Source organism: Mytilus trossulus, chromosome 7, assembly GCF_036588685.1.
Source record: "Mytilus trossulus isolate FHL-02 chromosome 7, PNRI_Mtr1.1.1.hap1, whole genome shotgun sequence".
NCBI classification, from domain to species: domain Eukaryota; kingdom Metazoa; phylum Mollusca; class Bivalvia; order Mytilida; family Mytilidae; genus Mytilus; species Mytilus trossulus.
Window position 1 is genome coordinate 44,416,962 of NC_086379.1, and position 222,375 is coordinate 44,639,336.

General features: G+C 31.6%; 9 protein-coding genes across 17 annotated transcripts; 6 read left to right on the forward strand and 3 right to left on the reverse strand.

Annotated features, from left to right (window-relative positions):
• The first annotated feature begins 8,908 nt into the window (after positions 1-8,908).
• On the forward strand, positions 8,909-28,772 carry LOC134725138 (ragulator complex protein LAMTOR3-like). The gene is made up of 6 exons (XM_063588699.1): positions 8,909-8,964; positions 18,419-18,453; positions 21,819-21,877; positions 25,392-25,525; positions 26,825-26,888; positions 27,890-28,772. Exons 1-6 carry the CDS (start codon positions 8,956-8,958, stop codon positions 27,961-27,963), a joined length of 375 nt encoding a protein of 124 aa, XP_063444769.1. The 5' UTR covers positions 8,909-8,955; the 3' UTR covers positions 27,964-28,772.
• Positions 28,773-35,166: 6,394 nt separating this feature from the next.
• Positions 35,167-61,053, forward strand: LOC134725139 (ATPase family AAA domain-containing protein 5-like). 4 transcript variants are annotated; one of them, XM_063588701.1, is made up of 18 exons: positions 35,167-35,287; positions 43,977-44,043; positions 44,358-44,546; positions 46,834-48,398; positions 48,901-48,955; positions 49,646-49,856; positions 50,476-50,682; positions 51,174-51,553; positions 52,034-52,181; positions 52,598-52,789; positions 53,236-53,418; positions 54,305-54,465; positions 54,895-55,027; positions 55,830-56,146; positions 56,566-56,724; positions 57,651-58,786; positions 59,857-60,015; positions 60,331-61,053. In XM_063588701.1, exons 2-18 carry the CDS (start codon positions 43,993-43,995, stop codon positions 60,407-60,409), a joined length of 5,325 nt encoding a protein of 1,774 aa, XP_063444771.1. In that variant the 5' UTR covers positions 35,167-35,287; positions 43,977-43,992; the 3' UTR covers positions 60,410-61,053. The 4 variants fall into 4 exon arrangements, with proteins under 4 accessions (XP_063444771.1, XP_063444770.1, XP_063444773.1 ...); XM_063588700.1 differs by having other exon boundaries at positions 35,187-35,363; XM_063588703.1 differs by having other exon boundaries at positions 35,187-35,363; positions 44,358-44,543.
• A 4,603-nt stretch (positions 61,054-65,656) lies between these two features.
• On the reverse strand, positions 65,657-92,280 carry LOC134725140 (protein transport protein Sec24C-like). 2 transcript variants are annotated; one of them, XM_063588705.1, is made up of 25 exons: positions 92,119-92,280; positions 89,309-89,488; positions 88,732-88,849; positions 88,202-88,460; positions 87,472-87,528; positions 86,721-86,818; positions 86,171-86,684; positions 85,433-85,541; positions 84,678-84,805; positions 84,163-84,301; positions 83,592-83,707; positions 82,760-82,887; positions 81,512-81,590; positions 80,869-80,981; positions 80,087-80,297; positions 79,514-79,684; positions 78,514-78,610; positions 78,092-78,237; positions 77,619-77,757; positions 77,169-77,363; positions 76,481-76,584; positions 73,571-73,658; positions 71,041-71,144; positions 70,030-70,119; positions 65,657-69,445 (listed from the first exon to the last, which is right to left on the reverse strand). In XM_063588705.1, the coding sequence occupies exons 2-25, from the start codon at positions 89,472-89,474 to the stop codon at positions 69,305-69,307; spliced, it is 3,510 nt and encodes a 1,169-aa protein (XP_063444775.1). In that variant the 5' UTR covers positions 89,475-89,488; positions 92,119-92,280; the 3' UTR covers positions 65,657-69,304. The 2 variants fall into 2 exon arrangements, with proteins under 2 accessions (XP_063444775.1, XP_063444774.1); XM_063588704.1 differs by having other exon boundaries at positions 86,171-86,818.
• A 15-nt stretch (positions 92,281-92,295) lies between these two features.
• On the forward strand, positions 92,296-97,069 carry LOC134725141 (alpha-(1,3)-fucosyltransferase 11-like). Its single transcript, XM_063588706.1, has 2 exons — positions 92,296-93,654; positions 95,084-97,069. Exons 1-2 carry the CDS (start codon positions 92,405-92,407, stop codon positions 95,253-95,255), a joined length of 1,422 nt encoding a protein of 473 aa, XP_063444776.1. The 5' UTR covers positions 92,296-92,404; the 3' UTR covers positions 95,256-97,069.
• Positions 97,070-103,272: 6,203 nt separating this feature from the next.
• On the forward strand, positions 103,273-124,739 carry LOC134725142 (E3 ubiquitin-protein ligase MARCHF8-like). Of its 4 annotated transcripts, none has more exons than XM_063588709.1 (5): positions 103,273-103,527; positions 105,021-105,079; positions 109,424-109,598; positions 115,811-116,092; positions 122,463-124,739. In XM_063588709.1, the coding sequence occupies exons 2-5, from the start codon at positions 105,072-105,074 to the stop codon at positions 122,856-122,858; spliced, it is 861 nt and encodes a 286-aa protein (XP_063444779.1). In that variant the 5' UTR covers positions 103,273-103,527; positions 105,021-105,071; the 3' UTR covers positions 122,859-124,739. The 4 variants fall into 4 exon arrangements, with proteins under 4 accessions (XP_063444779.1, XP_063444778.1, XP_063444780.1 ...); XM_063588708.1 differs by having other exon boundaries at positions 103,275-103,527; positions 105,004-105,079; XM_063588710.1 differs by lacking the exon at positions 105,021-105,079 and having other exon boundaries at positions 103,284-103,527.
• An 11,705-nt stretch (positions 124,740-136,444) lies between these two features.
• On the reverse strand, positions 136,445-162,260 carry LOC134725143 (VPS35 endosomal protein-sorting factor-like). Its single transcript, XM_063588712.1, has 26 exons — positions 162,201-162,260; positions 160,053-160,143; positions 159,394-159,597; positions 158,678-158,816; positions 158,337-158,416; positions 157,095-157,223; positions 155,660-155,744; positions 154,694-154,771; positions 153,937-154,081; positions 153,475-153,568; positions 152,934-153,011; positions 152,215-152,384; positions 148,069-148,180; positions 146,515-146,631; positions 145,993-146,046; positions 145,662-145,805; positions 145,159-145,244; positions 144,281-144,361; positions 143,534-143,696; positions 142,641-142,718; positions 141,944-142,058; positions 141,237-141,376; positions 140,408-140,567; positions 139,464-139,582; positions 137,454-137,600; positions 136,445-136,828 (listed from the first exon to the last, which is right to left on the reverse strand). The coding sequence occupies exons 1-26, from the start codon at positions 162,215-162,217 to the stop codon at positions 136,730-136,732; spliced, it is 2,925 nt and encodes a 974-aa protein (XP_063444782.1). The 5' UTR covers positions 162,218-162,260; the 3' UTR covers positions 136,445-136,729.
• Positions 162,261-162,376: 116 nt separating this feature from the next.
• On the forward strand, positions 162,377-172,203 carry LOC134725145 (mediator of RNA polymerase II transcription subunit 9-like). The gene is made up of 2 exons (XM_063588714.1): positions 162,377-162,490; positions 171,930-172,203. Exons 1-2 carry the CDS (start codon positions 162,429-162,431, stop codon positions 172,141-172,143), a joined length of 276 nt encoding a protein of 91 aa, XP_063444784.1. The 5' UTR covers positions 162,377-162,428; the 3' UTR covers positions 172,144-172,203.
• A 133-nt stretch (positions 172,204-172,336) lies between these two features.
• LOC134725144 (gem-associated protein 6-like) lies at positions 172,337-172,961 on the forward strand. Its single transcript, XM_063588713.1, has one exon. The coding sequence runs from the start codon at positions 172,338-172,340 to the stop codon at positions 172,869-172,871; it is 534 nt and encodes a 177-aa protein (XP_063444783.1). The 5' UTR covers position 172,337; the 3' UTR covers positions 172,872-172,961.
• Positions 172,962-182,812: 9,851 nt separating this feature from the next.
• Positions 182,813-218,527, reverse strand: LOC134725146 (DNA repair and recombination protein RAD54B-like). Of its 2 annotated transcripts, none has more exons than XM_063588717.1 (25): positions 218,327-218,527; positions 217,897-217,937; positions 217,157-217,416; positions 214,874-214,935; positions 213,896-213,917; positions 213,190-213,244; positions 206,158-206,245; positions 205,493-205,580; positions 203,740-203,822; positions 203,262-203,345; positions 202,757-202,911; positions 200,026-200,073; positions 199,143-199,224; positions 198,264-198,344; positions 196,635-196,784; positions 195,117-195,228; positions 194,379-194,558; positions 193,136-193,350; positions 190,960-191,124; positions 190,347-190,473; positions 187,608-187,780; positions 186,842-186,955; positions 185,776-185,916; positions 184,563-184,637; positions 182,813-182,994 (listed from the first exon to the last, which is right to left on the reverse strand). In XM_063588717.1, the coding sequence occupies exons 1-25, from the start codon at positions 218,438-218,440 to the stop codon at positions 182,929-182,931; spliced, it is 2,781 nt and encodes a 926-aa protein (XP_063444787.1). In that variant the 5' UTR covers positions 218,441-218,527; the 3' UTR covers positions 182,813-182,928. The 2 variants fall into 2 exon arrangements, with proteins under 2 accessions (XP_063444787.1, XP_063444785.1); XM_063588715.1 differs by having other exon boundaries at positions 217,888-217,937.
• Positions 218,528-222,375: the final 3,848 nt, after the last annotated feature.

Sequence of the window (222,375 nt, forward strand, 5' to 3'; positions counted from 1 at the left end):
ATTTATCCCCGGATTTAGTCAAAGTTTGGAGATTTTTTTGGAGAAATTCGACCACACAGTGTAACATGAAAGCAAAGGGTTTGTTTTCGCTATTTAAAATGTTTTATTGAAATTAAGGAATTTAAAATATTTCTAACAGGGTATAGGTATATATGGTAACCTACAGGTAGTCAAATATAAGACTTTGTTTTAATCTAGACACAGAGAAAAAATATTATTCATTTCGGTCCTGTACTTATTCCTACGTCAAACTGCTATGATAATTGAAAGAAATATCACTGGTCATCGTGGTACGATCTCAAACAATAAATAAAACTCATACTGCAGAGCAAACTATGGAATAGAAGTCATCGAAAGTAAAATGTACATCTTTTAAACTATTTATTTCGTCCAGCGCTTATTCCTACGTCAAACTGCTATGATAATTGAAAGAAATATCAGAGTTTATATCATAGATCACTTAGTGTAGACGTTAATTGGAAGATGTAGTATTAAAGAAGATGTGGTTTACAGGTCAATGAAATCCTTGAAGAAGTAACCCTCCCTATGTCGGTTCAAACCGCAGATACTTCAACCTTTCGCTAATTAGTGAGTAAATAAATCATCAAAATTGTTAAATGAAAAGAAGTTGAAGAGCCCACCTACACAACATACACCTTTTACTAATAGAGATAATTGTTTGGTCAATTATAGGTAACAAAACATTCATTATTTGAGAATAATTGTACTTTTCAACAATTTATTTAGAAGTTTTGTGGTGCTTATTAAAATGTTTTCTTGTCAAGTTTAAATGTCTGTTAACCTCAAGTATACTACAGATTATGTTAAGATATTTGTTTTTCCGTTCATTAACTGACACGTTCTTTCAAGAAAAAAAGGAAAAACAAAATATAAGAATAGAAAACACACAAAATTATGACCCAAGCACCACATTAAAACAATGGCGAAATCTATAAATACCGAGCCACATCAAAAGTATAACAAAAAACGACTGATAAACAGTTTAAGGTTTAAAATACACAAAGACAAATAAAAACACTATAACACGTAATTGAGATCATAAACATCGTTAATACCTAGTACCTTTAAGACCATCATGTATTATTTGTGAAGTTGATATGTAATATTTATCAACAAGGTTTTGTTTTCGTACTTTTTTGACCTTTTTTTTTTTTTTTTTTTTTTTTTTTAACTTTTTTGGATTCGAGCGTCACTGATGAGTCTTTTGTAGACGAATTTTAGTACTGGTATCTATGATGAGTTTATTTGGTATTTTTCGACAAACTTTTTTAGAAAAAGGACGAGTTCTTTGAAACAACCCTTATTCATTAACTTCCTGCATAGACACTGGTGACGTTTTATAAATATAAGTATATGTAGCAATAGCAAGAAAAAATTAATTGAGTACAAAAAAAGTATATCACATATGCAGGTTAAGTTGGTATATTGTTTGTAAGGTGGGGGCATCTATAATTTCAAAATTAAAATCGCCTCATTTGTCATAGGTTCTGGTACTAAGATGACCAATGACCGCTTATGTCAAACTCGAGGTAGAAAGTCTAAAAATGAGGCGGAGGAAGCCGTGAGCTGCTGTTTCGGTGTGGGTTTTTTTTGTGTGTTTTTTGTTCATAGTTCTGATGGATATATCAATGGAACACAATCAGAAAAGTTTTAATTGTTCATGAAAAGAATATGATCAATATATCTGAATGTGAAATTAAATGATCGGGCTTCTTTGATCTTCTTAATTTTTACAAGTGTCCCAATGAACTCTTACTCATATGAAAATAGGAAGAGGTCGACAAGGAGATGTGCACAATTGGTTCCAATAGGAATGTCGACAATTTGTTACAAATGTTACAAACATGTTTTCATTAAGAAATTTCAGCATACTGATCACTCGTTCCTCTATGTAGCATTTTTTACCTGTTTGTTCATTATTAACAAAATGTGCCGTATAGTTTCCCAAAGCAATAAATGTATCATGTGTATAGCGTATGCTACCATTTTTCATATTAAAAAGTGTTGTTAATCATTTCACATAGGGAAAGGTGGTATACATGGTTGAAAAATCTAAAGTTTTGATAGAAGAAATTTCACAGAAAGATCGAGATTTAAAATTATCAAGAAGTGCCTTAATGTTTGTTTTTAGAATCCACATGTGTCGTTAATACCTAGCACCTTTAAGACCATCATGTATTATTTGTGAAGTTGATATGTTGGTATATTGTTTCTAAGGTGGGGGCAACTATAATTTCAAAATTGAAATCGCCTCATTTGTCATAGGTTCTGGTACTTAGATGACCAATGACCGCTTATGTCAAACTCGAGGTAGAAGTCTAAAAATGAGGCGGAGGAAGCCGTCAGCTGCTGTTTCGGTAGGGGTTTTTTTGCGGGTTTTTTTGTGTTTTTTTTTAATATATATATAGTTCTGGTTCTGATGGCTATATCAATGGAACACAATAAGAAAAGTATTAATTGTTAATGAAAAGAACATGATCAATATATCTGAATGTGAAGTTAAATGATGTCTTCTTTGATCTTATTATTTTTTACAAGTGTCCCAATGAACTCTTACTCATATGAAAATAGGTAGAGGTCGACAAGGAGATGTGCATAATTGGTTCCAATAGGAATGTCGACAATTTGTTACAAATGTTACAAACATGTTTTCATTAAGAAATTTCAGCATACTGATCACTCGTTCCTCTATGTAGCATTTTTTACCTGTTTGTTCATTATTAACAAAATGTGCCGTATAGTTTCCCAAAGCAATAAATGTATCATGTGTATAGCGTATGCTACCATTTTTCATATTAAAAAGTGTTGTTAATCATTTCACATAGGGAAAGGTGGTATACATGGTTGAAAAATCTAAAGTTTTGATAGAAGAAATTTCACAGAAAGATCGAGATTTAAAATTATCAAGAAGTGCCTTAATGTTTGTTTTTAGAATCCACATGTGTCGTTAATACCTAGCACCTTTAAGACCATCATGTATTATTTGTGAAGTTGATATGTTGGTATATTGTTTCTAAGGTGGGGGCAACTATAATTTCAAAATTGAAATCGCCTCATTTGTCATAGGTTCTGGTACTTAGATGACCAATGACCGCTTATGTCAAACTCGAGGTAGAAGTCTAAAAATGAGGCGGAGGAAGCCGTCAGCTGCTGTTTCGGTAGGGGTTTTTTTGCGGTTTTTTTGTGTTTTTTTTTAATATATATATAGTTCTGGTTCTGATGGCTATATCAATGGAACACAATAAGAAAAGTATTAATTGTTAATGAAAAGAACATGATCAATATATCTGAATGTGAAGTTAAATGATGTCTTCTTTGATCTTATTATTTTTTACAAGTGTCCCAATGAACTCTTACTCATATGAAAATAGGTAGAGGTCGACAAGGAGATGTGCATAATTGGTTCCAATAGGAATGTCGACAATTTGTTACAAATGTTACAAACATGTTTTCATTAAGAAATTTCAGCATACTGATCACTCGTTCCTCTATGTAGCATTTTTTACCTATTTGTTCATTATTAACAAAATGTGCCGTAGTTTCCCGAAGCAATAAATGTATAGCGTATGGTACCATTTTTCATATTGAAAAGTGTTGTTGATCATTTCACATGGGGAAAGGTGATATACATGGTTGAAAAATCAAAAGTTTTGAAAGAATAAATTTCACAGAAAGATCGAGATTTAAAATTATCCAGAAGTGCCTTAATGTTTGTTTTTAGAATCCACATATGGTGAATACGACACGTGAGTAATCAGTTTGATAAGGGACTTTATGTTATCGGAATTTCCCATACACGGAGTTCAATATTTTTGTGATTTCATATTTTAACAGTATTTCTGAAGTCCCTCTTTCAATGCAAACACATTTTTATGTCAATCCAATTGATAATTCCTTTGTAGATTACGGATAAGTAAAGGCAACAGAAGTATGACATAAATCGTTTGAAAGAAAACAAATCTTAAAACCGAGATAAACACGTCAACTAGTATACGAGGAAAACAAAGGAACACTGTGGTACAATAAAAACAAACGTCAACATACATATAATTAAAATATTTTATAACAACTGATATATTCATGTATTGGTACAGAATATAATGTCTAGTCAAACCTCCCTCTAAATATAGAACATGCAAATGAGGCGACACAGTACTTTTGTGTGTACACAATTTTTTTTTAAGCTTAGGTATCCAATACAAACAAGATATAAGTCTCTGAATCGCTGCTCAATGTAATATACAAAAGAAGATGTGGTATGATTGCCAATGAGACAACTATCCACAAAAGACCAAAATGCTCAGACATTAACAACTATAGGTAACCGTACGGCCTTCAATAATGAGCAAACCTCATACCGCATAGTCAGCTATAAAAGGCCCCGATAGGACAATGTAAAACAATTCAAACGAGAAAACTAACGGCCTTATTTATGTAAAAAAAAATAGAAACGAAAAACAAATATGTTACACATGAACAAACGACAACCACTGAATTACAGGCTCCTGACTTGGGACAGGCACATACATAAATAATGTGGCGGGGTTAAACATGTTAGCGGGATCCCAATCCCCCCTAACCTGGGACAGTGGTAAAACAGTACAACATAAGAACGAACTATAAAAATCAGTTGAAAAGGGCTTAACTCATAATGTTCATTGTGGCAATGCAAGACTTACGATTCGCCAAATTCTCATCCTTGTCAAATAATATGTGTTTGTATGTGGGATTACCTGAATGCTTTTTGATTCCTAATCCTTTTACAAGATTATTATTTGATACAGAAAACACACAGAGAACAATAACCAAAAGTATCGAATTCGAGTAACCAAAAATGCATGAGACCAATTTTGACTCAGAGGCATTTAAAATGAAAATCACACCTAACATACCTAAAATATAGGCAATAACTGTTTAGTGTCTTTAAATATCAGCTGTATTTGTACGATGCTAGGAAACAAGGTGTACATAAACTCATCATAGATACCAGAACTAAGTTTTGTACATACGCCAGACGCGCGTTTCGTCTACAAAAGACTCATCAGTGACGCTCGAATCCAAAAAAAATAAGAAAGGCCAAATAAAGTACGAAGTTGAAGAGCATTGAGGACCAAAATTCCTAAAAGTTTTGCCAAATCCAGCTAAGGTAATCTATTCCTGAGGTAGAAAAGCCTTAGTATTTCAAAAATTTAAAATTCTGTAAACAGTATTTATAAATATAGCCATATCAAGTATCAATGATAATTCATGTCAGCACAAAAGTGCGAGCTTTTAGCCAGCTACTACACCTGTTTCGAGCCGAGTACAAATACAGCTGATATTTAAAGACACTAAACAGTTATTGTCTTTATCCTGCAGTTGATTCTGTATATTGTTTGTGTTTTGAAAAACACAAAAACTAACATATTTAGCATTTATATTCGATTTGTAATCCCTTGAGGCCCGCGTAGTAATATCACAAAAGAATTTCGAATGGTCAACAATAATACATCCCTCAAGGTGAATAATTATCTTTTTTTTAACATAACAACTAATTTCAACAGTAAAAACAAGTAACAAAAACATTGTCAAATTTGAAACAGAAGTGAACGAGTTGTCCTACGCTTCAAACTTGACATTCACTAAACATGCATGCTGAAATTGACATGGTTGATTTTGTAACACAATCATACACGTTCAAGTTTTGAAATCGACAATTGTAATCGTCATTGGAATGCAACTGGAATACACATTCTGAGGTCACACAGGTTCAAACAATACTCAGTCCGGCAGTGGACGGAGCTTGAAAGCGATATCTGTATAGTATACCACAGCGATATATGAAGGGCTGTATCTGTATAGGTCTGTATAGTATGCCACCCAATTGCAGGATAATTATAGATTATCGGTGATCATCTCAACGAGATTGATTTTCTCGCTTGAGCCGGGACGGCAAAAGCGAGAAAGGCAATCAAGTTGAGATGAACAATGATAATCTTTTTATCGCTATTTTACCTATGACGACGTTGTCAATTTCAGGTCAATTCATGTCAATTTCGTTAGCAACGCCACGTGCATGCTTAGTTTCTATCGATAATTTTCCATCTCAAGCGAGTAGCATGATATGAAAATTATCACAAAAAAAATCCAAGGAAAAATGCACAAAATAGCGATAAACTGAATAATATGCTTCTAAGTCGCTTTATTTGTGTTACATTTATCAATAACGCTCAAGCCCCAAAAAATGAAATTAACGGATGAATAAGTACACGAACACGTCGAAAATGAATCGGACTTTATGCATGATAATATCTTAAAGAACATTTATATAATTCTATTATTCAAACAAAAACATATCATTTGAAAAATACCTGTACCGAAGTCGTGGAGACTGAAAAAGCAGTCTCGGAACTGGTGTGAATCAGACATGTAATAAGGTAGTTTTTGTTCGTTTTTGGAATATATATCCAGTTATAGTTTCTTTTAATGAAAAGCTTAGAGTTAGAAGACGCTTACGTTACATTTTGCATTTCAAATACATATGCAGTTTTCAACTTGTCAGATGATATCATTCATTATCTATCACGTCATTGAATTTATACTTGAATTTAGAAGTATCTTTGTAAGAATAAGTGATTCATTTCCCCCATTTTATAGCAATCATATAGAAACGTATTTACCATTAATATGATTTTACAGTGTGGGCCAATATCACCCAGTTTCATTTCGATAAAAAAAAAACATGTACAAGAAATTTTAATGCATACATACATTTGCATGTTGATGGTTCAAAAGAGTTACATAATGTTTCTATATATATAGTTTTCGTTCAGTTTAATGCAGCACTGGCTGGTACTACACTAGAAAAGAGCTGTCAATTTCAAGGTTGTTACCTGACTACATATTTGCAAAAGAAAGTGACAACTACCAAATATGGCTACAACAGACTAAAAAAGTTGTAGTACGTTTATATACTGAACGGTAAAAGAAACGTCGCAGTAATTCAAGGCAAACATAATGGAAGAATAAGTGCTATTTTTTTTTATTGAAAAGGTGTATAAATACCCTTGTTGTTTAACAAATTCGCATCATTTCAGTACATTTATTGTTCATTGATAAACTTTTTCGCTACCATATCACAGATTTATTTAATTCAGGTCCGCATTAGAGTTCAGTACGTGGACGGTCATTTGTACTGTTTGTTGCATTGTGGTGTTCACGTAGACATTGGGTGGTGCGTACATTGCAGTTATATGCATTTGAAACTATTTGAAGTCGTTATTCAACATTCAAACGTCCTATTGCTTGTTCTCTTTGTCACGGGTTAAGTCGTGGCATGAGTACTGCACCAAACAGATTAAGATGAAACAAAAACTCCATAACGGAGATTTAAACATAATCAGCTTCATTTGAAGGTTACTGGTAATTTAACTAAACCAAAAGAAAATAGATATTTTTGTCAATGCATTTGAAAATTTAGGCTTTCGAAATACAACGTTTCTTTTGCGGTTCAGTATATTTGTTTTCTTCAAAATCATTTTTAGAGAGAGGCAACCGTTTAATATTTGAGACAATAAAATATGTATTTCAGTTGTAAAGTGGCTGCCGCAAATCTTTGAAGATCATAAGACGCAAATATCGATATATGGTGTTAATGGACCAAGGCAACCTAATCAAAAAATATTCTTTTTGCCATATTCATATAATTAGTTTGTGACAAAAAATCAAGAACTAAAAGCAAATATATACTATTGCTAAGAAATGACAATTCTATAAGAAAACATGGAAAAATTATAAGATTTCTGCCCTCAGTTCTAACAAGGACTTTCTGTACCAACTAGGATAGAAAGTCCCTGGTTCTAACGACTGCTTTACATATGGGAGCTTATATTTTAACATGTCCCCGGCCTGATAGAGGGATCCGAAAATGCATTTTTTTGTGTTGTTAGCGATCATAGTATATAAAATTTCAATGACCGTAATTCAATTTATTTTACCTAGAAAATTATTAAGATATAAAAATCAGCGAGTTTCTTTGATTATTAGCAACCTATTTTGCCGACAACGGACTTTTGGGCTTTTCAATATATTTCAATTCAAAATTTTATTTACGTCTTACCTTATGTATAAAATTACACAATACATTTATACTGAAAGATACACTTTGTATACATAAGCCAATCTGAACAGATTTATGAGAGACAATAATCAACTAAAACAATATGTATATGTACATAATAAATATTAAATCATTATCTGAATGGTAAAATTATACAACAAAAGTATTTAATTATTATTTACAATATAAAACTTCTCGGCGTCTTTTAGAATAAAATTACAGGTTTTGGCACATAGTCTTATGATATCTTGATTCTAAAATAAAAATACAATTTTCTGACAATCTATAAAACTATTAAAATTTACATCAATTTTAAGAGACTCTATAAAAAGAACTTGTCTAAGATCATTTTAAACAGGACAACCCGATGACTTCAGGGCCAGAGTGAACACCAGCTCCTGGACCCAACCACATCTTAAAATGAAATTAGACAGGTGAAGAACTAGTATATATAGTTGTAATTCAGCATAATACCATCCAGATTTTTCTGGACTTTTACTTTTGGTCAGAGAGAAGAGGCCTCCTGTCTGTTTGACATCCGCCCGAGTCAATTACACTTTTATAGAGTTCTTCTTCTTTAGGTTTTCAGTAGTCCTTCAATGATCTGAAGATTATTTACTGTTTGCACGCAGCGCGCCGTGGCCTATATATATATTTACAAAAACAAAAACAAAAATATTTAGTTCGACATATAACCGGGAAGAAGAAGAAGATGATGACAACATTTGGGGGAAATATATTTGTCCGTTGCTGTGTATCTTTTTTTTAAATCAATTTGGGGTTTTAGGTTTAACCATTAAAAGCTCTTCACTTTGAAAACAAAAACAGTGTTCATCATGACAGACGTAAGATTTTCTTTTCTTTTTTAGTTGATTTCTCTACTATCAGACACCATGTCTATTAAATATTTAAAGGAATTAAGATCGTGACTGAGTTAAACTTTGATTAAAAGATTTCATATCTTAATAGCCTAACTCAGTAACTGTCGTTTTGCCGCATAGCGAAAACTTTTAACTAGAAAATGGGAGGGTCTCTTCAAAATTTATTATGCAGTTCCTTTTTGTTCCAAATTATATAGGACAGTTCTTTAATTAGATAGGTACTACATGATCAGCCCGCAAAGTTAAATATTGTATGTTTTTCTTACATTTATCATCTTTAAGTGGTAATCAGTTTCATGTAAACAATTTTTCATCCATCATTTTTCATATTCACAACATTTTAGGATTTTTCAAGGTGCGGATACATTCTATATCATGGGTGACTTTCTGTCTGGATATGCCATATTAGAAACTAGTGCTTCCATATGAAGTTTATTTTGTGAAAGTACTGTAGCCAAGTCCTATTATCGTCCATACACCTTATCGCTATTCATCCTCCCCTACTGGATTTCTCAAAGGTTACTGTAATGCAGCAGTCCCACTAGGCCACGATCCCAATTTATATTTTGACGATCGTCCAGATCACAGTAAGATTGTAGTCTGGTAGTACTGTCATGGTGAGGTCTAAGAGATCAGGTCCTAGTTAGAAGAGAAGTGAGAATGCAGTATGGTCGTGGTAAGATCTCAAAGGTCACTGTATCATTAAAGTGACATTGTAGTGACATCGTAGCGACAGCATGATTCTAGTCAAAGAAACTGTGCTACAATTTCACAGCGACTTTGATACAATCTCACTATGACCATCAAGTTCTCAACCCAACCATGCTTCCACTACGACTAGTATACCACATTTATTCCAATCTGTTCAAGACCATACATGTTGTTGAAGGCCTTACTTTAACCTATAATGGTTTACTTTTTGAATTGTTATTTGGATGGAGAGTTGTCTCATTGGCACTCACACCACATATTCCTATATCTATGTACATGTATTATGATTTTAGCATGCCCATGCCATCCTCATCACACTGTTCTTAAAACCTGACTATGTTCATACTATGATTATCATACTCATTATCATATAAAATATATGTAAAAGCTCTTTAACTTTGACCTTTTGTCCATTATCTCCAATGGCTCAACCATGCTTGACACATCTGTGTCATCCCTACTATTGTTTTTTTAGCATTGTTATTTGATCTTGATGGACCAGCAATAGTTTGTGATTTAGGTTGGATTAGTTGGTCCCACATATATCATGATTCGTTACTATCCCTCTGTCATGTTGTCTGTCTCTATCTCTACCCCTACCACCATGCCCATAAATTTTGGTAGATTTTGGTTGCATGACTGTGTTGTTTCAAAGAAACTCTACATATCAATGAGAAATAGATGGAATGATACAGTATTTATATGAAACACGATGTTGATATTATTGCTGTGAGGGTAGTATTGTAAGATTATGGTATGAACGTGGTATGATCATAGTATGGTCGTGATAAGAGGGTGCTGTAATGGCAGTAGAAGCGTGGTAAGATTGTGTTGCAATTGAATAAATTGTGATATGGTCGTAGTGAGAACTGATGAGCGTACAAGGATCGTGATAATTGTATTGAGGTCGCAGAATAAGCATGGTCAGAACATGGAATAATCATAGCAGAATTGTTGTAGAAGCATAATGAGGACGTAGTAGCAACGTGGAGGAAACAAAAATTTATATTTTCATGCCTCTCTTACTGCGAGCTCACCACATTCTGAATTTATTTTAGATTGTGGTGAGCGTAGTGCTATCCTGGTTAAGTGTGACTGGGGCTTTAAATTCTGAAGCCACAAACAAAAGGTGATTGTTGTTTGATGTCACTAGTTCAATGTTTTAGCTAACTGGGGCCCAAAGGACCCCATGTGAGCTTATGCCATCACTTGGTGTCCGTCATCATCCATCATCTTTCATCATTGTCGTTTGTTGTTGTAAACTATTCCAAACGTCTTCTCCTCTGAAATTACTGGGCCAAATAAATGTACCTTCAAACTTTAACCATGTTAACTAAATGTTCCTTATGGTATCTACAAGTAGCTTATAAATTGTATCTGAAGTTTTGATCCATTGACAAACATGGCCATGGCCGCCTAGGCTAAAAATAGAACATAGGGGTCAAATGCAGTTTGTGGCTTCTATCTCAAAAACTAAAGCTTTAAACATGATAAAAGCAAATCTGATATGGGGTAAAATTGTTCAAGATCTATCAGCCCTGATAACAATGGATAATCAACATCAATAATGTTCAGCAAATTAAAATGTAAAGTTTTGAGGACCAAAATTATCAATTGACCTTTAAAGGAGTTATTTACACAATTTGTTCATCAAGCATGTCAAATTTTCTAACATTTAAATTTCTTCTCCTCTGAAACTTCTGGGCCAAATACCTTCAAACTTTATCTAAATGTTCCTTAGGGTATTAAGATTATAAAATTGTATCCGAAGTTTTATTCCATTGACAAACATGGCTGCCATGGCTAAAATTAGAACATATTGGTCAAATGCAGTTTTTGGCTTATATGATCATGATCTCAAAACTATTTAAAGCTTTAAGAGCCAATCTGACATTGGATTTTAATTGTTCAATAGGCATGATAGGTGAAAATCTTTCAGCACTGAAATTTTCAGACGAATCTAACAACCTGTTGTTAGGTTGCTGCCACTGAAAAATGAATTGGTAGTTTTAACGAAATTTTGCAGTTTATATGCCCCACCTACGACTGTAGAGGAGCATTATGTTTTCTGGTCTGTGTGTCTGTTCCTCCGTTCGTCTATCTGTCCCGCTTCAGGTTAAAGTTTTTGGTCAAGGTATTTTTTATGAAGTTGAAGTCCAATCAACTTGAAACTTAGTATACATGTTCCCTTTGATAAGATGATTCTAATTTTAATACCAAATTAGAGAATTTATTCCAATTTCACGGTCCACTAAACATAGAAATTGATAGTGCAAGTGGGGCATCTGTGTACTGTGGACACATTCTTGTTTGCTATCATTTTAAATATCGTTATAGATAGATATAAATTGTAAACAGCAATATTGTTCAGCAAAGTAAGATCTACAAAAAGACAATATGACCAAAATTGTCAATTGACCCTTATGGAGTTATTGCCCTTGAAATACAATTTTACACAATTTGTTCATCTAGTTTGCTAACATTTAAAAATCCTTTCCTCTGAAATACAGGATATCGATTCAGGCTCTTCAAATGAGAGCCTCTTTTTTTCTGTCCTTATCATGTTTTATAAAGTTGTTGAAAAGAATCAGAAAATGTGCTTCTTCACAATGATTTTACATATATTGAATTCTGTTTGCATGCATTGCCAGGGTTTCAAATTAGCAGTGGTTGTCTGCAACCTACTGTTGCAATCAGACTTTCTTTTTGGTTAATAGCTAAGCCTGACAGACCTCAGGTTTTAAAGAAAATGACAATTTACTTTGCCGTCCTTTTTAACCATCAGTATACATTGTCATTTCAAAAACATATTGTTATTGAAATTGAGATAATAAAATGATTCATCCCTAACCTTAGGGACTTGATATAAGTTATTTTTAACCTTGAAAACACAAGGTTTTAAATAGTTGTGATAAGTGAGTAATAAGTCATGTGACAAAATATTTAGACACTTGTCAACAAAGTGAGTCTGTTTCCAAGAGAAAAATGAAGATTGTAAAAGAATTATGTTGCAAATCATAAATATATCTGATTTTGGTTATGCTGAATTTTTATGTCCCATTTATGGACAATATGTTTTCTGGTCTATGCGTCCTTTATTCAATCCTCCCTTCGTCCGTCCGTCTGTCCCGCTTTAGGTAAAAGTTTTTGGTCAAGGTTGTTTTTGAGGAAGTTGAAGTCCAATCAACTTGAAACTTAGTATACATGTTCCCTATGATATGATCTTTCTAATTTTAATGCCAAATTAGAGTTTTATAATCCTGTTACCTTTGATAACTATTTACCGCAATTTTATGGTAAACTAAACATAGAAATTGATAGTGCGAGTGGGGCATCTGTGTACTATGGACACATTCTTGTTTTGGTTTGTGTGTCCATTCGTTCATCCTTTTGTCTATCCATTCATCTGTCTTGTTCAGGTTAAATTTTTTGGTCAAGGTAGTGTTTGATGAAGTTGAAGTTCAATCAACTTGAAACTTAGTACTCATGTTCCCTATGATAAGATCTTTCTTATGTTAATGCCAAATTAGAGTTTGACCCCAATTTCATGGTCGACTGAATATAGAAACTGTTAGTGCGAGTGGGGCATCCTTGTACTATGGACACATTCTTGTCTTGTTCTATTTTTTCAATATTTTTTTCCTGCAAAATGTAAAGTGGGCAAAAACAAAATTTTACCTTATTTGCCCTCACCTCCTACGCCAGAGTAGAACATGAATAAAAGGTACTTAGTAAACTTCCAATTCATATGTACAAATTAATCAGCATTAGTTAGCAGTTAGTTCTGTGTTCTGACAGATGTTGATGTACGATCTATACATGTACAAGATGATTCTTTTTAAAATCACTCTTGATGCTAAGTGCTGATTGATTAGCTGCATGCAAAGGAGAGAATGTTGTCGAGTGAGTTTTGATGTTAACTCTTTTGATTTAGGGCCTTGGTCTGCATATTTCTATTTCATATTCGAAGAAAATTTTAAATTAATAATAAAGTTCATTAGCATGAGTAATTTGCTTAAACTGAATCAACTCACATGCACTTTAAAACAAGTTGACTTGAATACTTTTATATTAACAACTTTCTAATTGCTGTAAAAGACCAATACCTACATGTATACATATATGCAGTAGCAGATCCAGAATTTTGAAAAGGGGCACGACAAGGCAACATTAGGAATAGGACTTGTAAAAAGTCTATGCATTAACCATATTACTCCACCAAGAAGACTATCCCTTCTTAAATCTGAAATGCTCAAACATGTATATTTTTCAAAATACTGTGGAACATTACTTTTTATAATGTTTTCTATGAAGTATCTGCTAGATTCAATTTACCGTAGTAGACAAATTTTTATTCTTACATACTGTAGAAACATTAATTGTCCTGGGGTTCAAATTTCATGGTTTTGTGTATCAATTCGTCTCTATACATGTATAAGATTTCATCATGTTCATGGGGATTTAAATTTGTGTTTTCCACTCATTGGAAGTGATATTATATCAAACTTAAAAAAATTTGTGGGGTTTCAATTTTGTGGATATAGTCTCTATATGAAATAAACAAAATTAAATCCTCCATGAAAATTTCTGCTTTTAATGTATCTGCAACGGTCAATTTACTCCAGAAGACCATGCAATACCTATGATTTATAATTATCAGATTTCAAAATATTCTAGAAGGATAATTAATGCCTTAGGTTAAGTATCTATTTTCTGGAGAAGATGTATCCTTACTGATATCAAGTATCTGCAACTATAAAAAAAAACACTGAACAACCGATACTTAATATCTATACCTAAGATTTGCATCTATCAAATACTCTAGACCCCAAAACATAAGAACCTGCAACTTTCCAATTACTCTACAAGACCAATGCTTATATGTAATACCTGCAACCTTCCAATTACTCTACAAGACCAATGCTTATATGTAATACCTGCAACCTTCCAATTACTCTACAAGACCAATGCTTATATGTAATACCTGCAACCTTCCAATTACTCTACAAGACCAATGCTTTTATGTAATACCTGCAACTTTCCAATTACTCTACAAGACCAATGCTTATATGTAATACCTGCAACTTTCCAATTACTCTACAAGACCAATGCTTTTATGTAATACCTGCAACTTTCCAATTACTCTACAAGACCAATACTTTTATGTAATACCTGCAACTTTCCAATTACTCTACAAGACCAATGCTTTTATGTAATACCTGCAACTTTCCAATTACTCTACAAGACCAATACTTTTATGTAATACCTGCAACTTTCCAATTACTCTACAAGACCAATGCTTTTATGTAATACCTGCAACTTTCCAATTACTCTACAAGACCAATGCTTTTATGTAATACCTGCAACTTTCCAATTACTCTACAAGACCAATGCTTTTATGTAATACCTGCAACTTTCCAATTACTCTACAAGACCAATGCTTTTATGTAATACCTGCAACTTTCCAATTACTCTACAAGACCAATGCTTTTATGTAATACCTGCAACTTTCCAATTACTCTACAAGACCAATGCTTTTATGTAATACCTGCAACTTTCCAATTACTCTACAAGACCAATGCTTTTATGTAATACCTGCAACTTTCCAATTACTCTACAAGACCAATGCTTTTATGTAATACCTGCAACTTTCCAATTACTCTAGAAGACCAATACCTTTTATACCTTATCAGTATCTGTAATTTTATAATTTCTCTGGAAGACTTATACCTGTGTATGTATCTGCAACTTTCAAAATTAGCACACCAATTTATCTTTACCTAATAAGTATCTATAACTTTAGAAGATCAATATCTACAATTAAGTATCTGCAGCTTTCCAATTACTCTAAAAGAATTAACCTACACTTTAGGTATCTGGAGACTGGAACTTACAAGGTGCACCAGGAGACTTCTACCTATGCTCAAGTATCTGTGACTTTCAAATTGCTCTAGTTAAAGGATATTGACATTTAACCTAGTCTAGATTGGTGTACAAAATGTACTTTCATTCGTGAACTCCAGATATTTATATTTCATTTATTGTAATACAGTGTACTTGTCTGTCTAGTTTTCTACTTCATCCAAATGTCATAATTATTATTTTTTCTTAAAATTCTTACATTCTTGATGCATTCCATGCTAAATTTTAAAGAATTGCTCAAAAATGTTTTTTTCCCTAATTTTATTAATCACCAAACTGTCATTTTCCTTCAACAACTCTGATATTTTATGCATAGTCTTATCATAACCTTCTTGTGTAGGATGTATTATCAATTTTCAAACTGTATCTTCAACGGGATGATTTGGCGTCTTAAGTGCATTAAGTTACTGTAGCATAGACATTGGTGTTTCAGTGAAATTTACATCACTTTGAAACTATTTATCTTTATATGCAATTAGGTTTTATCATTATTTACTTGTGCATCTTAGCAAAGTAATGCAATTTGTATCAATTAATCTGTAAAAAGTACATTGATAGTCTTCCAATTTATTGGAAGAATCGTAAACTTATCTAAATTGTAATTCTGCATTTGATATATTGTTTAAATGATAAAATAGTGGTTGTTGTCATGGCATATCCAAACTGACTAATCTGATGTTGTTTCATTGCACCTATGGTGCAAGTCAGTGGGCGTTTTTTAATTTGTTTGTTTACTTCAAACATTTATTTCTTCTTATGTCTAGTTAATGAATTGCACAGTATGATACTTATATAAGTGTGTAGCTTAAAATATAAGACTTTTCTCTTCCAACATTAAATACATTTTTTAGAGAAAAAAAGATAATAATATTTAGTGCGCAAAGACCAGTCTGCCTTCCTGTCAAAAATATTAATACAGTTCTTATTGTACACTAAAAAATATACATGAATATTTTCTATAACCTTTGGAAATTTTCAATAAAATTGGCTAAAAAATCAAATGTATGAGAGAAAATTGAGACTGAGTATAGTGATAAAATTGCACAAATCTGAACAGTTTGAAGATTTATACAGAGAATATATATGTTACAGGCGCTATCATCAAGTATTAAATTACAGCAGAAAGAGTATTTTGAGATTATTTCTTCACTTGCTAATAAATATTTTGGTGAAAGCTTTAATTTCTCTATGTGGATTAGGAATTTTCTCATTGCTGAAGGCCATACGGTACTCAATAGTTGTTAATTTCTCTGTCATTTGGACTCTGTGAAGAATTGTCTCATTGGCAATCATACTGCATCTTCTTTTTATATTAGAAATTAAATTAAGTTTCCAAACAATTGTTAATTGTAAAAATCTCCTTATTATATCACTTTTAGAATGTAACAGTCACATAATGCCGAAAACTCTAAGCTAATAATTACATCTTTATAAATTCTTTTATGTTTTATCTATCTGATGAGTTGAGCCTTTTTCAACTGATTTTTATAGTTCGTTCTTATGTTGTAGTACTGTTATACCACTGTCCCAGGTTAGGGGGAGGGTTGGGATCCCGCTAACATGTTTAACCCCGCCACATTACTTTTAGTTATGTATGTGCCTGTCCCAAGTCAGGAGCCTGCAATTCAGTGGTTGTCGTTTGTTCATGTGTTACATATTTGTTTTTCCTTCATTTTTTTACATAAATAAGGCCGTTAGTTTTCTCGTTTGAATTGTTTACATTGTCTTATCAGGGCCTTTTATAGCTCACTATATGGGGTATGGGCTTTGCTCATTGTTGAAGGCGGTACGGTGACCTATAATTGTTAATGTTTGTGTCATTTTGGTCTTTTGTGGATAGTTTTCTCATTGGCAATCATACCAAATCTTCTTTTTTATATTTGTCCTAAAGCTTCTCTAGTAAATCTCTGCTTTTAGAAAGAGTAAGTTTAAATGTTTAGTATGATTTTAGAACACTTTAACATGTTCAAGAGTTAAATAACAAACATAAAACCATGATAAAATTAATATTCATGAAATTAAGTCCTTTTTGTAAAAAGTAATTGAAAGTGAATTTCTTTGTTATCATTTTAATTGCTTTGTAATATTTTTGTTAAGAACAAGAAAAAAAAATGTGTTTTAACTGTCATGTGGTGAAATCAAGAGCAATACAAGTTCTGATCACTGTATTTAAACCCTATTAGTGCAGATGCACTGACTGGACTTCAATCTTAATTGACTAGGATTGTCAGTTATTCTACTTAAGGTCAGTGATTTTCTCAGGTGTTCTGGCCTACTCTGCCAAAAAAAATGGCCGCCACGAAATATCCCAAAAGTGGTGCTAAAAATTGGAATTAAAACACAGAAAATCAAATCAAATTACTGTATTTGATAGAATGGGGGAACATGTATAATAATACTGCCACAAACCAAATTATTTCCTTCCACTTTGTAAAATTTCAAACTATTGGAAAACAGGAATTATAGTTTATACACCACTCTTGCAGCAATATTGCCTTTTTGTGCTGAGCCCACATTAAGCAAACATCTATCAATCAATGACATTGTATAATATCCATAAAACATTACATATGTTTTTGTTTTTTAACACACTGCATGAATTCAATACTTATTACCTAAAAAAAGGTTTGCATATTCTAGATAAAAATCTTTTATTAAATCTTGCATTGCCTAACTGATTTTAAGATGGTTCTTTTTATCTATATACATAATTCATTGTCAGATATTGAGTGTTGAAAGTTTGTTTATTCAACTTTTTATCAAAGAGATATATGTTTAATTTCAGGAAGTGAAGAATTATTTGATGAAACTGATCAATTCGTAAGTTACATTTTCTTATCGCTTACTTTCACTTTGTGATGTGAGATATTATGCCTAGTTTTTCTTCAAAGGTTATATAAGTTTCTCTAGTTTTTGCCAAATAATTCATACCAGTTTACTACTTGCGAAATAAAAACTTTTATTTTTTTTGGCCTCGTTAAGGATGATATGATCTTTAATTGTAATTTCTTATCTAACAAGTTGTTAGTCCAAGGTAGCTGTTTATTGACGTTTACATTTCATGTCTCTGATTGCATCTAAGTAAATGCATTATTCATTCAACAAACAAACTCTATGCCATTTTCTGCTTCATGATATTTAGGAATAAGTATAAATGGATTTTCAAGGCTGTATGATCATGATGGTTAATTTGCTAAAGCTATACTTTAACAAAAAAAATGACACTGAAATACTTGGTTCAGTTGATTATGATTCTTGTCTTAATTTATAAATAAGAAAAATAAACTTCCGAAAATTGTTGATTTCTTTCTGGCTTCATAGATTTTATTTGACAATGTAAATCAAATGCTGACTTTATATGGCTTCATAGATTGGTTTGGCATGCTGCGATGGCGATCAAATGCTGCATGGCATCTTTCTGGCTTCATAGCTTGGTTTGGCATGCCCCAATGGCCATCAAATGCTGCATATCTCTGGTTGTAAAGATGGGTATGGCATGCCGCAATGGCAATCAAATGCTGATATCTTTCTAGCTTCATAGATTGGTTTGGTATTGGCAATCAAATTCTGTTGGTCTGGTAAAGGCAATAAAATGATTTTGGTCTGGTAAAGGCAATAAAATGATTTTGGTGGGGATGTTATTAAAGACAATCAAATGTTTTCAATGTTTTAAATAGAAATAAGATGTGGTATGAGTGCCACAATGTGCAAGAATTAAGCATAATAGGTCAGCCTTCAACTTGGATACTTCGGCTTCAAACAGGAATGCCAACGTTCTAATCTATGTATAAATGAGATACAAACCACATCAATAAACTAAAAACAATGGAATAACAGGTTTCTCACTTAAGGCTGGTGCAAACAATTGCATTGGGTTTAAATGTTTTAACAAAAAATATGACTATCAAATATATTTGGTGTGGTAAAGGCAATCAAATGCTGTATGTTGGTTCAGAAATAGTAATCTAAATTTCTGTTGTTTTGGCAATCGTAAGCAAAATTGCTGTTGTTTTGGCAATGGTAAGCCAGTGTTGTTGTTTTAACAATTGTAAGTAAGTGCAGTTGTTTTGGCAATGGTAAGCAAGTGCTGTTGTTTTGGCAATGGTAAGCAAGTGTTGTTGTTTCTGGCTATGGTAAGCAATTGTTGCTGTTTTGGCAATGGTAGGCAAATGTTTTTGTTTTGGCAATGGTAATCAAGTATTGTTATTTGGCAATGGTAAGAAAGTGCCAATGTTTGAAAATGGTAAGCAAGTGTTGTTGTTTTGGCAATGGTAAGCAAATATTGTTGTTTTGGCAATGGTAAGCAAGTTTTATTGTTTTTGGCAATGGTAATTAAGTATTGTTGTTTTGGCAATGATAAGCAAGTGTTGTTGTTTTGGCAATGGTAAGCAAGTGCCAATGTTTGACAATGGTAAGCAAGTGTTGTTGTTTTGGCAATGGTGAGCAAGTGCTGTTGTTTGACAATGGTAAGCAAGTGTTGTTGTTTTTGCAATGGTAAGCAAGTAGTGTTGTTTTGTCAATTGTGAGCAGGTGCTGTTGTTTGACAATGGTAAGCAAGTGTTGTTGTTTTTGCAATGGTAAGCAAGTAGTGTTGGTTTGGCAATGGTAAGCAAGTGCTGTCGATCTGGCAATGGTAAGCAAATGCTTTAAGTTTGGTAATGACAATTCAATGTTCTTTGTTGAGCAAAGACATTTAATTGCTTTTGGTTTGGTTAAGACACTCAAACCCTTTTGGTTAGGCAATAGCTGAGGGCAATAGCCATCAAATCCTTCTCAGTATGATATGGTTCTTGGAATAGTATTGATGACAATTTTTACATCTAGATGACTATGACTGTATTATATTTCATAATTATTTTTTTGGATGCTGGAACTCAAAGGCAGATTAAGTGGGGGCAGGGGGCACAGTCCACCCCCCTTTTTGTGGGAAATTTGGTTGATTATCTATAGAGTCACTGAAGCATGATTGGAGCAGGCCTCCTCTTTGGCAGTCAGTGGGCCTCCCTTATAAAAAAATTTGGATTTGCCAATAGTTGTCAATGTAGAGAGACCATATATAGATTTGCTTTACCTACTTTTTACTTGCTTACTTAGTTTTGCTATAGTATAAAGAAATCTTAGTTTCTTTTATTTGTGATCCTATTTGGATTTATCATCTCTTGTTTGGATTTTATTTTGGATTTTCAAACATGAGTTTGAGCATCACTGGCAGACATGAATTGTTGGAATGTACAACTAGTGTCTGCAGCAGTAAATTGTTACTGATAATATTAATTATTGACACATTCTTGAAACATCAAATCATAGTTATGATAAAATACTTGAATGTCATTCTTGTTTCCTTTATTGATTATATAATTTTCTTTGAGGTAAGGACAGAAGAATACAAATTTATTTATTACAGCAATCTTTAAACAATTGTACTATTTTTGTGTTTGACCTTGGTTCTTTTTATTACCATTGACAGAATTATCTGGTAATATGTTATTTTGATCTTGATGTTTCTACTTATTGATGGCAAATTATCTGAAAATACATTGACTGCATTCCAGATTAAGACAATGTTATGATATCCTTTGATTTTTTGAAAGCACCCTTTAGTTTAAGTGTCACCTAACTCTCTTTTGTCTAGCATACCTTTATCACACTTTTGTGTACTCGATCAGACAAAAAAAATTAATCTTCAGTGCCAGTCTGCACCGTTAGCAACTCGTCTAATTCACCAGACTAGTGAAATATTTCAAAGTTTTATACAGTTACATGTATATAGGAACTAGCTTTGATATTTAGTTTTCAGACTAGTGTATGAAAAAGTTTTGGGTACAGACTGCAGTTCACAAGTGTAGTGTTGCACCATTTGCTTTATTTCTTGGATTCATTACAATTCGTGTGACACCATATTTCCTTTTTTTCATTGACACAGGTGAACCATAAATTAAATGTTCAATGAATCACAAATTTGCCATTTTGTTGTATACAGACTTTTTCAAAACCATGATATCAAATATACACAAAAATAGAGATTTCTTCAATTCACCAAAAATAATTAATTATTAATACCCACCAAAAAAAATGAATACACAGTATTTGACTGTGAGGGCATTCCTGATAAAGGTAAATCCAGAAAAGAGCTTCAGACTCATTATTTTTTTTTCCCCGATTTTAGTGTGATTTTGTCTTTTTAGAGTTGATGGTTTACTGGCGATAGCAGTTACAGACAGAGATGGAGTACCCCTCTTGAAAGGTAAAGTATGAGATTAATTGAAAGAAAAGCAAAAAAAAAAGTCTAAAATGCCAAAAAATTCCTGAAATTGTAAGGATCAATTTAACTTTTTTTATTTCTAATTTTGCATTTGTTGTAGAATTTGTTTTTGAAACTTGCTACAAACCAGAACAAAGAGATATCAGATTTTAATCTGTTTAAAATAGACATTTTTTTGAAAAGTTATAGTACATTATATGAATGGAAAATACAGACAAGATATTTCTACCTACACCAGAGATAAATTTTCATATTTATCAATATTTATCAGATATATATCAATGTAAGATTTTCCACAGATATATCTATAGAAATAATAAATGTTAAGTGTTGAAGTTTTGATATATGTCTTGAATGCATGAAAAAGACAAAAACAATCATGGATTATTTTCTTATCTCACGAATTTCATTCAATCTTGCATAATATTTCATTCAGATAACTATATCAGGACCTTGTGAAAGAAACTATTTTTCCTCCCCCACAGGCACCTGTTTGGTTCACACTATATTAAATGACACTCGACAACATATAGTTATTTTAGTCCAAACTACATGATGAAGTTCAGTTAATAGATATCATTATTGAAGTTTGATTAATGATTTACAGCTATTAATATGACAATCGGTTGTAATTTACAGTTTTTTTGACAATGTTCAGTTTTCATAAATAGTTTGATAAAAGAAGTTAAAAGTGTAAATTACCACTTGAAATTGGTAAAGTATTGCCTTTATTAATAAACGTGGGTGGGCTTTATTTTACTTCAGGTAGGAAAAATTGACATTGACAATAGAAGATAGATAACTCTGAATGGCTTACTAAATTTGATGAAACGTGCCTCTGGTAAAAACAGAAATTTTTAATCCTGATATCTATGATGAGTTTATTTAAGTACAATAATATCTTAAATTCTTAAAACAGGGTATATGCCAGGGGAAAAAAGGTTGAGCTTACGAAAGAAAAAAAAAACCAAGACATCATTCAGTTTCTATTTTGCATTGTTTCAGTTAAAATTAAAATAACAGCAGTGAAAAGATTAGTGTTTTTTTTTGGTTTGTAGAATTTAATAAATTTGAGGTATCTCCCCTTTGTAATTTGCAATAGGTTTTTTTGTTTAGTATTTTAATGTAGTCACAAAATAATTTATTGAATAATCAAGTATTAAATCATCAGTTACTCACGGTTAGTAAGCTAAACAATGAAAAAGGACTGAAGAAAAGGTGACCACTCCACCTTTGCAGTTTACCTGTGTATACTGTCAAAGTTCCTTGCCGAGGATGCTGTTGTCTTTTTATACGACTGCAAATTTTGAAAAAAATTTCGTCGTATATTGCTATCACGTTGGCGTCGTCGTCGGCGTCCGAATACTTTTTGTTTTCGCACTCTAACTTTAGTAAAAGTGAATAGAAATCTTTGAAATTTTAACACAAGGTATATGACCATAAAAGGAAGGTTGGTATTGATTTTGGGAGTTTTGGTCCCAACATTTTAGGAATTAGGGGCCAAAAAGGGCCCATATAAGCATTTTCTTGGTTTTCGCACTATAACTTTAGTTTAAGTGAATAGAAATCTATGAAATTTTTACACAAGGTTTATGACCACAAAAGAAAGGTTGGGATTGATTTTGGGAGTTTTGGTTTCAACAGTTTAGGAATAAGGGGCCAAAAAGGGACCCAAATAAGCATTTTTCTTGGTTTTCGCACCATAACGTTAGAATAAGTAAATAGAAATCTATGAAATTTAAACACAAGGTTTATGACCATAAAAGGAAGGTTGGTATTGATTTTGGGAGTTTTGGTCCCAACAGTTTAGGAAAAAGGGGCCCAAAGGGTCCAAAATTAAACTTTGTTTGATTTCATCAAAATTGAATAATTGGGGTTCTTTGATATGCCGAATCTAACTGTGTATGTAGATTCTTAACTTTTAGTCATGTTTTCAAATTGGTCTACATTAAGGTCCAAAGGGTCCAAAATTAAACTTAGTTTGATTTTGACAAAAAATGAATCGGTTGGGTTCTTTGATATGTTGAATCTAAAAATGTACTTAGATTCTTGATTATTGGCCCAGTTTTCAAGTTGGTCCAAATCTGGGTCCAAAATTAAACTTTATTTGATTTCATCAAAAATTGAATAAATGGGGTTCGTTGATATGCCAAATCTAACTGTGTATGTAGATTCTTCATTTTTGGTCCCGTTTTCAAATTGGCCTACATTAAGGTCCAAAGGGTCCATAATTAAACTAAGTTTGATTTTAACAAAAATTAAATTCTTGGGCCTCTTTGATATGCTGAATCAAAACATGTACTTAGATTTTTGATTATGGGCCTAGTTTTCAAGTTGGTCCAAATCAGGATCTAAAATTATTATATTAAGTATTGTGCAATAGCAAGTCTTTAAAATTGCACAGTATTGTGCAATGGCAAGAAATATCTAATTTCCCAATATTGTGAAATAGCAATTTTTTTTTTTAATTAGAGTTATCTTTCTTTGTCTAGAATAGTAAGCAAGAAATATCTTATTGCAAGAATTTTTTTTAATTGGAGTTATCTCTCTTTATCCAGAATCAACTTAAATCTTTGTTATATATAATATACAATGTATATTCACTTTTTACTACCAACTGATAAATTTAAATGATCTTTACCATTCAGTGATAACAAGCAGTATATTACATCTTAATATTTTATGATGTATTTAAATGAGTAGTTATTGTTGCAAACTCCATTAGAATATTTTAATTGAGATTAGTTTTGGAATAAGGGAAAGGGGGATGTGATTAAAAAATTGGGTTCAATCTTTCTCATTTGAAATTTCATAAATAAAAAGAAAATTTCTTCAAACATTTTTTTGAGAGGATTAATATTCAACAGCATAGTGAATTGCTCTAAGAGAAAACAAAAATTTTAAGTTCATTAGAACACATTCATTCTGTGTCAGAAACCTATGCTGTGTCAACTATTTAATTACAATCCAAATTTAGAGCTGATTCCAGCTTGAATGTTGTGTCCATACTTGCCCCAACCGTTCAGGGTTCAACTTCTGCGGTCGTTTAAAGCTACGCCCTGCGGAGCATCTGGTTATAGTTCGTTGTATGTATACTGTAGCAAAAATCTACTGGGATTGTGTTCTTTACACAGACTAGATATCAAGCTAATGTGATGCTATATTGGTTGAATGCAATTCAATCTGCAATGATTTTCTTGAGGGATTTTGAAATGGATGTGATGCTATAAATTCTTTGAGAAGAAGAAAAAAAGGTTTACCAGAATGTTCCTTGAATTTTTCAGAGGGACACTGATATAAGAAATATATAATAGATGTCAAATTTAATCAATTTACGCAGTGTGGTTGATGATTATTCAATATTCAAGTGTGTAGTCAGGGGCAAATTCCCAAACCAAGGTCAAGAAAATTGTTTCTCATTGATAAACGTACCAAAAAAGGACATGGCTAATGTTATTTAAATATTCAAGTTTAACAGAAAAGTTGATTGTTTCAGGTTCAACTGAGCAGGTACCAGAACTAGCCTTGCGTCCAAATTTTCTATCCACGTTTGGTACAGCCATAGAACAAGCCAACAAAATAGGGTTTCAGCAGAGTAAAAGTTTTATATGTTTATATCAAAACTATCAGGTAATCAACAGCAGCAAAATAATACAAAAAATAAACTGATATCATATGATGAAATGATAAAAAAAATGTTTGTTATGTTTTAATTTCATTCTATAAATCGATATTAGGTCAGTCATGGAAAATGAAAATGAGCCATTGGCAAGATTATAGTTGAGTTGTTATATGTATGTCTCAATAAAGTTTAATTGTAGAGTTTAAGTTAAGGACTCTTTTTTTAGCTCTTTGGTTTTGAGCTTTTCTCATGACTTGTCGTCCTTCCTCGCCGTCTGTCGACTGTCGTTAACTTTTACAGAAATCTTCTCTGAAACTACTGGGCCAAATTTAACCAAACTTGGCCAAGATCATCATTGGGGTACCTAGTTTAAAAATGTGTCTGGTGACTGGGCCAACCAACCGAGATGGCCGCCATGCTAAAAATAGAGCATAGGGGTAAAATGTAGATTTTGGCTAATAACTCTGAAAACGAAAACATTTAGAGCAAATGTTAAATTGTTTATCAAGTCAAGATCTATCTGCCCTGAAATTTTCAGACGATTCGTACAACTGTTTGTTGGGTTGCTGCCCCAGAATTGGCAATTTCAAGGAAATTTATACTTTTTTGGTAATATCTTGAATATTATTATAGATAGAGTCAAAGAGATGAATTGTAAACAGCAATAATGTTCAGCAAAGTAAGATCTACAAATAATTCAACATGAACATAATGGTCAATTGACCCCTTATGGAGTTATTGCCCTTTATAGTAATTTTTTACCATTTTTTTACCAATTTTTGTAATCTTTTACAAAATTCTTCTCCTGTAAAACTATTGGGCCAAATTTAACTATACTTTGCCACAATCATCATTGAGGTATCTAGTTAAAAAAATGAGACCAACCAACCAAGATGGCCACCATGGCTAAAAAAGAGCATGGGGTAAAATGTAGATTTTGGCTTACAACTCTAAAACCAAAGCATTTAGAGCAAATGGTTAATATGCACATAGACCAAGGTGAGCGACACAGGCTCTTTAGAGCCTCTAGTTTAAAGAGAGGGAAATAAGACAAAATTATAAAATAAATATGATCTATGTAGAGTTTGTTATAATTTGTTATATAGTTTAAATGTTATTTTTCAATAGTTTTCTAGTGATACATATTTCCTTCCATTTGATAACAAGTCAAACTTTCTATCTAGTTACACCACTACATGTATAAAGATATAGTAAAATAATTTTTGCTTAAATGAAACAAGTTTTGGTGACCTCATATCTGTTTCTGGCCCTGTATATTTTTATCATTTAATTCTGTTTCATTTTAGGTTGTTCAGATAAACAAAAGTCCAGTGGTGCTAACATTTATTGCAGATAGTAATACAAATACGGGTAATTATTTATTTTTGATGGTTTTCTGGAATATGTTTTTTTATCAGAATTTCTATCATTGATAATTGTTGTGCCCATTATTTTTTCTGGTCTGTGAGTCAATTCCTATGTCTGTTTGTCTGTCTTTCCAGCTTAAGGTTAAAGTTATTGGTCAATGAAGTTTTTGATGAAGTCCAATCTACTTCAAACTTAGTACACATGTTCCCTATGATATGATCTCTTTAATTTTAATACCAAGTTAGTTTTTACCACAATTTCACAGTCTATTGAACAATAAAAAATGATAGTGTGAGTGGGGCATCCATGTACTATGGACACATTCTTGTTAAGCCTACAATAGAATGTACATAATCTATAAATAGTTAACAGGAATATTGTTAAAAAAGGCTGAAATAAGAATAGACATTGTGTCCTTTCATAGAGTTCAGTCAATTCTGATGAACCATAAGTTTTCATTGTTGTAAATCTTAAGTTGTTCATCCAATATTTATTTTTTTACCTTAACTTTTTGAGTTCACTTTAAGATAGTCTGAGGTTTAAGTTTTTGAGAGATAAATAGCTAAGCCTCCATTGAATGTTTTTAAACTTGGAAGTAAGCTACTTCAAGATCAAGAAAATGATGTTGGTATTTTCTGGGTTTTTTTTCACAATCAAGATTATACTATGAAACTGACACAAGCAAACACAGGAAGAGATGAGTAAAGAACCATTCTGATATCATGTTTATATGAAAGTTCAGAACTTAAAAGTGACCTGAAACAAATGAATCTCCAGATATTTCTTGTCAAAGACTTTATTTCACAATAAATAGACAACAACCGCATACAAAAGGGGGAAAAAAATGAATCACTTTTGCAATTGACAATAATTTTGGTTTGCTTCAGATATTTGTGACCAAGACAACAGTTCACATACAAATAAACAAAAGCAAAAACATAGAGAATGGTGCAAACAATGGTTTTACCAGTATATTTATTGAAATTATTCTATATTTTTTTCAGGCTTATTGTTAAATTTGGAAGCAGACATGAATGACATTATAAATGAAGTTTCAAAAGTGGTGTCAACATCATAGCAGGGATGCCATACTGCAAAATACTGTCTATATCTTTATATATAAATTGTATGTGCAATAAAATAATCAATTGATACAATATACCCTGTTGTGAGAGACCACTCTTTCTGTCTAACACTAAAAAATGGTCTTTTTGAGGTGATTTACCTATCAAAAAATAAGTGATGAGTTGTAATGCTCACAAGGTCTACCAAAAGAAGATTGGTCTCTTACTCTTAACACAGGTCTACTGTACTAACAAAATATAAATGGAATTCTATCAGGAATGAGCATGTAAAATGCATAACAACTTAGATATAATAAAAGTCTTGAAATAATGTTGAGACATTTCCAAAGAATTGATTGGTATGGTGTTGATTTTCTTAAATTTAGTTAATATTGATTTTTTGATATTTTATTTATGAAATAGACTTAGTTTTATTGCAATTTTCATTATTATTAAATTTTAAACATTTTTCTACACTTTTTGATCTGTAAATACTTACTTTTTCATGAATTTTAAAATTTTAATAGATATGCGTTGTTGAAATATACATCTGGTGCAGTAAAAGTAGTACTGTTGTTCAACATTTTTGTAATTGATTTCAGTTTTGATTTAATTATTATACTATATGACAATTTTTGGAAATGTTAAAAAAACATTTCAGGTTTTTCCTTTCAGTAGCTATTCCCCAATAGATCACTAGTTGAAATATATTTCATAGTGTGTTCTGTAATATTTCATTTGAATAAAGTTTTTCTTTGGATTTGTAAAGGGCAAGTTTAAGTTTGTAATTATTTGTAATAAAAATAAAAATGTTTTCATCAAACAGTTTAGTTGTAATTTTTTTCAATTTGAAATAAAATTGAGAATGGAAATGGGGAATGTGTCAAAGAGACAACAACCTGACCATAGAAAAAACAACAGCGTAGGTCAACAACAGGTCTTCAATGTATCGAGAATTCAGCTGGCCCCTAAACAAATATATACTAGTTCAGTGATAAAGAACGCCATACTAATTTTCAAATTGTACACAAGAAACTAAAATTAAAATAAAGTCTGATTTTATATTAACACATAACAGAGTAACACTATTGAACTAGTACTACAATATTAAATACTTAGAACTAAAGATTTCACAAGTTCAAAGCGCTATTGTGAATGCTCCTTTATCAAGAATGCTCATTCCAATATTTGAAAGCCAGTTAAAGTGCTATCTGACCAAAAAAGAAAATATGTAAAAACTATAATTTTACAAGTATCTCTATTCATTGACCCAGCTTCAACAATTGATTGTTATGATTGTTTAGGTGATTGTATTATGTTATGGTCCTATGGCTATTATTGTTCTATATTTTCTTACTTTCTTTGTGGCAATTTTGTATCTTCTTGATCTTAACAACAACAACAAAAAAACAAGACTGGCACTACAAAACGGATATTCTAGCAGTAACTGTTTTGTACACATAATAGAATTTTGAGGAAAACAAACAGCAGACCCAAGAATGCAATAATATTTAAATGAGGATGAAGCCATTAAGATTATAAACAAATGAGATGAGCAACTTAAAAAATGTAAGAGTCAAAATACATGGCACAAAACTATACATTGAGCAGGAACAACTTGGATGTGCAGATGCAGATTATCAGTGCTGTCTTCACTAGTGGCACATGTGTTGTACTGTTGCCAAGTAACATCAGTGATTAGTCAGATCTGTTGGTGTTACTTAGTATTATTTTACTATTTATTTACATATGTTTCTTTCCTGAATGTTTTTGCATTTATGTGTACTGTATTCCTGTCAAGTAATGTCTTTTAGAAAAAAAAATGTTATATTGCCATATAAGCAGGAGGTTTTGCTAGCCATAAAATCAGGTTCAACACACCATTATTCCTCAAAATGTCCTGTACCAATTCAAGAATATGGCAGTTGTTATCATATAGTCCGTTTGCTTTTGTAGCAGTGCAATGTTTTCGTTGTTCCGTTTTGTTTCCTTTTATAGTTGATGTGTTTCCTTAGTTTTGGTTTGTGACTCGGATGTGTCTTTTAAATCAATTTATAAGTATTGAACAACGGTGTACTACTATTGCCTTTATTGACAACAGAAGAATAGAGGACAGATATGTTTACATTTCTGTGATCATCTGTGATATTCCAAAACGGTCATTAGGACGAAATTTCTCTTTTAGGTTGGGATATAACAAATTTATACTGAATTTTACGTATCATGATTAACAGGTGTCATTAGTTGAGCAGAATATGTAACTCTTTCCTGAGCTTCTGAATTATATGCCACTTAATCTTAATCATTAGTTTTGTGTGAAGTGTTTAGGGCCATTTCGTTGTTTTCTGCTTTGTGGAAAAGGGTTTTGCTTGTTTTACTCGACTTTTTATTTGTTTTTCTTTGTTGGCATATTTGTATGTTTTTATAGTGATAAAGATTATAACACAATTTTGGCTGCTGTACCCCTACTTTTGACATTTTTACTTACTAGTATTATGTCTGTCTGTTTTTTTCACACATCGTTGTCAATATAATGGAATTTTATGTAACTGTCATACAAATGAGAGGTTTAGCTAGCTATAAATCCATATTTCATCCACAATTTTGTACATAAGAAATGTCTGTAACAAGTCATGAATATGGCATTTGTTAGCAATTCGTTTGATGAGTTTGAGCTTTTGATTTTGCCATTTGCTTAGACATTTTCCGTTTAGAATATTCCTCGGAGTTCGTTATTTTTGTCAGTTTATTTTTTAGAGTGCCATGAGAAGCTTTGATATAGAAGATAATTTTGATGTTGAGTGTATCTCACAAACATGTCAAAGAAAAATAAAAGGCATAAAGATAAAGCACATTAGCAAAAATGAAAGACAAGAATACACAAATTTTCCACAGCACTATATTAAAAACAATGACGGGATATACAATTACCAAAAAAGTAAAATGTCGGTCTTGGACAGTCATACTGAAGTGTAAACAACCACTGATGAGTTCCTGACTGAAGACATTTATTGTAAAATTATGCGAATATAGAAATGGTCCATGGGTTTCACTAATGGATTGCACTATCAAATCTCTCGACATCCATGAGTTGATTATAGAGAAATTAACGAAAAGGAGAAGAAGAACGTGTATCTGATTCCAGAAAAAGGAAAATGATATGGGTGTGTATTTTTCATCTTTTTAATGTAATAATTGAGACTACTATAATACATGTGGCTCAGGTTATAACGAATTTTTAACGAACTCCAATGTAAATTCAAAAAGGGGGCGTCCATAAAAACAAGACCTGTATTTGTCGGAGAGTCTATCGGAACTTTTGACACAGCTCTGCTAATTTGAACAAAGGGCATACAAGTCATACCTGACTTAAAACATTGAACTTGTAGAAAAATAATGCTGCCTATGACCTCTATTGCATATTGTGTCTATTTTTCAATGTTTTCATCTCAGTTAACTACTTCATTAAAAACATTTTACTCTGGACCTTAATGCGACTACTCTAGTAGTCTTCAATCTAATTATCAACCATTCCTGTTAAAGCTTTTTATACGACCGCAAAATTTGAAAAAAATTTCGTCGTATATTGATATCACGTTGGGGTCGTCGTCTGCGTCGTCGTCGTCGTGGTCGTCGTCCGAATACTTTTAGTTTTCGCACTCTAACTTTAGTAAAAGTGAATAGAAATCTTTGAAATTTTAACACAATGTTTATGACCACAAAATGAAGGTTGGTATTGATTTTGGGAGTTTTGGTCCCAACAGTTTAGGAATTAGGGGCCAAAAATGGCCCAAATAAGCATTTTCTTGGTTTTCGCACTATAACTTTAGTTTATGTTAATAGAAATCTATGAAATTTTGACACAAGGTTTATGACCACAAAAGAAAGGTTGGGATTGATTTTGGAAGTTTTGGTTTCATCAGTTTAGGAATTAGGGGCCAAAAAAGGGCCCAAATAAGCATTATTCTTGGTTTTTGCACAATAACTTTAGTTTAAGTAAATAGAAATCAATGAGATTTAAACACAATGTTTATGACCACAAAAGAAAGGTTGGTATTGATTTTGGGAGTTTAGGTCCCAACAGTTTAGGAATTAGGGGCCAAAAAGGGACCCAAATAAGCATTTTTCTTGGTTTTCGCACCTTAACGTTAGTATAAGTAAATAGAAATCTATGAAATTTAAACACAAGGTTTATGACCATAAAAGGAAGGTTGGTATTGATTTTGGGAGTTTTGGTCCCAACAGAATAAGGGGCCCAAAGGGTCCAAAATTTAACTTTGTTTGATTTCATCAAAATTGAATAATTGGGGTTCTTTGATATGCCGAATCCAACTGTGTATGTAGATTCTTAACTTTTGGTCCCGTTTTCAAATTGGTTTAAATTAAGGTCCAAAGGGTCCAAAATTAAACTTAGTTTGATTTTGACAAAAAATGAATCGGTTGGGTTCTTTGATATGCTGAATTTAAAAATGTACTTAGATTCTTGATTATTGGCCCAGTTTTCAAGTTGGTCCAAATCGGGGTCCAAAATTAAATTTTGTTTGATTTCATCAAAAATTGAATAAATGGGGTTCTTTGATATGCCAAATCTAACTGTGTATGTAGATTCTTCATTTTTGGTCTTGTTTTCAAATTGGTCTACATTAAAGTCCAAAGTGTCCAAAATTAAACTTAGTTTGATTTTAACAAAAATTGAAATCTTGGGGTTCTTTGATATGCTGAATCCAAACATGTACTTAGATTTTTTATTATGGGCCCAGTTTTCAAGTTGGTCCAAATCAGGATCTAAAATTATTATATTAAGAATTGTGCAATAGCAAGTCTTTTCAATTGCACAGTATTGCGCAATGGCAAGAAATATCTAATTACTCAATATTGTGAAATAGCATTTTTTTTAAATTAGAGTTATCTTTCTTTGTCCAGAATAGTAAGCAAGAAATATCTAATTGCACAATATTGTGCAATTGCAAAGATTTTTTTTTAATTGGAGTTATCTTTCTTTGTCCAGAATCAACTTAAATCTTTGTTATATACAATATACAATGTATATTCACTTTTTACTACCAACTGATAAATTAAAATAATCTTTACCATTCAGTGATAACAAGCAGTTTTTTTTACATCTTAATATTTTATGATGTATTTAAATGAGTAGTTATTGTTGCAAACTCTATTAGAAATTTTAATTGAGATTAGTTTTGGAATAAGGGAAAGGGGGATGTGATTAAAAAAATTGGGTTCATTTTTTCTCATTTGAAATTTCATAAATAAAAAGAAAATTTCTTCAAACATTTTTTTGAGAGGATTAATATTCAACAGCATAGTGAATTGCTCTAAGAGAAAATAAAAATGTTAAGTTCATTAGAACACATTCATTCTGTGTCAGAAACCTATGCTGTGTCAACTATTTAATCACAATCCAAATTTAGAGCTGAATCCAGCTTGAATGTTTTGTCCATACTTGCCCCAACCGTTCCGGGTCCAACCTCTGCGGTCGTATAAAGCTACGCCCTGTGGAGCATCTGGTTTTAAATGTCAAAGGTTGTTTTGTCTATACTCAACGTCTTTTGAAAACTAACCATTCTGACATTTTAATGATTAAATAGAATAAGAGTTTGACATGTATTTATAGAAGAGATATGGTGTGGGTTTTTTTTTTGTGGTGGTGGTGGTGTGTGTGTGTGGGGGGGGGGGGGGGGGTCTCACCGCTGATACAAAATGTATCGATCTTAGAATTATACAAAAAATGTATTAATTTGCATAAATCTCAATTTAGTTTTCCATTCGGAGTATATCAAAATTTCCCCCTCAGTGTTATAATGAACAATGCTCTTCACGGTTAGTTAGGCCATATTGGATAGGGGGCAGATTTTTTAGAAAGAGGTGGAAAAAGTATGAAAGTATGGGAAATCCTTTGTGTGTTTCAAAGCAACTGCTCTGTTTTAATGATGTTTTCCCGTATTTTTCACACCATTTTTATCTCCATTATATAAATCTGACAAAAGACCGTCTTAAATAAACCCATTTTATAAAATGCCTGATGGGGATTTAGATTGAAAGAAATTATGAAATTTTAAGAACTATCAAGATTATTCAACCAAATTTGGTATTATCGAATGTCTATCAGCAAAAAGAGGTGACGAAGTTGCCTATAAACTTCTCACAATTTAATGCATTTCTCAAAAGTGGATTGATATCATTGTCTTGCATGCTGAAAATGATTTTTATGGAGTTTCAAAACTGTTATAACAACCATTTTCCAGTTTCAGTTCACAAACACTAAATAGTATACACTTTTCAGTGGCGGATCCAGGATTTTTCATAAGTGGGGGCCCACTGACTGACCTAAGAGGGGGCCCGCTTCAGTCACGCTTCAGTGATTCCCTAAATAAGCAGCCAATTTTTTTCCCAAAAAGGGGGGGGGGGGCTTGCCTTATATTCTTGAATCCTTAATTAAGTAAGCCCTAAAATACCTACCCTTTTACTTTCTAATTTGGTATCCTGAATTATATCTTTTAAAAAAAAAATATCAAGTTAGTAAATAGCTGTAAAAATGACAAAAAAAATCAGTGAATACCAATAATCACTGAAACGACTAGTAAATACGGCGAAAATACATGTAATTACGAAATTGGCTAGTAATTACAGGTATATACTGACATGTTAAGTAATTACGTGTAATTTCTTATTTCACCTATTTACTCTGAGACTACTATAACACATACAGTTATAGTAGTCTCAGATTTACTGTAACATATATATAGTGACACAATTTCACTATAAAGTATTATATTTACTAGTTTTTAGTGGCGGATCCAGAACTGTTTATAAGGACCCCACTAACTTCAACTTCAATAAGACTGAGTGGGCCCGCCCCCTCTCACAATAATTAATTAAACCTCCACTCCCCCCATTTTCCCACCGTATTTAAATACACATAGATCATCTATTTGATCTTTTTATTCTGATTCAAAACGGTGCGAATTAGTCTCTTTGGAGACTATCATATGTCTCTGTCTCTGTCATGTTGTGATCTGTTGTGTTTTCTAATTTAAATGATTTAAATTTCCCGCTCAAATTACTTGAATGCACATGGGTATTTTTATTTTCGCATCTTTGAAACAAATTTATAAGTTTATCGCCGACAAATAAAGTATATAATATATAAATGAATAAATTGCCACAATATGAATTATATCAGTCATTTCGAAAAGAAAAGTGCGAAATTGTGTTATTAAATAAACTTCTGCGATAAAATTTCAACTTCCCGCCATCCCGCCAGAAAATAAACAACAAAAACCAAACATTTGGAAGAAAAAGAAGGGTTACACAACACATGTAAATTGTAGATAATCCAAAATTTACACCATACTAATACAATATTATTCAACACTAACGATATTACTATCCAATGGTAATTATTCATTTTGAACCACTATATTGACCTGTCGAGTAACATTGATTTCGCAAGAAATTATGAATAACATGTAGGATAACACAAGTAAACACTTATATGTCTAACTATGGGGTGGCAGGGGACTGGCCACCTAATATAGATCTTCAAATATATAGTTAATTCGTAGACTTGTGGCATATTTTGCTCCAAACAGTTTTTCTTTGTCCCCTCCCCCTATTTTCAAATCCTTGATGCTAGATCCACACCTGACAATAAACAAGGAAGTTTGATGTAATTATTCATTGATCAGACACAGGTATGTCACAGAGCTCGCGAAAATGGTTGGTCATATTGGTCAAAATGAGGCTCTGACATTGTGAAAGCTAGTGCTGGTCCAGATGACCGATGTAAAAACGACCGTTGTAGTGCCTTTTTTATCGGTCTTCAGATGTACCTGCTGCTAATTTCCGGGACTAGTTTCCTTTTATAAGCAAACTGAAACCTATGGAAACCAAAGTGCAGATCTACACGTGGCCTGCTAAATTTGTTCTTGGCAACCAATCGATGATTGAAATCTTAGATGGAGATAACAAATACTGGGCATTGATTCAGTTGATGAAATATCTAAGCTTACAAATATCAGAAGACCTTAAATGGACCACGCACATCTCAAATGTTGCCAAGAAAGCCAATTCGACATTCTAAGAAGAAATCTACGCTTCTGCCCAAAAGATTGCAAAAAGACCGCATATATATCATTAGTACGATCAACTATGGAATATGGTAGTGTTGGATAATCGGTTGAAATTACCAACCGATTATATATTACAATCGGTTGACAGCAACCAACCGACTATCGGTTATAATCGGATCATAACACCTTGCCCTCTTTTTTTTAAAGGAAATCATGCATTTAGTCTCATTGTACTTGTCTAATGTGTATATCCATATCATTGCAGAGTTTATATATTCATATTTGATCTTTTGTTTCCATTTCATATTCTGGCGTACTTATTACTAAATTATAATTCTGGTACCTTTGATAATTATCTACTTAGCAGTTAAAACAATGAATTAATAAGAATCAAGATTCATATTGAACATGTTTTATCTCATAATTACAACATTAATTACCAACAGTGACACTAACATTTCTAAATTTCAATGGTGAAACTCACAAAAAATTTTCAATAACATAGCTGTATGAACATTTGAATGCTTCAAATTATGAAAAGATATATAAAGTTTTTTTAATTTGCATTTTACAGTAAACATGGGTATTAAGCCAATGTCTGTTAATTTGTGTAGAACGCTTTTATTACTTTTTTAATTATTATTTTCTTTCAATAGACCACTTTCGAGTTCATCCGTCACTGGCAAAAACTCGTCAATTATGCACGCCTTTATGACGTCATTTACCAGATAGAGGGGCTCGCCTGTATCCCTGCACTATTTACGTTCATCAAGCGTCTTAGTGATCGTTTTTGTGCAGGATAAACTAGAAATAATGGTTGCTCTGTAGGTACTTACTGACAATTCCCTAATGACAGCAGTGTTGATTGTCTATTTTTAGAATTCAATTTGCCGAATAATTCGTACAATATAGAATTATAATTTTCCAACCACTCGCTCAACCTTGTAAGGAAGTGACGACGCCCCTAAACGCACAGATGACTGCGATAAAGGCGCGTATAATTGACGAGTTTTTTCCGGTGACGGATGAACTCGAAAGTTGTCTATTGTGTCATTCGTGCGTCTGAACTTAAAATTGCAAGAATGCGGAATTTTTACATAGTTGAACCGTATCCGATTCGTGATTCTTATATTTATATAAATGGCGGACAAATTTCGGAAAATTTACAAAAGTAAACGATGTTTGGCAAGCAATCTGGAAAGGAATATGACGTTTTTTTATGCTACAAATGGATAACACATTAATAAAAGGCAACTTGCAACACGTTTTAATGAAGCAACGGAATTATTTTGTCTAAAATCAGAATTATTTGTACGCTCTCAAGTAACAAGTACCGGAATTGAAAGACAGTATTTCATACAAAGTTATTAATCTTAAATACCATTCCATCAATCTGCAAATGCTTTTTGTCACGTTTATAAAGAAGGAAATTAGTTATTTCTTTAATTATAGGATATTTGACATTGTTACTGTCATCAACTGATATTTTTTGTTAATATTGTTTGACTGCGCATATGAAATGCAAACAGTAAACGGACCGGAAGTTGACAAGCTCAAAGTCCGGAAACTTTAACGACAATCGATTGAACAAAATCCCAATCGATTATCGACATCGCCAGTCCCAACCAACTGATTTCCGACTTATTCCGATCATCGGAACAACACTAGAATATGGTGCCATAATATGGGACCCATATACACAACATGATATAAATCAATTGGAAAGAATACAACGCAGAGCAGCTAGATTCATTACAGGCGACTATAGGTCTAGAGAAGAGGGGTCGGTCACCAAAATGCTAGCCGAGTTAGAACTAGACAACCTACAAACAAGAAGAACAAGTCAACGGCTGCTACTTCTGTACAAAGTGGTTGAGGGGTTGGTCACAGCTATTAATCCCGACGATTTTCTTGTTTAAAGTAAACCTAAGAGGAAAATCAAACCCAAAAATTTGACAATTTTGTAAGTGTCAATATAGTGACAAATTCAGTGAAGAACAGTTCTAAGGCACTAGATACTATTCCTAGCAACACCGATCCATATAAGAACTCTTTCTTTGTCAAGAGTGTACTAAATTGGAACCAACTGGAAGATCGTATTGTATGCGTAGATACAGTTGAGAGCTTCAAGGCTGCTCTCCAACACTGCCAATAGTGTCTCTCTCTACTGTTGAGTAAAAGCCAGAATTGGTATCTTCAACGTATACATACAGATACAGATGGATAGAAAAAATAACTTTAATTAAGAACAATAAAAAGATCAGAACTGGTCCATCTAGTGGGAAAGCCAGTGACATTGAAGAGCTACTTCCGGTAGTCCCGCGGGAAAGGGGACATAATCTAAAATTTTTGAGGTGGCGCTGTAACCAGCGTGTTAACAAAAACATAGCCTGTGCTTCAGACAATAAATCTATTAAAACAACTTATCATCCATTAGTATTTGAGTTAAATTTTTCACTAGAATAGATTTTGTCACACGACTGCCAAATTCGGTATTCAGATAAGTGCTCCGTTACTGAAATATGATAAACCAAAAGACTACCTCCGTTGATTTCCAAAAAAACGCGGGTAATCCCCACGACTACAAACAACTGACACAAATGCATCCTAAAGCTTTTCATTGGTCGAGATATAAATAAATGTGACCTAGAAACATATGGGCACATGACTATGTACAGGATTCCCCATCACTCTGAGTCTTGTTTACATAATAAATACTTCAACCGGAGGTCAAAATTCAATATGTTTCAGACGTATTGGGAGTTATTTCGGTGCAAAATCAAGCAAATTATGTCATATTTTACCGATTTTAAGCACAAAATTGATTGACACAACGAAGGGTGATGATGTTTTCAGGATTTTAAATATATTTTACTTAAAATGTTGAGTGGTTGAAGGCTTTACAACGTCATTTGTTGATGTTTACAAGTTGCTCAAACTCCTCGTACCACATTTTCTGTAGTTATTTAATTATGCTGCTGATGTATAACAGATTTATGGGCGAGATTTATGTAGTACATTGAAACTGGTTTAATGTATGAACGAATTTGTCCATATAAATAACTTCCATTGTCTGGACCTATCCCCCTTTTTTCAACAACAAAAAATCAGTTAGTCAAAAGTTGTTGTCTGAATAAGCATGCAAAAGTGCAAAGTGTAAGCACTCATCTAGTCTTTGTTTTAAGCCAATTTTTAGGGTAATGGTTACAGTCATTCTTTGATTCTGTAAATAATTTAGATACAAGTTACAGTGTCCGATTGTGTCATGCATGATCTCCAATAAAACTTCTATTTTGAAACCAAATGCCGTTATTTAATGACATTTCATCAATCAAAAAAGTGACATTATATGTGTTTCCTTTAAAATTTGATTTATAAATTTTTGATTTTTCAATAATTTTTTTTGCTTGCCGAACCGTTGTGCACGCAGGTGCGTGTTGGCGTATAGGGAGCTACGCACCTGAAATTTATTATAAATCTGAAATGTTTCAACTTGTCAATTTTAAAAAGTACATGTACCAATCAACAAATATTGCCTCCTAAACACACACACTTGTTTATAAATGTCTGTCCTTATCATGCTTATCAAGCAATCTGATGTACACTGTGACTAACTATTCATGTTTGAGTGTTTCTGGGCCCTGGGGCATATTTAACTCTTGAGAACTTGAGATTAAAATTCAATAGGAATGCCCAATGCCTAGTACATCAAATTCTTAATACATGTTAGAGCTATATGACCATTTAAAGCATTAATAAAATGCTATATCACTTCCAAGGTCTACTTTAAAAATGGTATATGAATGTCTCACTCTGATTTTGGTGATCCTGTTTTGTTGCATTGATATAACTGCTTGACCCACATTTTTATTTTACACCAGTTTACAAGAAAACAAATCTTGGACACAGGATCTATAGTTTATTAAGAATCATACTATTCCTACATCTGTGTGTTGATTTTTCTGCAATAGAATACCTTTTCACACATTTTACTCCATTCTTAAAGCACACAATTGCAATAATTTGAAAAAGCATGTGTTTACATATCTAGGAAAAGGGTACATAGACATATCATTCATAATACTACACAAGGAGCAGGATCTGCTTACTCTTCCAGAGCACCTGAGCTCAATTATTTGTTGTTGGTTCAAGTTGATCAGTTTTCTTTTTTCTAATTTGTATATGAGTTTAAACTTTTCATCAAAAAGTCTGAAAAAAGAGATATGTATCTACTCAAAATGATTTAATTAGGTGCAGGGGTTACCACACTTTGAAATCTACATGCCATTGGAAGCAAACCAGTGAAAAGTCATGTCATGATAGGCTACTTGAGACCTCACTATGTCTAGGAGAAGTGAACAATTCTAGAAACTTTCCATTTAAGTCATTCAAACCTTGTAAAGAATAAAAGACCATCATTTTGACTTTTATATCTTTTATTTTTCTTATGTCTCAAATACTACAGTACATACATGTATATGTCTGATACCAGTGACCGATCCAGAACTTTTCTATTTTTTTGGGGGGGGTTGCTGCTGCTGACTAACTTAGGAGGGGCCCGCTCCAGTGATTCCCTATTTAATCAACCATATTTTTTTCCTATGAAAGGGGGCCCTATGAATATGCTAGCTTTGCATCAATGAATCTCAGGTTTTTCAATGACATTAAGTAATATTGTATTGCAACAGTATAGTGTCTCATGTACATTTACCCCACATTGTCAATATAAAATGGTGGAGTGTTTCATATTGTATGTATATTTAAAAATATAAAAATGTTTAGAAATAAAAGTTTATTAAGTGATGAATAAATACAAAGTCATAAAAATAATGTTAAAATGAAAAATATGTAAAAAGTATTTTAAACAATTAAGGAGAACTAATGTTAAAATTAAAAAGTTTTTTAAAGTAAAATCAAGTCAAATAGTCCTCTAGATCTGTCCCATACATGTAAATCCTCAATATAGAAATCCTGCTCTTCTTATTCCTATTGTTATCTGAAAATATATAATTTATGCAGACGATATTATCAAATGAATATAATTTCAAACTTCTCTAGAGTTGCTATATGATCGGTAAATTAAAATATATTTTAATTGTCTACTGACAAAAACATGATCTTCTGATGACCCAATTTAAAAAAAAAATGTTGAAAGGAAATACTGGAATCCGAAGGATCAATCCCGAAATCCTGAGCTAAATATACCCAATCCAGACGTCCCGAAAAAGGTCCTCTAGAAAAGGTAATACTTATACACACCAACAGATGTTTGGAAAAATTTTCTACTTATAAATTCATTTACTTAGTATTTAAAATTCATCACCATAATAACATACATGTATCAACCTTTTTAATAGATATAAATAATGTTTAAATAAAGTATAACGTAATATGCAACATTAAATTATCTTACAGGTATCTGTTATTTAAAAGATAACTTTTCATTCAATCATTCATATCTTTAATTCTTTATACCAGTAATTGATAATAAATGTATCCAACGCCAATAAAACCTGGCCACAACACCTAGCCAATACTGAAGGTGGCAATAAAATTCAACAATAAATCACATAAGTTTTTTTTTAGCATGGAAGGAGGGACAGAATTTATACTTTCCTACTGGGGAATATTTCATATACCTGAAATCTTTAAAACATATTTCACATGCCCATATGCACTATTCAGCAAAAATAAAGTACTGTTGTTCACATAGACAAGGGTCTGGATGGGGTGTTCTGCATTTCTTTATCATTTAATCTTTTAGTTCATTGGTCTCTATTTTTTTTTATACTTTTTGTCCATAATTTCTCTTTCCTCAATATATAAATTAGCACATCAATAGTTCAAAATGATTATGACCAGACCTCTGGCTTGCTGCTAGGAATATTTTGATTTTTTTCTGGGATGCATAGGAAGTCGTCCCAGAAAAAAAAGTAGTCTTGTCAGACTTCATAATTATTTGGAATAGCATGTCATTTTCTCTATTTTTTACTTATTTTATGGTAAATTTTCTCTTTTCTTGTTCCTTTAGTAATAATTCTCTAATTCTTTATACGTTTTAATAGTCATAGTTCCCAGTGGCAGATCCAGGGATAGAGTTCCAGGGATTGAAATCTCCCTTTTTGGGGGACGATCAATGCGTTTGAATGGGGACATATAGTTGGAACCCCCCTTTATCCTGGGGATAGTTATTTTTTTCCTATATTTTTATTTTGTTTGTTTTTTGTGTTTTTTGTCACACTTTTTGGGTTCAAAAATAAAAATATTAACCTTTTTACTATTCGAGACAACCAAACAAATCTATATGCATTACACAACTATAAAACTTTAATTAAAATTTTAATGCTAACACTGACCTGCCAAAATTGAAGTTTGTCTCACGCTGGAAAAGGGGCGTTTATTTACATGTGGTCTACGGCAATTTACTGGATTTAAGAATCGAAAAGAGGCAAAACATGTAGCCATAACCCGATCAGATCAATAAATCATGTTATGGATAGTATTAATATCTTTCTACTAACCATTAAAAGTAATAATACTAGGATTTCGTGAGCTCAGAAACCTTAATCTGTTGAAAAATGGCGTCGATTTGTGTGCTTCCTTTTCGCAGCCTCAGTTACAATATGACACGGAGTGATGGGTATATATGCAAATATTTAGGGACTCCTATCATCATAGATACTATTTTTGGTCATTTTATATTTAAATAGCCAATAGGATGCAAATGTGTCAGTTATTTTCAGAAGGGGAAAACACCCGCCATATTTTTATCTCCCAAATAACAACGTCACTTGCCATTTTCAGATGTTCGTTTCTTGTAAAATAAAATCTTCTAAGAAGAATAAATAGCATGGTCACCTGTAAAACTTACCTATATAACTAATTGATGATGAAATGACACAAGTTTAATTGTCTTTAATGATAAATTTCTCGAAAAATCACACGTACACGATGTAAACAACTTGCCGCGATGGCGCGATAGTGTCGCACTCTATGAAAAATCACGATTGTCGCCCTTGATTTTCCGGCCGTTACGTCATATGGAAGGAGGCGCAGAATCGATCCAAGGCTTTCCCACTGATCATTATATTATTGTCCGTGGCTGTGAAAAATAAAACTAATAAATAATAAAGTTATTTTTGGATAAAATATGTTATTTATTTTTATTTTAGGATCAAATTGACAAATTTTTTAGGACTGCCTAAAATTTTGTAGGACTGACAAATAATCTTGCTTTGTCAGTCCCATGACCGACAGGTCAAACAAAGTTTTTGCAAACTCTGATGTCATGTAAAAGGACTCAAAATATTGTCTCCTTGAGATTTGTATGAGTAGTTTTGATGCTTCATCCTTGTATCATGGGTTTTTGTGCTACAATGTATTTATAAAAACTACAATCTTCTACACAGAGCCTTGGCTTACGCTGAACAACAGCTGTAAAGGGCCCTAAAATTACTAGTGTAAAACCATTCAAACGTGAAAACCGACGGTCTGATATTTTGATATAAAAAGAGAAACAAGTAACACTTATGAACCACATCAACTACTGACAGGTTTCTGACTTAGGACTGGTGCATACAAATGCAGTGTGTTCAAATATTTTAATAGTTACCAACATTCACCCTTACCTTAAACAATAAAATATCAATGGGTAATGTCAGTCAAGAATATATTGTCAAAGGAACCTGAAAGTATCATCCCCATAATCTGTTAATGTAAGACTTCAAGAACTATTTAAGGAAATCAGTTAATTTTACACACACACAAATGGAGTTATATGTTGACACAAAAGAGTGATTTACAAAAAATGATTCAGTGACTTTAAAATGAATAGAATAACATGTGGACATATATATCAGTGAGACTGCAACCTAGTAATGATGACAAATCAAGGAATTTCTTGCCAAATTTCAATTTAAGTTCTCTTGTTTTTGTAGATGAATAGATGAAAACATGCCAGGTATTGTTATGGAAATGGAACAAGAAAAAGAATCAGAGGAAGATGTAAGATATATGAGAAATAAAACTTAGGATAAGTAACTATAATTAAGTGTGGTTAACATACAATGTACCATTTATATTGAGAAAAACTTCCATTGCATGGATACAAGATTTTTTTGTGGTATTTCCAGATTTTGCATACAAGCTTATTCAAAATTTGCTTTTTTATAAAACTTTTAAATGAACACTGACATTGTAGATTCATGGAACTTTTATCCATAATTTCCATAATTTGATGAAAATAAGTATCTCACAAAAAATAATGAATTCACAGAATAAGTTACTTTCTCTGATTGTGATAAATGCTCTAATTGCAGAAGGAATCCAAGTTAGAAGAAATTGCATCACCACAAAGATCCATTCTAGAATTCTTCAAATCACCTACCAAACCAGTGGATAAGCCTAAAAATTTATTGAGTTATTTTGGCAAGCCAGCTCCCAAACAGAAAGATAGTACCGAAACATTGTCAAGTAAAACCAAAACAGAAAAAGCAAATGGAAAAGTGGTATTACAATTAATTATTGACTTTCTTAGTAAATTATTTGGTATACACAGAAATCATTTATTTATATAAAAATGATTTATGTATATGTCGTGTACAAGTTGCGATTTTGTACAGGTTATAACATGTACAAAAATATTGTACATGTTATAACTTGTATGATGCAAAAATACAAGTTATAACATGTACAAAAGTACCCCATACATGTTATAACCTGTACAAAATATTGCTTAAAAATGGTTTTAACTTGTACAAAGTTTAAAATAAATCGTAAAGAAGTAAAATATACATTTAAACTCACCAATGCATAAAGAACAACAATAAATAGTCTAATATATCTTTATATCTATATCTTTGGATCTATTCTTCAACATTGTTGGCCTTCAGCATGACTTATGTAAATCTATAACTCACTTTTTGTTTTTAAACTATAATATAATTGCATGAGGCGAATGTCATTTTGATGTTTTAAATATATATCATTTACTTTGAAAGCATTTATTTGTAGTCTTTGGATGTTGTCTGCTCCATTTGCGGGTTGTTGTCGTTTGACACATACCCAATTTCAATTTTCAATTTAATTTGTAGACACATCTATCCTGGATATCCTCTTATGTCTTTTAGTGTCAACTAGAATGAAAGTATTTTACTATTGCCTTCAAAGTGGACACTCACAATTATAATTCATCAAATAAAGATAAGTCCATAGATAGGCATAAGAGGATCATAAGACATGTCCTAAGATATATGGGTCGTTTTCAAAAAATGTAGAATTTTCAGTACACCCATGCTAACTTTTTTTTTATTTCTAATGGAAATTTCAGTTGTAATGGTTTAAATGAAAGCTTGTCGATTTGTGATTCAGAACATTTATAATAAACACACCTTACATCTATTTTGATAAGATTAAACTGCATTTAAGACCCATTTTGGGGGTATTTGTCTGCATACAGTGTCAGAAAATCACAATTCAAATGATTTTTTTGCGATTTTCTGATCGGCTTGATATCTGCAAAAGGTACTTTTTAAGAACCTTAAATATTACTTTAACGAAAAATCGTAGCTTCTATATCATTGTATGTAACATATTATCTACAAACTAAATCAAATCTGCGTACAGGAGGTTCATGTCTTTCCTGTTATCGCTACTTAAATCAGCCGTTAAATTATTCTCCCTATGAATATTGAATCTCAGTGTTGATCTCAAAAGTACAAAGTAATCTTTAAGAATGATATAGAATTACTGTCTGGTGATGAGGTAAATATGCGGTTTTATTGACTTTTAAAGTGACTACAAATAAATGCTTTCAAAGTAAATGATATATATTTAAAACATCAAAATGATATTCATTCGCCTCATGCAATGATATTATAGTTTATAAACAAAAAGTGAGTTATAAATTTACATAAGTCATGCTGAAGGCCAACAATGTTGAAGAATAGATCCAAAGATATTGATAATGAAGCCATGTCCAATGAAAACTATTTCAGCTCTCTCTTGCTTTTACAGAGTAAGCATATACGACATTGGTTTAGTCTTTGCGTGTTATAAACACGAGAGGGGGGAGTATTTCCCAAAATTATAAAGAATCGTTCTGAAATTTGTTGGAAGGATTTAGAAACTAGTATCTAATGTAATTGTCATTGAGGAATGCAAGCTTTTAATAAATAGTTTCACACTTATTTCAACCATGATAGACTGCATAAAACATACAATTACATGAAAACACATTTTGCCAACATTATTCATGAAACATATATTTCTGAAACTTTGTGATCATTGTCCTTAACAGAAAAAGACACGTTCTGGCCTATTTATTGTTGTTCTTTATGCATTGGTGAGTTTAAATGTATATTTTACTTCTTTAAGATTTATTTTAAATTTTGTACAAGTTAAAACCATTTTTAAGCAATATTTTGTACAGGTTATAACATGTATGGGGTACTTTTGTACATGTTATAACTTGTATTTTTGCATCATACAAGTTATAACATGTACAATATTTTTGTACATGTTATAACCTGTACAAAATCGCAACTTGTACACGACATATACATATATTAATTATACTTAGCTACCCTAACAAATTAATTCATTATGTAAAAAAACAAAACAACAGAAAAATCAATCTTCTAATGTGATCATAGGAGCATAACACTTTGTCACATTTGTTGGTTTCTATCTTGCCTCAGCAATGTTGTAAAAGCTTGACTTCTTTTGTCCATGCTGTTATTTTTTAATTTGTTGATATACAATTTCTTTTCAGTGTATTATATATTTTTTTTATAGAATGGTCTTCAGAATGGCATTAATGGTAAAGAGCAAAAGCAGAAAGTGGAAAAGAATTCATCCTCGCTCAATTCATCAATTTCTGAGTTTGAAGAACAGGATTCTCTCACTAAAATTAAAAAAACTGAGAAAAAGAAGGGAACAAAAAAGTCTATAAAAGCAAATAATGAGGCTTCCAAAGAAAATACTGAAAGTAAAACAAAAGACATTTCAAAATCAAAGAAAAATAATGTAGAGAAAGATATTATTGAAAAAATACAGAAAAAAGAAGTACAAAAAGAAACCCAAAAGAAGAAAAAGCCAAAAGACAAGCAAGTTAAATCAGTACAAGATAAACGGGCAGGAAATACAGATGCGGAAATAAAGACAAATGAAATTAATGTTAGGAAGCCTGAACAAAAGGAAGAGGAAAATTCAGGAATAAGTTACCTAGACTTCTTAAAGTCTCTAGAAAATAAATCTGAAGAAAAGGGAGATGAAATAATAACAGACAAAACAGAATCAGAAACATTAGTTGGAAAAGATTGCAAAGAATCAGTGACTGGAAATGGCGATGGAGAATCGTTGACAATAACTGAAAATGGTGATGGAGAATCAGAAGTGGCAACTGATTCAGACAATAAAAATCCAGAGATTGTAGTTACTGCGGATGATAGCAAACATGATTCCTCAGCTGATGAAAACTATCCCAGCATAACATCTTTTTTTACCAAACTGTCAGGACCAGTTCCCAAACAATCTAACAGTAAACCAAACAGTCCTAAAATTCTTACTACTAAAGCTGACATACATTCAGAACCTACACCACCTAAAATTTCCAAAGAAAATAAATCTGAAAAGACAAAAGTATGTACTTCTGTAGAAAGTGACTCAAAACTGAATGAAATTGAAATTATTAGTTCTGAAGTTGTCAAAGTTGACAGTCCATCAAAGAAAAGGGGTACAAAGCTAAAAGACAAACCTGTCAAATCTGCCAGAAAGTCTTTGAATCAGAAATTAACAGAAACAGTTGAAATCTCAGATGATAGCATGACTGTAGATGCTACTGAAACAAAAGAGGCATTGGATAGGAAAAAAGCATTTCTTCAAAGTGATAATACTCCTTCAGGATCTCAGAAAACTTCTCAAGCAACACTTAGTTTTTCTAAAGGTGGGTTTCAAGTGTCAAGCAAACCTTCACATAAAACGAGAATTCGTAAATCAGAACCTGAAGAGATGACATGTGAATCACCCTTGTCAAAAAGTACACCTGTGAAGAGAGGTCGAGGGAGGCCACCAGCCACTACAACAGGTAAAGATAAAACCCTGGTCAGTACCAAAGTTAGAGGAAGGCCACCAGGCAGTACAAACAAAATTAAGAAAAACACTTCAGAGGGGCAAAAACCTGAATTAAATAATGTGTCTGTTTTGGAGGACAGTGTGATAAAAAGTGAAGATACAATGGAAGTTTATGATGATAAAGCTATACAGAAGAGAAGATCCTCACGGAAGAAGAAGCAATACAAAGTTGATATGATTAGTATTGATACTAAAAATAGAACACCAATCAGGATGAGGCTTACACGGTAATGTTTCTCTTGACATATACATTGACAAATCAATTCAAGGCATTGAAAATTGTTGTAAAACACACACTGAAATATGAAATAACTGATTCATACTTAGAACAGCAAATCCTCTTTAAACTAAATACTTTCATTTCATAACGAGGAAGTTATCTTCATTTTTTCAGACAGGTTTCACATATTTTAATTCAGATTAAAATCTGAAATGTAGCCATTTGAGTCTTTATTGAATACATTTTTTTTTTATGAAAGGCTATTCTTTTTAAAGAGAATATATTTGATAGGTGCAGAGTGATAAAGATCTAGTGAATATCATTTTTACTTACAAGAAAATGTGTCAAATATGCATTCCACACATTTTAAAATGTAGGTAAAAGTTTTATTTTGATATAATAAGAATTTATATTAAGATGATTGCAATATTTTTATTTTGCTTATTGTATGCAAATAATTTTTTCATCAATGCTGTCTTTGAATGTTGTCTGTCCTTAAAAATTTTCAGGTGCAACAAAAGTGGTAGCAGTACAGATGAATCTTCTTTCACATTAAAACCAAAGGTAAGGGTCAAATGTCATTTACATTAAAACCAAAGGTCAGGGTCAAATGTCATATCTACAAAACATGTGTAAGAAAATGACGTTATTTATACAAGAAGGGTGAAAGATACCAGAGGGGCATTTAAATTCATATAAAAATTACAACTCCATGGTAAAAAAAGAAAAAGACAAACAGGCCAACAAAAGTACACAAAACACAACATAGAAAAATAAAGACCAATCAAAACCAACCCCACCAAAAAACTCTTTGATGATCTCAGGTGCTCCAGATGTGAAAGCAGATTCTTCACCACATGTGGCACCCATTGTGTTGCTGGTGTTATTACAAACCCAACAAAAAGTCTAATTGGCAGGTATGAAAAGTTGACAATTATGTCAAAGAAAGCCTTCAGCACAAAGCCTTGGCTCACACCATACAGCAAGGGGCCCCAAAAATGACTAGTGCTAATCAATTTAAACAGAAAAGCCTACAGTCTAATCTATATATAAAAAAAGACTTATGAACCACACCAACAAATGACGACCACTGAACAACAGGCTCCTGTTATGAATGACTGCAATGATAAAAGGGTTATTTTAAGAATAAAGTTAACTTTCAAATCAACAGTTTCTTGAAGGTTCTGACAAAGATCTTATCATAAGTTATTGCATTTCATTGTATTGACTATTATTTGAATGTGATAATTTCAGTCAAATATCAAACAAACCAGAGCACAAAAACTATTGGAGAAAGCTAAGAAATCAAAATCTGGAAAGTCTCCAGAGCTTAAGCTACAGATGAAAAAGGCTATCGAAAAGAACAAGAAGAAGGGATCCAAGTTAAAAGGAAGTACCACAGAAAAAAAGCCAGTTGAGACAAAAAATGAAAGTTCTAGCAGAAGGAGAAGTTCCAGACTATCAGGTAAAGTACAATCCCTGTCTGATATATTGGTAACCGTTCACCATATAGTGGTTATAGATATTATACTGGTTGAAACATGCTCAACACATGTTTCGTGAATAACTGTTAATAAATAAATCAGACATTAAACCAAAAGTTATGAAAGGCAAAAACATAAAATTATTAAAACCATGATACAACCATCCAAAATTGCCTGATGGAGTTGCAATCTTAGTTATCGTATAAAAAATATCTTGAATTTTACACAAAAGATGTTTTGTTTAAATTGTGCCAATATTAAAGCACTGTTGCTGGAAAGATGGTTATCTTGAGGACTTACTAAAGACACATTTAGAATCAACCAAGTACCACTGTGCCAACATGTTTAAGTCTGGAAACTTCATTCCCTGTTGTAGTACTGGTTTCATGTTACAAATCACAGAAGTGCCTCAAAGTTTTACAATTAATTATGCACTCCATTCATTGTATTTTACAGACTGGAAAAAAGGACAGCATTTTTTTCCCCAGCTTTACATGTAATTGTTTTTTCATCAATATGCAAGTTCTATTTTCTGTTGTTGTTGGTCTTTTTTTTATGTTACAGCAACATACAATCAATATTTTGATTTTTTGTTTGTAGATAAATTTAGTGTGTCTATGGAAGAATCACAAGATGGCAATGATGATGATGATGAAATCATGATTATAGATGATGATGAAGATAACAAGGGAAAGAAGAAGAAACAGAAAGACCTTTGTACTCCTAGGAAAGGCAGGAAACCATCAACACCTAAAACTCCACTGCAGAACAAAACTACAAGTAAAGGAACACCTAAGAAGCCTTCAGGTATTTTAATTATTAAACGTCCAAAGAATCACTGGTCCATAATAAAAAAGCTATGTTATTTTTCCCCTACTATGCCCACAAACACTTTGATTAATTGGATAGCAGAAGAGAAAGGAAAAGTAGGAAGGGGCTGTTGTCTGCGCCGAGCAAGGTGGAAAAATAATCAGATCTGGATTATTATTCTGTGGGGAAATGCCTTTACTATTTTAATTTTGTACTATTGCAAGCTATAGTGAAAATATCTAATTTTTTCAGAAATTTGTTACATTTTTTAATGTCATATTTTTATCTGGGCGTCAGTTTCAAATGGAATTGCCATTAAATTGATAGATAGAATAAATTAAGGCCACAGTTCATATTGAAATGCCAAAACTAGAACCCTTTCTATGATCAGTAGCAATGTAACCATGAAAATAATAGAAAAATAAACCTCAATTGAACCACTGTTGATGTAAACCAGTTTGAGAAATATTTGATGTTCTGTTTTACAGGAAAACTTGCTCCAATATTTATGAAGAAGAATGCTGGTGAGAAAGTTGAGGAACCAAAGAAACCAGTTCTGGATCCAGAGCAAGAAAGACAGAGACGAGAATTTCTGATGAGTGGTGTACCTGAGGCTTTAAAGAAACAAACAATAGCTGCAAGTGCAGCTGTCATTCTCTCTGATTTACCTCCCTTTCCTGCCATTAAGCATGTGCAACAGATGGAAGGCACTATGGGAAAATGTGGAATTGATATATGGAATTTATCAAGTGTTCAGTTGAAGATTAAGAACTGTGAAGAAACTGATAATACTGGAGTTATACAAACTTATTGGAATCATGGCTTACTAGAAAAAGACAAGATTATGTGTGATTTATCTAAAATAAAGGTATTGCAACTTTGTCATTAACAATTAAAATATTGTTAACCAAAAACTGAGTAAAAAACGTGAAAAATACAAATTAAGTTCTTTAAACCATTAGCACATTATAGAAATTACAGAAGACCTTATAGATAAATATAATAATTTATTGAGCCAAGGTAAAAACTTAATGCAGTTTGTAAATAAAACTAATATGATTTCAATGGTTGGCGTAAAAAAAAATCTTGTTTGAGAAATACTTTTTTTTTTAAATATTAAAGGTGTGTTATAGCATACCAGTCATTGAGATACTCTGACATACTTGATTTAAATGATGGAAATGGGAGGAATTTGTATTTAGCCGCTAAGTTATAAAGTGTTCACCATGATTCAGTTACATATATAAAATACAGTAGCACTTTAGTAATCAAATGATATTGAAAATTCTTATAGATAGTTAAATAATTTAATCACATTATTGAGAAATAAAATTATATATTTTTCCAGCTTTTTAAACAACATTCAAAAATGGAAGACAGTCTTGAAGAGCCATTATTAAAAGAAATTCAAAGAGTCAGTCCTAGTTATAATGTTGATAAAATGTATAAATTACTGAAGGAAAAAAAAGAAGATCAAGATGCTGAGATGACCTATGGTAAGTGCGATCAGAATTGTTGGTTAACTCACCTGGCCTAGAAACCAGGAATATTAGTATGCATTTGTGTATTAAACACACCCTTTTAATTCCACTCAAAATTGTGAAGAAACAACTGAGCATTTAGGGAGTATAAAAGTACATTTCATTCAATAGCACTGTTCTAGAAATTTTTAATGAAGTTACTATGAAATATCAATGGTGATTGAAAGCATACTTTTCTGGAACTTCATATTGAATAGAGAAAAAACAAATAAAACTTTATGCTTTGGAGAATAGAAAGAAGATCACAATCTGATTTCCTTGTACATTAAATCCTAACTTACACCTTTGCTAAATTGTATGGGAAATCAAAATAAATGACCGGAAATAGCAAAATTTTGTGTCTGGTCAATAAGTAATATTTTATTTTGTAGATTTTGAGGAGCAAAAAGATAGCAAATCAAAGAAAGGTGAATCAACTGATACAGGGAAGGAAGGAAAAAAGAAAACTAAGAGGAGGAGTCTCCGTCTCAAAAAGAAAGATGAAGTCATGGAAGTAATAGATTTAGGAAGTCCAGAACCAGTTGTAGAGGAAACCAGTTCCGGAGACAATAAACAGGAAACAGGTATTAATTTATTTTCTTGTTATTGTCAATGCTTTAGTGTAGTTTCTTTCAAAATTTCTAGATTAAAACATTGATTCCATATTAAGTATTTTAGGTCCCTTAAAATGTAGTGATCATAATGTAAAGTGCATGTAAAAAAAAAATTAAGATCAGAAAAGAGATTAAAAAAGAAAATTTCTGTGAATCTTGTTTACATATTAAAAATCTTCCATGCTTTGACTTAAATTTCCTTAAAGATTCTCATGGGGTTTGTGTTGCTCAGTCTTAAGTTTTTTTATGTTGTGTTTTGTCGACAGGACTGTAGTTTTTCTTGATCATTTTTAGTTTTTTGGCCATCGAATTGTCAGTTTGTTTTCATCTTATCAGTTTAAACATCTCTTTTATATCTTGCAATTCTCTTTTAAACTCTCTTGTTTAAACCTAACATTTTTGCATTAACATTTCAGCAATAGTAGTCCCATGGACAGATAAGTATCAGCCAACACATTCATCTGAAGTAGTGGGGAATTCTAATAATGTGAAGAAACTGAAAACTTGGCTGATAGAATGGAAACATAAAGTAGACAAAGAAGCCAAGAAGATGAAAAAATTAGCAATGAAAGAATCTAAAAATAAAACTAAAGAGAAAGGTATATAGGATTGAAGAAATTTATACTTACCAATTGTTATTTATCCAGAACAAAAATGTACTTTCATGCCAGGATGATTGATTTGGTTTGGAAGTTGCACAGCTTTTTTTTTTTTTAAATCAGGATTGCTTTGCATCATAAAAACTTTTGATTCTTTATGGAAAAAATTGATCTTGTGTGCCAAAAAATAATTAAAAGATCTTTAAAAAAAATCAAGTGATGTACACTTATTTAACTACTGTGGATTCATTTATTTTTGTGGGTACCAATTTTATTTGGATTAAAGAAAACTTACAAGTTTGTGGATATTTAATTTCGTGGTTTTGCAGAAATCTGCATACAAGCCTTTAGAAAGTTTTGTTTTCGTTGAACATTCAATTTCGTTGTTAACCAGTTCCCACGAAATCCAAGAAATTTGGTATTCAACGAAAAATAATGAATCCACAGTATAACTTTATATCAGAAAGTTTGAAATTATTTTCCATGGGGAGTTTCCAAAATAGATTGTTTTTTTGCAATACATAACCATGGATATTTTCAAAAGTTTTGTTTAGAACATCTGAAATTAGTTGAAAAGTGCACTGTTGTGACTTAAAAACCCCAACATTCAATACCAACAATGAGAGTTAAAATAACAAGCAAATATAATGTTGATATTAGGGAAAACAAGAAACTGAGGTTACTATATTGACAAAAGTAGGTGACCCCCATTTTTTTCATCATTTTTTCCCCACTAAAATCATGAAATACCTTCACACAAAATATTAAGGAAAAAAACACTGGTAGAACTGAATAAGCTGTTTGGTCTTTAAAAAAACATTCAATAACAAAATCGGCTACTTTTGCTTCTGAATTTTATGATAATTTTGACTATTTTGATTGACAGAAGATGATTGGTGGGCAGATGACGACAGTGACTTTAATGTTGATAGTGAGGGCACTGAAGATGAAGAAGATAAGCTGTGTAATACTGTCATGTTAATGGGTCCTACAGGTGTGGGAAAATCTACCACAGTGTATGCTCTGGCACAGGAGATTGGGTTTAAGGTAAGTAATACTGTCATGTTAATGGGTCCTACAGATGTGGGAAAATCTACCACAGTGTATACCCTGGCACAGGAGATTGGGTTTAAGGTGAGTAACTAAACGGTCAGAATCAATTCAAATCAGTTAAATTTTATTAGATCAAATTGCTTTCATATAAAGGTTTGCAATAAATTAATAGTTACTTCAACTTGTCAGAGTAACAATTTCATCTGGTAGCAATCCTCACTGGCAAACGTTGATTGGTTGAAAATAAATGGATTGGGGAACTATCAGTGTAAAAATTCTTAAAACTTTAAAATTGTGTTTATAGGGTGAATAATGTTACTGTTTAGAAATATCTTGAACTGTGTGTGACTTATGTTGTGAAAGAACCTAAGTCAGTAAACATATTTGTATAAGATGGAAAATATAAAAGTATTTACTTTGCAGGTTTTTGAAGTGAACGCATCTTCAATAAGGAATGGAAAAAGAATATTAACACAGTTACAGGAAGCAACACAATCACATAGGGTGTCTCATAAAAGTTGTGGGGATGCAGGTCCAGCTTCCATATTCACACAAGGTAAATAAGTATAGGTTATCGGGTTTTCTACACATTGATATCGTAAAATATTAGCCGCGAGCCACAATGTGAACCTTTTTGGCAAGTGAGCATGGCGAATGAGCTAAAAAGTTTCACATTGTGTCGAGTGGCTGATATTTTAGAATATCTATACTTAGAATACCTGATTATCTGTTTATCATTCTATTAATGGTCTTTTTTCCTCTCCCTAAGACAGTTTTACGCTTGAAGAAAGCAAGCTTGATAACGTCTCCTCTCGCATTGTGATGTCGCTGATAACTTCTCCTCTCACATTGTGACGTTGCTGATTATGCCTGGTCTCGTTTTGAAGTCTTGATACGAGAATTACTGAGCAACAGAGCAGGGTGATATAGGCGTAGGGAAGGACGATAAGTCATTGTATATATACAGTTTAACAGCTTTCTAAAATAATAAGGGCAGTCCTCTTTTGCCTTGTCCTTAATTTCCCTCACGGCTCTATCCATCCTGCCACAAAGCCGTGAAAGGTAAAAAAAAAAAGAAGTTATATGCTGGAAGGAATGATGTTACACCCAGTTGCAATTGGATATAAGATACTATTTATGTGTAATGTCACTTTGGCTCTGAACAATCCAACAAGGTTTGAAAAATTCAAGATTACATCTTTTTCTCTGAAAAGATAAAAAAAAAAATCAAAATTACAATTGATTCACTTGGTGCACATGCCACTTTTAAGACATTTAAAGTTAACAAATTCAGAAAATGGAGGAATTTTCTCAAAATATAATTTTAATTAACCGGTATTGATATGATTTAATTACAGGCAATAAACCTTCTCCTAGAAAGAAACCAGAAAAAGAGAAAAATGTGCCAACTTCCTTCGCTAATTTCTTCAACAAAACAAACAATTCTAAACCAGTAGAAACTGAAAAGTCCAAAAAGTCAAATGATAGTAAGAATGCAAGAAAAAGAAAAAGAGACTTGGAAGAAAGTGATGCAGAGAAAACTCCTAAAAAGAAGAAAGGAAAAGATGAGAAAGGAGTGAAGTTTGATGGCTTAATACCTACTACTTCAAATCAGACTGCTGCAACTAACCAGGGACTGAATTTATCTAGCACATCTCTCATACTGTTTGAAGATGTTAGTAAATATTTTACTAGAGATCATGATGAGATGATGACTAATATATGACGTCTAAAACATGTTACAAAATTTGTCATCTCGGAGCTTAATTATTTCTTCATTGGCAAATGTCTGAATAACATGATAATATTTTTTAAGTTATTCAGTTTAGTAATCTAGACTTAAAATCAACATCATTATTTAGTAAATTGTGAAAATATTAGTTGATGGCCAAGATCTTATTTTAATTGTAAAAATCAACAGTATTTTCTAAAAATTTAGAAATTCTCTTATCGTTTTACCGCATTAAATGGGATTTTTAAGATTTTTTTTTGTTTGAATTTCATTGATTTGTGTTCAATGAACTTTTCTTTTTAAAGTACAAAATTTTGGAAACCTTGGTGAAACTTTATCTAACCATGAATCCTATTTTTCAGGTTGACATTGTGTTTGAAGAAGACAAAGGATTTTGGTCAGCTATACAGACATTTATGAATTCAACAAAGATTCCTATCGTTCTCACTACAAACGATGTTACATTGTCTTCTAAGTTTGAGGGAAAATATGAACAGTTTTTATTCAAAACACCATCCATGGTAAATATATCTCTTCAGTATTTGAATTGAAATATTATGTTCACTTTGCAAAAGAAAAGTATTTCTTATTTTCGCATAAATATGAAAATAAGGAGATTTGGTATAATTTTCCATGAGACTACTAGTCACCAAAGTTCAACAATGAGAGGTGCCTCGGTTGCCAAGTGGTCTAAGTAGTTCTACTACTGTAAATACTATCCAGTCAACACTGAGGTTGTTAGTTGGAACTGCGACCAGTTGCACTCACCTCAAATCTTAATTGACTAGTATTATCTGTTTTCCACTCGAAGGTCAGTGGTTTTCAAAGGCACTCTGGCTTCTTCCACCAATTTAAAACTGACTGCAACGAAATAACCCAAAAGTGGCATTAAAACACCAACAATTTACAGTGAGGAAAACCAATTCTGTATTGTTGCCTATAACAGGCCCTGCCATAAAAAATATGAAACAATTCAATTTATGAAAAAACAAATATGAGACAGAGACATAATGTGGCAGGGTTAGATATGTTTTTGAGTGCTCCCCTATCCATGGTTAGTGGCGTTACAAGACAATCTTAGAAGAAACTATAAAAATCAGTTGAAAAGGGGATAACTCATCAGATTGGTACAAAGGAGAAAAACATCTAACAAAATCACAAACCAGAAGTGGCAGGGTATTTATACATCAATAACAACAAAAAAGACACATTATAACAGACCTGAGAGTAATCAAATTTACTTATAGTGGTTCTGAATTTATTCCTACAGATATTTGAAACAAAAATCTTATGTAGGAATTATCTCAACATTTTATGAATTAATGAAATAATTATGTAGTAATTGTCTTAAAAAGTTACCTTATATGTCTCCAATATTTCAAGAAAACCATTTTATGATGAGTTGAAATGGATAGTTTATTGTTTGATTTTGTGATTCTTTTTTCAGAAACAAACAACAGTGTATCTACAGTTGATATGCTTGGCTGAGAGTATAAGGACAAACTCTGAAGAAATCATGACTCTTGTAAAAGTTTTATCTGGAGATATCCGTCGATGCTTGCTGGCATTACAGTACTGGATTGAATCAGGAGGTGGCACATTACAGGAATTCCAGAAAATTACCTCCCCTGTTAAATTGAAGCCACTTCCTGTGATCGAGGACACTTGCTCACAAAATGCTATAAAAACTTCAAGCATATCTGGGGATTCGAAATCCAGATTTGACGATGATGATGACTTCGTTGTCATTAAACCTGTCGTGAACAAAAGGAAAAGACCTCTGATTAGTGATGATGAATCGTCAAATAGTGCCCAACCATTTCCTTTGGCAATGGAATCCACAGCGAAACAGGAAGTAGTATTACAGTCCTCTGTTCATTTGTCATGCTTGAATAGTTCTTTGGGGCTGAGCTTAGGGGGATCAGAGGGAATTATGAACTTATTAAAGCAGCTTGTGAAAGGTCAAAGAGATGACCTTGTTACTGTGGTAACAGAAGCATGTGATCAATACAGGAAGTTGATGTATAATATAGTCTACAACACATACATTGATCTGTTACCCATGCCTAAGAGTCGGCAGACGACACCTCCATCTATAAAAACAAAAGTCAAGGAAAAGAAAACTCAATTGAAAAGAATAAAAACATTTGATTTGTATGACAGTGAGGCTTCTAATGATGGGATTTTAGATGAACCAAAAGAAGAGGCTCAGGAAGAAACAAAAACAGAGGAAAGCAAAGAAGAAAAAGTAGCAGTTATTAAATCTCTAGATCAATTAACAGAATTTTATGACAACATGTCTTTCATTGATTCAATAACAATAGATTCAGAAGTGCCTGAATCGTCAAATAGTTTTATATTGCACAGCAAACGGTACCTTCATGACACTGATAAAACAAGTTCATTAGAGTATATTGACAAAGATAATTTGTGTTCAGAGATAGAAGTAAGAGCACTTTACAAATTGTGTACAAATCAGGGACAAATACAAGACTCTTTAAAAGGCCAGCACATTGAATCACTTAGTATACCTTCTGCAGGGAGTCTGTCACAAGGAGTTCTAGTCAACAGGGCCAGTAATAGGTTAGTTTATATATTTATTTACTGTTGTTTCTTTACTGCAATTATTCCAATTGGATTCGTCCAGTCATTTTATGGATAGGGATGAATATGTGTTGGCTATTTATTAGTTTAAGTTTTCATTTCATTCACTTGACAGCTAAATATTTTGTTATTGTTTTACCTTTTTAGCTCACCTGACCTGAAAGGGGGAGGGGTGAATTGTATATCAAGTCAAGATCTACCTGCCCTGAAAGTTTCAGACAAAACAGACAACACATTGATGGGTTGCTGCCCCAGAATTAGTAATTTTAAAGAAATTTTGCAGTTTTTGGTTATTATCTTGAATATTATAATAGATAGAGATAAACTGTAAACAACAATAATGTTCAGCAAAGTAAGATCTACTGATAAGTCAACATGACCAAAATGGTCAGTCGACCCCTTAAGGAGTTATTGCCCTTTATAGTAATTGTTTATAAATTTTTGTAAATTTTTAGAAAATATTTTCTACTGTAATTACTGGGCCAAGTTTATTATAGATGGAGATGATTGTAGCAACAAGAATGTTCAGTAAAGTAAGATCTACAAACACATCAGGATCACCAAAACACAATTTTGTCGTGAATTTATCTGTGTCCATTGTTTAATATGCACCAAGTTAAGTGACACAGGCTCTTAAGAGCCTCTAGTTTATAAACCTAATAATTTGACTTTATGTGTCTCTGTTTCTAAATTTTTGAAAGTTAACATATTATTATTATGGTTTGGACTTCTGAACTCCAGTTACCTTACCTTACCTCTGTATCTTTACCCCCTTCAAAGAAAAAGCACACAGTTTCTGTGTGTTGAACAGGTGCTTTGGGTGGCGGTGCTCATTATTTACAATTGTGCTGTGTCTGTGAGTCCAATCACCACAATTTATCCATGAATTTTACCATTATGTACATTATTTACATATATGAAAATTGCTAAAAATAATATTTGCAATCCACGACACAATTTAAAAAAAAATAATTATAGTTTATAAATTACAAAGAATAGTTCAGATCATTATATGCTAGTTTTTTATATAATATTACTTTACTTTTCAGTAAAAATCTAGTCCTTAAGAAAGCCAGTAATAATGTTATGAGTAACCTCCCCCTGAATGTTAGATGTCATCAGAGATCTGTTGTTATGGACTACATGCCTACTCTCAGAGAAATCAGTAAATCAGAAAAAATCAGGGAAATGGCAAAAATAAAGAGAAGGTTAGTTATTTGTATTGATTGATTTTCTATAAGTACCATACTTCCATTATTTTTAAAGGTGGAAACATCTAGAGATTTGAATTGAATCATCAAAAAGGGAAAAAAAAAAAACAAACAAAGCATTTACTGTATAAAACCGAAAGTTAGATACCACCTCAACTTGTTTTATATTACGCTGTATGAAAAATTGAAATTCGAATTTTTGTTGCCAACTGATTTAATTATTACCTTAACATGTTTTCCTGGAGATGCCTGTAATATTTGCCACTGGATGTTTCACACCAGTTCACAATTATCATCTTTTTTTATTTGCAGGTTTCATCATTATTTTGACAACATTGGATTGAATTTTAAAGACACCACTCTGGATATCATGTATACAAGTTTTCAATGAACACTTCTGAACTATTGACAGATTTGTAATAATTTTCCTGTTTTGATTTCTTTCAATTTATAACAATACAATTTGTATGAAGAAATTTATGAATGTGACACTTTAAAACTTTTCTAGACAGTAATATATAGTGAGTCTCAGGGGCTGATCCAGCTATTTTGAAAAGGGGGGTTTCAACTATATGCTCCAATTCAAATGCATTGATCTTCCAAAAAAGGGGTGTTCCAACCACTGAAACCCTGCTGGATCCGCCATTGATGCTTTTCTTTCTGTGCATTAGTCTTGAAAACTATCTCTTTCTAAATTATAGCAGTGATTTTTGTTGAACTGTTGAATACTTTGAAATTTGTTTATTTCATGAAAAAATGAGGAAATGTTGGTATGATTATTATTTTGTTCCCATCATTCAATGCAATATGGAAGGCATATTGACATTGCATTTCATTCGTAGGTTCAGATTGTGATTTGTTCATCCATCTGGCTAAATTTGCAATAATGTCTATTTAAAATTCTGACAGCAAAATGTAATAAAAAATGAACATGAGTTATCATTGAATGTTTCTCAGCTTACATGTTTCCTGACCTTGACTTTATTTCATTCTTGAATGAATGTACAAATAATCAACCCCTAATATTATCAATTTTTTTTAAAATTACCTAATTAATGTCTCAAATTTTTTTCTTGTCCCTCTAACGTTAAATTTAAATTAAATTAAAACTTAAATTGCAATTCCTATATCCTATTTATTATGGTTATTAATTTGAAAGAAGTCTTTGCTAGTGACAAGACCATTAATCTCATATATATTGACCTAACACCATTAAGCATTGCATTTAAAACCAAAACTTATGCTGTTTAGCTTGTACCTACTAGAAAGGTTCAAAATTAAGTTTTTGAATTTTCCAAGCTACAAAAATATCACTATATGACATCTAAATCCTTCAAAAAATTATAAAAGAAATGTTTTATGCTTAGATACAAAAATATGTGATTTTGAAATTTTTATAATATTATGATAGAAATTGATGTAAAATATATATAGTGATTTTTAAATCTGATTTTATGCTAATTTTTATGTTGCCTTCTTAAAATAGAATTCATATTCTTAATGCATGAATTTGTATAATAATATTTTCTTGAGTATTTATTTATTGTAATATCATCTGTGACAAATAAATATGTAAACTATACTAATGAAATCTTGTATGTTTTTGAATTTTCACCATTGAAAAACTGAAATTGAAGTTTTATATACCACAAAAAAAAATTTGCGTCGTGTAATACTATCATGTTGTAGTCGTCGTCAGAAGACACATTTTGTTTCCAGACAATAACTTAAGTCTTAGTGAATGGATCTCTTTACCAGAAGATTCAATACCACATTTTTGGGGTTATGGTCCCAATAGTTAAGTTATTAGGGGCCAAAAAAGGGGCCCTAAATTAGCATTTTTGCAGTTTTCAAACAATAACTTGTGTATGAATCTCTCTGAAATTTTGACAAGTTTCCATACCATGAAGGGATAGTAAGTATTGACTTTGGGGGGTTATGGCTAAAAATAAATTGGGAGTTAGGGGCAAAACTAGACAATTATTAGACAATTTAAAAGCAGTGTAAGGGAGGTAACTCAAAAACATTTAACATACAATGTTGGGTATGTTCAAATATACCTCCCTTACACTTCTAGTAAATTGTGTATAAAGGAATGTCAAGATTAGGACTAATTGCAAAAACAGGGGGGGGGTGGTACAATGTAGTAGTTTTTAATTTTTTTCCCAAATTTCTCAAATTCCAAATTTTTTAAAAGTTTAAAAGAGAAATCTTTAATTGCACAATATTGCGCAAAAGATTTGTAAAATATTGACATTTGTTTTTGTCAGAAACTTATGTCAAAATTTTTATCACAGTCCAAATTCAGAGCTGTATCAAGCTTGAATGGTGTGTCAATACTTGCCCCAATTGTTCAGGGTTCGACATTTGCGGTTGTATAAAGCTGCACCCTGCGGAGCACCTGGTTATACTATCTAATTACAATACAGATTTTGTGTCCAAGCTTTGCTTACAAGAGTTGAAAATGTTTCTTCCTACTCTCTGTTTTAAAGATCTAACAGGATCCTCTTGTTTTGTTGTAATGATGATACCCACCTTCAAAAATATTGAAGGCTGAGATTTCCTTGGCTGATGAAAAAATTAGCTGAACAGTAATAGAATTGAGAGTTGTCAGATCCATGTATGTTAAGGTCAAGTTACAGTAAATGGGCTATGTCATAGATTTCAGTAAAATTTGGCATACAGCTCTGGCTCGATGAACTTCAACTGAAAATCGAAATAATAATGCATTTATCTCAATTATCATTTGAAATATTACTGATTGAATTCTTACAAAATGGGTGAACATTTGTATAGAAAGCACATAAAATCGGCGAAAACTCTTCTAAAATTTGTCTTAAAATCGCCAAATCTCTAATTCTACTCCATAGATTTTTCTTAAAAAACTATATGTTGTTGATACATAAATTTCCGTTATAATGATGCAAAATAAAGATAGGGTCACCGACTTCGTTTTTACGGTATACATCATTCAAAGATGCGTTCTTTGTGAAAAAATCCATCAAAACGTCGAAATAATCGTAACGTTATCGCGTTGCAGGCCGTAAAACGTTGATTTTTGACGTTTTTCACTACCAATAAGGTATCAAAATGATTATTAGACAAAAAACGAAGTCGGTGACCCTATGATTATTTTATATCATTAAAACAGAAATTTATGTGTCAACAATATATAGTTTTTTAAGAAAAATCTATGGAGTAGACTTATAGATTTGGCGATTTAAAGACAAATTTTAGAAGGTTTTTCGTCGATTTTATGTGCTTCCCATACAAATGTTCACCCATATTAAGAGAAATCAATCTGCAATTTTTCAGAAAATAAAAGAGATAAATGTATAATTTTTTCGATTTTCAGTTGTAGTTCAACGAGCCAAGGTTGTATGCAATTTTTTAGCAAAATCTGCGACATAGCCCATTTACTGTTCCTTGACCTTAAGCTAGACATATGATCTGGATTTAAATCAGATTGAGGAGTTTTTATATGGCAGTGTTATTGAATCTCCTTAACAACTGCTTCCATCTCTTAGCTTCAATATGTCACTCTGATTGACTAAACTTCAAAACATCTTTCCTGGAAAAACTCCATGACCAATTGATAGCAGAGAAATCAATTTCACCTTAGTGGCTTTTCATATGCATATGTGTAGAAAATCTAGTTGAAAACTGTTAATAAAATAAAATTGAGAATGGAAATGGGGAATATATCAAAGAGATAACAACCGAACCAAAGAGCTGACACCAGGAGACGACCTCTAATAGGTCTTCAACACAGCAAGAAAATTCCACACCCGTAATTTGGCTTCAGTTGGCCCCTGAATAAAAATATACCAAACGAAACATTCAATGGAAGATAATTTTAAAATTCTTCATCATCGAGCTTATGACTGCCAGGTAATCACAAGCTAAAACAAGTTTCTAGGTAGTACATGTATCATTGAATTAAAATACAATGTGGTTTAAAGCGTAGATGAAATTACTGAAGACTGGTCAAATTATGGGAATGACAAGAAAATATTGGTCTTCACAAAGTATAACTTCTGGATATAATAGATCAAAAGGGATTTTTTGTCTGACCTGTGACAAAAATCATGGTTTGCTTCAAGAGGGTTGCAATGTGGTGGTGATGGCGTAATTTATTTGTATATAGTTTTATTTTTAACGTAGAAGATCTAGACCTAGATGCTTAAGACCTTGTTTACAGATTTCATATACCTTATGTTACTAAGTTTCTGCCTGTCATGTCTATTGTCCTTGACCTCAATTTTATAATTCAGTGACTGCTTGAAAAAAATCCAGCTTTTTTGTCCTGTGAAATACTACTTATTATGGGTATGGTTTCCTTGCAAATCTGTCGGGTAGAATTCATCTGATATCAACCTCATTTTAATGGATCATTGATCAAGGTTAAACTTACATGGTTAATTCTGGATTCTCAGATACTATAAGCATTAGTTCAACTATATTTATTGTATGAAATGATTGTAGGGTGTACATGTTGGATTTGCAGGTTTAACCAGACATAGATCCAGTCATGGTATATGGGACAATGTTAAGTTTTTGTGGTTAGGGCTATTTCTCAAATTATGTGAACAAAAAGTCCATTACATTTGATGTTTGTTAGGTGTACATGTCTATCTGTCCATGACCTTCATAGTTCATTGGACACTAATTCGTATTTGTTGTGTGGTCTATTTCTAATATACTATTAGCATTACATCAATTATATTTGGTGTACTGTACAATTATAAGGTGTACATGTCTGACTGTCAAGGTGTTCATATGACCATGACCTTATTTTCATGGTTGTTTTTATAATAGTTATCAGATACTAAAAGTATTTAATAAGTCAACTATAATTGGTAAATGGCATGATTGTATGATGTACATGTCTATCTTGCAGGGTTCATATGGCATTGACCTCTTTTTCATGGTCAATTAGTACATTCCTTTTACAGAGTTTCAATATGAATTCAATGACAAGTGAAACAGGTAAGACATTGCGGCATGTGTACGCTTATTTTGATCAGCATCTATTCAACTTCCAATGAGAGTAGACTCAATAACACTTGTTTTATATACAACTACATTTCCCATATTCTGCATTGTAGTGTTACAATCCTAATTAATTGATTGATTCATTTGCGTTTTAACACCACTTTCAATACGATTCAATCCTTATTAAAATATCTACATTAAAAAAGCTATTGAACATAAGAATGTCTTGAAAGAAGAGTTATTTCAATATCAGATTAATGTATGTGATTTGAAAGAGTTATTTTTAAGCTTCAGAATTGCCAACTATCAAATCTAAAAGCTTTCAACATGCAAAAAGGTGGTTGTGTGTTTGACTCAAGTGTGGGAGGTCTTGTGTTTGTTGAAGAGTCCAAGCAAGTGCAAAGACTGGTAGGCTCAGAGTTTGAAAATGAGTCCATGCAGGTTGAAAATTTTTCTTCCTAAAAATTATGTAAATTGCAATCTAAAATGTTAAAATATGACTGAGGGTGTCAGTCTAGTAGTTCAAAGCAGGGTTAATATCAATATCATATTGACATGTTGTCATCCTGAACATGCATTAAATTTTCAGCTGGATGGGTAACAGTCATCCTTAACTATATATGTATATACAACAAAGCATCTATATGTTATTTATAATTTATTGCCATTTATACATCATTTACAGGTCAGCATTCACACTATCACTCCTGAACCACAAATATAACAAGATACAGCAACAAAAAAAATATACTTCAGTCAAATAAATTATTGGCAAACAAAATCTTGTTGAAATATACACAGAAGACAGGTTTTTGTTTTAAGAATCTTGAATTTATTCTGATTTATAAATTTATCATTACTGCAAACAAAGGAATTTGAAAAATTTGGATTTTAAGATTTTAAAGCCAAAACGTGTAAAATTGAGAATGGATATAGGGAATATGTCAGAGACAACAACCCAACAAAAGAGATGAATTCAACTTACACAATCATACCATTCTTTCTTTTTTGACAATTGATTTTAAAATCCATTGCATATGTAACTGTACAGCTTTCTAAGGGTATATATACATGGTTTGCTAAGGTAAGCATTAATTATGGTGAGCTGAAATAACACTTACATGCATATATTACAGTTTATAAAAATCTACTCTATGAATATCATTCTTCTAGTAGATGTCACAAGTCAATCTTATTTCAGACCATAATACATCTTTATTTCTCTTAGTTCAATTTTCTAAAATAATTTTTGTTTTCTGCGAGTGGAATATTATTATGTCTTAAATGTTTGATGGACAAGCCAGATTGGTCTTTTAACGAATTATAATTTTTGTGCTGATAATGATAAGGATTAGCCACATCTATTTACTGACATTGTTTTCCCTTACGGGATGACACAAGCAAACCATGTTCTCAAAAATGCAATAATTTATTGATTGACAATGAAATTATATTTTGGATGTACACAATAAACTATTTTTTTTGTACATATAAGTGAATTTTCCAAAATGTGAGCTCTTTAGCCCATTATAAGAAACTTCAAATGGTGACTCACTGCGGATTAGTAATACATGTCTTTTTTTCTTCGAAATTCAAGTGCTGCTGTTTGAGAAAACATAAGTGTAGAATAATCGATGATTACAAAAAATTTACTGTTTACAAGGTTATAGTTTTGAAAGAATAAAGATGTGTTATGATCTGAAAATATCACAGAATCTATTTGTATAAATACCTTTTAAAATAGATAAACATTAGATAGAGCTCAGAGACAGAAACAGACATTTTGTACATGAACACAGTACATCTCAATTACTGTAAATTCAGAAATTATTGCGATGTTTTTATTAATGCAAAAAATGCGATGTGGTTATAATCTCAATGATTTGAACTCGCATTTATTCATTTTTTAAGTGAATAAAACAGGATTTTTAACAATATTGCAAAAATTAAAATCGCATTTCAGTTGAAAATTACATAATCGCAATAATAAATGCACGCAATAATTCTGAATTTACAGTACTAGGTAATTCTAATGGCATCATAACATAAGAGAAACAATAACCTCACAGTAATGGTTCAATTACACGATTTGGGTTTATTTTACATTAATGAACTCATTTTCTGGGAAACTTACTTTCAATGCCAAACAGAATATATAACAGCCAATCACAAACATACATGTACAATTTACAGAAATTATCTATTGTAAAATTCTATAATAATTAGTAATCTCTGTTAAAGCAAGGGTGATAACTCTCAATATCTTAAAACCTTGTACTAAATTTTAAATCCATATTGGAATTTAGTATAGATTAATTTCTCTGCTTTGATAAAAGACTGGTTACTGCAGGGAGCCTATTTTCTGTCCCCTACAGCTAGTTTTAATATTTTTTTAACTCGGAAAAAATACCTACATTAGGCAATATAATATTACAGTTATGGCTTCATTAACTATACGTTTATAGGATATTGCACATAAAATATGATTAAATCATTAAATTGTTTATATTAATTATACAAGTGTGCAAACAGACACTTTGTTTGTTTACATGGCAAAATAAATTTCTTGGATATCTTTAGATGGCAAACAGAAGTTGTTTGAAAACCAACTGCCATGCTTGCTTTCATGTTTTCAAAGAGACACAGTTCCATAATTCATAAAATGAATTTAATATCAGAGAAAACTACACACGTTTATTTTGATTTGAAACAGTTGACAGTAGTTTTTAGAGTTACGGGTAACTTACGTTCAATATAGCAATTTAATTGGTTTTACCTGAAGTATATTAAAATATTTATACAGTACATTGTTTATTATATACAGAAATAAATAATTCCAAAAATAAATCCGAGATTTGTTAAGCTGTTGATATTTATTTTTTCACCTTAGATTGTATTACAACACTTCAAAATTCAAACTTTATCTTTTAATCATTCAGCAGCTATGTATATGTACTATTTGAAAAACATTTTTCTTGTTTGTATATTTTATAAATTCACTGGTTAAACAGCCATCCATCCATCGTTTATTAACACAGACAAAATTTTGGAAATATTTATTACTACAAAATAAATACTGACATCACAGTACAACCAATTACCATTAAGCACTACTGATTCCAATACAACAACTAAATTAGATTTTTAAACAAAAAAGTAAAATCTAATAGCACTATGGTGCCAGAAAATTAAAAAAAAATATGATTATATTGATTTAAATTATCTATAGAAAAGTTTGGAGATTTGGTTTGATAGCTAATACGGCAACTATCCACCAGATTGAAGGAAAAGCATTTAACAAAATATAATATGATTTTATTTGAGAGTATATATACCAAATTGACTGTTGCTTTAGACTGCATATAAATGAGTCTATGTTTGTAAATTGCTTTCACCAATCATAAGGACAAAATAAAAATCTTAAATAGAGCTACTGAAAGTATAAACTATTGAATATTTCTATTTCATAGTTGTAATTTGATTAAAAAGTTGTAATTTCTGAAATCTGTATCAAGAAAAGACATTCAACTATTTTTAAAAAGCTGACTGATCATAATTTTTACAAATTTATATACTTGCATTTGACTAGGTTATCACAGGAAGACATAAATACATAAGAAATACATGCTTCATCACAACATTCAATAAAATATCTCCATTTGTAATGTTTTATTTGTTTTCCCCATGTTGATTTTGTACCCCTATGAGAACCCTAACTCTTTAATATAGATGGACTGGTTATCTTAAAAATGACATAAATTTAATTACAACAAAACAAAATAATAGTTAACCAATTTATTTCACTCATTTCATACTTTATAAAGGAGGTTCACATGAAATTGCTTTTAATTTTTGATACAGTAAATTTTTGTACAACTGCAAATATTTTATGCAATAATTTCCTACACTCATGTTGCAAAAATATTTTAAAACTGTTCTTTTGATGAATTCTCATACTTCTCAACTATTACTAGGTATATGAGTCTCTCTACAATGAACCTCCTTACTTTTTCACATGTATATTGTAAAAAAAAAACCAGTTTCTTAATAGTGTAAAATAAATTGGTTAAAAGCAAAAGCTTAAGAGATTTTCTCTTCCTTTGGTTTGAAACAATCGAAGCTTCTAATTCTTTTCGAAATCAATGCTCCGATAATCCATTCTTATCTTGGCCAGGATTTCGTCATTCTAATGCAAATAATCTTTAGTCTATTATGATGTTGACATATTCTGAGATATGCATGAATGGTAGATTTAATTATGAATAAAAGAGTCCTTGCACCATAATAACAATCAGTTCATTAAGTTCCTAATCTCTTTATGTATGTGGCATAGAAAGTCTACATAAGAACTGCTGCCGTTGGTTCCTTTGTCTTCTGCCATGAAATGGTTAAACCAGGGTTCTAACTTGTCTCTTTGTCTTATTATTGTCAACTGTAAAGAAAAAAACAACAATCTTTATGGACTTAGTTAAAACTGAAATCATCTAACCAAGTAAAGAAACTCCAAGTGAGAATTTCTTGTAACAATTGAAATAAGAAAGAAGATGTGGCATGAGTGCCAATAAGACAACTCTCCATATAAGTCACTATGCGTAAAAACTTAACAATAATAGATTAAAGTATGGCCTTCAACACGGAGCCTTTGCTCACACCAAATGGCAGGCTATAAAGAGCCCTAAAATGACTAGTGTTAAACAATTCAAACATGGAAAACTAAAGTTATTTGTTTTCATAGACACAACCAAAATATTTAGGCATGCAGTAGTTTGATACTTTGTCTTTACAGTAATCACCTTATCAAAACCCTTTGTTTGTGATTGTAAAGCAACATAAAGATATTTTTATATCCAATTTAAAGAAACGATTGATAATTTGTTTAAAAAAGTGTTGATGGAAAACAAATTAATTCTTATTATCCATGACTTGGCATTGATGAAAAGACAGAAGTAAACCCTTAGGAGCTGAATGAAAGGAACAGCACATATTCTTCTACAATAATACTGTACTAATACTGACCTTCATACATCTTGATCTTTGTGACCTGACTTTAGCTATCACTTCACGGAGTCGAATTGATACTGGATTGTCAAGGTCCAGGATTTTACTCTGAAACAGAAATCAAAAGTTAAACTGGATGTGTCAAAGCGACACGAATGGCCCTGTCTGGAAAAGTTGAAAAATCTGCAATTTCAATATAAACACATGTGGACACAAACATGATAATAGTCTCACATATAAAAAATCCATATTACTGTGATTTTCAATACTTTATCAAAGTCCAAAGCCCATTATTCAAGCAAAAAAGCAGAGTGGAACGAAACTCAAGCTAGACCTATAACTCATCATGGTTAACTCACATACCAAAAATCAGCCCAATATCTGAAGACGTTGAGATAAATAGTCTGGATAACTGTGATTTTCAACAATTTCTAAAAGTCCAAAGCCCGTAATGTCAGCAAAATTTAGTGGAGCAGAACAAAACTTAAACTTGGTCTGTACTCTGTAACTCATAATAGTTAACTCACATACCAAAAATCAGCCCAATATTTGCAAGCTTTTAGAAAAAAAGTCTGTATAACTGTGATTTTTAACAATTTCTCAAAGACAAAAGCCCGTAATTTCGGCAAATTAGTGGAGTGGAATGTAACTTTAACTTGATCTGTAACTCATCATGGTTAACTCACATACAAAAAAACAGCCCAATATCTGAAGGCGTTTAGAAAAAAACTCTGTATTATGGGCCATAAAAAGACAAATAAACAAAGTCTTGCTCACACAACACAACATGCACTACAGACAAAATAATTGTTCTTGGTGGATAAAATTATATTTGCCATATTCATGGAGTAAAAAGTAACAAATTTATTTGCATATTTTTTGAAGCACATAAATTACAATTTTTTTCACTTTCAATGTTTCAATATAAAATTTTAACTATCTTTAATGGATAAATTTTGTAGTAAACATGATAGTGTGGTAGAATCGATAAGTTACAGATCTAAATGTATGTACAGATGAAATGCTAACCTTATCTATATCTATCTGTGCCACACCTTGAACACTAAATACTTCTTGTATCCAGTGTGGGTCAACATTATGTCCTATCCACAAGAACATAGATATACCATTTTCTGCAAAGAAAATATTCAAATTCACAATCTACATTCCAAGGAGAAAATTCATTTATTACTGTAACCAAATATTTGAATGTATGCCTAACAACAAATTAATGAAAAGCATTACAAATGCAACACAAAAATTCAAATTTGTAGTGCACATGACAACCAGATGCTCCGCAGGGCGTAGCTTTATACGACCGCTGAGGTTGAACCCTGAACGGTTGGGGCAAGTATGGACACAACATTCAAGCTGGATTCTGCTCTAAATTTGGATTGTGATTAAATAGTTGACACAGCATAGGTTTCTGACACAGAATGAATGTATTCAAATGAACTTAAAATTTTTGTTTTCTCTTAGAGCAATTCACTATGCTGTTGAATATTAATCCTCTCAAAAAAATGTTTGAAGAAATTTTCTTTTTATTTATGAAATTTCAAATGAGAAAAATTGAACCCAATTTTTTAATCACATCCCCCTTTCCCTTATTCCAAAACTGATTTCAATTAAAATATTCTAATGGAGTTTGCAACAATTACTACTCATTTAAAAACATCATAAAATATTAAGATGTAAAAAAAACTGCTTGTTATCACTGAATGGTAAAGATTATTTAAATTTATCAGTTGGTAGTAAAAAGTGAATATACATTGTATATTGTATATAACAAAGATTTAAGTTGATTCTGGACAAAGAAAGATAACTCCAATTAAAAAAAATTCTTGCAGATATTTCTTGCTTACTATACTGGACAAAGAAAGATAACTCTTAATTAAAAAAAAATTTGCTATTTCACAATATTGTGAAATTAGATATTTCTTGCCATTGCACAATACTGTGCAATTGAAAAGACTTGCTATTGCACAAAACTTAATATAATAATTTTAGATCCTGATTTGGACCAACTTGAAAACTGGGCCCATAATCAAAAATCTAAGTACATGTTTAGATTCAGCATATCAAAGAGGCCCAAGAATTTAATTTTTGTTAAAATCAAACTTAGTTTAATTTTGGACCCTTTGCACTTTAATTTAGACCAATTTTAAAACTGGACCAAAAATTAAGAATCTACATACACAGTTAGATTTGGCATATCAAAGAACCCCAATTATTCAATTTTTGATGAAATCAAACAATGTTTAATTTTGGACCTCGATTTGGGCCAACTTGAAAACTGGGCCAATAATCAAAAATCTAAGTACATTTTTAGATTCAGCATATCAAAAAACCCCAAGGTTTCAATTTTTGTTAAAATCAAACTAAGTTTAATTTTGGACCCTTTGGACCTTAATGTAGACCAATTTGAAAACGGGACCAAAAATTAAGAATCTACATTCACAGTTAGATTCGGCATATTAAAGAACCCCAATTATTCAATTTTGATGAAATCAAACAAAGTTTAATTTTGGACCCTTTGGGCCCCTTTTTCCTTAACTGTTGGGACCAAAACTCCAAAAATCAATACCAACCTTCCTTTTATAGTCATATACCTTGTGTTTAAATTTCATAGATTTCTATTTACTTATACTAACGCTATGGTGCGAAAACCAAGAAAAATGCTTATTTGGGTCCCTTTTTGGCCCCTAATTCCTAAACTGTTGGGACCGAAACTCCCAAAATCAATACCAACCTTCCTTTTGTGGTCATAAACATTGTGTTTAAATTTCATTGATTTCTATTTACTTTAACTAAAGTTATTGTGCGAAAACCAAGAATAATGCTTATTTGGGCCCTTTTTTGGCCCCTAATTCCTAAACTGTTGAAATCAAAACTCCCAAAATCAATCCCAACCTTTCTTTTGTGGTCATAAACCTTGTGTCAAAATTTCATAGATTTCTATTAACTTAAACTAAAGTTATAGTGCGAAAACCAAGAAAATGCTTATTTGGGCCCTTTTTGGCCCCTAATTCCTAAAATGTTGGGACCAAAACTCCCAAAATCAATACCAGCCTTCCTTTTATGGTCATTAACCTTGTGTTGAAATTTCAAATATTTCTATTCCCTTTTACTAAAGTTAGAGTGCGAAAACTAAAAGTATTCGGACGACGCCGACGACGCCGACGACGCCAACGTGATAGCAATATACGACGAAAATTTTTTCAAAATTTGCGGTCGTATAAAAATTGAATGTTCATAAGGTAACAATTAAGGTAGATAGGAGTTAAATTACAATCTACAATTTAAAAAATTTGTCAAAATGTAGTTCATATGATTTTTTTTCAAAAATATTGTAAAAAGTATGTTATCAGCTAATTCAAAATCCAAGATGAAGGAAGACACCTTAGCTAACTTAAATGATTCAAGATATAAAACCACTATTCCCTCACAGCTTCCTGTGTACAGAATAAAGTTTATATTTTAGTGGATACTTTTAAAATGTCTTTCAATATCAAATGGCTTAGAGCGATTTATTAAAGTTTGTCATTTTAATTAAATTTACCTAATAAATAAACACCATCTTCACTCAATCTTTCTGCTGAACAACGTATACTCATGGGTATATCTGTAGCTTCATCGTCTAAATCATGCTGAAAATACAAATACATTTTTAAAATAACCTGACAATTAATATCTATTATGTTTTTCTAAATGTTAGAGCTAGTTTCCTAATTCATGTAGAATAAGATAAAGACTTGCTGGCTTTGTTTTTATATTGTGCAATTGTATTTGAAAATAAAAATACATCAATACAATAGATCTATTATGTTTGCTAAAATTTTAGAGCTTATTTCCTAATGCATGTAGATTAGGGTTTGGTTAGCTTGCCTGCTTTGTTTGTATAATTTACAATTGTATTTGGAATCATGTCCAATCAAATTTAAATATATTATATACAGGTATAACTATGATAAAATATTCTATAAAAGTTATTATTGACAAAACTGTATTCTGCTGAAATTAAGAATGAAATACTTGATATCTAAATGTTTTTTGTTTGATTAATGTTCTTATAGCTGTGTATGAGATATCATTCAGTGTGTTAATGTTTTAGGAAATACCATTTTTGAAGACAAAAAAAATTAGCAAATGACATTGGATCCATCAGACCTGGTATTGTTTTGTGTGTTTAATCTATTGTCTTTTATCTTTCTCTAAGCTATTTATACTTGCAAACTAGAGGCTCTAAAGAGCCTGTGTCGCTCACCTTGGTCTATGTGAATATTAAACAAAGGAAGCAGATTGAAAATTGACTACAAAGGTCAATAACTCCTACAGGGGTCAATTGACCATTTCATTCATGTTGACTTATTTGTAGATCTTACTTTGCTGAACATTATTGCTGTTTACAGTTTACCTATATATCTATAATAATATTCAATATAATATTCAATATAATAACCAAAAACAGCAAAATTTCCTTAAAATTACCAATTCAGGGGCCGCAACCCAAAAAACAGGTTGTCCAATTCATCTGAAAATTTCAGGGCAGATAGATCTTGACCTGATTAACAATTTTACTTCATGTCAGATTTTCTCTAAATTATTTGGTTTTTGAGTTATAAGCCAAAAACTGCATTTTACCCCTATGTTCTATTTTTAGCCGTGGCGGCCATCTTGGTTTGATGGCCAGGTTACGCCACACATTTTTTAAACAAGAAACCCCAAAGATGATTGTGGCCAAGTTTGGATCAATTTGGCACAGCAGTTTCAGAGAAGAAGATTTTAATAAAAAAAATATATAAAATTTACGAAAAAATGGTTAAAAATTGACTTTAAAGGGCAATAACTCCTAAAGAGGTCAACTGACCATTTTGGTCATGTTGACTTATTTGTAAATCTGACCTTGCTGAACATTATTGCTGTTTACAGTTTACCTATATCTATAATAATATTCAATATAATAACCAAAAACAGCAAAATTTCCTTCAAATTACCAATTCAGGGGCCGCAACCCCAAAACAGGTTGTCCAATTCATCTGAAAATTTCAGGGCAGATAGATCTTCACCTGATTAACAATTTTACCCAATGTCAGATTTGCTCTAAATGCTTTAGTTTTTGAGTTATAAGCCAAAAACTGCATTTTACCCCTATGTTCTATTTATAGCCATGGCGGTCATCTTGGTTAGTTGGCGGGGTCACCGGACACAATTTTTAAACTAGATACCCCAATGATGATTGTGGCCAAGTTTCAAATAATTTGGCCCAGCAGTTTCAGAGGAGAAGATTTTTCTAAAAGATTACTAAGATTTACGAAAAATGGTTAAAAATTGATTATAAAGGGCAATAACTCCTAAAGTGGTCAACTGATCATTTTGGTCATGTTGACTTATTTGTAGATCTTACTTTGCTGAACATTATTGCCTTTTACAGTTTATCTCTATCTGAAATAATATTCAAGATAATAACCAAAAACAACAAAATTTCCTTAAAATTACCAATTCAGGGGCAGCAACCTAACAACAGAATGTCAGATTCATCTGAAAATTTCGGGGCAGATAGATCTTCACCTGATTAACAATATTACCCCATGTCAGATTTGCCCTAAATGCTTTGGTTTTTGAGTTATAAGCCAAAAACTGCATTTTACCCCTATGTTCTATTTATAGCCATGGCGGCCATCTTGGTTAGTTGGCGGGGTCACCGGACACAATTTTTAAACTAGATACCCCAATGATGATTGTGGCCAAGTTTGGTTAAATTTGGCCCAGTAGTTTCAGAGGAGAAGATTTTTGTAAAAGTTAACGCCGGACGACGACGACGGACGACGACGGACGACGACGGACGCCGGACGCAAAGTGATGAGAAAAGCTCACTTGGCCCTTCGGGCCAGGTGAGCTAAAAAGCCAAATCTTTGAAGACCAAATAAGAAGCCTTATTTACATTTCACATAAATAAAATTGAGAATGGAATGTGTCAAAGTGACAACAACCTGACAATAGAGCAGACAACAGAAAATATACATATATATATATATATAACTCGTCTAAACATCAACCCAACAATGTTAGATCTGAATATTTGCTTTCGCAAATTTTTGGTTCTTCCCTCGCCGGGATTCGAACCCATGCTACTGAGATATCGTGACACCAAATCGCCTGCACTGCAGCCGTCCCGCTAGACCACACGACCACCTGGGCTCTCTAAAAAAAGAGCTTTCGGTGGCCATATGTTACCTTTCCACGTCAGTTTTAATCTAGCGGCGTACTACAGTACATGATATATAAGGCATGAAGATGTTATTGTTACAGATCAGCTAAATTATCTATAGTAAAGGATCCTACAAATTAATGTAAGATACAGTCACAGAAAATAATTATATTCATAAGTACGTCTGAGTCAGTGACAAACCTACAACAGATGTATCCATCGGATCGCCATCAATGATGGTATATATATATATATACTTACAACTGGGAAAATCCTTGGATAAAAGAACACATTGGAAAATGTCACATTCATAGAATTCATTATAAACATTAAATAACTTCTGTCATCAGTTGATATCTCTTGACCTGAAATAGTAAAAGAAAAAGTGCAAACTTTTCCTGTCCTATTATAGAAAGAAATCAAATTTTGTAAAGGAAAGAATATCATTTAAAATAAGGAGAGTTATTGTTTCCAGTTTGAAAAAAAAATATAATCATATAACTAAATATTGAAAGCTAATTAAGTATAGAATTCAATGTTTTTTATGCAGAATTTATTATGGTCTCTCTCTAGCATAGCGTCATTGTTATATACTTTACACTGAACTAGTACACAATTTTATTTAGGGGCCAGCTGAGGACCACCTCTGGGTGCAGTGTTTTCTCACTGTGTTGAAGACCCATTCACCAGTTCCTTTTTCAATTTTATTAAAGTAATTCAACTTTTTTTATTTTCTATTTTCAAGAATTAGCGCAATGCTGTTTACTTAACGAATCGGGTAATGGATTGTGTCTTATGTTACTGATAAAGGATCTTGATAATTTTACTCATAAATACTAAATTCATTATTACCTTTAAAGGCTGAACATATTTTATAGCATATTTATGGTTTCCTAATAATTTAAAATTTTGACAAAATTATCTGACTATATATCACATAATGCCTTACCTCCCCTTAATCCATCACTCTTTAATACACAGTTTCCATATACTGGTAATAATTTCATACACTCTGGTAATATGAGTTGTCCAGCAGATGAGGGACTGGCACAATTTTTTCTATAACAGGCCAATATATGGGCAACATCATTAGTTATACTCTCCCGTACTTGACATGGATTATTATTCAGTAACGATTTAATAGCTGAAAAAAAAAGGAGATTTAAATATTATAATTTGGGTTTTTGATGACAGTTTTAAAGTATTATACAAAAATGGCAATTTGTCTATCTTTGTCAAAAAAAAACCTTCCCAAATAGAACTACCATTAAATTTGTGTTTTCAATATTCTATTTCCTGAAACATTTTTGTCAAATTTCATGAAGCTTAAGAACTTGATATAAACATTAGGTACCATTTTTAACAAAACTATTGACTTAAAAACATAAGAGATACATACCTTGTTTACCAAGAAAGTTAATAAGAGCATCAAGTTCACAGCTACGGAACAAATCTGACATTTGCAAACAACAATTGAAAGATAGATTATGAATACGTAATCGTCTCTGACCACCCACAGAAGTATACAGCACAGCAACCTGAAATTATAAAATTGACCAAATTATTCCTTTATTTCAGTGAACAGACATGTAAATCAATTTTTTCATTAAAAAATCTTAAATATAAGATGTATGGGAAACTTGAAATTTATCATGATCTTTTAATGAGAATCTACGGAAATATTCTTTCATGATCTTTCTACAAGATATGAATTTTTTATATGTAGAATTCTACAACATCACTGATTTACATATACTTAGTTTTACTCTAATAATTTGGTAAAAAGTTCTTCGTATCTTTCATGATTTTAATACTGCTACAATTGTTTTATCATAAATGAATCTTCATAGTAAAATACATGTTGACATTTACCTGGACATAAGCACCATCCCCTTCTGATAGCTTGTCATCATGTTTAATTTCTACATTTAAAGCATCATCACTATTTACTCCAGCCATTTCAACATCTGTTGTGTTAGACATGTAAAAGTTTCCATAGAAATCTACAGGTCGTATACCTGAAACAACAAAAATTGAAATTATTTTCCAGGATTTGTTACAAACAATATATTTCATGTGTGATCTAATTCAGGCAATTAAATTTTCAGGGATGAAAAAGCCAAAATAAAGCTTTCACAAATAGTTCTTGTTACTTCACATAATGATGTCAGTTTTATTTATTTTTAAGACAATAATGTTTACTGTTTCTAAGTTAAAAGTAGAAATGACAAACTTAGTTTTATCTTTCTCTGAATACTCTAGTTGATATGATAAACTTAGAAATATGAAAATACCTGTGCTTGTTCTGACTCTGAGTATGGCATCAAATCCTGACTGGTTCTGTACATTTCTTCTTAAATCTTCTAAAAATCTATCACCATCTAAATCAGCCTACAACACAAATAAACCAAATTGTTTGATTAACTTTATAAGTTAACAGAACATTTTTGTTTAAATAAAGATAAGGGAAATAACATAAATTTACTAAATTAATAACTGAAAATTCTAAATGTACTTTTTTCTTGATATCAAATGTTATCTTTGCTATTATTTGTTCTACAATTTATACTGCATGATCTTCATTTATAGCTGAATATCGACATTAAATAAAACTTTAAATTAAATTGAATTGAATGCTTCTATAATCTCTTGACAAGTTGGATAATGGACGAAACTCAAGCATGATTCTTGTAGAATAAGTGAAAAACTTCCGTTTTAAGTATCTGTTTTGGTATGGACAACATGGAAAAATCACTTGGATATAAAATAAATATTAAATGTGCAAATGTTCAGTAGAATTATAAGTGTTACTTCTGTACTGGAGAAATATATAAGTGCAAAAATTTGGATGAATTTGATCCACAATATAAGATAAAGTTGTCATTCTTTATACTAAATTTTTTTGTTGAAAATCAACTGCTGCTTTAAAACAGTGGTTTCCAACTTCGAGCTATTCCATTAAAATGTTTGTGGCAGGGTTAGAATGGAAGATTAATTATTGAATGTGTATCTTATGTCTTTTTTCAGTATGTGGCTATTATCATTATGCAAAATTATCTTTAAAAAGGGTTCTTGGTTATAGAGATTTTGGAAGACCCTTTCTACCCTGCCACATACATTTTAATGGAATAGCCCTAATCAGAACTATCACTTACATGGAAGTAAAGACCCTGTCTACCCTACCACATACATTTTAATGGAATAGCCCTTATCAGAACTATCACTTACCTGGCAGTAAAGACCCTGTCTACCCTACCACATAATGGAATAGCCCTTATCAGACTTATCACTTACCTGGAAGTAACTGTATTTATACACACTGCCTCCAGTTAGGCGACTGACTTCACTTATTGTTGCCACATCAATATACGAGTTAGGGAACAGGAATAAGTCAACACTACAACCCTCCCCAACACATTCCTGGCCCAATTTAGTGTAGAAATTGTTCTGCGGTGTCAATATAGTCTGAAATATAAAAGAATTGTATTTTTTTACTTTCTTTGAAATAAACAAATAATTGTTTACAATTATAAACAGAATCAAATTTATCCAGTCAGATTAACAGATGACCTACAATCCTTGGAGATGACATTACTAAGTTGTAAAACTTGTGTCTTGTTTTTTTGTTTAGTTTTTAACAATTAAAGATGTTTAAACTGTTCAAAAAGTGTTTTTTTTTTAATAGTAAAGTTCTACTACGGATAGCCAACTAGATAACAACATGCCTATAGGTAATAACATAACATCATATTCAATAGGCTCAGTTATATGATTTACAACTTTGTCAGGACAAACATTACAAAATTCTATGAATTTAGGATAACCTAGAGGTCAAATATCAAAATCAGAATTATCTCCATAATTTACCTTTTCTTTATCTGTGCCTAATAATTTTCTGTCGTCTCTGTTTTTCAATTTGCCAGGAGCTTCAGCTATGGGTAAAGATGTGTGGAATATATATAGTTTTCCTGTTCTATCTGAAGATTTTAATGCATCAAGACCAGCCTGAATAACAGGTCCTAAGACTGTTTCTGTTTCCCTAGACTCAGCAAACATCTGAGGGATTTGTGATAAAAGACTGAAAGGATAAAAATACAGATTACTTCAATGCAATAACTAGGCATGTCTTCATATATAACAGTATGATAAAGATTTCAAAATTACATAAAAATAATGCTTAAACAATGATACTGAAATGTTAATCTAAAATCATGATGGAATATAAAATAAAGAAGATGTGATATGATTGCTAATGGACAACTCTCCACCTTTTCAGTTGCCTACCTAAGACAAAATGCCAAGATCAACCACGAATTAATTTGATTTAACATTTCAAATTAAAATGGAATGAACTTCTTAAGTGAGTGAATAATTAGTGTGAAGTTTTCTTCTGTCCTTGTATTATTCTCTACAAATCTCTTTTCTTCTTTCTATCCTATCCTTTATTGCACTCTTCCTTGCATATAGAGAGCAAGGTCATGGATTTGATACACAACAAAAATAAAAATTTTTATTTGCAGCTATTTCACTAAGCATGCAACATTTAGGAGCAAGTTTCTTTTCAGTTCCAACTTATATCTTATCTAACCAAAAATGCAGAATATACTGTGCATAAATATACCATACAGAGAAGACAAGTATCAACTAACCTGTCTATAACAGCTTCGGATTCAGATACTTTAACCAAGAAACCATCAAGTAAAGGTACAAATACATCTTCTAAATCAGATACCACTAACATTTGTGGCTGAGCTAAATTACTCTACAAAAAAAATAATTAAATTAAATAACAAGCCAACGTGCAAGCTTACCAGAGGTAAAGGCTTTTGATCCTTGTGAAATGTCTCAATGTGCATTTAAGTAAAGAACATTGATAAAGTGTTTTTCTGCTCATCTCTCGTTTTGTGTGTTGGGATTTTAATTCATTAATATCATTTATATATACCTAAGATCATTTCCGAATCTAAGTTCAAAACCGACTTGATTTTTTTTATAAAAGGCATTAAGATTTTCATTTTGTTAATTCTTTTTCAATGAATTTGAGTCATTTATGTATTCATTATTAACTTGACAAATATGCTTTTCTTTTTATTAGATGGAATTACAATGCTTTCAATACCACACAAAATGGTGTTTCTTTAAGAACCCATTTGATGGTGATATTAAGGAGTGCAGGTGGTCTACTATAAACTTTGTACATGAAAATCATTAAAATTTTAAAGAATTATAAATCCTTGGTAACCTTTTAACATTATCATGTAGTGTGTACTGTAAAACATACAACACACTTACCTTTACATTATAAAAGTGTATTTCTTTTGCATAAGTTACAAAACCAACTCTAATTTCAGATTCTTCTGCACCCATATCCCTGAAATTACAAAAACCCATATATTAAAATGTATACAAGAAGTGATTTATGATAAAAATATCTGTAGAGTGGGGTCCTCATTTTCGCCATATCTTTCCATGTTTTCTTCAGTTTATGTTCAGGTCTTGATGTTTTTGAAGTATACTGATATTTCTATATGAAGATAACTTCAAATGCAAAATATTCTTAGCTTGAAAACGTGTTTGTTTTGAGTAAAATCATCTGAAAAGTTGGATTAAAGGGTGTTTGAAATTTCCTAATTTTTTGTCAACGGGGGACACATATTCGCCGTTTTTACATATCTATTTAAAACCAAATAACTGCAGCTTTAAACAATATTTATCAAATAAATTTCATTATAGACGAATAGCAGACATTTGAAAGGTGTAAAAAAACTAAAATTTAGGGCAATCAGTCAAAGAATTACTATAAGAAATGTTTCTTTGAAATCGTTTTTGTCATTCATGAAATTGGCTGAAAATCGTTGTCCATTTTTCGGTCCTTTGCCGTAAGTGCCGAAATTTAGTCTCATTTTCAAAAATAATCATATTTGTTATAAAAATATAATTTAACGGCATATTTCTTCCATTTCAACCATCCTTTGAAGTTTTTACACCTCAAAATCATAAAACGGCGAAATTGTGTCCACGGCGAATATGAGCCCCCCACTCTAGCACAAATCTTAGATATAAATTCTGTGCATACAGTAATGCTGATCTTGCTGGATATAAAAATAAACAAAGTTTTCATTGTCACAACAATTATACTGTGAAAATCATCATATTTATATATTATTTTTGAACCTATCTGTACTTGACTATAAAATATGTACATAACATTCTGTTATCTTTCTCATAATTTTCAAGAATTTTCAAAAGCTATTTTTATACTAATTCTTAATTTAATAGTCAGTTTACAACTGTTCAAAACAGATGTTATAACTTGTGAAAACAGTGAAATGTGGATGCATTTATTTTCGTGGATTTCTTTAAACTTGCATATTCATGGATATTTGATTGCGTGGTTTTGCTTATCCTTGTATTCAAAGCCTATTGAAAATATATTTTCGTTGAACATTGAATTCATGGTTTACCTGTACCCACAAAACCCACCAAAATTGGTATCTAACAAATAATAATGAATTCACAATATAACATACATTTACTTACTTTGGCAAATATGACAATATATCTGATTTTAATCTTTCACAGATGAGATGGACTAGACCACTTTTTACACTATTATATGACACGTCAATCATAAATATAAAGGCAGGTTCCTTTGGCAATAAACTGTTCTACAAAAAGAAAAATATTCTTATAAAAATATTGTTATTAATAATAACTAGTATATATTTGTTTAGGGGCCAGCTGAAGGACGCCTCCGGGTGCGGGAATTTCTTGCTACATTGAAGACCTGTTGGTGACCTTGTGCTGTTGTTTTTTTCTATGGTCGGGTTGTTGTCTCTTTGACACATTCCCCATTTCCATTCTAAATTTTATTACTTAATATATTTGTTTATAAATACTGCAACATTTGCATTTATGATACATTATAAATTGCAAATGTTTAACCTTAAATGACAAAACCTTCAGTCAGTAATGGACCACCACTGTGGATCCAAATCAAATGATCTCAATGGAAATGAAAAGCACAAATACAGATACAACTCATACCTGACTATAGCACACCAAAGTTTTGCTTCCAGCTGAAGGCGAGACAAAAACAACTTTTACCCATAGATTCATCTTAAACCTTTTTTTATAAATAATTTAACAGTTTAACAGTCTTTTCAATCTATTTTTTTTTTACAAAAATACACAACATACATATTTATCACTCTATTCAAATATATTTGATTTTAATTTTTTTGAGACAAAAATATTAGAACAAAAATGTATTCAAAATACAGGAGAAAAATTTCCTACTTGCTATGAAACAAAAAGGGAATGTTCCTGGGGGTTTACCAATAAATAACTATTTTTACCAAAAAGAACTTACTTTACAATAATCTTTTGTAGCTACATATTCATATGATCCTAAACACAATTCTGGTCTGTCATATGCATCCACTCTTTTTCCTGTGTGATCTAGGTGATTAAAATATTCTTGTGGAACTGCAATAAAAACATAATTTTTAAATTTTCGCATAGAAAATCGAACGCTTTAAACAAGTAGGTTAACTAATGAATAACCCTGCATAGCAATTTTTGCATAAATATATAGTGTTTGTGTGATCTACCATGAAGAACACATGTTAATACTGATATTGCTTTCATTGGAAACTTACAAATACACAAACAAATGTTATTGCACTTTGTAATACACAGAAATTATTAAACAGTTAACAGTTTCATTGATTTCTAACAGCTGTTGAAGGACTCCTTAGTTCTTTAATATATCACAAATTACAAGCAGTGAAGTCCTCCCAAAATTTAATGAGGCATTAAAACTCTTATCCAAATGAGGAATAGAGTAAAGTAAAAAACCCTTAAACTTCATTTTTTTTGTATTCATAACAAGCAGTATATAATTCATATTATCTGGAATAACAATTTTGATCGATAATTACCATCAGTAGATGCTCCACAGAAGACACACTGGAACCGCCGTCCTCCATCAACAAATGTCATGAATGGACCCATGTAAGCTTTACATCTCTTACATCTGACTGGACCTACTTCTCCCATGTTTACAATTGGGGGAGGTTGCTGCAATAGAAAAAATACTTTAAACATTGGATACTAATATTTTACAAGTAGTTTACCCTTAAATGATTAGTTGTAGATTGAAGCTGACAGATTCAATTTAATAATAAAATAAAATTGCAAGTGGTCCTCGTGTTTCTAAAACTTCACCTAAAACGATAAAATTACACTTTTAGTTGTAAGGAATGTGTATAACTTAATTTTGTATTTGTATTTGATATTCATTTATCAAACTCTTCTTCACAAAGTGTGAAGTATCTAAATACCAAATTCAGCAAGTATGATCATAAATCTCCCCGCTCACATTTTTAAAAATACAATTACTGCAGTTAACAAACAATTTTATTCTTTTTCCACAACATGATAAAAATAATCCCACCTCCTCATCTCTAAGTTTGGCAAAAGGACATATAGACAATGCAAATGGTATATGACTACTTTTCATCATGTCTGATGTGCATGGTACATTATACATAGTTGAACGCATGAATGCTGGATTGCAATTTCCTGAAAAAGACAAGAAAATAATAATGAAATACTTCTTAATACTATCTAGTTTGCTGATGTATTTCATATTATAAACAAGATGGTCATTGTAAATGCAGTGTTAATTTTGTCACTTGGATTGAGTGCATTTGATATTACCAGTATTGTAAAAAAAATGAAAAATACATGCAAGTATGTAACTTCAAAGTTCTTTGTTTACACAAGCTACTCCTTGTTTCTGCAACCTATAGTCATGATTCAATTGCGTTTGTTAAAATGCTCCAAAATCAAAATATTGTGCTTTCTGCTACTTGATGATTTATTATTCAAAGCAAGTGTTCACTTGATAAGAGTGTGGTTTCAAAACATAAACAAGCAATTCAATTACCAAATTTTATATTGAACTATTATACATAATATTCATATACATTTTATTCATCCAATATAATTGATGTCTTCAAACTTCCTTATTATTATTCATGAAACTATGGACCATTCCATTAAATTTATTCTCATATTTTTTTTTTTTAATTAGATGTGGGTCATTCACATTTGTATAAAAGCAACTTTACTTAAAGCTTTGGTTATTGGTCTATCCTCCCACACCATTTTAAAGAACCAGTCCATAGTTATAAACATTGTACTGACCCTGATCCTGAGTTGTAAAGTCTGTTGTGACAAGAGGAGGTACACTTCCTCTTGATGTAGTCTGAAATTGTCCACTACGATTTAATTTGTCATCTTCTATAACTTGTACCTGTTAAAAGAAAAGAACATGATTGTTGAATATAATATACACCCGTATCTACATCATATCTTATTACCATGAACAATAGATATAGGAAGATGTGGTATGAGTGCTCTCCATTCAAATAACAATTTATAAACATGATAAAAGTAAACAATTATAGATCAAAGTACGGCCTTCAACAAGGAGCCTTGGCTCATGTCAACTTAATATGATTCCCTACACTTTTCATTATAGTGACACTCAAAAATAAAAAATAAATTAAATGTGTAAAAGTCACATAAAACCAAGAACTAATATTAAGGAAGTCTTCATTCTCCAGTTTGAAAGACCCCTTTTAAACTTAACTAATAAATATACACTGTATGAGCAAACCACTTAATATAGTATTTTTCAAAAAATCAATAACCTAAAACTTAATCAACTTGTGGTAAGAGGTCTGAAACTTAATAATTTTGCAAGTTATTTTCTTAGCATTTGAATGCACCTCCAAATTAAATAACTATATATATAGGTTCTCTTGCTCTCTACTATCATTGACTATGGAGGTCACAGATATGACTATAATGTAAATATAAAAATATATAGTACAATAGAAAATTTCTTGCTTCGTTTATTTATTACATTACAAAACTTACTGGACTAGGCATAGAATCTGGATCTAACTTTTTAGCTTGAGGCTGTTGCATTGCATTAGGCCCTGGCATTCTTTGTTGACCTGGTCCAGGGAACTGCTGAGGAGGGAATCCACCCTGCCCTGGCATTGATCCACCCATGTATGCACCTGGTTGATTCATCTGTGGTCCTTGACCCATTGGTGGTGTAGGTGGCATTCCATATCCACTTGATGGTGGTCCACCCATATTACTGGTTGGTGGCATTCCAAAGTTACCTCCTGGTTGCCCACCAAAATTACTATTTGGTGGCATCCCTATACCACTAGAAGGTCCACTCAAATTACTATTTGGTGGCATTCCAATACCACTAGAAGGTCCACTCAAATTACTTGTAGGGGGCATTCCAAAATTACTTGTAGGTGGCATTCCATAATTACTTGTTGGTGGTCCATTTAATGTACTTGTAGGTGGAGCACCAAAGTTTGGTGGCTGACCCTGATTAGGCTGTTGATATGGTTGCTGTCCCATCTGATTAGGTTGTCCCATCTGATTTGGTTGTCCTATCTGATTTGGTTGTCCCATCTGATTTGGTTGTCCCATCATTGGTGGTGCTTTTGAAGATGGTGGACCACCAAACTGACCTGGTGGGCCATGTCCACTTCCAGGTTGCTAAAAAAAGATATTTCCAACATTCAACTCTGAGAAATATGGTATCCTTGACCAATAAACCTACAGTCAGACATATAAAGCAGTTCTTTGTCAAGACCCCAAATTTCCTTCACATAGATATTTCAGATGTTTTTAAATACACTTTACATAATTTATTTATCATTAAGATGATGAATGTTCTTTTCTATATTAAATCATTTTTTAAATACATTTTTCTTAATTTATTATCATTAATATGATTAATCATTTTTTTTAATGCGAAATCACTTACATTAAACAGTCTGCATACATATTTATTTTAAAGGTTGTTGATAGCATTTATATATCTTTTGAACCTATATAATAAGGAGTAGTGCATGATAAAAATGCAATTCAAAGGAAGGCAGCCTGACGGATTGAAAAATTACTTACACAACGAAACATTATATTTAAAGATCCAGACAAAATATTAGATAATGACATACTATAGAGGCTAAATGCAATGTTCAGTAGGTATAGTCAAATATAAAAATATATTGTTAAAGTAAGTTCTTTTACATTAACCTAACTAAATTTGAATTTGTCTATATTCAGCTCATCTCAATATTTATATTCAATGTCTTTTTTTCTGTATGAAATATGTTCTCTCTTCCATGTCTAACAAGTTTACTTACAGGTGGCATAGGTCCACTAGGTCCTCCTAAATTCATACCACCCATCTGACTTGGCAACTGTAATATATAAATTATAAATTAAATTTCAAACTGTAAAATACAAATTATAAATTTAATTTCAATTAAAATTCTTTCAATGTTTGCTGAAGATTGGTACACTAATTACAAGTGAAAGAATCCTTGCAAAAATTCTTTTGAGTGTCAAGTAGAAGGCCTGTTGCATGTCAAATTTTTGGCCCCTATTCAACATATCCTAATTATTTAGTGGCATTCAAAATCATGAGCACTCTCTCCATACTCATGGACATACCTTTTTGTATAAATTGTTAATTTGTTCTCTTATATACTAACTATACAGATTGTATTTACACTGAATGTAATTAAAATTTATCAGCCAACTCTGTTGTTACATTACATACAAATTACTGTTAAATAAAAACAAGAATGTTTCCTCAGTACACGAATGCCCCACTTTCATTTTCTATGTTCAGTGGACCGTGACATTGGGATAAAAACTCTAATTTGGCATTAAAATTAGAAAGATCATATCATAAAGAACATGTGTGCTAAGTTTGAAGTCGATTGGACTTCAACTTCATCAAAAACTACCATGACCAAAAACTTTAACCTGAAGCGGGACAGACGGACGAACGCACAGCCCAGAAAACATAATGCCCCTCTACTATCGTAGGTGGGGCATAAAAATTGCATTGTAATCTTATTAACAAACCTGGCTAGCAGAAGTAGGTGGATGTCCAGGTCCTGATTGAGGAGGGAAGCCTGGTCTATGTTGTTGTCCACCGGGGCCACCCATGTTTGGTTGTGATGATGGTGGACCTGGTCTTTGCATTGGCATGCCGCCTGGTCCTGTAGATGGAGGAAAACCTGGCTGGCCCGCTGGACCTCCAGGTGGTCCAGGTCTAGGACCACCTTGACCTGGAAAATTCTGCATACTAACTGGTGGTCTTGCACCCATTTGAGGTGGGCCTCTGAAATATCAATGCAAATATGTAAATTATAGATAACAAATATTAGTATACATATTGGTCATGCTATTATATTCCAATTACAGTTGATTCATTATAATATTTGTGTTAACCAAGTTACATGGATTTTGATGGAACAGGTGAGGTGAACCATGAATTAAAATGTTCAAGGAGTTACAAATTTTCTTCTATGCAAAATCAGCTTTCACAGAAGAAATAAGAGCTTTCTCTTATTCCCCTATATTCATCCTATATATCTTCATAAGATTCCTACCTATTCATTCCAAACTGATTGTCTCCCTGGGGACCAGCTGGTCCATGCCCTGGTTGAGGTCCATTTTGAGTTGGAGGTTGTCCACCATATGGCTTTGGAGGTCCTGTTCCAAATTGACCTGAAAAAAGTCCTTTTATATACATTTGTGAACAATGAACGGTCTATAGTTGTTAATTTCTGTGTCATTTTTGGTCTCTTGTGGAGAGTGGTCCCATTGACAATCATACCACATCTTCTATTTTTATTGTTAATTAAATTAAATATAAAATCAACTGTATATACTGTAAATATATTTTCGCACAATATATTTTTTTGGTGTATTCCTTTCTAGCTGATGTCACAAAGATTGGTTTTTTGTTTGAATGTCTTTTAACCCCTCTTTTATAAAAGAAGATGAAAGTTTGATATATTCAGTATTTATAGTTAAGGATCAAAATAAGCTAAAAATATTGATAGGAATAAACATGACTTTGGAACACTGGGTTATAATTCGCTAGCATTTGGAATTGTATAATGTATATAAACACTGTCATGAGATAAACAAGACTTTTTTTCAGTATTTGAATGTTAGTTTTACCTGGCCCAGGCCCTGGCGGACATTGTTGAAATTGTGGTTGATTCATACTTTGACCATTGTACATGTTCTGTGTTGGACCAGGTGGTCTTTGACCTGGTCCCATTGGTTGCTGTCCATAACCTGTAGGAGGCATTTGGCCTTGGTTTCCTTGGTACTGTGGATTCATTGTTTCATTTTATCCTAAAAATATCAAATGACTGTACATAATAATAATAAGTGAAAAATTTAAATTACAATATAAAATTTATGCTTATTATAACCTCTACAGAATCACCTACTACATGTACTACTGACCTATCTGTATAATATACTTATTTTAGAAAATCTCTGAATTTTGATGGTCATTTTTCCACTTTGCAACAAAAGGTGTAAAACTACACTACAAATGAATATTTAAATTTAACAGGGCTGTTTATTCTTTACTAAATATAAATGTAACTATTAAATTTTTCAGAAACACCTTCATTGAATGTCCTGATGAAATATTTTTTATTAGCCTTGGTAGTTTAGTCTGAGGGTGAGCCAGCTGGGGTGAGCAAGAAGACTACTTTAAGAAATTGTTAAAGTTTATGAAAACAAATTAAACTTTTTGTACAGTGAAGTGGTTACTAGCAAACACAAATGAATTTGTATGAAGGATTACAGAAGGAAGGATGTAAAATTAGAACTAGGTTTTAATCATTTATTTTAAACAAACAATTGCTTCCTTACAAAATGATAATTTTCATGTACTGGAATCTAAAATATTACCCCACTACTGTTAACTTATTGTGTTTGCATGATACACATTGTAATCTTTCATGTTATCCAAATGTTTTTTCCATTCTAAATCAACCATCTTCAATTATCATGATTATTAAAGTTCCTTTATTTATAAAACAAACTTTACTCCCTGGTTATAGTCATGTCATTAATGTGATAGTTTCCCATGCCTTCATGTTGTATAAGAATATTTCTTTTGACTAACTCTGTAATTTAGAGAAAGTTCTGAGTTGTCAGAAAAAAATATATACCTGCACTTTTCTAGTTCTTTAAACCCTCTTCAAGATCTCGGTAAGCAAGATAATCTAGAAAAATGGTTGTCTATCCTTACTTAATCCCAATTCCCTAATGACAGAAATGCTGATAATCAATTTAAATAAAAATTTACTTTGCAAAATTATTTGTGCAACATCATGAAAGAGGGGGGATAGGACCTTTATCGGACTCGGGAATCAGGTGTTTCAGGATTGACCCTTTCTGGATCCGTGAATTCCTTATTTGGAATTTCAGGACCTCTGGATTTCGTGTTTTTAAGCCCGAAATTTTGGGATCAGGATCCCTTCTACCCTCCCTCATGAATATACTACAGTATCATATTTTGTCAACCTTTTGTTCTGCATCTGGAATAAAGGGCTGCGCTTTAGCGCATGATACGCCCGTTGCTCTTTTAACTTGTCTTTTAATGAATTCATATGATTAACTAGAAATAGTGTGAGCCCTGTCAAATACCCCCCCCCCCCAAATAATAAATAAAAATGCACAAATGGCACTATTAAGGCTACCTCAAATTTAACTAAGTTTGTTGTCTACAAGAAATTTAATGTTTAAAATTGAACTAAAGATTTTACAAATTTTATCTTTTCATCAGATTTTATTTAGTATTATTTGTTATATCAATAGATATAAACAATTCACCAAAGTTTCATGGACATTGGTGAAAGCCTTTTTGAGTAATTGTCCGAAGTGTTAAAAATCCCCCTTTTTTTATGAATGAAGCCCCATAAATCCAAAACTTAAAATCTGAAATTTATAAAAATTGAAAGGGAGCTTACATCAATAGTTATAAACAATTCACCAAAGTTTCATGGACATTGGTGAAAGCCTTTTTGAGTTATTGTCCGAAGTGTTAAAAATCCCCCTTTTTTTATGAATAAAGCCCCATAATTCCAAAACTTAAAATCTGAAATTAAAAAAAAAACGAAAGGGAGCTTACGTCAATAGATATAAACAATTTACCAAAGTTTCATGGACATTGGTGAAAGCCTTTTTGAGTTATTGTCCGAAGTGTTGAAAATCCCCCCTTTTTTAATGAATAAAGCTCCATAAATCTAAAACTTAAAATCTGAAATTAAAAAAAAATGAAAGGGAGCTTACGTCAATAGATATAAACAATTCACTTAAGTTTCATGGAAATTGTTGAAAGCGTTTTTGAGTTATTGTCCGAAGTGTGGACGACAAACGAACGGACAGACAACGGTATACCATAATACGTCCCTTCCCGGGCATATAAAAATTAATGATGCCCCCAAATACCATGAACGACGTTCACTAAAACCAAGGTTTTTGACAGAAATGTTAACATAGCTACAACACACCTTATCGCTATTTGTCCACCATCAGTGGATATCATACAGGTTCCCGTAAAATTTTGACGTCATTAAACAAAATATCTAACTACAATGGAAAATTGAATGTTGTACAACGTCAAAAGTAAAAGAGGACTGGTCAACTGGGAATAGTGATAAGGTGTACTCTTATATAGTGTTCCTATATTACTGTCATTACTAATTTTTGACAGAAAGCCACGGTTTGAGATTGAGGGCCTAAAAAATCTATTCTTTAGTGATCAACATCTCAAATTTGTTCTCGATATGATATATTATTTGCTATACTCTGCAAAATATGTATATGTTATAGTGAACTACATTGAAAAGGATAAATTATTTGAATGAGAAAAAATACTGCATATTGCAAAATCAGGACTGTCACTGTCAAAGCCGGTTGACGTGACTTTAAATACGCCATATAAACAGAGTGCTTGAACTTACCTCGAATGGGTATTTATCTTATTTGTGAGGTTCTCTTAGCTTTTGCTAATTATATATGATGAATGACTTAGAGTTTAACACTATATGCGTAAACACGTATCAAAATACACAAATTCTCTGCCACGTACAGAAGGAGAACTTCCGGAATTCGGCACCTGCGCACTTCTGCCACGTAACGAAATCAACTGCATTATGGGATTGTAAACATTGGAAAGCGGATGTAGCACGTTGTCACTGATGATGCTGCTTTATATCCCTATTTATCAAGCATAAACCCACAACAACAATGAAAAGAGTTGTGTCACGCTTAATTTTTGAAATATTCTTCTATGTCAAAATGAGATCTTTAATTTTCTTCTTCATTTCAGTTTTTACTATTCTTAGTTTTGTTGCAGTTGAACATTTTGCAAAGGGGGACCTGCCAATTTTGTTATGGTGGACCCAACAAATATATCCACATCCAAGTGACAACATAACGCTAATAAGATGTGGAAACGTCAAATGTTATTCTACAAAGTCAAGAGGATATCTGGACAATAAAAACACAAAAGGGATCATGTTCTATGGTACAGGAATAGATCCTTTAGATTTACCTCTCCCAAGAACTCAAGACCATGAATGGTGCTTGTTTCATGAAGAATCACCATTAAACAACTATCTCCTGTCTCATGAACATTTCATTCAACTTTTCAATCATACTGCTACATTCAAGCGGGAATCAGATTACCCAATTACTACTCAAGACATTTTTGCATTAGAGTATCTCACAGAGCGTCAAGCAATTGACATCAAGGTTAAAAATGAAAAACGTAAATCAGAAGGATTTGCTTCTTTAATGTACACTCAATCTCATGATGATGTACCATCATTCCGTGATTCTTATGTGAAAGAGCTAATGAAATATATAGATGTAGATTCATATGGGACATGCTTGCACAATAAAGATCTGCCGGAAAATTTAACAAATCCTGAGGAATCATTCCAAAAAGATCAGTTCCTGGATTTTATAGCTGAATATAAATTTCATTTATCATTTGAAAATGCTGTATGTGATGATTATATGACTGAAAAATTAATGAGACCTCTACATTTAGGCTCAGTTCCTATTTATTATGGCTCATCTAAGGCAAAAGATTGGATGCCAAATAATCATTCTATTATAATGGTTAATGACTTCAACAGTCCCAAGGAGCTTGCAGAATTTATTAAATATTTAGATGAAAACGATGAAGAGTATTTAAAATATTTAGATTTTAAGAACCCAAATGGCATAACAAACACATTATTAAAGGAAACACTCCAAAACCGTGACTGGGGATCACATGATCATAAATATTATTTTTACAACATTGAAGATAAAGTTGACTATTATCAAGGATTTGAATGTCATGTTTGTCGTGAAATTCATAAACGAACAAATGCTTTAAAGGAACATGAAAAAGATCCATCTAGGTTTCCAAAGCCTCCACCTAAAATGGCTGACAATTCTCATCTTGGATGTCCAAAGCCATTTTCACCATTGTCAGGTCATGAAATGTAAGTGACTTAGTCAGTGTCTTTTTAACATTTTTCATTTACCATCCTGGTAAACAGGAACACTTGAAATACATGTACAACCAGTTACATGTACCTTGTTTATAAAAGTTATAGCATCACATCTACATACATGTATGACATGATCTATAAGAAAAACAATTCAGGTAGCATCACATTCATTATACCTGCAACTTTTTAAGAAGATACTCAATTAAGGTTCGTGGTAGCACAAAACAAAGACTTTTTTACTTCCAATCTCCAACCTTTAAAATGCTGTTACTTTCTTAAGACTGCATATACATTAATGAAAGAGGCACTACAGAAAGAGGTATATATAGAAAGATAAAAGATGAATCTTTTAAACAAATGAAACATTTTTGTTATGTAATCATTAATGATTATTTAATCAATTATTATGCAACTAATGGCAAATTCTTGATCAGTTCACTTGAGTGAATTTAGCTCTATCATCTCTATAGCTATACTGGAAATTTTAACGAAATCTTTATCAACACAACAGGAGCTACAAAAGAGTGTCTCAGATTATTGCTATCATATTCCATTCTCTCATAAATCTTTAATTAGTGTAAACATCCTTACCACATAAAAGTAGATATATATATATCAGTTTATATATAATGTTTGATTATTGTAAAATTTTACCTATACATTCAATCCAAAATCTGAGACACCCTTTTGTTGATAATAGCTCTAGAAACAACATATAATAAAATCAACCCTCTCAGGGTATCCATGAAGAAGCTTATTTCAATGGAAAGTGGAAATTTCTTGTAAAATTTGTAGACACAGTTAACATTATAATTGATTACATTTATAATTGTTGTATAATACTATAAACATTGCATTAATTTGAAAGAGTAACCTGTTAGCTATCTATGAATTTACCACTTTTATAAATTTTCAAGCATTATAAAGAAAGTTACAGCATTTAAAAACTGGGGAAATAGAGGTATACAATCTTTGTGTTGTGCTACATGTATCTTAACTATAATATGTATACACTGATAGCAAAGGACGACACATTGTCACATCCTCATTTACAACACTGATCATGAACTGGCTAGGTTAATTCTACCTGATTTCTGGGTTTTTATCACCAACAGTTCCAGACTACATGTATTATTTTTTTAAACTGTACATCTCTTTATAAAGTTTGAAAAAGGGAACTTTTAAAGGTTAAACCAAACGCATATACATTGTGCTGTAGTTTGAAAGAAAGAAAAAACAGACACCAGGACAAAAAGAAGAAAAAAACCCAGAGAAATAACTTACACCAGAGGTTAGGATTTAATAATTTGTCAGGCATTGACTGGCCTAACTGTCTTAAAATGTTTATAACTTTGCATGTTTTTTTTTCCTGATGGAAGCACAGTATGTGTATTTCATATTTACAAATTTATATTTTCAGACCTTCTTCACACTGGTCATTTACATATGAAGATACAAAGACAGTAGCTGATGCAGTTGTAGAAATGTTGCGTAGAGGAGAGGAAGACCCATCTCTAACATACATGTACTATACTCAACTAAAGAAGAAACAGAAACAGAAACAGAACTCTCAAAACACTGGAGAATTGTGATTTTACATTCTGACAAAGTCACTGGAATATTTTGTTCATTGGATTTATAACTCTGTAACCGAAATACTTTTCCTTGATCGTTTTGTATAAATGAAAGAGATTGGTGTGAAATGGCAACCCAATAACAATCAATGATAATCAAAAGACTTCAAGAGGGCAACAATAAACAATTGTTTTTACATTATGCCAATCTTTGAATTGTCCTTGATCTAAAAAAAGTTGTGAATCTCAAAATTTAACAAATGTTTAACTTATAAATTTATGGGCTGACAATTTTTTTCAATGATTTGTGGATAAAAAAAATATATCAATTTTCTGTATTTACCATAATCCTTATAATTACATAGTAGTATGGATACTCTTTTTGTAGCAAAGTATACATTTATTTTAAAGAAAAGGTTGGTAACTTTTTGATGAGCTCAGATTCACATATACAAAGTTTCATTACTGCTGGGATGAGAAAAGAGATTCAATTTATTATATCCTAATATGATATGCTCCGAAAAAACAGTTTTCAAATTTAAACTGACCACATTCTCAGTTGATAAAAAAATGTAATGAGTAAATCTATTGAGTTATCTCCCATATTACAGGAACAAATGTAATGAGTTATCTCCCATATTACAGTAACTTGTTTGTTCTTATAAAAGCAATTATGATTATGAATTGTACATTAGTTTCAATAGAATTACTATAATTCGTAAGTTAAATGAACCTGTGTATTACAAAATTTTCAAAGTGCAATAATATAAAATCAGCAAAAATGCTGAATAAAAAAATGTGCCATTTTGTACATGCCAATAATTTTTGTTGTTTCATTGGAATTTCATAAAATCCTTTGAAACATAGATTACCCACTTATTTGTCTATGTTGTTCTAGTGTTGATTGTTTACAAAAATTCCTTTACATCCTTTTCAATCAAAAACAGCCTGTATATATTTATTAAAGTCAAGCACACCTTGGAAGAGGTACATTTGTACTAGAAAAGACCCATATTTGTATTTATTTGTGTCTTTATTTAAAGACTTGTTTTAGGGAAATCAGTGGCTATATCACATTCAGTTATCCCTAAACTTTTGTCAGGTACAGAACTAGCAGATACAAAAGTATAAGGTGAAAGGCTGTGGATTTTCTGTCAAACTTCCATGTTTAACATTAATGCAAAAAGGTACATAATCCTTAAAGAATTGATTGAAGTTTGTTTGTTTTTATTTTGCAATTTTAGGGACAAAACAACTATTTATCCTTCAGTAAACTTCCTTACTTCTTTGTTTTAAGCAACTGATTACACAGTATACCTAAAATATCAAACGATTGTAATTATCTACCTTCAAAATTTTTGTACAATTGTACAATGTGTCAGCAAATTATTTATAACAAATATTTATGCACCTTCACCTAAAGTACTTTAGTTTTTGATATAGCTTCATAGCATAATCTGTTACTTATATTTTTTATAATGGATTTTTATATTTCTAAATATTTTGTATTGGGGCCAGCTGAAGCATGCCTGTGTATGTGTGACTTTCTCACTGTGTTGAGAACCCATTGGTGGCTTTCTTCTGTTTTTTGTTGTCTCTTTTTAACATTCCAACTTCCAATTCTCAATTTTATTGATGCACATTTATCTAAAGTCCTTTACTTTTTGATATACATGTAGCTTCATTTTCATATCTGCAACTCTGTATATTTATTTACTGATATGATAACTGTCAATATTTTTTGGAAGAGATGGTTGATACCAGTCCAAGTACCACAGTTCTCATGGCAACATGCTTTATTTTGTTGCAAATTATCTCCCTTTATGATCTTTTATCATATACTTAGCATTAATATGATAGCTTTTGCATATGTGTAACGAACGGAAGTACACAAGCCATAATTTCCCACCCAGGCTGATAACCCATATCAGCCCGGTCTGATAACCCATATCAGGGGCGTCTCGTGCAAAAACCCATAACAGTGCTTCTCGTGCAAATTACTTCCGGTTTTTCCGGTACCGGTTGTTTACTTTGCCATTGTGACGTCAGATAATTTTTATGACGACGTCAAAATTAACGTGAACTTTTGTGGGGATAGTTACTGGTTTAAAAGTACTTGTTAACAAATGCCATTGGCAATTATGAATCATTTTATAGTACATGTAGTACAACAAACCTGGAGTAATAATGACCATAAAACTCTTTTCTAAATTTTCAATGTTTCAAAATGTTACCATACATATATATGGAGGTAGAGATGCTTTTGTTGGACAATTGTAATATATATTTGATTCATAACTTAACTTCTTCATAAAGTTTTTGACTGTTTTAGTTGTTGCATTTGTTAACAGTTTATTTGCCTTACATAAAACTATTGTCGGAAGTATATGATAAAGCGATTAATACATGGCCTTTTCCATATCAGCCTGGGTATCGTCCCTCGACCCATATCAGCGCCTCGACTCCGTCTCGGGCTGATATGGGGGTCTCGGGATGATACCCAGGCTGATATGGAAAAGGCCATGTATTAATCTCTATATATCATTATTATGTCATCAAAATGCTTTTATACCAGTATTGTAAAATTAGTTATATTATATTATAACTACATGTACTATTATAGAAGGTAAATTATTTACATTTGTAAACTTTCTAAAAGTTTTATACTTAATAGATCTTTTTATTTTTACTTTTATATTTTATCTTTATTGTCTCAAAATTGTGTCTCTTAGACATTTATATGGACATTACAATTTTATGCATAATCAAATTATGATCAGTTTCAACAAAATATAATTATTTAATAAATATGTTTGAGCAAAATCAAAAAATGATAATTTCTATTAAAATATTTTTTTTGATAAATATGTTTTGCATAAACAAATCATGATCAATGTATCAAAATATCAATATTTGTTAAACAATTTTATCATAATCAAATTATGATAATTATTATCCAAATATAAGTATGATTTATAATGAGTGTACTTTAAAGGTTTTGCATAATCAAATTATGAAATTATAATGTGTCAGTTGTATTGAAATATTTTTATAATGGTTAGATAAATTTACTTCAAAACTTTTGCATAATCAGAGAACATGTACAATCAGTTGTGGAAATTGTACTAAGTAAATTGTACTTAAAAACTTGGATAATCAGATTATGATCAGTTGTATCAAATATTATTATGGGTGAAATATTTTGTACTTCAAAGGTATTTACATCATCAAATTATGGATCCAGCCATATAAAAAAGGGGGAGTCTAACAGTATGTACCTATTCAAAAGCCTTAAACCCATCCCTTTGGATCTACAACTGAATTGTCAGTTTGAGAATGATTGTAGGTGAGGGGTATTCCAACCGGGATAAAAAGGTTTTTTTTCAATTATATGTTCCTATTCAAATGCTTTGTTACCCCCACCCTCTTTGGCAACTGAATTGTCTGTTGTATCAAAACATACAATGTAATGCGTTGAGCAGATGTTCTTATAGGTTTTTGGCATAATCAATTTATAATCAGTTGCATCAAAATATTATTAATTATTGGTTTATAAATAGATTGTGCTTTAAAAGATTTGCATAGTAAATCTGTGATTAGTTTATCAAAATATTTATTCTGGTTTAATAGATTGTACTTAAAAAATCTAATTATGATAATGACTATATCAAATATTATTGAGGGTTGAATACTGGTAGATTGTATTTTAATTGTTTTTGCATAATAAAATTATGATCTGTTGTATGGAAGTTATAATATGGGTTAAATTATTAGAATTGATTTTTTGATTTTTATATATTTTGTACAAAGTAAATTGGATTATTGACTATTTAACATATATATACATGTACTTCATTATCATTTATTTTTGTATCAAACTTGTTATTTTGCTATCTGTGTTCAAACATTTCAGACAAAGTTATCCTGTTGTTAGAACTGAAGATATTCACCTTTTGAGCTCACCTATCCAAATGGACATAGTCAGTCATTGCCGTCACCTGTGCCATCATTTGTTGTTGTCATAAAACAATTTGTAACAAAAATGTTTGGCTTAATGGTCACAAGGGATGAAGGGAATCACTCATGAAGTTCTGAGTTTTTTTATTTGCTAATCAACAACATGATCACATGGCTAAACAAAAAGAAAATAAAGATCATATTTTGAAAGTATGTATCATGTTAAGTAACCAGCAATCAATGGATCATATATTGAAATGACTAAAATGTTAAGAAATATCAATATCTACCTACTTTCCTTTTTCCCAAAAATTATCAGCCGACTTTAGATGTTAAGCCATTCCCCCAATCATTAATATTTTGTTTTTTAACCTTTTTTCTTAGACCACAATTACAGAGATACTGTAAGAGTTAGAATTATCATCAATTTAAAGATCTCAAAAGAAGTCAACCATCCTGAAAAAAATCAATCAACTCAATTAAGGAGTTCTAAGACCTTGAGTTAAAATCTTGCCAATATTTTGCATTTTGTTGCCATTTTCATGAAAACAGTTTTACAATAAAATAAAAACTGAAAACAGCAGAAATTTTATATTTGGTTTCACAAAATAAAGAAGATTTGGTATAATTGCAAATGAGACAACTCTTCACAAGACACCAAATGACAAAGAAATTAACAACTATAGGTTACCGTACGGCCTGCAACAATGAGGAAAGCCCATACTGCATAGTTAGCTTTAAGAGGCCTAGAAATGACGAATGATTATTTTCATAAACTCTAATACAATATACAAAGAAACAGCTCAATGTAAAGATATCTAATCCTCAAAATAGAAAAATGTTTATTATTACCAAATGATCAGTCATAGGACAAAATAATCATTTTAACCATTGTTTGGTTATTATTTCCAAATTATCATAGATTGAGAGAAATGTAAACAGCAATTTGATGAGCAAGATGAATCTACAACAAATAATGTAATGCAAATTGTCAATCACCAATTTGATGATTTGTTTTCTACAATTTTCTTTAAGGTGGTACCTAACACTACAGGGAGATAACTGTAAAGTCAGCTTAACGTTTTACTTATGTTGTGTTGTAAAGGGAATATTAAGCTTCTCAATGATCAAAATTGGTGTTTATCAAACTGCTGTATTACCAGTGTAATTTTTCTGATATTAAAAATGGTTGGTTCAAAATTTTTGAAATTTTTATATTTTTGTCAAAGTGTCAAAGTAAGTAGTTTGTCAAAAGTTTATGAAAATTAAAAGAGCCAAATTTATAATAGTGAAAGTGTTTGGTACCACCTTAATTGGGTATTATCTCGAAAATATAAAATATATCGAGAAATACTAAAAGACACAAACAAATTATTAGCAGATCTACAAATAAATCAGTATAACCAAGACTGTCAATCAACTCTGTGTAATAGTTATTTCTTTCAAATTACAATTTTAACCTGTTTTCACATATTAGATATTTTCCATGAAATTGTAAAAGATACTGTACAGAGGAAACAGAAAAACTGATCAGGTAGCTCATTTATCAAAACCACAGAAAGATATCAAGGTAAGGTTACTTGCCAGACAGATATGGACTTCTTCCAATGATGCTGTTGACAATAAATTGTTGACTTGTTACTTGGGCTTAGAAAGTGACTATAAGCATGTTTCTCAACCATAGGCACTTGTCTTAGAAAAAATTTCCTGTATACTTTAATATAACACTGTTATATTAAGGTATATAGGTAACAAAATGAGACGAGTGCCTGTAATTCTAAAGGATATTAGCCAACTGTGCAAGGGCTGTATAGCCAGTCAAGGTTGTTAAAAGCTTCCATTTGTTGTACAACTGCCATTCTTTTCATCATTAGATTAAATCTAGGTTAATAAATCTTGTTTAAACACTTGTGCATATATTTTTTAAATATTGTTCAAATATAATGATCCAGACTTTGAGAGTTACTCACATTTACATAGAAATTGAAAGTTAGTTCATATATTAAATGAATACACCATATAGTAGTCAGAATTTTAGAGATAGACAATAAAGAAATGTGGTATGATTTTAAATGAGAAACTACCAAAACACAGTTGAAATGAAAGGAGATTAAGCAACTCAAAACCATCTTTATTTTATAGCTCTTCTGCCTTCTGATATTTAAGGCTCAAATGCCATTTTCACTGCTAATACATTAGAATCCTTATGTATCATATTTTGTGAGTGATTTTTATTTCAGACAAGACAAAAAGTTAAAATTTGAATCCATCTTTTAATTCTCACAATTGCAAATTATATATTTTAGTGATTATTGTGGGAATATCACTCAAATGAACTTCAAATTTAGATTTTTTTCAGTACTTCAATTGATGATGAATGCTTGCATCACATAGTTTGAAACAGCTTTTCTATACAGAACCTTTCATAGTTGTGTACATTATTTTAAAGTTGTACTAATCAATGACAGAGGACTGCCATTTGAGGTCAATATCTCTTCCTATACCTTTGATCTACTGTGCTAAAATACTCTTTTTGCGTGATATACCCACAAATATCAACAAAATATACACTGAAACTGCAATTTGCTTAATATTTTTAAAGAAACATAAATGATCAAAAGAACCACTTTCTTACCAATAATCTTTCATATAAATGGCAAGCATTTCCTTTGAGAGGGTAGTTAGAAGCCCTGTTTAAATTGGTAATATTATAGATGGTTGGCTAGCAATTTAGAAACGATGTTGTAGAGAGAGTTGTACAAATATGCAAGTTGTTTACAGGCACACTTAACTATTATAGGGGTAATTCGTTTAATAGGATGAAATCAGAGCCCTTTCTTCATCTTATTACATTTATATGGTTTTTGACTATAATTTTTAAGAAATATAAAATATAGCAATTATTGTTAAGTCCCTGTTTTATTACTTTACTTTAATGAATTGTCTACTAATTATTTCTGCCATCTTAATTCAATTTTGAAATATTTGATGCTAGCTGGTAAGATCTTAGAAAAAAGTTAACAAGCTAACCTCTTATTATAAGTAAAAGGAAAACTATATTTGGTATGTTTGTACCTTTCAAGGTCCTCATACCCATCAGACAGTTTTCACTTGACCTCAACCTCATTTCATGGATCAGTGAACAAGGTTAAAGTCCATATCTCAGATACTATGAGCAATAGGTCTAGTATATTTGGTGTATTGAAGGACTGTAAAGCGTACATGTCCAAATGGGAGTTGTCATATGACCTTCACCTCATTTCCATGGTGCAGTGGCTATAGTTAAGTTTTAGTTTTGGTCTGTTTTTCTTATTACTATATGCAATAGGTCTACTTTATCTGGTGTATAGAAAGATTGTAAGGTGTATATGTCTAGCTGGCAGGTGTCATCTGACCTTGACTTAATTTTCATGGTTCAGTGGTCACAGTAAAGTTTTTGAGTTTTGGTCTTTATTCTTATACTACATGTATACAAGGACTTGTATAGATGTATATGCAATTCGTTTATAAACTATGTTTGGTGCAATATCATATTTTATGATCCATATGGCTGTTGCACAGGTATAATTTGACCTTGACCTCATTTTTACGGTGCATTGCTCCTGAAGTGTAAAGTTTTTGTGTTTGGTCTGTTTTTCTTAAACTATATGCTTTTGGTCAACTTTATTTGTTGTATGGAAGAATTGGTAGCTGTACATAAATAAAAATGAAACAGGAACAAATGGGAAGCCCTGATTTAAACCATGCATCTACATCAATCAATCGAAAATTAATTATTCAGTCAGTTAAGAATTTGGGGTTAAGAACTGAGTGCTCGTTATAGTTGAAAGCCCAATTTTGGAGTGGTAAAATTTTGGATTGGTATTTAAAGTTGGTCCGAGTTGGCTTTCAAAGTGGTCCGAATAGTCTTTAAATGGGTCCGAATCTTCTTTGTCCGAGTTGTTCTGATAAAAGTGATATCCACTGTTGTACATCGGTGCTCCATTGAAAGGAAATTGGTCGATATACTGGCAGATGGCGCTACAGACTGTCACGACCTTCACCTTTTGACAAACCACTTACCTGATTTCCAAAACAGACAGGTGCGAATTCAAGAATACAACACTACTTGGACTACAAAGGAACTTATAATTCATGAAAGTTTTCATATTATTATTCAATATATTTATAATTGCTGACATATCGACTTTGACCAATTCGCTCGCTAAGTACGATGCATTGCTGTAAATTTCTAGATGAAATAAAATTGTACTGCTATAAATCTATGAATGTGATGTTTTACTGCCCAAACTGACCACAACACTAACACAGTGGATATTGAAACTCAAAACAGGTAATAAACTATCATATGGTGGGGGGGGGATAAATGTATCACTATTTGTATTCGCTGTCTTCACATTAGACTACATCAGTACATGATCAAAGACAATTTTCAATACAGACAATGGGACAATGGCAATGCATATCTAATATATAATCTGATAAGAATCATGGTAATCATAATCTTTACAAAGAAGACCCTATATGCTACTTACAAGATTCCAATATGTTATATTGAGTTCCAATGAAAACAGGGAAATTTACTGAAATTTTATTGCAGGCTAAGAATATTAATGCCCTTGAAAAGAAAATAGGGATAAAAAAAACAACAGGAGACTATATCATTTTCAAGTGGATATTTTAATTCCACCTACCTCCATCCTTGACAGTCTTTTTAACTTGATGATGATGACCTACCTATTTAATTTATTGTTAACTTTTTTATTGTCCTGAACATACATGCCATACAATGACATGAACTATTTGCCACTGGATTTTAAGTAACCAACGATCAATTTCTCAATCCAAACTTAATGTTCCCCTATCAAATATATTAGTAAACAAGTTCAAAAGGTGGAATATGAACTCCAGGTCAATTTCTTAGGGTGCAGCAAAGGTAGGTTCAATGAACCTGTCTATACATGTACCATGTATAAATTATCATATGTACACTTGTTTCCATCTTAAGCCTAAAATATTGTTTGTTTCCCCAATACCGACCGATCCTGCAAAAACGACCCGACCCACAAAACTTTATTGTCAAAACTAAGTCAAATATTATTTTATTCATTTCCAATTTGCAGGCTTGCTGGATCGACCTATATTGTTCCAGCTTTTTGGAGGAAAAAAAATTATTTCCCTCGATCCCTACCTACATGTAGCTTGGCAAGGTCAGAATCAGGGAAACAAACAATATATTAATTTAGGCCTTGTCTTAGACATACAAAATGTATACATGTACACAATTGAGGCTGAAAAGCAATGTCATATTTTATACCATCAAACTTTGTCATATAGCATGTACAATTTATTGACTCAAATTCAAGTACAGTCTGAGTAAGAATAAGACTGCAACTATTGATTTGGATATTACTAAAGTGTCATTTAATTTGACAGCTTTGAAAATGGGTGTCAAAACAGCATCACATCTTTATAAAAACATAATTATCTTCTATATCTTTGTACCAAGATACAATATTTTAATTAAGCAGCCAGAACCAATTCTTGTAGAGTTTCTATCCTTATTTTTATATATTTACAAAATTCTAATGCAGAAAACTATTTTTGAAAATATTCTTCACAATTTTTTTTTAATTATAATATTTATGATAATGCTTGCATGAGATTTGTTGAAAATTGAATAATTTTATATTTACCAGTTAAAATAAAAATGACAGTACGTACCAAATGTATACTTTCAAACAGAAAATGAAAAAGTTTATCAATTAAGTCAATGCAAACTGACAACTCTTGCATGTTTTCATAACAGTGATGCTATATTGTCAGTTAATATGATGGATCAAAAGGAAACAAAGTATAATCATAAGAGACTTTAAAATGGAGGGGTGAGAACATTTTTATATCCTAATTATCACTTTTTCACATGATGCACCACTTTCCAAAGTACTAACATTCCTTTTTGTTGAGTCTTCAACTTTAGATAAAAAAGTGAGACATAGTGATCCTACATTTCGTCAGCGTCTGTTTTGTCAGCGGCGTCCACAAATATTCACTCTGTGGTTAATTTTTTTGAAATTTTAATAACTTTCTTGAAATATGCTGGATGTCTACCAAACTTGGACAGAAGCTTGTTTATGTTCATAAGATAGTATCCAAGAGTAAATTTTGTAAAAATAAAATTCTTTTTTTTTCGTATTTTACTTATAAATTGACTTAGTTTTTCTGCCAGGAACCATTACATTCACTCTGACTGTGGTTAAAGTTTTTAAAATTTTAATAACTTTCTTAAACTATCCTGGATTGTACGAAACTTGGCCAGACGCTTGTTTATGTTCATCTTTTCTTTTCTTTACATTGTATTTTCATCTGTATAGAAACATTCTGTGATTATGCTAAAGATTATCTATTGGTGTGGTACCCATTGTTGACATTGAAGTGAATGAACACTAATTCTTTAGATTAATAACTGTTAGAAAAACCTTAATAATTCCCAAACCTGGTGAATTGGTCCACTGTTACGTATTCACTTATATCAGATGCTAATGTCAAATGATTAACACATAACATATGGTCATTATATATCATTTCTCAATGTATCTCAATAGTAAGTAGTTGATAATTGTATCAATAATTTAAATATTGTTATGAAATCTTAGGCCAAACAAAAAATATGAGTTGTCAGACTTTTCTCTTTGAAGAGTTTTATATATGGTCTTAAGATAATTTTGTTCATTTGTTTGCCTTACATATGTGTATCATATAATATACATGTTCTTACTAAATTTGTCTTTGAAAAAATCTTTTTTCCACAGAAAACGTCAATTTTTAAGAAAATTCTCAAATTGAGAGACTGCTTTCGAAATGCTCAGTCAATGCACGTCCTGCCAAATTTAAAAACTCTTTGTTTCACCACTTGCCCAATTATACCCTTCCATGATTTTGCAGGCATCTTCTAGTATAATATATATTTATATAGAAACCTTCTGAGATTTTGTTACTCTTCAGTTTTGAAATTGCTGTACGAAACTTTAGGTTAGCCATTTAGAGACATGAAAATAGGAGAGCAAGTTAAGGAAAATCTAGCACCCTAGTATATTTTATAACATATGGCTCCAGCAAGTTAGACAGAACTGCTTCAACTACAGGGTCTAAGGTCTTGCCAACATACATGTAGATATCTATATCTGCTCCCTCATTTTTGTTTGAAACCAATTTTACTTTCTTACATTCAAGAAAAAGACAAATTATATATGAAGGGCCTGATGGGGGGACTCACCATGATTCACAGCCAAAATGCGCCAAAACAAAGAACGAAAATAACCCATCAGGCCCCTCATGTATGATTGTTTGGTTTATAACCGATGACATCACAAACCAATAAAGTCTGAAATTTATTATGTAAAAGAACTTCCCAAGGTTTAAGATAGGTAAATAGTGGATTTAACCTCTTCCAAATATATAATGTCTAACAAAAATTGCAGTTCAACCAAGTCATCTTGAAAGCTAGGGGAATACTGCTGAATTAACAGTTGAAAAAATAATTATACAATCATTCTTTGTAAATAATTATAAAATTTTACCAAGTACATGTATTCTGATATATGTATATCTATTATTGTCCAATCTTATGCAATAATAATCGTATAATGGTCCTCCGGCTAAACTTTAATAGTGAACTAGCCATAATTGCTTTTTCGAAGTAAATAATATTGTCTTTTACACTTTAAAGTGACATCCGATTAACTTGTACACGATTGAAAACAATAATAAAATTTGGCTTATAAGATATATAGAAACATTTGAATTCAATAAATATGCATTTTGAAAAATAGTAATGGTTATATCTAAGTTCTAACTTTATTCATGTAATGATGTTGATTTGAATTGTGACAAAAAAAAAATCACTTTTTTCCCCTCTTATATTCTACACTGCTCCCATGAAGTGCCTGTCCTGAGCACAACACACTACATTTCATGTTTTTGTTAAACATTGTTAATATTATTCTCCCCCCCCCCCCCCCCCCCCCCCACGAAAATCAAATGGTTGCTGCCTTAACATCACTGAACTACCAATAACCCCATGGTTTATTTTTCCTTAATGATACTGTATTTTCCTGTTTCTCAGAAAACTAAATAAAAAATTGTATGTTTTCTTCAAAGATCATAGCAATTTAATCAGTACCATTGTTTATCTCTAAAAACAGATTCCTAAAATAATTGGATTCATGCATGATGATAAAATATCGTGACTGAAAAACTTAACAACAATTCCCAGATTCTTTTAACAGTTGAATGGGCTAAGCTACATGTAGCTAAATGTTGATACATCGATAGCAATTGCCAAATAATATTGATAACATTAACTAATGAGTTAAATAAAAATATTGGTACAATTTTGTACATTGTGATTGTTATGCAAAATTTGTAATTTAAGTATTTACATATAAAAAAGATGTGGTATGATTGCAACTGAGACAACTCTCTCCACAAGAGACCAAGTGACATAGAAATTAACAACTATAGGTCACTGTACAGCCTTTAATTATGAACAAAGCCCATACATGTATACATTTAATACTTTACAATGAATCTGACTTTGATTTTTTTATATTTATTTCCTTATACAAATGGACATGTAGACAAATTCACAACACCATTTATTTGAGATCTCTTATGAGAAGTGTTGTTAAATCGTACACTATTGAATCGGATTATTGTTCGACCGATTAACCGGTTAACCGGTGGTTTAAGTTGGTGTTTCAAAGCCTTATATCTTTAGTACTCTACACATAGCTCAAAGATGTTGTGTGAGTGTCAATGTGACAACCTTTCATCCAAGTCATAAATTTAGGTTTTTTGAATTGAAGATGTCCTTAAGCATTATAAGGCTTGGCTGTGAGGATTCCCTGCGAAGTTTGACTTATAATATTCAGATACACCGTATCAACTTTGGCGTTTTTATAAACTTCAGATTGAAAAATTAAGAAAAAAAACTTCTTTATCTCGTAGAAACGAATATGTCTGAATCAGATTTTTTTATCTTTTCTCTTGTCTCAGAAATTAATGGGGAGTGTTTCAATTTGAAATGATTTTAAAGCATGTTACTCATGCTATCACGTATACATTTAGTACGTTCACATTGGTTTGCATTTCACAATATTTCAGTTAACTTTTTGTTTAAAGTATATTAAAGCCTTACACTACGGAGGTTGGAAGTAGGTCTACACACTATTAGATCAAAAATAAAATAATGAAGTAAATCGTAAAATTTCATCCTATTACTGATTTAAAGTTATTGTTAAAATAACTTGTATTCTTATAATGTTTCATTAAGATCTTGCCCCAAGCTGAGGAACAAGTTCTAATTAATTTTCTGTTTTTCAGATTAACAATATCAATCAATAGACTAGACAATTGATCTGTCAAATTAATTACTGCGACGACAATTTCTAGATAAAACATAACTACCGGTATCTGATGATTTCGATACAAATTTATATCAAATGTATTAAAATTGAAAAAATGCCCAGTTAACCGGTTTGCATTTTTGGTATTTGTTCGTTCGACCGGTTTACCTGTTAACCATTGACAACGCTACTTATGAGAGATTTTGGCCTGATTGCGTATCTAAACAGTAATGTAAAGAAGATAAACTGACATTTTTAGTACTCATGCAAGGCAGTGAGGTATGGGTTTTACTCATTATTGAAGGCTGAATGGTGTCAGATCATTGTTTATTTCTGTGTCAATTGGTCTCTTGTGGAGAGATGTCTTATTGACAATCATAACACATCTTTTTTTATATGGTATATTTAAAGATTGAAAACACTTGTGACTTGTTATTTAAAGAGATGCATATAGGTGCGTAAAATACTTCATGGAGATATGTGAAATTATGGAGTTGCATATATGTAATAACATTTAAAGAACACTGTGAGGTACCTTACTGAATGAAATTTTGTGTAAACAAGTCCACCAAAGTGTTAATTACCTCAGCATTCTTGAAAAAGTGTTAAACAATAACAACAACCCTCTAAGGAAAACATTTTATAACAAGAGTGTGACATCACTTAGAAGTAAAATAGTGTTATTGTGAAAGAGGTGTGAATTTATAATAAGAACTGGGAAAAACTGGTAGTCTCATATAATAGCAAATTGTCTGGAACCATGCCTCATTCTTTTATATGTGTCTGATAGAATATGCGGTCATTTTCTACTTTTATTAACAGGTGTGGTGATGTAGTGATTGCAGTTTCGGATAATGTAACTGCTGAATCTAAAACAGCCATGCCGTTCCAACAAATAGCCGTTCATCCCATTGGGGATGATGCTTCATGTACGGAAGATTCTAAAAAGAAAGAAAAGTCACAGACATCTCCTGTCAAGAAAAAGGAATCTACAAAGGTAATTAAACATGAAATCTGCTTATAAGAAAGTGAACAGGACATCCATTTCCTTCCCATTTAGACAGTTTTAGTGAAGTCATGAATATTTGAGTATTACTTCTCCATAGAATTTGTTTGAAAATACAGACATATAGATTTTCATTGTGAATTTTGTTGTAATAATAAGTATTGATCATTTCATGTTATGAAAATTAGCAATACTTTTACCATGGCTTCTTTTATTTTCGTGGGTACCAATTTTGGTGGATTGAGGAAAAATGGCCTTTCATTGATTTTTGATTGGTTGATTTTACCAAATCTGCATTTAAGCCTATAGAAAATTTGTTCTTAGTTGAACATTTAAGTTCACGATTTACCGTTAACACAGAAATCCACAAAAAATGATATCTCGTGTCTGAATATATATACAAATCCACAGTAAGAAAGTTATGAATATTCTAGTATAACTTCTGATTACCATAATTCTTTTTCAAGTTTTTGTAGTTTGTAGATTTTGTCTAGTATTTTTTTAGCCCTTTCTTCTGCACTTTTTGCAAATTATTCTCTCTCTTGGTGAAACCTTTTAATAAGACCCTCCTAGATAGTCTGAGGACTTGTTGTCTTTTGTAAATACGAAAACTTTGTTTTATTATACAGTAATGGATATAAGATATGCATGCTCAGTTTAATTATTTTAAGAATAAACAATGATTTTAACAAAAACAATAAAACTGACAGTCTTCCATTTCCATTGATAGCTATATCAAATGTTCAAGTGCATTTATAATTACTTGCCTCCTGTAGGCATATTTTGATAATAAAATAAAGATAAACAAATATTGTATTGATTCAATATGACTGAACTAAGATATCCATCATTCTCAATTTTGAGAGATAAATGGACAATATGATGAATTCCTGTGAAAATATCATATATCACTTTGGAAAAATTAATGGTCACAGTATAAGTCCTAAGCTTCATATCTGTGAAGGATAGAATATACTGAAAAACACCTGCCTTTCGAAACTAACTGGAGGTGTTTTGATTTAATTTAAGGTTAAAATTAAGGATCAACAGATAAATCTTGAAATGCACAAAACAAAAATGTAATTATGAATTTAAGACCTTTGAAATATTTTTCATGAAAAATAGCACTAACAGATTCCATGATTTTTGTCGAGCCTAGACTTTTGTCGAAAAAGCTAGACATAGCGATCCTACATTCAGTCGTCTGCAGTTAAAGTTTTTAAAACATTTTTTTGATTCATAAACTATCCTGGATTTTTAAGAAACTTTGATAGAAGCTACTTACAATCAAAATATAGTATCTAGAGGAACATTTTATTAAATTTTTTCCTCATTTTTGTTGAACCTGTGACTAAAATCAAAAGTAGGCGTGACACTGGGTTTCTGGGAACCCTTACAAATTTTTGCCTTATGATATATCACAGATTTTCTATAATCTTTGTGTTATTATATTCATGTATCAGAGATTAAGCCAGACTTTATGATTCAATGTCATTGGCTACATGTTCAAAATAATGATTTTTACTAAATTTCATAATGTGTAAATGGATTTTTGTCACTCCTAAAAGCATTTTAAATGGACCTTCACATTTTTACAACTTCAGTCTTCACTAGACTTGAACAATTACAAACGTTGTATTTAAGATATCGCCTCAACAAATGCACTGAAACAAACATGTACTTCAGAGTGCTGTTTCCCTGACAGCAGGATCAATAATTGCGAAAGTTTGTGATGAGTTTTGTTTTGGGAAACCACTGATGACACATGTAAGTCAATGATATTATATGGTAGGTACTTGCTTTAGCATTGGAAAATGAAACTTGCTTAAATGAGGGATGAAATTAATTCAAAGTTCACCAAATTCTTGTGAATGTTTGACCTGTGGTCTGAATAAGCTTCAACTATATAAAAATAAGAAGATGTGGTATAATTGCCAATAAGAAAACAAGCCATCTAAGTTCAAATAAAGTGCATGTATGCAAATATGTTCACTTTCTTTGTTTTTCGTGAGTTATAGCATTTTGAATTGAATAAAACTAGATTAATTGATTGGACCATTTGGTTGTCGGTTGCTAAATGTCAAGATGTAAAAAAAAAAGACAATATTTGATATAAGCTAAATATGTCAGAAAATAACCAAAGTATGTTATAGGGTCTATTACTTCAGAGTCGTCAGGTTGGTGACCGTGTGGGTCAGTCTTACTATCAAAATTTTATGGTTATCCTATCATCCTTTTTAAGTATCTTCTTTTCCTCTCATAGCTATCAAACTCTTTGATTGAAATTTTGTATTTGTATGAGATTACTGCTATTAACAATGTATTGATAGAGAAATAAGGAAAGAACAAAGACTGTGGGTAGATCAATCACTATTAATATTGTTTTTGTGATCAATATATGTAACAAACCAATCATTACAGGAATTATTGTAGATGTCTGTGTAATTCTAAATATGCACCATCAGTGACAACTATATATGTCAAAGTTTTAAAATAGGGGATTAGTATCAAATGCAAAATATTTAAACAAGAGATTTTAAAAATTATTTTTTTCAATATCTGAATTGATCTTAGGAATATATAAAAAGTTTCCCCCTTGTCAATTTCATTTTTGGTGCAGAATTATAAAAAAAAATTCTCAAACTTTAATTCTTTTTGAAAAATATTAAAATCCTGAATAAAATGATAAATACCAGTAAAATGTAAGAAGAATAGTATGAGTAGATAATACAGAAGAATTAAAAGACAGAATAAGAATAGTAGAGGATATTTTTACCTGCAGACTTTTACATTTTAGTATTTTATCCCCTTTCCCTTTAATTCGGAATATATCATGTTCTTATACCAAGCCATCTTCGCTAGCCAAGGGTTACGAGCCAATCCTTTGGCTAGCAAATATGATACCAAGTCTTTGGTAAATATCAACACTTAAAATAAAGTTCATAGATGCTATGAAAACAAAATAAGAAAAGTTATCCAATCCATTATTAAGTACCTGCAGCAGATCTTATTTTTGCTCAGTTGATTTTTTATTTAACCCTTTCAAGGCGAACAATTAATTATATTAATCCCTTTCCACTTTTCGGGTGCGAGTGCTGCCTTGTAGCGGCATTTGCCTGCTCTTTTCACTGCTTGGTATCACGTTGGCGTTGTCCTCTTCTGTGTTGTCCGAATACTTTTAGTTTTCGCACTCTAACTCTGCTTTGGTCCCAACATTTTAGGAATAAGGGGCCAAAAAGGGCCCAAATAAGCATTTTCTTGGTTTTTGCACCATAATTTTAGTTGAAGTATATAGAAATCTATGAAATTTTTACATAAGGTTTATGACCACATAAGGAAGGTTTGGATTGATTTTGGGAGTTTTGGTTTCAACTGTTTTGGAATTAGGGGATAAAAAAGGGCCCAAATAAGCATTATTCTTGGTTTTCGCACAATAACTTTAGTGTATGTAAATAGAAATCAATGAAATTTAAACACAAGGTTTATGACCACAAAAGGATGGTTGGGATTGAATTTGGGAGTTGAGGTTTGAACAGTTTAGGAATTAGGGGCCAAAAAGGGGCCCAAATAAGCATATATGATATGGCTTTTTCAATGTCACACACCCACCACAAGAGCTCTGCTAAAGGGATTATATAGGTTGAGGGCTGATATTGTGACACCATATCAGCCCTCAGCCTATATAATCCCTCGAGCAGAGTTCTTGGGATTATATTGGTGTCTCAGGTTTGATATGGATGTGATATTGAAAAAGACATATGATATTCTCTTAAACATGCTAGTACATATTTCATGTATTTGTTCACCAGCATGATAAAGACTAGATTTTATAGACATATAGAATGATCACTTTCTCCTCATTTAACACCCTGTTATGATCCCTTTATGGTTATTTTTGCTGATTTGTGAGTGTGGGTTACTATCTCATACAAATTTCCTCTTTTTTTCTTTAGGATTATCAAAATGATTACCAGTGAATGCTTTCCAAAAACTCTTTTGCAAAAGACATTTTTATAAAAAAAAACATTTTTGCAATAGACATTTTATAACAAAAACATTTTTAAAAGTCAATGTTTTGCATCATCTATTCCAAGGACGTATATATGTTAGTTTTTACATCCTTGTGAAGTTGTTTATTCCTAATGTGAAAGGTTTATACAATTGTACCATGGTATTGAAAGTGGTGTTTACTGGTTTAAAACACAAATCCATGCTAGCATTTAATGAAGTGCAAATTTTCTTAAAAAATCTTTGAATAAATAAATGCATAAATTTATCTATTTTGTAACATTTGAAAAAACAGCACTATATAAAAACAGGCTTATCATTTCAAAAGAAAAAAAAAACAAGGACATTTTGTATGAAAGTAATAGTTCTGATAAAATGTACAATAAAAATTTATTGGTTGTAGACTTTTATAAGTGAAAATGTTATCATGAATGATCAATTTTAAGTTTTTTTCTTTCAAAAATGATATGAAACAGATCTATTGTCATGTTAACAAATTGCATTGATTTATTATAATGAAATTCAAGTTTATTTTGCCTGGGATGTATATTTTCCCCTAATGCAAATGTAAACATTTTAAATATGCATGCTAGTTAAATTGTGCATTAAATTTATTTTCAGTGAAATTGAAGTTTTATTTGTAAGGTTTATAGTTTTGAAATGTCAAAAGCCTGTTGTATTATAAGTGCTTTTATTAAAAAAAGATCAATAGATACATTTGATGGTTTATTTTTAAATGATACAAAATAAATATATTTTTACATTTGCATTTTTTTGTAAACTTCTTTAACAAAGAGTACTTTCATTAGCTTGAAGTGTTTGAGCTTTTGATTTTGCCGTTTGATTAGGAAATCTATTTTGAATTTTTGTAAAAGAGCAGACTGATTGAATTATATTTTATAGTGGGTTTTTTTTCTGGTAACGAACTATGTTTTATGTGTACTGTTATTAAAGTAGACAAAGATGCAATTTGTCCAAATTCTAATGTATTTTAAATTATAGATTGAAATAAACAAACAAGATGTGTTAATTGTATTGGTCATTTGCTCTATTGTGTTTTTTTAATATAAGTAGGTGTGAAACTGTGAGCATGTTTTGGCATGCAACTGAGATTTGTATTGAAATACAATATCAGAAATTATTTTTCATGATAATCGTCATTCTTTTTTTTTTGCTTTAAAAAGGAATTCCAAACATTAATCAATTTAGTCTGAGTCATTAATATAAAGAAATATTTTTGTATGTTGATCTTTTTTTGGAATGATATAATTTTGGATTTATGCATTATAAATATCTTATGGATTCTTCAGAAACTATTCTTGAAACAAAGGTAAGGCATTGTAAACAGGGGTAAATGTTTATTTGAGATACATTTCAAATAATAAGGGTCTAGAAGGGGGATCCTTCATTTCTGTATTTTGAATTATTTTATATAAATAAATGAAGATGTGATAACGCACAATTGAGACCAAATTACACAAAAATTCTGTCTATTTTTTCTATTATTTTTTTGGACGTCATAATTTTCTTTTTTCTCATGTTTACCTTTATTCTGTACATTAATTGTCAAGAGTTAAAAATAAAATGCCTCTGCTATACAAAAAGAAGATATAGTATGTTCTAGTAGCCAATTAGACATATCTCCACCAGAGACCAAGTGAAATGGAAGTCAGCAACTATAGGTCACCATACAGCCTTCAATGATGAACAAAACCCATACCACTAAATTAACAAGCCTTAAACGGCCACAGAATGACAAATGTAAAACAATTCTTGGAAACAAGAAAACTAATGACCTACTACTGGTATTTTGATTGACGTTATCCCATGTAAAACCTAATTACTGTGGATTCATTTATTTTCGTGGGTACCAATTTTCGTGGATTAAAGAAAACTTACATGTTCGTGGATATTTGATTTCATGGTTTTGCCGTAGTCTCCATACAAGCTTATAGAAAATTTGTCATTCGTTGAACATTTAATTTCGTGGTTTACCTGGACCCACAAAATCCACGAAAATTGGTATCCAACGAATATTAATGAATCCACAGTATTCCAATTTTGTTTATAAACCAATTTTCATGACTTTTAATGGTAAGAAATTTAAGTTTGAGTTTGAAGAAATTTGGTTTGTCAATCTCTAATCAAGGATGAAACTGATATGATTTTTTAAATGTCTTCTCTTTCTCTTTCAGGAAACGCATCATGCAAATTCACCTACACCGAAAGCTACAGAACGATGTGAAACTAGACTATCGATGACATCCTCGACTGGAGATACATGTAGAATATGTCATTGTGATGTGTCTGAATATGATACAACCTCACCAATGATATCACCGTGCCTTTGTGCTGGGAGCATGAAATTTGTTCACCAAGCATGTCTTCAGAAATGGTTGAAAAATTCGGACAAGAGATCGTGTGAACTGTGTCACTTTCACTATAAAATGACAACAAAGCTAAAACCTTTTCCTAAAGTAAGTTTATGTAAACTCATCATAGATACCAGGATTGAAATTATGTATGCCACACACATTTTCTCTCAGTCTGCAAAAGACTCGTCAGTGACGCACTAAGAAAAAAAGTTTGAATTTGAAGAGCATTGAGAACCCAAAATTACATGTTTAATTAGAACAATATCCATACTATTTTCTTTTGTATTCTTTATGATCCACCCGTCTAGGACAGTTCATTCTTATGACGTACATTGTATATCAATATAGTTAAATAAGGAAAACTATATATAAAACCAATTGGGTTATTTTTATGTGGAATAAATTTTTTAAATGGCATTAATTGATTTAGCATTGTCCCTTTGTGAAACAACTGTAGACACAAATGCACACATTATAATATTAACTTTTTTCTCTCGATTTGATGCAAAATGAATGGCTTTCAATAGTTGCAGGCATTCTGTGATATTTATTATATAATATTGTTTTATATAGTGGGTTTTTGTCTGCTGGAATTCCAAAATAACTGATTTAATTGCTTTTCAATATTCCAGGTTTGAATTAATTGTACATTTTGATTTGATATTTTGTTTATCCAATGATTTTGATGATGTGAAACTTGAGCATTGAATAATTCAATAGTTTTAATTACGTTAAACTTTATTGTGTCTTTCATAACTCACAGTTCTCACCATTGATCGACGCTGTGTCTCATAAGGGAGTTCTAAAAAAGAGAACATTTCAATGTGAAGGTTAAAAAAAGGTTGTATTACATGACAACTTCTCTTCATCTCCCTGACCTTTCTTGAGGGGGTGCAGGACCTTTTTAGGGGACATCAGGATCAGGTGTTTTTGAGCTCAAGATATCCGGGTACGGGAATTCTTTCTTCGAATTTTGGGATGTTAGGATTTGAATTTCTTTAAATTGGGGACTTTGGGATTTCACGTTTTTAAGCCCTTGATTTCGGACCTCGGACCACCCCTCTTTCTTATAGTTGAATTAAGGATATTGAATAATTTAACACTTTTCTATTCAACCTCCTCTGCCTGTTAACCTATGCTTATATAGAGGACATTAGCTGATATTTCATGCAGTGTTGTTCCCAGTACAATTAGTTGATATTTCATGCAGTTGATGAATTAATTAACCCTTTCCTCCATTGTAATTTTTGTTTTGCATACTTGATTCGCATAGGATTTTTCAATAAAATGCTGAAAATATGCTTTTAAGTATTAATGCATTGCAAAAAACAAATATTTCATCAAATAAATTTAAGTTGGATATTCCTATGATATTTCTTTTCATATTGGATACAAATTTTATTAAGTCTACTGCAGACACTTTGTAGTCAAAGCCTTTCAACTAAGGTACTACACAGGGGTCATTATGGAGTAAAGGGGGTGGCGTCAAAAAGCGTCATTATGGAGGAAAGGGTTAAAGTGTTGATTCTATTTGCTGATCCAAAAATGGCTTACTTTTATATGATATAACATGACTGAAGTCTATATCGAGATCTGAGACAAAAAAAAACAGTCTAACCTTGAAACTTGTGTTTTGTTTTTGTCTTTTGAGAATTTGCTGATGTCATATTTATTTGAATGTCACTGTTAGAGTCTTTCACACCTTTTTATGGAGTCTTCTAGACATACACATTCATCACCTTGTGTTTATTGGCTTATTTGGATTTTAGTTTTTTAGTGGTCTATGTTTAATTTTGATTGTTATTTCTACAAATTACATTCCCATTTTTGTTGAGTCTGCAACTTTTGTTGCAGACAGCTAATGTATAAGGATAGTGATCTTACGGCGGTAGCAGTGTAAGCTAACTTCTTAAAAACTTTATATTTTAGAAGCTAGAAACCTACCTGGATTCTTCATACTTTGTATATAGATGCCTTATGTTACAAAGTTTCCATCTGGCATAAATCCTTGACCTCATTTTCATTGTTCAATGACTACTTGAAAAAAAAGTTCAAATTTTTTGTTATGTTAATTAAAGGATTACTATATTTAGTATGTGCATACTTTGCAAGTCCTGATGTCTGTCAGACAGTTCTCATTTGACCATGACCTCATTTCATTGATCAATGAACAAGGTTAAGTTCTTTTGGTGAAGTCCGTATTGATTGTAAGGTGTACATGTCTGTCTGGCATGGTTCATCTGACTTTAACCTCATTTTCAAGGTTCATTGGTCAATGTTAAGTTTCTCTATTAAGACTGTGATTAATAGTTAAAACATGTCGAATTTAGTTTAGAATTAGAACTTTCTATTTTAGAGAGTCTATAAACTTAGCATTAACTTTTAGATTTCATTTCATTTTGCATGTGAAATTGTATGAAAATTAAGTTAACTGATTGATCTATTTGGAACTGTACTGTTTTTGGACAGATATACTCTTTTTAGGTCTTGTGGTAGTAATTGAAGCTAGTATGAAAATTCTGCTGATAATGGAGATTTAAAAACAGAACAGTTATCTCATAATCATATCACATTTCCTTAATTTTATATTAATTCAGAAACTAAAATTCTCAGAAAGAGAGGTCATTTTAAGATAAACAATTTTATCTGAATTTTATTTCAAAGAGAATAAATTCACAAATTGTCAAATGATAGTCATTTTAAAAAAACCATATACAAATGTACCAGTAACTACACACTATTGCCTACAATCTACATTTGAACTTGTTTGTTGAAAATAAAATGTAATCCTGTACATTTTTGGAAAATGACTATCAAAGCCTCAATTTTTCTATATCATTGACCATAGTCTAGGATTTAAGCTTAATGTCTAATTTCACTTAATGCCAATAACATATACATGCGTCAAATTAAAAAAAAATGTGTTATCATGTTCTAACGACAGAGGTAGACACAACGAAAAGTTGAACAGTCTGACCTAGTTAATAGATACTTAAACTTTTTGTTATTTTATGATTTTTTTTGTGGTCTTCCTGTCACTTCCAAGCTGACTTTCCAATATTTTAAGGATGACTTCAGTATAGCTCTTGTGTCAATTGGGGTAAGGATTAAGGGATATTAGGGTAGCAAGATAATTCCATTCCTTTACAAAGTAAGGTAGATCTGTGAAATAAATTTTCTTTAAAATTTCTTTTTTGAATGCCATTCCTTTTTGAGAATTTTATTTTCAGATATGAAGAAAACAAGATCATTACCAATGAGACAATCCAATTGTTTTTACTTGAGAATATCCATTAGAAACCTAATTTATTGATTTATATATATTTTTTTTTAAATATTTCATTGAACTCTTATTTCACAATTTTACCAGACAAAACGTTATATACCTGTAGCTACAATTACTTAAAAAGATCTAAATATGGCATTATTGTCTTAATGGCAGACTCAGTACATATGGAAAATCACGAGTATACCCACACAGTCATATTTACAGTATAAACGTGAATGGGTTTTAATGGGTATGATCTTGCTGTGAATATCCTTTAACTTGTTTTCCTTTCATTAATAACTATATTTTTTTCCCCTGAACACAAACTATTTTCATCAAATTATAAGTATTGCTTTTACAGAAGATGGTGAGGAGTGTAGTAAATGCATTAAGACAGAAATAGTTCAAAAATTAGAACATAGAAATATAAGTAATAAATTGGATGTAACCCTATCAAATAATGAATATAATTATTTCTTGGAAAGTATCATGAATTTCTTCAAATGACATTTAAAGAATTTTATTTCAATCTCACGTTTTAAGTATCTGAGGTTATATAAATTTTTCATGGCCAGACTATTGATTTTTGATTCAAAGGTTATATATTATATATTCTATCTGATTTGTTTACAGGTAGTTTCTTCTATTCGAGGTATTGATTTCGGTTTTTATCATTAACACGTATTGCAATATATCATGTATAATATGGATATTCACAGAAGTTTCATACAAAACAATTATAGCTTCTGCAAAGGAGGGATATTCTCAAAACTAAATTTGCCAGCCTTCTTCACAGAAGGGATAAGTTCAAAACATTGTTAGCCTACTGCACAGGAGGGATATCCTCAAAACATTCTTTTCAGCAAAAGCAAACGTTAGCCTAGGCTTTGTTAGAATAAGTTCTCAAATTTTTAGATGACACATTTATACAATAATCAAATTATACAAAATGCTCTCTTTTTCGTTGGAATTGTTCACACCAATTTTATATATCTTGCAACTGGGCACTTTAGTGGCCATGAAAAATTCAATATAGCTATTTTAGCATGTAAAATAGAAATTACCTCTTGCTAGTCCTTGCTATTTCTTTTGTATTTTATCAATATTCCTTGAAAACTGGCTTAATCTTGACCACATCAAATCTGGTATTATATTGGTGCTTGTGCTGATGTCCAGCTAACCATTTGTGGTGGTTTTATTCTTAAAGGCTGACTGGTATTAAGTAAAGTTCCTGATAGTAAGGGCCCTCGGTGGGCAAGTGATCTAAGTAGTCAAATTACTATATCACTAGCCAGCCGTGCAACACTGAAGTTATGAATTAAAATCTTGCTTGAAGCAGGTGCACTGAGCTTCAATCTAAATTGACTAAGATGATTAGTTTATCAACCTTCAAATAGTTGATAGCAATGATCTTCTGCAAGATTTGTAGACTGATGGTCCTAACTGACCACATGGTTTAAAAAAAAGATTTGGAAAACTCAGTTTACTTATTAAAAGGGGGAGGGGTTAACATTTAGCCAAAAAACTAACCACATTTCTTTTTAACCCTTTCCTCCTTAATGACACCTTTTGACACCACCCCCTTACTCTATAATGACGCCTGTGTAGTACCTCAGTTGAAACACTTTGACTGCAAAGTGTCTGCAGTAGACTTATTAAAATTTGTATCCAATATGGAAAGGAATATCATAGGAATATCAGACTTAAATTTATTTGATGAAATAGTTGTTTTTAGCAATGCCTTAATACTTTAAAGCATATGTTCAGCATTGTGTTAAAAAAATCCTATGCGAATCAAGTATGCAAAAAAAATTTCAATGGAGGAAAGGGTTAAAATGCACTTATAATATAATATTGATTAGTAAATTGCAATTATAAGAACATTTAGTATATATTTGATTGATATTGAAGACCTACATTTATAAAAAGTTTGTACAAATGTCAATCTGTGATATATTTCTGAATATTGTTGTCTTGGTTTAAAATCAGACTACTTAAACCCTTTTTTGACCTTTTATGGATTTTTTTGGTGATAATATATATGTACATATTTACAGGCACTTTAAAATAAAATCTATATAGAAGATAAAAGGTAAACAATTAAAGAGTCAATATAATCCCTTTAATCTTTTCAGAAATAAAATATTGAACTTTTTACAGTTTGTAATCTTAATCAATATTGTTTACTTCTATTTTTCACAACTTTTAAGTCATGTACAGTCTAGTTATTTTGACCTTATCTCCTATTGATTTTGTTATCTTATAATATTTTTTTAAAAGGTTGGATGACAGTTTTATAATATATGAAAAACAAAGACTTTTCCTTTAATTTCATCTTGTTAATGATATTTTTTTGCAAATTGTAAAAAAAATTCATCGTATGTGTGCATGGCTAACCCTATTTAGGTGGGTTATTTTTCATCATACATTTGTTGAATACAAAACTATTGGAGAATCAATTAATTCCTTGTTTAAAGGCTTTTGTACTAATCCTAATGTATGCTGCGATAATAAGAACGTTTACAGACGGCAGCCTGACCTTGAGACTTGGTTTTATTAAGAAATACTATGAATTCATTAAAAGTTTTTATGAGTACCAATTTTCCGTTTTTAAAATTAGGAAAACTTACATTGTCATAATTCTGGCATACAACTGTTCAAAAATTTAGTAATTCATTGAACATTTAATTTGATGATTCTACTATTCCCATGAAATCCATGAAAATAAATTGATATGGCTCAAATAATAATTTATCCACAAATATAATATAGATATAAGAAAAAGAGGTATGAGCGCCAATGAGACAACTCTCCATTCAAGTCACAATTTGTTTAAGTAAACCATTATAGGTCAAAGAATTGCCTTCAACATAGAAACTTGGCTCATACACTGAAGAGCAAGCTATAAAGGGCCCAAAAAGGAAAACCAATGGTTTAATCTATATGAAAAAGGAGAACCAGGTATGAACCACATCAACAAATATCAAACACTGTGCCTGAAGTTCCTGACTTATAACAGGTGCAAACAAATGCAGATGGTTTCAACATTTTAATAGGTACCAACCTTCACCCTTACCTGAAACAATAGTGTAACATCACAACATAGAAAGACACCCTATAAAATATCAATTGAAATGCCTTTTGTTCATATTGAATTGATTACTCTTCATGTTTACTAATTTGTGTTCTTTTTGTCTTTTTCAGTGGGAGAGATTACAGATGTCCCGTGTGGAGAAAAGGAAGATTACATGTTCGGTAACATTCCATGTAATAGCTATTACCTGTGTTATTTGGTCTCTTTATGTATTAATAGACAGAACAACAGAAGAAGTAGAAATGGGTGCATTAAACTGGCCGTTCTGGACCAAGTTAATTGTTGTTGCAATTGGATTTTTTGGCGGCCTTGTGTTTATGTACGTTCAGTGTAAAATGTATTTACGATACTGTCAAAAGTGGCGATCGTATAATAGAATTATTCATATTGAAAATTTGACAGATGAGGAAAGGATCAAATTCATCGAATTAGCTGTGATCAAGAAGAAAATCCCAGATGAAGATCATGGGGTCAGCAATTTGGGATTTGAAATAGATTCTCTGTGATAAATTTATAAAAAAAAATCCATGTATAATTTATATTATGTTGCATATAGTTGTTCAGGTATGAACCAAAAATGCCTTGAAAATTTGTTAATGCAATGCATCTAGTGTGACAGAATTATCTGTTAGAAACAATTTAAACTTGATTATGATGTTAAAATATGTTGTATTACTGTAAAACATTACTATGCCACACTAATGTATTATACCTTTGAGAAATTGCATTGACTAGGTGATATAATTTTGTTCAAGTATCCAGAAATATTTTTCACACAACTTTTGTCTTTTTTAGATGACTTGATACGTGGGGTCCTTTTTTCAAACTATTTTTTTTGTATAAATATCAAAGTAGAGACTATTTATTCTTTATAAGCTCCGAATAATTACACATACATATAGTGCTATTTGTACATGTTGTACTTGTTATCACAAGTATCATTGACAAACTTATTCACTTGATATAAATATACATTTACAGCTACTCGGCCTGAAGGTCTTTATGATAACTTCATCAATGTAGGCTTAATATTTAATTACAGCTATTTAAGAACCATTTGATCAAATTAAGCTGATTTTCATACAAACCAAAATTCAAGATGGTCATAGATTGTTTCTGAATGGCTGAAACTGAGAAATGATATTGTCTGGAATCACTAACTTCAAGCTAATTGAACAATTGAAATATCAATATGGACCTAACAATGTAAATTTGGTGACGAAATGAAATCCACTTTAGATTTTGTCTACAGTGGAAATTAAAATGATGTTCATGTAAACAACTTAATCTTGGTAACTGTTTTACATAATGAAGTAACATGCATTGGTAACAGTTTTTTGAGGGGCCTGTGGGGGGGGTCTCATCACAATTCACGAGTAGATTTTTTGGTCAATCACGATTCACAGAAAATAAATTTCCATGATCATGGATCATGAAAATATGAAAAAAAAATTGTAGAAAAACCAATCACGATAGCGAAAATATGCTAATCCATCAGGCCCCTCTTTTTTTTGGCCAGTCTAACAAAATTTTAATTATACATATTTGTATTTTGATGTCATTCTGAAATCAAACATGGCCCCCATAACTTATAACCTAACCATATTTAAAATACATAAATGTAAATAGCTTGGATATGTTGTACTGCAAATCATATTTATAATATGTGATATTCTTTCTTTATACTTGTGAATAATATTTACAAAATAACATAATCATCATGTGCTATCATGAACGAAAAATTTACAAATTGCATTTTGCAAAACACGTTATTCTAGTCTTAAAATGCCTGTGATAAAATTTTTAGCTGTAATTAATAAATTTGATCACAGAACCTCTTGCAGATCTCTTTCATTTTTAGTACAATATGTAGTACATTCTATAGAATTGAATTGTATCAAAACTTGATTTAAACAGTTGTGAAATGACTTGGTTTTATGAGTCAGATAGTGAAATTTGCCACTTTTTTATTGGTGGGCACTTTGATCTCTGTAACCAATAAATGATGCCGTCATATTTCAAGATTGTTGAATTCCATATGATTTTTATTTTTCAACATCCTGCCAAGATTATAATGCACACATTTGTGAAATGTAATAAGAATTGTTATGATAAATAAATGGGTTTCAGTGTTTGGAAAAGATCTATTTTTGAAATGTGTATTATTCTGTTGTTGAACAAAAATGTGAGTTTTAAACAATGTAATCATGAATTTTTGTCATAGATGAAATAATTGCATTAATTTTTGAATATATGTAAACTATATTGTTAACCTTATATGGCATTACAAAATAAACACACTATCAGTCTGTATGGTGTCTTAGAAATAGAATGTTATTCTAATTACTGATATCCATATACTGTATATAAAATATTTAAAAACATAAGAGTTTTATAATTCTACAAACCCAGTCTTGAAACATTTTGAAATGGTCCCCATAACTTTAAGTTTTATAGATTGATTGGTGTTTAATTCCCCTTGCAACACTTGTGTTATTTTGTGGTGGACAGTATTTATTGGGGGAACAAGCTGATGTTCCCAGAGGGAACCACCTTCCTTTGGTCGGAAAGCAAACAATCCTAGTCAATTAAGATTGGAGTTAAGTGCACAGTCAGCGTCTTGCTCTGTATGGGATTTGAACTCATAACCTCAATGTTGACTTGCTGCTTGGTGTTTTAGTAGTTTGACTACTTAGACCACTGTGCCACCAAGGCCCCTTCACAATTTAAAAAGATGAATAAAAAGATTATATATAGTATTCTGTAAATGTTCTATTAAACATTGAATAAAATGGCTTGTCAATACTTACAATATAGTGTACTATTTTTTGTGGAATGGCAAATAAGCAGTAAATCAGCTTTCTGTGATAAACTGTACATTAAACTCAATGATGGCACTTTTGAAATCTTACTTACAAATGGATCTCATTTATTATTCATATCAGATAAATATAACGTCATTGGACATTGTCATGCTAAAATTTTATTTAAAGGTGCTCTAAATATGTGTATTTAGTTTCAGATCAAATTTAATTTCTCTTACATTAAAAGTTGTTGATAAATGATTCTTGCACATACCCGTAGCTAGGGGGTTCAGATGACCCCCCCCCCCCCTCTTGAAAACAAATAAGCACTGTTAAAGTCAATGTTCTGTTCGAATTGTGACTGTTAAATTCAAGTTGTTGAGTCCAACCAACCCACCCTTGTAAATTCCTGGCTACGGGTCTGTTGCATTTGATTCAATTCAAATGTATTTACTTTATTTATAATGCCTTTTGGGATTGGGATTTAGTCGATTACGGGAGAAAAATGTCAAACAAAAATACCATACTATTAAAGGTAAAAAAAAGGGGGAGTCCAGTAATTCTGTGAAAATTAAACGTTATGAACCAACAGAATAAGTGAATGTTGTGGTTTTTTTCTAAAAGAGTGACATAAAAAGTAAATTGGTTATAAATAATGGTTGCAATTGATAATTTCATGTACTAAGTGAGCCATTTTGGTTCCCTTGAACAGGTTGCAATATTGATATAAGTTCATTTGGTCCATACTTCTTTGTAAAGCATGCTTACGTTTTTTCCCGTACCAATCTTTAACGGTTTCATTTATGAATCTCATTCCTGTAATTTTGATTTGAAAACATTCCATTAATTTTTTAAACATATCAGTTATTTTTATTTATGCTTATAGTTGAATTAAGATGGTATATGAATTATTAGAGAATTTTTTTTAAATTTTATTTATGTTGACCAAAAATATAAATATAATGTATACTTTTAATTTATTTATTGTTATAACCGTATATCTAGGTTGAGAAACAAAAGCCAGTTGTGAATTTATCAGTCCCATCCATGTATAGATATAACTTATTTTGTACTGTAAATTCAGAAATTATTGTGATGTTTTTATTATTTCAAAAATGCAACAGGGTTTTAATCTCAATAATTTGAACTCTCATTTTGAAACTTTTATATGAATTAAACAGGATTTTTCTCATTATTGCAAAAATTAAAATTGCATTTTAATCTAAAACGACAAAATTCCAAAAATAAATGCACCCAATAATTTCTGAATTTACAGTACTAGTTAAATTTGCTTCTCTGTTAGGTGAACTATGACACATTTGTGGCCTGTTGATATTTTCTGCTCTCTCATTGGGTTGTCTTTTTGCCACATTCCCTGTTTCCATTCACTATTCTAAGACTTTTGTAAATAAAGTAACTTACTTGATTTAATGTAGATCTGTCGCTGTTATTTTTTTATGCCTGGTAATGGTAGTAGAGGATGTTATGGTGTCCTGCTGTTCATTTCTGTTAGTTATCTGTATCAGGCGAATCTGATAAAATTGAGAATGGAAATTGTGAATGTGTCAAAGAGACAACGACCCGACCAAAGAGCAGAAAACAGCCAAAGGTCACCAATGGATCTTCAAAACAGGGAGAGAATCCTGCTCATGGAGGCATGTTTCATTTGGCCCCTAAACATGTTCATTGTGAGCAGAAGTTATCAAATCTTTTGTCAGAGGCAAATCCCTCATTAAAGTACAAAAAACCTACAGGTTTGAATGCAAAATATGCTTAAAAAACACCAAATGAAGATATAAGTCAAATTTTTTCTATTTCCATAATGAAGTCACAAATCACCTAACAGTTATACAAATTTCTCTTTAATTTAGTACAATTACTGAATTATTTTCTATAAATTATCTTGTGTATATAATTGTTTAAATACTACTTGGTGCAAACAATAGTATTTATTCAGATAGTATATATAGCATACATAATGCCTCCACTTTGTGGGAGAATATTTATTTTGGGAAATAATAGGAGAAATAATTAATTTATTATTTTTTTCCTTTTATTTAATTGTTTTGTTCAAATAAAATTCTATATGCATACTACATGTGCTTTATATATTTTATTTAAATTCAATGAATTGATTAGATTCTCCAAGTTGTTTAACTAAAAATCCATTTTTATTTTTAGAACAAATGTTATGCCTTTCTTATTTGTATTTGTACTTGTTCATGGTACTTTAAAAAGATTGTCTACCATTTTTAAAGTGTCATGATATCTGTTATAATACCCTATTAAGTCACTTCATCCTCATTATATAAAAATAGGACTTATCCAGGAATCTTGACATGTTTGATACGACGACTTACTTTTTATACAACTGCAAACAAATTTTGGGGATTGTATAATGCTATCATGTCGTCATCATCTGAAGACATTTGGTTTCCAGACAATAACTTAAGTTTAAGTGTATGGATATCTTTGAAATTTAAGCAAAAGGTTCAATACCACTAAAGAAGGGTTTGGATTGTTTTGGGGAGTGGTGGTCACAACAGTTAGGGGCCAAAAAAGGGGCCCAAAACAAGCATTTTGCAAGTTTGGGTATTGTCAAATTTTTGAAAAAAATAACAGTTTGGGTTAATGATCTTTATCCGCTGTCAGTCATGGAAGAAGAAAAAAAGGGAAACTTGAACCATAAACATTGTGTGTAAAAATGTAGTCCTGCAGCTCCTGCTGTAATATCAAGCTTCTGTATTTCTGCATTAATAAGTTTTTTTTAGTTATCGGGATCTATCAGAGTGTGAGTTCGTATTTTTGCCATACTCGCATACAAGTCGCATTATTCACAATAAATTCCAAATTTTCAATTACCCTGGTACTGTAAATTCAGAAATTGCTGTGATGTTTTAATTATTGCGAAAAATGCGACAGAATTATAATTGCAATAATTTAAACTTGCATTTTTAACTTTTTTTATATGAATCAGACAGGATTTTTCCCACTATGGTAAAAATGAAAATCGCATTTCAGTCCTTAATGAGAAAATTGCAATAATATATGCACCCAATAATTTCTGAATTAACAGTATACTGATTTATCAAAACTGACACAAATGTTTATTCTTCAATGGTATTGATATATCATTAATACATGATAATATTGTTTATTATAATTATATTATTATTACATTTTGGTTTTATTTTGTTCTTATGCATTAATCTTTTACCGTTCGGGAATTAAAAAGTTAAGAATTGGCCTTATTTTTTTGGACCAAATGTTGGATTACTATATTGTAATTTGTTTGTAAAAATAAAATAATTGATCATACATTTATATTTTTTTATGCCCAACCTTATAAGGGGCCATATGTTTTTCAGTCTGTGTGTCTGTCCTACTTCAGGTTGATGTTTTTGTCAAGGTAGTATTTGATTAAGTCCAATCAACATGATATTTCAAATTCAAACCAAAATTCAAAATTCAAATCTTCAGCATACCAGTTGGTTTTACTGTTGGATAGGAGTTGTTTAAATTCATATAAAAAAAAAGATGTGGTATGATTGCCAGTGTAAATTCATATAAAAAAAGAAGATGTGGTATGATTGCCAATGAGACAATTCTCCACAAGAGACCAAAATGACACAGAAATTAACAATTAAAGGCACCATATGGCCTTCATAGCCTATTCTCAAAGCATGTATGGTTAGAGCTTGCAACATCAGTGTTGACATGCTAATGATACTGTAAATGAACTACTTAAACCATTAGGTCACTGAGGACCTTTGAGAAAGTTTGAAACTGAAATCATATTTTTAGGACTAGGATCTATATACAAGAATGTTTCTGCTAGATAGAAAGCTAAACATTGAAAAATTAAAAAAACTAATATCCCTGAAATCTAAAAAAAAACCAAAAAAACATGAAGCCCTTTTAATCGAAACAAAGGGCAAACACATACATGTTCCTTTACATTAGTGCTACTTTTATACTCTAGTGGATATTGTAATTTCCTGGTTTTGTCAAAGTCTGCCTACAAGCCTATATAGAATATATTATTAGTTGAACACAAAATTTCGTGGTTTACTTGTACCCAGGAAATCCATGAAAATTGGCATCCAACGAATTATAATGAAACTACATTATATCTTATAAACAATAACAAATTTAATATGTTCCACCTGTATAATACAGCAGAAAAAGGTACCGATCTAAAACAATTTAATTAATTAGTGAGAGTAAAACAAAATCAATAAATAACATAAACTGGTTTTCACAGAGATATGTCTCGCTTTTTTGTAATTTTGATTATGCAATTGTTGACATTAGAATCGCAATACTTTACATGTTATTACATAAGTTAGGCAAATAATCAAAGTCATTGAACCATGACTGATGTACATGGCTAAACAATCTCCATTAAAATGAGATGTGCCAATGCAAATACAACTGCATAGGTAGCAACTATTGACTTCTTATAAGTCTTCCCTTTGAACAAACCTAAACACAATCATTAACTTGTTAACTAGGTAAAAGTTTCAAAGTCAATGGACCATGAAGAGAGGGAGGAGCTATAATCTCCATGGAAACAATACTTAAAAGTGGCAATGCATACCAAATACCATTGACCTAACATTAGCAGTTTATCTTAAACTGATCTAATTTCAAACCAAATAATACATGTAAACTAAGCAAAAAATTTAAAGTTGATAGACCATGACTGAGGGGACGTGGCCAAATATCCCCATGGAAATGAGATGTGCTAATGCTTATACTACTGAATACCAAGTAACATTATCCTGCCACTAATGGTTCCTCTTGAACTTACCTAATCACAAACTTATACATGTTAACTCAGTAAAATTTTCAAAGTCAATAGACCATGACTTAGAGGATGGAGCCTATTAATCTCCATGGAGTGAGATATGCCAATGCTTATACAACTGCATACTAAATATTATTGACCTACCACTAGTGTTTCTCAATAAACTTACCTAATCACAAACTTATACATGTAAAATAAGGAAAAGTTTCAAAGTCAATAGACAATGACTGAGGGAGAATGGTCAAATAATCTCCATGGACATGAGATGTGTCAATGCTGATACAACTGCATACCAAATATGATTGACCTACAACTTCTGGTTCACCACAAACTAGACCTAAACACAAACTAATATGTTGAAGCCAACACCATTTACGCCAACACTTTTTTGACTATCAAGCAAGACACTATAAATCATGTGTCATCGTGTTGTATAATTGGCAAAAAAATCATATATTTGTTTTGTTTTAAACTACATTTTGTTATTAAACTTCGTTCCACAGTCCCTAATGAATGACCTTTTAAATGAATGGTGCTCATTTGCTCTCCCAGTTTGTTCCTTTTTAGTTTGCACTTTGTGTCATATTACTAATAATAACTGAAACCCCAAAAAAGTATCAGAAAATGAATAAATAAAAAAACTTAATAATATTCATGTAACAGGAAAGACCAAAAAAAAAATTCTTCTGATTTTTCAGATTAAAATAAAATGAAATAAAAAACAATTGGTCATTAATTGCTTAAAATCACACATATTTTGTTTGGATTCTGCACTCTATACCTTTTTAGAACTAATAAAATTCTGTTAGTTGATCATTTATTTTAGAATGAACTGGATTACATCCATAAAGACCAAGCAAATTTGATCCAATTATCACATTAAATTGTCATAATTGGTATTGACGTCTTATTAAAGGTACCACACCTAATTGTTAACCTGTTGCCTAAGTATTATCAGCTCAGTTTAGTCAGTACAACAAGTTTCAAACCTATCAATCAATGTTATCCCATATTTTTTTATTCCTGAGACACAAGACGTAAGCATGGAAGTTATATCACATATTTTGTATTGTATAAACACCACACACTGGTAAACACTTATCTGATAAAAGAGAAAAAAAAGTATTAAATGTCGATATAAAAGTACATTTTAATGTCATAACACAAAGCTATATTTTTTAGATTTTTGATGTATTGTAACTTGATGTATTGTAAAATGCTTGTAACTCCCTCATACTGCTAGAGATAGAAGAAGGGCATGTTCTTATTAATAATGAAAGGTAAAAAAATGAAACTTATGTCACAATTTAACTGAAATTTAATTTTTGGTAAAAGTCAGGAGTAACTGCACAAGAGTAGTCAGTGACGTCAGATGCTAAATAAATTACATCTAATTGCCATGTGTCAGACCTTTACAAGTTGTGAATAGGTTAAAACCAGTGATCTAGTCAAAATCAATATATTTAATATTCATTAAAAATATTGACCATATTGCAATTTGTTTTATCACCTTGAATTGGATGACTTGACTGGTTATCTAGCAGTTGGTTAAAATTTCTGACCAGTTGAACAGTTCGTTTGATTGCAATTGCAATTGCAATTGAGAAAGAATTTGAATGAATCATTATAGGTGGTGAGCAACACTTAGTCAAGTAAAATAAAGTAAGAATGGAAATTATTTATCTTAATTTTAATACAAATGAGACTTTACAGACTAAACAACTTGTAAGAGTAACCATTTAAATTCAAATAAGTTACCGGTATTAAGGGGGTTCACTTTTTAGCTTCCCTGGCCAAGTGAGCTTTTCTCATCAATTGGTGTCTGTCCTCCATTGTTGTTAACTTTTACAAAAATCGTCTACTCTGAGACTACTGGGCCAAATTTAACCAAACTTGGCCACAATCATCACTAGCGTATCTAGTTTAAACATGTGTCTGATGATCCAACCCACTAACCAAGATGACCGACATGGCTTAAATTAGACCACAGAGGTAAATGCAGTTTTTGGCATAGGTATATCTTTAAAACCAAAGCATTTAGAGCAAATCTGAAATCAGGTAAAATTGTTTCTGAGGTTAAGATCTATCTGACAAATCGGAAAACCCGTTATTGGGTCGCTGCCCCTGAATTAGTAATTTTAAGGAAATTTTGCAGTTTTAGGTTATCATCTTGAATAGTATTATAGATAGAGATAAACTGTAAACAACAATAATATTCAGCTAAGTAAGATCTACATATAAGTCATCATGACTAAAATGGTCAATTGACCCCATAAGGAGTTGTTGCCCTTTAAAGTCAATTTTTTTAAACAAATTTGGTAAATTTTTGTAATCTTTTACATAAGTCTTACCCTCTGAAACAACTGACACAAATTTAACCAAACTTGGCCACAATCATCATGAGGTTATCTGGTTAAAATAATGTGTCTAATGACCATGCCTTCCAACCAACATGGCAGACATAGCATAAAATAGAATATAGGGGTAAAATGTAGTTTTTGGCTTGTATTTATGAAACTAAAGCAAACGGATAGCTGTTGCATTAATTTATGCATAAATTGTAAATAAAAATATCAGGTGAGCAACACTGGCTCCTTGGAGCCTTTAGTTTTCTTTTCATTTACAATAATAAAATGATTAAAGTATAACACATTTGAGGTCTCAAAAAGAGATGTGGGAAATGTTTATATGAAACAGCAAGTCATAATAATAGAACAAAAACCAATAGGCTATAATACACATTAGTTTATTTTGACAACTGTTCATGTGCCTGTCCCAATCTTGGAACCAATATAAGTGTGCCTGTTCCAAAATAAGAGCCTTTAGTTCAGGGTTATTACTTGTTCATGTCTCATATTTGTTTTGTTATAAATTAGGCCATTAGTTTTCTTAATTCAATTGTTTCACATTTTTAGCTCATCTGGCCCGAAGGGCCAAGTGAGCTTTTCCCATCACTTGGCGTCCGACGTCCGGCGTCGTCGTCCGGCGTCGTCATCCGTCGTCGTTAGCTTTTAGAAAAATCTTCTCCTCTGAAACTACTGGGCCAAATTAAACCAAACTTGGCCACAATCATAATTGGAGTATCTAGTTTAAAAAATGTGTGGCGTGACCCGGTCAACAAACCAAGATGGCCGCCATGGCTAAAAATAGAACATAGGGGTAAAATGCAGTTTTTGGCTAATAACTCAAAAACCAAAGCATTTAGAGCAAATCTGACAAGGGTTTAATTGTTTATCAGGTCAAGATCTATCTGCCCTGAAATTTTCAGACGAATCAGACAACCCTTTGTTGGGTTGCTGCCCCTGAATTGGTAATTTTAAGGAAATTTTGCTGTTTTTTGTTATTATCTTGAATATTATTATAGATAGAGATAAACTGTAAACAGCAATAATGTTCATCAAAGTAAGATTAACAAATAAGTCAACATGACCAAAATGGTCAATTGACCCCCTAAGGAGTAATTGTCCTTTATAGTCAATTTTTTACCATTTTTCGTAAATCTAAGTTATCTTTTACAAAAATCTTCTCCTCTGAAACTTTTGGGCCAAATTAATCCAAACTTGGCCACAATCATTATTGGGGTATCTAGTTTTAAAAATGTGTGGCGTGAATCGGTCAACCAACCAAGATGGCCGCCATGGCTAAAAATAGAACATAGGGGTAAAATGCAGTTTTTGGCTTATAACTCAAAAACCAAAACATTTAGAGCAAATCTGACAGGGGTTTAATTGTTTATCAGGTCAAGATCTATCTGCCCTGATATTTTCAGACGAATGGGACAACCCTTTGTTGGGTTGCTGCCCCTGAATTGGTAATTTTAAGGAAATTTTGCTGTTTTTTGTTATTATCTTGAATATTATTATAGATAGAGATAAACTGTAAACATCAATAATGTTCAGCAAAGTAGGATTGACAAATAAGTCAACATAACCAAAATGGTCAATTGACCCCCTAAGGAGTAATTGTCCTTTATAGTCAATTTTTAACACTTTTCATAAAATTGGTAAATTTTTATTAACATTTTCCACTGAAACTACTGGGCCAAGTTCATTATAGATAGAGATAATTGTAAGCAGCAAGACAGTTTATTACAGTAAGATTTACAAACACATCACCATCACCAAAACACAATTTTGTCATGAATCCATCTGCTTCCTTTGTTTAATATTCACATAAACCAAGGTGAGCGACACAGGCTCTTAAGAGCCTCTAGTTCATGTTGGGCTTTTTATAGCAGACTATTAAACATATGGTTTTTTTCATGCTTTATGGTACGGGTGTTTCTCATTGTTGAAGCCAAATACTTATTCTGAATATAAGGAGATTTGAGGTATATGTAAATGAAACAGCTGGTCATAAACACGAAAAGCAACCAAATATAAATTACAAGGTTGAATATTGCCATGTGTACATGTGCCTGTCCCATGCAAGGAACTGTATTACTTGCTGTCTTTTCATGATATCTTAGTTTTTTTTTATGTCATTTGGGGAAATTTTGCTTTTTTATTGACTTATAATTAATAGTACTTTAAAGCCTCTTTATAAACAAACGTCAGTGACAATTTTATAAATTGTAAATGTTGAAGTTAAGTCAAGAAAAACATGTTGTGCAGGTGTTACATGGTATATCATAGGTTTTTGTATTGTATAAACACCACATGCTGGAATGATTTGTTAAAAAAACAAATCATATTTTGCCTTCTTTTAAGATTCATTGTAAAAAATGAAACAAATGTCATGGCAATATTTATTATATAGTGTAAAAGACCATTTTTTGTTTCTCTCTTAAATCAGATTTGAATCAAATACTTTCTTTTTTGGGAAAATTAATCTTTTTTTTTTGTGTGTGCAAAAGTTACACATTAAATGACCGGCTTTCTTCTTCAACTTTGGCAATTGGAACATCGTAATTTACATAAGGTTCCTAAGTCATGGTTATGACAGCTGTTGTCAATTTGTTTGATGTGTTTGAACTTTTGATTTTGCCATTTGATTAGTGACTTTCCGTTTTTAATTTTCCTCAATGTTTAGTATTTTTTGTAATTTTTACTTTTTAAATGTTCCATCATGATCTTTCAAAACTTACTTATCACTTTATTTTGTATCATCTAGCATGTCTAGTGTGTTTCAAGTAATTTGTTGCGCTTTATATTATATATTATATATATTATATAGAATTTACCAATGAATTTTTGTATCATAAACTGACCTTAAAATGTAAACTATATGAAATAATCAAAGTCAATAGACCATGATTGAAGGGGGCGGGACCAACTATCTCCATGGAATTGAGATGTGCCAATATTTATTAAATTGCATACCAAATATCATTAATATATCACTAGTGGTTCCCAATAAACTGACCTAACCACTAACTGATAAATGAAATCTAAGCTTCAAAGTCAATAGACCACGACTGAGGGGGCAGGGCAAAGTAATCTCTAATGTTTATACAATTGCATACCAAATATCATTGACCTACAATTGTTGTTTCCCATAAACCAACCAAATAAAAAAATACATAGTTGATGCCACCGTTGACAGGGATGGAAAAAGCACACCCAAGTCTTGCTTGTCCAACTTTGAGTAGGCTAAACAAAAAGCATATGAAAAATATCAGGCTTGGTCCACAATATCCTATGATCCTAAACAATTGGTATCAAATCAACAAACAGTCCATCATTTCTGGAATCAGTTTTCTTCACAGGAAAGGATCATCAATTTCGCACCCCTTTATGACGTCATTCACCAGATATTTAATGTTTCCAGCACTTTCATAATCATCATTCTGTAGGGTAGTATATAAATATTTTATGTTCCATAAGTATGTTATTTTCATTCCAGTACAATTGAGGGAGGGTGACTAGCTCATTAGATTGAAATTTCCCAAATATTTTGTGCAGTTATAAATAAAACTTTTTTATCTGTTTGCTGAACATGTGTCGGAAGTGACAATGCCTAGATTTTGGTCATGTGGTGATGGAAGTCACATGACAAATTCAACTAGAAGAAGTTTCCAAGAACTGCTGTATTGGTATCAAATCAACGGCTTAAACCTTATTTTTTGTTTGAAACAAACAATGTAATTATCTACTAACCTTTATATTCTGTACTCAACAGGCTATTATTTGAACTTGGAATTATTTTTAATTATGGAATTTGCATAATTTTCTTGTGTTTAAATTTTTTAATAAATTCCATGTATATTTGTTTTGAGTGGTAAATAACACTTTCCATACAATGTATTTTGGTTAGATAGTGTTGTGTGCTGCACATTACATTCTATTGAAAATATACTATTTTCTTTGAAATAGAAAGTGTTGTGCGCAGCACAGAACATTTCAGTACAGAATAAACATGGAATTTATCAAAAATTTCAATAACAAGAAATCAAGCAAATTCCATAATTAAAAATAATTCCAAGTTCAAATAATAGCCTGTTACTCGCAAATTTAAAACTATAGATACTACTAGTAAGTAACATTATTGCACATCATTTATTAGTTTCATAAAAATTCTATAAACAATTTTTACACTTTTCAGTTTTCTATCAATAATGTTTAGCACTTCATTAAATGAATGTCTAATATACCTGTCTGAATAACAAACAATTTGAGTAAGGTATAGATATAACATGTTTTAAAATAAAAATTTTTAGCACTTCATTAAATCAATATCTGTATGAATAGTAATAAACAATTTGAGTCAGATATAAATATCACATGTTTTAAAATGAAATTTGCACTGTTGACAGTTTTCCAATTTACGTCCTTGACTCTAAAGCCATTTTATTAACTAAGTCTGTATATTCTTTGATATTCAAAACAGCTGCTTTTTTCTTGACTGCATCTAATGATCGTACCTACAAAGAAAGATATTAGTAAGATATTAGGGACGACATCAAAAGATCAATGTAAGATAAAAAAAAACTTGATTCAAATAGTTTGGGGGTTTGGGGTTGAACTGCTCCAAATTTGGTTATCCGACATTGATTTTTTACATATATCCATATGGGTCAATCAATTTTTCCCAAATTAAGTTAAGAGGGGAGGGTAGGGGGGGGTCAGTGAAAAAACTATGTGAATTAACTTTTATCCTTCATTGAACTTTTGATGTTGTCCCTTAGTTAAAGCAATATTTACAGTACATTTATTGATAAAGAGAACAGTAACAATTTCAGTCACCACCTTACACGATATAAAGGTTATATAGACATTTCCAGTTAAAATCTAGGAGTTCAGCCCAAATTTTGTAGACTGAACAACTGGCCCTCTGTTAAAACTTTTTTCCTTAGTTCACTGGAAGAAAAGAAATATAAAATTCTTTCACTTTAAGTTTAACAGACAGATACATTATAAAAGAAGTGCATGTACATATGCAATATTTTCAAATGACTTTTGAAAAGATTCTGTGTTTATTTAATACTAATGGGAATGTTTAACAACCTTGACCTCCCTCAAGGGTCTTGGCAGGCCAGTAAAACTTACTGTTTGTTTAGTATCACACTCCCCATGCTTCTGAGCTAAATTCCATAAGTTGAGAGCCAATGCAAACATAGATGGCTTAGTCACATCACCATGATGCACAATTGTATTAAACAGTTCTAAAGCAAGTTGACTTTGTCTTCTCAATGTCTGAAAAAAAAATGTGTTTATAATAAAAAAATATTTACCCAGGTCACTGATTATTGCCCACAATTTAAATTCCAAAAAAGTTTAAATAATAAAAACTAAATGGGGAAGGTATGCATACAACACAAAATGATTCCCTCGATTGTAAATCATATAAAGTTATAAAGGTACATAACTGAAGAACCAAATAGGTGAGTCTACTCAATTTGTTTTTGTTCCGAGTTTTGTGGTAATAAGTATTGTAAGTATAAGTTTTATAACATTTGGTTATGGCAAACTTATGTTAGAGAACAGAAACAAAAAAATACAGCAATTTTTCCATTTATAAAGGGGCATTATTATAGAACAGTTAAAAGTGATGCTACCAAACTTCAAAATTGATCTGTGTTTTGTGGTAAAAAGTATTGTGTATTAGTTTCATAACATTTGGTTGAGTCAAATTAAAGTGAGAGAACAGAAATCAACTTTGAGACGTCGAACATATATATGTACAGACATACAAGGGTAAAACTTAATGGCCCTTCTCTACGGCAGGGGCATCGGATGTTTAGAAGTGTTTTCCTTGTCTTCTCTTGAATAGCAATGTTCTCTCTTTTTCCGTGCACTTGAGGTTTAGCAACCAACAATCAATTAATCTATCCATATTTTTTCATGAACTGAGTTTTGTCCTTATTGGTTTCAACAATTTACGAGCAAACAGTTTCCCATATTTCAAAAAATATACAATAGAAACTGTTCTTATTTCTTAATTTTGAAACTGTTTTTATCAGCAAGACACAACAAAATTTCAATAGTCTTTTTGCCAATTACTGATTTGATTCTGTTATAGCATTATTTTGATGTGACACTTGTCATTCGGGCCTTTTATAGAGGACTATGGGGTATGGGCTTTGATCATCGTTGAATACCATACAGTGACCTATAGTTGTTAATTTCTGTGTCATCTGTTCTTTTGTTAAGCGTTGTCTCAAAAGGCCCAAAAATCTGATCCATGAAAACAAGTTAATCCTCTGTCTCCACCCCCCTAAAAAAAAGGATAAATTCACCCAACAATTTTATAAATTGCTAATACATTTTTTTGTAGATTCTTTACCTTTGCTGTGTGTAATGACTTCAGATGATTGAATCATAATTAACTAATTGATTCTTTACCTCTGATGTGTGAAATGATTTCAGATGATTGAATTATAAATAACTAAGAGATTAATTACCTCTGATGAGTGTAATGATTTCAGATGATAGAATAAAAAAAAACTAAGAGATTATTTACCTCTACAGTGTGTAATGGATTTAGTTGATTGAATCATAAATAACTAAGAGATTATTTACCTCTGCAGTGTGTAATGATTTCAGATGGTAGAATCATAAATAACTAAGAGATTATTTACCTCTGATGTGTGTACTAGTAATGATTTCAGATGATAGAATCATAAATAACTAAGGAATTATTTACCTCTGCAGTGTGTAATGATTTCAGATGATTGAATCATAATTAACTAATTGATTCTTTACCTCTGCTGTGTGTAATGACTTCAGATGATTGGATCATAAATAACTAAGAGTTTATTTACCTCTGGTGTGTGTAATGATTTCAGATGATTGAATCATTAATAACGAAGAGATTATTTACCTCTACAGTGTGTAATGATTTCAGATGATTGAATCATAATTAACTGATTGATTCTTTACCTCTGCTGTGTGTAATGATTTCAGATGATTGAATCATAATTAACTAAGAGATTATTTACCTCTGCTGTGTGTAATGATTTCAGATGATAGAATCATTAATAACTAAGAGATTATTTACCTCTACAGTGTGTAATGATTTCAGATGATAGAATCATAAATAACTAAAAGATTATTTACCTCTGCAGTGTGTAATGATTTCAGATGATTGAGTACTTCCTCTAGCAGTGTACTACAGATTCCACGAACATCAGCGGTAAACTTAGGATCTGATCCATACATTGAGTCATTAGAATCAACTAAAAAATTAAATCACATGCATTACAAATGGATCCAAAACATTGTTAAATTTTGATAAATTCCCTAAGAGTAATTGACAAAGCTTCACCTCATAATGACAGACTAAATGTATGGCCCTGTTTTTGAAAATAATTTGAGCATTCAGCTTATAGGTCTTCATTGAAAGTGAAAGGCTAAACTAATCTTCATATAGTTATTTAAATATTTAGGCCAAAAAGTTCATGCTATGAGGAAATCTTAACTATTTTTGCAACTACTGAATAGTCATACCTAAACTAAAATTATTTTTTTAAGGTTTATGTTCTCTAGGCTTTATATCTTTACAAATATATGTAACAAGGTGTAGTTTACTTTATACTCAACTGCAAACTCCAAAACTTTTTCCAAAAGACCATTAATAAAACTTTAGTTAAAACAAAATATTCTTTGACTTGATATATTCCTGCATCACTTTTTATTCATACTCATTCATCATTATATTCATTAGACAAAAAAATATTATTTACATTAATTTCTTTAATCTTTTTTTAACTACTGTGAATTCATTAATATTCGTTGGAAACCAATTTTCATGGATTTCGTGGGTATAGATTAACCACAAAATTAAATGTTCAACGAATCACAAATTTCCTCTAGGCTTGTTTGCAGACTTCAGAAAAACAATGAAATTAAATATCTACGAACATGATATTAATTTCTGTGTCAATTTGGTCTCTTGTGGACGGTTGTCTCATTGGCAATCATACCACATCTTGTTTTTTATATGTTTTCCTTAAACCACGGAAATTTGTACCCATGAAAATAAATGAATCCATAGTACTTACCCTTATCTATATGGTAAGGATAACTTTCCTGACAAACTGCTGACAACACCGCCAAGACACGGATATAAATATTGGATTTAAAATCACTGTCACTGGTGTAGTTCTGTAGAATGTTTAATAGACCTCTCAATAAATAGAGTACACCAGAATCTGGGTTATCCTGTAATGAAATGAAAAATGACATTCATGACAAAAATTTCTGATGCATCCCTACCCCAGGTTATAGGATTTTAAATCAATAAGTAACTGAGGACAAAAGTAGGATTGAAAACTTAAACAAATTCACTGAAATGTGAAATATAGTGACCTAATTCTGATTGAAAGCAGTGATTGATCCAGTGCATTATTTTTCTACAATCTCACAAATAGCAACAACCTTTTGAATATCTACAACATCATGGATAGATATAATAAATTGCTTCCTTTAGTGCAGCTGGATACAATCTGCAGATGCCCAACCCTGAAAAGTTGGGTCCAAAATGGAATTTGGATTGTAACTAAATTTTTGACACATAATGGGTTTCTGACATAGAATAACTGTAGTCAAAAGAATTTCAAATTGGTTACTATGCTGATCCCAACTATCCATTTGTAGTATGAAAACTTGTGCTATAATTTCAGAGAGATTCATACACGTTAACACAAGTTATTGTCTGGAAACTACAAAAATGCTTATTTGGGCCCCTTTTTTGCCCCTTATTCCTAAACAGTTGGGACCATAACCCCCAAAATTAATCCCAAACTTCCTTTAGTGGTTAAATCTTGTGTTGAAATTTTATTGATTTTCATTTCTTTATTACACATGTATATGTACAAACTGATTACTTACAGGAACAGTAAGTAAAGTGGACAGGAAATTACAGATATACTCCTGCAAAACTGGCTCTGATTGTCTCTTCTTTCCATCTTGACTTAAATCTTTAGGTACATCGGGGATTAATGATATGGCTGCTTTAAAGAAAGAATCAGCTACAAAACAAAGAAAAACAAATTTATAACAAACATTGAGGGGGGAAAAGACCTTTATCGGGACTCCAGGATCGGTGTTTTTAAGCTCAGGATTTCGGGATTGACCCTTTCGGAACTTTTGCACTTTTGCACTTTTGTTTATGTAAATTGCCACAATTTAACAGAAATGTGAAATTGATCAATCTTAATCAGACACATTCTTACTGTAGTATTTATTATCAGAATAAAAATTTATGTTTATGATAAAGTGATCTAAACTAGTCAAATTTTTTGCATTATTAAACACGTTGTAAATTTACAGTACCATTTTTGACATTGAGTTGAACACTAAAATATTACACTATTGAAAAATTTGGAAATAGTTGTGATTTTGTCATTTAATACTAAAATTCTCAATTTTATTTTTGTGATATAGAGAAAAACGCTGTTTAATTCAAACCACAAATTTTAAAATGAAAATCTTATTTATTGCAAAATACAACACTATTTTCCCAATGATAAAAACATTGCAATAATATCTAAATTTACAGTATGTCCATCATACACATTACTATAGCACTAAATTACCTTGACTAAAACACTGATTAAGCAGTGCCACCTGTCCTGACAGGAGATATAACTGTAGCTGTGATGTCTGTGACTGTAAGGATGGAACTGTTATAAAGCAATATGCTGCACATGCCTGCAAAAAGACCAATCAGAGACTAAGATAGTTTTCAAATGCATGGCAGAAAACTGATAAAAGACATAGTAAGGTTTACTTAAAATAAACCAGATTTTCTAAAAGAGATTTTTTTTCTTCATTAAAACAACTGTTTCAATTTTACATCTGAAAACATACAGAAATCAGTCTAATGGGTAAACAAATTTAATTATATTGCATCTTCTGGAAATGAAAATTCAGAATGATGATTTCTGAAAAAAAGAAAATATTGTTCTGCAAGTAAAAATTCAGAATACATTGTAATAGTTTCTAAATGTTATATTTCAGATTGATAGTTTCCAGGGGGTATAAAACATCAGAATTAAATAACACATATACCAAACAATACACCTTATCACTATTTGTCTGCCATTACTAGCTATCACACAATTTCCCATAAAATTCTGACGTCATAATAGAAAATATCTGATGATGCCACAATGTAAAAGTGATTGTTGTATGACGTCAAAAGTAGAAGCAGAACAGATTCTAGAGACAATAGGGAAAAGCGAAAAGGTGTGTTGTATGGTTGTGTTTAGCAAAATGTTTCATTATACCTACCCTAACAAAATTGCCTGTTTTTCTGGAATGATTTCCTTTTACAACTTTTCTTGTATCTATTGACAAATTATTTACATTCTGAAAATAAAACCATTAAATGTTAGAGTACTAAAGTTAACTTTTAATAATCTTGCTAGCAAGAAATAATACTGTTTATACTCAACATTTTTAAAACCAAAAAAATCCGTAATCATATAACATATACAAAATATGAAACTTAAGCACATAAATTGTGCCATTTCTAATAAAAACTATCATCTTCTGACAAAATTTTGTAAAAAAAATGCTTTTGATTTTCAAAAATACTGTTCTTTCAATGTTTTCTATCTGCTTTTTAGAAATAATTAAACAAAATAATTATTAAGTTTCCTTCTGTTATCTAAACCTGTCATCCTTTTCTAAGAGCAATATCTCATGAATTCTATGTGATTGCAAACCTACCAAAAATATCACCAGTGCAAAAGCAATATTTTCATGAATTCTATGTGATTGCAAACTTAGTGTAACATCACCTGTGTAAAAGCAATGTTTCAAGAATATATGCAATTGCAAATTATGGCCAAAATAACACCAGCACAAAGTCATATTTCCATAAATTGTATGAGATTGCAAACTTAGCAAAAATAACAACTGTACATTTTAAGCAATATTTTCATGAATTCTATGTGATTGCAAACTTAGCAAAAATAACACCTGCGCAAAAGCAATATTTTCGTGAATTCTATGTGATTGCAAACTTAGCAAAAATAACACCTGTGCAAAAGCAATATTTTCATGAATTCTATGTGATTGCAAACTTAGCAAAAATAACACCTGTGCAAAAGCAATATTTTCATGAATTCTATGTGTCAGATTGCAAACTTAAAGAAAAATGACCCTCTTTCTACACATACCTGCACCAGCTCAATCAGGACCATATCTAGATTAGTAAAATTAGATCTAGCTTCTACATAGAAACTCAATTGTTGTTCAAAGTCACGACCAAATGATATTTTCCTAACGAAGCCAGAAATTAAGTTACTGATCATTTTCCTTTCATCGTCTAGAGTTAAAGCACTGAAATATATAAAAAGATAAGCACATGTTCAGTGTAAAATTAAAAATATCGTCTAGAGTTTATGCATGGAAACATTTGACCTATAGAAATCTGTTATTTTTTTTAGGTTAGAGACAAAATGGGCATAAGTGAATATATTTTTTTATGTAAAATGATTAGAAAATGTGTTGATGACAAAATATAATGTAATTCTTCTTTTGATTGGCTATTCAATAGTAATTTTTGTATATAAATTTTCTATCTGCATTGGTTTATTCCTATTAAAGTAAGTCAAAGCTGACTAATTTACTATAATTCAAAATTGCAATCATGAAAGTTGCATAGATAAATCTTTAATGGAAATTTTTTTGATTATAACAACTTTAAAACTTTAAAACAAAAGGTATGATGGTCCATAGGGGCAAATCCAGCCGTTTTTAAAAGGGGTTCCCAACCCAGGATAAAGGGGAACTGGGGTTCCAAGTTCCAACTATATGTCCCCATTCAAATGCATCGATCATTAAAAAAAAAGAGGGTTTAAACCCCTGTAACCCTCCACCTGGATCAACTGCAATATAATAATACTTAGTGCAATAAAACTTACTTAACAGAATCATGCATAGTTTTACATATAAACATCAGGGCATTAACTATCACAGGATCATTGGTGGGTTCTAATTGTGTTCTGAAATTAAAGAAAATACAAATATATTTGTCAGTCTAATACACAGCAAACTGATATATTCACAAATAAGTATAATTTGTGCTAAAAAGTTTTGTTTGTATTGTTTTTTCATGTTTCATTAATTTAGCAGACTTTTGAATTTGTTTTTTGCTTATTGTTTTGTACATAAATCATTCTGTTAATGTTTGGTTTGAATTTAAAAGCTTACTGAAGGGTAAGGGTTTATCTCATTGTTGAAGGATTTACAGTATCCTATGGTTGTTAACTTCTACATCATTTGGTCAATGCTGGAGGGGTGTCTTCATTTGGTGGAGAGGGGGTTAGGGTTTATCTCATTGTTGAAGGATTTGTTAACTTCTACATCATTTGGTCAATGCTGGAGAGGTGTCTTCATTGGCAGTCAAATCACATCTTCTTATTTTTATTTTGGATGTAGCTTGGACTCATAATGTACTTGAGTTTGAACCCCGCTTGGTTGGGTGCACTCGACACCAATCTTAATTGACTAGGATTGTCAGTTTTCTTATTGAAGGTCAGTGGTTTTCTCCGTGCACTCTGGCTTCCTTCACCAATAAAAACAGCCGCCATGAAATATCCTAAATGAGGTGCTTAAAAATGGTGCTTAAACACCAAAATCAAAAATCAAATCTAATTACAAATATTAGGCCACTTATTTTCTAATTCCTTTAAACTGATATGTTTGCAATATAATCTTGTATTAAGCACTCAATAGCTTGCGTTTATAAAATTATTAAACAATATTGTTAGATATTAGCTGTTCCAAAAACAATACCTACTTATTAAAAGATTCCATAATAGTTTTACAAACATCCACTCGGACAGACTCCTTCTGGAACATATCTATGAATGGTAAAAATTTGTCCTGCAATAAAATGAAAATATAATGTAATTTCTATTAAACATTTTGTAAACTTACATTTCATTAATTTTTACTTTTTGAGAATAAATCTATTAAAATATTGATTTTTTACAATTTTGAAATTGGTTGTGTGAATGCCTTATATAAAAACAACTTAAAATTAAGTTACTTTCATTCAACCTATAAATGTAGAACAAGTAAGTTAAAAGATGAATGTGTCAGATAACATGAATACCTACCCAAACTTGCTTATAATACGAAAATACTTTTAGGACACACAGATGGATGGATGGAAAGACAAAAAGATGGTTGGACCGTCAACACTTAATGCTTCAACTGCCTAGCAGCAGGGCAATAAAAATATATTTGAGTATGCCCGATATAAAAAATATTACATCTATATCAAGTATATGTATTTACCAAAGAGAATAACATAGAAAAGTTTGTGATATGACACATTATTTTGGTAACTACAGACTGTAACTGTGGATAAAAGTCTTCAAATACTCTGTCTGGTGTCATATGCTTTATAATGTCTGCTAAAATTGTGTTTATCTCCCTTTTCTGAAATAAAGAAAAAGGTTTATACAACATGTAAAACTGATATTGCAATGCACAAATTTTAAATGGAGCAAGTCACTAATGGTGTTGTAGTTAATTTTGGTTTGATCAGACATTTGAAGTTAGTAAAATAATTTTCAAGGAATGTTTGAAGAAGAATAACAACTTACAGCGTTTATTAAATACTTACACCAAAATGTTTGACAACATATTCAGTCCACACCTCTGCACAGTCAATGTAATCCTAAAATATAAAAAAATATCACTATACTTTATAGGCACTACACTCTTTCTGAATCTCAATAATTGATCATTCATGTACAAAGTTTCATCAAAGGTCTTTGTAGTATCTTTTTAACAGATTGGATGTTTAAAAATAATTTGTGGTTTATAGTCTTATTTCATGAGCTTTGATCATTTACCCTTCTGAAGCAGCTGTGACCCCCTATCCCCAACCCTATTGTTATTTTATTTTACTTGTATTCTTTCGGTTTGCTTAACAGTGTATCGCTTGACTTGTGAGAATTGAATGTTCCCTTGGTATCTTCCGCCTATTTCTTAACAGTGTATGACTTGACTTGTGAGAATTGAATGTTCCCTTGGTATCTTACGCCTATTTCTTATTCCATTGATATAAATGATAATAAATCTTTATATGTTAATAAACAGGAAAATATGGTAAAATACTAATGACAATACATTTTGTACTTACACTTGGATTTTTCAGTTTCATTATACTTTTCCAGACTTCTTTCAATACAGGTAATCTTTGTTCTTCTGGTGGTGATGCCATCACTAAACATAGACCCAGGGTTCTATCTAGTAAATGCTACAACATTGAAAACATTTTTTTTTATCCTCTTATATGAATCTCTTTTAATATTTTTTTATACTTGTGGCATGCTGGCAGTTTTATTTTGTGCTGTATAAATGAAGGATAGTTTACAATTAAAAATCTTTTATTAAAAAAACTAGTATTAAAATGAATGCCTTTATTAAAGGGTAGATGTACTTGTATGGTGTGTAGAGAGAGTATTTTAAAACATTCTGTTAACCCTTACCATGCGGAATTGTTTTGAGAAAATGTCTAATTTTCATTTATTTGCAAAAATATGCAAATTATATGCAAAGGAGCTTAGCCCTGTTGCTGTAGCATATTGATTTCTTTAAATGTAATATATGTGATCACGGGGTGGGGTGATCGGGGTGAGGAGGCGGAATTTTTTTTGCGGGAATTTGCCTCAAAGTGGGTCATCAGGTGCAAAAAGCGTCAATTTTGCCGATTTTTCACCCCTTCTCTTGACCCAGAAGACCCAGGGATGCTGGTTAAGGTATCCAGCTGTAGCCTGCATGTAGAGTGGACCCTTGTGAACAAATTGACCCCAACAGTTGTTAGGTCGGAGTGAATCTGATCTTGATTCATCAGTCTACAGAAGGTCATTTGGACCCAAAATACCAAATTTCACGATTTTTGCCGATTTTTTACTTGGAATGGACTCAAAACCGGAAGTAGTTGTTTCCTATGCGTATTTCAATAATAATAATGATCAGTAGTTATATGGCCGTGGGTTTGCACTATCTTTGCCAGTTTTATGCCTCTGAACTTCTTGTGTAAGATACAGATGTGAAGCCTACCCCTCCAGAAAAACGAGTTTTAGCCAATTTCAATTTTCCAAGTCCGTATTTGTGCTCAAAATGCTACTTATACATGAGAAACGTGAATATGGATAGCCTCAGGTTGACGGAACATGCATAACTTTTAAAATAAGTATCATAAAGTGGACTTCTAAAAGTATGGAACGCCATTGGAGCCAAATAACAGTTATTAGGGTCCGCCTGTCAAAAGACACTCACCGCATGGTAAGGGTTAATACATTGAAATAAAGAACAGGTAAACAAACAGGGTTGTCAGATAAAAAAATATAATAATGCTAATTTGACAACAACAGTTAAGTAGTTTGCAACTTTTATTGGTTGACATGTTTCACTGATTAGATCAGCGCCTTCAGATTGCAATTTACTGAAAAGTTGTTGTCAATTTAGCAGTATTTAACTTTAGTATGCTGTAAATTCAGAAATTATTAGGATGTTTATATTTATGTGAAAAATATGAGACTTGCTATAATATAAACTTGTAATCTTCATTTCAGTATTATTTTTTTCTGCACAAAATGTTGGTAATTGCATTAATTTATAATTTACTAGTCTAATTCACTGATTTGAAATAATAAATGCACATATTAATATTGTAATTTACAGTCTATACCTTAGGGAATCCTGCTTCCTCTGATTCTCTGATTAATTCTATAAATTGTGTAGATCTGGAAGCTATGTACTCAGGTTTAAATGCTGATATGATGGAATTTAGTAATAAGGCACTGAAAATAACATTCAAAGACAATAAGGCACTGAAAATAACATTCAAGACAATAAGGCACCGCAAAGTGGAAAGGGATTAATATAAGTTGCGAAACTTGTTTCCCAATCCACTCTAAATAAATATGTTTAAACTAAGGCACTGAAAATAACATTCAAGACAATAAGGCACTGAAAATAACATTCAAGACAATAAGGCACTGAAAATAACATTCAAGACAATAAGGCACTGAACATAACATTCAAGACAATAAGGCACTGAACATAACATTCAAGACAATAAGGCACTGAACATAACATTCAAGACAATAAGGCACTGAAAATAACATTCAAGACAATAAGGCACTGAAAATAACATTCAAGACAATAAGGCCCTGAAAATAACATTCAAGACAATAAGGCACTGAAAATAACATTCAAGACAATAAGGCACTGAAAATAACATTCAAGACAATAAGGCACTGAAAATAACATTCAAGACAATAAGGCACTGAAAATAACATTCAAGACAATAAGGCACTGAAAATAACATTCAAGACAATAAGGCCCTGAAAATAACATTCAAGACAATAAGGCACTGAAAATAACATTCAAGACAATAAGGCACTGAAAATAACATTCAAGACAATAAGGCACTGAACACTGAAAATAACATTCAAGACAATAAGGCACTGAACATAACATTCAAGACAATAAGGCACTGAAAATAACATTCAAGACAATGTTCACATCTAATAAATTGCATTCACATAACAGAGCATAATAGAAATTGATTCCATTTTTATATTGAACAAAAAGAATTTTAAGACTTCAACAAGAATATCTAGAAAATATGAAAGGATAGGTTGGAAGACATAACACAGAAAAACACACATCTCTGTTTGTGTAACAGATTTTCTTCAATGCAGTAGGCTAAACACTTAAGTATAAACAGTCAGGGGCATTACTTAAACAAGTATTTTTTTTAGTTACTTATAAATGTATAAGTAATTTTTGTTTTAAAAAATTATAAAATAACTCAATAGAGTTATTTTAAATTTCAATAGAAGCATGGACTAAATGTAGTTTTCATGAGTTTTTACGGCATTTTATATCATAAAATGAAGAATTTATTAGATTTAAGAGGAGTATAGAAACTAAGGGTTACTTTAAAAAATAATGACAAAAATATTACTTGAATAAGTTATATTATACATCTTTAAAATAATTAGTAATAACACTTATTTAAGAAACATATGTAATTGTTTTGGTTTTACAAATTACAAATTACTTCAAGTCTTAATTAATTCACAGGTTTCTATCTATTTATATCTGTCTACCTTCAAGATTTTTGAGGAAAATGATATCTATACTATTAAACGAGAAGACCTTATTTTGGGTGTCGCTTCTCTTCTTTCCACAATAAATTAATCAACACGGTTCTGTGTCCTATAGGTACAGTGCATATTGCCATTTGTCATCCATTCATATGATTATTCAGAATGAGTTATTTTTGGAGAAAAACAAGAAAAAAGGCATCCGGATATTGTCCCGTCATTGGACGAAATTTTAAGTTAGATTAGACTTCCGGTTTACGTTTTTTCTGTATACTTTGAACATACGTATACAAAGAATAAAGTGTATTTTCAGAATTATATCTGCTATCATTTTCAAGTTTACTATCCACGGCAGTCACAGAGTTTATTAAATAGAGAGGGTCTGTATACTATATCAATGACCACTATGGATCGATTAGTAAACTAAGAATCGAAAGTAAATACACTATATTTATATAGTAATGAATGTTCATAGTATATATACAGATAAGCGCTAAAAATATTCATGTGAACTTTTGATACCTTTTCTGAAATTCTCCAGTCATTAAATCTTTCACAAAATTCATTGATTACAAAAAAAAAGAAGATGTGGTATGATTGCCATTTTGAGACAACTCTCCACAAGAAACCAGATATTAACAACTATAGGTTACCGTACAACCTTCAACAACGAGCAAAGCCCATACCGCATACTCAGCTTTAAAAGGTCCCGAACTGACAATGTAAAACAATTCACACCAGAAAACTAGAGGCCTTATTTATGTACAAAAAAATGAACGAAAAACAAATATGTAACACATTTAAACAAACAACAACCACTGAATTACAGGCTCCTTACTTGAATGTTCATAACATGCTAAATGTATGTTCATATCGAAATTGATAGAAAACCCAAAAATGGGAATATTGGAAATAAAGGAAGAGGGATAAAAAAAAAGAATTTTCCTGTCCCCCGGCAATAAGAGGAGGGATATGACCTTTATCTGGACTCCGGGATCGGGTGTTTTTAAACTCGGGATTTCGGGATTGACCCTTTCGGGATCCTATACTATATCAATGACCACTATGGATCGATTAGTAAACTAAGAATCGAAAGTAAATACACTATATTTATATAGTAATGAATGTTCATAGTATATATACAGATAAGCGCTAAAAATATTCATGTGAACTTTTGATACCTTTTCTGAAATTCTCCAGTCATTAAATCTTTCACAAAATTCATTGATTACAAAAAAAAAGAAGATGTGGTATGATTGCCATTTTGAGACAACTCTCCACAAGAAACCATATATTAACAACTATAGGTTACCGTACGACCTTCAACAACGAGCAAAGCCCATACCGCATACTCAGCTTTAAAAGGTCCCGAACTGACAATGTAAAACAATTCACACCAGAAAACTAGAGGCCTTATTTATGTACAAAAAAATGAACGAAAAACAAATATGTAACACATAAACAAACAACAACCACTGAATTACAGGCTCCTTACTTGAATGTTCATAACATGCTAAATGTATGTTCATATCGAAATTGATAGAAAACCCAAAAATGGGAATATTGGAAATAAAGGAAGAGGGATAAAAAAAAAGAATTTTCCTGTCCCCCGGCAATAAGAGGAGGGATATGACCTTTATCTGGACTCCGGGATCGGGTGTTTTTAAACTCGGGATTTCGGGATTGACCCTTTCGGGATCCGGGAATTCCTTTTATTGAATTTCGGGACCTCGGGAATTCGTTTTTTAAGCCCGGGATTTCGGGATTTCATGTTTTTAAGCCCGGGAAGGCGGGATTTCGGGACCCCTCCTATCCCCCTCCAATAACCTATGACTTATGATATTTTTGCTGAAATTTTCCAGTCCTTTAATATTTTACAAAATTCTTCCAACAACACTTTACATACTTTAAACTACCCTCTGAATGCCCGCGATTTCGCGGGTGTGTTCTAGTTTTAATAGTCCAAAGAGACCAATCTTTGACCCAAAAGCGTTGATATGAAAGATAAGTGCGTCAAAAAGGCAATTTGTGTTTCAGAAAGATTAGATTTCATATTTCATGGGAAAAATAACCAGATGACTGCGAAAATTTGTAAAAGCTAGTAAAATCTGTATAGTTGGACACTATAAAAATAATATTTAGAAAAGTTACTTATATAAGTTATATTTAAAATAGCCTTGTTTTCAACATAACTTTATAGGTTATTTTAAATGTTACTTGTTTAAGTAATTCCCCTGACTGATAAAGAGAGTTAGTGCGAAAACAATGCAAAATATTTACTGAATCAGTGCAAAAATATTTACTGAATCAATAGGAAAATATCTACTGAATCAGTGCAAAAATATTTACTGAATTAGTGCAAAAATATTTACTGTATCAGTGCAAAAATATTTACTGAATTAGTGCAAAAATATTTACTGACCCTTACAACTAATTTAAATCTAAATCATGATGTTGATATTGCATGTCCATATTATTTATTGTAAAAAATTATCCTGAACATGTTCTCTCGACAGGCCTGAAGCCAAGATGGGGGAGGAGGGGTTATTTGGACTCACAAACTTGACTTTAACAGTCACAATTCAAACAGAACGTTGACTTTAACAGTCACAATTCAAACAGAACGTTGACTTTAACAGTGCTTATTTGTTTTCAAGGGGGTGGGGGGTTCGAACCCCCCAAACCCCACGTCCCCCTGGCTACAGGTATGCTTGACTTACTTGTTACATTGTTTCCTTGATTTCTCTAGGATATCCATAAGTGTTTTTTCTGTAGATTTATTGGCTATACATTGTAACAGCCAGTCCAAAGCAGGAGAAAACAATGTAAGATATCTAGGCATCTCTATTTTCTGCATGGCTAAGGTATTTTGAACAGCATCCTTTTGTACCTACAAGTGTTACAATATTTGCAAATACAATGTACCTATGTATAATTCCAGTCATTTTATCAAGGCGGCAGGCGCGGATCCAGAGGGGGGGTTCCAGGGGTTGAAACCCCACTTTTTTTTGGATGATCAATGTCTTTGAATGGGGACATGTAATTGGAACCCCCTCTTTGTCCTGGGTTAGGAACCCCCCTTTTTAAATGGCTGGATCCGCCCCTGGGCGGTATGATATTAAGAAGATTTTGAGTCATGAAAAATTATGTAAAAAATTGTTTTTGAAACCTATTGCATTCTAACAATGATTTTGATTCATTTCTATTTTTACAAGTTGTCATGGATGTTTGTTGATTATAACCTGGATTTGTGAATTCCTTTTTGTGTATTCATCTCTTTTTTTATAAAGCTGTACTCATCTTTCAATTATATCCACTATTTTTTCAAAATTAAACACCATCTTTATATAAAATCTATCTCTTTCTAAATAATGCAATTCATATTTGCTTTTGATAATTTATGACCAATATTTGTTTGGTAAAAAAGCCTGCTTAATACCTGTGAGTATGTGGCCAGGAAATCTTCATAGCATGGTAGTATATGGTCTCTTGTTTTAGGTGCTATCAAAATGCCAACCTGTAAAAACATATAATAAATTGTGTGAGCATTTCAAATATTCTTTTATTTATTCCATAATCCAATAAAACTTTTCATGTTGAAAAAACATAAAATGCCTCAAAATATAACATTTACTGAAACAGGTAGAAACAAATGCAGGGAAGAATAAATAAAAACTTTATTTATTTCTTTATTTATACAATCCAAATCAGTCAAAGAAAATACTGAAATGTAAGATGACCTGTTAAACTTCTCATGTTCAAGTTTCTTTGTAGTGCCTATATCTAGATCCACAATTTGATATCTGTTAACATGACTTAATGTTGACAGAAACTATGGATACCAATTTTCCTGCATTTTTGTGCATATTTGATATCATTGTGTGTCCATAGTCTGCATATTTGTATTTATATCTTATTTCAGGATTTCCCTGGACCTACCTAATCCTTGAAAATTGATATATAACAATGAATCCACTTACCCTACATAGATAACACTTGGCATAAATAGCCACTAGTGGGTCACCTATACCTCTGGTCATAACACATAATCTGTCTATGGCATCTGTATATTCCCTAACAAAAAACAGGTTTTTCTTTGAAATATTTATTTTAAACGTACATACATTGCAGACATTCAATTGAAATATAGCTGTACATAAAACACAAAATTATAAATTAAACATTCATAAAACTTGAAAATTATAAAGAAATATTAAGGATTTTCCATCCCCTCAGAAAAGATTACCTTAGCTTTATTTTGCAAAACCTTTAAGAAAATTTTCATCAATGCTCTTCAACTGTGCACCTTATTTGACATTCCATTTTTTTTCTTCAAGTGTCACCAATGAGTCTTTTGCACATTAAACATTTGTCTGCTGTACAAAATTTTAACATAATGTATTGAGTTTTGGCATAAATATTTTAAATCTTCTCCGACTTACTGGTTATTTAGGTAACTGTAACATTTCAATATGGCTGTTTCCACATAAAACCTGGGAATTAATTCTCTGATGGAAGCTATCTTAAAGAACCAGTTTCTACAGGTCTCCTTGGCAGACTCTGGTACTTGGTCAGGAGTAAAATTATCTGGAATGTTAATGTATAAATATGTTACTATCATGATTGTGTATTTCTCATGATAAAAAATGATTTTCCTAAGACTATTGCTTATAAATTTTGCAATATAAGGTTATTTTCCAATTTATTTAAGAGATGTGTGTGTGTGTGCCTTGTATGTTTTACAATAGAATTATTTAAGACAGAAGATTTCAAGAGGCAAAACTGTAAATTCAGAAATTTATTTATCATTGTGAATCAGTGATTTCAGGTAAAAATGCAAAATCTCATTAATGCAATCGCAATAATTTTATGAAAGGAAATCACTACTGAAATTTGGAATTAGACTTTTCAGAATCTAAAGGACTATGGTTAATCTCATTGTTCATCAACAAAAACGAAAATAATCGTTGGCTGAATTTCAATTGTTTAGAACGTTTTTAACCAATCATTTGGTGTTAGCTTTAGAAAATATTACCCAGAATGCATTAGATACAGAAATGGCAAATGTAGTGTTAATTATAGTTAACCTTATAATTTTGCATTTATAAAAACATCCTAATAATTTCTGAATTTATAGTATTCTCTTCTTTATTTAAATTAAATATGCATCTTAAGTGCTCCCAGTAGGAGATGTATTACCAGGAAGTTTAAGAGGAACTCCACTGCCAGCAGGTATATAGACTGCTTTCTCTTTTAATCTATCATATACAAGTCTTCCTGAAACACAAAAATTTCAACTACATTCAAATTGTATCTGCATAGTTAACATCTCATTCAAAAGAAAGCTACTAATTTTGTAACTTATTTCTTTTTATGAAGGTTAATACCAGTAGATTTAACTCCAAGTGCGGTAAACTGTACAAAGACTCATTAAAGATATCAGGCTTTTTTAAAAAAAATTTGTTCACAAGATGTATATTTTGTCTACTAAAGTCTCACCAGTGACGGTTTACAACTTTTATCATGTTTGTATGAATTTCTTTTTGTTTTTGAAGCTTTAACAACATTTCTGTCATTTAATAGCAATCAAAATACACAATGAAAGTATAAACAGTCAAATGTTAATGTAATTGTGCAAAGCCAATGTAGTTAATTCAGTTCTAGACTCATGATAATATAGAACTTGAAATATTGTATGATCACTTGTTTGTTATTGAAGACAGTCTTTCACAGTTTTGTTTTTAAGGGTACACCAGGGTACACACATAATTCCATTTTGTTCATATCCAGATTTCATTTTGTAATTATCAGGAAACAGGAAAAAATTGTAATAATTCACAAGATTGATTAGGTATTTGTGCTTAACTCTACTTTTACCAAAGTTTGCTTTATCATTGTGGCAATATTTTTCTAATTAGTGGAAGTAGTCAGAGTACATGCACAGAAACCATTTCCCTTTGGTAGAAAAACTGTCTATACTAGACCATTAAGATCAGAATCAAAAGCACCTACCACAAGTGGGGTTCAAACTCACAATTAGTTGTTGACTGGCTTTCTTTCACTGTAGACTAACTCAGACACAGAAACAAAGCATTCTTTTCAACTTGATTTAATGATAACACGAAATTACAAGAGCCTCCATTTTCATTGAATTACTGTTCTTACCAAATGTATCAAGTATGTCTGTAATCAGGACAAACTTGCTGGGATAAAATGGTAAAACTGATGTATCTGCTAACAATTTAGAGCACTGAAAAGGAAGAGAACAATTTACTCTGACCATGAATTTTGATCTACCTGTACCTTTTAATACAAATTACTTTGGTGTTTAATTCAAAAGTGCTTAAATAAAACAGCAAGAAGGTATGTAACTTATTACTTCACATCATGGTACAGAGCTATTAGTTTCAGTCGACATACACACCATCTTGAAATAATTACTGATCACAAAAAGATTCTGATTGGTTGCTTTATGATGCAGCTGAGATACACAAACAGATTTTGGCTTAAATGAGAGAAAGAATGACAGACTTTTCTCGTCTCAGGATAAGACATCAAATGGTGAAAAAATAACTATGTGTACTGTATTACAGTTTCATTCAACTGTCATTAATTCATATTCTTTTTTATACTATGCATATATTGCACACTGAAATTCAAAATTGAAATATCAATTATTAATACAAGTTTATTTGATTTGTTAATCTGCAATATTTTATAACTTCTGCCAAACTAAGCACACCTCAATAGAAGCACACCACCAGAGTCATGTCTATTTGTAAGTGTTTTACTTTTCAACAAGTAAAGAGCACATTTTTTTTAAAGGCATGGGCGTATATTATAACATAGACTCTTAAAGTATTCCAATTAATATCAATATCTAAAAATGCCACATTTCGGATACTAAATCAACAACCACATGCACACATATAACCTTAAATTAGGATAAAGAGAAGCAGTCCTCAGCTCAAACTTGTCATAATTATTTCTGTTAGTGGTATAATTTTTTTGTTTTGTACCAGCCAGTTTTCAAGTTTTTGATCGATTGTTCTACAATTAAACTAATAAGTGATTTCCTGATTGATAGTTTTTTTGTTTTTGTAAGAGTACAAATGTACATGTAGGAAATTATCTGAATTCAAAGCTTCTTCATACACTTTGTATTATTTTTTTAGCTGTGTTAAAATGCCTATTTTATAATGGCCATCATTTATCTTGTATTATTTTAATTTTAGTTTCTTGTATACAATTTGGAAACTAGTATGGCGTTCATTATCACTGCACTAGTATATATTTGTTTAGGGGCCAGCTGAAGGAAGCCTCCGGGTACGGGAATTTCTCGTTACATTGAAGACCTGTTGGTGACCTTCTGCTGTTGTTTTTCTATGGTCGGGTTGTAGTCTCTTTGATACATTCCCCATTTCCATTCTCAGTTTTATACAAACAATTGTGGGTCTTTTCACAAAAAATCTTTATCGTAACTTTTACTAAAATGTTAACAACTTTATTTTATCTTTTTTTTTTTCTTTTCTTGTGAAATCGGTTGCTGAGTATATGGAAGATTGTATGAAATTTTATTTTATAAAACATCAATAAATACCTGTATAGCAATTTTGAGAGCTTTAACTCTTTGGTCATGTTGCCAAGCATCAACCAATGCTTGATTTAGTTCATCTATTCTGTTGACATAATCCTGCTGACTTAAATTTAACATTTCTTGAACTGAACCCTGTAAAAAAATATTTCTAAATTTCAAATTTATAATAAATCATTCTAAAACTTTTAAAATAAATATTTAGGACCGGTTATCTTTACAAATTTATGGTCAATCAAAAAGCGTTAACTTAACTGTGTTATACAGCAAAGTGAAGTTGTTTTCTGTGTTTACTTGTTTAACATTAAAAGTAAAAAAAAAACTCAAAAAATTAACAGCATACTTTAATTTTACAATCCAGAAAAAAAATCTAATTTCACTTCAAGTGAGCAACTAAGAATTCAGTGCCTCAGTACCTTAACATCACGTGGCTCGTGGGTACAAAAATTTGCAGCAAAAAATTAAACCTTTATTTTCTCATTACAAATTTTATTTATTACACTATTAGTTATTACTTTATGATATGGTACAAAAAAAACAGATGACTTTTAAAATGTTTATATTATTGAAAAAGATCCAAATTATCTCCCTTTGATGAAAAAATGCAATTTTTTGGCATTAAATTTGAAATATCTTTTTTAACTCATCGATGACCTATATTTTTATTATTGTTTTCAATAAGCTGTAAATAAACTAAATAATTGTAAAATTTAAGCGATTTCTGTAATTAGAGAGGGACGAAAGATACCAAAGGGACAGTCAAACTCGTAAATCTAAAACAGACTGACAACACCATGGCTAAAAATGAAAAAGACAAACAGAAAAACAATAGTACACATGACACAATTAGGTTATTTTTTTATCTTGATATTACCTCTATTTCTCCTATTAGCTCAACAGAAAAAAAGGACATTAACAAAAAAGTATGCTTCTTCCGGAGGTAGATTGTGAGTTAAATGAAAGATGACTCCATTTTTTTATTTCATTTTTCTTTTAAGTATATGATAAGGTTCATTTATAAAAAAATATAGCAAAATCCTATATTAGAAAAAAAAATTGATTTATACCCAGGAGCGGCCTTAATAGGCAACTCAATTTATTTTCATTGTGTTACATTTCCTATATCTCAATGCTTATGTCACTGTAAGAACTGATTGTTGAACTAGGCCCTTTACCCCAGTCAAAGAGTGAAATATATTCATGAAAAATGATTGGCATATATATATAAATTGAACCTAAACAACAAACCTCTTCAAAATCATCTAGCTGCTCCAGTCTGTTTCTAACCTTATCTGTAACGGTGGTCGTAGTTGAGGGTCTCATTGCAACTGTAAATAAAAATAAAGAAAATAGAGCAGTTGGAACAAAGCTAATTCCCTCACTCTTTTTCTTCCATCAATGTATGAATCTTAATTATTATATTAGTATGGTTGCACTGTGAACAAAGAATTATCAACTTATAAAAATCCTCTCCTTAATGATTTGTTTTGATGTATTTAATTTGGTTGGCAATTTTATATGGTATATCACGAATAGTTCATACTTCATGTATATATATACATAACTCAATTATTTTATTAGCTTGTTACCTTTTTCTTTATCTGAGGATGACAGGAAGCTTGTGGTTATTGATAGCTTTTCAGATGTAGAATATTTTGTTAGGATTGATGACTTTTTGACACTCCATGGTTCAAATGTTTCATCTAAACCATCTGTTTCTGCTGATTCCTGAAATAAATAATATAAGTATTAGCAATAAATAAGCATAGAGTAATAGATCAATAGTATACATGTATAGAGAAAAAAGTATAGGTCCACCAAGTGTAAACATATCAAAATGCAAAACAGTACAAAACGATGAAGGACTATTCCATACAAAATTAAATAGATTATTTTTAATTGACTTGAAAGTTCCATGAAGTTATTGTAAAGAAAACAAGTTGCAAAATAGTCTTTGAACTTTAAACTATAATGCACACCAAAGATATGCCAAGTCAATAGCATAAAAAATAAATTCAGAAATCAATTCATTATATACATTGTGAAGCCATAGGTCAAGCACTACAGTTCTAACAAAAATATTATTTATTCAACAGAGCATGTTTGATTTCAAAATACTGTTGATAACAAAATCAAATACTTGTTGATGAAATTCTATAATTTATCTCCCTTTCATACAATTTTCATATGAAACAAATAACTATAGAATTTATTTTTTTTAAATTCATGGTGGTTTTAAGATTGACACACTTACAAATAAAACATCTTACTATAGCTATGACATAGTGTTTCTAACTGCATTTACCTTGAAACTAGATTTTCTTCCTGTAGTAGGTAACGAGGATGATGATATTGACATCTGTGATAAGGGATCTGATCCTTCTAATGAGGCACTAAGAGGGTCTAACATAGAACTCAGGGGATCCTTCATAACTGAACTGGAAACTGGTTTCTTTTCAATTTTTGATGGTGTTGTGCCTTTCTTGTCCGTCTTCTTGACATCTACAACCTTTCATATAGAGAAATCAAAATGAAAAAAAAATTAAAACAGCTTTTCTCTGCACTTTTTTCTAAAACAAATTGCATGTGCTATTATAATTTGTGAGTTACATGTATCATTAAAGCAAAATAGTCAATGTGTATGTGCCTGTCCTGATTCAGGAGCCTGTAATTCTGTAGTGGTCGATCGTTGCTTGTGTACATGATTGTTCTTTGTTCTTTTTTTGTACATAAGTTAGGCTGTTAGTTTTCTATTTTGAATTACTTTACATTTGTTATTACAGAGCCTTTTATTATAGCTGAGTATGTGGTATGGGCTTTTCTCATTGTTGAAAGCCAAAGGGTGACCTATAGTTGTTAAATTCTGTTATTTTGTCTTTTGAGAAGAGTTGTCACATTGGCAATCATACCACATCTTCTCTTTTTATATTTACTACACATGTGACTTAAATATACATTTCTTACTGTAATTGATTTCAATGGATGAGAAGAAGGTTCTTCACCAACAAGTCTTTCTCTATTTCTTTCAATATCATAGTTTCTTGGCCTTGGGAACCTTAATAAAAAATAAATGTACATCCATGTATTAGGCCACACCAATTTAATTTCTTGTTCTACGGATTTTTGGACTTCAAAAATTGGGGCGAGCGAGCGAACTGAAAATTTTAATAAAAAAATATTTAATTTGCAAATTTTTGAGGCGAAGCTTAAAAAGTAAAGGCGAGCGATTATAATTTTTTTTTTGTAAACATAAAATAGTAGGTTTTGACGATATTAAAACTTGATTTATCACTTGTACCTTGACATTTCTTTAAATTATGAAATATTTTTTCCCTGTTCAACAAGAAATAATTGAATAATTAAATCTGGTCTATGTATGTGTGACTGACAATGAGACAATTTTCAATCCAAGTCATAATCAGGTTCAGAACACCCCCTTAATGTTATGAATATCCCTTTTATGAGGGGTCATTATATAAGTTATAATATATTTTTTTTGTAAAAACACTAAGTACAAAAGGTCTAATATTTTCCAAAAGAACTATAATATCTGGTATTCAATGGTCAAAACATGTCCAAGAATTTTGTAATATTCCTGGACTTCAACCATGTTAACACATTTACTTAACCAGTTTAATATTATTCAAAATAAGTGGACCCATCCCTCTTTTAGAAAAGTTGTTTAAAATACACATGTATTATGTATTTCTCCTCTTTTTGAATAAAACATTCTAAGTTGTCAAAGGTTTTGTATAGTAGCACTATACTAATCCTTAGTATTTGTTTTTCTTTTCTACATCAGTAAACATGGTAAAATGACCCCTTCAAGGCCCTTGTTGTTCCCAACCTGATAATTATAAACAAACATAGGTCAAAGTACGGCCTTTTACACAGAGCTTTGATCCAGACCAACCAGCAACCTGTAAGGGACCACAACTTAGTATTGTACACAATTCGAACAGGAAAACCAACGATCTAATTTATATTTCCAAACGGGAAAATACCAATGAACCACATCAACAAACGATAACGGCTGAACGACAGGTCCCTGAATAAACCTGGACAGGTGCACAAACCTGCAGCGGGTATGTCCGTCACCATACATTATAATTGCAGTTGAAGGCAAATCCTTCAGAAGTTCTTAGTACTTTATTTGAACAACGAACATTTTTCTTATAAGGAATATAAGTTAGGGGGATAGAAACCAACGTTTTGTTCTGTACTGGTATTTCCGGTTATATATTCATATCGGAGCACTCCCAGGTGAAATAAATTGGTTTCATGCTGAAACAAATATTCTCGCAGATATTTACAGTGTTGTGAGGGAACTGATAGGTTTAAAATCGTTATATAAAGGCTAGACTGTGATATTATAAACAAATGTTGAGATCTTTTTAAAATATTTACAAAAAAACGGTGCGGTTAATGGACATGATTTCATTTCTGGATGCGGGAAGCGGGAATATAATAAAAATAAAAAAAAATCTGTTTTGAAAAAAATAGGTGCGGGCGGGTCCGTCGAACAAGGAATCAAATTGGTGTGGCCTTATATATCTAACTTAATCTAAGCAGAACACATTTCACTGTACACATGTATATTGTATATAAACTTCATATATAAAGTACAATGTCTGGCTCATTAAACATGTTAAAGTATTATATAATGAAATTTAGCTCAAATGTTGACTTTAAGCGCTAATTAACAGATTAATGTTTGTAAAATGTCCAGTGACAAATGTTTTTCATGATAATTTTAATTTTGGGCCGAAAACAAATTGACAGCAAAACGATACAATCATGACAATGTGTATGTTCTGCAATAGAATCTTCCAGTATGATGGAAAAATTTGGACTAACCCTGGAAGATAAGGGAATAGGGTAGAGGAAGAAATTCTTTATTAAACCCATCATGATACACAGGGACAAAAAAAATGCCTCCAGTATTAACAGTAACATAAAAACTGAAGAAGTGGAATATTCTGAATGTTCATTGATTCCTAAAGTTTTGGGAAGGTAATGTTTGAAGTGCATAATTTTAATTATGCCTGAATCCCCGCAAAACGATAGTATTTATGTTTTTAACCGGTTTGGAAATTGTGGGAGGAAACAAACCATTCATAGGTCGCCATTTTGTCTATTTTGATAAGTCACATGACAACGTTTTAGTTTTAAAGTGATTAAAAAGTAGTTGTTAGTGTTAATAAAAAGAGGTGCTTAAGATAATTATGTTATACGTGATTAAACTAATTTAAGATAGATTTTTATTAGCATATTAAAATTTAGACCACATCTTATATGTACGAAACCACGGCTAAAATGTAACTTCTTCTATCCCAGGAAATGGGGGATACCGGCGAACAAGAACTAAACTTTTTACCATTAATTTCTGACTTGTTAAAGAGGTAACATACTATTTAAAAAATACCACAATATGAGGATGAACTATTTGAAGCAACATGTCTACGCTATATTATTAAAAGACGACGGTAACAACGCAATTCGAAAGCGCACATTCTACGTTTGGTTTGGTAGATCTAAATACCACACAGTGGCGGATCCAGCCATTTTAAACAGGGGGCTCCCTACACAGAGTAAAAGGGGGTGGTTCCAACTATACGCTCCATTCAAATGCATTGATCGTCCAAGAAAAGGGGGTTCTAACCCCCCCCCCCCCCACCCTTTTTCACTGGATCCGCCACTGCCTCAAATTTTCACAAAATTCTGAATTTGTCCAAATCATTTAAAGCCTAAAGCGTCTTAATTGATATTCATCGAAAGAAACAAAAAATATGGGCAGTGTAAACAAGCCAAAATCTGCTATGGTAAGGAAATCCAAACACATTTTAAAAACAATGTTGTGTATGTTTGGATTACCTCCCTTACACTGCTTTAAATTATGTATAAAGAAATGTGTTGTAAAGAAATGTATTGTCTTGAGGTGATTAGCTGTCAATTTATTTTTATACGACCGCAAAAATTGAAAATTTTGGTATCACATTGGTGTAGCTGTCAGCGTCCAAAGACTTGGTTTTCGCACTATAACTTTAGTATCAGTAAATAGAAATCAATGAAATTTGAACACAAGGTTTATGAACACAAAAGAAAGGTTGGGATTGATTATGGGAGTTGAGGTCCCAACAGTTAAGGAATTAGGGGCCAAAAAAGGGCCCAAATAAGCATTATTCTTGGTTTTCCCTCAATAACTTTAGTATAAGTAAATAGAAATCAATCAAATCTAAACACGTGAAGGTTTATGAACACAGGAAGGTTGGGATTGATTATGGGAGTTGAGTTCCCAACAGTTTAGGAATAAGGGGCCCAAAGTGTCCAAAAGTCATCAATTTGAATAATTGGTGTTCTTTGATATGCCGAATCTAACTGTGTATGTATAGATTCTTAATTTTTGATCCCGTTTTCAAATTGGTCTACATTAAGGTCCAAAGGGTCCAAAATTAAACTGTTTAGGGTTCTTTGATATGCTGAATCTAAACATTTACTTAGATTTTTTATTATTGGCCCAGTTTTCAAGATGGTCCAAATTGGGGTCCAAAATTAAACTTTTTTTGTTTGATTTTAATAAAAATTGAATTCTTGGTGTTCTTTGATATGCCAAATCTAAACATGTACTTAGATTTTTTATTATGGGCCCAGTTTTCAAGTTGGTCCAAATCGTGGTCCAAAATTAAACTTTGTTGATTTCAACAAAAATTGAATCCTTGGTGTTCTTTGATATGCCAAATCTAAACATGTACTTAGATTTTTTATTTAATATGGGCCCAGTTTTCAAGTTGGTCCAAATCGTGGTCCAAAATTAAACTTTGTTGATTTCAACAAAAATTGAAACCTTGGGGTGGGGTTCTTTGGTATGCTGAATCTAAACATGTACTTAGATTTTTTTTTATTATTGAACCAGTTTTCAAGTTGTTCAAAATCATGGTTCAAAATTAAACTTTGTTGATTTCAACAAAAATGGAATCCTTGAGGTTCTTTGATATTGGAATCTAAACATGTACTTAGATTTTTTATTATTGAACCAGTTTTCAAGTTGATCCAAATCGTGGTCCAAAATTAAAGTTTGTTTGATTTCAACAAAAATTGAATTCTTGGGGTTCTTTGATATGCTGAATCTTAACACTTTCCTTACTGAATTGTTTTTTTCCGCGACGTTGTGTGACCTGATCAAATTTCCGCGCGCAGTTTGCCTGGCCTGAATTAATTTGACGTGTGAATGGGAAAAAAATGACGTTTTAATAAAAACGTGTGTATCTTTGTTGTTTCTCATCAAATCGGTTTCAAACTCGATAGTGTTGCACTTAAGTATGAAAGGAGTGTTGCAATATAAATAAATTTACATGACAATACCTACTTTTGATTTTTTTTAACCTTTTGTGGAAAGAAAATGACGTTTGATTTGAGAAGTCTATTTTTTTTTGTGACCGGTTTATATTTTTGCCTCCGATCTTCTAAATTAACAATACAAATCATTAACAAATATAAATTATGAATATCCTTTCAACAACTTATCTGTGAAAACCTTTTCAACAAATTATGTATACATATAATATCCTTTCAACTTAAAAATTGTAACAAAATAACTGTTAATTTAAGAAGTTTAATTTTTGACTGAGTGGGAGACAGTGAAGCAATGGGGTAGGCAAAGGGGTTTTCTACATTCAACACAACCATATTTTCGAACCTTTTTTCCTGTGTACCTTTAATAGCTATCCTAGCCCAGCATATGTGACACCTTATCTTGTTTCCCAAAGTCTACTGGCAAACAGAGTACAGAGTTAACCTACATGTGTTTGATCTGTCTTTACATGGTAGACATACACCGTGTCTGACGCTACCAAAACCCAAAGTTTGATGGCCCATTTCTTTGTTTTAGAAGGCATGAATTGCTTGAATGCATCCCTCCCTTTGTAAGGTATCATGAATCGTCACCTATAGTTTGGGGACATGTTGGTCTCTCATGCATTTTTGTCTGTTAAGCAATGTAATTAATTTCTGAGTTTGTAAGATATATCATTATTAGTCTCCCATCTTTGCTCACCTCGCTGGTGCGTATCAGTGAAGTGAAGATACCTTATTATCTGCATAATTTCGTCCATTTCTTTGAAAAATTAGAGACCATGACTTATATTTTTAATAACTATAAACATGATAAAGCCTTCAAGTGATTAGTGTTGGGATTAATAAATTTCAGGATAAAAACAATATATGTACATTGTCAGAAAATATAACATTTTTGTCCTAAATTCTTAAGCTCATACAATTATATTTTATTTTCCGTCAATGTACATATATATTGAATATGAGAATAATTGCCTGTTAAAATAAAAACATAATTGTTACGGCTTTTTTGTTCTAATATATGTGTGTGGCTCTGATCTGGCTGCGGTTTAACATATTAAAATTGAGATGATTATATTCATATTTATATATGATCATATATGATTTATAAAAACATTACCGGTTTTATGTTAATTATCAAATCATTGCAATATTACTTTGCTCTTCATAATCAAGGGCCCTTCAATTAGAATCAAAATATCCTATCTGTGGAATAAAATGTCTTATCTTATCTAATTATAACTATCAATTATTTGGTTGTCAGATAGAAACATCTGGAAAAAATATCCTTCTTTGGGTCTCGTATGTTTTGTGGACCAGTTACTTCTGGTATAAATGGGGAAGACCTCTTTCAAATTGCAATATATAAAATTCTTGGTGCCATCAGTCATTGTTGGGGGACATCAGGGGCATTATTTACATCTGTCAGCTGTCAATATTTTAGTCTGAAAGTTCGCTGACCCCTTCTCTTTCAACATCACTTCAGGAGTGATCATGAAATCATCACCGATGTCATTTTGAGGTCAATGCATTTCATACCGTTGACCAAGAAGATCTACTTATCCCACCAAAAATCCCTCAAACTCGTTCTCAAAACTATCGGACATTTTTATGTCTCAGAATGTTACAGACACGATTCAGACCATGAAACGACATTTTACTAATATTTACTATAATTTTGCGTCCTTGACATCGGCAAGTGAGAGAGGAATGTGATTGGATTGTGGGTTACACTAATGACTGGACCGAATGACAGGACCGAATGACAGGACCAAATGAAAAATGCTAATTACTTTTTCATTTCTTAAATGATTGATCTCAAATTTGAAATATAATAAGATTTTATCATTTCACAAATAGATTTAAGAAAAAAAAAGAAAAAAAATTGTAAGAAACTTTAGAAAACGTGACATGACCAATTCTGATAATGACAGGACCAACATCGAGAATGACAGGACCAAATAAAAATGCTAATAACTTTTTTATTTTTCAAAGAAATTATCTCAGATTTGAAATATAAAATGATATGCCATATTTTGAAACAAAAATGTTATAAAAATATAGATTTATTTTCAAAAACTTTCAAAAACCTGACATGACCATCGCTGGCTGACAGCACCAACCTCGACAATGACCGGACCAGATGAAATTGCTAATTTCTCTTTTGTTTCTCAAAACATTTTTCTGAAATTAGAAATTTAATAAGATTTCATTATTTGATCAATAGATTTAAGAAAGAAAAAAAAAATTGTAAGAAACTTTATAAAACGTGACATGACCAACTCTGATAATGACATGACCAACATCGACAATGACAGGATCAAATCAAAATGCTAACAACTTTTTTTATTTTTCAAAGGAATTCCCTCAGATTTGAAATATAAAATGATATGTCATATTTTAAAACATAAATGTTATAAAAAATATAAAAAGTTTAAACGTGGCATGACTATCGCTGACTGACATAACCAACCTCGACAATGACAGGACCAGATGAAATTGCTAATTACTTTTTATTTCTAAATAATATTTTCTCTCAGAAATTTGAGAGATAATCAGATTTAACCATTTTATAGATAAAGATAGGAATAATATAGAAAAAAAAATTTAAACGCTTGCTGTAATGTGACCTCCTCAACAAGGACAGGACCAAATATAAAAGCTATTCACTTTTTAATTTTGAAAAGGAATTATGTCAGATTGAAAATATAATAAGATCTCATCTTTTAATACATCAATTTTGCGTAAACGTAAAATGACCTAAGTTTTTCTATAGAAATCCTGGTTGAAATTTATATAAATAAAAAGGATTGAATGAATAAGTTTTAAGAAAATAAGGGAAAAAAAATATCTTGGGGAAAACGTTAGGTCTGCGAACGCCCAACGCGTTATTTGAAATTGTTATTGGTAAATTGTATTAATAAGCCGAGTTGTCGAAATATTGTTGAGCTTTAGAAACTTTCTAGATTTATATATTTCTATCTGCGAAAGTATATCCTACTGGTTAGTACAACTATATGTTTATTTATCTAACTATGTATACTTATTTGGTTTATGAGAATAAAGATCATTCATTCATTCATTCAGAATACTTTGGGGTACGTCTAAACACCGCTCAGGACCTCCTGAGTGCACTCAGGACATACAAAGTGCACTCAGGACCCTTTATAGTCATCGCATTTGCACACAGGATGTATGTATATATTCGTTACTTGCTGCTTATATACCGGTAAGAATTAAATTTTGGTAGAATTTGGAATCGAACTTACATAGATATGTTAATTTTTGTAAAATAATGAGGGCACGTGTCACTGATTACACAACTACTGAGCCGTGAATTATCCAATCAACAAAATTAATTGGATTATCTTTATCGATGTTTATGCATTGTGTTGTTTGTACAATGTTGCGTTTAAAATAGTTGAGATTGTTTAATGTAGTTAGATTTAAATTATGCGTTGTGAATATATTGAAATGTATGTTTATGGAAAAAAATAAGATAACCCATTCGATGTTCTTTTTCAGTTTATTTTTCATTTTGTCGGCTAAATTTATATTTTGTATTCTGCAGTTTATGAATAAAGAAAATAAAAAAGTCTGTAACAAGTTCTATTTTTCTTTTTCTCGCTCTACATATCAACTTAATAAACAAAAACAATGTTTACTTAATATCAAATTTTATTCTCAATAAACAATACACATAGTTAAAGAGAAGACAATTACATGTATGTACAATATTTACAATGACAATATTTACAATTTTAAAATGAGTCTAATATCTTGGCTGTGTGCGTGCTGTCCTTGGTCTTTTCCTTTGGTAAGGCTTACGAGCAAGCTTCTGGGGTTTTGGCACTTCAAAATCTGAGCACGAAGACTTAGTCGTGGTTTGGATGGATTTTGTGTCGATCAACAGTCTCCGAAATAGTCTTTCTCGCTGTTCTTGTGTTTTCGAAAACCAACATTGGTACGATACGACATGTCTTCTGTACGGACCGAAAAGTTCATAATTTCCCATTCCATACAGGGAACGCTTCAAATCGATTAGTTGTACACGTACAATGTCCATCAGTTTGGTTGCAAGGTCTGGAATTGGTTGTGGTTTCCACTCAACAGCTTTCTTAAATACATGATTTATGGACTCGCAATTGTTGTTTGTCCATAAACGGTCATGTTTAAGCTGCACTTTCGGCTGACGGACATAATCTTCTAGACGGTCTCGGAGATTAGAGTTGAAGTAGTTGGCAAAGGAAGAATATTTCGAGCTCAAATTATCTGCTAAATAATTGTAGTCAGAAATGTCACTGGCATTAACTAAACCTGTAGGACCAAATATTTCTGACATTAAGTTCGACCTCTCTTTGTCATTAATGCCTATCTTGTTTTTCAAATGGTCAGTTACATTGTCCTTGATATGTTTGCTGCAGAGAAGACGGGTTTTGATCCCCAAGGACGCCACATTTTGCAATAAATTTTATCTATATTTTTGAACGTTTCCAAATGAGATGATTTGAATGAAAATTTCCCAACTTTATGTAGATTTCTCATATTTCTCAACTGGCTTCAATTATTATTATATGTGGGGGTTTTAAGGACGGCTTTCCTACTGGAAATTGCGCCCTACATGTTCCTAATGTTGTTTTTTGACAAAACCAAAAAAAAAAGAATGTACTTAATGTTTGGTGTTTTTTTTCTTTTGTTGTGAGTTTTAAAAGGACCTAAAGTGTGTCGCTCATTTTTTTTTTTTAAAACAGATGTTACTAACTTGCTTTTGAAATATTCGACTTAAGTTTCGATCAGTTGCCCCAGCCAGTGGTCCCTTGAGAATCGTCATTTTATGTTTCAAATCATAGATAATTCTTTTGAAAAATAAAAAAAAGTTATTAGCATTTTGATTTGGTGCTGTCATTGTCGATGTTGGTCATGTCTTTATCAGAGATGGTCATGTCACGTTTTATAAAGTTTCTTACAATTTTTTTTTTTTTTTTTCTTAAATCTATTTATCAAATGATGAAATTTTATTATATTTCAAATTTCAGAAAAATATTTTGAGAAACAAAAGAGAAATTAGCAATTTCATCTGGTCCGGTCATTATCGAGGTTGGTGCTGTCAGCCAGCGATGGTCGTGTCACGTTTTTGAAAGTTTTTGAAAATAAATCTATATTTTTTATAACATTTTTGTTTCAAAATATGGCATATCATTTTATATATCAAATCTGAGATAATTTCTTTGAAAAATAAAAAAGTTATTAGCATTTTTATTTGGTCCTGTCATTCTCGATGTTGGTCCTGTCATTATCAGAATTGGTCATGTCACGTTTTCTAAAGTTTCTTGCAAATTTTTTTTATTTTTTTTCTTAAATCTATTTATCAAATGATGAAATCTTACTATAATTCAAATTTGAGATCAATCATTTAAGAAATGAAAAAGTTATTAGCATTTTTCATTTGGTCCTGTCATTCGGTCCTGTCATTCGGTCCAGTCATTAGTGTAACCCTTGGATTGTTTTATTTAGAACTTCCATAAAAGGAGTGCGACCTTTTGCACTCGTGGGAAAAATCCAATTACCGCGCCGACGGAAGTCGGATTATTAATTGATTTTATTCTCCGTGCAATTGTTAAAATCGTTTTTCGTAATTTGTATCATAATGTTAATCAATATATTCATGAAATTAAATATAACTTTCATTCCAAATAACCTTTTCTCGACGAAAAAAGTCACATGTTCGCATCACATGTTTTTGTACAAAATGGCGGCGGCTTATTTTGTTTGTTGACGCTACCGATCTTTCATTGTATTGAAGTATATATAAGGTATCAAATTCAGTCAGAATTGGTATTCATTAACTGTGATATACAAGCTTCCTGAAAACCTATATATGTAAAGGTGAAACATAGCTTTACGGGGGGAAATGAGTTAAAAGACAAAAAAAATATGATTATCACGTGATTGTCTGCCTGAAAGCATTGTTCGGCCTGGCTACGGGGATGCCTCAACACATTGTTCGGCCTGGCTACGGGGATGCCTCAACGCATTGTTCGCCTTGAAAGGGTTAAAATTAACATGTACTTAGATTTTTTATTGTGGGCCCAGTTTTCAAGTTGGTCCAAATCGTGGTCCAAAATTAAAGTTTGTTTGCTATAAACAAAAACTGAATCCTTGGGGTTCTTTGATATGCTGAATCTAAACATGTATTTAGATTTTTGATTATAGGCCCAGTTTTCAAGTTGGTGCAAATTGGGGTCCAAAACTCAACTTTGTTTGATTTCAACAAAAGTTGTATATACATGTATATGGGGTTCTTCGATATATGCTTAATCTAACCATGTATTTAGATTTTTCATGTTTGGACCCAGTTATCAGATTGGTCCACATTGAGGTCTAAAGGGTCCAAAATTGAACTTTATTTGATTTCATCAAAAATTGAATTCTTGGGGTTCTTTTATATGCTGAATCTAACCATGTATTTAGATTTTGGATATCGGACCATAATCGGTAATGTCCAATTTAAAATTTAAAGTTTTTAAGATAAGTTCTTAGACCACATTCATTATGTGTCAGAAAACCTATGTTGTGTCAACTATTTAATCACAATCCAAATTCAGGGCTGTGTCAAGCTTGAATGTTATGTCCATAATTGCCCCAATATTCAGGGTTCGAACTGCTATCGTATAAAGCTGTGCACTGTGGAGCATCTGGTTAGAATTTACTTTTAAAAGGAATATTAGTTTTAGCTATGCAATGATTATGTATGTTATTTGCCTCTGTAAGACATTAATGATGTGTTTCCAATAAAAATTGGTAATTATGGTTGCAAACTCCATTGGAAATTTGAATTGAGATTATGACCATATCTTGAGGGAAAGAATTTTTTGGGGAGAATAAAAGGGGGGGGGGGGGGGGGGGCAAGATCAAATATTCAAAAGGGAGGGGGAGTTGAATAAAAAAAAAATTGGCAAGAGAGGGGGGCAATACACATCAGCATAGTTTATTACATAGTTAGAAGCAAAAGAATGATATAAATTCAAATTATATACCCAATTCTAAGTTTTGTTACTACAGTTATTCAGTGTCAGAAACCTATATATGTGTCAAATATTTAATTACAATCCAAATTCAGACCTGTATCAAGTGCGAATATTGTGTCCATTCTTGCCCAACTGTTTATGGTTTGACCTCTTCGGTCGTGTCCAACTTTGCCCAGTGAAGCATTTTATTTAAATATGAAGAGCCTTAAAAGGGTCATAATGGATGGTACATTCATAACGATTAACTATAGATAAATTTTCTAATAACATATTAAAACAGTAACATTTGTCGTTTGGTACATCTTGATAAATTGTTCACATTCATAATGACATTATGACAATAAAATAATTGACTGATTTTCCTGAATCATGTAAAATTCTTTTCAAAAATAACACTAACTGTTAATTGTTTGAGACCACTGATGTATTAAATATGAATTATAATATTTGTTTATTTCAGTGTAGAAAAAGAGTCTGGAGATGTAAACACTAAGATGACCGAGTTGAAAACAAAATTGGACAAAGCTAGAGAATTTGTAGAAAAGATGCCAGGAATTCAACAAAGCCAATCAGAACAAATTAAACAGATAGATATTCTTAGGAATCAGTTAACAGTGAAAACTGCATTATTAGAAAAATATAAAAGTATGGACAAATTTGATTTGTCAAGCTAACTTTTTTATTTTTGTAGACTTGAAATTGTGTTCGTTGTAAAGAAAATTTGTATAAAATTAATATTGAAATAGATACTAACTAAAGTAAGATATTGACATTTGCGTTGGATTAAACCAAGAAGGAATTGATTGGAAAACTTTATCTGTAAATTATATATATAAGTTTTAGTACATTTTTTGAGTGAGACGTTGCAATGTCGGATGAAACTGAATTAGATCCACATAACATTTTCATCAAAGATCCAGATGAATGGATGCAGTATGTATATAAACAAGTAAATGTGTTAGTAGAAGATGGGTCTGAATACACAGGTTGGGTGTATACTATAGATCCAGTGTCAGAATGTATTGTATTGATGACATTCAATGACAATAAAACCAAAATGGACATAATAAACGGCAGCTCTGTGTCATCAATATCTATCATGGATGAGGATACTGAATTACATGTAAAAGCAAAGCTAAATGCTATGTTCCGACCAAAGGAAACCAGTTTACTCACAGAGGAGGAACTTGAAAGTCTAAAGAAACGACTGAAATTGTGGCTAATTAAGAATAGGCTTCCAGTGCAACTTACAGGAAATAAAGACGAAATTTTGTCCATTTCTGATGCACTGTTTATTGAGCCTCCTTACGGTGCAGATAACTGTCGTAGCACCAATGAAATTATTCTTGGTCGTATCCAAGGTCTTATAAAGAATATGCCTGCAGACCATGAAGATTGGTAGAGAATTTTGAAATGAAATGTTTTCATTTAATAAATATCATGAAATTGAAATCATTGTATAATATCATTAAATTGCAATCAATGAAATCTGTATATTTGTTCCTTTGTTACTATTCATGAATCTTTATTTGTCATACAAGGATGAACACAAGATACAATATTCGACTTTCCATATCAATAGTGGTGTGGTAGGTCAGATATAAGTATCACTTTTCTTTTGAAGACAGGGTTTAGATCATCTAATTTAAAAGGGTCATTGCTGTCAAAATTATGTTCAACGATTTAACTCAAATTGAAAAAAATGGATTTATAACGATGTTAAACTTTATTTTGTGTGTATTTAAATGTAGACGCCATCTAGATCTATTTAAATAGAGATGACCTGCAGACAATCAATGGATAGATGGACCTTATGTCACTCAAGCAAATGGATTCTTCTATGTGTGTTTAATTTCAATTTTAAGGTTGAAAAATAAGTTTGGATTTTACAGGTTTTTTGTGGATTGAATATTTCAATAATTAAGGTCTTTCCTTTCTTAAATGGAAAGACCTTACTGTATTTCGTTTGTTTATTATTCTTTTTCTTCCGCCGTTTTTCAAAGTTAATCTTCGTTAAAAGTACGCAAGATATCAAAATGATCTTTGGTACCAAGTATCGGGTTAATAAAAGCTATCTTGTATTAGGGGGACCGAAGTTTACTATTTACCTTATAGGAGTTATCTCCCCAATTACAAAAAACACTGTTATCGCTATAACTCATGAACTATAAGACTTAGCGGCAAATGATTTTTTTTTAAATGTTCCTTGCCAAAAGTTACAGTTTCAAATAATTTGAACCAAAGTGATCCAGTGACCAATTATAGGAGTTATTTCCCCTTGAATATTTTAATTTTCAATATGCATATAAATCTCATGAACCGTAAGTCGTAAAGACTGCGGGTCTTCAGAATTGAGTTCATTGGACCAAAACTTGAAAATATAGGTCAAGGTCAAAGGTCAAGGTCATATTTTAGATTTTCAAAAGTTTTTCATTTCCCTATAACTATTGAATGGTTATAGATACAGAAAATTTAAGCAGTGAAAAATGCTTGGTACTTCAAGGGGCAACTTTTTTACATAATGACTATATTGATTTTATCATCATGTAAGGGACATAACTCCCATTGATGGTTTTTAAAAAGCCATTTTTAGGCAAAACTCTTTAACAAAAGGTCCTTGAACCATACGGTCTTTTGCAATGACCTTGTGGAGCAATGACCTTGACGAAGGTCACAAGGTCAAAGGTCAAGGTCATCAAATTATGTGTTTTTTGGCACTATTTAAACAGTTTTATGTGTGTTTGAATTCCAACCAACCAACCAATCAATCAATCAATCAATCAGTCAGTCAATCAATCAATCAATCAATTAACCAATCAATCAATCAATCAATCAATCAAAGCAAGTTTCCGTTTCATATGTTTAATACGGGATCCAAGGTCTCTTTTTTCGCTTGTTTTAATTAACACTTTCCAACGTGTTTAACCAACGTGTTTAACCAACATGTTTAACCAACGTGTTTAACCAATCAATCAATGCATGTTTCCGTTTCATGTGTTTCATACAGTATCCAATGTTGTTTTTTTTCACTTGTTTTGATTCAGCTTATCCAACCAACGTGTTTAACCAACGTGTTTCATTAACGTGTTTAACCAACATGTTTAACCAACGTGTTTAACTAACCAACCAACGTGTTTAACTAACCAATCAATCAATGCATGTTCCGTTTTATGTGTTTCATACGGGATCCAAGGTTTTTTTTTTCGCTTGTTTTAATTGAGCCTATCCAACCAACGTGTTAAACCAACATGTTTAACCAACGTGTTTAACTAACCAACCAACGTGTTTAACTAACCAATCAATCAATGCATGTTTCCGTTTCATGTGTTTCATACAGTATCCAATGTTGTTTTTTTTTCACTTGTTTTGATTCAGCTTATCCAACCAACATGTTTAACCAACGTGTTTCATTAACGTGTTTAACCAACATGTTTAACCAACGTGTTTAACTTACCAACCAACGTGTTTAACTAACCAATCAATCAATGCATGTTCCGTTTTATGTGTTTCATACGGGATCCAAGGTTTTTTTTTTCGCTTGTTTTAATTGAGCCTATCCAACCAACGTGTTTAACCAACGTGTTTAACCAACGTGTTAAACCAACATGTTTAACCAACGTGTTTAACTAACCAACCAACGTGTTTAACTAACCAATCAATCAATGCATGTTTCTGTTTCATGTGTTTCATACGGGATCCAAGGTTTTTTTTTTTCGCTTGTTTTAATTGACCGTATCCAACCAATGTGTTTAACCAACGTGGTTAACTAACCAACCAACGTGTTTAACCAACCAACAAACCAATCAATCAATGCATGTTTCCGTTTCATGTGTTTCATACGGGATCCAATGTTGTTTTTTTTCGCTTGTTTTGATTCAGCCTATCCAACCAACGTGTTTAACCAACGTGTTTCACCAACGTGTTAAACCAACATGTTTAACCAACGTGTTTAACTAACCAATCAATCGATGCATGTTTCCGTTTCATGTGTTTCATACGGGATCCAAGGTTTTTTTTTTCGCTTGTTTTAATTGAGCCTATCCAACCAACGTGTTTAACCAACGTGTTTAACCAACGTGTTAAACCAACGTGTTTAACCAACGTGTTTAACTAACCAACCAACGTGTTTAACCAACCAACAAACCAATCAATCAATGCATGTTTCCGTTTCATGTGTTTTCGCTTGTTTTAATTCAGCCTATCCAACCAACGTGTTTAACCAACGTGTTTCACCAACGTGTTAAACCAACATGTTAAACCAACGTGTTTAACCAACGTGTTTACCTAACCAACCAACGTGTTTAACTAACCAACCAACGTGTTTAACCAACCAACAAACCAATCAATCAATGCATGTTTCCGTTTCATGTGTTTTCGCTTGTTTTAATTCAGCCTATCCAACCAACGTGTTTAACCAACGTGTTTCACCAACGTGTTAAACCAACATGTTTAACCAACGTGTTTAACTAACCAACCAACGTGTTTAACCAACCAATCAATCAATGCATGTTTCCGTTTCATGTGTTTCATACGGGATCCAAGGTTTTTTTTTCGCTTGTTTTAATTGAGCCTATCCAACCAACGTGTTAAACCAACGTGTTTTACCAATGTGTTTAACCAACGTGTTAAACCAACATGTTTAACCAACGTGTTTAACTAACCAACCAACGTGTTTAACCAACCAACCAATCAATCAATCAATCAATACATGTTTATGTTACATGTGTTTCATACGGGATTCAAGTTTTTTTCCGCTTGTTTTAATTGAGCCTATCAAGGTGTTTAACCAATCAAAGTGTTTAACCAACCAACATGTTTAATCAACGTGTTTAACCAACCAACGTGTTTAACCAACCAATCAATCAATCAATGCATGTTTCCGTTTCATCTGTTTCATACGGGATCCAAGGTCTCTTTTTTTTCTTCGCTTGTTGTAATTGAGCCTATCCAATGTGTTTAACTAACCAACGTGTTTAACCAACATGTTTAACCAAACCAACGTGTTTAACCAACCAACTAACCAATCAATCAACCAATGCACGTTTCTGTTTCATGTGTTTAATACGGAATCTAATGTCTCTTTTTTTTTCGCTTGTTTAAATTAACCCTATACAACGTGTTTAACCAATGTGTTTAACCAAACAATGTGTTTAACCAACCAACCAACCAACCAATCAATCAATCAATCCATTCCATTAATTAATGCAAGTTTCCGTTTTATGTGTTTAATACGGAATCCAAGGTCTCTTTTTTTCGCTGGTTTCAAGAGACCCTATATCAAGTGTTTAATTAATAAACCAATCAACCAACTAATCAATAAATTAATCAATCACTATATATGATATTTTTATTTATGACAGTATAATTAAAAGAAAATGGAAGGAAAGACCTATCAATTATTCAAGAAGAATTGAACTTTAATTAACCTTTGTTTTACTTTTAATGTTTACATTCTTTTCTTAAAGGATGTACACCTCTGAGGAGCCAAAAATTTCTAGAATTAAACTTTTTTTCTTAACCTGATTTTTAGGTTTATAAGACTGTAACAAAACAATTGGTGAAGAAAAAATCATATGGTGGTGTGCTTCTTTTTTTGCTACAGCCCTTTGAAAATGCCCAATTTTGATGATTTTCTCACTTTTCATCGATTTTTACCTATTTTTGGGCTATTATCGTGAAAAAAATCACAGTTCCACAATTAAACTTTTTTTCATACTTTCCATGAAGATGAAGTGGACCAATCTGAATAAATTTAACTTACAAAAACTATAGGTAGGTGTTAATATAAGAAAGTTTTATCATATTTTGATTCTTTTTTGTGTAAAATTTACCATACTGCCAATTTTGTATTTTTATGATTTTTCTCATTTTAAAGAACAAAATGCATATTAATTCAACTTTTTTGTTATAAATGATTGAAAAAATACATATCTAAGAAATTTGAAAAGACCAAAATGAGATTGGATGTATATTATTCTTGTAAAATCATTTTTTGTATCCCTCACCCATTTTCTCAAAATTTTGACTAAAAATACTGACTTGAATGGTCGTAAAATTTGACAACTGGATTATTCAAAAACCGTTCATGGTAAATACACAATTTTTTCACAGAGTTATGTTTGATTATAATATTTTTAAAATTCATTGATATTTTCCACTTCTATCATATGTTTTGGAAATAATTTAAGAACGAGATTTCAACGAGACTGAACGAGACTGAAAAGTCAGAAGAAATAATTCACTTGCAAGTGAATAATACACCATCAATGTTTTCATGCCCGACTTACGATAATAGAGGGGCATTATGTTTTCTGGTCGCGTCTGTCCGTTCGTCTGTCTGTCCCGCTTCAGGTTAAAGTTTTTGGTCAAGGTAGTATTTGATGAAGTTGGTCAAATCAACTTGAAACTTAGTACCGGTACACATGTTCCCTATGATATGATCTTTCTAATTTTAATGCCAAACTAGAGTTTTTATCCCAATGTCACGGTCCACTGAACATAGAAAATGATATTGTGAGTGGGGCATTCGTGTACTGAGGACACATTCTTGTTTTAAGCTTATTTTGGCAAAACCATACTGGCTTCTTATAGCATATATCATCTCACTATTTCACTTTTATTTATGATTGAACCAAAAAAAATCATAAATTTGCATAGCTAGTTTTCCTTTAAATTTTCTTATACTATAAAAAAGAAGATGTGGAAATGGTATGATTGCCAACAAGACAACTATATATAGATCCACAAAAGACCAAAATGACACAAACATTAACAACTATAGGTCACCGTACAGTCTTCAATAATGAGCAAAGTCCACTTCAAGATAAGTATCATTGCAATAGACATTTAAAATGATTTTGCATTAACATATCATCTTCCAAGTAAGCACTAGGCCCCTTTCTTTTGTCACGAAATAGAAGTTATGACATTGTTTATAACAAAGTTTCCACTGGAACAAATATACGTTGACACTGCACTCTCTATATCTTGTACTCATAAAGATTTGGAAACTTTCGGTTTTTAGGTAAATTGCAGTTAAATTTGAAACTATTGGCTTGCACATGTTTAGTAAATTTTTGGAATTTTTTAATTTTTTTTTTATTTCAACAAAAATTGAATTCTTCGGGTTCTTTGATATGCTGAATCTAAACCGGTACTTAAGATTTTTTTTTATGGGCCCAGTTTTCAAGTTGGTCCAAATCGGGGTCCAAAATTAAACTTTGTTTGATATCAACAAAAATTGAATTCTTGGGGTTCTTTGATATGCTGAAAATAAACAGGTACCGGTACTTAAGATTTTTTTTTATGGGCTCAGTTTTCAAGTTGGTCCAAATCGGGGTCCAAAATTAAACTTTGTTTGATATCAACAAAAATTGAATTCTTGGGGTTCTTTGATATGCTGAATCTAAATATGTACTTAGATTTTTTTATTATGGGCCCAGTTTTCAAATCGGTCCAAATCAGGGTCCAAAATTTAACTTTGTTTGATTTCAACAAAAATTGTATGAATTCTTGGGGTTCTTTGATAAGCTGAATCTAACCATGTATTTTGATTTTGGATATTGGACCATAATAGGTAATGTCCAATTTAAAATTAAGTTAAAGTTCTTAGACCACATTCATTGTGTGTCAGAAACCTGTGTTGTGTCAACTATTTAATCACAATCCAAATTCAGAGTTGTATAAAGCTTGAATGTTGTGTCCATACTTGTCACAATGTTCAGGGTTTGAATTCTGCAGTCGTATAAAGCTGCGCCCTGCAAAGCATCTGGTAATACATTGTAAATGTACAGTTTGAAATGTACATATACAGCCAAATACATGTGCATTTGTAATTTAAATAATTTAGGTAATCATCATATTTTATTTTTTTATAAAACATGTAAAATAACCTTGAATTAGTTGAATTTTAAGAGTAATCCAACCACGTCTAACATGAACAATGTTATTGAATGTAAAGAGAAAATTTTGTTTTTTACTGAAATAGATGTGATATGATAGCAAATGAGATGGCTATTTCCCATAGAAGGGAGAAGGAGGATGTAGATGCAACAAGTTTGAATACCATATAAAAATTCATAACCAAAGATGATGTTTAAACCTCTAAAAACATATGAACATGATGAACTTTGTATGTTAATCCTTCATTGATTTTACATGTACATATAGAAGAAAGAAGGATATACAAGTGATATTCCAACTTGCAAAAGTCATTGGCAAACTGATCAAGTCAGAACACAACATAGAAAAGAGTGCACATGTTGAATGTCTTGTCAGGTTTACTGATCATTGATTTCATGTTGATAGTCCTAAATATAAAGCTTTCCTACACGTATCACAAAATTTTAACATGATAAAAAAAATAAGGTCATGGTCAAATAAATGAAACAGGAAATAACATAGGCATGTTACAATCATTCCATACACCAAATAATTATGATTGGCCTATTGACCAATGAACCATGAAAATGAGACCAAAGTCAGATGATCCATGCCAGACAGACATGTACACCTTACAATCAATCTATGCATTATACATAGTTGACATATTGCTTCAAGTATTTAAGAAACAAACTTAACCATGTAAAACTTAACACTGACCAATGAATTATGAGGTCAAGATCAAATGGTACCTGCTTGACAGAAATATACACTTTGCAATCATTCTGTACATCAATTATAGTTGACCTACTTTCTATAGTTTAAGAAAACCAGATCAAAATATAAAACCTGACAATGAACCATGAAAATGAGGTCAAGGTCAAATAAAGCCGGCAAGACTGACAAGTGCATCATAAAAAATAATTTCATATACCAAATATTGTTGCCCTATTGCATATAGTATGCATTTTATTCACAAGGTGATATAAAGTAACTAATCTTTGATAAGGTAAATAGACAAGGTCATTTTTTGGCAAATCCAGCATGAGCATTGAATGAAATTAAATGCAAAAATTCTTTTACAGTTAAATAGATGTTGTTAAACTAAGTAGTGATAAATTGAAATTAAATTAAAGTGAAACAACCATCTAGAACAGGATAATTTTATTATAGGTGGAAGATGATATCTATTGCTGTTTAGCTATTATTATCTGAAGTCACCTGAAAGTAACTCAACAAAAAAAAAAGCAGAAAAGGTTTCAAAATATTCACAAAGAGATAAACAAGAGGCTCTCAAGAGCCTGAATCGCTCACCTGAATTTTTTTGGTTAAATCCCTCATCAATGATTATTTTGGCTTTTCAATTTATTTAAATGTTCTTTGAATCGTCCTATTTTCTTCAAAAGCAAAAAAAAAAAATCATTTTCTCCTATGTTCTCTTTTTGCCATAGGAGCTATGTTTCTTGACATACAAGGAAATAAAATATAAAATTTATACTAGATACTCTGAAACTGATTTAGCCTAAGTTTGGCTGAAATTGATACAGCAGTTTCAAAGGAGAAGATTTTTTAAAGTAAGTCAACATGATGAACAAATTGTGAAAAAAATCTTTAAAGGGCAATAACTCCTTAAGGGGTCAATTGACAATTTTGGTTAAATTGACTTATTTGTAGATCTTACTTTGCTTAACATTTTTGCTATTAACAGTTTATCTGTATCTATAATAATATTCAAGATAATAACCAAAAACTGCAAAATTTCTTTAAAATCATCAATTCAGGGGCATTATACCTGAAAAACCAGTTACCCAATTCGGCTGAAAATTTCAGGACAGGTAAACCTTGACCTAATAAATACTTTAACTTCTTGTCTTATTTGCTCTAAATGCTGGAGTTTTTGAGATATAAGCCAAAAACTGCATTTTACCCTGTGTTCTGTTTTTAGCCATGACGGCCATGTTTTTTGACGAAATAGAAAATAAAACACAAACTTTATTTTATATACCCTTCTGATCATTCAGTTGAAGTTTGGTTGAATTTGGTTGAGTAGTTTTAGAGGAGGAGATTTTTTTAAGTTAGCAAATATGATGAACAAATCCATTTATCCCATATTTTACCTGTAAATGGACTTAGTTTTTCTGCCGGGAAACATTACATTCACTCTGTGGTTAAAGTTTTTAAAATTTTAATAACTTTCTTAAACCAAACTGGATTTCTACCAAACTTGGACAGAAGCTTGTTTATGATCATAAGATAGTATCCAGAAGTAAATTTTGTAAAAATAAAATTCCACTTTTTCCATATATACTTGTAAATGGACTTAGATTTTCTGCCGGGAAACATTACATTCACTCTGTGGTTAAATTTTTTAAAATTTTAATAACTTTCTTAAACTAAACTGGATTTCTACCAAACTTGGACAGAAGCTTGTTTATGATCATAAGATAGTATCCAGAAGTAAATTTTGTAAAAATACAATTCCATTTTTCCATATTTTACTTGTAAATGGACTTAGATTTTCTGCGGGGAAACATTACATTCACTCTGTGGTTAAAGTTTTTAAAATTTTAATAACTTTCTTAAACTATCCTGGGTTTGTACCAAAATTGGACAGAAGCTTATTTATGATCATAAGATAGTATCCAGAAGTAAATTTTGTAAAAAAATAAATCCATTTATCCCATATTTTACTTTTAAATGGACTTAGTTTTTCTGCGGGGAAACATTACATTCACTCTGTGGTTAAAGTTTTTAAAATTTTAATAACTTTCTTAAACTATCCTGGGTTTGTACCAAAATTGGACAGAAGCTTATTTATGATCATAAGATAGTATCCAGAAGTAAATTTTGTAAAAAAAAATCCACTTTCTCGGTATTTTACGCTTAAATGGACTTAGATTTTCTTCCAGTTAACATTACATACCTGTAAAGTCTGCAGTTAAAGTTTATAAAGCATTTATTAGAATAATAAACTATGCTGGATTTTACCAAACTTGGACAGAAGCTTCTTACAATCAAAAGATTGTATCAAAAGGAATATTTTTATTGATTTTTTTCCTCATTTTTGTTGAGCCTGCAATTTACAGCAAAAGTAGGCGAGACACTGGGTTCTGCGGAACCCTTACAAATTTTTATTCATTGGATGACTATTTTCGTTGATTTCATTGGTACTGGTGAACCACAAAATTGAAAAATGTTCAGCAAATTACAAATCTTCTATAGGCTTTGTATGCAGAGATTCCCAAAACCACAAAATCTAGATGTCCATGAAAATACAAATTTTCCACAAGCCACGCAAATTAATACCCATGAAAATAAACAATTCTACAGTAGTAACACTTTTTGCCCTTCCTGCAATAATTAAATGTGAAGCATTTTGCAACACTGATAGTATGTGAAATTTTCCAAAATTCCTCAAACTAACTGAAATAGAATATTTATTTTTATTGTTTTCATTTCATTTAATTTCATTTATTGTTATTTTTTACAGGTGAAAGTTTTTACATACAATCCAAACAAAATTACAAGTCAATATTTGGCACTTTGGAATGGATGTCAATGTTCAGTATATATATAAATTATGATTTAGATTCATGCCAGAATACATAGGATATTTCTTCTGAAGTTCCTGGAAGATGCCAATTCTGAAAAATAGAAAACAGATAACTTCAATTATTACTTCAAATACCATGAGAATAAATATTAAATATTCAAATGTTTTAGTTTGATTTATTGCTAAATCTCAAGCAATTAAACTTAAATATAAATTGATTTGATTGCGTGATTTTCGTGATTTTCGGTTGCTTAACATCCAGGGGCAAAAATTCTAGACAAGTAAAAGATAAGTGTCTACAGAAACAAAATATTTTTTAATGTATGATTACAAAGTTTGCCTCTTTAAGGGAGCTACCATTTGATTTTTATGGGGGGAGAGGGGGGCTAGGATGAAATTTGAAAAAAATAGGCAGGACAGGAGTTTTGAGTAAAAAAAAAAGTAAAAAAAAAGAAAAAAAAGCCAAGACCGAACAGAGTGAAAAATAAAAAGGCAGGACAGAAATTACAGCTAAAAAAAATGCAGGACAAAATTTTACATCCTAGCCCCCCCCCCCCCCCCCCCCATTCAAACCAAACATAAATCACTGAAGTATAAAATATAGTTAAGCGTAAACTTATTGTATGAAATATTAGTATAGATCCAAAAATTTCAACGATTTCAAATCCCGTAGAATTTAAGAAATGATGTCCTTGAACTTGCTTGAAGTGTATAATGTAGGTTCCAATTACTTTTAAATTAATGCATACACATATAAAAAGTTATATAGCAGTTTTGTAACTAATTATCTGAGTAACTTAAAAACATTAAAATTTAATAAAATTCTCACTAACATACAACTGCAAAAGAAAATTGTTTATCATTGAGTTTATGAAAATTGATCAGAAGTGACTGCAAAGGCTTTGAATCTGATAAATTAAGTAAAACTAACAAACCAATTTCATTCACTATTTTAATTGCCTTATGCATTGGAAAAAAAGAAAACACTTTAAAATGACAAGATGTATACTGTCATCTTCTGAACTGTTTCAGGTACATCTTTAGATATTTCTTAGGCCTTAGCATGTGGCAATAAAAACTGTTATGGTTAAAAAATATTTTACAAGGTATAGTTAAATTTTCAACAGAAACATCTTAACCTTGAAACTTTAAAATTAATTCATCTAAAAAATTATTTAAAATTTTCAGAAAAAAATCCTTTTGAAAGCAAGGGGAGATAATTATTGAATTTGATAGGATCATTTGTATTTTTTTATTTTTAAAATAACTATGATTTGGTTAATTTAAATGTTGTCTAAGGGAAAAAAAGGTCTGTGACCCCAATTTTTTATTGCAAATTTGGACAGCACATTACCCCAGAAGTTTTAAGAAAAATCTATTGTTAAACATTCAGATACTCTAGCTACCTTGAAAAAAATTAGTAGTCATTACAGGTAATTATTTTCAAAACTTTCGTTGATTCTTGTTATAGTTTAAAAAAAAAAGCAAATAAGAGATAGTGTTCTATGCTAACATTATATACCCACTGTACAATACAACCTGCTCTGAAAACAATGTTCTTCTTCAGTTTCAGAAAACCATCAACATACAGATGCTTACTTTCTGGCAATTGTAAAGGTTATTTCGATGTAAAGAACCTTTCAATTAAAAAATTCCTACCTGATCAAAGCTTGAACTATTTTTCACATGTTTCCACTCCATCAACTCATCCATACCAAGATTTTTTGTTTGCTTCTAAAATAAGAAAATATATGTTAATGAGATCAAATTTGCATAAATAAGATGTTTTCAGTCAAATTAAAGAAGTGCTGTCCAAAGCAGAAAATATTTTTGAAACAGAAATTACTTATTTAAGGAATGACTGTAATATTTTTTCTTTCTATGAAGAAATAACATAAAAAATGTAGTGCACACTGAATAACGCACGTAGCGGGTTATTTAACAGTGTGCACCACATTTTTTATGTTATTTCGAATAGACAGAAAAAATATTACAGTCATTTCTTATAATTTAATTCTAAATTCCATTTTAAACCGTAGAAAACCATGAAAAAACGTTGATGATGTCAGGGTCACATGACTAAATTATGTCTATGGGCTCATAACAAAATAATGTCATCCAATCAGAAGATGCGTTACATCCAAAATTAAATTATACAGAAATAATAAAAATGGTTTTTGAGAAGTGTTTTGTGGACTGCTTCCTTTCGATCATGTTTGTTGTTGGTCTCATTTTATTTTTATTGCCATTTTTGTGATTCCTTACTTTTTTCATTCATATTGTTAAATATCAATGAGACAAGCATTCTTCTTCAAAAAAAAATTTGTTCAACTGATTATAAACAGGTGACGAAGGCCAAGAAAATGCAATATAAGACACTGGTCCTTTTGACCAGGTGCGTCAAAGGCCAAGAGAATGCAATATCAGACACTGGTCCTTTTGGCCAGGTGAGTCAAAGGAGTAAACACACCTCTCATTAAATGTAAATATTTAAATGGTTTAAGAGGTGTTTCAAATGAAGCATTGCATAGGAAGCATTAGCAAGTCCCAATGTTAAAAAAAATCATTATTCAATGTAGACAACAGATAGTGAAATTCTCCAATTGCTAATAAATTGATTGATTGATTGATTATTGGTGATTAGCACCACTTTCTGTACTGTTGGCTAAATGATGACGGCCATCTTTTTATAGCGGAGAAAGCCAGATAGAACCAATACCTTTGACCTAAAGGCTTGCAATCCTAGTAAACAAATGCTACAAACAGTTATTGTTTATTTTGAAAAGTTTGAGTGCTTTATGTTTAAGTTTTTTTATGAGTTTGTGATATGAATAACTGACATAATGTCAAATTTGCTAAACAATAAACTAACAGTATGTTTAACTCCAACCCCAAGCTGACAAGATCTAACTACTGGTTCCTCTTCTCTCACTGGTTCCCTGTTCTCCTGACAATCACAACTCAATAATTCATGTGTATCACAGTCTGTTCTTTCATTTAAAGTAAACAAGTCCTGTACAAAAATACAAATAAAAAAATCATTATAAATTCAAATTCACTGATGACAATATTTATTCACATTAAACTTGTACAGAACCCTAGTCTTTATTTAGACATTTTTAATGTTCACTGTCGATTAATTAAAATTTATAGTGAGATACCATTTTTGTGAATTTCATGGGTACAAGTGAACCAGAAATTAAAATATTCAATGGAAGTTGAAAATTTCTACAGACTTGTATTTTGAAATTGGCTGAACCACAAAACAAAATTTCCGAAAGGACAATGTTTCCTGAATTAACAAAAGTAAGTAATCTCGAAAATCAATGAATCCATAGTACTATATTGTATGATAAGATTAAGCTTGATCACTATTTCAAACAGAATTTTCTTTAAGTTTAATCTCTTATCCTTTGATATAAAATTAAAACAGGATTCCAGGACTTTACAAATCATTTTCACATACACACCTGATTTTTTTGTTGAAGAGACAAATTGAAAATATTGATGTACCCAGCATTTTAAATATGTGTACAGCATTGGTAAACTTATAAAGAATTATGCAAATAATCAACATCATTAAGTGAAAGACACTGCCAAAAACTATATGTGTTTATTGGGTGACCATGTACTGTTCACACTTCCATGTTCAAGGAGCGAGAATTATGCCTCAAAACTTTCACTTGGCATACATTTAAGAAGTTCATATCATAACGAACAAGGGTACTAGGTTCAAGGTTGATGAGATCTAAACTTCATGGTGAAATACTTTGAACAAAACAATAATTTCATATGGAGCAATCAAATAGATTAAAGGATTGACAGACTGGAGTATTGTACCCTTCTAATGGTAGGCAAGGCATAAAAATGATAAGACATACTATTGAGCTCATTTTCATTATCCATCAATTAATTTAAAACCTTTATATTTGAATTACCTTTAGATCATCTAAGGAAAATTGGACATCATTTTTACTTTTAGAATCCATAACAGCACCACTCAAACTCTGTTTACTAATTTGTCTTTGATATATTTTCTCCTCTATTGTACCCTTAAAATAGAACAATGCATATTATTAAAGTTTCTTGCATACATTAATAAACTTTTCACAATCCCCCCCTCCCCCCCCCCCCCATCTTTTAAATGCTGAGGTCTACAAAAATAAATAACTTTTGAGACCTTTTCTATGCAGCATATTCATGTCTGTTTGAAATATGGGCCGTCTTCAATAATTTTAAAAGGTAATCAATCTGTAACTACTGCAAACCAACGAATTTTCCAACTTTTACAAGTACAAACAAATATATAAATTATCACAAATATATAAAAATGATATCATCCTTTTATCAAATGCATCATGTGAATTTGAAAATAATTAAAGAATAATGTTGGTCAAGATTGATTTTCTTGTTTGAGCTGGTAAGGCAAAAGGGAGAAAAGCAATCAAGTTGAGATGACCATTTATAATTTGTTTATCGCTATTTTACCTATGACCATGATGTTAATTTCATTGACAATAGCATGTGCACCTTTATTTTCTAGTGATAATTTTTCATATCACTCTACTATGCTGTCAGAAAAATTAAATTTTCATTAAGTAAGATCAAAGGAAAATTTCGTAAAATAGTAACAATGAAATTTAATTGCTGCCAAGTGGGATAGAAAGGACTCATTGCAAAAATCCCAAAGTAATTCAATCTTACAGTTGATAATAATCTGTAGATATAAACTTTTTTCTTTTGTCCATCTCTCCACACTCTAGCCATGGCCTGTAAATCATTGGCAGGGTTCCAGTCTATGTCATACAAAACCAGTCTAGAAGCTCCAATCAAATTTAATCCAACACCACCAGCCTTGGAACTCAAAAGAAATACAACTAGAAAAGAAATGACATACTATAAATAAAATAGACAACAACAATGTGTTCATAGTGTTACGGTTTAGGGTATAAGCTGTAGGTTTGTATGTAAGACTGTTTCTGGCTACTCAGTAAACACTCTATTCTATTTTCGCGTTCGTCGTTTACTGTTAGCCAACGCGTATACAAAGACATTTAATGAACATTGTGTATACTTATATATTGTTATTGTATGTAAATATTATTAGTAAGGTCTCTGGGAATAATAAAATAGAGTTCGTCTTCACTGTTTGACCATGGGGGGTCCCCTGACTGAACGACGGTTCCCACCTTCTGTTTATCCTTATTTCACATGTTCCTGCTTTACTACCTTGTTATTTTATTAGCGTAAGGCATGAATATTGTAACCAGGGTCCATACATGCTAAGAGTAAGCTTAGTTAAGTCCCGTTTGTCCATTTCCTGACTCGACAGAATGTCAACATTCCGATCGCCGCCATTTGCATCATTATGTTTATTGACGTCAGTGACCTAATGACCTGAGATCTGCATCCAATCAGCATAACGTAATTTGCCCACCATCTCCATAGGGGCACGAGACGTTGGTGGGACAGATATATAAAAGCAGGTGCACAACAGTCTTCAGATAGACTGCGGCCCGCTACCAGGGCAGTCACTCCTCATACCAAGGAACTTACCAAGGCAGACCAAAAGTGCCGCAGTCGATGCAATGCATGTACCTTGCTATTGTATGCATCCCCGTTGAATAAATGGACCAAACCATAAATGACCTACATGTTTTACTATGTTTACTACGATGTTGACAAACGATTAACATACCAAAAAGGGGGGTCTCGGTATATTTTATTAAGTATTCTGTTGGGTTTTCATGTGATTTATACTTGTAATAGTATTGATTGTTTGTATATAATAAATTGTGAAGCTTAATTAATCTGTTGTCTGTTGTACATGTAATTAGTAAGTCAATGTAAACGAGTTTCTGTGCTACCATATTTAGATCAGTGCCTTAACCATTTTGCCTGCTACGCTAACATAGTATTGACCATTTTGCCAGCTACGCTACCAGTAGAACTTAGTTTGTAACTCGGCACCAGAGTTGACAGCTTTATATTAGAATTGACCAAGAATATAGTAATCAGTGTTAACCTTAGATAAATAACTTTTACATAGGGACAACCCTGTCCCGTAACAATAGTACACAGATGCCCCACTCGCACTATCATTTTCTATGATTATAGGACCATGAAATTAGGGTCAATACTTTAATTTGGCATTAAAATTAGAAAAATTTGTAAGGGTTCCGCAGAACCCAGTGTCTCGCCTACTTTTGCTGAAAATCACAGGCTCAACAAAAATGAGGAAAAAATCATTAAAATTTTCCTCTTGATACTATCTTTTGATTGTAAGAAGCTTCTGTCCAAGTTTGGTAACAATCCAGGATAGTTTATGAATCTAATAAATGTTAAAAAACTTTAACTGCAGACTGTATGTAATGTTAACTGGATGAAAAACTAAGTCCATTTATAAGTAAATACAGATTAACAGGTACAAAATATTAACAAAATTTCCTTCTAAATACTAGCTTTTGATCATAAACAAGCTTCTGTCTAAGTTTGGTACAAATTAAAAGTAGTATAAGAAAGTTATTAATTTTTTTAACCTCAGAGTGAATGTGTTGTTTCCTGGCAGAAAATCTAAGTCCATTTAAAAGTAAAATACGGAAAAAAACGATTTATTTTTCTACAAAAATTACTTCTATGTATTATCTTTTGATCATAAACAAGCTTCTGTCCATGTTTTGTACAAACCCAGGATAGTTTAAGAAAGTTATTAAACTTTTAAAAACTTTAACCACAGAGTGAATGTAATGTTTCCCCGCAGAAAAACTAAGTCCATTTATAAGAAAAATATGGAAAAAATGGAATTTTATTTTTACAAAATTTACTTCTGGATACTATCTTATGATTATAAACAAGCTTCTGTCCACGTTTGGAAGTAATCCAGTATAGTTTAAGAAAGTTATTAAAATTTCAAAAACTTTAACCACAGAGTGAATATTTGTGGACGCCGCCGACGACGACAGAATGTAGAATCGCTTAGTCTCGCTTTTTCGACAAAAGTCGAAGTCTCGACAAAAATCATATCATAAGGAACATTTGTACTAACTACTAAGTTTCAAGTTGATTGGACTTCAACTTCATCAAAAATACTTTGACCAAACCACTTTAACTAGACAGACAGACAGAAGAAAGGATGCACAAAATTGACACAATTCTTGCATCCTTTAATATTAGAAAATTTATCAAATTCAGTTATCTTTTATGTTCTGTTTCCATTTGAAACTGATCTTTTTGTTTTCAGGTTTCTGGTTTATTATTTTCTTTTTTAATTCTAAGGTAGTTTTGAAGTTTTTCACACATCTATGAGGATTTGGGTAGTATTAAAGCATTAGTGAAATCAAAAGTTCATTTCCTTTTTGTCCATTTTTTTTAAGTTAAAGTCACTACTTTTTATGTCTTAAGCATTCTATTTCCTTCAAACTTATAACTGCAGTAGCTACTTACAATGCTTAGAGTATGAACTATTAAACTGTGAAACTATGTCTTGTCTTTTGGCTGTAGGAGTCTGCCCATCCAACCGACAGTATTCAAAACTGCAAGCTTCACAGAAATTCTGTAGGATATCCAGTGTCTAAAAACAAAATCTGAATCTTAGGCCATAAGAAAAATGCAAATTTCATTTAATGTGATTAATTCGTCCTCTTATTAAATCCCTTTGTCTGATATTTTTTATTGCTCAACTTGTTCCATATCAGATCCATTTTATATACCTATTCTCCTAATATAGAAGTTTGAACATCAGGTTAACATTACGAAGCAATGTATTCAGTTATTTTTTCTTGTTATCAAATACTTCACATGCTGAACAAAGTTCATTATCAATAAGCATACACTAAGATACATCAATTGTTTCTTTTTTTCTTTTTATTCCATATAAAATATGGTTCTGTTAAAAAAAAATAAGACACTGGAGCCCATTTCAATTTACAGGTTTGTGCAAACAACATATTTTATTCCAAATCTGACAGCAAAATCAAAATCATGTTAAGTTTGACGATGTCTTAGTCATTCAATAAAAGAAACTGTCACCTTAACTTCTGGATCCCTGTTCACTTACCTTAGTATGATTAGAAACCAGAACAATTTTCTCCTTTGGCGAGTGTTGATGCAGATCATTAAGCAAGGAATTCAGTACTTTCAGTTTACTACAATGTTCAGGATCATTATTGTCTGGTAAGAAATTATCTGGGTATAATGATGACAATCCAGAATATATTGAATCCTGAAAAAGCACTGCATTCTATATTTCACATTTTATAATTAAAAGTGTTTTGATATTTTGGAAACTCTTTGAATTTTTTAATAACCATATACAACATTGTCTTAAAAAAAGTTAAGTCATTTTGTAATATTTTGGTGTAGGACCCAAATCTATGGTGGGTTCCAAATCTATGGCAGATTCCTAATCTAAGGCAAATGTGACGTCATGCTATCCCAAATCTATGGCAGATTTTTTACAATTCTAATCTATGCCAAGTTTTGTAATTTCCTAATCTTTGGCAGATTTTTGTTGTGTCCAAATCTATGGAAATTGAATTGCAAATGGAAAATGATAATGCAGTACAAATACGACCATTGACTTGCATTATATAAACAAATGAGCATGTACAACTGACAACGAAAGCATGTCTTTACACTTTTGTGAAATAAACAGTCAATACTGGTCAACAAAATCATAGTGGAAAAAAAAAAAATGTAAATGATGAATTCATACCGGGTAACTTAAAAACAAACTTCAAGATTGAAATGATGTGCCCCGTAAAAATAAACATTTTCTAATCTGTGCATTCATTTAACCAACAAATAATTAACGTTAAGTCCCTAAAAAACAAGAATATAGATTTTTGATAAAAAAAAAAAAGGGATATATAAGAATGACCAGTTTGAATGTTCAAATAATATGTAATTCATCGTTATGACATTTTTTTTCATGACGATCTAAATAAAATTGGTATCTGTTAATTTCATGTTTCACTTTATAAGCTTTGCCAACTGTAAACAGTAAAATGTTTACTATAATTATATAACTCCTTTTCTGAGATACGGTTACTGAAAAAATCGGTGTCCTTGTTCATTGCAGGGTTCGACCAGTGCAGTCCATTGTGTCCCTCTTCTGGATAATAGGTCACATCTTTCTGTAAACCATCCACAAACTGTTGTCCAGCATAATGCCTTCATCTAGAATGGTGTTAAAATCTATGGGTTCCGCCATTGTTTGTGGCAGAGACGATGTAATATGGTGTTATTTAATTTTGACGTTATATGTACGATCAGGCAAAGATTTGGAAAAAACCAAAATCTGACATTGATTTGATTTGTTTGACGTTTGTAATGTTACATTTACCATAGATTAGGAATCTGCCATAGATTTGGAACCCCCATAGATTTGAGTCCTACATATATAATATATTTATTCCCTTACTGTATTTTATTTCAGAAGAAAACTAGTAATTTCATAATATTTAGCACATGTAATTTTGTTATATTCTGGCACTTCTGTAACTGTATTTCATTTCTCATGCATGCTAGATGTTTCATAAAATTTTGCACAATTCATACATTATATATTAGAATAAATTCCTTGATCTACTATTCCAAAACCACTGATTGAATTTTCAGAGACATTTTTCTTGAATGTCATTACATATAATTTATCCTATTATTATAAAGGTTATTGCTTTTAATTGTACTTCAGTGGATTCCCTTATTTTTGTTGATACATGTACCAATTTTTGCATTTTTATGGATGCAGGGATATTTGATTTTGTGGTTTTGTCAAATCTAGCATATTAACTGATAGAACTTGTACTTATTTGACTATTTAAATTCATGTGTCAATTTTACCCATGAAAATTGGTATCCTACAAATAATATTGAATTTACTGCATTCTTGTTTTTTTTCATACCACCATCTTTATATATTATAAAAAAAAACACCACAAGAATGTGTCAATAGAACATGGATGCCCCACTCTCACTATCATTTTCTATTTTCAGTGGACCGTGAAATTGAGGTAAAAACTTTAATTTGGTATTAAAATTAGAAAGCATATCAAAAGGAACTAATGTTCTAAGTTTCAAGTTTATTTGACTTCAACTTCATCAAAAACTACCTCGACCAAAAACTTCAACCTGAAGCGGGACAGACAGACCAACGAAGGGACAGACCCATAGACTAGAAAATATAATGCCCATAAAAGGGGCATAAAAATCAAATAAAGTATACTAAGCACCTGTTTAAGGTCATCAACACAATCATCAGCTTCCTGAGCTTTAAGGAATAGTAGACTAGGATGGTTGCACAATTTCTTCAGAGCTCCTATACAAATGAGATGTGGAGCTCCAGCCATTTTCCCCATCAGACATGATCTGATCATTCTACTGCTGAGTAGATGACTGTACAGTCTGAGCTGTAATGGAGTTGGTCGGCAAAATACAACTATCTCACCTACAAGTATAAGTTAACCTCTGAACTATTTATGGACATGTATTGTACACATAGAAATTATATTTTACCTTTTTATCAAATACCAGGATTACATGAAAAGTAAGTTATAAAAAAATACACATTGACTGTCATCTGTTACTTATTATAATAACTTGTAAACATAAAAAAAACCTCAGTATTGACAAGGATAATGAAAAAAAGTATAATAATTGATGGATTGTTTCTTGCTTAAAGTCAAGTGGCAATTATTTCAAGCATATTCAGGACAAGAACAAATTTACAATTTATTACAACATGTAATTTTGTAAGTTGTACTGAATGAAGAATAGGAAATCTGACCTGATAATGGAAAATAAGGATATGTTAGATAGATTCAGGTAGTTTGCCTTGCCACACACTGAATGGACCCCTCATGTAGTTATTTATGATTATCACAAGTCACGTTAAAATGCAATATTTTGATTGGCTCATACAAGGGAGATAATTCACTCTATCCCATGGCTGAGAGGGAGACATTTTTTTTTAATGTCACTCCCTCTTCCAGCCCAATCAAAACTGATATTTTAAAGGACAAGGAATTTAATTTACCTCAAGTATTTAAAGACAATGCTAAAATCTATGTTTTAGTTTAGGTTTTATTATTTGACTGTCAAAATAAAACAAAAATAAAACAGCTTGTTTCACTTCTGTTGATTTTTCTATACCCATGATGTTTTATGTATGGGAGGCCATAGAAAAATACTTTTAAATAAAATTCATCTGTAAAAGATAATTATGATAGGACATTCAGTATAATAAATTAAATAACACACAGCTAAGAAGGAAACAGAGGAGATTGGTACCCCTTGAAAAAAGCATGTTAACCTCGGCAAAGTCAACCTTGGCTTGACCGATGTTGACAATGTTGTCTCGGGGAAACAATCTGCTCTATCACCTTCTCAGCTATGTGTTATTTATGCAATGATGAGGAAAAACTCAAATGTAACAACAATTTGGTGAAATGAGACTTTAGTGTTTTACAAACTTACATTTAGGAGGTAGGTATTTGTTGTTTATTTCTTGGGTTCTACGGAGAAGAAACAACTTTGTTAGACGAGACAGTTCTGACCCTCTCTCCTCGCCAAGTTCTATCTCAGCTGGAGAAGCCTCAGGCTGACGAGATGCCACAATTGGTCCTTCATAAACTCTTCTAAATGCCCCACTTGAACCTAAACACAATTTGGATAGATGATATATTTAAGTGACACAGATAAATTTCAGCTAAATAATATCAATATGAACCTTTCTTTGTACAGAAGAAAATAATAAGTACATCTCATTTTTTTTAAGAAATAAGTCTAATTATCCAAATAATTTGAAACTTTGCCATCCTTGTAAAAATTCCTTGTTAATTTCTTAAATGTTGTATCTTGAAAACAATACTGATAAAGTTTTATCCATCAATGAATGTCTAAATTATTGCATTTGTCAAATGAACAAACAACACATAAATTAAAAGCACATGCTTTAATTATCAGTCAGTTTGATCTAAAATTGAAAACTTCATTGGAATTCTGGTACAATGTATAAGTTATTAGTTATTACAATGTTTATGTGTAAATGCAACTTGCTGTCAGCATCTTTACAACACCTTTCTTTGACTTAAAAAAAACTAAATCTATTTTACACCTGAAATATTCTTTTCATTGACTGGATAATTGTGGAACTTCATTGCAACCAATAAAGTAATAAAATAAAATTTTTAATAGATCTACTATTTTACGAACCGAGCACCCCAGGATTACAGAACTCCACAATGGAAAAGAATTCTTGCAGATCATTCTGTATAGGTGTTCCTGATAGTATTACTCTCCTTCTGGCAGGGAGACTCATTATCAGCTAAAAAACATAGGACTTTTTTAACTATCCTCTAACAATTAATAGTGAAACACAAATTTGTGGCCGAGAACTATTTTCAATTCCTGGTGTTTTTAAAAAAAATTAAAGAGAAAGAAGAAAATTTACTGTTTAATTGTACTTAATTTGAGATTCAATTAGGATGATACCAATGAAATGTATGTGGGAGAGTCGTTTCATTTTTGGAGATTGGTCTCAGGTCATTTACACTTATATGTTCCTTCAATGTCAGAGTTAAAAGTTAATAAACTAAAGTGTACTTTCATTTGTTTGCACCTGTCCTAAGTCCGGAATATGATGTTCAGTAGTTATTGTTTGTTGATATGGTTCATAAAAGAGGGACGAAAGATACAAAAGAGACAAGTCAAACCCATAAATCGAAAATAAACTTACAACGCCATGGCTAAAAATAAAAAGACAAACAGACTAAAAATAGTACAGAAGACACAACATAGAAAACTAAAGACTAATCAACACTGACCCTACCATAAACTGGGGGTGATCTCAGGTGCTCTTGGAGGGTAAGCAGATCCTGCTCCATATGTGGCACCTGTTGTGTTGCTTATGTTATTACAAATCTGGTAAATAGTCTAATTTGGTAGATCACATTCATGAAAAGGGAAGGGTATTGCAGTTACAACATAAGGAACATATCTGATATCATCTGTGAAACGATTATTCCGTAACGGTCAACCAACTCCTGATGGCGTCTGTAAAATTTACAAGGGATGATTTCAACTTCACCATTTGGAACTCTAGGTTTAATAGCTTCCTTGTGAGCAGCAATCCTCTTTCAAAGCGTTGATCATAAGTGTTTCTTGTTTCTAGGTTTTTTTTATATAGATTAGACCGTTGGTTTTCCAGTTAGAATGCTTTTACATTAGTAAATTTTGGGGCCCTTAATAGGTTGCTGTTCAGTGTGAGCCATGGCTCCTTGTTGAAGACTGTTCTTTGACCTATAATGGTTTACTTTTACAAATTGTAAGTTGGATGGAGAGTTGTCTCATTGGCACTCATACCACATCTTATATCTATTTCAGTCATCCATTAAAATGAAAAAGTCCTTCATCCAGACCTTATTCTCTCTAAATTTGTTTGATATTTTACGATAATGGATTACTTACTGAAGTAGTTTTTATAGCTGTGTTTTTAAGTCTATGACCTTGGAATACTTACTGAAGTAGTTTTTATAGCTGTGTTTTTTAAGTCTATGACCTTGGAATACTTACTGAAGTAGTTTTTATAGCTGTGTTTTTTAAGTCTATGACCTTGGAATACTTACTGAAGTAGTTTTTATAGCTGTGTTTTTTAAGTCTATGACCTTGGAATACTTACTGAAGTAGTTTTTATAGCTGTGTTTTTTAAGTCTATGACCTTGGAATACTTACTGAAGTAGTTTTTATAGCTGTGTTTTTAAGTCTATGACCTTCATCACAGATGACAAGGTCAAAGTTGATTTGTTTGACAATATCATACACCCTCACAAACATCTCATAAGAAATAATCAGAACTGGATAAATGGAGGTATTTACAAAATCCTGAAATGATAAAATTTATTGCTACAAACTATGTCTTCACTAAAGAAAATCATGTTATTTTCAATTTCACATACATTTGTATTCAATTTATGATACATGTACTTAAATGGGAACAGTTATCTACTATATATTTAATAATTAAAATTGACAACAACACTTCAAAAGATCTGCAATTTTATTATGTATGTCTACATGTTTCGCCTGCAAGGCAGGCTTCATCAGGACAATTTTTATACAGAAATTGAGCCCCTGAAGTACTCAAAAGTGGTGCAAATTTGACGTCGTCATGGTGAGAGAAACAATGAAAAGTGAAAGTAGCAATACAGAGTTATAAATAGATAAGATAAATATAGAAAAATATAGAAAATTAAAGTTTGTATACAATGTAACTTGAGTTCGTTTTACTAGTATATGATACATGAAATTGTTCTAAAGGCTTGACATCTAATAGGACGAACTTCCCATGGTTCCTACCACTTCGCAAGGCTTCTCTTCCAACCTGGCCATAGTTGGAGGTTACTACTTCCCGGCGCGTCGGCAACAATAGGAAGATTATGATCGCCGCTGTGGATAATAAAATTGTCAAAAACTGTTCCTTTGTTAATTATTTGGTGACTATATAATTTTTGGATCGTCTGCAGTAGTTGGTCTGTATAATGGCATAGTTGTGAATTCCTAGTTCATTTAAGATCGGCGCCCGTGGTACGTTTCTTCTGCAATCATTTATATCTGCTATCATTTATAGATGTATAGGTGGTATCGGACATCTTGGTCATCTTGATTCAGTTGTTATTTCGTTGTAAGTATGGAATATTCCTTGGTCCATGTATATGCTGGTGGCCTGTAGATCGGCGCTGTTAGCTTGGCGGTTCCTTTCGGATGCAGGGGTTCACGATTAAATAATAAATTAAATTCCGCGAGGTGAACCAACGCCTGTGAAATCGTTTTGGTAGAGTCCCTGAAGTGGATACCTTGGTATGCCGGGTTGTCAAATCATGCAAATGAATGCAATCCTTAAATAATAATTAAAATTGACAACAACACTTCAAAAGATCTGCAATTTTATTATGTATGTCTACATGTTTCGCCTGCAAGGCAGGCTTCATCAGGACAATTTTTATACAGAAATTGAGCCCCTGAAGTACTCAAAAGTGGTGCAAATTTGACGTCGTCATGGTGAGAGAAACAATGAAAAGTGAAAGTAGCAATACAGAGTTATAAATAGATAAGATAAATATAGAAAAATATAGAAAATTAAAGTTTGTATACAATGTAACTTGAGTTCGTTTATAACTCTGTATTGCTACTTTCACTTTTCATTGTTTCTCTCACCATGACGACAATGTATTTACTATATATTTAGTTTTGGAATATTAATATATACTTTAAACAAAATTTGTTTTTCAATTTGATAAGTACTGGATGGATTGAAACATTACCTTTACTTTATTATCTGTAATTATCTGATATAAACTATACCTCTACTCTTTTCTCTGAGCTGACACAATAAACTGAAAGTCTCTCAGTTCCTAACCATTTCTTAAATTCCTGATTCCAGTTCTGAACGAAGAAAAATAAAATGCCATACAAAAATAATAAATTGGGTGTAGTTTGACTGTTTATACTGACACAATTATTACAGTGGATTCATTTATTTTTGTAGGTGCCAGTCTTCTTGAATTAAAGATAAAATAGTATTTTCATAAATATATAATAATTTCGTGGTTTTCAAAAAATCGCATACAAGTCTGTTAAAATGTGTACTTCATTTAACATTAAAATTCTTGTTTCACCTGTATGCACAAAATATTTTGTTTAGTTTGATTTTAGAACGGACAGATGCACAGACTAAAAAACATAATGATCATAAATGGGACATAAAAATATTTGTTGGTTCCAATTACTCTACAAATTTATAAGTTTTCAAAATAATCTCTTATGCAAATTTGGACTTTTTAAATGATTTTGGTCACTAAATCGTCCAAAAACCTGATAAATCACAAACTTGTTTATTTTGCCACTCTAGAGTGCAATAAAATGTTTAGTTAAATTTTCAGTATATTTTTAATTCATAATTTGATTCAGTTTTGATCTGATCATTGTACTGTACAATCACATGATACTGTGGAATCATTTATTTTCATGGTTAACATTTTTCTTTGATTGAGGAAAACTTGCATGTTCATGGATATTTGATTTCATGGTGTTGCCAAAATTCGCTTATAACCTTACAGAAAATTTATAATTAGTTGAATACTTACTTTCGTGGTTCACCTATACCAACAAAATCCACAAAAATTAGTTTCCCACGAATATTGATGAATCCACAGTACTGTTATAATGTTTAACACCACTAACCTTTACTAAGCTACCAGGAGTGATGATCAACGCCTGTTTTACTACAGCTTTTCCCCCATATGGACCTTGTTTGTATAGTGTCCTAAAATAAAAAGATAAAACAATCTTTTTAAAGTCCATATTATTCATATTGACTGAAAAATTGATTGGTGGTTGCTTTACTCCGCCAGAGCATATAACAGCTACATCACAATAAGATCTAATTCTAATATTTTAAAAAAATTTACAGTATATTTCTATAATCAGACAAAAGGTCCTTCAATAAACTAAAATTCCAGTCTTAAGCAAATTGTTTATCTCAAAAAAATTCAACAATAAGATAATCTAATAAAAATTAAATCATTTTAAATTTATACAACACTTTTATAATTTATTAAATATTTGACTGACAAATGACCATATGGTGCCTATGGGTATTGGTTGATGCTAATTTAAGCCCTTGGTCAATGAACCTTTTAGGAGACTGATAAGCTCCAAGCATAACAACAGCTCAGTAGCTAAATACAGTTGTGCTGGAATAAAGCATGATGATGAAATTCTTGGTGCAAATCATGTTTGCAGAGCACAAATTTTAAAGTCATTATCTACATGTATATGGCATATTTCTTGAAACCCAGTAGCATACGTGTTCATTGGACCAAGAAATCAATAGTGGACTGTGAATTTAGTGTCAAAATTCTAATTATGAAAATATTTATAATTTCATATCATAACAAGCATGTGTACTAAGTTTCTAGTTGATGTGATCAAAATTTCATGGAAAAATACTGTAACCTGATTTGGTACGAATGAACACATGAGAATGAATGTCAACAACAGTTTTTGAATTTATAGTACAGCTTTTTTTTTGTTCTTTATTAAATAAATTATTAATGATACATACCATAACAGAGATATACACTGCAGTGTTTTACCAAGGCCCATATCATCTCTGTAATCAAAATATATAACTCATAATTTTTTTCAACAAAATAGATTTCAGTTACTGTGGATTCATTTATTTTCGTGAGTACCAATTTTCGTGGATTCAGGGAAACTTACATATTCATGGATATTTAATTTCCTGGTTTAAGGTAGCACAATACAAAGATTTTTTTTCTTCCAAACACTAACCTTCGAAATGCTGTAACTTTCTTATGAATGCATAGAAAATAATAAAATAGGTATATATCAATAGATAAAAGATTGATCTTTTAAATGAATGCAATACTTTTATTATGCAATCATTATGTAATCAATTATTATGTAATTAGTGGCAAAATCTGGGTAAGTTCACTTGAATGTAAAATTTGTTCTATACATTCTATCTGAAATCTGAGACACCCTTTTGTACATAATGGCCATAGGAACAACATATAATAAAATCAACCCTCTAGGGATATCTATGCAGAAGCTAAATTCATTTAAAAGTGAAAATTTGGTGAAAAATATTTTGGACACAATTAACATTATTATTGATTACATAATTGTTGCATACTACTAACATTGCATTAATTGGAAAGAGTAATCTGTTAGCTATCCAAAACTACCACTTTTATAAATTTTCAAGCATTATTAAGAAAGTTGCAGCATTTTAAAACTTGGGAGTTGGAGTTATAAAATCTTTGTATTGTGCTACCTTAACTGAAGTCTGCCTACAAGCCTTTGTAAATTTATCATTCGTTGAACATCTTATTTTGTGGTTTGCCTGTATCAACGAAATCCACGAAAATTGGTATCCCACGAAAAATAATGAATCCACAGTATCTATCCTTGTCTGATTTACACTTTTCCATATAGTCTGAAGGTCAATGTATATGTCCAGATGTGACTGCATACCAATCAACATAATATATAAATTGAGCTGCAATAAATAGAAATCAACCTTATGCAAGTGCACATATAAATGTCAGTGGCGGATCCAGCCATTTTTAAAAGTGGGGGGGGGGGGGGGGGGGGGGGGGGGTGTGTGTGTCCCAAACCAGGACAAAGGGGGGGGGTTGGGGTTCCAACTACATCTCCCCATTCAAATGCCTTTATCGGCCTAAAAAAGGGAGGTTCCAACCCCCGCAACACCCCACCCTCCCCTGGATCCACCAATGACTGTTCATGAATATGTCTTTGATTAATTTTGTAACATTCAAATATGAAACAAAAGATAAATTTTGGCCCATTTTGTAGGATATCGATATCTAATCAATTTTCAAATAGTTACAGACTTTGCATAAAGTAACAAGTCAATAGAGGTACTGATCTTTATTTGCATAGGGTCGATTTCTATCTGACTCATTTCATAGTAGCAATACTGAATATCTTTAAACCTACATATTCCTATATTTTTTAATGATATATTTGGAATGTTGTGAATGGTAATCAAGTGAAATAAATGATTTAGTAAGTAACAAGAATGTGTCCCAAGTACATGGATGCTTCATTCCCACTATCATTTTCTATGTTCAGTGGGCCGTAAAAATGGGGTAAAAACTCTAAAGGAGAAGGTTCACGATGGGTTAAAATTGGCCCTGAATTTTTATGTTTTTTAATCAGGCCAAAAAAATACAAATTTCACATAGATATATTGTGATAAAAGTAAGACAAAAATATTTCTTCTGGCACTTTCCTTTATAATTTATGGAGCTGTGACCCCTTAAATAAACATAATTTGTATTAAAAGGTCAACCTTGGTACTTTTCCCCAATAATTTTAATTGTTTTTGGCATAATTAACCTTGGCCGCCATCTACAATCCAAAAAGTTTTTATATTGATGAAATCTATATCAAAATTGGAATCTTTTGGTTACAATACATTTTGGATTGTAGGTGGCAAACCAATGTGTTTCTAAAGCATATAGGTCTGAAAAATTCACAAAATCATCATATTTTGACAAAATGTCCAAAATGTGCATACTTTGGAGAATATTTTGTACTCTTATGAAAAGAATTGATATATTTAGCATTTAGACTTTTGAAAAAGACCCATTTAAGAACCAAATTGTGACCTCTCTGGTGTTTTATGATAAAGTTGATATTTTAGGCCATTTTGTGCCATAAGTGAACCTTGTCCATTGGCATTAAAATTATAAAGATCATATCCTAGGAAACATGTGTACTAAGTTTCAAGATGATTGGACTTCAACTTCCTCAAAAGCTATCTCGACCAAAAACTTTTACCTAGAGTGGGACGGAAGAACAAACGAACAAACGAACAGACAGACACACACAGACTAGAAAACATAATGCTCATAAATGGGACATAAAAATATTTGTTTGTTCAAATTACAAATTTATAAGATTTTCAAATAATCTTTTATGCAAATTTAGACTTTGTAAATTATTTTGGTCACTAAATTGTCCAAAAAACCTGATAAATCACCGGTATTTTTTTTTTTGGCCACTAATTTCTATAGAGTGCATTAAAATGGCCATAAAAATTTAGTTAACACATCAATCGGAAGATTCTTATTGTAAGAAATACTCTTTATGAGTATCAAATAAAGACCTAACATAAACTAACATCAACTTTCTATATCAAATACTCTTCAACATTATGAAGGTAAAATAAAACATAAATTTTCAATTATCCACTTGCGCCAATATCGCCCCTTGTCCACCATAGTCTCTGTATATCTACTTACGCCAATATGGCCCCTTGTCCACCATAGTCTCTGTAACCCATGACACACTCATACAGAAAAGTAACTCCTTCTCTCTGATGGGGACGTAAGTGTGTACTAAGGTATGGATCAACAACTACATCTATTACTTGTAGATTTTTCTTGTTACTTGTCCACTGCATAAAATATCAAATATAAAAGTCATACTATATCCCTCAGCCCCTGACCCCAAAAAGGTTTTTTTGTGATTATTATAAAATAGAAATGAAAAAAATCTATTACAAACACAAGGCTTACATCCACCAGTAACACTTTATATTTACTGTAAAATAAACATGAAAAAAAACAATTGGTTCAGGCCATTTTCCTTCTAAATAAGTGGTCACTGGATGTTTTGTACTTTTTACAATACAGTATTCTATTTTTTATTGTCAAAGAGTATATTTCAACACCACGCTTCATAGAACACAGGTTTTTACCTAACAGTTTTCTAAAATATACGGAAACTAATCAATTCTATAAATACCTGATGTGATTGACTAGGTCTAGGCATTACTAGTGCACCAGGCATACTTGGGTCATATCTTGGTTTTATTGGCATGGATGTGGTCTACAAGGAAACATAAATAATGATGTTAACAAAGTTTGCATTAAACTAAATTGTCAAAAGTCATCTCCCCTAACAATGCAAAATATTCAATTTTTTATATTTGTTAAAAAGTTGAAACCATGAAACAAATCTTCAAATCAAACATCTCATAAATAAATTAAATTTCTGCATAAAAATTTGTTTACTGCAGTAAAAATCTTGACCTTTCATATGTTATTATTTGCAATCCAAGATGGTGGAATATTCTCCAATGACCTTTTAATAAATAAATAATTATCAATTAAATGTTTACATTAAATGATCGATGTATTTCAATGCAGGATAATTATAACTTCTATCCTATGGTAGAACTTCTATTCATGTTTAAAGGATCACTATTTGTGCAGTCACAAACCTGAACAACATGACAAGCCTGTCCATCTTGTAGTGGGTTGACAAACTTCTTGCCAGTGTTCTTTTCTGGAACAGGCATTCTAGCTAAGATGTAAAAAAAATATATTAAAGAGTTGACAAACTTCTTCATAAAAGATATCTAATTTCATGTGCAAAAGTATAACAAGATGCCGCAAGTGATGTTGTGCAAAATATATCTCATTATGTTGTAATGCAAAGCTTAGTAGGTACAATAAAAATTCTAAGCGACATCAAGACAGGCATTGACCTCAAAGCAGATATTGCTCAAATGATTCAACTCGACAAGTTCCATACCAAATACAACATCAATCCTTTCTACAGAATCTATATAAAAATGTTTTGCTCAATGGGTATAATTCAATATTTACAGTCATAAGAAACCTCAAATTAATAAAAATTAATGCATGTTTTTTTTATACCTCAATGGTTAGTTTTCATTATAAATTTATTTCTCTAACTCTATGGAAATTTATCCCTTTCCGAACCCATTGTATAAAAAAATTTAATCAACGTGTGGTTGCTGGTGATCTCAAAAGATCATTGGATGATTTTGAGGGTCATGACCTTTTTAGCTAACTGAATGAATCAAAATACGATAACAGGTGTTAATGAAATTGACAACTTCGTGCAATGTGAAAGGCACTTGAAGGGGATTTTCGGTTAACAAAAAAAGAAAATGTGTTTTTAATCATTAGAGAAACAGATTCTTACATAGTTACTTGTGGATTATCAGATTTATCCAATCTTGATAGTTAAATTATAAATTTTAAAGTCCTCGCCAAGGCGGCTCGGACTTTAAAATTGATAATTTAACTATCTCGATTGGATAAATTCGATAATCCACTGGTATCAATGTAAGAATCTATATGTACATATACTTATTTATGAAGAAAATTTCTTTATTTGTTCATATTTAAAAGAAGTTTACTTTATTTTATTGCTTCCTACCAGGAAGCAATTCCCCGATTTATTTTTTGTATGTATAGTGACCTCAGTGTGACCTATCTCGTAAAAATCCGGTGATTGCAATTACCATGGGTGTCCTTAAAATAAACTATTATCTGAGTGTACATGTTAAAACACATGCTGAATATCCATGCTTTTTTGTTAATGTTGACAAACAGGTGACAATCGTTAAACTTTGTCTTCAAAACACGAACTTTAATTACCTGCCATCTTTTCACAACACTGACCGATTGAAAAAAAAATTGAGGATTATACGAAATTTATGGGAAAAAAATGATAAAATTGTACAGAAGACTAAGTTTAAGATGTATGTATGCATTGGTTCAAGAATTGGAATAACATTATTTTTTAACGGTCACTCTTTCTTATGACTTTAATGTATTTTTTAACAGTTTGGTACTAAAATGCATATCTTATAAAACTTTTTATATGGTCCAACTCAACACTATAAAGTTCTAGATCAAATCTCACATCATTTTCCAATACAGAAGCTGAGTGATACATTAAAAAAAGTTGGACCTATGTACCAATGAAAGTTCATAAGGACAAGCTCAAAGCAGTACAACACCACTCTGCTAATGGTACTATTCTACATGTTATATATATATATATGGTAGAGAAACTTACCTAAGCTGGAAAAACACTTATTCTTTCTACCCAAATTCTGGGTGAAATTTTAAAAAATCCCATTTCAATTTATAATGATACACAACATGCACAAACTCATGCAAATGATATAGATATTTAGACTTGTATGGAAAACCCACCTGCACTTTCTGAAGATGTACTGGTACTTCCAGCTGCTGAGAAACACTTTCCTGATTTAAACTGTTCTTCTGTTAATATAGACATAACCTAGAAATAACAAGTTTTACCATTTAGAACATAGTGTGGATTCACTATCATTCATAGGATACCAATTTGTCATTTATTTTATGAGTATTGGTGGACCACATATTTTGAATGTTCAACAGAGCACACATTTTCTGAATTTGCTGGTAAATGCTTCACTCTAGCACTGACACCTATTGACCTCTAGATATCGTTATTTTTGTTTTGTGTTCTTGGCTTGTTGTCTCATTGATGTGGTTACACACATCACCCACCTTCAATATATTTCCTTTTATTTTGTGTACTTGTCTCATTGGTGTACACTCAGTTCTCCATTTATACAATGAGTATGTAAGTGTTTTGTTTTTTTAAACTTATACTACCCCGATATTCAAATGAAAGTGGGTTTAACCAAACTGTTCATATAAAAAACATGTGACTTCTTGTATTTCTCATTTAACAAATGGAAATTAATAATGATAAAACACTGCAAGTAAGGTTATGAATGAAGGCAATTTGCCCCAAAAATAATCCGTCACAACAATATTGAAAGTCAAAGTCAGCAGTACACATGTATCTTAGTAACACAAAGTGGTCCTACCTGTATAAGCTTTCCTCCAACAGACAGTGTTTCGTCATCATTTAAAGCCAACAGATCTGACGACTTGTAACCTGTACCTTTACCAATTCTGTTTAAAAATTACAAATTCTTTTGTTTAATTACAAGTAAAGAAGAAGGAAATATCAAGAAATAATTGCCTCTCAAGGTATTATTGTTCATTCTCTTGTTAAAATTACTTGTGTCTTCTATGGATGAAACTTCCTAGCTAAAAACCGAAGTTTTTATTCCCTATATGATTTCGTGAACTTGCAGTGATCAAGGATGCTATGCAATATATATTTCATTTAATTTCAATTTCTTTATGCGCATTTGGTAATGTGAGCATTCCAACACTCATTTTTTTCACCAGTCATTGCATAGATAAAACCAGGTCAAAATTTTATCATTAAGTCAAACCCTATAAACTTCATAAACAATAACAAGATTTTCTGTAGATGTCAGCAATAACACAAGATTTTCTGAAGAGGTCAGCAAAAACAAGATTTTCTGTAGAGCTCAGCAATAACATAAGATTTTCTGTAGAGGTCAGCAATAACACAAGATTTTCTGTAGAGGTCAGCAATATCACAAAATTTTCTGTAGAGGTCAGCAATAACACAAGATTTCCTGTAGAGGTCAGCAATAACACAAAATTTTCAGAAGAGGTCAGCAATAATACAATATATTCTGTAGAGGTCAGCAATAACACAAGATTTCCTGTAGAGGTCAGCAATAACACAAAATATTCTGTAGAGGTCAGCAATAACACAAGATTTCCTGTAGAGGTCAGCAATAACACAAAATATTCTGTAGAGGTCAGCAATAACACAAGATTTTCTGTAGAGGTCAGCAATATCACAAGATTTCCTGTAGAGGTCAGCAATAACACAAGATTTCCTGTAGAGGTCAGCAATAACACAAGATTTCCTGTAGAGGTCAGCAATAACACAAGATTTTCTGTAGAGGTCAGCAATAACACAAGATTTCCTGTAGAGGTCAGCAATAACACAAAATATTCTGTAGAGGTCAGTAATAACACAAGATTTTCTGTAGAGGTCAGCAATAACACAAGATTTTCTGTAGAGGTCAGCAATAACACAAAATATTCTGTAGAGGTCAGCAATAACACAAGATTTTCTGTAGAGGTCAGCAAAAACAAGATTTTCTGAAGAGGTCAGCAATAACACAAAATTTTCTGAAGAGGTCAGCAATAACACAAAATATTCTGTAGAGGTCAGCAATAACACAAGATTTTCTGTAGAGGTCAGCAAAAACAAGATTTTCTAAAGAGGTCAGCAATAACACAAGATTTTCTGAAGAGGTCAGCAATATCACAAAATTTCCTGTAGAGGTCAGCAAAAACAAGATTTTCTGAAGAGGTCAGCAATAACACAAGATTTTCTAAAGAGGTCACCAATAACACAAGATTTTCTGAAGAGGTCAGCAATATCACAAAATTTCCTGAAGATTTTCTAAAGAGGTCAGCAATAACACAAGATTTTCTGAAGAGGTCAGCAATATCACAAGATTTCCTGTAGAGGTCAGCAATAACACAAGATTTCCTGTAGAGGTCAGCAATAACACAAGATTTTCTGTAGAGGTCAGCAATAACACAAAATATTCTGTAGAGGTCAGCAATAACACAAGATTTTCTGTAGAGGTCAGCAAAAACAAGATTTTCTGAAGAGGTCAGCAATAACACAAAATTTTCTGAAGAGGTCAACAATAACACAAGATTTTCTGTAGAGGTCAACAATAACACAAGATTTTCTGAAGAGGTCAGCAATAACACAAGATTTCCTGAAGATTTTCTAAAGAGGTCAGCAATAACACAAGATTTTCTGAAGAGGTCAGCAATATCACAAAATTTCCTGAAGATTTTCTAAAGAGGTCAGCAATAACACAAGATTTTCTGAAGAGGTCAGCAATAACACAAGATTTTCTGAAGAGGTCAGCAATATCACAAGATTTTCTGAAGAGGTCAACAATAACACAAAATATTCTGTAGAGGTCAGCAATAACACAAGATTTTCTGTAGAGGTCAGCAAAAACAAGATTTTCTGAAGAGGTCAGCAATAACACAAGATTTTCAGAAAGAGGTCAGCAATAACACAAGATTTTCTGAAGAGGTCAGCAATATCACAAAATTTCCTGAAGATTTTCTAAAGAGGTCAGTAATAACACAAGATTTTCTAAAGAGGTCAGCAATAACACAAGATTTTCTAAAGAGGTCAGCAATAACACAAGATTTTCTAAAGAGGTCAGCAATAACACAAGATTTTCTGAAGAGGTCAGCAATATCACAAAATTTCCTGAAGATTTTCTAAAGAGGTCAGTAATAACACAAGATTTTCTAAAGAGGTCACCAATAACACAAGATTTTCTAAAGAGGTCAGCAATAACACAAGATTTTCTAAAGAGGTCAGCAATAACACAAGATTTTCTGAAGAGGTCAGCAATATCACAAAATTTCCTGAAGATTTTCTAAAGAGGTCAGTAATAACACAAGATTTTCTGAAGAGGTCAGCAATATCACAAGATTTTCTAAAGAGGTCAGCAATAACACAAAATATTCTGTAGAGGTCAGCAATATCACAAAATTTTCTGTAGAGGTCAGCAATAACACAAAATATTCTGTAGAGGTCAGCAATAACACAAAATATTCTGTAGAGGTCAGCAATAACACAAGATTTCCTGTAGAGGTCAGCAATAACACAAGATTTTCTGTAGAGGTCAGCAATAACACAAGATTTTCAGAAGAGGTCAGCAATAACACAAGATTTCCTGTAGAGGTCAGCAATAACACAAGATTTTCTGTAGAGGTCAGCAATAACACAAGATTTTCAGAAGAGGTCAGCAATAACACAAGATTTCCTGTAGAGGTCAGCAATAACACAAGATTTTCTGTAGAGGTCAGCAATAACACAAGATTTTCAGAAGAGGTCAGCAATAACACAAGATTTTCTGAAGAGGTCAGCAATAACACAAGATTTTCTGTAGAGGTCAGCAATAACACAAGATTTTCTGTAGAGGTCAGCAAAAACAAGATTTTCTGTAGAGGTCAGCAATATCACAAAATTTCCTGAAGATTTTCTAAAGAGGCCAGCAATAACACAAGATTTTCAGAAGAGGTCAGCAATAACACAAGATTTTCTGAAGAGGTCAACAATAACACAAGATTTTCTGTAGAGGTCAGCAATAACACAAAATATTCTGTAGAGGTCAGCAATAACACAAGATTTTCTGAAGAGGTCAGCAATAACACAAGATTTTCTGAAGAGGTCAACAATAACACAAAATATTCTGTAGAGGTCAGCAATAACACAAGATTTTCTGTAGAGGTCAGCAAAAACAAGATTTTCTGAAGAGGTCAGCAATAACACAAGATTTTCAGAAAGAGGTCAGCAATAACACAAGATTTTCTGAAGAGGTCAGCAATATCACAAAATTTCCTGAAGATTTTCTAAAGAGGTCAGTAATAACACAAGATTTTCTAAAGAGGTCAGCAATAACACAAGATTTTCTAAAGAGGTCAGCAATAACACAAGATTTTCTAAAGAGGTCAGCAATAACACAAGATTTTCTGAAGAGGTCAGCAATAACACAAGATTTTCTAAAGAGGTCAGCAATAACACAAGATTTTCTGAAGATTTTCTAAAGAGGTCAGTAATAACACAAGATTTTCTAAAGAGGTCAGCAATAACACAAGATTTTCTAAAGAGGTCAGCAATAACACAAGATTTTCTGTAGAGGTCAGCAATAACACAAGATTTTCAGAAGAGGTCAGCAATAACACAAGATTTTCTGAAGAGGTCAGCAATAACACAAGATTTTCTGTAGAGGTCAGCAATAACACAAGATTTTCTGTAGAGGTCAGCAAAAACAAGATTTTCTGTAGAGGTCAGCAATATCACAAAATTTCCTGAAGATTTTCTAAAGAGGCCAGCAATAACACAAGATTTTCAGAAGAGGTCAGCAATAACACAAGATTTTCTGAAGAGGTCAACAATAACACAAGATTTTCTGTAGAGGTCAGCAATAACACAAAATATTCTGTAGAGGTCAGCAATAACACAAGATTTTCTGAAGAGGTCAGCAATAACACAAGATTTTCTGAAGAGGTCAACAATAACACAAAATATTCTGTAGAGGTCAGCAATAACACAAGATTTTCTGTAGAGGTCAGCAAAAACAAGATTTTCTGAAGAGGTCAGCAATAACACAAGATTTTCAGAAAGAGGTCAGCAATAACACAAGATTTTCTGAAGAGGTCAGCAATATCACAAAATTTCCTGAAGATTTTCTAAAGAGGTCAGTAATAACACAAGATTTTCTGAAGAGCCAGCAATAACACAAGATTTTCAGAAGAGGTCAGCAATAACACAAGATTTTCTAAAGAGGTCAGCAATAACACAAGATTTTCTGAAGAGGTCAGCAATATCACAAAATTTCCTGAAGATTTTCTAAAGAGGTCAGTAATAACACAAGATTTTCTAAAGAGGTCACCAATAACACAAGATTTTCTAAAGAGGTCAGCAATAACACAAGATTTTCTAAAGAGGTCAGCAATAACACAAGATTTTCTGAAGAGGTCAGCAATATCACAAAATTTCCTGAAGATTTTCTAAAGAGGTCAGTAATAACACAAGATTTTCTGAAGAGGTCAGCAATATCACAAGATTTTCTAAAGAGGTCAGCAATAACACAAAATATTCTGTAGAGGTCAGCAATATCACAAAATTTTCTGTAGAGGTCAGCAATAACACAAAATATTCTGTAGAGGTCAGCAATAACACAAAATATTCTGTAGAGGTCAGCAATAACACAAGATTTCCTGTAGAGGTCAGCAATAACACAAGATTTTCTGTAGAGGTCAGCAATAACACAAGATTTTCAGAAGAGGTCAGCAATAACACAAGATTTCCTGTAGAGGTCAGCAATAACACAAGATTTTCTGTAGAGGTCAGCAATAACACAAGATTTTCAGAAGAGGTCAGCAATAACACAAGATTTCCTGTAGAGGTCAGCAATAACACAAGATTTTCTGTAGAGGTCAGCAATAACACAAGATTTTCAGAAGAGGTCAGCAATAACACAAGATTTTCTGAAGAGGTCAGCAATAACACAAGATTTTCTGTAGAGGTCAGCAATAACACAAGATTTTCTGTAGAGGTCAGCAAAAACAAGATTTTCTGTAGAGGTCAGCAATATCACAAAATTTCCTGAAGATTTTCTAAAGAGGCCAGCAATAACACAAGATTTTCAGAAGAGGTCAGCAATAACACAAGATTTTCTGAAGAGGTCAACAATAACACAAGATTTTCTGTAGAGGTCAGCAATAACACAAAATATTCTGTAGAGGTCAGCAATAACACAAGATTTTCTGAAGAGGTCAGCAATAACACAAGATTTTCTGAAGAGGTCAGCAATATCACAAAATTTCCTGAAGATTTTCTAAAGAGGCCAGCAATAACACAAGATTTTCAGAAGAGGTCAGCAATAACACAAGATTTTCTAAAGAGGTCAGCAATATCACAAGATTTTCTGAAGAGGTCAGCAATAACACAAGATTTTCTAAAGAGGTCAGCAATAACACAAGATTTTCTAAAGAGGTCAGCAATAACACAAGATTTTCTAAAGAGGTCAGCAATAACACAAGATTTTCTGAAGAGGTCAGCAATAACACAAGATTTTCTGAAGAGGTCAGCAATAACACAAGATTTTCTGAAGAGGTCAGCAATAACACAAGATTTTCTGAAGAGGTCAGCAATATCACAAGATTTTCTGAAGAGGTCAGCAATAACACAAGATTTTCTAAAGAGGTCAGCAATAACACAAGATTTTCTAAAGAGGTCAGCAATATCACAAAATTTCCTGAAGATTTTCTAAAGAGGTCAGCAATAACACAAGATTTTCAGAAGAGGTCAGCAATAACACAAGATTTTCTAAAGAGGTCAACAATAACACAAAATATTCTGTAGAGGTCAGCAATAACACAAGATTTTCTGAAGAGGTCAGCAATAACACCAGATTTTCAGAAAGAGGTCAGTAATAACACAAGATTTTTAGAAGAGGTCACCAATAACACAAGATTTTCTGAAGAGGTCAGCAAAAACACAAGATTTTCTGAAGAGCCAGCAATAACACAAGATTTTCAGAAGAGGTCAGCAATAACACAAGATTTTCTAAAGAGGTCAGCAATAACACAAGATTTTCTAAAGAGGTCAGCAATAACACAAGATTTTCTAAAGAGGTCAGCAATAACACAAGATTTTCTAAAGAGGTCAGCAATAACACAAGATTTTCTGAAGAGGTCAGCAATAACACAAGATTTTCTGAAGAGGTCAGCAATAACACAAGATTTTCTGAAGAGGTCAGCAATAACACAAGATTTTCTGAAGAGGTCAGCAATATCACAAGATTTTCTGAAGAGGTCAGCAATAACACAAGATTTTCTAAAGAGGTCAGCAATAACACAAGATTTTCTAAAGAGGTCAGCAATATCACAAAATTTCCTGAAGATTTTCTAAAGAGGTCAGCAATAACACAAGATTTTCAGAAGAGGTCAGCAATAACACAAGATTTTCTAAAGAGGTCAACAATAACACAAAATATTCTGTAGAGGTCAGCAATAACACAAGATTTTCTGAAGAGGTCAGCAATAACACCAGATTTTCAGAAAGAGGTCAGTAATAACACAAGATTTTTAGAAGAGGTCACCAATAACACAAGATTTTCTGAAGAGGTCAGCAAAAACACAAGATTTTCTGAAGAGCCAGCAATAACACAAGATTTTCAGAAGAGGTCAGCAATAACACAAGATTTTCTGAATAGGTCAGCAATAACACAAGATTTTCTGAAGAGGTCAGCAATAACACAAGATTTTCTGAAGATGAAAGCACAGTATTACAATGTTTTTAAGGTGTAACATATTGCTATGTAGTTTATGAATGTGCAAAAAGTGTCTTCTCAGATTATGGATACCCCTTTTTAAAAAGAATATCATTAGGTATACAATGTCCATAAACTTACTCTTTTCCTTCCATGTCAAGCAAGGACACACTTCTTCCTGATGTTATCAATATTGCTAAAAATAGAAATATACTAATGCACTTTACTTTAAATTTATCAATTTAAACATGTTACAAGTGATAGTATTTAATGAGAAATAATAAAAAGACTGACATACATATAGTTTACAAAATCCAAAAGGTGCATTAAAATTTGCTCAACTAAATTGTACCTCTTTTTGACAATGCAGGGAAAGATTTTTTTGGGGTTATGGAAGTGTTGATCCATTTGGCAGATCTTTGTTGTTTGGATGCTGTTGAATTGATGTTTACACTATATTTTTATTTTTCTAAGACAATATTTCATTTTTTCATGTCTGCAAATTTTGTATTAGTCAGGAGTGCTGATTCACTGGTTGTAGTTGGTTGCTGTCAGTCATACATTGTTGTTTCTGTTTTTCTTTTAATCATATAGCAGGCCATTTGTTTTCTTGCTCACTATCGATTGAATTGTTGAAGGCTCGACTGGTGACCACAGAACTTTGGAAACATCCAAATCATTTGGTCTCTGGTTGATAGTTGAGTCATTGGTAATCATACCACATCCCATTATTTTTATGTCTTTTAAAAGAAGTATTTCGTCTTATTTAAATATATTTTTACACATTTATGTATTTATATATAAAATTTTTATATATTTTCTTTTAAATATCATTAATCCTACTTACCATCACCTTCCCATTTTTTGTGCTAAAAAGTAATTATAAATATCACCGTTAATAGACATCAAAACATTCATATCAGTAACATTCCAAATTATAACAAGAATGTGTCCAAAGTACATGGATGCCCCACTCGCACTATCCTTTTCCATGTTCCATGGACTGTGAAATTGGGTAATAATCTAATTTGGCATTAAAATTAGAATGATTATACATTTGTACTATAGGAAACATATGTACTAAGTTTCAAGTTGATTGGACTTCAATTTCATCAAAAACTACCTTGACCAAAAACTTAACCTGAAACTCACACTTTCATTTTCTATGTTTAGTGGACCGTGAAATTGGGGTCAAAAGTCTTATTTGGCTTTAAAATTAGAAAGATCATATAATAAGCAATAAGTGTACTAAGTTTCAAGTTGATAGGACTTCAGCTTCATCAGAAACTACCTTGACCAAAAACTTTAACCTGAATGGACGCACAGACGAACGGACGGACGAATGAACGGAGACACAGACCAGAAAACATAATGCCCCTCTACTATCGTAAAACTTTAACCTGAATGGATGCACAGACGAACAGACGGACAAATGAACGAGCCACAGACCAGAAAACATAATGCCCCTCTACTATCGTAGGTGGGGCATAATAACATTCGTCCTGTCCCTGGCTGGTTATATCTGTAGGTCAAGTTCCTTAGGTGGGTGTTGTTTGTTGCTGCACTTATTTGTTTAATGTTTCGACACAAAAAAGATTATAGGTTTTCTCAGTCAGTCATTGTTGAAGGCTATACGGTGATTTAAAATTGTTTACTTCAACTTCAATTTGTGTCTGGTAGAAAGTTCTCTCATATGCAATCATACCACATCTGTTTTTCAAATTTCAGTTGTTAGTAATAAATGATAATTCTATACAATTTCAGCTATGGAATCAAGGGTTCCAAATGGTAAGAATGCAGCCATCATATCTTTGATAAACTATACCTTTTTGCTTGAATTTTTACACCACATAACACTGAGGTACCTCCTCTCAACTGAACTGTCACCTGAAGTTCAAGAATTAGTAAATGAAAAGTTAAAACATACAGATCTTTCATTGTTAAATAATACATTTTTATGAAGAACAAGAATGTGGCCAAAGTACACAGATGCCCCACTCACATTATCATTTTCCATGTTCAATGGACTGTGAAATTGGGTAAAGTCTAATTGGGCCTTAATAGTAAAAAGATCAACCAATAGGGAATATGTGTACTAAGTTTCAAGTTGATTGGACTTTAACTTCATCAAAAACTACCTTGACCAAAAACTTTGACCTGAAACTCACACTTTTAATTTCTATGTTCAGTGGACCATGAAAATTGGGTCAAAAGTCTAATTTTGTTTTAAAATAAGAAAGAGCATACCATAAGGAACATGTGTACTAAGTTTCAAGTTGATTGGACTTCAGCTTCATCAAAAATTACCTTGACCAAAAACTGTAACCTGAAACTCACACTTTTAATTTCTATGTTCAGTGGACCATGAAAAAGGGGTCAAAAGTCTTATTTTGTTTTAAAATAAGAAGGATCATATCATAAGGAACATGTGTACTAACTTTCAAGTTTATTGGACTTCAGCTTCACCAAAAACTATCTTGACCAAAAACTTTGACCTGAAACTCACACTTTTAATTTCTATGTTCAGTGGACCATGAAAATGGGGTCAAAAGTCTAATTTTGATTTAAAATAAGAAAGAACATATCATAAAGAACATGTGTTCTAAGTTTCTAGTTGATTGGACCTCAGCTTCACCAAAAACTATCTTGACCAACAACTTTGACCTGAAACTCACACTTTTAATTTCTATGTTCAGTGGACCATGAAAATGGGGTCAAAAGTCTAATTTTGATTTAAAATTAAGAAAGAGCATATTATAAAGAACATGTGTACTAAGTTTCAAGTTGATTGGACTTCAGCTTCATCAAAAACTACCTTGACCAAAAACTGTAACCTGAAACTCATACTTTTAATTTCTATTTTCCGTGGACCATAAAAATGGGGTCAAAAGTCTACTTTTATTTTATAATAAGAAAGAGCATATCATAAGGAACATGTGTTCTAAGTTCAAGTTTATTGGACTTCAGCTTCATCAAAAACTACCTTGACCAAAAACTTTAACCTGAAGTGGACGAACGAAAGGACAGAAAGACGAATGGACAGACAGACAGACAAACATAAAGACGGAAGGACGCAAGACCAGAAAACATAATGCCCCTCTACTATTGTAGGTGGGGTATAAAAACAATCCAGACTTTAAATTGTTAAATAAGACATTCATGATCAAATAAACAGGTACATCTTTTCGTGTCAGCATGTTGAACGAATTGGAGTGTTTTCTGCACAATGGTAATTATTTTAATTTTAGTTTCTTGTGTACAATTTGGAGTTTAGTATGGCATTCATTATCACTGAACTAGTATATATTTGTTTAGCGGCCAGCTAAAGGACGCCAACAGGTGCAGGAATTTCTCGCTGCATTGAAGACCTGTTGGCAACCTTCTGCTGTTGTTTTTTCTATGGTCGGGGTTGTTGTCTCTTTGACACATTCCCTGTTTCCATTCTCAATTTTAACATCATGGAAAATATTCATTGAAACAAGGTGTATGTGAATTCCTGCAAATTACATCAAAAAAGAAGTGGCTGTGCTACTTAGGCTTTACGGCACAGTTTTCATCTGAAAACAATTAGACTTTTAGACCTCTTGAGTTCAACTGGTGAATATTATATTATTGATTTCATATGCTCACTAAGATGCTTTGATATTGTTTTCTTAGAATTGATAATTTTAACATAAGTGTCATAAGTCATTAATATGATACTGAGACTTGAAGCATTTAAAACAAGAATGTGTCCCCAGTACATTGATGCCCCATCTGCATTATCATTTTCTATGTTCAGTGGACCTTAAAATTTGGGGAAAATCTCTAATTTGGCATTAAAATTAGAAAGATTACATCATAGGGAACATGTGTTCAAAGTTGTTTCAAGTTGATTGGACTTCAACTTCATCAAAAACCACCTTGACCAAAAACTTTAACCTGAAGCAGGACAGATGGACGAACGAATGAACAGACACACAGACCAGAAAACATAATGCCCATAAATGGGGCATACAAATAGTGGCCATTGTTTACACATCATCTGTCTTAACTCAGTAAATTATGCCTAATGAATACCTATTCTTTTTTTAACAAGATAACATCCTTCATAACATGGATAACATACCATCAGCATTTCCACTAGTTCCGCTAGTTGGCCCTGCTTTCACTTCAGAATCAATTAGACTTTTGGTCTTTAGCTGTGGTGTGGTAACAGCTTGAAGAGGTGTCCGAAATGTTTTGGCCACTGGTACTGGTAATTTTACTGTTTGAATATCTTTGTTTTCTGCAGTGGTGGTTACTGCTTGAAGAGGTGTCCGAAATGTTTTAGTAGCCACATTTGATACTGGTACTCTTGCTGTTTGAATATCACTGTTTTCTGCAGCACTATAAAGATTGAACATATTGAAACTTAATTTGATTGTAAAATTGAATCCAAGATTAATATTATCTAAATACTGTGTAAATCATTATTTTTATTGTTATTAATTTTCTAGTTGAAGACAAAACAGCTTTAAATATAGATATATAAGAATGTCCTTGACAAAAAAAAAAGTATGTTAATCTGATTTCACCTGTATCAACGAAATCAATCAAAAATTTGTATCCATTAGTCTTTTCCAGGTCTTTTATAGCTTGCTATGGGCTTTGCTCATTGTTGAAGGCAGTACGGAGACCTATATTTGTTTATTTCTGTGTCATTTGGTCTCATGTGGACAGATGTCTCACTGGCAATCATACCACATCTACTTTTTATAACCAACCAATAATAATAAATCCACAGTACAATATTTTTTTGTCTGATCTAATTTTACGCCAAAAGTCATGTGATTATATATATTATAAAGTTATACATACTTGTTATACCTTACGTCTTTCACTCCAGTGACACAGTCTGCTATCTTATCCTGTAGTAAATAAAGACATAATTTATATAGAATGATAAATGACATCATTTTTTTTCTATAACATAAGTAAAATTTTATATAAATTCTTTTAAACTTATATTGACAATGTTTGATGGGCTTTTTGAAAATGTAATTGATTTATCATTAATTTTCAGTTATTTATTAATTTACAATAATCAGAACCTATTGAATCTATTTAAAGTGTCAATCTTTTCATGCATGAATCTACTCTTAGGATGACAAAACTTTAAAACAGGTCTGAAAGCACAATGTATTTGCCAATGCAGGAAAAAAATCTGTTCTGAGTGACTCTTTTGGCATAACATGTAAAAATAGACCTTTGTCCTAGCTAGAACACTGAAATACATGTATATCAATAAGTACTGTACCAGAACATTTATGCTTTTTTGAGTGACTGAAGTAGCTGTTTCTTCTTTGAATGGTGCTGTAAACTTTGGACGTTTTGCTGGATTAAATTGACTTGGGGCTGCAGATCTCCTCATTGTTGTTGTAAGTCAAAAACATGTGCCACTGTACCATTTGATATGAAATCCACCTTTAAATGGTCTTAAAATCTATTCACTTCTACATGTAACTGCAAAATAATAAAAAAAATTTGTTAATTTATTAAACATATGTTTACATTGTACTACAGATTCCTGTTTTTGAAATGCATATACTCCAAATAATTTGTTGTGAAAATAATAATAAGTCCAATGTTTACATACATGTATGTAGAATTTCAATTTTTTTTGTTTTTTTTGGGGTAGGGAAATCGTTGTAGCTGTGGAGGGATGACAAAGCTTGAATTATAGATATTTAGCTAGCCATATTTCTTCAATAGCTCAACAGACTAATCCATAATCTGTTCAGCTATGCAAGAACTTTCAATTGGTTGGTTAGAGTCCGGCACCTTCAAACACAGATGTTCTGAGATTGAGTCCCAAAAGGGTTCTCACAAATTTACAACAAGAATTGAAAAGAGGACTAATTCTAAAATGTTTTTTTTTCTAGTGGCAAATTTAGTTCTTCTTGACGCTAGTAAGTGAGACCACCTAATTCCACAATAGAGAAGATCTGATTTGCTGGTGATAATCATGCCTCCAGAAACCGGTAGGTCTTTTCACCACCAAACACCACCGAACACAGTGATATTGTTGGCTTTATTCAAAACTACCTCTACCCTTTTGTATTGGGAAAATATGCGTCGTTTTTATCAAATTGGGAAATTTATGAATTTGACCGGAACTCCAATTTGCCGACCCCCTTTCAAGAGATAAACCCTCATTTGAAATTAGACCACTTATTGTCAGTGATGATACATAGATTGGACCCTCAAATCTGCACAAAAAGTCATTTTAGGTTTGAAAAATATTTAAATGAGTGTTTTTTAATTTGTATTCATGCAATTCAATTACTACTGAGACTGCCCTGTTTGGGAAAAATAGTTGTCTTTTTGGGAATAATTTTAAGCCATTTTTTTTCCAAATTGGGATTCTTTTCCAGGGAAAAAAGCCTTTAATCTCCAGTAATTTAAGGCAAACAATATCACTGGAACAGATAAATATAATATTCAAGTTATTAATTCAACAAATTAGAAGATTATATTAAGAGTCCAAATATTTACAGAAAACAGAAAGGGAGAGTCTATAACACCCATTGACCGATCCAGGGGGGTGTTCTTGGGGTCCAACCCCCTTTTTTTGGGACGATCAATGTATTTGAATGGGAGCATATAGTTGGATCCCCCCCCCCCCCCCAAGAGCTCCAGATAAGAATTCATAAATTGGGGTTTTTACCCACCATTTTCTTATATAATTGGGTGATAAATTTTTTAATTGCATTATCAATTCCAATTCACCCCTCAGGTTAATATCAAATTGGGTTTTTCACCACCAAGCTCCTTAATGTATTGGGTTTTTTCATCGACACAATATTGAATATTTAGGCAATATCAACCCCAATTTTTTTCCATCTTAAATTAATATGTTTCTGTCTTTGTTTAGCTCTTTTATTTCGTTTAGGGTTATGGTTAGGGTTATTTGCTAGCTGTTTTATTTGGTTTATTCACTGAGGAGCAATTGTAGGTTTAATTTGTGTCCCTTTTCAAACCTTTTGCCAGTTTTGCATTTTCTCACCAAAAAGGATATGTGTATTCACAGGCACTCGTCTAATACCTTTATATAATAAATTCTGAGACCAGTGCCTGATCATTGGCTGTGTGCATGGTGTGTGTATTCATTAATTAACCGTAAAATGAATAAAAAATAGTATATAAACTAATTATACTTGAATGATTTTCTTTTATTCAATTTACATAAATCTGGGTTTAGTTGTCTTTTATTAGAACTTTTGATTTCTGATGCTTTATCATTTCATAATTGATTGGGCCTTTCACTTTTTCCAACTGAATTTGTTTTTGATGAAACACCGTGTTTATTAGCAATGTTTTCGTTATGTTATGCACACACGCCCGTGCGTTCGATGGACGCTTCCTAAAGACACTGGCTGAGTCTTGTTATCATTATAACTTTCCCTCAGTTTTCCAAAATAAGCCGAAAACATGCTTCTATTCAATATTTTAACTGGACATTCACTTTCGTTTTAATTCGATGTATGTTATGAAAAATCCCGAGCAATGCGAAAAAAATATGACTACATGACCCACGCTAATTGGATAAACAATGAGAAGATCGAAATATTTACAAAAACATGTGTACCAATTGAGCAACGGAAAACTCAAACAGGGACCCATTTCAGCTACTTGATGCAGGGATCTATTTTTAGAACGACAGGAAATTTCCAATTATAAATATTATAAAAATAGTTTACGCGACGACTGTAAACAGATTGAATTAATTGGGTTTTTGAACCCTTCAATGGGCAATTGCATTGGGTTTTCTATTTTTTATTTTGCGTGATAATGCAAATACGCAGCTTATCTGGAGCTCTGCCCCCCTTTTTTAAACCCTGAATTGGGACCCCCTTTTTTAAAATGGATGAATCTGCCCCTCAACACCCCACTTTGTCAACCACGCAGACCATCATGGACACCTCAAATATATTTTTTTCCACATGTATCTCTTCTACAAAATATTTGTAACAATATTAAGAAAAGAGACAAATATCACAATCTAACTGATGAACAGAGATCGATCGAGGATACTGAATTGATAACTAATTATGAATATATAATCACACACACACAATGTAATCAGGAAAGTGATGATTTCAGAGAAGTTTTTCCTTTAATATAATGATTATCGATTTTAACATAAAAATGATGAACATAAAAATCTAAACATCCCATTAATTAAATTACATGTATTTTATCGTTTTTTATTTAATAAACAATTTGTCCTACTGGTTGGTGGTTTTTTAGGGTGTTCGGTGGTAAAAAGACCCACCCTCTAGATACAACATACATGAGAACCGAGTCCAAGGTTGAAGGTAAAACAAAATCAATTGTAGTTAGAGGTGATATATAGCCAAGGTTTGTGTTGTTAATTTTGGTTCCTGTGTCTTGTGTAAATTTTATAATAACGCTGAAGATAGGGATGTTTGTAGTCCAAATAATTATGACGTCTTGAAAGGCTATTATAATTTTTTTCTTTGGCGTCAAAGAAAAAAATGATAATAGCCTTTCAAGACGTCATAATTATTTAGATTAGGATGTTTGTTGACAATTTTGAATGTTCATTTGTTGTCATGTTCATCAATTTTAGACATACGAAGCAAGTGCGCCTCTCCTCAAAAGCAGAAGAAGTTAAACGTTTTGAAGTATGTGGTGATTATAAAAACTTTGTGATATGTTTTGTTTGCTATGACCTATGTAAATATATTATAAATAATAATATTTTGTTTTTACCGCCGATAAGCTCTAGATTATCGCCCTTTTGGTTATTCTAAACTCTGAATCTTGAACGGTAATTATCTCTTTCCGGAACTAACAGGCCCCCTTTTTTCTTTCCGACGTGGTCTTCATGATTTATTTTTTTAATATTCAAACTTTTCTCACTAGGTGCCCTCATTAGTTAATTCATGCTGTCCCTATATTCTGGGTGATATTTTTTTTCTTCACCAGAGACATATATATTTATCTCAATGTTCTTTATACTGATTTTTAACGGTTTATAGACAATATTTATTAGCACCGGAACACATTTACAGTAAATGGTTATTGCATATATATTATACAAAATTAAGACAATAAACTGACAATAGATAAATTGATTAAAATCATCTAAGGGTGACAGTGGTATTCACGAAGAAAAAAGACTACAAATAACGACATGTAACACATTATTAATCACGTTCATGAACAATTAAAAAAAGAACAAAAAAAAGTTCCAACCCCCGGAACCTCCCCCCCCCCCCCCCCCCCCCCTTCTGGTGGTATAGCGGACTGCAATTTCATGAAATTCAATTAAATTGAAAT

Bases quoted from the DNA above. Each gene is read 5' to 3' on its own strand.
- LOC134725138 (XM_063588699.1), top strand. The intron at 21,878-25,391 runs GTAAAGTATGAG...TGATTGTTTCAG, and splicing joins TGGAGTACCCCTCTTGAAAG to GTTCAACTGAGCAGGTACCA. The intron at 26,889-27,889 runs GTAATTATTTAT...TATTTTTTTCAG, and splicing joins AGATAGTAATACAAATACGG to GCTTATTGTTAAATTTGGAA.
- LOC134725139 (XM_063588701.1), top strand. From the start codon at position 43,993: ATGCCAGGTATTGTTATGGAAATGGAACAAGAAAAAGAATCAGAGGAA. The intron at 53,419-54,304 runs GTATATAGGATT...TTTGATTGACAG, and splicing joins AAATAAAACTAAAGAGAAAG to AAGATGATTGGTGGGCAGAT. The intron at 58,787-59,856 runs GTTAGTTTATAT...TTTACTTTTCAG, and splicing joins GTCAACAGGGCCAGTAATAG to TAAAAATCTAGTCCTTAAGA.
- LOC134725140 (XM_063588704.1), bottom strand. From the start codon at position 89,474: ATGAATCCACAGTACCAAGGAAACCAAGGCCAAATGCCTCCTACAGGT. The intron at 80,982-81,511 runs GTAAGTGTGTTG...TTTTTTTTGTAG, and splicing joins TACACTTTTATAATGTAAAG to AGTAATTTAGCTCAGCCACA. The intron at 76,585-77,168 runs GTAAGGCATTAT...TTACTATTTCAG, and splicing joins GAGTGATGGATTAAGGGGAG to GTCAAGAGATATCAACTGAT.
- LOC134725141 (XM_063588706.1), top strand. From the start codon at position 92,405: ATGAAAAGAGTTGTGTCACGCTTAATTTTTGAAATATTCTTCTATGTC. The intron at 93,655-95,083 runs GTAAGTGACTTA...TTATATTTTCAG, and splicing joins CCATTGTCAGGTCATGAAAT to ACCTTCTTCACACTGGTCAT.
- LOC134725142 (XM_063588709.1), top strand. The intron at 109,599-115,810 runs GTAATTAAACAT...TTTCTCTTTCAG, and splicing joins AGAAAAAGGAATCTACAAAG to GAAACGCATCATGCAAATTC. The intron at 116,093-122,462 runs GTAAGTTTATGT...TGTCTTTTTCAG, and splicing joins AGCTAAAACCTTTTCCTAAA to TGGGAGAGATTACAGATGTC.
- LOC134725143 (XM_063588712.1), bottom strand. The intron at 145,245-145,661 runs GTAAATACATAT...ATTTTATTGCAG, and splicing joins TTTCTATGTTATTCTCTTTG to GACAAATTTTTACCATTCAT. The intron at 136,829-137,453 runs GTAAGTTTTACT...CTTTCTTTGTAG, and splicing joins AGTGTGATACTAAACAAACA to GTACGATCATTAGATGCAGT.
- LOC134725145 (XM_063588714.1), top strand. From the start codon at position 162,429: ATGGGGGATACCGGCGAACAAGAACTAAACTTTTTACCATTAATTTCT. The intron at 162,491-171,929 runs GTAACATACTAT...TGTTTATTTCAG, and splicing joins ATTTCTGACTTGTTAAAGAG to TGTAGAAAAAGAGTCTGGAG.
- LOC134725144 (XM_063588713.1), top strand. From the start codon at position 172,338: ATGTCGGATGAAACTGAATTAGATCCACATAACATTTTCATCAAAGAT.
- LOC134725146 (XM_063588715.1), bottom strand. From the start codon at position 218,440: ATGAGGAGATCTGCAGCCCCAAGTCAATTTAATCCAGCAAAACGTCCA. The intron at 198,345-199,142 runs GTTAGTGGTGTT...TTCTTCGTTCAG, and splicing joins CTCCTGGTAGCTTAGTAAAG to AACTGGAATCAGGAATTTAA. The intron at 187,781-190,346 runs GTAAGTAGCTAC...TTTCTTTTCTAG, and splicing joins TAGTTCATACTCTAAGCATT to TTGTATTTCTTTTGAGTTCC.